At 44.0% G+C, this 206,150-nt stretch overlaps 11 protein-coding genes and 1 long non-coding RNA gene across 22 annotated transcripts; 5 read left to right on the top strand and 7 right to left on the bottom strand.

Moving 5' to 3' along the window:
- Positions 1-1,475: 1,475 nt before the first annotated feature.
- On the bottom strand, positions 1,476-48,470 carry LOC135263208 (histone-lysine N-methyltransferase 2A-like). Of its 3 annotated transcripts, none has more exons than XM_064350931.1 (35): positions 47,714-48,470; positions 31,341-31,413; positions 27,707-31,092; positions 26,476-26,653; positions 25,620-25,854; positions 25,306-25,370; positions 24,670-25,188; positions 23,600-23,667; positions 22,972-23,211; positions 22,512-22,658; positions 22,107-22,202; positions 21,788-21,908; positions 21,556-21,669; positions 20,876-21,060; positions 20,629-20,802; positions 20,199-20,309; positions 20,031-20,104; positions 18,188-18,375; positions 17,884-17,990; positions 17,434-17,571; positions 17,188-17,346; positions 16,736-16,853; positions 16,228-16,306; positions 15,582-15,742; positions 14,825-14,983; positions 10,053-14,472; positions 9,673-9,738; positions 9,476-9,549; positions 9,197-9,355; positions 8,963-9,037; positions 8,679-8,853; positions 8,431-8,538; positions 6,861-6,944; positions 6,549-6,678; positions 1,476-6,166 (listed from the first exon to the last, which is right to left on the bottom strand). In XM_064350931.1, the coding sequence occupies exons 1-35, from the start codon at positions 47,957-47,959 to the stop codon at positions 5,891-5,893; spliced, it is 12,708 nt and encodes a 4,235-aa protein (XP_064207001.1). In that variant the 5' UTR covers positions 47,960-48,470; the 3' UTR covers positions 1,476-5,890. The 3 variants fall into 3 exon arrangements, with proteins under 3 accessions (XP_064207001.1, XP_064207004.1, XP_064207003.1); XM_064350934.1 differs by having other exon boundaries at positions 18,188-18,372; XM_064350933.1 differs by having other exon boundaries at positions 24,670-25,185; positions 47,714-48,469.
- A 3,324-nt stretch (positions 48,471-51,794) lies between these two features.
- atp5l (ATP synthase, H+ transporting, mitochondrial F0 complex, subunit g) lies at positions 51,795-53,215 on the bottom strand. Its single transcript, XM_064350930.1, has 3 exons — positions 53,056-53,215; positions 52,268-52,428; positions 51,795-52,017 (listed from the first exon to the last, which is right to left on the bottom strand). Exons 1-3 carry the CDS (start codon positions 53,105-53,107, stop codon positions 51,919-51,921), a joined length of 312 nt encoding a protein of 103 aa, XP_064207000.1. The 5' UTR covers positions 53,108-53,215; the 3' UTR covers positions 51,795-51,918.
- Positions 52,673-58,360, top strand: LOC135263207 (uncharacterized). The gene is made up of 4 exons (XR_010332412.1): positions 52,673-53,044; positions 56,335-56,420; positions 56,647-56,722; positions 58,011-58,360. It is a non-coding gene; the product is annotated as an uncharacterized LOC135263207 (long non-coding RNA).
- On the bottom strand, positions 55,873-68,227 carry nherf4b (NHERF family PDZ scaffold protein 4b). The gene is made up of 11 exons (XM_064350929.1): positions 67,636-68,227; positions 62,935-62,962; positions 62,376-62,440; positions 61,663-61,874; positions 60,991-61,195; positions 60,330-60,466; positions 59,913-60,117; positions 59,585-59,781; positions 58,589-58,783; positions 57,967-58,191; positions 55,873-56,523 (listed from the first exon to the last, which is right to left on the bottom strand). The coding sequence occupies exons 1-11, from the start codon at positions 67,649-67,651 to the stop codon at positions 56,491-56,493; spliced, it is 1,518 nt and encodes a 505-aa protein (XP_064206999.1). The 5' UTR covers positions 67,652-68,227; the 3' UTR covers positions 55,873-56,490.
- Positions 68,228-69,062: 835 nt separating this feature from the next.
- Positions 69,063-107,045, bottom strand: abcg4a (ATP-binding cassette, sub-family G (WHITE), member 4a). Its single transcript, XM_064350928.1, has 15 exons — positions 106,437-107,045; positions 98,403-98,637; positions 84,649-84,766; positions 84,018-84,150; positions 83,296-83,346; positions 82,985-83,130; positions 82,649-82,772; positions 81,760-81,874; positions 81,370-81,515; positions 80,819-80,917; positions 80,156-80,324; positions 79,406-79,506; positions 77,870-78,028; positions 77,122-77,240; positions 69,063-76,585 (listed from the first exon to the last, which is right to left on the bottom strand). The coding sequence occupies exons 2-15, from the start codon at positions 98,626-98,628 to the stop codon at positions 76,360-76,362; spliced, it is 1,932 nt and encodes a 643-aa protein (XP_064206998.1). The 5' UTR covers positions 98,629-98,637; positions 106,437-107,045; the 3' UTR covers positions 69,063-76,359.
- A 7,750-nt stretch (positions 107,046-114,795) lies between these two features.
- hinfp (histone H4 transcription factor) lies at positions 114,796-122,294 on the bottom strand. The gene is made up of 9 exons (XM_064350926.1): positions 121,619-122,294; positions 120,941-121,170; positions 120,571-120,682; positions 119,960-120,112; positions 119,364-119,441; positions 118,615-118,735; positions 117,786-117,924; positions 117,439-117,563; positions 114,796-116,625 (listed from the first exon to the last, which is right to left on the bottom strand). The coding sequence occupies exons 1-9, from the start codon at positions 121,779-121,781 to the stop codon at positions 116,166-116,168; spliced, it is 1,581 nt and encodes a 526-aa protein (XP_064206996.1). The 5' UTR covers positions 121,782-122,294; the 3' UTR covers positions 114,796-116,165.
- A 487-nt stretch (positions 122,295-122,781) lies between these two features.
- On the top strand, positions 122,782-135,516 carry LOC135263200 (zinc finger protein ZFP2-like). Of its 7 annotated transcripts, none has more exons than XR_010332411.1 (6): positions 126,975-128,971; positions 129,601-130,265; positions 130,349-130,386; positions 130,608-131,045; positions 131,492-133,166; positions 133,423-135,516. XR_010332411.1 is itself a non-coding variant. In XM_064350923.1 (5 exons), exons 2-5 carry the CDS (start codon positions 123,914-123,916, stop codon positions 132,523-132,525), a joined length of 2,094 nt encoding a protein of 697 aa, XP_064206993.1. In that variant the 5' UTR covers positions 122,782-123,032; positions 123,792-123,913; the 3' UTR covers positions 132,526-135,516. The 7 variants fall into 7 exon arrangements, 5 of the variants coding, with proteins under 5 accessions (XP_064206993.1, XP_064206994.1, XP_064206991.1 ...); XR_010332410.1 differs by having other exon boundaries at positions 131,492-133,654; positions 133,828-135,516; XM_064350923.1 differs by lacking the exons at positions 126,975-128,971; positions 129,601-130,265; positions 130,349-130,386 and adding exons at positions 122,782-123,032; positions 123,792-124,497; positions 124,580-124,617 and having other exon boundaries at positions 131,492-135,516.
- A 509-nt stretch (positions 135,517-136,025) lies between these two features.
- Positions 136,026-141,396, bottom strand: dpagt1 (dolichyl-phosphate (UDP-N-acetylglucosamine) N-acetylglucosaminephosphotransferase 1 (GlcNAc-1-P transferase)). Its single transcript, XM_064350927.1, has 9 exons — positions 140,273-141,396; positions 139,987-140,107; positions 139,522-139,735; positions 139,114-139,260; positions 138,796-138,880; positions 138,007-138,195; positions 137,800-137,887; positions 137,150-137,305; positions 136,026-136,981 (listed from the first exon to the last, which is right to left on the bottom strand). Exons 1-9 carry the CDS (start codon positions 140,425-140,427, stop codon positions 136,916-136,918), a joined length of 1,221 nt encoding a protein of 406 aa, XP_064206997.1. The 5' UTR covers positions 140,428-141,396; the 3' UTR covers positions 136,026-136,915.
- A 5,539-nt stretch (positions 141,397-146,935) lies between these two features.
- On the top strand, positions 146,936-168,800 carry c2cd2l (c2cd2 like). Its single transcript, XM_064350914.1, has 15 exons — positions 146,936-147,276; positions 148,269-148,679; positions 156,353-156,448; positions 158,539-158,658; positions 159,494-159,604; positions 159,858-159,980; positions 160,282-160,384; positions 160,471-160,603; positions 162,184-162,248; positions 162,348-162,469; positions 163,165-163,336; positions 163,454-163,552; positions 164,413-164,546; positions 164,875-165,121; positions 165,321-168,800. The coding sequence occupies exons 2-15, from the start codon at positions 148,317-148,319 to the stop codon at positions 165,545-165,547; spliced, it is 2,115 nt and encodes a 704-aa protein (XP_064206984.1). The 5' UTR covers positions 146,936-147,276; positions 148,269-148,316; the 3' UTR covers positions 165,548-168,800.
- A 995-nt stretch (positions 168,801-169,795) lies between these two features.
- LOC135263199 (histone H2AX) lies at positions 169,796-170,492 on the top strand. Its single transcript, XM_064350919.1, has one exon. It carries the CDS (start codon positions 169,901-169,903, stop codon positions 170,324-170,326), a length of 426 nt encoding a protein of 141 aa, XP_064206989.1. The 5' UTR covers positions 169,796-169,900; the 3' UTR covers positions 170,327-170,492.
- Positions 170,493-171,304: 812 nt separating this feature from the next.
- Positions 171,305-181,002, bottom strand: hmbsa (hydroxymethylbilane synthase a). Of its 3 annotated transcripts, XM_064350916.1 has the most exons (15): positions 180,816-180,997; positions 180,650-180,703; positions 179,838-179,924; positions 179,290-179,362; positions 178,492-178,541; positions 178,012-178,067; positions 177,200-177,277; positions 176,373-176,450; positions 176,160-176,235; positions 175,452-175,565; positions 174,896-174,934; positions 173,985-174,108; positions 173,654-173,703; positions 173,181-173,267; positions 171,305-172,443 (listed from the first exon to the last, which is right to left on the bottom strand). In XM_064350916.1, the coding sequence occupies exons 5-15, from the start codon at positions 178,534-178,536 to the stop codon at positions 172,267-172,269; spliced, it is 924 nt and encodes a 307-aa protein (XP_064206986.1). In that variant the 5' UTR covers positions 178,537-178,541; positions 179,290-179,362; positions 179,838-179,924; positions 180,650-180,703; positions 180,816-180,997; the 3' UTR covers positions 171,305-172,266. The 3 variants fall into 3 exon arrangements, with proteins under 3 accessions (XP_064206986.1, XP_064206985.1, XP_064206988.1); XM_064350915.1 differs by lacking the exon at positions 179,838-179,924 and having other exon boundaries at positions 180,816-181,002; XM_064350918.1 differs by lacking the exons at positions 179,290-179,362; positions 179,838-179,924; positions 180,816-180,997 and having other exon boundaries at positions 180,650-180,691.
- A 2,572-nt stretch (positions 181,003-183,574) lies between these two features.
- Positions 183,575-196,663, top strand: arcn1a (archain 1a). Its single transcript, XM_064350913.1, has 10 exons — positions 183,575-183,756; positions 187,069-187,332; positions 187,443-187,622; positions 189,448-189,653; positions 190,880-191,044; positions 191,645-191,810; positions 191,931-192,078; positions 192,970-193,078; positions 193,604-193,808; positions 194,434-196,663. Exons 1-10 carry the CDS (start codon positions 183,754-183,756, stop codon positions 194,521-194,523), a joined length of 1,536 nt encoding a protein of 511 aa, XP_064206983.1. The 5' UTR covers positions 183,575-183,753; the 3' UTR covers positions 194,524-196,663.
- Positions 196,664-206,150: the final 9,487 nt, after the last annotated feature.

The following is a 206,150-nucleotide window of genomic DNA, read 5'->3' as shown; positions in this document are numbered from 1 at the left end:
AACTCCAGGTGTGGATGTCTATTATTCATAGCGTGTATTCAGTTAGTACTTTACTTTACACTTATAGTGAAGTTCACAGAGTTTATTCCTCAAGAAACACAGTGGCCGCTGCAGAACATGCACTGTAGAAGAGCATATGATTGGTCTGCTCCCCCATATTGATGGATCTTGAAGAGATGAGTCTAAAAATATATGATAATGGGCTGGTTTCACGGACACAGATTAAGCTTAGTCCTGGACGAAACTGAGTTTTTTATGGAGAATCTGCATTAAAAATTAGTCGAGGACTATGCTCTATCTGTGTCTGCAAAACTGGCCCATTGTTCCAAATCTCGAATAATATAAAAATAACTGGAGTTAAAATTGGTTTAAAAATTAGCCATGTGAGGTACTGCACATATCCTTGATGTAGGCATGCTTCCACAGTTTTCAGGTCTTTCCGTTTGAACCAGCTTTGTTTTTTTATTTTATTTTTTAAAAGTGCACTGCATTCGCCGATGTGAAGGAGTCTGCCGCGTCTGGCCAGCTTGGACATCGATGGCCCTACCCCAAGAGTGCCTGCTCTTCCATTTCCACCAATCACAGAACTTTGTGTCAATGAGGTGCTTTTAACCCAGTTTTTTCACTTTGTACACATACCCCTTCATCAGGAAAAAATGAATGTAAGGTCTGCCACTAGCCATGCAAAAAGGGTGCAGTGTGTACACTTTTCCATATCAAAAGTGATTCTATGTGCTCAATATTTTTTCATTATAGATTCCCCTAAATCAGTGGTGTCAAACTCGTGCCATGGAGGGCCGTGTGTATGGAGGTTTTCATTCCAACCAATTAATGCTGCCTTAATTGAGTCCAATTACTCATTCAGCCATATGCGTTTAACTGCATTGAAGGACAGAATATAAGAAAATTTTTATTTAGACAATGCGGGTCACCATAGACGTCGGGTCACCATTGTGCACAAACCTGCATCCCTAATTCAGCAAATAATTTAACTAATTATATAATCAAGATCTGAGGCTGGAATGAAAACCTGCATACACACGGCCCTCCATGGCACGAGTTTGACACCAAATGGATCACCTGAGGAACCTCATCTCTATCTAAGTTTCTTTATCCACAAACAACATGCAAGCAAAACATTTGTTGGAAGATTTGTAACACCTCTTTTTATCAAAGTATTAATAAGAGAATGTTTATTTGTACATCAAAGATAGCCATGTTAGGAAATATGGAAATATGAACTAACTATTTGATGAAAAAATATTACTGTTCAGAAGGACCCCATCACAAGCCTTCAAAGACTGCTCCATATCCCAGTTTCAGAAACAGACAGTAACACAGACACATGCCACATGGACAAACACATACCTGCATGTGTCCATAGATGGGTTTGCACACACTTACAGAACCAGAATTATGCCTTCCAATGTGTAGAGCATCTCAAACAGACCAATAAAAACAACTGGAAGAAAAGGTGATCTGGATATGTTTATTATTTAAACTATCACTTAAATAAAAAAGTGCATAGAAAATAAACATGATTAGAAACTTTACTTTTTACAAGTATTTACAAAGATTTTTTTCTTTTTTCATTATTTTACATTCAGTCTTAAGTAGTTATAGTACGGTTTAAAATTATTATTTGTTATAACGGTCTTTCCTTCATTTTCGCAATACAAGAACACTGCAGAGACCCATAAGGACATGTAGCCATCATCATCATCATCTTTATCATCATCATCATCAATAGTCTTCATGATGGAGTTCAGGCATTGAATAGGAGTCCACATGGAAAACACCAAAACACGGGAGTGTTCAATTCAAGGCCAGAGAAAAAAGGGGCCCTTTTCCAAACTCCCCCAAGGCCTCCCACGCAAGCCCCAACCCTCTCCAATACTTTAGATGACCGCACTGGTATACAAACAATATATTACCAAAATCGTACACATCCACCCTCTTCAAGCAGAGTACAGAAGACGTCTACTCAACTGACCACTAATTAAAAGTAGCAAAAAATAAATTACTAACATTACAAGCATAAAACCAAAATTTATAATTACTTTTAATATCATGACCATCATCATCATCATCATCATCATTTTCTTACGTAAGACACCACACCAATAAAACCAAAGTTTCCTGTTGGAGAAGAGCAGAGGGGGAGATGTGGACAGCCAGAAGAAAATTTAGTGGGAGGTTTTACCATGGGGGGTCTGGGGAAAGGCTTCTCCCTCTGGCCTACATAAATTTAACAGAATTATACCACATCAAGTAAGCGGTCTAAAATCCCTGTAAAAAATGTACAAAAAAACCAAAACAAAACAAACAAACAAACAAAAAAAAAACATTCACTACCACAATAAAAAACACAATAATCAAAATGGCTGACCTCAAGAAGTTCACAACCACATTATACAGATATAGTTTTCATACTATAAATATCGTTCCTTTTAAAAAAAACAAAAGAGAAACTGTAGCACTCCCATAGAAGAAGCACTCACAGGCACAGAAGAACTGGTACTGGGGACCATAAAATACAAGCTGCTGCACAACGGTAGTCTCAATCTAAGTTGATACTGTAACACAAAAACCATTAGAGTGTACACTGAAAAGATGCAATTTGCCTTAGTAAAGCAGTTGTTTGCTACTCTAACTATGTTTCCCATTCTGTAATAATTTGTAGATACTGAAGTATAAGTTGCTATTTATATGTATGTGTATATATATATATAGAGAGAGAAAGTTAAGATGGAGTTACTACAGATGTACAGGTGCTGTGGGGATCACAAGATAAGGTGAATAAAAGACTATAATGGATTTTTTTTCCTTTTGACAGAATCAAATCTGCCATTTGTACACCCAGAGCTAACAGGAGACGGTCCCTCCATCGTGAAGGGGGGACAGGTCCCTCAATATTGCATTAAAACGGATCCAAAAATGAAAGCACTTGTGTCCCCTCCCCCCTTTCCCACCTAAGCCCTTCTATGATTAGCAGCATCGCTGCTGTTATCCAGTTTCCATTACATCGAGTTAGGTATCTAGTCACCCTCCGATGACAGCCGTCTGTTATCCCTGTATGCAACTAAAACCCTCTGTGAAGTTCCGTTCCTCTAACACGTCATTCACGTTCACAAATAACATTACTGTTTGCATGTTTAACATTCCATCGTTCACTGTTTAAAATACATTCAATATCGAGCGATAGAACTGAGTGGAGAGACAGAAAGTAGTTGACTTAGAATACTCAGCTCATAACAGTGACCATTACAAGATGAGCCTTGGTCTGGAGTGCTTCACACATTTTTTCACAGAGACACCATTACAATAGCTGAGACAAAATATACCACGGTGGTGGGGATAAGAAAACAGCTGCTCGGTATGAACAAGGTTCCTCTGCCCTCTCTGCTCGGGAGGCACAAGTTCTGAAAACAGCCACCGAGACGGTATGTCAATGTGAACGGGTTTCTATTAGTTAAATGTGAGCTCAAAATTCCCTTAGCCTACAGATCCTCTGCAAACTTTGAAAACCGATTAGCAGAGAGAGACAGAAGAGGTGCACGTGTTGCCTATTATCCCGCCGTGGAAACCGGTTGTGTGTAGGGGTAATGTGCATCGTTGCGTAACCAACAACATCTATTCGCAGCGCTGCAAATGTACTAGAACTAATACGATCTGTCCGATAAATGTGCCTAACAAATAAATATGCATCTACCTTTAAACTGGACTGGATACAAATTCACAAAGTTAGCTTGAAACAGGTTCCACTCCTACTTCCCATTTCCTCTAATGAGCTTTAGCCGTTTCAGACCAAAGATAAAGTTCAGAGAATTTAAAGGCTTATACGCATGTTTCATTTCCGTTCTGTTTGGCCAAAAGGCTGCGACAAACAGAAGCCTGCCAAAATACAAACACAAGTCATTTAAATGTTTTTTTCCTCATCTACAGTTACAATTGTCAGTACGAAACGACTTCCTACTTCAGCGCGAGGCAAACCAACATTGATAAAATAAAAAAATTAAAAAATGAGCACGAGCAACTGGTGGACTGCAGTCTATGGGGATGGATAACAACTTTAGTCTTTGGAACCAAGACATTCAGGCTGCAAAATATGCAAGAACAACAGAATTTCTTTAAAAATAAATAAGGCAGCTCTCTACATTTAAAAAAGTCTACACCGAGCTTTTCGCCTTTGTAAACAGTTCACTTTCCTACAAAATAGGCGCCAGTAAAATAAATACAACTCGTTTCATTAAAAAAATAAATACCATCGTTAAGTGCTTTTTCACCAGCAAGTGCGTTTTTTGTCTCGATTATAGAAAAATATACATATTATTTACATTTTTAAAAATAAAGCATGAACGTCGTTCCCTTGACTGAATGGTAGAAATCAGGGAAAGGTCAATGATGCAGTCCAAGTCAAGTCAACAAGAATTTAAGCAACGTAGTCTCAATTTTTATCTTTGCAAATGTCGATTTGTGGAAACGCTAGGGAAAAAGTATCACAGGTAATGAATTGGACCTCTTCTGTAACTGAATCGATTTTCTTTCTTAAAGATTGACATTTCCTGACCATAGGGTAAGACAGACACACGGACAAACATAAGACAATATGTGTTAACAGCATATGTCCCGCTGTCTGTCACTCAATCTGAACAGCAGATACAAAGAGGTAAGTGAACAGGTGTGAGCCATCTGGCTCTGCTACTGTACAATGTTGTTTGTTCATATTTCTACGTCAAACAGCCCAGTCCCAAAGCTGTGAAGTCCACCAGTACCTCCGCCCAGCAACGCCCTGTCCTCGCAGCCCCTAGAGCGCTTCTTGCACTTTACTCGCATGCGTGCACAAGATACCACCATGAACATCAGCATGACTATGCAAATCTACAGAATTCCATAAAACACGCCTGAAGCTTGGACTGGCACTCCCTCTAGTGTCTAAAACACACACTGCTCCAGACCTGTTAGTCTGCTGACACAGGATATATATTTACAAAATATTTGACAGAAAAAAACGGAAGCTATGGAAGTTTCGTTATTTCTTAAAACAGACCCGGCATGGCTCTTTTTTCTGCAGGCCGCAATGTACATTCAAACACTGAGCTGCTTCGGAAGGGCCGAGGTTGTCAGGGAAGCAAGGGCTCTGATTATTACAACCAAATTGGTCTCTTTTATTTTTTTGCTCTAAAAAAGAAAGGGTTCTTGCATTTCCCTTCAAAAATTGCACTTTGGTGTAAATATTGTAAGGAAAAGGGGGTGGGGGGGGTTTGCTTCTGACAAAGTAACGAAAGTACTTTTTTTGTTTGCTTAATTTTGTATACTATTACGCAATTTGAATTGAACAGCGAAGGTCAGTTCTTTCGAGGTTCAGTAGTCAGTACCATGTGTATAGCTGTAAGGTATTAGACAAGATCCTAAGACTTCCTATTAGGGGCTGAAATTTTACTTGTTTTATTAGATAAATCAGAACGGGAAAAACCCCCCGAGTGAAGTCTTACCGTGATAAAAACTTGTCACCTTGTGCATTTTTCCTTTTTTGAAACTTTTAAAACTCGTCTTTCAGCCCGATGAGATAAAAAATATAATATATAACGGTAAAAACATGAGGCACAATAATAAATAATTTGCTTCCTTCCTCAACACACCCCTTCGCAAAACAGAGGCCTTCAGCTAGTGCAAACACCCAGGACCTCCCTGCCCCTCCGCAGTTCAACTACAGCTGCAGAGTGCCATCATAGCTGGTCACACGGCGCAGGAGGCATCCCAGCGCTAATCCCCTCCACAGAAACTCAAGGAAGAGTGGTGCCATGGAAACGGGCGAGCTCTGGAGGTAAAAGAGGGGAGAGTGGAGCGCGGAGACAGGGAGTCGGAAGGGTGGGGGGGAGGGTCGGCTCTAATTGAGGAACTTGCGGCACTTTTTGGCGCCGCAGTTGCAGGGTAGCTTGTTGCCGAGCGCCTCAATGGGAAACTTGTAGTCGTAGGTGAGCTCCTCCCCCCGGTAGATCTTGCGCATGGCGAAGATGACGATGTGCTTCTGGCCCTCGATGTTGATGACGCGCGAGTAGCAGTTGGGCTCGCAGGAGTGGTTGATGAAGCGCGCCGCGTTGCCGTGCACGGTGGCGTCCACTACCTCGTAGTCGTCGATGCGGAACATGTAGCAGCCAACGCCCTGCGTGAGGGGGGGTGGGGGTGGGGGGCACAGAGAAGGGGTGGGGAAACAGAGCTCAAAAATCACATAAAAATGCATGAACTGGGAGTAGCAGTGGTTTAGGCAATGAACTAGAAATCAAAACCGAAACAATCAGGTAACATTGTCTGCTAAACAGTGAAAAAAATGAAATACAATATTTAAGGCTTTTTTAAATGAGGAGATGGGTGGACAGTCACATATGAGAACAGGAGAGCCTGATTAATAATTTATGATCTGAGAAGGCATTCAGTGTGCATTCAGCAAACTCTGGGGTCTGACCAGAGGAGGGCAGCATTCAGGCTCGTGTTGTGAAAAGACATGGAACCTCATACTGCCTCAGGCCCTCCCCCACTTCTCTCACCTTGCTGTCGTAATACTTCTCCCGTTTGTCAGTGAGGACAGAGCGGATGACGTTGCCGGAGTACTCGATCACCATCTCTCCAGCGTCGATGTTCCTCTTGCAGAACAGACCGCGACCATGGATGGGCGACCTGGCAAAGCGGAGAGTGCGTGGTCAGGTCGGGCGACCTAGTTCCGTTTCGACGGCAGGACCGCTGGACTGAGCAGGCGGCTGCGGAGCCACGGAGGCGGTGCCTCCGCGTGTGCAGGGAGGTGTTTGGTTTGACCGTGCGGTCACAGCCCCGTAACACTGGGACTGCAGGTGTGCACATACCTGTAGACCCCCACCGCCTCCTTGGAAGCCTTCTTCAGGTGCCGAAACCTCATGGGCATAGGCAGGTCCATGCTGGTGGCCCGTCTAAACACACACAGAACATTCTGGAAGTTACGCAGAGTGGAGGCAATGGAGATGGGAAGGCAGAGGGGTAACATGTCAGCGGTTCTCAAACTCTTGAGGGCAGGCCCCCCCTTTAATCAAACGTGTATAGTGCCCAGAAAAAACCAAACAAACCAGAGCTTGTCTATCCAAGGTGAAAGTCATAACAGGCGACCCCTCAAGGCCTCTTCCATATTATGACGGTCCCTATATTGTGACTAGTCATAGCCAAGAATGACAGCTCACAAAGATATTTTGCAAGAGGAGGCAGCAATATCCTCTTGGCCTTGCTGGTCAGCTCCTTTGCTCTTGTCCAACAGCTGGCCAGAATTGCGCTGGTGTCTGCTGTTGGAGGATGATTTTCACAGCGCGATCGCTGGATGAGTGCAAAAATGTCTCATCTGCCTTTTCACTTATGGCCACTTGCAATGACGTTACCAGCAAAAGGACCACAAACGCAGTCGCATTCAGCAGAATTCATTTCAATAAAATACCGACTGAAGCATTTCCCCTCAGTCCAGCAAGGCGGGAGCCCATTTTTATCACGAGATTCACTCACATTCACATTCTCCTGAACACATTTATCTTCTCGCTCACGTCATTTATAGTGCAGCAGGCCCCTCGAATCGAGAAGCTAAGTCCATTCAGGAAATTAAAAGCATGAGCAATCCATGCTAGGCTGGGAAAAAAAAAACCTGCAAGTCCTCATGTCCTACGTCTGTGCTCTTAGAGATAATCACAGAGCTCATTCTTCTCCAAAGCAGAACCTGCACACATCCAAACGAAACTGCTTTTCATGACATGCACCCATCTCTACGAAAAGTTTTCAGAGATGTGATTTCAGTGGTTGCACTTTCCCCATAGCTGACCTCTGCTACAAGAGTATTCAACACACCGTACAGGTCAGGTGCCGTGACATTGCACATCTCCATTGCTGAAAGTGTCAATTCCTCCCCAATCATGTGGCATTTTGCAATTCACATGACATTTAGGCAAGGCATTCAGTGCATGGCTTCTGTCAACTGTAACCTTCTCTCTTTGGCTGGAACAAACTCTTGGATTTATTTTGGCACTCTGGACGCTCTGTGAGTGAGGAGTCCTTCAGTGCCTCTTTGATGAAACCTGCAAGCCTGCCATCACAGTGCTCCAGGAACCCAGACTCATCAAAACTGCTTCATTTTCATTTTAACAGTCATCTCTTCCCTTTTAGCAAATGGGAGAGTTTGAAGAAAATGCTTGTACTATCCGTTTTAAACAGTAAACTGTAAAAGTGCCAAGATTACCGTACTGTACAAATGTATTTTTCACAGCCCCCTGGTGTGTCTTTGCAGGCCCAGCTTTGAGAACCGCTGACGCAGGCAACAGCAGGATTACAGGCAAACGAGAGGAGCATTCACTGGGGCACAGTGGAGAGGACTGAATCACAGAGAGGCAAGGAAACAGCAGGAATGAGCCGCCAGGGACTCACCTGGCAGACTTCAGCTGCACCTCTTCCTCCTCTTCATCATTGGGGTTGTATTCAGGGGGCTGTCTGTGTTTGGATGCCAGGAAGTTGAACATGTCGAAAACAGATCGCCTGAGAAGAAAAGGGCACGGGAGCACGCGCACACGCAAAGTGACATGATCAGGAATAAAGTCATTTCCACAGCAGAACTGAGTGACCCCCGCCCCACCTGACTCCCCCCCCTCCCCCCAGCAGCAGAGGGGCAGACCTACCTGTGGTGCAGCTCTGCCCGGGCGGAGCCGTGGGGATTGATTGGCGGCTCCTCTGCCTGCTCGGGCTTGTGGAATCGGAAGCGGTAGTGGCGGCAGTGCCGGGCTCCCTGGAGTTGCTCCAGGAGGAAGAGGACGGCATCGTGGATCACGCCCAGCATACGCAGCCCACTGACTCCTGAGAAGAGGGCGAGGAGAGGGGGTGGGGATTGTTCAATCAGGCATTTTGCAGTGAAGGGACCACAGAAATCGTTCGATGCAAGTGTGAATAAGACCTGGGGTCTGACCTTCGAAGGAGAGCTCCTTCAGTCTGGCATTAGAGCGAGCCTCCTGGACTTTATCTGTGAGAGATTTCCAGGCCTCTGTAGGGCAGAGACAGAGAAAGTGTGAGACACAACAACTGTGAGAACTTCACAGAAAACTCCGGGGACAGGGGTGTGGACAGGTACGCACAAAAAAGGAGTGGAGAGGCAAGGATTAGAGTCTGCACACAGAAAGGCGGTACCCAGACAGAGGCGTACCTTCGATGCTCTCGCTGCGGATCTGGAAACCATCATCACTGCAGATCTCAAACATCAACCCCCGCTTGGGCTCCCTGTCCAGCAAGGGGTCCTTCCTTTTTTCCAGCTGCCCGCTGACGCTTGCCCCGCCCCCTTCGCTCTGAGGATGGATGCCTGGTGCTACAGGGCATAGAGGAGACCGTTGAGTTAAGAAACAGGAAGTGATGTCAAATTATTCCACCAATCAGGGAGCAGACAGCTACAAAGGGGATGTGCACGAGTGGGCCCAGCTGAACTCACCTGAGACTTTGGGTTTGGACTCAGTGACCTTGGGGGTAATAACGGGGGGAATGGCCGCCGCGGCCGGGGTCCCACTGCACAAAAGACAAAACAAAAAGGGACGGGGGTCAAACAGCCTTACTCTGATTGTACTCCACGCACAGGGCGGCCTCTGCAGCTTGAGGCCAGAATGTTGCAGAAATTCCCAAGAAACTCACCCAGTCTTCTGGTCCCTTTCTGTTGGCTCCACCTCCATGAGGTCAGGAGAGAAGGCTTCCCTGAGCCTGCAGACAAGATCATACACATGCCATTCCAACCCTAATACGGACAAAAATAGGCCTTGAGCAGCTCTTGCAGTTCTCAACATAAACAGACTGTGCCCTTGTGTTATGTAGTCAAAGTATGGCTTTACAGGTTCCTCTGTCCAAAATCTTCCCGGAGTTAACTTTTCAAGAATACACAAAACAAAATCTGAAACTTAATTTTTATATAGTTCGTATTAGCTGAATTGAATGTTGTGTACTAGTTCCTCACAGTATCTGTTCAACCCAGTACCCAGACTGTGTACATTTTAGTGTGGCATGTGGCTGTGTCTTACCCAGGGGAGGGGGATGCTCGGCTCTGCTTGTCGTGAGTGTTGAGGGGGCTGTCTGAACGCCGGAACTTGTGTTTCTTCCCGCTGGCCTTGTCCGGGCTGCGCTGGGTGCGCTTGGCTTTGGGCTTCCCCCTGCCGGAGGGCGGAGCCAGAGCCCCGCCGCTGCTCAGCTGCTCCGAGCCCCGGGAGATGGGGGTGGTGCGTGAGCTTTGGGCCGAGCCGCCCGCCACACGAGACCTGCCGGCGTCCTGCCCCACGGAACCGGCGGGACCGCGATCCGGGGTCGGGGGCTTGTCGGCGGGCGCTCGAGCCGGCGGGCGGGGCTGGAGATGGTAGGCGGCGCCCTGCTGGCCCGGCTGCTGGCCGACCGACATGCTTATGGTCTGGCCCGGGGGCAGCATGCAGATGCCAGTGGTGCTGGGGGTCTGGGCGGGGCCGCCGGCCTGCAGGACCACCTGCTGCTCGGGCAGGGCCAGGCTCTGCTGGCTGGCTTTCAGCAGCAGGCCCCCAATGGACCCCGTCATATCGGCAGGGCCCAGGAGACCCGCCGGGGAGCTCAAGGACACCGAGCCGGGCCCCATGGGGACCACGTTCAGCACAGACTGGTTGGGGTGCAGCCCGGACACGGTGCAAGGCACCAGGTGCTTTGGGGGTTCCTGGCCCAGGACACCCGCTTGCACGGGAGGGGCTGACAGGCCCTGGATGGGGGCGGGCTCGAAGTACACTACCCCCGGTTTGGGTCGCTTGATGATGTTGGGAACTTTGCGCTGGGAGGCGGCGGTCACCGAGGTGACGGCTCCCAGCCCCACCAGACCCGACTGTGCGGGAATGCCCGCGGGGATCTGGGTAGGCGAGAAGTTTATAAGAGTCACGTTGGGCGGCACCTCGGCGGGTGTCAGCACAGGCTGGCTTCCGGACCGGGCCAGCTTCTTGGGCTTGCGCGGCAGGAGCCGGGATAGTGGCCGCTTCTTGCCGTGCACGGAGGTGGGGATTGCTGAGGAGGGGGGCGTTGTCGAGGCGCTGGAGACTATTGTGGTACCGGGTGCCAGCTCGCCGTGGGAGTCCTGGGAGTGGACGCCGATGATGAGGCCGGAGGTGCTACTGGGAATAGCAGACTGGAAGCCGGCCTGCGTGACTCCAGGGAAGGTGTGGATCTGGGGGTGGTGAGACATGGTGACCAGTCCTTTACCGCCAGCTGGGAACATTGCACTGGAGACTGGTACGCCGGTGCCAATGCCCGCTGCCAGTGCCATCGAACTGGTGTCCATGGCTCCGGTGGTGCCGATCTGGATCTCCTGCGTGACGCCGTTGGGGAGGGTCTGCAGGACATAGAGTGGCTGCATGTGCTGGTTCAGCACGATCAGCTTCTCCGGGCCCGGCTTCAGGTGGGTGGCAGCGGTTTGGACCGCAGTGCTGGGCACCTGGGCAGGGGTGGAGCTCTCCACAGGCGCGGTCAGGTACTTCTGCCCCTGGAGGGGCACCGATGGCGAGCCAGGGAGCCCGGGTGTCCCGGAAGTCCGCGCCAGATCCTGGCCGCTCGGCTCCACCACCTGGCCAACAGGAGGGCTCGTCATGCGGTCGGGGATGAAGTGCTCCGGTGTCATGTGACCCTCTGTCACCTGGGATTCCCCGCCCACGGTGGCTCCCTGCTGTGTCTCCGTGGAAACGCTGACTCCTCCCCTCTGCTTTTCCACCCCTTTCTCCACGGAGGAGTCGCTGGCGGGCATGGAGAGGATGGGACGTTCAGCAGGTTCTGCGATCAGGGCACTGTGGTTCTGATTGGTCACCGAGGGGCTGCGGGTGGTGAGCACGGACAAGTCTGAGGGCAGCTCCAGGGGGAGGCCGTATGGCTCCTCCCCAGTGATGGACGCGTTCACGCCGCTCTCGCCTGGCTCTGCGCTGGGCAGGGGCTGGGGGAAGTCCTCAAAGAGGCCGATATCCTTTCCCCGATTAGCATCCAGGCCGAAGCCCTCCTCCAGGGACAGGAGCTCAGACGAGGAGGCCTCCGGCTGCTGGCCCAGGGCCTGCATGGAGGGTGTGTTGAGCACAAATTCCATGATGTCAGAAGGCAGGATGTTGCCACAGTCATCGCTGTTGGTATTGTCGGAGTCCGACTTGAGCAGGTCGGTATTGAGGGAGAGCTGGGCCTCCAGAGGGTCCTGCCCTTGGGATTTCACGCCTCCCAGAGGCAGGCTGTTCTCTTTCTGGCTCTTCCTGGCATCACGACTGTTGCTAGCTCCGCCCCCTCCGCCACTGTTCTCTGCCTCTTTCCCCGAGTCCAGGTCAAGCTTCTCCGCCCGCGCCTCCCGCCCCTTCCTCTTGCCACCGCCCTTGTTGGAAGAGGTGGAGCCTGCGGTGGCTGTGGTGGAGGTGGTGGTGGTGGCGGCGGTGCTGACACTGGCATCGCTCTCCGAGCCGTCGTCCACCCCGTCCAACTGTCCGATCCTGGGACGTCCCAGCTCCCGCCGGGCTCCCCCCGCCCCTTCCCGCTCCTCATCCCTCCTATCTTCTTTCAGGAACCTATGAAGTTGGGACCCTCTTCCCATGAGGCACCGCTGCATCCCGCCCATGGGGAGGACGCTGCCGGCGGTGGGGCTGATGATTGTGCGGGTGAAGTTGTAGTAGTAAGCGTCCTCAGCGCACTGGCCGACCCCACCCTCCTCCTCCTCTCCGCTCTCCCCCGAGGAGGTGGTGCTGGTGTCGTCGGCCCCGTCGACCTGACCCTGGGCAGAGCGCTTCCCCGTCCCGCCACCGGCCCGCCTCTTCCCAGAGCCCTCCCCACCGCTGCAGAAGGGGAGGTCCTCCTCTCCGTAGGACCGCACGCCGTAGAAGGGAGTCAGACCGAAGAACATGTTTGAGCGCGCCCTGGCGCTGCGTCGGGGGTAGCGTCGCTTGGCCGACCCGGCGCTATCACCGTCGCCCTCGTGGTGTTTGTCTGCACTGCTGCCGTCCTCCAGAGAGTGCTCCCCTCCTTCTTCCACTCCGTGCCCCTCTCCGTCCTCCCCGTCGGGATGCGGAGAGAAAAGGCCCTTCTCCGGGTCCTCCTCTGGGAGGGTCGGCCCGTCTGACTCCGAGCTGTCCCAAACTCCACGCTGGTCGAAGAGTGGTGAGCGAGAGGCCTTCTTCTTGGAGCCGAGGCCGGCAGGCGAGAGTGAAGCTGACATGGCCGTCCCGGAGGTGCTGGCCGTCTTGGTTCCATTGGAATCCATTCTGAGGGGGGTCAGGGTTACCTTGATCGTGCGTTTCCTGTCCCTTGACGAGGAATCCTTACGCGTTATTTCAGAGGGGGCATGCGATGACCTCTGACCTTTCACAAAACCGAACCTGCCGAGCGCCTCCTCCGGGGTGGTGCTGTTCTTCCTCTCAGGGCTGGAGAATCTCTCCCTGGCTTTCAGAGGCACGTCCCGCGTTGGCTTTCCCACCTCCCCCGGCTCCAGTGCGCCAGGACCTTTGGTGTCACCGTCAGGCACGTCCATCTGGGCGACGCTGTTCTGAGGAGCCTTCCCCCTCTCTTTCCCGGACTCCCTGACGCCTGGTGTTCGGACTTTGGAGCGAGTCTCTTTGAGGGCAGAGATTCCGCGGCCGGTCACAGAAGACACGGCCACCTGGGAGGCGGATTTAGCAGCGGGCTTGGCAGCAGTGTCCGTGGTGATGGCAGAGGCTCCGGACGTCCTAAGCGGCTTTGTGACAGTGGGTGCAGCCTGTCCCACCCGAAGCTCTTGGGCCTTCCTCCCCACACTTTTGTGGTGCGGGGGAGGAAGGCCCAACACCTGCTGAGGGGAACCAGGGTTCACCGGGTCTTTGGAACCTGGCACCAGGCTTGGATTGGGCTCCTTCGCCGGGTCGCTGCCACTGGCGTCCTTGGGCAGGGTGGCAGTGGGGTGGCGGGACGCCAGGCCAGTGCCAGCAGGGAGCTCTTTGATGTTCAGCTTCCCCTTTTCGGCCTTCACGCTGCCGCTGCCACCCCTCTGGTGTCCGGACAGCACTGCCGTGGCCAGCGGCGGGGACACTTGGCTGCTCCCAGCCAGAGCCGGCAGCGTCTCCGACGCCCGAGATGCAGGCCTCTCCACTTGCCCTCCCGCTGGACGGGTGGCGCCCTCTGCCCGCTTCTCCGGAACCCCGCCCTGGTTTTTGGGCTGGGAGGTCGGGCTCAGCGTCCGGCTTTGTTTGGCTTCCCTCCCGCTCGCCTTCTCCTTCTCAGCTGTGGTGTCCCACGCGCCCAAGCCTCGGCAGGCCGTGGACAGGGAAGGGGCCGAGGAGAAGGCCCCCATGCGGCCCCTCTGTGGGGAGGGGGCACGCTGACGGGGAGGCTGCGGGGAGAGGGAGGAGGTGCTGTGGCGGCGGGACCCAATGCTCCTCAGACCAGGGGTCAGCAGGGGGTCCCCCACAGTGACGATCTCATGCGGCGAGCTGGAGAGACCTCCTATGTGCGACACAAACAGAAAGTGAAAGGATGGCTCAGGACAGTCAGAAAGCAGTTAGAATGTACTTATGAATGATCAGCTGGGATGCAAATACACTAAAAACATATAGATCAATGCAGCGTCACTCCAAAAGACTCAATATTCACTCAGAAAGACTGACTTAGATGTGAGGACTGATCAATTTAGTTATTTTTGTAATTTAACTTAACTAATAAATATAACAGAATTAGCTTCACCCATCACTTCTGAAGTTCCAGATTTAGTAAAGTAAAACTCAGAGTAATGATAATAATACTAATAATAAGTCCAACAACAATAATAATAATAACAATACAGATGTGCCATGACTACCTGTGGAAGGGAGGGGTCTGGAGCCAGGGGACCTCTGGCATGGGGGGTAACTGGGGTGCCGGCTGCGGGGGGCTGCCTTGGTCCTTGGCGTGGTAGGGGTGGGCTGGCTTTTAGAGGGGCGGACTGAAGGGGACTCGGGCAGTGGTGACATTTCTGTTTCTGTGGGGAAGAAACCGGTGTCGTTCAGCCTCACACCAGTCTACTCATTTCCCACCTGAGCCACTTTTACAACAATGACATGAGAACCGACATGTGGTAACGGAAAAGGGAGGTAACGGAAAAGGGAGGACCCATAAAATGGGAGGAAACTGTCAATGACTAAGAGAACGAACTAACTACATATTAGCTGACCACATTATTACTGCTATAATTGTTTTATCCTCGGTTAAACTCGGCTCGAAATTCTAAAACCTGAGGCAAAGAAGTCATCCATGATTTCCAACATCTCACATCTGCAATGGGTCAAAACCACTCAGAAAGATGAAGTCTGTACATAATTGGGCAAATTTTCATATTTAATAAAGGACAGGACTACATTTATTTAACAAGCGTTGCACATTTCCATTCTGACACATTTTAATGTATATAGTCTGTACAATTTCCTTAAAAAAGGCTATATTTATTTTGGCAACTGGGCTAATGGAAGTGTCAAGCCCTGATACAGTATATAAAACTTTAATGTGAGTCTGCCTAATGGCAGAAATGTAACTACAGATCTATGCCTTTAATGTGTCTGGGTGCTCAAAGCATGGCATACCTGCAAACGAGGGGGGGCTGTGGGTGATGGTGCTGTTGTCCTCGTGCTCCATAGTGCTGTTGATGTCAGCCTCCACCACTGGGGGGCAGCACACCAGGATCTTGCAGGTGTACACACACCGCTTACGGGCATCCAGAGTGCTCCAGTACACCCTCGAGCACCTGACAAGATTACACACAGTGTTGAACGATGCCAAATGCCTCTGAACGTACAAGCAATTACAAGGAAAACAAATGGTGTGTGCATTCAAAGATCAGAGAGTTCTTGTCATGGTTACAAATGTTCTAAGTAAAGTCTTCAAAACTCAGTGTATAAAAAAATAAATGAAACTGTGTAACCGGTCAAAGCATGGCCAAGGCAATTAAGCTTAGCTACAAAACAAATAAAACCCAACTGAAGAGACTGCAGTAAAAAAAGAAATATAGCAGGAGCGCCAGTAAGGGTCCAGCATACTCATCAAAACTAGTTAACTGTGTCCAGGATCCTGGCCTTCCCTACTCAAAATGTATGTGTACAAATTTAATTTTTACATGCTCCTTTAGACAGATGCTGGATACATGCCTAGTACACATGTGCCCAATTCATTCCAAAAACACACACACAGTTATGTATGCGAGCGAGAATAAGCAGGGTGCGAACAGCTTACTGGTAACCGATGGGGAAGAGTTTGCGTTCACAGTCTGAGAGCTCAGTCAGGATTCCAAGGCAGTCAATGGTCATGGAGCCTGCATCGAGCACAATACACAAGGGTTACAAACTAAAGCTGGTGAGGTCACCAACTGAGGTCAAGAACAACAACCAAAGAAAACACTGCTTTTGTACAGAGTTTAAGGACCCGTTTCCCCTTGAGGTCCAGTGAAATCAGGGGCTGCTGTTTTTAATATCATCACTGTGAACCAGCATCTACCCACTCTAAAACAAAAAGCGATTATATTTTCTCAAAACAAAATGACACCGCAGACATAACACTTCTGCCTGCCAGATAAACAAACACTTTAACTGCTGGGAAACGTGGCAAGCGGACATCTCATTTTCAAAAACTGTTTTAATTTCAACTAGGTCACACTGCCGGACAGACCACAATAAAGTACTTATAGTAGGATAGGGGGGTATGACAGGATGTGTGATTTGCAGACACAGGGCGGGACACGTACCAATCATCATGTGGATGTTCTCTGGCTCTACGCCACTCAGAAACTTCCTCCGTAGGCTGATCCCTTCAAAATCCACCAGGATTCTCCGTGTCACCTCAAACCCGGACTCTGACATCACCTGCACGAGGCCCAGGGTAGGTCAGCAATTCGATTAACAGACTGTTAAGCTTCCCATTCTGGGTCGGGCGTTAGGTGGTCTGGGTGTGGTTCGCGAGGGGGTGGGTGGAGTTGTGGTTGGGTGAACTGATTTGAGTGTGGTGAGGAACAGTCAGGTGCAGTTTGTGAAGGGGTAGAGTGCGGTTGGTTTGCGGTTTGTGAGGGGAGCGAGCGGGGTTGTTTTGAGAACGGGCAGGGTGGAGTTCAGTGAGGTCTGTAAAGGAGTGGGCCGACGGTTGGGAGACATTTCTGAGGAGGTTAAGACTGGTGGATTTTGGGGGAGGGGCTCTCCTCACCTCTCCCTTGATGAGGTCACGGTGCCGTTGGCAGTACACCTTCTTGTCCTCCAGGAAGACGCAGTGGCGCAGCCGGGCGCACATGAAGTGGTAGTTGCTGGTGCAGGTGGACAGACAGCAGCCCACTGTGGCCCCAGACCTCTGGCAGTGCTCGCAGCGCTGGGGAGCGAGACGCACGCAGTCAGCTCCACGCCCTTCTCAACCCCAAAGCCTTCTGGGAGTCCACCACCCCTCCTCCCTCCTTACCAGCTGCTTCCCGCGAATCACGGCCATGTGGACGTTCTTCAGCGAGCCGTCGTCATCCTCAAACACCTCGGCCGACCACAGCGCGCAGTTCACATGGGTCCACTCGTTCTGCCCAATATACAGGAGTCTCCCGCTGTCCTGAGAAACACACACACACAAAGTACATGTAAACAGACGCGAGCAAAACACACACGCAAGGATGTGTGTGCAGGCAGACACACATACTAATTTTACAGCTTTTCAATTCAAATTTGACATGTAAATTCTCTCTAAATGTTAGTTGAATTTCTTTCCTGGCCAATTTCAATATATATGTAGGTATACACGCACTATAAAATAATACCGTACAGGACCATGTGACTAAGCAGGTGGAGGCACAGCATGTGCTGTGACAGACCAGTTCCTCCAGACAGGGGTCAGGATTTGGGGGGGGGGGTGGGGTGCACTCACATTGGTGTTGTCGTCGCCGTACTTGAGGCACAGGGCACACTGGCGGTTATCGCTCACGTCTGGTGGGGGCGAGAGCTCGGGGCTGTCCTCACGGGTGAGGTCTGGGCCTGCAGGAGATGGGGGGGGGGGGGGCAGCATTTAGCGCTGATCCAACATCCAACACGGTCTCAAGAATAGTATCTGAACACACAACCCTGACAATATTTTCTTGATGTCTGACCGGGCTGACCAATCGCAACACTGGTTCCCAACCTGCCGAATGACAAGAGTGGTTCCTCAGAGAGAGGCGTGCCCTGCGTCTCACCGTCTATGTGCACGGGGGGCGGGGTGGAGGGGCAGTCCGGTTCGCCGGGGGCCTTGGGGCGGGGTGCGGGGATGATCTTCTTGGTGAGGGGGGGCTGCTCGGCCCGAGCCATCTCGTCCCTCTCCTGCCACTGGGCGTAGTTGTGGTCCAGGGAGGGGGGCAGCACGGCGTTGGGAAGTAGTCCACTGCTGGGCAATGAGACAGGGGTCATTACGGCAAGAGCCTCGTCACTGAAGCAAAACTGAGAAATGCAGAGTATTTTTTCCATGATGTACACCATCACTAACCATACTGTAATAGAGTAATTATTAAACGTTTACTGTACTAAATACTACTACATCTACATAAATCCGTGGTATAGTAATGGTAATTTTATGGGGCCTTGAGACTAAAGTTCGAGAACCACCAATTAATCCGATCGGAAGGAAATGAACCTCTCCGTCTGAGACAGACCGAAAAGAGAGGAAGCCAACAAAAGATAGAAGAAAAGAAGAGAAACATGGCTAAATGCATTCGGGGGTTTGTGTGCAGCTACGTTGCTGTGGAGTTGGTCTCGGAACCAAGACAGGTTAGTTTAATGAAAGAAATGAATACCTCTTTTAGGGAAGTTCCTTCCTTACGAAACGTGAGGGGACAATACATGGGATTTATGAAACCACAGCTGAATTATACATTAACAATGTCAACAAAAACAAGCTCTTTCCCATTTATTATCCAAAGAAAATTTTCACTATTTGACAAACATTGTCTTGTTTGTCAGGGAATGAACAGATTAAGAGTCAGACTTAATGGTGCTCTTTTCATTTATTTCTATGTTTTCTTTTTTGATAACAACCTTTGATAAAAAACAATACAGACGTACAGTCTGACCGCATATGCAAACAGACTCTTTAAAACATTCCGCGAAACGCGATCCTCTCGCCCACCCGGTCCATTTCAATTATCTCTTTAGTTCCGCGGGAACGAAGGCGCGCCTCGTGAACCGTGACGCGTAACCCCAAACGGCGAGTCGGGCAACAACGCCTTGTCTCCTTTTGTTTCGAGCTGACAAGGCAAGGCGACCGCAGGGCGACCACTGCCGCCTGTAAGAGGACACCGCGGGCCGCTCAAACCGTGGCACAGGGCCAGAGAGAGAGCGAGCGGAGGGACTCTCTCTCTCGCTGCGCTGCAGCACGGGGGCAGCGATGCGGCGTCGGGGGCAGGCAGGTAAACTGGCTGTTAAAAATGCTTGGTCGCACTTTTAAAACGGTGATATTAAATCATGGTTGCGACTGAACGTATCGGTCAGCGGACAACAACGGTATCTTGAATGGCCCTTAACCCTGTGTATATTTAAGAAGTTGCTCCTTCTCGTTCAAAAGCGCGCCTCACTGACAAACGCTAGAGACGACGCGGCCTGACAGGCAGTGAAGGAACACAGGAGCGGTGTCTACCACAGTGCGCAGAATTTGGCGAGAGAAATCTGGTGCAGTGCTTCACCCTTCCCAGCGGCAGGCGTGGGGGGTCAGCACAGTGTAGCTCTGAGGCACCAGTGCAGTGTAGACCACTGAGGGAACTACTGTGCAATGCAGTAAAGGAGCAGCTGTGCATTTTTTAAAATCGCTTTTCATCTGCAAACTGCGTCTATCAAACCACAATCAAATCCAGACAAAACATAAGACTAAGTAAAGGCAGTGGTGACATGCTCAAGTGCAGTCTGGGTAAAGATGTGTGACTGGCACAGGAGTGCAGAGCGGGCGCCGGGTTACGGGGGCAGGGTTGCGGGCGCAGGGTTGCGGGGGCAGTGGGACGTCAGCGGAAGTGCTGCGTCGCTCACGTGCGGCTCAGTGCAGGAGGCACTCACCTGGAAGAGCCCTTGTGCGGCTCCCAGAACCTGGACTCCTTCACTTTAAACCAGGGGAAGACGCGCTCCATTTGCTGAAAAAGAGGGGCGCAGGGTAAGGTGAGAAAGTGTTATCGGAGGAGAGTGGGGGTGGGTGGGGGGGGGGGGCAGGGGTCATCCGGGACTCACCCGGATGAAGAAGGACTTGACCATGCTGTTGGCCTTCCTGCTCTCCGGTTGTCCTCCGTCAGTGTTGATCGCCATCTGTATGATCTTCACGATATCGTCGCTGAACTCCAGCTATGGGGGAGTCACAAAGATACACAATTAAACCCCTTCGAGTGTCTGGAAAGGGAAGTTAGTTTGCTAGATTGGTGCCTTGACTTTTGATTGGATTTTGCACACTTCGGTTTGATGCTTTACTTTACTTGACTAACCAACTCCAATAAGGGCCCCACCCACACAATTCACCAGAAGTAGTAACATAGTTGTAGTTTTTCAGAAAAGCAGCTCCTTGGAAGCTGGACAGACTTATCTCACATCAGAGTTTCGGTTAATGTTGCTAAGAAAGTGTTCAATACTGAAACCAGACATCGGGAGAGGCGGAGGACAGACGTACCACCGCCTTGTACCTCCCCATATCCATCTTCCTCTTCACGGACTCCAGGTCCAGGGGGGAGTCATTGGGCGGGGTCACCTCTGTCAGGACAGGTGGGTCGGGCCCCTCGGGGGAGCGGCGGGAGGGCAGGCTCTCCTCAGGCTCCGGGTTCAGCTCTGGGGGCTTCATCACGGCCTGCAGGACAGGGGCGAAAACTCAGCGAAACTCAAAAGCCATCTCCCCATCTCGGCGGGTGGAGTACACTCACCTGTCTGTAGCGCAGCAGGTGGGTGGAGGTGCGGGAGTTGAGCAGCGCGGTCAGGACCTGCCGCACGGACCCCTGCAGCTCCTTCTCCAAGGCAGTCCTCCACTCCGCCGGGGGGCGCTCCGTGCAGCTGGTGCAGGTGTAGGCCACGCTCTCCGGCAGGTTGGACAGGATCTCGTACATCTCGTCTGAGAATGGAACAGGAAGCAGACTCTCAAGCTCTCGATCACACTTAAAGGTGATAACAGCTATCAACAGGCAACAGCCAAGCAACGAATATGAAGATCTTCAACAGCCATTTATCACTCTCTCAGAAATACTCCTGTAGTTGCTAAGAAGCCAAGAGTGCAAAAAAGACAAGTGGATTAGAATTCTCCTATTCTGTTCACTGATAACAATACAATATCTGATTTGTACTCAAGATTTATTAATATTTCTTAATACCCAGACCCATGTTAGTGTGTATCTGACGTCACAGAATTGTAGCCTGGTTATAGTGATCTAAAACTTAACTCCAGCATTTCAATCGCGATGGAATTACTATGACTGCAATATTTTAACGCTGACTGATTTACTGATTACGGCTTTGTATTTTGGGAAGAAGGCAATTCCAGGCACACCTCACCAGTAGCCCTGACCCTTCTGATGGACAAGGTCACGCCCACAGGTGTGATGTCACTCACCTGTCAGTTGCTCACACTTGGCGTGGACCCAGCGGTCGCACCTCGCGCACTGCATCATCTTGCTCTCGTAGTCGTCGTCATCGTAGCACTTCTTGCACAGCGGGCAGAAGTTACCTGAGGAAGACCAGGCACTGTTCAAATGGCTGTCGCGTCAGGAGGAGGTGCCGTTTCCCCCCACCGCCCGCCCTTGTGCCCGCCCACAACCCCGCCCCCGTGCCGCCTGGCCTCTCACCTTTTTCAAAAAGTTTGGCACAGTCATGGCACAGGGAGAAGTCATGTGACCACTGAGCGTTCCAGGCCTTTCCTGGGGTGGTGGTGCCGCAGCTTTTGCAGCGAACGCACTTGGTGCAGATCTGGGGGTTTGGGGGTACAGAGATGAATGGTTAAAGGGTTCCGTCGAGGCTTTATTTCATTTTTGGGCAAACTGACCCTTTAACAGTGAACCCCAGATTCACCGATATTCACAAAAACACCTGTCTCTCCATGTCACACACTGCTCAGTAAAATCACCAAAACACAATCTGTCCATCCAGACTCCCTTCATCACCTACCCAGACTCTCTTCTTCTTGGTGGGTCTGGTGGGGTGGTTGGGTCCCAGGCACTCTGGGTGATAGCTGTTTCGGCACTTGTCACACTCCAGAAGTTGCTGTGTAGGGGAAACCAAAGTGCAAAAAGCCTTAACCAGGCATCTTCCAAAAGATGTCCACACCATTGGTGCATTCAAAAGGCAGGACTTCACAAAAAGTTCACAGAACAGAATGTCATTACGGGAAGTGAAGTCCCATGCCCTGAGATTTTAATCTTGTTTGAAAAGCTCTGGACTACAACTCCCATCAGCTCCTTTTCAAAACATTCTCTAGTGTTCCAGCTTTCGAATGACCCCAACGCCCCCACATGCACCAGTCTTCCGAAGGGCCAGGCAGTTCCTAAAAAATGAGGAAGGGGCGTGCCTTACCTTGCTGTTCTGATGCTGCCGGCCACACACATGGCAGTAACGGCAGCGCCGGCAACACCAGTTCTCCCACTGCTCCTGCAGGGGGCGCTCTGTCTCCTCAAGGCAGAAAAGATGGAAGGGTTCGCAGCACACCTGGCAGAATACAAACTGGGGGGGGGGGGAGAAGGCAGGGGTTAAGGGTCAAGGGTCAAACCAGCTAAAAACACATTTGAAATTTATTATTTTTTTTTTTATTGCATTTTTCAAAATGGACCAATTTCTCAAGAGGCAAAACTGGCAGTTACAAACTGGGTAGAGGAAGAAAGGGAGATTGTTAAAAAAACTGTTTGCGCTGCTCTTTGAAATGTTGTTGGCATTCTACATACGAGTTTAATAACCTGTGAGACAGCAGCTGGTCAGGAACGTGGACCACTGCCCTTAAACGTTCTGTAAGCCATACGCAAACGACGACGGTGCCCACCTCCACCTGGCCGCTGCTCGCGCAGAGGAAGCAGATGACGCGCGGGGTGATTGGCACAGAGGTCAGGACGCTGAGCCCGCCCATCTCCCACACGTTCCCAATGTCATGGTCCTCTTTGAAGTCCACTCTGATCCGATGCACTCCGTCAAAGGGGGCCTTCTGCTTTCCGTTCCCTCCACTAGAGGGAGTGCTGAGCAAGTTTAAAGTACTGCTCTCTGTTCTGGATGGAGCCGACTTTTCCTGAGAGCAGAGACAGAGGGAGATTGAGAGAAGCAATCGGAAGATCAAACAAAGAGAGAGATAGAAGAGAACCAGCAGGAGGCAGGGAGATTTAAGAGTGAAAGAAAGAGGGAAGAGAAAAGTAGAGGGCAAGAGAGATAGAGTAATGGGAGGAAAAAGTACAGCGAGAAGGAGGAAAAAGGAGAGGGGAAAGAAATGAGACATGAGAGACACAGAGACAGCGAGAAAGATGATGAAACAAACTGAAATAACGACAGGAATGGAGAGAAGATAGAAACAGGACTCCCAGTCTGACAGAGGAGAGAGAGCTCATTACTCTCCAGTGTTGAAAGCAGACTGCCCTGAGCGGGAGGTGGAGACACTGGGAGGCCAGTGCTATGGGGCTTACCTTGTCTTTGGGTTTCTGTTTAGGGGCCAGCGCACACCGAGTCGGTTTCTTCTGTTTGGCTTCGATGGCTGAAAGACCACACACCCACAAACATGAACATAAACATAAACACAGAAGAACACACACACCCACAACCTTGAACATAAACACAAACACACAAGAACACACACACCCACAAACATGAACATAAACATACACAGAAGAACACACACACCCACAATCTTGAACATAAACACAAACACACAAGAACACACACCCACAAACATGAACATAAACATAAACACAGAAGAACACACACACCCACAACCTTGAACATAAACACAAACACACAAGAACACACACACCCACAAACATGAACATAAACACAAACACACAAGAACACACACACACACCCACCCACCCACAAACATGAACATAAACATACAAGAACACAAACACAAGAACACACACACCCACAAACCTGAACATAAACATAAACACACAAGAACACAAACACCCACAAACATGAACATAAACACAAACACACAAGAACACACACACCCACAAACATGAACATAAACAAACGCACACACACACACCCACAAACATGAACATAAACACACAAGAACACACACACAAAAACAAACAAAAAAAAGCATGAACACCCACAAATATACAAAAAACACAGATGCACCCACACACAAATACACCCACCTACAAATGCACACACCCACAAACACACATACCCATACAAAACACACAAACACAAACAAACATCATCACCATGACTGCAGTTAAGCTCACTGTATTTAGGGATACTAACTGAAGCCCAAGACCCCACCTAGCCCAAACCGGGATGGCAGGCATGCCATCCTGCCAAGTTACGCCTTGGCGGGGCGGCATGCCCCATACCTACACAGCACCAAGAGTTTGGTTTTAAATATACTTCAGAGTGGGTAAACAAAAGCCTGATATTGATATCTGATTGATTTCTGATTGTGTAAAGCAGTCCAGAGTACCTCAGCCTTTGAATGTATAATTTAAGTGGCCAGTGGCAGCAGTCTAGCCAGGTGGGACAGGCAAGCTCTCACCTGTCACTGTCCCGGGCGTGGCCGTGCCCTTCTGCTGGGACTTCGTCTTGGACTCAGTGGGGGGGTGGGTCGTGACCGCTTCCTTTTTTGCAGGTGCTAGGCTCTGCTGGGGCTGCTGCAGCTGGCTGGCAGGCTGGGCTGGGGAAGGGGTGGGGTGGGGTGAAGAGGAGGAGGGCGGGGCAGTCTGCTGCACTTTGCGCTCTTTTCGAGATGCGGTGGCTGGGGATGCCTGAGGCTGCTTGGACTCCTGCCCTGGGGCTGAGCTAGGGGCTTGAGGGGGGTCCTTTGGGGAGGGGCTGGGTGTCGGGGGACGCGGCGGCTGCTGCTGCTGTGGCTGCTGCTGCGGTTTCTGCTTCTCCTCGTTGTGCTTCGGAGGCGGGGTTTCACTCTTCTTGCGAGCAGGCTCGTCCCTCTGAGGGGGCGGGGCTAGCTTTGGGTCGCTCTCTGAGGGCTGGCTCTTGGCCGACTGATGCGCCTCCTTTTTTTCTGCCATTCGCTTCTTCTTGTCTTTCTTACCTGCTTGAAAGATGACAGCGGACAAAGGACAAAGCAGAAGTCAAGCTCAACTCCACCCTTACCCCAGCTGAAGGATTAAAAATGGTGTGGCATATGCGTGCGGTCAGAGAAACACCTCACCTTTTGCGTGTTTCTGCAGAAATGCCTTTGAGGGCATCCACTGCAAGTTCTGGCACTTCCTCACCCTGAGGGAGCAAAAAGAAGACAGACCATCATTCTTCATGTGTCCACCGTAAATGCTGCAGTTAAAGGTCTAACTGAAATTCTGCAGTTCACAGCAAACAAAATTCTGCAGACCACTCTCTAAATAGAACCCCCTGGTCTATTTGAATATTCCAACCAGTACATGCATTTTAATACTTCAGAGAAGTTTGAGGAGGGAAATTCTCGACAGAAATAAAACCAGGGCACAGAGGCAGTCTGTTCTCACTCACTTGCAGCACTGCTTCTTGATATTGCGCCCACCAAATTTGGGCTTGTCCAGGCAGTTGGTGCACACGCCGCAGTCCTCGGGGACCTGGCAGCCGGGGCACTGCCCACAGCGGCGAGACCGTCGCCCCTTCCTGGCCGGGGGCTCCTGCAGCGTCCGGTGTCGCGTGATAGGCTTGATGGGCTTGATGGGCGGGGCAGAGGGCTCCGCCTCCTCAGAACCCGCCACGGACGACTTGTCTGTGTTGAGAAAGGAGGACGCGTTCACACTGACAAGCTGTTTGCTAAACGTCCCGTGCAGAGAGCGTGAGTCTTCACAACCACATAATGGAGTCCCTGCATGGATCAGTCATAAGATGTTGCTCACCAAAGCAAAATTTGATTGCGGCATCAAATCAACGATAACCTGATTGCACGATCCACTTTGAGGTTCATGATGTCTCACTCCCACAATCGCTACACTGTTTTGTATAAGGTCAAGAGATGTTCAGGCAATGCTGGGTCAGTAATGTAAGAGTAACATTCAGGCAATGGTTCAGTAATGTAAGAGTAACATTCAGGCAATGGTTCAGTACTGTAAGAGTAACATTCAGGCAATGGTTCAGTACTGTAAGAGTAACATTCACATAACAGGTCAGTAATTTCAGAGGAATACTCAGGTAACGTTAGGCCAGTAATGTAAGCGGAATGCTAAGTGGAATGCTCAGGTAATGTTAGGTTAGTAATGCAAGTGGAATGCTACAAGTAATCTTAGGTCAGTAAGGAAGGTTCAGATAACGTTGGGCCAAGTATGTAAGAGTGAAGCTTAGGTAACGCTGGCTGAGTAATGCATGAGTCACGCTCTCGCTCGCTCTCCCTCACCGTCGTTCCCCATGGAAGACAGGATCTTCTCCCTCTCCTCCCAGGGCAAGGCACTGAGGGTGGGCATGTCGTCGGGGAAAACGGCCCGGTTGCGCCCCAAGGCCACGGCGGCCCGGCGGCACACGTGCTTGATGCGTGGGCCTCTGGCCACGCCCTCTGCACCACCGCTCTCCTGGCCCTGCCCCCGCCATAAAAAAAACACACCTGACGTTCAGAACACCTCTTCTGCGCCCACCAAACATCTCCACACATCTCCACCGCGCTATTTAACTGGGAATGGCTCTCAGGGGGCAAGCTATATCACAACCTGGGTGTTCAACAAATGCAGATGTCGAAACAACAGTACTAACGCACAGAGGTTTATAAGCACATTATTAAACCATCAACAGTCAGTTCCTCTCCTTCTCTGCCAGGCCAGGTTTTACAAGATGTGGGTCAGGGCACTGGTATGCATAAGCAGTGTTACTTGGAGGGGGGAAAAAAAAACGCAAGTGTGAAAAACAAATGTGTTTCTTTCAATATCCTGTAAAACAGCTCATTCCAGGACTATCGTGTTTCAGTTTCACAGAGCTAGACCTTTCAGAATGGTCCTTTTTCCATATGACTGCGCGACACGCAGGCCAAGGCCAACCCCCCCGAGCTGACTCAGAGGGGCGGGGCCTGCTGCCTGGAAATGGCCACACACTGAAGAATGATGGTTTTCCAGTAAATCTGCTCCCATCGGCACTATGGCCACTTACCTAAACTTATGACCCAGACACCCACATAATTACAACTTAAAGGCACTTCCTCCAATTCGATTTAAAATCTGCACGTTTTACATTTGCGACAGTGTGCAGTGCATTCCGTAAATATTTGGACAGTGACAATTCTGGCTCTGACCTCCAGCACGCTGGATGTGAAACGAAACGATGAATATGAGGATAAAGTGGAGAGTGACAGCTTTGATTTGAAGACCTTTACATCCATATTGATATGCCGATATGTGTTGTAGTAATTTTACAGCACCCAAAGTAACTGGACAAATGAACATAGTCTTAAATAAAGTGGTCATAAATAGTACTTTGTCGCAAACCCTTTTAATTCGAAAAGGACTGCCTGAAGCCTGCAACCCATAGACATGACCAGACACTGGGTATATTTACACAATACACACACACACTTATATTTATATATGTTCCCATAAAGGGAAGCGATCCCACATCCTTCTGCTGAAAAGGGCTGTGCTAACCTGCGCTTTGGGCTGCTCTGCGCTCTTCTGGTACTTGTTCTTCTCGATCTTGAAGAGCTGGTCTTTGGCCTTCTTGAGCAGCCCCGCCACGCGCTTGTCGGCCACCTGCTGCTTCTCGGCCTGGGCCAGCATGGAGGTCAGCGAGGTGACGGAGGGAGGCTTCCGCGGGGCGCCGTCCTGCCTGGACTGGGGGGCCAGGCCTCCCGCCCGCTCCTTCTCCCGCTCCTTCTCCCTGTCCGCGGCCTCCGCCTCCTGGCCCCTGTCCGCCAGCCGACCCTTTTTGTGGTGGCGGCCTTTGGGCGCGGCGCCGGTGGCGGCTGCCTGGAGGGCAGTCCCGTCCACAGTGGGCGGCGTAGGGGTGACCTCTGCACCCGAGTCCACGGGCAGGGACTTCTTGCGGCCAGGATGCTTTTTAGGGGCGACGGGCGCCAGGGAGCCCTCGCCCTCCTTCCCGTCCGCGGCGAAGAGTCCAGGTGCGGTTCCGGAGGCGCACTCCAGGGCGGCGCCCTTCCCCCTCCGTTCCCGCTCTTTCCGGCCCTCCTTCTTGTTTTCCTTTTCGCGCTCTTTCACTCTTTCCGGCTCCCTGTCCCTCTCCCTGGGAGCGGCGTCCCTGGAGGCCGAGGAGGACCGCTCCCTCCCTCCCCCGGCGCCGAAGAGAGGGAAGAGCGGGGAGGAGGAAGAGGAGGAGTCCCCGCCCACGCCCAGGCCGGTGGCGGCCCTTCTGGCGGTGCCGCTGGGCTGGTAGGAGTCCACCGGGCCCTCCGGCGGGAAGCCCAGAGACCCAGGCGGGAAGGTGCTGAAGGTGGGGGGAGTTAAGGCACTGACTGCCACGCCCGCCAGCGGGCTGGAGCCGGCGGAGGCGTGGGCCGACAGGGGGGAGAGTTCGGAGGGGGCCTTGCCCGCCTGGCTGCTCCGGGTGGTCATGGAGTGAGAGGGGGACCTGGGCTGGCCCCTGGGGGGCCCCAGCACCCGGTGCCTCCTGCCGCTGCGCCGCCCCGTCCGGACCCCCGCCGCGGCCGCCGAGCGCAGGGAGGAGGCGGAGCCCGCGCCGGCCGCCGGCGACGCCATGGTGACGGACTCGAAGATGCGGGAGTGCGCCTCGCTGGGGGTGAACTGGGGCGCGCGGAGCAGGGGGCTGCGCTTGTGGAGGGGCGTCTCGAAGCGGGACGAGGGCAGGCGGTGCGAGCCGGAGTGGGGGTGCGAGGGGTGGTGCAGGGGCGAGAACAGCCTGGTGCCCGCCGAGGACCCGCCGGTCGGGGCGGGGAACCCCGCCGAGGCGCCCCCCCCTCCCGCCCCCGCCCCGGCGCTCGGGGGCAGCAGCCCCACGTCCTCGGCGGTCAGCGGGGGCGGCCGGAAGTTGTCGAAGACGGGCTTGCGGATCAGGCCCTCCTTGGCGTACTTGGCGGAAGAGAAGTAGCGCTGCTCGGAGCGGGACGCGGAGGTCCAGCGGAAGGTGGGCTCCCGCAGGATGGAGGGGCGCTTCTCCTGCAGGGGCGAGAGCACGGGGGCGGGGATGAAGGGGGCGATGGGGTGGGACGGGATGAGCCAGGCCGAGTGCGGGTGGTGCTCGCTGATGGCCGAGGCCGAGGACGGGGCGGGCTGCGGGGGGGCCAGGAGGGGCGGGGGAGGGGGGGACGAGGAGGAGGAGGCGGTGGAAGAGGCCGGCTGGGACCCCGGCCGGGAGGACGGCGGCAGCAGCACCCCCGGACCGATGACGGACTTCTTCCTGCCGTCGGCCGGCCCCGCCCCGCCGTGGCCCCGCCTCCCTCGCCTGCCCCGCTCCACCAGCAGCGCGGCGTGCTCGGGCTCGGACGGGGGGGACGGGGGCCGCGAGGCGCGCAGCAGCCCCTCCTCCTGCTCGCCCGGGGACGAGGGCGAGGCGTCGGGCTCGTCGGAGGCGGCCTGCGTGCGCTCCGAGGCCTGCGAGTCGCAGGAGGAGTCCAGGCTGGGGCTGGAGGAGCGCGAGGAGTCCCCGGAGGAGAGCTGGGAGGAGTGCTGGGAGGGCGCGCTGGAGCCGCAGGAGGCCGCGCTGCTGCTGAAGCGCCCGTTGCTGGTGCTGTTGTTGCAGCTGCCGCCGTGCAGCAGGCCCGCCGCCGGGGGGCCGCCACCGGCCGCGGGAGGGGGCAGGGGGGGGCTGCCCGGGGGGGCCGTGGGCCCCGCGGAGACGGGCGCCCCGAGGGGGGCAGGCGCGGAGGGGGCCGAGGGGGCGGCGGAGGCCTGGGAGGCCGCGGCGGAGGGGGGCGCCTCCAGCCGGGGCATTTTGAGGTGGGGAGGGGGCGCCCCGAAACTGGCCTCGTCCTCGATGAAGCGCTTGGGGGTCTTTATGATTCGCAGGGAGACCGTGCTCACCACCGGCATGATGAACTGCCGGATGTTCTTCAGCTGCGTCCGCCTCCTCCGCCGCCCGCCCGCCTCCCCGGCGGCCCCGCCCTGCCCCGCCGCCCCGCCCGCCGCCGACGCCCCTTCTTTCTCCAGCAGCTTCTTCTGCGCCCCCTTCTTGGCGCGCTGCAGCAGCTGCTTGGCGATGGTAGCGTCGGTGCGCTTGGAGGGCGGGACCACGCGCACCGGCTTGATGCGCCGCGGGCTCTGCCGCACCCCCACCGGCCTGCTGGGCCGGACGGAGGCGGGCTCGGGCAGGGTGGCGGGCGGGGCCAGCTGAGGGTCCGAGGCGGCGACCGCGTCCGCGGCCAGCGATGCCGCGGCCTGGAGCGGCGGGGCGGGGCCGGGGTCTCTGTCCCGCCGCAGCCTGAAGGCCTTCTGCTTGGCTTCTGCGATGGGGGGCGGGGCTACCGAGGAGGCGGAGCCCTGACTGGCGGCAGCGGCGGCGGCGGCGGCAGCAGCGGCCTCCGCTTTGAGCCGCTCCACCGAAGGGGGGCGGCCCCTCCTCCGCCGCTGCCCCGCGGGGCCCGGGACCCCCTTCCTCACGCCGGCGGCCGCCGCCACCGCCGCTTTCAGCTGCGACTTGAGCTTGACGGAGCGCAGGCGCTTGGCTTTGGAGATGGCGGAGACGCGGCCCGCTCTGGGCTCCCGGGGAAGCTTGGCCCAGCCCTGCGGCGGCTGCTGCTGCTGCACGGACCCCAGGGGCGTCCGCCGCGACGCCTTCCGGCCCTTCTCCTCCTCGCCGGGCCCCGGCCCGGGCCCCTGGGCCCCGTCCTTGCCCTCGGCCCCCGCCTGGCTCCGCTGCCCGGCCGACGCCGGGGGGCGGCCTCTCCTCTTGTCCCCGGACCCCGGGGGCCTCCCGGGGGGCCGCTTGACTTTCTCCGGGGGCCGGCCCCCACCCTCGGGTTTGCCATAGGTGGAGGTGGCGGGGGGTGCGGAGGGGGATCTCTGTGCGGTCAGCGCCCTGGGGGGGCGGCCCCGGGGCTTCTTCTCCTGTGCAGACTTGGCTGGAAAAAAGGAAACAGAAACATGTCGACGTATTGCTTTCCAAGCGCAGTTAAGCTATCAAATGCACAAAAGGAAAGTGCTTAAAACGCCTCCCGCTCCCAGCTCCCAGTCCCCGACGTGCACTTTCAGAAGCTGCTGCCTTTATAAAAGTTTATAAAAGCTCAAGCAGACGGCATCTGTAATCAATCCGCAAAACGAGCAGCCTGGTGGGTTTCCGAGTCCAAAGCGCTGAGGCGGAGCTGCGTACCTGCGGTGGGCCTGGTGGCGCTCTGTGATCTTCTGTTTCCGCTCTGCGTTCGGAATCCACAAAATGGCTCCTCCTACGGCAACAGAAAACAGGGGAAAGACACCGGGATGGAACATCAGCGCTGCGTTAAAAATACTGGGCCCAAGCCACGCGAACCGCTGACCCAGAGGGAAAATTAAAGGACCGCACAGAAAGCGTCTGAGAATCTGGGCCTTTCATTCCCCCCCCCCCCCGCCCCCCCTTTTTTGGGCCGTTTGACAGCGGTTGCAGATGGGGTACGGTTTCCCGAGCAACGGTGAGTCACCTCATTGCCAGAAAACGCTCCGTCAGAAAGGGGGGGGCGGGGGGCTAAACCCCCTGCGGTGGTCTGCGGGAGATTGGCCTCGCGCGTAACCCTCTGACTCACTCACATCTGACATAATCTGGGGGGCTGTGGCGAAGATCTGGCCGCTCGCGCGACTCACCACTGTCGTAGGACCCCGCGGTCGCAGGGGCTATTGTTCCCGTCATCTTTCTCGCGGTTTTAAACGACCGCCGAGCCGCCCCCTCGCCCTCGCCCTCGCCGCAGGACCCCGGCGCCCGCGTCTCAATCACCTGACCTACCGCCCCCGACGAGATGGCGGTAAAGTGCTAAGGATGGTCGTAAAGGAGTTTTTTTTGAGGACAGTTTTCAGGGAAGATTAGTTCTGGACGGCTGGCAACTCATTCGTCTGCCTGCCGCATGCAGGATGCAGTTAACCTCGGCCGGTGGTTTGGTCAGGCGTCACTTCTGTGCAATCCTTTCGTTCACTCATGGAGGCAGTTCTCCCTCACCCGGGCATCGGACTGTGTATGCACTCAAAGTTGAAAACGCAAACTTCATCGCTGAAGACCGCTTGCGAACTACAAGCTGTGCACTAAAAAGTCATAGCTGTCATCGTGCAAACCATTCCAGTGTGCGCAGCAAGTCTCAAAAAAGTCTAGGTCACAAAACCACAGTGGCGTGTTAACTGGCGTTAAACGCCACTAAAATGGGACAGCACCGCCGTGTTCTACATACACGGCCATATTCTACATGTGTCACCACTTGTGACACAATTTCCCATGCTGGCATATGTTTGGCATGTGCAGTATCATGGTTTCTTTCATTTTTCATCAACTGTGTATCCTCTATATCCACTTCCCTTTTGTGAAATGCCCAGTGGAATCCACTGGACCGCCCTGTCACTGTACCACCCAATATTACTACAGGAGAGCACAAGTAAGATCTCTGAAACTCATGTAGCCAGCTGGATGCCAGCCCACCCGCTTGCATGGGGAGATGCTAACGCAGGATAAGGAAAGGAACACCCTACCCACTAAAACCCTTCCACCCTGAGGAATGCATTGGCTAGTCGCGCATTTAACCTTGGCTCTCCACAGTCAGTGGAACGTTCCGGATGAGATTACACACGGCACTGCTGGTCAATGGACCAAAGACAAGCCCTCAGCAGAATGAGGCCCCGGTAGCTTGATTTCCCATCACAGCATCACCGCAATGTTCCTGTGTTCTGGCCTCCAGTGCATCTTTTCTGCATAAAGGGCAAACAGCCAACTTCAGCAATTAAGTGGGGACAGGCAACATGATTTTCGTCATATGTGAAATTTAGCTAGCCTCCATAAGTTGCAGCTGTCTGAGTTTGCTCATAAGACATGTATCGCTAAGCTGTAACAGTGCTGCTGGCTAAAGCCATTTTCTACTGAGGACGTTATAATGTTCGTGTATATATAAACATTCTTAACATTGTTCATATGCTAATATCAAATATAATTGATATAACAACTCCAGTAGTATTCCGATACTTGAAACCATGCTGTCTTTAAACCATTCATGTTCAAAAGCGCAGCATATCATGGGTAGCTATGAAGCACGTTCAACACAACAATCAACCGAGACTCGGTGATATCATGATTAGCAGTAGTTACACAAATGACGGATTAAAACAATTGCAAGGTGTGTTTACAACTACTGTTCAACACATTACTCAGAACTGACCGAAGACAGATAGTAGAGAGAAGCCAATCTGAATGGAAAGCTGGCGGGCCATCACAAAGCAAGCTAGCAGCTCGACGCTTAACGCCGCTCGTGAGAAGCCCGGAGGTCTCGCACAAAGCAGAAAGCAAACCCCCCCCCGTCCAGTCTGCCTTCATGAGCTCGCCCACGGCCTGACGAGACCCCGCTCACTCAGAGACCCCGCCGAGGTCCTCGCTACAGTCGTCGGAGGACCCCGTGCAGCTCCGTTCCGCCCAGGTGGAGGGCTTTCGGCCGTGTTCGATCGCCCTTGCCCTCGTGTCTGCAGTGCGTGCATCGAGTGGGCTTCTCAGTGCTCAAGGAGTTTAAGATTGCCACCCTCCACCAGACACACTTTCTTCACAGCCTTCAGTTACGAGCACTAGCACAAGGGTCAGCAAAAGAACCGGTCAATGTTATTATTACTTATTTCTGTTCATTCGTCGTCTCCCGTGCTTACGATTTCACTTAAACTTAGAATAAGTTTTTAAAAAAAAAAACAAGTTTCTTCACAATTCCCCACTGAGATCGCTTTTTTGTTTTTCCTTTTTCTATATTCTGAGTAGAAGAACTTGACACACTTGAATCAATGAGAACTGATATTTTTGAATAAAAATATTACCAAATAAAACGCTCTCATCTGTGTACGTATGAATTCAACGGCTTTCATTCTATCAATGCAATCAGTCACATGTCATTGGTTTCTGTATCCTTTGACTAAGCTGAACAAAGCAAGATCCCAAAGATAAGGATGTTGTTGATAAGGCTTCCTGTTTAAAACCAAAAAAGAAAAGAAAATTTTCTACCGCGGTACAATGAAAAAAAATCATGAGACATTACACAAATTGGAAAATGGACTAAATACAACATTGTATGCACTAAGATGGACTAATTTGTGTTCATCCACCAAGAGCAAACAAATTGACCTTAAAAATAATATGCCCTTGCAGCACCTCTTTTCAGACCCAGTTGGAGCAGATGCTCAGGATGCGACAGCAACACTGACATCACACAGCCGAGCAACAGCTGCTGGAGGATTGAAGGGCAGGGGACAGACGAGGTGGGGGGAACAGGGGGGGATTTTGGGGTAACCTTCTTGGGAGCTCACATCTTTCACTCACTTCTCACATTAACCAAATTTAAAGAAAAAACTGTAAGCAACTGGCTGAACCCCACTGTGAAGATCAAAGGCAGCTCACTCCTGTGGCCTGTAACCACCAGCTCAGGCTGATTAAAGCTAACAAAAGGCTTCAGACGCGCGCAGGCCCCCAAAGAGTCACACGCGGTCCTCCCCTCCCCTCCTCCACCAAAGAGTTTTACAAACACACAGCCAGCCTTCTGGCTGTGCCTTCTGTTGCATAGAAGGGGTGAGCTTAGCGCTAGCCACAGAAAGGAAACACATGGCTAGATGCTAGAATTATGTGCTCAGCGTCTGTGGGCCGATGCATTGTTCTGGGAGAGAACAGTCCCTGTGGCCAACCAATAAACCTTGGATGTGTCATTTGAACGTACACACGATGGCCGTCTGTTTCCACAAGCAAACGGTTTGCCACTTTTACACCATTTCAACGGGCTACTAAAACAACCTTCCCACGACTCGTTTTAGCCCACTCAATTACGAGATTAACCCCCGTGGCAAGATTCTCACCACTAAACACATTAACTACCACTCCACCACAGTCCTACCCCTCTTATAGCAAACTAGCTTCCACTGAGCAATGACAGTACCCCTCAAATCAGGCTACTGTCCACTCAACCGCTATTCTAACCCCCATGACAAATTTCACAATGAGCTCCATAATGTTTGTACTCCACAATTTTAGATTTGTAACCAAACAATCCACATGGTTAAAGTTGATATTCCCAGGGTCAATTTAAGGGTATTTTTATACACTTTGGTTTCACCATGTAGAAATTACAATTTCAAGTGCCCCATTTCAGGACACTACAATGTGTGGGACCTATTAATGTTATGTAAATCAAAGTAGTCACATTACATCCTTGGGATGTAATGACTGCTTGAAGTCTGTGACCACAGACATCACCAGGTGCTGAGTATCTTCTCAAGTGATGCTCTGCTAGGCCTGTACTGCAGACATTTTAAACTCCTGCTTGTTTTGGGGGCTAGTTGCCTTAAGTTTCCTCTTCAGCATAAGAAACCCAAGTGCAATTTGGATTCAGACTGGGTGAATAAATTGCCCAGTCAAGAATTTTCCAGTTTTTGGCTTTGAAATACACCTTTGTTGCTTTAGCAGTATGTCTGCGATCAGTCACACTGTACGATGAAGTGCCGTCCAATGAATTTAGAGGCATCTGGCTGAACCTGAGCAGATAAGATGCTTCTGTACACTTCAGAATTAATTCTGCTGCTACTATCAGTAGTTACATCACCAATGAAGACAAGTGAGCCAGTATCTGTGTCAGCCACACATGTCCAAACGATAACACCCCCCACCACCATTTCACACAGATATGGGGGGACGGGTGCTTTGGATCTTGGGCTGTTTCTTTTGGCCTCCACACTAATTCTTGCCATCACTATGGCAGAATTGAATCTGAGTCTTATCTCTCCACAAGATCTTTTTCCAGAACTTTGCTGGCTCTTTTAGGTACTTTTTAGCAAACTGACCAGGACACCCTGTTTTTACAGCTAACTAGTGGTTTGCACCTTGCAGTATAGCCTCTGTAGTTCTGCTTGTGAAAACTTCTGATTGTCACTGACAGATCCACGCCTACCTCCTGAAGAGTGTTTCCCAGCTGCCAAGACAAGTGTTTGGAGGGTTTTATTCATTATGGTGACAATTCTTCAATCTTCCACTGTAGAAGTCTTCCTCAGTCTACTGGGCTCTTTGCCATTACTGAGCTTAACAGGGCTCTCTTTCTTCTTAATGATGCTCGAAACAGTTAATTTTGGTAAGCCTAAGGTTTGACCTAAGTCTCTGACTGTTTATTTTTAAATACTTTTCATTTCATAATGGCTTCCTTGACTTTCATTGGCACACAACTCTAGACCTCATGTTGACAAACACCAATAACAGACTCCAAAGGCAATCAGAAACCACAGAATTAGGTCAAAATAATGACAGCTCTCTTATACCTGCACTAAGGAAGAAACTGAACACACCTGACTAATCAGAAACACATGCGAAGCCATTAGACCCAAGAAATATGGAGCTGACTGCACCTTACACTTTACCACAGTATTTCCCCATATTGAACTACCTTCCACACAACCGCTGCACTAACCCCCGTGCCACACTACTTTGCAACCACTTCACTAACGGCGATACAAAACTACCTTCCATTAAACCACTGTACGAACCTGCATATTAAACTACCCTCAAACCAGTATACTATAAGCCACATGCTGCACTACCACACCATCTAAACCCCCACATCAAATAAACTACCATGCACCACCCCTTAGCCCACATCACAGCAAATCTGACCCACAACAATTCCTACGGCTGCTGAAGATCAGACTCCAAATACAAGTGAATGCGCACACCCACATATGAACGCAGGCCAAACCCAAGTCTCAGGCTCTTAAATTAGGCTCCCCACAACAGACCCTCCTCAGCTGCCCAAGAGGCACCAGCAAACCCCAGAAGCACAGGCGCACAGGTGCTGGCCAGACCTCCAAACCAATCAGCGTCTCACATTAAAGTAATTCAAGCACAGAGCGGAAGAGAGACCACAACTCCACAGATCTGTGTCTAAAGGCATTTTATTCAGGGGTGAAGGCGGGGTAGAGGTGGCAGTCTAGGTTGCATCTGTCCTGAGTGCCGATATGTGGCTCACCAGTGGAAGGCGTCCCGTTCTCCTCCCTTCGTCTTGTGGAAAAAGACCGCTGCTGATTTGATTAATTCACTGCAGCTCGCTGTCCTCCTACAGGTATTTCATTTCCACCTCAGGTGCATTCGCCGCTCGCTGCCAAATTCAATCTGTCATGGTACTAAAAATACCCACCTTCGAAAAATGAAAAGAAAAAAAAAAACCATGCAAGTAAACTTGCCTTCAGTATAAGTTAAAAGAAAATTAAAATAAATACAGCTGTTCGGGCCTAGTTTGCAAAGCTCCATTCCTGTCTCACTTCATTCACCTGCTTTGATAAACGCTGAGCTCGCTGGAATAAACACTGGCGTCAGATTTTCTGAGCTTTGTGTGTCATACAGATGCACTCCAGGGATGGGAGGCTTAAGATTACAGCGAGTACTCCGCCTGAAACCAAACAACCAGGTACTGTACTGAAAAATAAAATCAAAACATTATTTAAAACCCAGACATAAAACCATCTCTGACATATCTGGTTCCATCTCCCCCATTTACAGAAGAGCACCATGGAATGTTCCGGGACAGCATACTATATGCAGGGTGATTAATCTGATACAAGTTGACTAACCACAGTCCTGAACAAGCCAAACTTTTGAGTGGCTTCCTCCTGAGAACTGATGATGCTGAAGCCAATCATCAAGCACTTGAGCAGTGCTAATCAGTGCGCGACTCCCACCCGGCTAATGAGAGCCTCCTCCATGCTCCGGGCTTCCCGCAGCGTGCTGGGGCTGAATCCTCTGCCCCCCGAGGCCAAATGTGGACACACAAACATAAATTTGATAATGATAAATCCCCAAATCTGATTTAATGCACTGTGCATCATGTGCAAAGTGGTGAAGGCTCAAGATTTACACTATCACTGCACTACAAGCAGTTTCTACTCTGACATGCAGAATTAATAACACACCCCCCACCTCCTCTCTCTCTCTCTCTCTCTCTCTCTCTCTCTCTCTCTCCACACACACACACACACACACACACACACACACACACACACACAGACACACGCACACATGCATACCACTTGCACACACACAGCAGAAGGCTCGGTTCAAAGTCTTGTATGCGGCTGTCATGTTTCACTCCCAGTTGAGACTAAACACTGGTAGCTGACCAGTGTCTTCGCCTCCACGGTACAGACTTCCAGGGCAGGGCAGTGAGGAGGAGTTCTCAAGCCCTTTTGTAGCCACTGCCATTTCAAACACGCAGCTGGGGTAAGGTGCCCACCCACAGCACAAACTATGGGAGGGACAGCAGGGAAAGGACGTAAAAGCAAATGAAATCTTAGCGCTCTGCGCGCTCCACAGCGCCGTGTGGCTTCTGACCGCAGCTGCCCTGCATTCCAGCGGGCTGGAGCGCCGCGGCGACCAGCGGAGCTTCAGCTGGCGGTAACTGGAACCATGCTACTCTTCAGGAGTGAAGGAAGAGCGAGACACAGACGGACCCCCGTCCAGCCACGCCCCTTTCCGCAGACACTCCAGCCCTGCCCTGCCCAACCTATTCCTCTCCTTAACCTAGGCCCACCCACTGCACAACCACAAGCCCTGTCCATCTATGGCCCTGCCCCTCACACTCCCCTACCTCACCCTGATCTCAGTACAGTGAGAAGGCAGAACCAAGGAAACAGGCCTCAGTGCAGTGGCGGCTAACCCTGCCCACGCCCGGCACAGCACAGCTTGGCTCAGCTCACGCTCCCTATGTGTAGTTCTTCCCCACAAGTGATGCAAGTCACTGTTCTCTTCTCTGCTGTAGAACAAATGTTACCCATATGAATGTGAGGGGGGGAAAAGAAGCACTCATCTTCACATTTAAAAAAATGTCCAATAACCGACATCTTTAATAACTCTAACAATTTCAAAAGAACGATAGCTGTGTAACAAGTATGGACAGCACAGAACTCATTGGTTCTCCCCTGGCACTGTGACAGGGCGGTGGGCCAGAACCCGTGTAAAAGGCCTGGGCACTCAATGCGTCAGATCCACAGGCTCTCAGCTGCCCATCGCGAGCAGGCCAACCCGGACACTGAAGTTAACACAATGACCTCACGCCAGCACCAGCGCCGCCCCTTCACTGCTTAACAGCGGCGGGGCTGCATTTCTTACAAACAGATTAAAGAGGAGGGAGGGAAGGAGAAGGGGGTGTGGGAGAGTGTGAGAGAGTGAGTGAGAGAAAGAGAGAGAGAGAGAGAGAGAGAGAGAGAGAGAGGCCTTTGTTGCATGTGCAGCGACAGGCTGGCAGCTTGTCCTTTTATTCCAGATTCAACTGCTTCATGATTTATTTATAGCTGCCTCCAACAGCTGCCCAAAAGTAGTGCAGGTATGACAGCTACACTACATACTTTATACTGAACAAACAAGCAGTACAATACACACACAGGGCTAAAACACCAACACACATGGTAGGTATAAACCAACCAACACACACACACACACAGGGTCACTCCGTGTGGAGAACACACAACCCTGCGCACGTGTGTGAAGATGCACGCGCACACAGACACACCCACACACATGCCTGTGAAGTCACTGCCTTTGGAGTGTGAGACCAGAAGGCAAGCCCCTCAAGAACACCGATGGGGAGATCAAACAGGCCCCTTCACGTAAGATCAACAGCCTGCAAACAAATGTTACTATGAATGCAAATGTGTGGCATCTACACACACTACATACGTGCATGCGCGCACGCGCACACGCACACACGCACGCGTACACAAACACACAGACACACACAGTCACAAGGGCATTCACACACACACAGCTCTAAGAGCAGGCTGAACACTAGTTTGGCACCCCCAGCACCGAGTCAACCACACGCAAGGTCCCGCTGGTGCGGAGAGCACAGCAGCAAGTTCAAACAAGTCTTTGCATGAATTCCGAAAAACCTAGATGCATTTTTCACTGTGCACTGCCAGATCCTCGTTCTGAAGGAGAATCAAGATGCACCTCCAGCACCCAACAGCTGGCACACACTGCCCTTGATGTCCCATTTCAGATGTGAGTCCAGGCCCACAGGCAGATCCTCTCCCTCTCGCATTCTGGGGTGATGGACAAGCAGGAGATCTAGGGCTACCGTAGATTTAGCTCTCCAGCCATTCTGAGATGCTCTGGATCACAGAGATCCATCTAGAGTGGATAAAGATCTTTTTTTTTTTGGGGGGGGGGGGGGAGATAGCACTGACCCACTGAGCACCATTTGGAATGAGAGAGATCTATTCCAAGCCAAAGTGAATAAGAGAAACCCAGCCAGCACCGTTCTGGTATGAGTGACCCAGCCTGAAACCCACCTGGATATGAGACCTTCAGAACCGCTGCAGTTCTGCTGGGCCCGTTACATTATTACAGACTGTGATGTTCCAATCACACACAACTTCGGCCTTCAAGCCTGAAATGAAGTTCCTTGTTGTGGTGTCACAGGGTATTATGTTACCTATTTCACTAATACCATCACTTAGGGAGATACAGTGCAAGAACAATGGCTCTTTTGAGGCTACCAGCACACGTTCATCCTCCTCTAAGTAGAATACTTACGTTCCCCAGGTCTCTCATGCCAAATAGCTCTACTTCAATAAGACTTCCAGGTTTAAATATTGCGTAATAAGTTACTTTCATCTGCTACCCATTAAGGGCTATAGGGCACTGGCTTCCCGTTTTTGTATGCCTACTGAACAGAACTGAATTCGACAATGGCAAACCTTAAATCCATCCGAATGAGAAGAGCTGATGCATGGGGGAAACAGTTCAAATCTATTCCTCTTCTTTCTCCTTCGGTCCGGGAGAGGGGGCGGGCCGACTCATTTGCACACCTGACCCGCCCCTTGAAGCAGCGGCTGGCGGGGAATGGGACCTCGTGACCCCACAAGCCGAGCCAAATTCACCGGTTATAAACATGACTGGAGGTGGACATTCCTGGAGCCGGAGGGCCGACGGCAGGGAGGAGAAAATAAGAGCAGGGGAACTCTCACAATAAAGGCTAACGCTGTCTAACGCAGCCCGAGAAGGTACTCAACTCAAAACCGAGGACTGTACTTCCGCATGGCCCGTGCAGGCGTGAAACCGACCGTTAGCCTTCCCCACAAGACGCTTCGACTACAAAGTGGAGCGAGCAGCAGGTCCGTTAAACGTTCAGCCAGGCCCCGCTGTCATTGTGCAGCATTCTAAATCTCGCCAGATTCCCCGCGCTTGACATTCAGCGGAAAGGCTTCTCCGAGACTCTGCGGCTGAAAGGGAAAGCCGTGGATTAAGGCAGGGGCTTTCAGCACGACTCATCTCTCTTCGCACCAAAGTCATAATTGCAGGGGGAATTCCAGGACCCGTGCTGTTACTTTAAACCGCTGGAAGGCTACGGTCGAGATGACATGAAGTGCTGTCCCTTGCGTGTCCGAGAACAGGCATCCAATAAGGGGCAGCCCAGTGACACGTTGCTACTAATCCTTATTTCATTCAAATAATCCTGAAACATTAAATGTTCTATGGCTTCAGAAGACATAGATGCATAGATGTATGCAGGGACGTGATTCTCCCTATGACTGAAATGCTAACATATCTCCCCCCGAATGCTCATTCTGACTAATCGGTGTTTCTATTATCTACCCACACCACTTAAGGGTGCTTGTTTTAGCATGGTTTGCATGTCTGTGTGAATGACACACATTAACCCTTCGCTACCATTCACAGGATTCATTTGAAGAGGTGCATGACATGTATTCTAGAACTTCAGTGCATGAATTCTCATAATAAACTCTCCACTCCAGCTTGGTGCCTGGCAGGAGAGATGCTGGACTGTGGTGAGATGGTGTCAGTGAAAAACATGTTTCACACATTCTCGCACAACCAGGAAAAGGCAAAGGAGAAACAGAAGTTAGCAACCATCTCCCACACACACACACACACACAATAAACACACACATCTATGCATGCTATTACATATTCACTGTTAATCATTGATCACTCACTTGACTAATAATAAACTACAACTGATGGCTTCCTCATTTTACAGAACACATCACTGTTTTGCAGAACTATAGCAGTGCCCTTCCTTCTCCCTTATCTCCTCCTTCTCCCATCCTTTTCCACTGCTCACTAAAGGGGCCTTTGTGCCCAGCTTGATTCTGTGTCCTATCTTTCACTCCTACAAGCCTTAACAGGAAGGTGAAGAGCACAAGAGATAACAGATTCAGCTGGCCACTGAAGAAGACAAAGACTTATTCTTCCACACGTAATGTGATGTTTTATTTTAAATATACAAATCACACAAGGGACGAGGCTTAATTGCCTAGAAACGTGACATGTAACCAAGCAGTGCAATTTCGACCAATGGCAACTGGATAGTCGTGATTCAAAACCCACGGATGAGATACCTGCTCTTTCTGCCCCTCCTGCTGGTGGAAACCATTATCCCGAGCAGGGCAGAGGAGAGCAGCACCCGTGGCATCAACCAGTGGCACGGCCCTCGATTCACGAGAACGCCACGCAGGGGTCATTCTTTCCCGTAATTTCAATCAGGGTGAGGTCATCCATACCGAGCGATGATGTCACCATCTCTATCAAACGCAGGGCCTTCCGAGAGGAGGAAACGCCAGTCAGTGGGATCACGGGAAGTACAACCCCCCCTCCGGGAAGATCCCTTTCCCGCCTTGCCACGTTGAGCGTGTTGCTATGGTGATCTTGCTCCGCTCACTCGCCGGGTGCCAAAATCCTCAGCCACTACAAGCAAATGGCAAATGTGGCCCTCGGGGACTTGTGTTTGATGCCCGCTCCCACACACGCATCACACCGCACCACCTGTGGCTCAGAGCATTCAAATTCCATTCCACTCCCCAGGCTTACACCGAAAAATATGCGCCTCCGCTTTGAGCCAGAAAGTTTATGCAAGGGTGCTACCCAATTTACAGAACATTCATGCCTGTAGCACAGCAAGCAGGGGGACGGAGAGCGATGCAACCGTGCTAAAAGTGGTGGTGATAGCAAAGTACACTGATTAACGGGGGGGAGGGGAATCATTTAGGTTCAAGACCTCTGTGCACTGCTTAATAAACGGGTAGGTGTCAGACTGTCAGAGCATGAAGTCGTTCTCCGACAACAGCCACCATTGTAAGTGATGTTTATTGAGTTTTTTCCCCCCACACAGAACGTGTCAGGTTCTGTGGAGACGTCATCAATCCATGTTTACCCATGTACATTGGCTACTGACCAGCGCTTTACCCATTCGTAATCAATCTTGGAGGGCATTGTCACTTGATGTCAGATAACAGCCCCCACACTGTTGCCCAGCTCAGTGGTCATCACACTGAAGGATTCTCCCATTTAAAACCGGTGTGGTGTCTCACCCCAACTTCAACAGTTGACCTGCTATTATGACTCACCTTCACCAGCTGAATAATCAATACCCATGTTAAAAAGTCCTGTGGTGTACAGCAGGCTGAACACAAAGCCACAGCAACTTGTACCAGAAAGCAAATCTGCATGCTAGACACACCCACACTGGTTTAATATTAATGAAGTCAGCTGTTGGGAGTGCCATCTCTGCGCCAGCCTCATGTTTCCAAACACAGAATCTGAACTCTTACTGCAAACTTGAGCAACTTTTTGCCTTAGATTATTATTAACAAGAGGCTATGTATTATTATTATCATTATTACTATTATTAAATTCACTTAAGACTTTAGGAAAACATAATGAGTACCAAACTCCCAAAAGCTCTAATGCGAGACACAACAGCTGAGGTTCTAAGCCATGCAAGAGAGCACCACAGCACAGGTGAAGCTGTAGTACAGAGTGTGTGTGTACAACTCTGTGAGAGAGAGCAAGAGAGAGAGCGAGAGAGAGAGAGCGAGAGAGAAAGAGAGAGAGAGAGAGAGAGAGAGAAAAGAATAAAGCCACGGGACAGGCGGGTGTGTAACTAATTCTCCTCCCAACGCAGACCCCCGGGGGAGTGGGGTCCCCTCCTCACCCTTTGATATCCATGCCTGTGTGCGTTCAGACGCCTGCTCTTCCTGAAAGCAGACACAAAGCTTCCCGCTAAGATCCACATGCCGTCTGGGGGAGAAGGGGGGGTGGGGGGTGGATTGCGGAGTGGGAGGGGCTGGGGGCTCCCCCTTCTGCATAAATAAGGCTAGCACCTGCTGGACCGCTTCCCTTTTATTTGCCATAGCATTTATGGAAAAAGAAGAAGAAGAATCAGTGTAGCAAAGTGCTAATTGTTGTGCGATTTATTCAGCTGTCAGTTGATTGGGGCCTTTTCCACATGAGTAGGTGGGGATATTTTCTAACATAAAGAGAAATACTTAGTAGTTTTTTTTTTCATCATGCATAATGGCCTGATCTGAACCTCTACTCCCACTCCCTGGCCTTGCACTGCTGTAGATATGGGCTACCCTCATTGTCCAATTAAGCTGGCAAACCCATTCAGCAGAGCTTTTTCACACTGGGGAGACCTACAGTACTGTTACTGTAATCTCACAGAAACTTGGGAGGTAACAGGTTTTCAGGGGCTGTGGACTGCTTATCAGTCCGACTGCAGTCTGACCAAGCTTGTGAAGAGTATTCTCACTTTAGAGCCATCTGCAATAACTTTACAGAAGGTTTTCTGGCTTCTAAAATGAAGCAACCAAATACTCAAATGCATAGTTTGCCAGGCATTACTCATCAACCCATTTGGCCTCAATCTCTCCCTCTCTATATACTTTAGAACTATCTTAAGGCAGAAAATGTAATAAATTGGCATCAAAGCAGGTTTTAAAAAATGTCTCAGCGCAAGTTCAACTGAAACACTTACCCATTTAACCCTTCCATTCCTGCTGCTAAACTCAAACAACTAGCCTAAATACGAAAACAAATAAATGGAGCAGCCTCAAGTGCTTTGGTTCCGAGGGGACCTGCTCTACCCATTAATATGTTCTGTCTAAACATGTTTGTGTCGCACACTCGCCCATAAAGCTACCCAGTGAGCAGGTCACCAGAAGCCAAAATGGTCCTTCCCTGGCAAAGCACATTGCCTCAGAATTCAGCATCTGCAAGTTCTACAGGCTGCCAGCTCTACTGTGGAATTTGGATTGATGGCCTCTGTGAACAGAGCATGTGCATCCATGATTGTTATTTCCTATAATTAAATCTGTGGTGTTTCTTCAAAGACAGACAGAGAAAAGTGTTTCTGCCAAGCCCTCTCCCTCACCCTTGGGAGTAGCTAAATGACACATCACCACTATACATAACCTCCGCACTTCCACCACAGTTCACCTGGCTGCAAACTGAACGTCACCCGGCCCATCTGCTGTGCTCAGAGGAGGTGGCAAGTGACTCAACAGCACAACCCGCTGGTCAGTGTGAGGCACTGCACTTTTCACCTAAGCTTTACCATCTTAAAAAAAGGAATGAAAAACATTTTTGGAAATATGTTATGACAATGACAATATATGACAATGCATAAAATGAACCGCACCATGTTTCATTAAAAACTAAAATACAAGACTTCCAATATTCATATTTTTCCTACAAGCAGTAATCAGTGTTCCAGGGAAATGCATTTATTTGTATTTATATGAGCTACTCCTACATCTGACTGGAATTTTATGTCAATATCTCTATACATACAATTCAAAGACGGTAGGCATCATCTCTCACAATAACTGCATTATAAATATGCATTAGCTACTTTCCCTGTAAGCAATCCTCGCTTCCTTGAGCATCTCTGGTCAAACAGACTACTGAATAGATGCGAGGGCATGCCTCTAATCTGATTAACCCGGTGCTGTATATTAATTAGTCACTGAAAACACGGGACGACAAATGTTCCCATCCAATTTAAGGCACATTTTTGCGCCTCTGCAGTCAACACAAAATCCAAAACAATTCGTAAATTATACATCTTCTCCCGTATTAAGTAAAAAAGTTGGTTTACAGTCCACATCTGCATTGGTCCATGACTATTTTCTTTAACTCAGGGGGATGGTTTGCTTTTTTAATTCAATGACGCCAGTAACAAAAACAGACAGCATCGTGCTCGCGATTTACTCTGCCTTGTACGCGTGCTTAAGAACAGTAGCTACAGTATTATGAAACGGAGAGACGAATGTACCCTCCCCGCCCCCTTTCGAGCTTGTCATAAGATGCGCTGTTATTATAGCAAAAGCTGTAGCGTATTACTTCGTTTTAACAGTCCATATTGCATAGATTAAACCTAAACTATTAATTTCAGTGCATATCCTAACCTATGCAATTCGATGAAACCACGTTTTCGAATTAATTTTGGAACTACGCACTCTATTATGAAGAGAAAAAAAATGTCCACCTCCAATTTCACAGGCGTTAGTACCGTACTACGCAGACAGCTCGTGAAGCAGAGGGAAGTAGGCGTGCTGCGCTAAAACAGGGAGTGTAGCATGGGGTACACGAGTCGTCCTGCTACCCAGCGAAAATGTGATTGATATTTTCAATGCTAACTAGCTAGCAAGATACCCTTAAATCACAGAATAATATAAATAATGTTAATCGGTTGAAGAAAGACGCAAAACGTATACCTCAACCCGCTTCTCCACAAATACAGCTGGATACTCGGGGAGCAAAAAGATAACAAAACCACTATCTCGCGTTTCGTATATTTTAAGTACAAAGCATCTGATATAGCTAGCTAGCTAAATTGCTGGCTACGTACATAGCTTGCAAGCTTGATGGCTACACAACCAGCTAACAAGCAACTATTCACTAATTTCATTTAGCCAGTCATGCTCAATTGTTTTAATTGTGTGAGAAATTGAAAATAACATTTTTCCCCTATTTCATTTGTTTCATTGTACCACGGAAAGTGGCCATAGGCTTGAATTACTGCGCGAGTCCGACGGTGACATGGTTTGTTTTCAATCAGTCACCAATGCTGCTGCTGGGGACGAGCTCACTGCGAAAACTGGCGACACGCAGTTACAAATAGAAAATAGCAACATCATTCCTAGCTCACCGAGAAAATTGGAATCAGTATAACGTTGAGTCACCTCGACAGTACCTTTTCAAAGTATTTTTATATTTTTGCGACCCTTTCCTCGCTAGCTTGCTACTAACATTATAGCTAGCTGCAAAATGTGGAACGCTGATGCACCCTACCAGTCAGTAGTTAGCGCGCTACATCTCAATAAGCTAGCAAGCAAACTAGCTTGCTAGTAAGCTACCTTGTGCAAGCACTAAAACTTCTGTTGTACATGTTTAATAACCATCAGTGCAATTTGGTGCCAGCTATAATAATTGTTCATTAACAGGACTTTCTATAATAACTTCTAAATAGCCGGAATTTAGACATTTTGCACAAAGAATAGCTAACTAGCTACGTCCCAGCATGAATCACGGTGAAAAAATAGTGGCAAGTGAGGTACACAGATAAGAACTATAACTGTCTATGTATGACCAGCCACTCGACTAAAGTTGGCTGGACATCTCAAATGACTGCTAGTCAGTGTTTATAGTGAAACGCAGTTAAGCCAGCTATAAGTCGCCCATCCTGCCACTGTCTCTTTTGGTCATCTTACCTCCCCGCTGCTAGAGCCACTTTCCTCCCCAAAAACATCCCGAAATTTCTGCAGGTTGTTGCCGATGGCAGCCGAGACTTGCAACGCAGCATCAAAGCCCGGCCCAAGGCCGTATGTGTTCGGGTGGGATCCGGTGCCAGTTCGGAGAGAGGCAGTGACCCGTATCCGGCCCGCTCTTCTCCCGCTGCCCGCGTTGTTGATCCCACCGGGCCGAGCGGGGAACCGCCACCGACAGCTGTGCGCCATTTTACACTGTGCTTGCCTGCCCTGAGATCAGAGTGCTGAGGGGGCGCGGCCCTAAACCTGTATTTTCAACAAACAACAATTAGCCACTCACAGCTAAGTTACGATGTATTCATGTTGCGGGGCTGGGAATACATAGAACCCGGATACAGCATTTTGTACAATATCATCATCCAGATCGTATGAGTTATTTCTAACCCAGAGTCCGGGGCTGGACCCAGGATTAATGCTAAACGATTAGCTACAAATACAAGCACCAAGAAGACCACATTCCAAACTTGCTACCAGGGAGACAAGACAGAAGGGAAAACGTGGAGGACTTCAGTGGTGTGCGGAAATGGAAAATGACTCATTGTCGCTTTCTTGCTGTGTAGCCTTATAGCCAGACAGCTAACTTAACAATATCATTAAACCGAAACCCGTTCACTGGCTAGCCAACAAAATAGAAAATATATGGCCCCATGTAGTATAAATAGCCAGCCAAGTATCATTCTACGACTTCACAGTTTTTATCTTATATAGGAAGCGTCTGTGTGTTTGTGTTCCGTAGTTGTATGACCCGGTGGTAGTCTACGTTACTTGCTGCAGTTTATTTCAGTATATTCTTCAGCTATCTGAATGTGCAGGTGTACACTGCCCATATGACTGTAGTTGTATTTCTGCATCACAAATGATACACCCCCCCCTCCCTCTCCCTCTCCCTCTCTCAAAGGGAATTATTTCTCCAAGCGCTATGCAGCTCTGAGCTTTGCTTTTAATCTAAAACTGCTGCTTATTTATTGTGGTCATGTATTACACACATCCCATTATTGGGAATACTCGGTACCTCTACAATGTCGTTTTTTTTGCAGTGCTGGACCTTGTGTTGGACAATGGCGTCTAGTATAATTAATGGGGATCATAGTTTATAGTTGCGAATGCTCAGTTTGAATAGCAAGAAAAATTAAGTGGCTTTTTCTGGGTGTAAGCGTAGAGCACCTGTATTTTTTCATGTGCCAAAATAAATATTTGGCATATTTATTTATTCAAACTTAACTAAAGTGAAAGCTACCTGTCTGAGGTTATCTTGATTTATAAGACCTTTTATTGGAAGCAAATGCTGTTCTTCCTTTAAAAAAAAAAAAAACTAAATAATTTTCAGTACTCTGGAATGTAAGAGGATTCACGAACCTCATATTTTGCACAGCTACGCAGCTAATTAATTTTACCAAATCATTCTTGGTTTTCTTTGGAGTTTTTACTGGTTTACAGAAAATACCATTACAGTGTAACCTCGCCCATTATGACGTGTATGAAGATTGACTCCTCACTGGCAGAAATTAATTTTGGTTTAGCAATACTGGGTAGGGACCTTGGATTTATTTTTCATGTGTCTGTTATGTTTTGTGAGTAGGTGTACATCATGTTATGTGCGTTCGGCTATAAACTATCCTTAATCCTTTTAGTCCGGCTGCTGGCAAATTTCCCTACAGCTACGAAGTAAATTGTATGTGTATATGCATTGGGAAATATTTGAGAAACTACAACAAAATACTGCCACAAGGCCTGTTTTTGCAAACTGTCACTCAAACAGAGGGTCAGGATTTCACCCAAGAAGTCAGTGAATTTGCATAGAGCACCAGAGCAGCTGTTATCTAGTCTAGTCTGGCAGCGTAAGATGGCAGACTTTTTATCTCAGCTCCATTTTATCTCATAGCACAATTGATCAACAGGTTGGTAATAGAACACCTCTGCTGATTGTGTTAACATTTTTTTAGTCAAGGAAATAAAGCTCTTCAGGCCACCCAATGAGTAATTACAAAATATAAAAAAATCTCTATCCATTCTTTGAATAAGTTGTTAAACCAAGGCCCATTCAATTTTCTTGACACTTCTCAGAAAGAGTAGGGGTTTCCCCACTATTTAGGCAAACTCCCAGTTTGGCCATCTAATCACCTCAAATATTAAATATCTAAAGTATATACATCCCTGTCCATTTTACCTGATGAGTGCCAAGAGTTTAGGCACAAAATGGCTGGTCGATGCATCATCCGTGTGGGAAATACACAGTATTTTTTTTTTACGTGTTCTTGTTTCAGAAGGGCTTAAATAACCGGGTTGAGGCCGGAGAGAGACAGTACCATGCAGAGTCGCAGTAAGGTTTTCCTGACAGTTTATGGAAAGCAACTGATACTGCGATCCAAGTTCTGGCTCTAGCTGCTGTCATCTCAAAGACAATATAAGTTACAGGGAGCTGTTACAGAAGATCAATATTATATATTGAGCAAAAACCCAGCAAAACAATTAAACACAAACATGATACTGGTGATAGTCTGATGAAAACCTACTCAAATGGTACTTGAATCATAGTATGAAATTTAATTGAGTTATGTAGCATGGGAAATGAGAATTAAAGAGAGGAATATTCAGTGTCTGTACTGGCAATTTTTTTATTCTATTAAAATGGCTATGAAAAATGGTTCCTTTAGAAAGATTACATTATTTAAACTGATAAAATTCTAGACAGACAGAAAAATTATCTAATTATGACAGGTGAGAACACTGTCCTCCTTATACTGAAAATCCTCGATTTTGGATCAAGATGGCAATTAGAAAAGATCTGTGACTATGAAAGGTTTCATTATTGGAGCATGGGTGGCAGGAGCTTCACTCACAAAGACTGCACAACTGGCTAGTGTTTCAGTAGGAACAGTGACTAAAATGACATCTGCCTTTAGATCTATTGGAAAGACATCAGTGAAAAGGGTTGGAAATTGTGGCTGAAAGCACATTCAATGACCATGATGTTTGTGCATTAGTGCAATAAGGAAAAACAGTAGAACAACTTTTCCGCAGTTGACTGAGAATGTCAACGCAGGATGTGATCAGACCGTGTCAGCAAGAACAGTCTGTGGACGACTACTTAGAGAAGGATATTATAGGATTGCAGTGCATAAACCCCTCATTACAAAGACAAATGCATATTTGAGTTCAGTGGTGCAAAAACCATAGGCACTGGAGAAAAAGTATACTACATAACCCAATTAATATGAAGGTCATCCTTCATATTTTCGACAAGAGCACGAGTGCATGTGTGCCATACACCAAGAGAACGGTACACGCCTCAATGCTAAACCCCTACAGTGAGGTTGTCTGATGGCTCTATTATGCTGTAGGGGGCATTTTCCTGGCATGGTTTGGGTCCACTTGTCTCTTTATAGGGAAGGGTCACAGCAAATCAATACAAAGTTATTGCACATCCTGCATTGACATTCTCAGTCACCTGAGGAAGAGTTGCTATTCTGTTTTTCCTTATATATTGCACTAATGCACAAGCATCACGGTCATTGAAATGTGCACTTTCAACCACAATTTCCGACCCTATTTACTAATGTCTTGCCCATAGATTTAAATGCATATTTCATTTTAGTCACTGTTCCTATTGAAACACTAGCCAGTTGAGCAGTCTTTGTGACTGAAGCTTCTGCCATCTGTGCCCCCATAATGAACCCTCTTTCAAAGTCACTTAGATCTTTTCCTCTTGCCATGTTGATCCAAAATCTAGATCAACTGGGTCTGCCAAGCATTTTTATACATGCCAGAGCATACTTGCTTAATTGTATCAGGCAGTACATCTACATGTTGTTTCTCCACTCATTTATTCAGGTTTTTCCTTTAATATGTCATCTGTCTGTATATACACAGTATCTGTGAAAAAAGCCTGCATACACAGTGGATCCCCAGGACAGAGTTGCAAAAGCACTGCATCACAGTGAAACTGTGGTCTTCCCTGCCAAGCTTGTTTACATACAGTATGTGTAGCCCACAGGAAATGCTGGAGATTTGAAACAACACAGTGTTACTTTTAAACAACAGACATTTATTAGATCCCAAAACATGTTTGGAACAGGAGGCAAAGAGCATTTACAGAGGTGCTCAAGGGGAAAAAAGACACCACAGGACAGTCTATGATTTAGGACAGTCTACACATTGTATCCAATGATGCCTCCTTTGCCAATGATCTCTCCGATGTAGAACCACATCAGCACTTCTGTGGCGACGAGTCCGTTCCTCAAAGCATCCTGGGAAGCACCACATCAACATAAATTGCCATTGCAAAAACAAAGTAAACCTAGAGATGTTCTCATTTGAATATTAACATCAAATAAAACACATAGCTACCAGAATGGAAACACTTATTTGAAATTAATCATCAATACATTTTATTTTGTTTAACAAATAATAAAAACATTTACTTTAGGAAAGGTGAAAGCTTGCTACCAAAGCTTCCAACTAGCATGAATACCACTGTGCATTTTACTTCACACCCACCCTAACTGTGGTCTGACCAAGGCGACCTGTTTGGAAGCTCTTGACAATCCCCAAGGCACTTTCAACGGCCTTGGGAATCTCTGCTGGGGAAGGAGGCACCAGCTCCACGCGGGCATAGCGCCAGAAAGTAGCTAGCCGGGGTTTGGAGTAGGAGACTGCAGCTGCAATAGAAGCCCATGTATAACGTTACACGTGTAGGTATATCATCCTTTAATTAGGGAAGCTACACGTGTGTTTACAGAATATGACTTTGTTGGATAAGAGCAATTGCTTTAAATACTGCAGCCAAATAATTGGCTAAGGACACATGTTAAATAAAGGTTATGTAATAGTTCATTAAGCCCACGGAAAATGCCAAATGAGCCGTAATCAACGACAGCGATATCTAATGCAAACACATAGCTAGCTAGCTAGCTGGCTATAAAATAAATTAGTATTGTATGCTGTATCCGTTCACGGTCATGCAAAAGTTAGCAATCAAGCTAACTACTTCGAGACCATGTAATTCTTGTCCAATAACTAGCCAAGTAAGGTGCATTCGAATAATTTGTGCATTCACGCACTGAGCTTCCTGAAGCCAAAAAATAAGTGTTTCAATCCACAAAATCGTTGCCATTCCGACTAAACTGCTAGATAATTTAAATGTAAAGTCTAAACCGACCTAGCTAACTGTAGTTAAGTTAGCTAGCAAGCTTGCTACGCCATTCAATTCAAACGCTAACACTAACCGCAGACATCTCACGGTTCTGGACTTAGACTATTTTTTATTTCGAAAAGGTAAGACTTACCGCCGACTAATTGTGGAGCCTTAGCCACCAATTTCTGTACTGCTTGTGCCATGTTTTCTAGATTATTTTTTTCAACCCCAGATCGTCTTGTCCAGCCTGCCTCGACTGAATGTCACCTCCGCTACACAGGACCCACACAATGTGTTATCTAGTGAACTGCCTGAGTTAAAAACAATCCAACTGCCCACACAACTGTCGCTCTTTGAGTATTTCACTTTATGATTAACACTCATCTACAAATCCGTTTTAAAAATCTGAGTGTGTCTAGTTTTTATTATTTATATCTACGATATAAGGGACATCTGTATGAGAAAATACAATCTAAGGCTTCAATGTGGTCAACTAATGCTAGACAGAGTGGTTTCGACCTCGATAGAGCTCAATGAACAGTGATAGAAGCTAAGCTTTAGAGACCCAGTTGGCTGGCATTTCTGTCACAGTCGTGACATTTAACTAGCGACTAGCATCTAAAAACTATTTATGAATTAACATATTAACTTTGTGAGTTTCTCCGGACCATAGCCATTTCCCCAATAGAACATAAAGCGTACATCAATCTAATTTAATTTCACACAAGAGCGGAAGCTGAATCTTAGCTAGAAGCAGCCTGTGCAGCACATTGAAGCCCCAAATCACTATTAACATCACTTGATGAGAGTCCTGGGAAACTAAGTTGTTTCTATTAGCCAATAGGGGAACTCCTCTCTGCACCCATCAGAAAATGTTAGGTTTGTACAGTGTTCAGTGTGTACAGTGTACAGATGTTCTACAGTGTTATGCCACATTCCTGCCAAAAAAACACTACTCCATTCTCATCCTTTTGTCCCTCATCTGCTCAGCAGTGCTTTTCCTCAGTGCCTAAGAGTTGATGAAGGCTCCACAGAGCAAGCAAACCCTGATGGTTGAGGCTTTTACCTAATCTGATGTAATTAATCCATTAATGTTATAAAAATTGAATATTTGTACAAGGTGAAAACGCACAGATGCAGCTACTAACTCATAACTCATAAATAAGAATCACAAGTAGCGACTATACAGGCATTTCAGTACAGTTACCTATGACTTGCCGTAAATACTGTTATGGATATCATGCATGTGCATTGTCTTATGGTGTCATGATCAGGTGAGCCTCTTTTGCACTTACGTGAATAGTTTTTAAAATGCTGTGTTGGCCATGGTGGGGGGTAGGTTGATGGTTTGTGCTTCTATGGTGTCAAGTTTGCTCATGCTTAATGCTCAATTTCATTGCTCCTTCTTGTTTGTAGTTTTGGCTTAATGTATAATATAGACCCTGTGTTTTCAACTTAGGGTCCATAGACCCTTGGGGTTCCTTGGAGGTACTGTAGGGTGTCTCTAGTCAGACTTGATATAATGACAATATAATAGATTTGGGAAAATATTTGAAAATATGATATTTCTTAAAAATATAACTATGATGGTGGGTCCTTTGGATGCCTTTTAGCCTGAGTGGGGATCCCTGAATCAGCAGAAGTTGAAACCCCTTGATATAGACTATAAAGGGCAGTGGTGCCTTTTTTAGGATTTGGTTTGATTTAGTTAGGCGTGCACAGAGCAGATGGTAGGAAGTTTGACAGCCTACTGCAGGCTGGTCTTGCATCATCTTAGTTTTATGTTTTATTAAGGCCCTCATGCCTAAGTTACATAGCTTACAAATTAATTCCTTGTTTTGTGTTTTGTTTTGAGCACTTATCTCTAAGTACCCTTTCCCTGTCTCTCTTGACTGAGTGACAGACATTTTCACATTTAAATGTGAACTTGCATTACCAGATTGACTTCAGTATTTGAGACAAAGAGACATCTAGGTCTATAAGTAAACATTTTGGTTTTGGTAATCAATAGTGTTTCGTTAGCTGAAAGAGCCTACAGGAACTACTAAGTCTTGAAACTACTTGTTTCCATGACATTTGCTCAGACCATAACAATGCAAAAAGAGCTCATGTTCTCATATTTCAGGGACATAATCCCAGCCCATTTTTTATGACTGAGTGCCAAGTAAAGATGCCATGGGAACTTTAGAAAAATAAAAGTCTGGTGCAACTCCACTCCCTAAGACCGGGACAGACTCTCTAAGGCCATAGAATCAGAGCAGTCCAATACCTCTCAATGTTCCGAAATTATTCCTAACATTAAAACATTTTCTAAATTGAGCATTGAAAAATTCCATTGACTGGAGCACTTTAAGTTCATTTTAATTTTAGTCAAGTCTATATGAATTCAATTTGAATGTATTATGGGCAGTTTCTTGTTGTTGTTGCTGTTGTTTATGATGTTATTCCTGATAAAAATTGGTCGCTTTGCAGTCAAGCCAACATGTTACTGTGTACTTTCGATATGATATGGAATCTACGTGTTGCCTACTGTTTTTCAAATAATCATTCAGATGACCCAAAAAGTATATACTATCTTGCTTCTTTTACATTCCTAAAAGCATTTCAACAACAAAACTGTATTTCATTGAAAAAAAAAATCATTATAAATTAAATCATTATATAAACAAATGGAATAAAAATGTATTAAATATATTTTATTTGCATATATTATATTTATCCAGTACATCTGAATCAACATAGATGACATGTCACATTGTGAATAAATACAGATAAAGAAGACAATTCTTTTGTGATTATATATATAGCATACTGCTTGTTTTTAATGTATCATTAACACTGGTCATTAATGAGTTAGATCATTCACAAATGCTGTTGCTTCATATGGTATTTATTAATTTTATAAATGTGTGCTAAGTCTGGCTTTACTTGGGTTCTTAAGAGTTTGAACTGTGAAATAATTTGCTGCTTGTTTCTTGTTTTTGTACCTTGGTTCTTTTTCTTGCATTCTCATATATTCTGTCACATGATCATCAGTAGGATGTCATATACATGGGGGTCCAAGGTATAATTCAGGAGCTTCAGCAGTGTCTCTGTGGACTGTAAGGCTCAGATGGTGGCTGAAATGCCATGGCATAGGTTCTGTGCAGGATTAAGAAGGTAGCTAGCGGGTTGCTGTCTTTCATTTGGTGTCCAGCAGTATGACACAAGATCTCACACGAACACATGCGCACACACACACACACACACACACACACACATAGATACAGGTGCATACACGCAAGCATAAATACACATGCACGTAAGTATACACAAGCACACATATAAGACTATACTGTCTCGAAAAAAAACTCTTTAAGGTGTGCAGTTCCTGTTCCCCTCACAGGAAAGGTGCCTTAATTTGCATTCATTCAGAATGGGTCTCTTGCAGTTTCTGCAAGACTGGCAGCGTCATGACCAGTGCTTTGTCTTCTGTTGCATTCCCTGGAACATTCTCTCTCAGCACCAAATGAACAAGTAATGTGGCTTACTTCATCATTGTAATTTTCTAAATAAAACGGCTCATTTTGAGGTCGCTGATGTTTTGTCACATCACAGAAACATCTGTGGTTTTTTCATCCTTAGAAGAGAAAAGAGGAAACAATATATTAATCAAATCCATTAACAATTAAATATTGTACTGATAATGTTTCTCAAGCTGATGTGCATTAACTGTGTGCTTGACTTTCTTCTGTGAGTACAGCTTGCCTGCACCAGGGACAGAAACTCCTCTCTGCCCATCTAGGGGGACATCATGGCAGTGCAGAATTTTTGCTGTGGTAAGTGAACAGCAGGAGGATGTGGGTTGGAATTATCCGGTTGCTAGGCAACAACATTTTTATTTGTTTTGAAATAGACTTCCGCTGACTTGACCACATGATCAGCATTACAGCACGAAACAGTAAACATTGAAAATACATTTGACTTTGAGTTAAAGATCTGTATTTACGCAGCTGTGGGCCAATTTCGATTCTCTGTTGTTGTGCAATTTATCACCCCAGGTGTTCTCTTTGGAAAACACCTTTTTTATGCTGTCCTTTTCTTCATTTCTGACCTGAATACAGCTAAAGCATATACACAAGGCCATTCTGTACTATTAGCTAGTTATTAAATGAGTGTGCAAATGTTTACAGTGCCATGAAAAAGTATTTGCCCCTTCTTGATGTCCTCTATTATTGTATATTTGTCACACTGAATGGCTTCAAATTTTTCAACGAAGGGAACCTGAGTAAACACAAAACACATTTTTACATTTTTGAAAAAAAAATTATCAAACACCCATATCACCCATGTGAAAAAATAATAGCCATTTGAACTTACTAACTGGTTGCACTGCCTTTAGCAGCAATAACTGCAACCAATCACTTCCTATAATTTGATATCAGTCTTTCACGTTGCTGTAGAGGAATCTTAGCCCACTCTCATTTGTAGAACTGCTTATTCAGACTAACTGGTAGGTTTTTAAGTATGAATGGCTTGTTTCTGGTTTGGTCACAGCATCTTGCTTTACCCAATTACGTTCAGGGGCGTGGGAAGTGGGAGGAGTGGGGTGTGGCAGTACGAAATGAACGATGATCAAAACTCTTTCAGGGATTGAGAATAACAACTATTTTGAGTTTTTGTAACTGGGTACATTATCTAGTTGTGTTTGCTGTCAGAACAATGCGTTGCAACAGTTTAGCACTCATGGTTTAAATTAATCTGTCATGCTATCTCCACTCCACTGGATGAACGAGACGTGTCTGAACAAATCGTTCGCTTTTTTGGTTCCATCCTGAATCTAGCTATCGATAGACTTTTCTGAAGTTGGAATGCCTTGTAATGTTCGCTGAAATGATCAGAGCCTGGTTAAAAGTCAGAGGCTTGAATTCATGTAAATATGTGAGAGGACAAGTCTGTGAGTGTGTGTGTGTGTGTGTGTGTGTGTGTCTGCCTGCTTGCATATTAGCATGAATGTGTTTGTGTACGCATGTTTGTGTGTGCATGTTTGTGTCTATTTGTGCGTGCATGTTGCATATTTTACCTTAATAAAATGTGGAATGAGGCTTGGAGTAATGGGTGTGCCAGTCTGTTTCAGCCTCTTGTACCCAGGCCTGTCCACCACCAGCATACTAAGAGACCTCCCTCCTTCCTTCACCATAAGGACCACATCCTCCAGAAATTCCTCCTCCACATTCTGTCCATTTACTTCCACCACTACATCACCTTGAAAGAGACCAGCATTCTGTCCTGGTCCCCCTTCCGCCACCTAGAGGACAGGATGTTAAACTTCATCATTAAACTCTGTCTTACACCTTCAGCATGCTAGCACTTCCTCAATGACTGCTTCCTAGCGGTACAGGCCAAATACTTTGTATATATTAACATGGATAAGAAGCATTTTACTTGCGTGTAAATAAAGTAGATGACTTCTTAAACTATGCATAGCTATTTCTTATTTTTGGCCGTAAGTTGGAGGTGTGATAACACTGTGCAGATGCATATATGGACATTTCATACATGTGAATAATACTTTTTCCTTCTCAAAGATCAAAGATTACAGCTGATTCCCTATCTTGCAAATGGAGAATGCGATTATTGAGTGCTAAGTACTTGTGACTGGTATAGTGTGTTGAAACAGGACACCCAAAGTCTAGGAGCAGCACCTGGCCTATGAAGGTTCCTGGCTCTTGCTCAAAGCAGCCCAAGTGGAAGCCAAACCCAGTGGGCCCTCTTTCAAAGACGCACAGGCGTGGACAGGGTAAGTCAGCCTGTTCTTCCTTTGGTGAACCAGCAGAGGGCACTGTTGTATTCGTCTGTTCTTTTTCATGCACGTGATAAAGTAGAGGAGACAGCCCCAACTTGAAAAGGAGAAAAATACAAATGAACCTCTCACAACGTACTTTACCAAAGATGACAGTGTTGCATAATATGTGTCTAGTACCAACGTGCAATTGACTTTTCATTTAGAATGCAATACATTGTTCCTTACCTTTAGTCGTAGCCCTTATCTACACTGAAAGCTAATCATCTGCTTAATAACTAAGAACAAAGGTTGATGTCACAATGACAGTTTTGTTTGTAACACCTGATTTTCTTCAATAAATCATTTCCTGTCTCCTAAACACGTTTACCTCACTTAACTGGCTGCAATGCCCTTTTTTTCTTAAATAATATTGCATTGGTGTCAGAGCAAAATGAGCCAAGGTCTGCTGTAAAGCATATTGTGACAAACGTTTTGTGAATATAAATAAACTTGATTTGAAAGTGGTGGAATGTATATGCTCATTTCTCGAAAAAGAAAGCAATTCCTTGCTTTTCAGTATTCATGCCCACTAAATTATAAGGCATAGTACAGCATATAGGTTTAAGGCCATTTAAGGCTTCCTTTGCTTGTCAATCTGAATGAGATGAGAATGTTGTTATTCCAAGGTGATGCAGAACCCAAACTGTCCTAAGCTCTATGGCAGAAATCAAACAACCAAATAATTATTGGTGCGAATATACTGCTTAATGAAGTTTCAAAGCCAAGATGTTGCTAGCTTTGCTTTCCTGCTGCTTAACCCATAAGGATGTTGCGTATATATTTATCAGATCTCAGATCTGGGTTGTGTACTGAATATGACTTCTCCCCATTGCCCCCCTCCCATCTAGCCGCCCACCTGAGTGAAGAAGTTCCTTCCCTGAGCATGGATGACGGTGAGGGTGACCTGTTGCCCACTCTGCCGGATTCTGTGGACGATGTCATCGTGCTCCATGCTCTCCACCACCTCCCCGTTCACGGCCAATAGCGCGTCCCCATCCTGCATCCCCACCAGCTCCGCCGGGCTGCCGGAGTCTATTTCACGCAGCCTGTGGTCTGGACACGCAGGCAGCGTGTGAGTTTGTGCGTGTGCTTGTGTGTAGACCTGACGTGTCTTCTCTGTGTGTGCAAAAATGCAGTGTGTATCAATGTGTGTTTGTGCAATTGCGTGCGTGTGTGTTACTCACCGATTCGCCCCGAAGCTGACTTCTCTTGTCTGAGCAGGAAGCCATACCCGTCAGGCCCCTGCTGCAGGTGGAGCCTCAGGGGGCAGTGCGGCAGGTTGTGGGCTCCAGCCATGGCTGGCAGGATGGGCATCCGCCGACGGGCGTAGCTCCTCTCGCTCTCGCTGTCAATCACCAGCACGGTCAAATGGTTTCCACACCTCTTCACCTGAGGGGGACATGTTGGGGCAGGGGTAAGGTGAATGCTTAACGAACTCGGCTTGTAACTGGAGGGTTGTAGCTAGATAAAGAAATTAAGTTATGAATGAATGAACTGATGTATTACTCATTTATAAATGATTTATTCATTGACTCATTAATGACACTCGTTTAGAGTCGGGCGCTGAACACACTGAGGGAGTCCCAGCGGTTTCGGCCTACCATCTTGTTGATTGCAGACTGTGTGAGTTCTGATGCTATGGCACCGTTGATCCACACAAGGTGGTCCCCCCTCCTGACCCCTGCTCGCTCTGCAGGACCCCCGGCCACTGTGCTCACAGAGTACTTGCCTTTCTCTCCTGAAAACCACACCCATTCAGCATCAGCACATGCCATGAACCAATCAACAGCTGAGCTTTTTAATTTAACACAAAGCTATAATCAGAGGAATCCCGAAAGGGGCACAATAAGTATGTTACAGAGAAACTTGTCAGTTAAATTTTAGTTTAAGCAGAAGAAATGTATGAATCATACAGATAGTGACAGCATTAGATGAAAGGATGTGTTCACACTATATCGGTCTATGGACAGAGAGAATTCACTCCGGGTGGGGCAAACTATTTTTTAACAAATAAATTAGGAATTTGCACTTGCGATTTTAGGCCCATACCATCTCTGCAATGCCCTCCCTCAGGTAAAGAGAGTGCATACTATGCAGCACTAATTGACACAGCTCATACAGGCAGACAGAGATGCCATCTCTGTATGATCAGTGAGTGTGGCTCTCTGTTCCAGGGTTATGCCACGTGCAGTTAGGCACTGCCTGTGTATGGTATAAGTAGCTGCGTTACTGAGTTAATGAGTTGGCACCCTAGCCTCGTACCCTCGACAGTAATGATGCTGAAGCCCATGCCAGTTCCGGGGTCCCTGGTGATGTGGCAAAGCCGGGGTCGGGCGCAGTCCTGCCCGCGTTGGCCCCTGGCCAGGGCCCGGAGATCCAGGCCCTCTGACACGGCCTGGTCATACTCATCTCCTCCCAGCACCAGCAGACACAGCTGAGGCCCCCCCACCTGGATTTTCTGAGCAACCTGAGACACAGAGACAGGGACAGCAGCATACACTGAGCACAGATCAGACACAGGCACTGAGCACAGATCAGACACAGGCACTGAGCACAGATCAGACACTGGCACTGAGCACAGATCAGACACTGGCACTGAGCACAGATCAGACACAGGCACTGAGCACAGATCAGACACAGGCACTGAGCACAGATCAGACACTGGCACTGAGCACAGATCAGACACAGGCACTGAGCACAGATCAGACACTGGCACTGAGCACAGATCAGACACTGGCACTGAGCACAGATCAGACCCAGGCACTGAGCACAGATCAGACGCTGGCACTGAGCACAGATCAGACACTGGCACTGAGCACAGATCAGACACAGGCACTGAGCACAGATCAGACACTGGCACTGAGCACAGATCAGGCGCAGAGCACAGATTCAGGTGCAGTGAACAGAGACAGACCCAGGGGGTTTCTCGCTCACCTGTATGTGCTCGAGCTCATCTACAAAGTTCTCGTTGACCTCTAGCAGTCGGTCGCCGTCCCTCAGCCCTGCACGCTCGGCCAAGCCCCACGGCTCCACCTGCCTGATCACATGACCTCGGCAGCCCCTCTCAATGCGCAGGTGGAACCCAAAACTCTCTCCCTCCTTGCGTTTAAGCACACACAAACGTACCTCGAGCCCTGGAGCAGGTGCTGTGGGTGGGGGAGGGGGAGGGGGAGGGGCAGGGGCACATCAGCATTTCATTACAGGATGGGCACACACACAAGAGCTGGTGTGCTGCCTCAATTTGTTAGGGAAAAAAACACTGCTGCAGTGTCCTTGTAAAAGATCCTCTTTCAATTTGAACAGCTTCAAGAAAGGAAACCCAAGACTGAACTGAATACTAATGCATCATTGATTTAGTTATGTTAGAAAAGACTATGCTTCCAAAAGATAGCAACTGGGCTTTTTTCAGAAACAAAACAAAAACAATCACGCCTGTGATTTGAAAAATATACATAAAAACAAATATATATATATAATAAATAGAAAAATATACTTCGGGTCCCCGGCACGTTAGTAAGGAAAAACAAAACCGATTACTATCAATTGATAGCATATTTTAAAGGGATTAAATCAAAAACAATGGCTGCTTTTCATGCATTCCTCAACATCTTCAAGAGGAAGTGAAAAAGAGAGAGAGGGAGCCGAACCTGTATCATCTGAGATGACCAGAGCTGGATTGTCAATCCCCTCTTTTGGATTGAAAGTGAATTTCCTGTCAAGGAGAATTAAAAAAACAAGTTCTAATTTGGGACTTAAAGAGTTTAAATATATTTCACAACTGTTTAGAGATCTGATATATTGTACAATTTTCAGCATTACAATATATGTCTACAATCTATAGGAAATGAAATGTAGGAACATGTCAATAACTGACAGAAGTTTGTTTTGACTTATTTTTAACGTTATGTTCTTTCGCGTTCGGACTTAACCTTGGATGAAAAGCTACATTTTCATGAGGATATGCCTGGGAGTGACGCAATGTTTTTCTCTATGACAAGCGAGAGAGACGAGCACTTGTCAGGCCATGTGAAGTCTTATCAGCGCAAAGAAAAACGCAAGGCAATCTCACAAACTCCAGGGGAGAGACTTCGCCAGAACTTCGCCCATGATTGGCTGGAATGCAAGTACCTTTGAGAGACTTGTGAGAAGAAGGGAGTCTGATGCCGAATAGAGAGCTTTAAAAGTAAGAACCATATAGTGACTTACTCTGTTAGCTCCATGATATCCCCATATCCTGCAGTAAGAGTAACGTGAGAAAACAGGTTAGACAGGTTTGCGTCACACCGAAAGCTGGCAAGTGTGCTCCATTTCATTTATTCGCTCGGGGGAATGTACAGAAGAACATGACCTGAAAACCTGTTTGGGAGATCTGGGAAGTCAGGGGAAATAAGGGAAAATGAGAAAAGGAGGTAGTGTTGCTCTGAGGGCACTGCACTCCTCAGTGTCTCCTGGAGTCTTTTAAAGCCTTTTTTTGTTTGTTTTTTGTATTGTTTGTTTAAAATGAGCAAGATGAGCACAACATGCATCCAAGCATAACAGCAAAAACACAATTAATATTATGATTATTATTATGATTATGATTATGATTATGATTATGATTATGATTATGATTATGATGATGATGATGATTATTATTATTATTACATAAACTGTATTACAATGAAATGTACTTATCTGGAAGATTATTTTGTCCAAAGAAACATTCACAGACAACAGGCAAACAACACGTAGTGCAAAATTACAAGGATATCTAAAAGTACCAAAACAGATAAGACTGTTTCACAATCACTTTCTAGAGTAAAGTTAAAAAGCTACAACGTGAGAGCCTTATAGGATGCCTAATACCAAATAGATTCAAATAGAATTAGGTTAGGTTACTTCTTGCAAATATTTGGGTGTATATATAGACAAATACTGGGGAGTATGTGTAGACCGTACAATATCTTGGTAATAATCAAGTCGATTCCAAAGTGCAATAATTCATGCGGTTTCTGTACAGGCAGAGGTCATTTGGTGCAGCTGTACTCTGACACGTGCTTGTACAGCATACATTTTTTCATAATAGCCTATCCAGTCAAAAGGTAGACTGTTCCAACTATCAACAATTATATCAATTATAAGAGCCTGAAATAGCTTTTCTTCAGACCTAACATGATACATTTTAAATATCAGCATCTGTCACTGGTCAGACAAATGAAACAAATGTTTGTAATAAAACTGTAAATTCTATCCATATAAATAAACACAGATTCCCAAATTTGGCCCAAATTCAAAAGAACTTTAATACAGTATCAACATTAACCCTGTTATAACCTCACCCTGTTATGATCACAATATCCTTCTCAACAAGATTATTTTTGAAGTGACCAAGTTATCTGAAGAATGGAGCCACTCTTTCCCTTTAATGTTTCGTCATGCATTCTAATGGAAAGCTCAAGGTAGAAGTAAAGCCATAACAGGGTCAGGTGTGAAGTCTCAGAATCTGATGTGCTGAATACTTGATACATATGGTGAGACATCTCTTTATAGTTTTTTTTTTTTTGGAGTTGTCCTATGAATGAAACTAGACAAATATATAGTGGTGTGATTTTATGAGAGATGTACAGTTGTAGCCTAAAACACCTCTCTGTATTCCGATGGGATTTTATGTTTTACCCAAGGAGGTCCTGTAATGTATTTTCTAGTTATTACGTAGGTGATTCCAGCAGTGTTCTCACAGGTTTAAAAAATGCACAATAACCCCACCCCACCCCTGACCCGGATGTTATATATTGCAACTTCCGGGAGCTAAAAAGCGTGGCACATTTCACGGCACCAGACTAGAAATGACATGGCTTCCAAAAAGACAACTCCAAAAGAATCTCCGCTACAGAGACCATTGTCATGCCACACGTGGAGAAAGGTGCGGAAAAATAAATCACATTCTAAAATTACTGAAATGTCTATTCACACAGGACTACTATTACCAGAGGACCTCAGTTACCTACTACCCTCTCCAAAAAAAATATTAATAATTCAGTCTGGGAAATTTAAAAATTACCAACATGACAGGTTCTGACAGGATTAAAATCACAGTAATAGGTAATATTTCCAATTACAGGACATCCTTGGGTAAAACTAATCCCTTCTGAATAAGGCCTAAGTGTGAATACAGTTCTAAATAATTAATTTGTTCTCACCATAGAAATAAAATGACTTCTTGTGATTAATTTTTTTTAAAAACCTGCTGACTATTTTTCGAGATCAACTCACCATGCCAGAATATCCGTCTGATGCCATCACTGTGTCTAATAAAAGTGTTTGAGGAATGCTACTCTTCATCGCAGGAAAGTGGTCAGCACCTGTGCATCTATGTTAACTATATGTCCAGTGACATCATTCTCTCAATTGTGAGGCAGGATGTTTCAAACCGATGCGTGAGTCAACAAAGCCATGATTAAAACTTACACACAGCAGGCTGTTTACTTATCCGTGCTATAAATGTTACAACCCCAATGGGAGATGTGCTGGCCGCAATCACGAAACCAACATCTGAGCCTTTCCGTCTACCCCCTCTGCTTAGAAACTGTGGAACTCTGCAAACAGCACTAAGGGTGCCACAGATATTTCATACACTGACCAGATATTCAGCTCGCTGTGCTCTCAAGTAAAGCTCTGCATCTGACTTTGCTGGAGCTTAGTGTCCTGATTCACTGCCTCATCGTGGACATTTATAAAAGAATACAGAGAATATCCATAGATGGCATAACAGCACAGGCAGCACTAGAACCTTTTGTTATGTACTAGTACCTCCTAGACAAGGAGTGCAAAGGATGTAGCGTCATACCGGGAGGCAGAGGTGGAAAATTTCGTTTCAGAAAGTAAAAGTCCTCCACATCATTTTGTTCCAATCACCTGGATTTGCTAATTAGCACAGTTGTTCAGCCAGGAGGTAGAACTAATTCGTGAAATCAGCTGGCTGAGCGAGAGAGTGAAATCAGCTGGCTGAGCGAGAGAAACACATGGTAAGACTTTTACTTCCTGAACCCTGGGCATTCCACCTCAGCAGAGAAGGCGGGATTCAGTCAGTGTGATTGTCTCTCACTCATCGGACTAGACAGACTCTGGTTCACTGGCCACCTGCAGGTAACCTGCACCACCTGTGTATGGAGTGCTCTAATTCGACATTTGCAGCACAGTTCAGCTGGCGGGCTGCAGAGCAGCAGCCGACAGAATGCATTTTGGAGGAGAGCATGTGATTGGCTGCTTTGTCTCCCACATTTGGTGTTGCAGCAATGAAACAAACAAACAGCCCAACTAATACAAGTAGGTGGTCTATATTGGAGGAATATAGAAAAATCTGGGATAAAAAATGATTTAAAACATACAGTATATCTTCCCCCAACCTTGGTCCTAGACACCCACCTTGTACTGTCATTGTCAGTTAATTGAATGTGATCAACCTAATGAAGATTTGTAAGAAATCTGATGCTTTTTTATTTTCCCATAGCTGAAGTACGGTTTAAACTGTTCCCAACAGAAAGCCTGAAAACAGACAGCTGTCTGGAACCAACAAAAGTAAAGCTGAGATTGTATGAGTAGCTAAGTGTACAGAAGAGATATCAGCTTAATGTCAATGTTTGAGTAGATTTTATTTTGTTGAAGCATTGTATTCTCTGTGTTTGAAAAGCAGTGGAAAAAACGACTAATTCTGAGATAAATGTTATCTTAATACAGTCACTAGGAAATATGCAGTGTTGGAAAAAGTACCCAAAAGCCTTACTTATGTAAAAGTAAAGATACTATACTGGAAAATGATTCAAGTGAAACTGAACCAAAATTCACCAGTTTAAATATTACTTAAAATACCTGATATTAAATGTATTTAAGTAGCAGTACAAGTAAATGTGGTCAATCCAGAAATAAAAAGCTATTCCATGTTTTGTTTTGAACTTTATAAAAGATAACAACAGTAGTACAAGAAGTAAAGCAGCATGTACAGAACTGCACAACACCATACTGTAGGAACACAACAATATTACAACAGATAGACTTAGATTGGAAATCAGTGTTTAGCAAGGACACATTGAGCCTTTCAGACAGGACACACTTTCAAGACCACAATGTAAACTCAAATAAAAAAAACTAAAATAATGAAGGATACTATAGGATTTCAAAAATATTCAGTCCTCATTTTCCTTCCATTTTCTCCTTCCATTCCTCCCTCCATTCCTCATTCCTTCAATTCTTTCCTTCCTTCTATTCCTCCCTCCATCTCATTCCCCTTTTCCCCCTTTCCATTCTCTATCCATCCCTATGTTCCCTCCTTTTCCCATTCCTCCCTTCCTCACTCTCTTCCTCCTTCACCCCAGGTCCATCCGTCCCCCATTCCTTACTCCCTTCACTCCTCTTCCATCCCTGTCATACATTCCTTACTTCCAGACCACAGCTGATATGAACAGAGTGTTTTAAAGATGTATTCTGGAGTTTGACATGACCATTGGCATGAGTCTCTCACAGTCAAAGTTCTACTCTTCAGCAGTTTTTCTGTTTCCAGTTGAGACTGGATAAAGGTAAAAGTTGGTCTTTTGTTTGCTTAAAAGCCATAAAAAAATAAACACATCTCAGGATGAGGGACAGAGGGGACCTGGTCTGTCAGGTGGAAGGGGAACACAAGGCAAGGTGTATCCTCTCAAAGAACTTCCTCTCTCTGACATTCCGAAAACCAAAATCATGTCAACATGGGATAATCAATGCAAAATGTTAGCTATAAAACTGTATCAAATGAAATGATATGTATATTTCATATATGTATATAGCATACACTATAGTACCCACAATACACATATTCAACCACTGCATGATATTCTGGAATTACATTTTTAAGATTGAGAGATCTTAAAAAGATAGCAGCACTGACAGTGTTACCTGTGTTCTCTTTCATATCCTTAGTCCCAGGTGCTTGGAGTGGAGAGGCTGCTTAGAGGCGTGAGCTGCAGTGCAGAGTGGGATTTAAAGAGTGTTTTATCTGCCCTCTGCAACTCCTCCCTCTCTCCCTCCCTCCCTCCTTCGTGAGGGATGGCGTTTGGGTTTAATGTTTAATCTGAAGTGTGAAACTCTGTTCTCAGCGAGGAAGCCAGTCCACCCTCTTGTAAAATTTTACTGTCACGCATAATTGTATTATCACAAGAGAAGATTATGAAACTGTGAGAGAGCTCCCTTGGCTGGCTCTCTGCACCACACAATACTTCAACAAGAAAAGAAAACCTTGTGACGATTTGACGATTTCCCCTAGCATGAAAATGCATGCTATTTGTGGGCATGCATACACATACATGCATTGTACACATGTTCACACACATTCCCGCATGCAGATACAGCTATAAAACTTCCAGTGCCTACCAGAGTACATTTTCGTCTGATAGGGCACCTTTGATCCCTACTGGGCTCATAAACTGTGTCAGATCTGAATTCACACTGAATATTCCACTGTGCGAATACATATGCACATACAACAACACATGCAGACACATCATATCGCAATAAAGAATAGCAATGATAATGCTTTATAATACTTGGAATTGCTCTATCTGTCTTTGGAAAATTTATGACAGAGGAAAGTGAATTAAGAACCCAGCAAAAAGAACCATGTCAAGTTGTGTGCATCCCAAGGGTTACATATAGAGAAAGATCTCTGTGTGAAATACAAAGCTGCACTTTCAACCACAATAAAAAATAAACAGTCAAAAATGTGCGGAGATGCCCCCACACTTTGGATCAAATACAGACCACACTATTGCCGACTGTAGCTGGAAGTCTCAAGGGGTGAAGTATAACTGGCTTTACCTTGCCCAGAGAAGGAATGTTTTTGTTGGCAGCATCATCACATTAGGCATCAGTGCCCTGCACACCCAGGTGCCTTCTGGTTTATGGGGCACCTGCAGTCTTCCTGGGTCAGCAGTGAAGAAAGTGCAGTTCTCTGGCTCAACAGCAGGGTGGCGCCGTTAGTGATGCAGAATAAATACATTCAGGGGACAAGTGTGTTCATCAACGCCATACTGAATAGACTGAGGACATTGCAGTGAACATGCATGCTCACAAACAACACACGGTTTGGGAATTTCAAAATGGAGGCAAGAAAAAAAGAGACAAAAATAATAAACAGCGAGAATATCAAAATATAACAATTTAATCCATTTGGAAGTGTTGTGCTGCTTAGGACAGATAGTTTTCAATTCTTTCCAAATGGATCAATTCTGTACCTGAAAGTAATTGGTATGAGCAGGTAATCAGACACATAGTAATACATTAAACATAGCAATCAGATCTAGCAATAAATGTCCATAACTGTATGGTCAGTATAAATCCTTTTATTGGGATCATTTGAACAGATATCAGTACAGATAAATTTCACGTAAGCAGCTAAGAAATGGAGACTGAGCATTGGAAACAAAATAATCAAGAGAATAATGAGGGTAAGAGATTAGACCAGTAGCTTTGCCAGAGTTCCAATCATGGGAGAACCGGGTGAGTACACAGGAGTATGGGAGTTTGTGGCCCAGGGGGAACCTCTGATTTTTGGGTGTACCAGTCAAAATGTTGGTGTGCTGACACCAGTGGACATGACACGGATACACACACACACACACACACACACAATTTTCTTTCACATACCCCTTCATATTTCTATGACACAAACAGGCATACACCCACATGTATCTATCTATCTATCTATCTATCTCTTACACACACATACAGCAAGAGGTAAAATATGAAATCCAAAATATTAGGCAAATATATTTAATATATGCAAAAATATATTGCATAATATGCTTCACAATATATCACTTATTTCCACTTTCATATTATCAATTCCATGCAATATATTGTTGACAATATATCTTTAATATATATTCTTTAATATTTGAACAATATCCTTGACAAACTAAAACTGTATTTCTTAAATTTTGGATTTTACATTTTTATATTTCTGAGGACTGTCCCATAGAATATCAGGTAAACAAACTTGCTTGGTGGCACTTAAAAGTACTGAATCATCTCACATGTACAAAATCTTTTGGAGTTTCAAATACATTGGTCAAAAGCGAAGTTCTTATGGGTTAGACAGTCAATAAAAATGTCAACTGTCTTTCTGAGTCCTCCAGGTAAGACAGTTACTGAATCACTGTCAGAGGGGGATGGTCTTCTGGCAGTAGAAGTGAGAGTATTTCAGTGGTTTTGTAGTCATACTAGTTGCTTCTATTACAATGCTTCTATTATCCTTACCCTCCCCTCCAAAGAAATTGAATCAATAAGGGTAATACCAAATCTTCTGGTTTAAATACTTGAAAATACATGCAGTAAATGCAGAAAGGGTGGTGGGGTCCTTGTAAATGCATTGGGGTTTTTCAGAACTTAATAGAAGCTGCTTTTCCCATTCAATATGAAATTTAAATCTGGAACACTGGCCTCTTGAATTAATCGTAGAAACAGCATAGCACACCTTTATTGGATGACTAGGCTCTTGCATGCTGCCTCAGCATCTAAGCATGCAGCTTGTGATTGGACTGTAGCGTTGGACCATGTCTCTTTATATTTCATGTAAAGAAACCTTGGATGCCACTACCCATCAAGACAGGATGAATTGGGTGTCTTGATATACAGAACAAACAAACAAAAATTGCTGACCGGGCACTTTGGGTGCATCAACTTGGGAGATAAAATACAATAGGGAGGTTCACTGGATGGGAGCCACAGGAGGGGCTAAGTGTTCAGCGGCTTGCTAACGTCCCTATACCCATTGAAATCACAGGCCACTGACCTAGGCCTGACTTCATGTATCAAGATTAATTAGTTAGCCAGATAACTGCACTAACGGAACCCTCTCAAATCTGGAACATGGACTGAAGTAAAAAGAGCTGCTCTGAGATTTACTCAGTGAAGTTATCCAGCTAACCTAGTAATCCTGCTTTGTGAACTATCCCCATGGAGACAACTGAATCTGGCCCTGAGGTAAATACCCTGTAAACAATTCCTTGCAATTCCTTTCATTTATTTGTATAGCCGTATTACATTATAAACCATAAAGTTTATGGTTGTGTTGACTGGCCAGCGTTTTTATTTCAGGTGATTGAAAGATTATCTCGTCAGAACACACACACACACACACACACACACACACACACTCAAGGGTCAGACAAGGTATTACGGATGTGAGGAAGAGGTGCACAAGTATGGAAGCGAAACACCACTGCATGACCAAGCCTTCCTAAATATGACTACCAGTTCCATTCCAGAGAGATCTGCAGTTTGTCATAACATGCCTCAACCTTCTGAATGGCAGTTTGTTTAGTTCAGTCACATGACAATCCCGTCTGAAACTGGTGTTGCATAACCAGCTGATATTCAACACAGGTCTATCTGTACATGCATTCTGTGTGAAATAGCTAGAAAATGAAACATGCATATTCTGCATATCTATATTTCTACTAAATTGAAAGGAGGAGCTCCTTAAAAAGAGCAGCATAAATTCCAAGATGGCCTCAGCTGTTAAGATGCAGGGTAAGAGAGGGGACAGTGAAAGTAATTATTTAAATGAGTACAAGCTGGTGCAGTATAATGCAAAAAAAAAAAAAAAACCATTGTGATGTATCACTCTGCATTATGGTGACAAATGGCTATGGCAATAGTGTAATACCCTTATAATGGCTTTATAACAGATGCAATTCACAAACAGGCCTTCTACAGAAGTATTTACAAGCTCTGGTCCTGCGGCTATTTCTGTGTGTAATCGTCTTAGCTGCTGTTCATTCATTATGTTTGACTGGGCTAACTGAACACAGGCCGGAGCTTAATAGCTCTTCCCTGTTTATCTGCTTCAAATTGCTTTCAAAAGGGATGAGCTGCAGGATATGTGTCAGTGTTAATGAAACTGCGCAGGCTCTGCCAAGGGGTTCATTCAACACGGGTCTGCAAATACACTCGCCTGCTAATTAAACACATCCGGGTTAAAGCTGTCTCAATGAAGCTTAATAGTTGGTTCTTCAATTCCTCAGAGACACTGTCAGAACTACTCACAAGCAACCGGGCAGGATACCCATCCGCATTACAAACGTATTTAAAGGAGCACGAGTGAATCACTGTTTCTTTACATTGACACCAGATCATCTCCAACAGCCCAGTTGTTTCACAGGGAGCTTGCAGAACATAAACATGACATGTCAAATCCAGGCAATTGTTCAAGAAGGTGGATTAAAATGAATCTATTAAGAGCTGAGCTGGATCTAAGCAGTAGACGGTGTGCCTACCGGCCCAGAGCTGTGAATCTCTGCAGATCTCTGTCTCCTCTTTACCAATCTGGCACTACATCATAGTGCAAACCTCTGCATGTCACATTTTTCCAGATTGAGTCAAACATCTTTATATTTTACATACAGAAAAGGGTAGAGTCATATTCATATATATTTTTTTAAATAACTGAGGAATACGCTGATACCTTATGACATACCAAGGAAATACTGCTACACTCTTACTTTTATTGCACAAGCAATGGATTATTCTTGGAGATAACAAACAGACATAGACCATCTGTCTCGCTTGCATATGGACAGACTGATTTTCAGCTTCTATATGCCAAAACTGAAAATGCCTGTACACAGAAAAATGTTTTGTTTTCATTTATCTGAGGAAGATGATAGCTGATCCACAATCTATCCATTCAATCAATTCACTTCAAATGTTAAATATTGAACACAATACTTCATTTCACCTTCCAAGTGACATTTAGCAGCAAAACAATGAGTGCAAAAGGACAAAAGTATGTTACCTAGAATCCTATTAAGGCCACAAGAAAAATAAAATTTAAATAAATACAGCTATAGATAGCTGACCCTGTGTTTGTTAGCTAGGTGGACAGGGTTGATTTATGAGTGCACTAGGCAGATTTATAAATGTATAGCTTTTTCGTGCTGTGGCAAATCTAAGAAGAGATCATTTGGATGGGTTAAAAATGTGATGTCCACTGCTTCTTTTAAAATTCATACATGTGGGCAGAACAAGCAGAGACATAAAGAAAAAGATAGAATAACCAGATATATTACTTCTTTTACATTGTACCCTGGCAGTGTCATAAAGTGGAAGGGGGAAAAAACTATAATTTGAATTTCAAGAGTCAAGTAGCTCAATGACCCAGTCATCAAAAAACAGAAGACAACATCATGATGCATTATATTGCATATCTTTCATCAATCAGTTATTTAGCTTTTTTTGTCGACAGGATGAAATGTATATGCAAAGCAAAATGACACAAAATGCAAACAGTTTCTACTGTGTACTTCAAGGATATTTCACTGCATCTCTGATGTTGGGGCAAACCAACCTTTGTCAGCAGTTCACTCCATTTTACAGTATCATTAAAGGAAAAAAGTAATAAAAGCTAAATTCAAGAAACATACATCAAAAATGGTGCCTATGTACATTTTTACAGCATAACACAACCACTGTACAATTGTATATAGAGATTAATTATTTGAATTATAATAAGGAATAGTAATTAGCATAGATTGAATCGGATTTCTTTTCATAGCAATAAAGTTTAGTAGAACAAAATATGTTCTGGGTACATTGTAGTATAGGGTACTTCAACAAAGGGTTAGTGTGCAATGGGTAAAGGTTTGGGTGCAAACAATGCAGGTTGAGGAATCTACAGTTAACAGGAGTGGCACACACAATCTGTCTAACTTATTTGTTTCAGGCAACACTTGCTGTTCTTCACATATATACATTTGCCAGTCTTTGCAAAAGTGCACAATCACACAGAATAAAAAATTAAATAAAAGATTACAAGCTTACATTCCTTTACAGTACCTTTAAGTTCTAGGAGTCAACAATCACTGTTGATCAGCCCAAATACGAGTGGAACTGAGATCTCCAGGGTTCTGTACCACCACTGTGAAGTAAATGCACACAGGATATCCACTTCTACTACATTTTCAATCTCTAAATTTGACACAATCTGTAAGGATTTGCAGCTTTCTACTTCAGTTGCTTTTACAAGAGCATGTCTACTTCTAAGACTGATCCATCACAATGCAACATAATAGTTTCTTATTGGTGGTTGTTTCTTTTTTAAATGCAAATTAAATAAGTTTAAGTCCAAGGTTTTAGGTTTGAGCAGATACTGATGTTGTCTCCAGTGACTGCCCATGACTGGTATCCTTAGTGATACAGAAGCCAACTTGATTCACAAAGAACCAAGTGGTAAAAGACTGGATGTATCCTCCCAAGGCCACAGAGAGCCACGTTTCATTTCACAAACGTAGGATCACTGTCTCTTTTCCTCCATTGTCTTCAACACTCATTGTCTTCATTCAATCATCTCAGTGGATCTCATGACAAGAAGCATCAGAAATATTCAAAAGTCTGAAAAAATGGTCAATAACGATAGGCAAGAGAAAGAGGAATCTGTTCTAGAAAAGACACCATTCGATTCCATCACAGCAGAGTGTTGGACAGAGGCTTTACCTCTGGCTGACCTTCAGGAAAGGTGGGCCTCCTGTATTAGTTACAGGTTTAGCGGAAGATCCCATGTGGGTGGACCAGTCTCCACATGAGCATAAAGCATGCTGGGAAGACTCTGCTCAAGCAATGCAAGATACAGAGCCAAAAGTCAGTTTTTTTCCTCCCTGTTTTTATTACTGATGGTTTATTATTTTGCTAGTTGCTTGGTAAAAGCACAGTCTATACTGTTAAAGCATTTCTCTCTGATGAATGAAGGGTCCGCACGGCAACGCAAGATACTGCCTTACATGTTTTAGGAATTATAGTTTCTCTTGGCTGCAGAGGACCCAACATGTTTGCTATACAGAGTTTTCAGTGTGGAGGCCAAACCAAACTTTCATGTTTTAAAGTAGCAGTGATCAGCCTCTGACCTTTATGGCCCGTCTGTCCTCATAGATCTTGGAGCAGCAATGCTCTGCTGAGCCATGTTTGGAGGAATCTGTGCTGCATTAATAGGAGGTCTAATAGCTGGGGTGTACAGGAGCGGGGAGTGGCAGACTGCAGCTATGGTGGCTGGGGGCGCCTGCCTAGAAATCCCCTTGTTTCAGTCGAGTCTGGGAATGTGAAATCCCCCAGCAGTTTGGGTTGTCTCTTTGGGTGCATATATATACTGTTGTTTAACTGGGATTTATTTTAAGAACATCAATAACAGTACTTGTGGACTGTGCAAGATGCAAACATAAAATTAATTTAAAAATCTAAATGATAAAACACAAATTCTGAACTACATTTTTTCAAATGAAATTTACATCTAATTTAAATTGACCAATAATTATAACATTTAGAAAATACATTTAATAATTTTTAAAAGTCATTTTCACTATTGAGGAACATGGAGAATTTACTGTTCTAACAGGCTAAGACAAATATAATGAAGACCTGAAAATTATGTTTAAGTTCAAGTACATTATGCGTTCCATCCATTACATCAGTGAAGAGGTAATGATTGGGTTTTGCAAGTAATACAGAGCCTAACATTTTGGAGGGAAATTCTAATTGGCTAATTATTGTGTCCCCTCAAGACGTCCATGTGGCCCTCCAAATGTAAGACTTAATATTATTTGTTGCGTGTAGAATCATAGATCTCCTTTACACCAGTCATTAACATGAGCCTCGTATTCAGATTGTATCTGATTTAGCTGGTTTAAATTTACACCTGGCGTTAGTGTGTCTCTACTGTCTGCATTGAGGTCAGATCACAATCTAATTTCACTTCCCGCTCAAATGAGATGTCCTCCTCTCCTAAGTGTTCAAGTCCTTTGAAAGATATTATAACTGACTTGTTGCGGGCTAATGTTACTGTTATTTTTTAAACAAAAAAGGGTCGCTTGAACGATAAAGGTGGCCATCCATGAAGCCACGTATTTCTGCTTACATAGTTGCGTGTGTTTTAAAAACGCATTTGCATTAACACTTGTGTTCAATGTGTTTTCTCAATGCATCCCGGACCACCTCCAGAAGTGGTTTGGGTGATCGAATCACAATCCTACCTGAATGCGCCCCGGGCGCATTTACACCTGTATTTTATCCAATCCGATCACCCAAGATGCATGTTAATGCCAGGTGCAAAGGGAGTCATAGATATATTTCATGTAAACAATCTCTTTGATATCAACACTCAATGCAAACATTCTGGTAGATAGCAACATGCTAACACAAGCATTCTGTTTGATATCAACATTCTGTGTAAACAATTGAACATTCTGTTACAGGTTTCTTGTTACAGGCCTATCTGCGGGTTAGTTCCACAGAGGTTCCACTCCCTTACTACAGCCCAATTTGCAGTGGTAGTGGGAGTCATAGCTTAGAATTGAGAGGCCCTTTCTGAGGTTATGATCTATTTCTATTGCTACAAACTGGTATTGTATTAACCATGCAGACATCCTAAAACCTAAAATGAAACCAACAAAAGGGAATTTACCCTTCGGACACCTTCCTGGTATTCTGTTTTATAAAGGTATGAAGTAGTTTTGGAGCCTTATTTGTTGTGTATTTGTTGTGCAGGTTAGCAGGACCCTTGTGTGTATGTGCGTGTTTGATCTTAGTTTGTTTTTGTGACTGTATCGTGTGGGGGGGAGTGGGGGCACTTGGAACCTATCGCTCTGACTTGACCTTGTAGCGGAGAACCAGGTAGGTAGCCAGCCTCAAAACAAGGAAGAAGATGCCCAGGATGATGAAGTCCATGTAGAGCTTGGCATCCTCCACATCCAGCAGCTGCAGAACTTCCTCTGGCTTCTGGAACTTGCAGTCCTTCCCTGGGCAGTCCAGCTCCGAGCGGTTCATCCCATAAATGGACAGGATGACACCCTCAAACCCGTACCTGAAGGGAGGAGAGCAGGAAAGCATTTAGAGGACACTCTTGGGGTTAAGTCAGAGAACAAGACACAACAATATATGGGTAACAATGGAACATGCTGCAGTAAGCGAGGGCTTCTTGTACAAAATAGATACTTTTTGTACTTATTTCTTTATTTATGATTGCGCAATAATTATATCACCAACTGATCTGTGATCAGTTTACTAATTTTATTTTTCCCCTTAAAAGGTACCCTACAATATCCTAAGAAAATCACATTTCTGTGATGTAGCCAAACTGTCAAGGCTGTTTTGTTCTTTTCTATCTGGCTCAGGAAGTCTCCAGCAGGTTTCAGACGGAAGCAAGCGCTTGCCTGCACTCTCCAATAGTCTCAATGGTTTTTGCAAGGATATACAAAAACAATATTGCACATTGGGAGAAAATAAAAAAGGTGGATGAACAAATAAATTAATGAGCAACACAGCATTCCATGCCTCAAACTGACTGCAACATTCACCCGATTGGCCAGTTCTAACTGTGACCAGGCTGGCGGGACCCACCTGACGTAGGAAACATAGGAGCTCCACTGAAGGTACTTAGGAATGGTGTCAAAGTTGACGAAGAATCCAGAGAACAGGAGCACGGGGATGGCAGTGACGGGCCCCACAAACGTGGCCACCTACGGGACGCGGGCAGAACGACATGAAGACAGACAGATCAGCACCCACATCAATACGGATATCAAACACAAAGTGGGAGCGAACGAGGAGGACTGACTCATTCTGCAAAAGAAGCCTTCTACTGCTGAACTGAGTCAACCCTGGGGATGACCAAAAGTTTAACAACTTTTAAACCAATTATGATAAGACAGTGGTCCACAAACATTGTGTTCACTTATTGCATTCACCCTTCAATATTTGTATTCACTGATTCACAGTTTAACTAATTTATCATTGACAATACACTATACCTTATGTTTCCTATCTTAAGCAAATAATTAATAGATAATTTAATTCCAGTATTGCTTTTGATCTAAGTCTTGTAAAAGATATGTTACAAAGCTCCGTTGTTGCCATAAATGGTAATGCTGTTGTTAGCTCATGTAATATAAGAACACACTGCTGTTGTAATAAGCACACTATTGTAATGGACGTTGTCATGATCTTGTTTTAGTGTGACACATAATAGTAAAACGTGTTGTCGTTGTAATGCTATGTAAGTAGAGTACAGCACAATTATTAGCACATTAATGTTGTAACGCTACTGTAATGGGACCCTGCTCACACCCGTCAGGTGCACCGTATGTACCTGGAGGGAAGTGGAAGCCGCCCCGATCAGGAGGCCCAGGGACTGAGCCACCAGGGCGGTGGAGGTGGACAGCGCCATGAAGAGCAGGTACCTTCCCGCCTCAGGGGGCTGTTCTGTCATCCAGTACACAATGCTGCAGTACATGATGGGACAGATAACCTGGGGAGGGCGTGAAGAGAGAGCGGAGCACACAGTTCACCAGGGGGCACTGTAGAGCTAAACCATTCGTCTGGACCCCTGAGGCCTGGATAACGATCACGCTTTCTCTCACTACATCATAACCCGGTTCATATCAGCTTAAAGATTTTTAAGAATCAGTTAAAGATAATCAGTTAAAAGCGAGACCACAAAATTGTGTTTTTGATTGAGATTTAATTGATGAGACTGACTCTGCCATTCAAACAGAGTCTGGAAGTCTGTTCCAGAGACCAGAGGCTCTGACAGCAAAAGCCACATTACCTTTCCATTTCAACTCAGACTTTGGAACAGACGTTAGAGCTCTGCCCTTGGACCTAAGGCTGTGTGACTGCAGGTAGGGGACTAAAAGCTCAGATTTACAAGAAGGGGCTAGACCCAGGCTTTGTATGTTATCAATAAAGTTTTAAATCAAGACATTTGACACCAAGCCAGTGTAAATCTACAGGGGTAATGTGCTCAAATTTTGGTTCTAGTTAAAAGCCTTGCAATTGCACTTTGGACTAACTGGAGGCATATAAGGGCCTTCTGGTTTAGTATGGAATGTAGGGAATTGCAATAGTCCAATCTAGAGGTGATGAAAGCATGAAACACCTTTTCCAAATCTGGGACTGTGAAAAAAGTTCTAATCTTAGAAATGACCTGGAGCCAACAGAAACAAGATTTAACAACTGCTCGCGCTTCCTCCTCAAATGTAAAAGCAGAGTCAAAAATAACACCAGGATTTCAGACAGATGGTTTAATTACAGAGCCCAAGTAAGGTTGCTCACGAGGCTCATCACCAACATCAGCAGAACCACACAAGAGCCCAGACCCCTAGGACTGCTCAAGCCTCCCCGAGAGGTGCTTTGGACCAAAAAGGCACCTCGGTTTTATGTTGAATAAAGTTTTGAGACATTGAGTTTTTGATCAGTCAAACAGTCAAATAAAAGTCAGCCTGCTAAAATCATCGGGATTTATGGGCAGACACAACTGTGTATCATCAGCATAACAATGAAATGTCACGTCGATGAATGATGTGTCCCGAAGGAAAACGCAAATGGAGAACAAAATTTGCCCCAGAACACAGCCATGAGGCAAGTTATTTGCAAACAGCCTTTGAATAACAAATGACACTAGACCCTGTTAGGTTTCTACCAGAAAGGGAGGATGTGAACCACTCAAGTGCAGACCCGGAGACGCCTATCCATTTATCATACCTTATACACTGATGACTGCATGACAGCCAAAATGCATTCATGTCAGTCAGCATGTTCAGTGAGTAAACTGAGGTTCATTGAGTCTCCACTTTTGCCTCATCACAGCCAATCACACACACGGTAGTAATATAGTCTCACTCACCTGGAAGGGAATGTCTGCCGTGGTTTTGGCCAGGTAGTAGGCCTTCAGGCTGTACCAGTAATTCAGGTGTTCCCTCAGAAACACTGACATCTCTAGAGGGACTGTAGGACACAGAGAAACCCACAAAGGCCAGGCAATCATAAAACAGGCTAGCAAAAACTATGAAGTTTAAAATATCATGCCATCTTGCTGTCTCACAAGAAGATACAGTTCACTTCTACAGTGATAAGGAGTCACAAGGAGTATAAAACATGTTATGAAATACAATATCTACAATATGTCATATTCATACATCTATAACTTCTTCATTTAGAAGTTGACTTGGTGGCCTTTGTGATATTCGCTATTTAGAAAAGTTATCCTTATGTCTTTTTTTGAATCTTTATAAACTGTAATATAGCACCAGAAACTCCTGACACCAGTTAAAAAACACCTCTTAGACCACTGTGTCCCCAACCCTATCCAAAAAGGGATAGTGTGGGTATAAGACTCAGTTATGTTCAATTATGATTTTCATTAATAACAATGATTAGTTGACAGTTGAATCAGGTGTTTTAAAAAGAGGATAGAACAAAAGCCTGCACCCATACGTGCCCAACTCTGGTATGAATAAAAAACAGAGAAGGAACACAGCAGCTGACCGTCTGTAGATAATAGGTGCTCTAAGAAGCACGTTTGGTTAAACACCATGATCATAAGTACAGAAGCCAACACATCGTTCACATCTTCAATCCCCTTCCCTCTGCTTACAGGTGAGGACAGTGGGCATCAGGGCAGCAAACATGAGGAAGAGCATGGAGAAGAAGAGGAAGCCAGTGTTGTTGAAGGCTTTGTTGGCATCATTCCCAATGTTGAGGTACAGCAGGCCAATCAACACCCCGATACAGATGTGTGACATCACTCTGAGATGTGTCAACACCTGGAAACCAGAGAGACCGAACACACACACGCACACACACACAGTCACAGTGGAGCCTTTTTATTTCATTAATCTGTCATCTATTCATTATTTCATCAATTTATTCATTCATTCAACAGTGCAGGCATTGTTCTGACAAATATTTTCAGATTTTCTGAACAAACTTTAATTTCATTTCATTGAATTCTAGGTACAGCTGCACAGCTCTCTGAGAGTCTATACTGGTGGGACACAGTTGGCCTCTCCCACACCGGGGCAGGGTGGCTTTAAGTTGTTCGGGGTGGAGTTCTCTGGGTTGCCACTACATTATTTTCCCCACCGATATGTCATGCACCCACAGGCAACCAGCTGTCCTCAGTGAGAGGTCAGTGAGACACCTCTCCTCCAAGTACCGCTAGTTCTCCTGTAGTACTGTGTGGACTGTAGGAGGGAGGGTATCAGAAGGGTGCGTACACTTCAGCTCCAAGACAGTTAGTACATCATTGCTGGCATACCGTGTCCCTGCATATGGAGATGAAGGTCCTCTTAAACAGGATGCAGAACTGGGTGAAGGTGCTGGTGGCAAAGGTATGTTTCTCAATAAGCCCATAATCCTGTACACACAGACAGACAGGAACAGAGATTTTTTAAAACTACAATAAATGAAGTGCATTTAGAGTACTATTGATCATCCTACATTAATTGAAGCATCCTAAAATGTTGACTGTGTTTGAGAGATAGATGACAGTTCTGAGTTTTTCTTTCTCTTGCTCTTGCTTTCTTGATCTATTCAATTACATTTTTTCTAAGCAGGTTTTTGGTTTTGCTTCAATACAGCACTAGGGGGCGTTGGTTTCCATTATATTTTCACACAGAGATCAAAGCACATCAGGCAGTTTCGACTTCACTGGGCAAGAAACTGCAGTGAGAATCTATGTAGCTTTCTAGTGTGTGAGCACATTTTGTCACATGTGCAAATGTGTGTGTGTGTATGTATGTGTACATATGTGTGTGTGTGTGTGCGCGTGTGTGTGTCTACATGTGCATGTTCCAGGGTGGCACTCACGCTGTGGGGCTGTGACGGACAGGAAGAGGCGGGGTCATTCTTGTCGCTGGAGTTCTTCTTGGACTCGAGAGCACACATGCCCCCCTGCACGGCCTCAAACAGGGTAGGGTTCAGGTCTCCATACTCACCGGACGCCACCTCAATGACTGTGGAGGAAGCAAGGAGAGAAGTACATCACATTACAGCACATTACATTCATTTAGCAGACACTCCTATCCAGATAGACTTACAAAGCAAAGTACAGGAGCTACGGAAAAAAACAGTTAACACTTTTAGAGCCAGTAATCCAGCATACGCACATACACATACAGGTACACACACACACACACACACACACACATACAAACACACACACACACATACACACACACACACGCTGCAGAAACTCACTGAAATCAGCAGGGTTGTGGTAAGTGGGACAGTGCAGACCCAGGTTCTTCAGGTAAGGGATCAGGCATGGGACAGTCCCCTTATAGATGCACTGGCCCTGGCTCAGGATGTATAGCTGCCATGGAACACAAGGAGCACGGCGAGACTCACACAATGTACCCCACACTTCCAGCTGCATGCCAGGCATGAAAACACATATTCTGACAACAGTGCACTAAACTCAGAGAGTACATGTAGAAAAAGCCAAGTCATTACAGAGTGGTGGATGATTCGCCCGCTCACCCAACATGCAGTCACCATTTCTCTTTAAGTTCAGTCAGTGCTGTGTGTAATCTTATGGGACAATCTCAAGGAACTATCCTTAATCCTAATCATATTCCAGTTTCCAACAAGTAAGGCAACTGTGAAACCATAAACATTTATCTAATGTAGATAAATAGTATAGTCATCACCAGCCAGCTAAAAGAAGCAGGCTTGACATACAGCTAATAAGCTAGGCCTCAAAGTGGTCACAACGATACAGTAGACATCTGTACACAAAGGCCTGTAACTTAATCAAGCAAATCAATCATTTGATAATGATTGATACAAACACAGTCATGGAATGTAGTCTAAAGAAACCAGCCTAAATCCTGGTGAAGTTCTATTCCTGTGGTTCCCAACCCTGTTCCTGGAGATCTACCATCCTGTAGGTTTTCATTTCAACCCTAATTTGGCAAACCTGATTTTACAAAAATAGCATGCCCTTGGCTGGATTTGAACCTGAACCACCTGGTGGTTCTGACTACACCCTCACACTGCAAAACCAGCACACTCCTTCAGTCATTGGGCCTCCCTGACCTCCTGGTGCCCCTTGACCAGAGGAAGATGAGGCAGGATGGTATTTCACCTTGTCGAACATCTCGAAAAGTTTGGCGCTAGGCTGGTGGATGGTGCAGATGATGGTCCTCCCACCCAGGGCCAAAGACTTCATGAGGGAGACCACCTGGAAGCAGGAGGCACTGTCCAGGCCACTGCCGCGCGCCAGCACAAAGACACAGAGGACAGGAGACACTGTCAGCGGACGCATACAGGCCCCACTCGGTGGAAAAGTGCTAGGGCGTAAAAGCAGGCGAGAGTTCGTTATATGGAAACGTCATGCGAAACGCTCCCAGCACAGCTAGCCTTGCGCTCAGGGGCAAAGCCAGGTGACAATGCAGTTTGACAAAGGGTTTCAGTTTCGCACCTGGTGGGCTCGTCGAAAAACATGACGGGCGGGTTGTTGACCAGCTCCTGAGCGATGGCAAGGCGCTTGCACTGGCCCCCCGACAGAGAGATGGTTCGAGTGTGAGCACATTCCTGGAGTCCCAGGGCTGTGAGAATCTCATCAACCTGGAAAACAGGCACACACACATACACAAGCACACACCAACACATGTATTACCCACATTTAGAAACACTGGTGATGGTCTCTCATTAATTAATGACATATTTGCACTGTGCTTCTTCACAGATGGCTGAGCTGACTGGTACTGTGACTGTGTGCTCTCCACTCACCAGCTCCTTCTTCACATCTATGTTCTCACTCAGCTTCAGGTTTGCAGAGACCTGAACAAACAGAGGACACCCCATCAGCACACTTAACCGAGTTAACTTACACCGGAGTAACAATTTCTGCTCCCATCAATCAGCCAGCTGCCATTGTTTTCCCACCAGATCAATGATTAAATTACAGCCGACCAGTTGTTCAACTTCAGTTTCATAAGGCTTGAAAAAGAAAGGTGAACAGAAAAGAGGCAGTAGCTTTAGTCACCAGTAGAGGGCAGTGCCTTTCTTGCCGGGCAGTGTCTTTCTTGCCGCACACTGCCTCCCAGTGATTATCTGGCATGCTTTTGCGCTTTTGCTTCTGTTCCATTTTAATTTAAATATGCTTCCTTGGCATTCATCAAAAGCCACAGCACAGCCAGCATTTAAACAACTAATCAGAATGCACGGTGCTACCAGAAAATGTTGGCCATTTAAGTGAGGTAGCTTGATCTTACCCAAGATCTTACCCCTGCTCAGAACAGCACCCACCCATCTGAAATCAAAACATTCCAATAGGGCTGGGATCTATTACCAGAACAGCACGGCTGTACATGTCCTTGTATTTACTCCTAAACTTAGCGGTCACAAGACTGACTGACCACTTCCATACAGTATTTTTTGGAGGTAAGAGCTCCAAGTGAAACTGCACACTGAACCCCACTCCCCTCAGCGGTTGTGACTTTTGACCTCACCATCATGGCCTCCCGCGTTGTGAGGTGCGGCAGCAGCATGTCATCCTGCATGATGTAGCAGGACATCTTCCGGAAAGTGCGGAGTTCCCGGGGCTTCCCATTCACCAGGATCTGGCCCTTCATCCCCGTCTCCCTGTCCCAAGGGAAAGAGTGCCAGTCGGCCCGTAATTCTGCCCCTCCCCTGACACAGCACTACCCTTTACAAAATCAATGATTTTGTACTGGGTTTCCATAGTGACGGAGAAACCACTGTGCTCACATTCCACCTCCATATCACATCCCCTCCTTTTTAACTGTCATCTGTCAACTCTTCTCTTTTCTCCCTCTCTTGCCCTAATCACCCCCTCACCATTTGTTCTGGCCTCCTACCAACAAATCCACCCAGCTAACCAGCTAAGGTAGCCTATCTTTGCAGTGACCTTCACCCTTCAATCACCTATTGTCACTGACAACAAGAAAAAAAGATTTGACAGCCTGGGTAACAAGATAATTCAGTCCAGGATTCTGTCCAGAAATGTCAGAGGTTTGCCTGAGGTTTACTGTGTAATACAAACTGAAGAAGAGAAATATTCAGATAGCATTCTCTCTCTCTCTCTCTCCCTCCCCCCCCCTCTCTTTCTCTCTCTCTCACCTGTATCCTGCCAGTATGTTCATCAGAGTAGATTTTCCAGCTCCAGAGGGCCCCATGATGCCAATCAGCTCCCGGCTGCAGAACTTCCCTGACAGACACTTCAGCAAGGCCTTATAGCCTGTGAACGGAGGGCATGCAATGATATACCATACTGATACCATACAGTTTTCCATACCTGTCAGGACACAAAACTCAGTACAAACCCAAGGACAGCAATTCACCACTGTGCAGCAATGCATAATATACTGGGCAAACAGATTTCTTGTGCATTAATCTTTAGCATTTTTCATGAAATATAATAACTGTGTTACCTAAACACAAAATAATTATTTCAGTTTATCATTTTGTTCAGGCCAAAAATAAAAGGTGATGGGTTACATTTGTTTCCATCTGATATGACGAATACTAAGTGCTGATGTACATGCAAGCCTTCTCATTAATCTTTCAAATACAGATGGCAAAATATAGAAACATGATTGAAAAAAGTATTTCAGATAAATGTAATTAAGATATATTCTAGACACGTCCCTGTTTTTCTGAGTGCCTGCCACTCTGAAACCACAAGTTTTGAGAGACACACAAAGCCACATTCCATGGTCATGCAAGCGAAAGATGTACACTGCCTGCAAATTTTAACCACACGACATTTCAGAAAGAGAGAATGAGAAGCGGGGGGGGGGAGACAGAGATGGAGTAGTGGTGATCAATATAAAAAGATGAATTGTTATCTCCAACGCACTACAAGGGGAGGCTAACGGCTGAACATTAGACAGCATTAGAGGCTTGCCTGTCTATTAACCTTCCTCTACACTCTGCCTACACAGCGTTTTTAAACATGCCGTCATTAAGGCTGTGGAGAACTGCAAACTTACATTCAGCTGATCACTTTGTGCGCACACAAGCGGCTTCTGGCGTGCTCTTATTTCCAAATGTATTTGCCAGCATTAAGCTGAGCAGTATGACCACGTGCACACCCAGGCCCAAGATGCAATGCTGGTCATCCACGGTTCCTGGGGGCTCAGGTTGCGTAATTACAGCAGACGCTTCCTCAGCTGTCTGTGTCAACCTGCCAACCTCCATTTACAGCCATTATACAGCATACAGGAGAATAACAAGCCTAGGCCCCTTGTACAAACCCTGGGTGCAGCAAGCTGGTGTCCTGTTGTACATTATGAGCCCCACCGCAGGTTTTTGTGATGCTGAGGCTAGGTTTGCAACCCGGCTATATATACATACTAGTACTCGTGATATATATGCACCTGATGGTGGTGCAACTCAAGGCAAAGTCCCAATCTGCAATGGATGTATGTATGTATGTATGTATGTATGTATATGTATATGTATATTCGTACATTCATTTAGTCGGTGTTCTAATCCAGTGTAGTTTACAAGAACACAAGTGCTTTCCCCTCATTTATGAGTCATTTTGTATTCCCAGACCAGTGAGTATATGCAACATCACTAAAGCAATCAAAGCAAACTAATTATACAAACCAAAAACCAAAATACAAATCTGATTATATCAAGAATATCCCTAAGAAGAAAATCAAAAAAATATTTTAAAAATGTAATAAATAAATACATTACATTACAGGCAGTTAGTAGACACTCTAATCCAGAGCGACCAACACAACTTTTTATATTTACATTGCATCCATTTTTACAGCGGGATATATACTGGAACAATGCAAGTTAAGTACTTTGCTCAAGGGTGCAATGGCAGTGTCTTATCCACGAATCGAACCTGTGACCGTTACAAGACCAGTTCCTTACCCATTATACGACCCTGCTGACTTTACCATGAACTATGCAACGGGTATGAGTGTTACAGGGAGACATGTGACCAGAGTGTAGGGGTCGAAGATTGATTGGAGGTATGGCGGAGCTGTTGCATTAACTGCCTTACAGGCTAGTGCCAAGGCTTTAAATTTAATGCAAGTGGTAACAGACAGCCAATGAGGTGAGACGAGGAGGAATGTGACATGAGCACACTTGGGAATACAGTAGTAAGTCTTCCAGCTGCATTCTGTATTAGCTGCATGGATTAAGTGGCAAATAATACTAAACATACGCACTTACGGTTTATAATTATTTTGGTTCTGTGTACAACAATTTTTTATTTGTAATCAAACAAGTGGTTAAAATGCAGTTTAATTAAAGGGTATTTTTATACATTTAAATTTCACCATACTTGACCACACTTTTTACATATAGCCCGCCATTTCATGGCAACATAATGCGTATTAGTCAGGTACCTTCAGTTGCTTCCTTAGTGCAGGTATAATTCAGTTTTTAAAATTCGTATAGCTCTTCTTTTTACAAAGAACTGTTACAACGATGCTGTACAGAGTAGCAAGGCAGGAGACAAAGCAAAAAGAGCAAATAGAGCAAACACCAGACCGACTGTAACCCCCAAAATAGCAAGTACATTAGGTTAAAATTCCCAGTGGGGCAAAAACCTGGCTATAGAGGGGGAGCCCATCCTCCACTGGCCAGCCTGGTGTAAGGTAGATTGATTTTATCCCTGTGCGTCCAGTACAAGGATATTAAATTGTGTAGGTCGGGGCAACAAATATCATTGGACACCCCTGCCGGTGGCCTTAGAATGGTCCAATTGAGGAAATTTCATCAATATGAAAGGGAAAGCATTATGGGAGACAAAGTTACTGCCCATCAGCTGGACCCTTCTGAGTGTGCACTGAACGCTGCACCTGGAAATCTTAAGCTTCTTTGCAATTTCTTGCTGGGAATAACCTTTCCATAATATGCTTACTTAGCTCTGAACATCTGTGCATAACTCCTTCTTCTTTGCCATATTTAAATACGATCTCAGTCAATTTAACTAACCCCCCCCCCCACCTCCCTCCCACCCCTCCACCTCCCACTTTGCAAAATGATTGGATAGACTTTCAATAATTTGTATAACTGTAATTAAAGTCAAATGAGGCAATTTTGAGGGAAGTCATGTCTATGTTTATGTCTATGATTGATTTTAAGTAAAACTCATCTTCATTCTTTCATGTTATTGTAGGCAGAACTTGAAAAAAATGTTTGTGCTTTGGTTTGTTATTCAATAAACACTCATAAATTAACTGAATTCTACTCTACCTAAATTTTTTTTTTAAACACAGACGGCTTAATAATTTTGGCCTCTGCTGTATATTTTAATGCTGTTTTGTATTTGATAGTACTATATGCAAAATCTCTTTTACTACCGCCCTTTGACACACTGATCTTGGGGCACATTGCAGTTTGCATACAAAACATCTGGAGGGCAAATCATCACCTAAAGCTCAACAGGGGCAAAACTGTAATGCTGTGCTTTCTAGCCAAGTCCTCCCCCTTGCTTTAGTGCTCTCTCACCCTGGTGGGCACCACAGTGTCACCCTCTTCATCTAAGAATATTGGAGTGGTACTGGACAAAAAATGTCCTTCTGTGAGAAAATCACAGCCATGTGTTGAATGCGAAAATTCTTCCTGTACAACATCCCTTTCTCACCGCCTGCTCCACAAAGATCTTAGTCCAGGTGGTGGTCAACTCCCAACTACTGTTACTCAGTCCTAGCTGGCCTCTCTGCCTCCACCAACAGAATAGTGCAGCGCATCCAGAATGCTGCCTGCTTGTCTGATCTACAACCTCCCAGGCTCAGGCATGTCACTCCCCTTCTTATCTCCCTCCACTGGACACCTATATCAGCTCTCATCAAACTGCATAAAAACACTGGTCCTGGCCTATCTTGCAGCTAAAGGGACAGCTCCGTTATATCTTTGAAAGATCAACAGACTCTCTCCTGTCTGCTCTCGCCCCCTGGTGGTGGAATGAGCTTCCCACTGCAGTCTGATGCAGACTGAACATCCAATTTTTTAGACTGCAGCTGGACCCCTTTAGCCAACCTTTCTTTCTATCTTTGAATTTGCTTTTGGGAAAATGTTGTAGTATAGCTGTGTAAGATCGGTTATCTGTCTTGTGGTGTTTTCTTTTGCTGTTATGTGTATGTACATATAAAATGCTATATTATATATAAGATTAGATGCAAAAATGTAAGTTGGCATTGTAAGTAGCTCTGAATAAAAATGAATGAGGGCATATTTAGTCATATATTTTGTCATATTTTCTGAGGTGGGCCTTTCCATATTTGAAAAGACCCACCCCCTACCCACAGGTCCCTATTGCTGCAAGAAGAAAGAGACGCAAGCAGGAATGCTGGTGTAGGTATGAATCACTTCAATGATGTCAGCAGTTCACCCGGCAGGAAAGATTTATTACCCCTGTGCACTATTCCTGTTTCTAGAGTGACCAAACACTCCCAGTGAGCACTGCAACATCATCACTGCACTCAGACATACCACCAGGACCACGCCCACCATTAATCACCATGGAGACAACATACTCCGCGTTCCTTCCTCCCTCAAGATAAGGCCTGTTTCTTGATAAAGATATTCAAGAGTTCCATTGTGAGACTGAAAAAATGTTTGATGTAAATTATGCAAAAGTAAGATGTTTTGGAACTGAGGTGAATCGTTAATCAAGTGGCTCCTCCCATTTCCTGCCCTCCACTAGCCCTGCCACTTTCCCAAATCACCCTTAGCCAATCAAATCCTTCCACCTCTCAGCAGTTTGCATTAAAGGAGCAAGTGATAATGTCACTCACTACTGTATTCATTTACTACACTCATTTTTTGTGAAACTCGAGCTCCCAATTGTTTCATTTAATTTTTCACAGACAGATTCTATGAGGTGCCTGCCATGGCATAGATATGCTGAAGGAAAAATCAATCAGCTTTGGAATAAAAGACAAAAGACAAATTGAACAAACCACATGTGTTGCAAACGTTGGGATATTATCTCACCTTTTTCGGCTGTAATTCGGTGGCTAAATGAGAGGTGAATCTCTACCCTGCATGACTCCACTCCCCTTCAGGCCATTTTTGGGGCGAGCTTCCCATGCCTGTCCTACACCCCTGTGTTTCTAACAAGCCTTCCCAAATCTAATGGCTCTGTCTGTATTTCTGCCAGGAACTGGAAGCTTACCCCCAGGCCGGGAGGCCAAACGTCCTGCTGGTTACCTTTCAATTAGGTGCTGATTTACACCTGGAACACCTGGTGACTTCAAGCAAAGGCTTCAATTAGAGAAATACTGAGACAGATTCAGCTCAGAAACGGCACACGCCTGACCTAATGATTCCACCTACAGTCTCCTGTGGACCCATTAGCATTGACCTGTTTATTTTATTTACATAGCAGGAGAAAGAGTGTACCCTGCTCAGAATAAGCGGGTATAGATAATGGATGGAGAAAGAGTGTGCAACACCCAGCTAGATTATACAGCAGTGTGTAAGACAGGGTGATGGCACAACAGCCATATTTGCACCAGAATACCCCCCCCCCCACACACACAAGCACAGTTGGTGATGGAGGTGTTCATTTAGTGGACTAAAATGGTGCCTGACTGGGTGGTTAGCCTGAGTGTGTGCCAGATGGAAAATTTGGCCCAGACACCAAGGAAGCCCCTTCTTTCTTTCAATGAGTGATTGCCCGGAAAATACCCGTTATATAATTATTCTAAATTTGTAAGATTTAATACGTACATTTGAGACTCAGGAAAGACACTGTGTTTTCCAAACAGAAGTCCCTCCACACAGACAGATGGAAGCTGGTAGTCTTTGACCTACGCCCACAATCCCTTCGATATCCTGCCATGTTTCTGCTTGCCGTGATTTTGAGCATGTTCTAAGAGCCAAACAGAGAATAGCACTAACACTCTCATACCCCAATAATTTCTGAGACCTCAATATTCGTTTTTTCCACTTACGAAGACCCTCTCAAGCCGCATTTTAAGCACTGCGTAATTAACACCACCCAGAAGAATTTATTCTGCATTGCAGATGGCTCCTCTTCTTTTTCCCACCCAAACTGCATCGCTACTTTGTCCCATTACCTCACAGACAATAAGATCAAATAAAAAAACACAAAAGAACGGCTATAAAATGGTGTCCTTCCCCGCGCTTCAAGCACGCAGAACACTCTGACGCATGTGCGCCTGCAAAAGGACCGTGTGTGCAGTCGTGCCTGTGTTCAGCGGCACACGAGGCCGCGGGGACGGCAGCTACAGCTCCAGCAAGCCGCCGCGCCGCACAGCAGCCAGGGCGGCCGAGGCCCCTCCTATCCATTAAGCCCTTTTTCCTGTGCGTTTCATTTTATCTGCTCCATTATTGATGACCTCAGCCATCTCCTCCTCGCATTTCCTGGCAGTCCGCAGGCTGCGCCGGCCTTGAGAGTCGGTAGGCCCCCGACCCGCTTCGTTACCGGCCCAAGGCCAGCTCCCCCTGTACGCTCCGCCCAGCCTCCCATCGCCACCCTCAGGCTATAAATGGGATATTTTAGACTCCAATGACAGGTTGAACATAACCGCCCACGAGAGGTACACGGGAAGCCAAACACACCAAGAAAAATGCACTTGTCTGGCATTCTAACTTTGCACAGTAGCTGGGGTGCAGAACCTCCCAGTCTACATGCTGTCGCTAATGTAATCATATCAGGACACGACTATGTCCAGGCTTGAAATCCATAGTACTATGATAAAAAAAATGTCCTTGACTTATCACCCCAATCCATCGGCCACTGTCACACTGAAATGAAATGTTGCACCCTTTTTCACAGGAAATTATTTTCTGCAATCATTGGAAGGTGTCCAGGGTGTGTGGATAAATGGTCAAAGGGTTCACCTTCAGAAATGTGAACGACACAAGTGTTTAAGCTCAAACCCACGTGTCCAGTACGTATCACAAATAGTTTACAATACAGAAAGTTGAATGGAAAAGCAATAATCAATACTTCCTTATAAATAACCTCCAATCTGGTCCTGGAGTGAGTCCTGTCCTGTCCACAGAAAGCACTTCTCAGCGGCTCATCTGCTAACCTCGTGGCCCCGCAGCAGACATTCCAGGTTCAGACATAGGCTACGCCATTAGTCAACTATAACGGGAAGTCTGCAGTGACAGGATATAATTAGTTTTGTCCTACTGGGAATAGGGTGGATTTAAGTCATCCAGAACTCTTCAGGTTGCTGCCGCTTAGCAGCTTTGATGTTAATGCAGCCTAGACAGATAATAGTCTCAATGCACAAAACACCCACAGGCTAGCTCACCAGTTGTCCTCTGTGAGAGAAATGCCTCTCCTCCAATCTGCACTATTTCGCTAGTTTTACTTCGGACTTGCATTCGACTGCATTGTAAAACTGCTCACATTTCAACTGTAGTGGCCCTTACGCAGGAGCAAGTAGCCCAGCAGTGATTCAAAAACGAATTTGAATCACAGAAGCAGTGATGCATAAAGAATGATTCCAAATTGGGCAGAGAAAGGGAATAAAATGTGTTTACAACTTTTGAAGGGCAGTCTGCCAAGTGTGAGTGTCTTTTTCCACATGTTGACTGCTTAAGAAAACGTAAAAGCATTTCCGCTAAACAATAACTTAGGAGATATAATGTGCAGTAAACTCCCGCATATACACCTCCGATGTAATCAACTTGCCGGATATTTTAACAACCTCATTTAAATCTTAATGTCAAGACTGACAACCTGGCAGAGACTGTGGTTCCACTTTGACACAAGTAGTACATTAACGGTACGTCTATACTTGTGCTCTTGGGCAAGCTACAGCTACTAGACCTCTCCCACCATATGAAATTGATTGTCTATGTTCACCACAGTCTAAAAACCAGAACAAATGTGAACAAAATGGTTTGTTGAATTAATACATCTTTGCATATTCACACTTTAATAGAATAAGCAGAACTGCTGTGCTTAATTAAATTTTTTGCGGGTTTCCACCTCCTCCCTTTTCCCAATGAGGGTGGTTACGCAGAGGTTCTCTGTATTTTTAAAAGTTCAATGTCTATATTATAATGTATGCATATGAAAGTGTCAGTAATTAAATTCATGAACTGTAATGCATGTTTTGACATACAGTTGTTGTTTGTGTACAAAAACAGCACATATTTGAGCAGATGTTTTTAAAAGGAAATGCTTGTTTCCCCAATAGCACCAACTAATCCCAGGCAAAGACAAGATATGATCTCAAGATCTGCACTTTCAAATGGGACACACCTGCACCTCTTGAACACAAGCGATAGAGATGCATTAATGCCACGTGTGAGGGAAAGGCATTACCAGTCTGAGTTCTATTGATGGCAGCACTAAGAGCAGTTCGATATCTACAAACCTAAAGACTGGACCATTTGGCCCGGCCTGTCTCTTCCACTGGCAGATTGATCTTCCTTCTGAAATCAACATACATTCATGGATTACCATCAGTACAGTGACCTTTCCTGATCTGAAAGGTAAGGTTCAATCTGTGTTACAGTACAATGGGGTCTTAAAACACCATTGCATGACCTCCACTCGGAGGATTTAAAGGGTATTTACACTGTACTCGTGTACCATCACCCACCTCACCCATAGTGGTCAAAGCCCTTAATTCAGGCACTGATCTATACTGTACTCATAATGTTATGAGCAGAGCACACCGTCACTGACTCCCCAAGAATCTGACTACAATCCGTACGTCCCTCATAATCTTGTAGTGTTGGAATAGGATGAAGACTTCAAGCTTTCATAGTCCACTTGCTTTTCTGACCTTCTATTGCTTTTAAATGCAGATGCATCAGACATGATGTTCATCCTCCACAAGCACACAGATTGGCTTTGTCTCTTTGGTGGCAGTAGAGACGGTCAGTGGCTGGGGAGCATGAATGAAAGATCTGACCCCTGGTAACTGTCCAATGTGGATCTGCTGTGCTGAGGCAGTGCCTCTAGTCTGCTGCTTGCTTGCCTTCAGGCACGGAGGCCACAGAAGGGTTAACAAGAGCACGTGCCACCAAGCTGTCAAGGTGACCTCGAAGACCAGAGACAGAGAGGGCTCCGCTCGCAAACAGGGGGACTCTCACACTACGATCAAAAAGCCTGCTTCTAAATTGAAGAGAGAGGGAGGGAGGGAGAGAGAGAGGGAATAAACAAATGATGAACGATGGGGAGCATCGGAATATGACGAAAGGAAAGAGGGAGCAATAGAGAGAAGTGGTTTTAGCACTGAGGAGGGGGAGAGATTCAGCCAGATGGCTCCCTTCACCATTCTGTTTTTTCCTTTAAGTAGACAGGAGCGGGTCTGTTTTTTTCCATTTTGCAGATGAAAGGAAGCTGAGCTTATGAGCTCTCATCCTCAGAGGTCCACAGTCCACCCACCTGCATAGCCCCCACTGGAGCAGGAAGCAGCAGCTCAGGCACTCTGGAGAAAGTGCCGATGAAACGCAATCCTGCCATGACTAAAGTCTGCCGAGTGAACGCACTCCACAGCTTCTCACCTCGCCTCAGCACTGATGTGTTAGCTGGAGGTGAGGGAGGTGATGATGTAATGTTTCCCTGGAACAAGCCTCTGGTTGTGGCTCAAGGTTATGATGTCACAAAGCAAAACAGGTGCAGAAGCAAAGAGGGTGGGGTTGCAAGGGGTTACTATAAGTCAGAGTAAAAACGAGGTACACAAGTAGACATTTAATCTTCAAAATAAGAAGTAGCAAATGTGAATTTTCAGATAAAAAACAAGGTATATATCAACATCAGAACAAATGACAGAAATTGGAAAAATGTGTATTAAAATATATATGCAAGATATATTGTATATAAATATAAAACTGACACAATGGGCCAGATTAACTATGTATTTTGCGAAAAATCTGAAACAAGCATCTTGTGTATCAAACAGGTGCATGGGGCTGGAAGTACAGTATGTATGTCATGTATATTAGAGGTGGGCGATATAAATAATATAAATGGTATACTGGTAGAAATAATGTGCCACAAAATGCATTTGGCTATATCATCCATACCAGCAGAGAATAGATTTTGATAGTTATATTAGAGCGCCAGTGAAATTTTTTTTCAGAAAACAGAGCTCGACAATGAGGAGTTTCTGCTGGTCCAGGGCTACAATGAGATTGGTTTGGGCCAGTTGATTGATATGTCACTTGCCCAATCGGGTGAGCACCCAAAGCAAATCTTATCTGGGGGAAAGAGAAAGTTTTTTTTTTTTACCATCCTGGAAACTATGCTACAACTTGATCATTTCTGTACTGATGCTTGCTTATCAACAATGAACAATACAGCTTGATTATTAATATTTGTACCAACGCTTTCTTATAAATAACTAACAGTTGTGTTCAGTGGTCACATTAATGCAGAATTCTGTATTTACACAGAAAAGAGCTAGAACACAGGGAAAAATATATGTTGCATTCTATAAATGCAGATATTCCAAGGCCTTTTTTTACAAGGGGCAATGACCCAGACTTGAACCACAACAAAATAATCACTCCTGTTTCTTTCAGCTAATCTTTCGATCTCACATCAGTGTTGTTTATTAATTACAATATTTAAACTCTTGTTGGTACCATAGCGAGGTCCAAAGAGAAAGCACATAAGATGAAAAGTCGAAAATGAGATGTCATGCTTTAGCAAGCTTGCTCAACATGAGTAAATTAAAACATAAATCACTCCTTGGGTTTTAATATATATATATATATATATATATATATATATATATATATATATATATATTAACCTGTGTGGTAAGAATTCTTTCTGATCAGAACTTTTTTTCATCCCATCCTGCTTCTGTTAGCCTACAAGTGTCACAATAAAATTATGAATACCATAGATTTATTTTGTTATTAGTGTTATTCTGAGTTGGCACATTAGGGTAAAAATAGTTATTTTTATCAGAACGCAGTGAATTGATGAAAAAAATGCAGATGTTGAAATGTCCTAGAGAGCAAAGATGCAGCATTTCATTGGCTAGCGTGACCACTGCGTCCTTTCTCTACTGAAACCTGCTTATCAATAACTAACATTACAGCTTTATCATACACCACATGACCAATCTGCAGATCCCTTGGTCTGGGGCTGTTTTACATAGTTTGGGTTAGGCCCCTTAGTTCCACTGAAGGAAAATCTTAATGCTACAGCAAACAATCACATTGCAGACAATTCTGTGCTTGCCCAACCATTTTTGTCAATGGCCCGTTTCATCATGGCAATACCCCCAGGAACGCAGCAAGGTCCATATAGAAATGTTTTTTTGAGAACAGTGTGGAACAACTTGACTGGCCTGCACAGGCCTGACCTCAACCCCATCCAACAGCTAGGCCTAATCATCTAATCAGTGCCCGACCTCACAATCTTATTCCAAAACCAAGGGCATTAATATGGAGTTGGCACTTCTGGGAAGACTTTCCGCTAGATTTTGGAACATGGCTGCAGGGATTCGCTTTCATTCAGCCGCGAAGAGCATTACTGAGGTCAGGCACTGACGTTGGGAAATTAGGCCTGGTTCACAGCCGGCATTCCAATTCAAAGGTGTTCAATGGGGCTGAGGTCAGGGCTCTGTGCAGGCCAGTCAAGTTCTTCCACACCAAACTTGGCAAACCATTTCTTCATGGACCTTGGTTTGTGCACGGTGGCATTGTGATGCTAAAACAGAAAAGCACCTTCCACAAACTGTTGATAAAAAGCTGGAAGCACACAATTCTCATTGAAAGTCATTGCATGCTGTAGCATTAAGATTTCCCTTCACTGACACTGAGGGGCCATGCCCGAACCATGAAAAACAGCCCCAGACCATTATTCCTCCTCCACCAAACTTTACAATTGGCATTATGCATCCGGGCTGGAAGCGTTCTGGCATTCATCAAACCCAAGCTTGTCTTTCAGACTGGAGGATAGTAAAGCGTGATTCATCACTCCAGTGAACACATTTCCACTGCTCCAGAATCCAATGGCGGTGTGCTTTACACCACTCCAGCCAACGCTTGGCGCTGCGCATGGTGAAGCTTCCGAGGAACAGCTCCTGTCCTGATGTTCCACAGCTGGAATATCACAGTTTGTATTTTGTCCTGACCTATCCGTAGTGCTGGACAGCACCAGATGATACAGTACATCAATTTCCCCACATCCAATAAAGATATTCAACACACTGAACAGGTGTTTTTGAGCTGTGCATTTTAAGCTTTGCTTCTTATGTAAAATGTGATTAGTAGGCACTCCCGTTCGTTGATTGCATAATTAGCAGTAGCCTGGGTAAATAAGATGTTAATTTCACACAGACTATGTGAACATACACTTGACAGGCTGCATTTTGTGCTGTAAGTTTTATGTCCATACATCTGGCCCAATATATTGCATAGTACTATATAATATAAAGCATGTCCAATAATATATGTATATAGTGTAATTACTGTATGAAAAATCACACAATTTCCATATTCTTAAATATACAGTATCACACAATCATACGAGGCTTAGCAAAAAGTGCTGAACAAAGTGCATTTTCTAGAAGCAATCCAAAAACAATAAAATACAGATAATATAAGTAAATATGAATAGGTGTTAATTATTCATAACATATTGACTCATACTTTTATTGTGTAAACCTTGTATGCTGCTGTGAATGCACTGTGTGAGGTCATAAAGAATAAAAAGATAAAATATATTATCAGTTAAATTGTTTTCAAAACTGGCCCCAAGAGGAAAATGTAATCTTTTGAATAAAGCTGAATACTGTCAGGGATACTATTGAAAGAAAGACAGATATCATGATAGAGAGAGAGAGAAAATGGAAGAAAAGGCATCAAGCCCCTTTTTTAATTAAGACAACGAGTTTCAGATGACGTATGCACTTCACGAAGCGTTGCTGTAATACGATGGGCAATAAATTACGTGGCACGTGCCTGTTCTGTCCAAAGCCTGCTCTGTCTCTGAGTCACAGCAGGGAAGGGTACAGCGCACTACACTGATGGTAAATAACTCAGAAAGGCTGCAGTTTGCAGGGTGGAGCAGAGATGGGGACCAAACAGAGGCTGAACCCAAGGTCAGTGTTGACAAGCAATTTTGCCATCAGACCAGAGTCTTGGATGTTTTGATCATATTCAGAAAGGGGGGAACAAAAAACTAGCAGGACACAAATAGGGTGCACAGCTCCACCACCCTCTCAGCGGCCCTATAATCTCATCATGCCTTCATTGCCCCATAGATATCATCCAAATCCATACATTTCATAAGTCATAGCAAGTGAGACAGACTGACAGACAGACACACATAACCTCTGACAATGACATAATCTCTACACTGTAAACCTTATTTCCCAACAGCCTGCCCACAAAAATCAACTGCTGATGTATGCATGCTTTCATGTGTGTGTTTGTCTGTGTACGTGTATAGATCATGTAACATTCTTCAATATGGTTTATTTTAGTGCATGATGAGTATTTAGTAGCCTATATACATATAAACATGAATAAATATGTAAAAACAGTAAATATCGACATTTGCAATGTGTGTATTCTTTCTCTGCTACATATATGTGTGTGTGTGTGTGTGTGTGTGTGTGTGCGTGTATGTCTCTGTTTGGCTGAAAACCATATGAAAGCATATTCATGTCCTCATTTCAACTAAAAGTGCTTTATTAAAGATCACAAAGCTAGCCTTCTATACTTAGCTCACTTGCTCTGAGAGTGGGCAGTGCTGCCTGTTTCATCAACCCTTACTGCAGACACCCCCAAGAGAGCCAATCCCAAACTAACAGCACTTACAGTAGGGTTCTCGCAGGATGGGGGTGGGGGAGGATTAGGTAGAAGGAAATTTAAGGAGACGAGGAGAGAGGAGGAAAGTGAAAAGAAAAGGAGAAAGTGAAAAACGGATGCCCTACCTCTCCTGCGCCAGCAGGGGCCCTCTCGGATGGAGTAGGAGAGCTCAGTGAACTCCAGGTCCACAGTGGAGCGCCGAGGGAGGTGGGAGAAGCGCTGCGCCTCTGTGATGTGATTCTCCACCTTCTTCAGGTGCGTCAGCAGGGGCGGCTCCTGTGCACCCCCATTGCGAACGGTCTCCTCCATGGAGATGCTGACAGATCCGGGTTCCATGGACTTCTCGGCCATACCAGCGTCCTCAAGAGAGGGGAGAGAGGGACAACTCATTTTGTTTTCTTCCTTCTTGGACGCTAAAACAGCTGAGAACAACCAAGTAAAGTTTTGGGGGATGCTACTGCAAAAAAAAAAAAAAAGTAGAACTACACATTTGATCCTGTAAGCAGGACAATATCACCAGATAAATGGCCTGGATTCAAAGGAACTCTGTCTTTAGCACTGAACCTTTTAAAGAGTTCAAATATTTTTGGTTTTATTTAGATTTTTAAGCATGCTATGTTTTAAAAGTCACAAAAACACTTGCTAAAAGGTAAAGTTATGCAACTTTTTAAAAATCAAATATTGCTAAATGATCATAATAAATCTGTAGCTAACTGCAAAATTCAGAACCTCAGATCATGTTAATGTCCTCGGTTTTTACCAATCATTGGGCCTCATTCACGAAACGTGTACAATCACTGCGTGCAAGAACGTCTCCAAGAACATTTCGGCATTCATCTTTTTTTAAAATCTGTATTTGTTCATGGCTGTTTCCTTATGCAAATCACATGAACAGGATTGCAGATAAAATTTACAAACATTCAGCATTCATCATCTCATACTCCTGGGATATGCCCAAAAACAAAGGTCTGCACATGTGTCATGAATCTCATATTGTTTTTTCACAGGTGCATTTTTAAGAACAAAAGTAAGAATACTTTCAGAAAAGTTTTGTGAATGAGGCCCATTGTTTACAAGCAAAATGACATCACTACAGCAGGGGTGTGCCAGAAGCCTCTGAAATCTTGTTGGCACTAACATTCATTATGGCAGACAGCACAAGCAAGCAACCTGCTCCCTAGTGTCCTCAGCATCTGAGCCAATACTAAAGTTGTCAAAGATAATACAATGTAATAAATTCCAATTTATGCATGCACCAAGAGAGCATCAACATCAGTGTAGCTTTCCCAAGATGCTGAAAACTAGATAGCAACGGGGAACTGATGGCACTATTTCAACTCGACAAGTAAATAATGATAAACTATATTCTATTTGCCCAAATTTTGTACTTGATACTAATTTTAGCCTGTTTCCTGGCAAAGTAGCTATTCTATATATTCTGATGAGATTAAACATTGGTTGAAGATAGGCTAACTAGCAGGCTAGGTAGCTATAGGCTAGGTAGCTATACAGTCTATTCATCTACCACTCAAATTTGCCAGCTAACCAGCTGCTATATAATATGGTAGTTAGCTACCAGATTTAATTGGTTGGTAAATTCTGTGCAAAACCAACTTGAAAAGTTCACATTTCCAAGCCATCTTTACATATACATTTTTTGTTCATAATCTTGAATAATAATTGCAAAGATGGTACCTTAACCTGGCTATTGCTCCAAGTAATAATGAACTGAAAAGTACAAGCAAGGATATACTGTATGCACAGATGTATAAAACTGTTTTTTAGTGTTAAGGTTTCGATCACACACGTCACAGATGTACCGCTCCCCAGCGACTTCAACCAACTCATCCCGGGGATCCCAAGGTGATCCCAGGCAGTGATGCCAAAAAAATCTCACCAGAAGTCGCTATACTAGGCTCTCTGAAATGTCGCTAAAAGTCGCTAGATTGCGTGATCGCCTCCAGTGGCTTCACTAGGATTGGTGTCACCGAGGGGGGTGGGGGGGGGTCATATGGTGACATCAGACGCGACGTCATTCACAAATTTTTGCTGTTGCTCGACAACGAGAATGGAGGTTACCAAAGTTACGAGAAGTCGCCAACTGGTAAAATCGAGAGTTTTTTCTTTCGGCAGCCGTCCACCACTATCCAATACAATGCCCACACCGAGACTGCGATCAATCTCTGAATCCCATTTTGCCCTCACTTGTGAATAAGACCCCGATATGCTTAAGATCAGTTGATCCCCCCTTACTTGAAGGGGACAAGCCGTCTTTTTTCGGGAGAGGACCATGGCCACATACTTGGAGCCGCTGATCCTAATCACATATTGCTGATCATTCATGCTGTTGAATAATTCATTCAATTTTTTATATCAAAAATATATATTTATAATTTTGACATTTTACTTTTATTCCCAGGTCTGCGTATGAGGTTTTGATGTTCATTTTTGCCTAATTTTAGAAATATATTCCTGTCACGCACCCCAGATTCCTATCTGAGGTAGGTGAACAGAACAGGAAATCTGTCCAACCACAAAATGATAAACTGATCATATGCTCTTGTTTCCCCTGCATCTGGTGGATAATATTATAATTTATGTATTTACCAGATGCACTTATATAGTTTATATGGTTTCATAGTTTCTTACAAAGCTATAAAGGCTAGATACACACAGTCCACAGCTCAAAAGCTACCAAAACCCAGAGCACTCCTGAAGCAGAACAGTGATGAAGCATCAAGATAAAGAAAAACAGAACCAAGATAAGAGTCTAAAGTCACAATGAAAGAAAACTAGAATTCTACCTGAAAAACAGCAGGAGTGGTCTTTTATAAAGAGGCCATTTCTTTTCCACTAGTAGATTTCTGGATGACCAGTGAGTAAATGGGGCACAGTAATTATGAATGGCTGTAGTCATTTGTAATCCTGGCACCACAGTGCTGGGGTAGCAGTGATAGTTATTGAGTGTTTTATTTAATTGTGACCCAAGTCATGGATTGTTCTTCTAAGCATAAATGGAAAATGACATGATGGATTGTGTACATACATGCATACACGCGTGCACACACATACACACACATACAGAGTAATCAGATAGTGTACAATTATCCTTCATTAATTCTGAATATCTATTCAGAACTAAAACTATGATAATCCCCCTTGAGGTTTCATACATAAGAAAAATGTCTTATGTCCACACATTATCCAGAAAACACCTACACACAATTATCGCAACACCCATACGATAGACACACAACATCCACACTACATCTGACACTTCAAATATACAGATGCTCTTTTTAAATGGCAGAAGCATTCCAATTTTCAGATGATCTAAACAGGGATTTGTGACCATAACAAGCACTCTCTGGGCGTCTCAGATGGGCGCCAAGGGCACAGATGCCGACAGGACACAGGGGCACAAGTGCCCCACTGTGGTCAAACGCCAGTCTGCACCAAGGGGAATTCACAGACTGGCCTGTCATATCAGACACAACAGGGACACTCTATTGAGCAAAAATAACAGTTTTGCACAGCAGCCTACTTAGCCCCTGCGACACGGTAAGGGAGCGTGTTAAAAGTGCCCTGTGGGTGCTGAACTGACAAAAAGGCAGCTGTTGCCCAATTCAGTCAGCTAGAAAGAGAGCATGTTTTGTTGTGTTTATTGCTCACACAGATTGTAGACTCCCCTCACGTTATGGCATCTACATTATTGATCTGTAGCAGAAAACAAGTGGCAATTTCATGATCCAGAAACAGACACAGGGAACAAAAATTTGACTGACATCTTATATTTAGAACACCTCTCTTTGGAATAGAAAAGCCATACCTGATAGAGTCCAAAAGATAAAAACAAGTGCATTTCATATATTTTATTGTAGAATCTGTCAAATGGTGCATCAAGCTAAAAGAGTGGTTTTCAGGGTTGTCATGGAACATGTAATCTGCTATCCTGACAAAGCCAATACGAACTGTGGCCATGTTCACCGCAGAGCAGCACATCATTGGCTGTAGCATTGCCCAGGTAAGGTGGAAGAGCAGTAGATAATTTCTAGTTTCAGAAATGCACCACCACCTGCACTGCCGTATTGTGCTGCACCATGCATTACTTAACTCACCATCCAAAAAAGGCATTTCAATTTTTAGATTGCAGCTATTTATACCATTTAAAAAATAAAGGCTGAATAAGAATACGTATATACATATAGGACATCACAGACTGTATGTTGGCACCACCCACCAGAAAAAGCCAGAGGTGACCATGGCACTGTTCTAAACATACAGGATTTCACAGGCGTCTAATGGTCTGTATAGTTTGTGTACTATACAGGTAAAAAAGGTAAAACATATAGGCTACGCATGTAAATACCATGAAATAAACATTGTCTAAACATTTTGTCTCATATTCATCATTTGATCTGAAATCCAAATTCCTTAATTATACATTATACAAAATAACAAATTTCACTCTATGGTTCCCATAACTTTGGAGGGCACAGCTAATAAAAAGGTATGAATGCTTCATAAGACACCCCCCCCCCCCCCCCCCCCGTGAATTCACTGACAGAGACAGTGCTCAGTACTCTCCAAATATTGACACAAACCAGAGACGTGCCACTTTCGCACACACCACAACACCAGGTCCCAGACAACACCTCTTTTTTAAGTGTTGAAAGATCAGAATGATCCTAGTTATTATTCACTCTCTTTGGTCTCCTGCCTCTTCCCCTGCAAAAAGTGGCTGATGAGTTAAATCTGATTAGGCCCAATAAAGCCCTATAATTGCTATAATTTACATAAGCTGGTCCTAACATATTGATTCAAATCGCTTTTCCTTAAGAATGAGACAAAACAGCATGTTTTGAAAAACTCTGGGTCATATGCCCAGACAAATTTGATCAATTGAGGAACAACATGGCTGCCACAAGACTCATTACTCTAGCTTGCATATTATATACAATGTCATTGTATTATTGTATATTACTATGAATCATAGTAGTACTGATAGTAGCTTCAGAAGTAATAGTAAAAACTTATTTGGCACAGTCTTTGTGACTGAAGCTCCTGTCATCTGTGCCCCAGTAATTAATCCTCTTTCAAAGTCAATAAGATCTCTTCTTCTTTCCATCTTGATCCAAAATCGAGGTCAACTCAGCCTACTCAGCATTTTTATACATGCCACAGAGCATGATAGGATGTTAATTATTTAATTTCATCTTGCAGTACACCTGTATGGAAGCATCCGCAGTTGTTATGTTTCTCCATTCATTTATTCATTCAGGTTTTTCCTTTAATTTGTCACACGGCTATATATATATATATATATATATATAGCCGTGTGACAAATTAAATAATATTATATATATATATATATATATACACATACATAAAATGCAGGTACTTTTCCTCTCTACAGAAAGAAGGGAATTTGCAGTGTGTTGTCTATAACTCTGATGTTGTTGTGAGGCAGATCCTGTTTCATCTGAGATGCGCCATTGTGCTGAATCAGAGAAACGTCTGGATAGCAGAGAATCCCCCGAGCCAAAGGGAAGAAAGCCACACAAGTTACTGCAGGAGGAGGAAACATGAGAAGGATTACAGGAGACAGGCCTCATGCGCAACCAGGCCGGCTTTTCTCTGCCTCTCCAACCAAAACCACTGTCACAATTATTACAAAAGGCCTGGGCCCAAGCCAGCCTGGAGGAATATTGTCTGCATATTGGCATGGCACCAATGACAAATTCATCCATCAATCACTCAATATTCTATAGTAAAGAATAAATATGCACATAGCGCGTCACATAGGATGTACAATTTACATAGCATATCCGATGTGATATGTAATATTTATATATTTACTCTTCACAATAGTATGTCACCTGAGTTAAAGCCAGGATGACCAATGCTTATTCAGCAGGAGAAAAAAAATTACTCAAGGGTTAAAGTGATAGAATTAATGAGACAAACTGTGGTTGATCAGAGAAACATGTCAATGGAAGGCCATATAGTTAGATTTAGGAAGATACAATGTGAATTGTTTGCTGTTGGGTGGGGGAAAACAAGACTCTCACACAGGAAAAACAGCAGAACCCTCAGACCTTAATCATAAGAAAATTGCAACATTTCCTCTAAGTCCTCTATTGGCAACCAAAGGCAAATTTTGAGAGCAAACATACTTTGCCCATTTTGTTGGATTATAAAATTGATCTAGCTGGAGTGGAAGCTACACTGAACCAGATGCACTAACCCCCCCCCCCCCCCCGGCATTTATTCCAGAGCAGGCAGGAGTATGCTGGGTGTGTAGTAAGGTTTGTGTGCAGTACAGAGCCAGCAAGGGAAGGGCACAAAAGCCGTCCAGTGGCCAAGCCTCCTTCCGCTATGAAAGGCTAGTGGCTACAATGTGTTTCAGAATTCTGGCCATGTATAGGGATGGAATGTCACATGCTAGACAGGCTGTGCTCGAAAATTCAGTAACAGTCTCACGTTAAAAACTTGTTCGAAACAACATCACAGAAGTAATTTTAAAATGATGTAAAGAACACATGAAAATATATAATACTTATTAATAGAACTCCTTGACTCAATCTTATTTTCCAACTGAATTCATCTATTTACTCACTGCCTCCTTCAACATATTACAATCAAAGTGTGACAAATTTCAGACAGTGCCACTTGTTTGTTGTCCATGACTCTTGTGCATAAATAGACTGGTATTGACAGATGCTACAACTGCATTATGTAATGAGCCCAATACTCACCTCCCAACAAACAAACCTTCCAGAACAGGAATTATTTGGACTATACTGCTGACCCATCCTACTCCCAGAACAACACAGCCTCTGGATGGTGTATGCATGCACGCAACATTAAAAACAATGTGTAGTCCCCAGTTCACTCACACAGACCTCAATAAACAAAACTTGTTGACTGAAACGTTCAAGTGGTAATGAAACAGTGCTCCAAGGAAAGCACATACCTTTTTCCCCCCAGTCAACCAAAGTGCATTTTCAGCAGAGAATGAGTGGATTTAGTCTTTACTCTGGAAGAATTGAGTAAAAACGACACCTGCAGACTCGTGGAAGTGAGGGAGGGGACGGGACTGCATCACAGACACACCACAGATAGATGGGTTCTCCATGAGAAAACGTATAACTCTGTAAGGGCGTAAACTCTCGAATAAGCACTGCAGGAAGGAAAACAGGGAGAAATCTATCTCCACAGGATAGTCATCAATCCACACATGGCCACTCGACATCATGACATCATTTCTGTTTCACAGAACTCCATCTTCACAACCGTCAAGTAATTTTTCAAACTTATGGATTTTATAGATGCATTTTCCATTAGTGGATCATTTTATGTCAGCCACATAATTTTATATATAATAGTATAATCTGCATCAATGGGGTTATACTTAATCTGTATCAATGGGGGTTATAGTTACACTAAATGAAATTACTGAAAATCTAAATAATCCAGATGACCGTGGCAACTGCTGCATAACAATACTAAAATCAACACTGTTGTAAAAATCGACCACCGTCTATTACTTTTTACCACAATCGAAAATTCACTGCCTTTGTTCCGAGGAATGATGTGTCCACCCAATGCATTGAACTAACTCAGTATATGTATTAAGAGGGCGGACTACACATTTATAAGGCTAGGAAAAACAAATGACTGAAATCTAGCAGTTATAGATAAAGGTGGCGACCGTTCAATTTCAGCACGAGCGGCATGCAAACCAAAGGAACTCAATCTAATTATTTAATCACACGCGCCAGGAGTGGTCATAAGGAAATAAATCAACTCCCGCCCCTGCAATTATCCAATCCAAACCCTCTGGTACGCAAGCATTGCTCATGAAGTGCAAATAATCCAATTTCTTTGCAGTGGCGACACTTGTTACGGTAAAGCAGTGTCCTTGGCGTGATTTGAATGCTGTAAAAGTAGCAATGGTGCATTCATTACAGGTTATCAAAATGTTTAGTCAAGAAACTAGCATATTTCTATCCAGAACAGATTTTTCTAATAACATTGTTCATTAAAGGACCTCGCTGTTTCAAAGCATATATTTAAATGTTATAGGGTTTTCAAAATAGAGTTAGAAACCCTGGTCGTAATGGTAAAAAAATTATACAAAGACTAGCATCGCCTACCTTTGATTGTTTCGTGGAGAGCAACCGAGATACCCCGTATGCGTCAGCTGTGTCCCCTTTTTAGAGCCAGGTCCGATTCATTCCTCCGCGCTTGACAGTAAAAGAAACACTAGATTACAACGAAGGCGTAAAAAGTGAAACTGCACAGGTCCTGTGAGAGGTCGAGCAATTTACTGCGCACGGGGATCCATGTCTACGACGCTCCGCACGAGAATAATGTGAAAAGCGTACACTTGTCCTCCCGTGGGTCTTCCAGCATACGGTGCATATCCCTGTCCGCCGACATACGACAGTTCGGGAAAAAAAATTTAAATGTGGGACCGAAGAAAGAATTTTCTGTAATTAATAATTCAACAAATGCAGCATCTTGATGACACCTCGATAGTTCATTCCTTTCAGCAAATCGGGGCAAGTAAATTGCAGAGGCAGCTAGCTTACATTAGTAAATAAAGTAAAATAAAAAAAACAGCTGTATTACAGTTGATGCATTAACATTTGAACAACACAGTATATGTGTCAATCAGTATTTAATATCCCTGATTAGACCTAGTTAGAACTCAGTCGTGTTATATTGGTTTCGCAGTTGTATCTCTCGCACCAGCCCGTCTCCGGTACAGGGCGTAACTGGCCGGTTTTCTGAAGAGATATGTCTGCAGAAGGCACGTTCTGAATATGGACGTTAAAGAGCCCGTGCTTGTTTTTATTTATTGTCGCTGCATTCTGACAGAACCGTTGGCTTGGCATTCAACGTAACAGGGGATAAATGCATAAACACTGACAAACAATATTAAGTAAAATTTAATTAAAAAGTTCATTCACATCTACATACTCTCGCTTCCCCTTTCACTTCACTCGTCATTAAACTGTCCCGCACGCGCCTCGCCGCAGAACACTGCAGTGTTGGACAGAAATGAAAGAGTTAACACAGTTCTCTTCCAGTTCATATAGTCCGATATAAACATGGGGGGCTGAGGGGTTTTGCCGAAACCCGAGCTTTTGAGCGAGGTCATTCGTCACATATTCGTATAAGAAGAAAGTCAATTGCCCATATGCTGGGGTTAGAGGATGCTGGCTTCCGGAGGATAACTGATGGGTTTTTACTGAGTGGCAGGTCTGTGCTGTCGAGGGGCCTCTCCTTTGCACCACCCTGCAAGTCGACTCGAATTAACAGGGCTTATGTTGAATGAACCATCAATCAGGCAAAGTTTAAAAAGTAGCCTATATAGTATAACACTAAACACATTAAACTCCGAGATCAATAAGGTTATTCAGAATTCAGAGCTGGACACACGGGGTAGGCTACAGAGGACAGCAAATAATGTGACCTAAAGGAGCATGGAGATACTTTTGTACAGCACACGCACGCGCCGAGGCGCGCAAAAAGTCTCAGGCGCAAATAAAGAGTGACGGGAAGACTGGTTGCTTTTATCAGAAATGGCATGGTGCCAATGGACAAATGTCTCGTCATACACCTCCGCCCCCCTGCTAGAATGAGACTGAGGGAGTCTAGAAAGAGGCTAAGAGGAAACGTTATCTCTGTTAACATTCAGTACAATACCTGTATAAACATATTCATTATTATTTGTATATTTATGAGATAAAATATGGCAGCACAGTGACATGTGACAATTCCTGGAAATTATTATGGCTCATTAAAAACACCTCATGATGCGATGTGCTGCATCTAGGTGATTGCGACAAGGGATGTAAATATAATTTTAATACAGAATGGTGCCTGTTCTCAAAGACTGCTCGTTTCGAGGTGCACGTTCACTTTAAGGCCTGCACCTGTGTCGCGCGCTCCTCCACACTGATGCTGCTGCTGATTCTGCAGTGGCAGGGTTATTTTCGGTGAAACAGTCGGGGTTACTAGCGTTCAACCGACGCCCAGCATCACTTGTGAACAGATCCCCAAACATTCCTGGACCTTCTAAAGCACATCTGAACTTTTGTGGTGCACTAATAAAGGATTATAATCGCACGGTTATGTTAGCATGTTTGATGTAAATCGCAGAAAACTAGCGAAGACTGGTTGTCCTTCGTGGTCCATAGGCAAGGCAGCTGTGTATATTGAACTGCAGCTTGCGATGCCATGGACTTGATAACGGCCTTCCTTTTATCAATAATAACGGGAACAGCTTCGAGTTGGCTGTAAATAAGATTATCAAGGAATAAAATTAATTTGATATATGTCCAATGCATAAAGCAGGCAAAGGGCACAAATTTTACATTGGATTACATACGCTAGGAAAAACGTTGGCCTTTTATAATCGATATTTTCGTGGTGACTGGTTTATTTTTGTTTTACAAACCTTTTTTTGGGTAAATAAAATGACTGATTTATAAATAAAAGTGTTGCACTTTCCGACATATATTTAGAAAATGCGGTTAGAAATAACTTGCCAACGCAGGTATTCCACACAGAACTAAATCTTAACGGGTTGGTGCAAGTGTGTGCACTGAAATTGTTCTATAGTCAACGCGGATAATGTCTGCCTAAAGAAGACACGTACAGCCGAACATTAGCTCCAGCGAGAGATGGGAGGGGAGGGACCATTTCTAAGCCTATATCATACCTACGCACGTGAGATTCCAACTAGCCTCGCGAGCCAGTCTCTTTTTTCACTTCGTTCAAGATTCCAACCGACGTTTAGGTATGAGGGACCTATCCCTGCTTGGCCTACGGTAGCCTAGGTCATACATATTGCTTGAACAAGCACGTACATTGAAGAGCGGGCTATTGACGCACGGTGAGTTGCCTGTTTTGTTCACGTTGAGCCAAAGCGTGACATTATGGACACAGAAGGAACAGCCTAAGCTGAAGAATGCAGAGATCCGCAGTGAAACCTAAGGGTCGTATTACACAGCAGTAGCCTATTTGGTCATATCGATTTTGGAGCAGGAAAACCTGTGAATAGGCAAGCCCAAGACTCCGAGGACGGAATAGTGGAAAGGATTTCTGCATTTTGTATTCAGTATCGATGTCCTCTTTACCAGTGCCCCATAATGATATTAAGTGCCTGAAGTGTGTTTCTAAGGTAGCACTCTAACGACCCCATGTGGTTGTTTGACTTGAACAAAACATACTATTGGCATAGTAAACCATTCCCACTTTTAAATGGTACCTGCAATAATTACAAACCTAAAATTGCACTTTAAGATAGCTAGTAAAGCTGCGTAATATAACCTAATTTATTGTTCATTAAAAACTTACCAAGCGTTTAGTATTGAATCTCGATTGTATATTTTCCATGAAGTGATGATTTATATTTTTCTGGGACGCTGAAGCTTAAATTAAATCATCAAATCAAAACCTCGTGGGATGCACTGCTGAGTTTTACATGGAATGACTCATTGAGCTCCATATTTACTCATACAGTTTCTAAAAATATAAAAAAAACAGTGTCTATAAATATCAGTGTCCTCATGTACACTGTTTTATCTCTCAAACTACTTTTCCATGATGCATTCTATGCATCATAGCGTACATAGTTTGGAATTGACTTAATATGACAAGTATAGAAAAGTTCATACAGAATATTAGTTCAACAACTGTACTGAATGTTAAGAGGAAAAACAACGTGTTTATAGTAGCGCTCCTGTACGGTTTGATGCATTTGTCTTGATCACATAATAAGCAAACTTTAGAATAAAAAGACAACGGTAGGAAAAATCCAAAAGGCCATTTATTTTTCTTTGAACAAGGTTTTTTCAAGGTATTCATTACATAAGTGACCCCAAGGTGATTATGCAAGGATGAGTGAACCACATTTTACTACATTTTATTTGCCATATCACTTTTCATATCTCTGCGAGGGGCACTGGGTCAGAACTCCTGGCAATGTAATCAGTCTTTTTTCATTTTATGAAACTTGTGTCAATATTATTTCATTTTGTCTTTACAAAGATACTGGTCATGTTGGTATTTCATCACTTTCAAGCTTGAACAAAAAAGGAAAAAATACAGATTAAAAGATAAGAACACTAAAAAAAGACATCCATATTTCCTTTAAAAGGCCCAAGTACTTCTGAAAACAACCACGGCAAACATCGCTTGATCTCAGCCTTCATTTATCACAGAGAACAATGAGAAAGGCTTCCACGCAATACCTGAGATAAACTGTCTTGTTGATTCAGTGATGTAACAGACAAAACAATGGCTTCTGGCACCCAGTACTGGAATGCATGTCCTAGAGGCCATTTTGTCTTTCGGGTATAAAAGACCGTGAAAAAGTCAACTGAGATCTTTGAGAGGCACTGCACAAATCGTATTTAAGGTTATTAAATAAGAAAAGGTGTTATTATAAGCTACAGAAGTCAGAGGTTCTGGCGCAGTCAGAATGACTGTAAGAGCGATCATTATCCTCTCCACGGTGCTGCTGGTGCTGGATTCAGGGCTTATGACAGATGGAGGTAGGATGTCTCACCTTAGATATTTTATGCTTTTTCCCTGGGTTACCAGACACAATATCACTTTTATCATGATATTTAGGTGGAAGTAGGCATACTGTACATGTCTGCAAAGCATTTAATTAATGTGAAAAAAAAATCAGTTGATATATCCTCTTAAGACTTTATTTTTATTATTTTTTAAGTGTCTTGGATGAAAACATTTTGCAGTGAAAATATTTTCTAAAAAATGTATCTTTATTGAATGTTGCTTGTAGTGTAGGTTCCAGCAAAGTAACATATATATGGTTCTTGAGATCAGTTCTTGAGATTATATTTATGTATTTATGTATACTGGCTTTGACATGAGAAAAAAAGCAATATCATACATATCAAGCTGCTCCACAGTATACCCTTTGCTCTGTGAATCTGATTTTGATGTTCTACGTAGATCCTCTTAGGGCATTGCCCATCAGGCTTTCTGTGGTGGACAGCCACTCCGACATCCCTGCGCTGATGTATTACACCACAGTGGTGGAGGGAGGCGTCCTTTTAGGCGCCAAGCGAAGATTGCAGCAGACCCAAGACCACTTCAAGTTTGTGCCATTCGATATATTGTGTTCTGTGTTTGGTGGTGAAACAATACTAAGTGCATTGTGTTCTGTATTTGGTAGTGGAAAGATACTAAAACATTGGTGATCAGTTTGTTTGTTTGTTTTTTGAGTTTGGCAGGTTACCTTATAGTGCAAAGCATCTGGGATACTGAATGGCTGAATGAGAATGAGAGTTATAGGCTTTTCTCCAATGAAAAAAATATGTACTATATGTATGGCCTCAACATAGAATCTGTTGAAAACAAGACCAGGTTAAAACCTAGCAAATGGCTGGACCGAACCGGCCAACATCACAGACACGAGCAGTGTAACTTTATCACTCAGTCAGTCAGTCAGTCAGTCAGAGACATTCACGTTTGTAGGGCTGGCCCCGCTGTTGCGGTCCAGCCAAAAAGAAAAGGTGTGCTGAAATGTACAGTTTGATACAAAATAAGATACTGTGCGCTCCAAAAATATGGTAATGGTAGAGTAAAATCATTTAATTTTGCTATGTTCAGTGCTGACACAAATTATGGAAACACTGTTCTTAAAGAAGAAGTTTAGAACTCTTAAAACTTTTATTTGTGCCCTTTCTTCTGTTGTAGTTTCTCAGAGACATTTTCGTCTGTAAAAAGCATGAATATTATCAATTTATGTAGAAAAATACTTCGCAAAGAAATACATGTTTAAGCTGATTATAAAATTTCCACTAGTAAGATACATTAGACTGCTCAATTATGTTGGTATGAACTTATACATATAGGAAGGTGTAATGATTATTACTTGTTTAACACAAATGCTAATTATTTGATTTTTATCGTTATTTCTTCATGTTGTTATTGCATTTACTACATATGACGTACTATACTATGACAAAAGATAAATTGTTGCAAAATATTTCATTAATTGTCAAAATGTGTTTATAAATGCAGTGTTTCCATAATATGCGCCAGTACTGTGCATTTGGATTTGAAATCAAAAGAAGAATATGAGCCAAAAGCACAATCAGCTTTTAGCTTTCACGGTATTTACATTCACATGTTTTACCATTTTACAGAAACAGCTGTTGCTATGTTAAGACCCCCTATTTATAGCTGCAAAAGTAAGTTAACAGATGAACTTAAAAGTAAATCAAAGCAATAAAGTCTAATATTTGGTTGCATGGCCAATAAATACAATAACTGAATCAAGTCTATGGCCTGTTGACATCACCAAACGTTTGGTGTCTTCTTTGGAAATGCCTTTCTAGGCCTTCATTGCAGCCGGTAGCTGCCAGCTGCTTTCAGTTTATCTTTGTTTCAGGGGGCTTCAGTCTCCTCTTTGGAAATTGAAATGCAAGCCTAATTGGATTTAAATCAGGATTTAAAATTTTCCATGTTTTCCCGTTGATGAATGCTTTGGTTGTGTAGGCAGTGTGTTTGGGGTCATTGTCTTGCTGCAAGATGAAGTGGCAGCCAATGAGGTTGAAGGAATTCCTATGTGTGTACGCAGACAAAAACTGTCTGTATACTTCCTAATTCATCCTATGGCTGCCATTTTCTTTTACATCATCAATAAAGATGACTGAACCTGTTCCAGAAGGATCAATACATGTCCAAGCCATAACAACACCTTCTCCAATTTTCACAGATGAGGGAGGGAGGGCTTTGCATCACGGTCTGTTCTTTTCTTTCTCCATACTTTTGGCTTTCCATCTTTGTCCATAAAACTTTATTCTAGAACTCGTCTGGCTCTGTATTACTTGGTGAATTTTATTCTGGCCTTTCAATTCTTGCTGCTGATGAGAGGTTTGCATCTTGCAGTGTAGCCTAATTCAGCGCTCAAAGTGTTATGGTGCCTTGTGATATTTTCACCCCTGCCCTGTCTCCACTGCTGGTGATGTCACTGATCATTGTTTCAGGCTATTTGTTCACAGCTATTATGATTTGTCTGTTGTCAACTGCAGTTGTCTTTCGTGGCAGACCTGTATGGTGTTTATTTCTGGGTCCACCCATGGTTTTTGAAGACTTTCCAAACTTCTGTATTTGATATACCCATGCTATGCTATCCTTCTTAATAAATTCTTCTGTCCTCTCAGCTTACACATCAGTTGTTTTTCAGCCAAGGTTAGTCTTCTGGTCATTGGTGTATGAATCTGACTTCTACCTCAACCTCCACAGATGAAAACAAAGGCTAAAACCAAGACTAGCCACTCACTGCTCTTTTATGTGTGCACACTCCTTGCAAAAGAAAACACCTGAGCAAGAGTTAACACCTGTTTTCAGTCACCTGTTTACTTGGGATTCAACACATTTTTATAAAATGATAAACATATATTGAATTTGTGTGGAGTTTAGTTTGATGCAATCGCGTGTCTCTGCAGGTTTACGGTCAGTGAAGACCCAGACTATGGACTTTTCCTAGAGAGTGTGAATGGTGTGGCAAGTACTGACCAGACCTACTGGGAAGTGCTGGTGGAATCTTCTGGCACCACAGTTAGAATAAGCATGGGTCAGTATTAAAATTGCAAACTGAACCATTTCAACTATTTTATCGTAATCTAAAATGATGAAATGAAATATGAATGTTATGCTTGAAATAAAATCAGGACTCATAGGTACACAATATCATTGGGGAAGGTAGCATTGGAGGTCCCCACATTTCATAAGGTTACACTACCATAGTCAGTATTGACTGTTCTATTGTGTGCATAACAGCTTTGCTATTACTTGTGGTTGGCAAATAACTTTTCCCCTCTATGCAGGAGTTGGGTGTTATGTCCCAAAAGCAAATGACCACATCATCCTGAAACTCACCACTTGGCCCATATCAAGAGAGAATACTGAACACGAGCTGGAGGCTTTTACAGAAAAGTGACAAGTTTTGTGACCCTTTGTCTTCTTTCCAAAATTAAGTCACACAAGAGGAACATAACTTTGTTATGGTGCAATTAGTGTTGAATGTCCCGAATGTTTAAGCCAGGCAGACCCAGGAAAATGCTTAGCCCAGATAGGCCCAGTTCAAGGATGCACTTCCAGTTCTAACTAACCAACATGTAATTTCAGACCAAGCACGCAATAAACACAAAGCACCAGTGAGTTTCTTTACTGATAGCCTTGTGTATATTACATGCAGATCCACCTTTTACAGTGAGAGCTTTATTTAGTCAAGAAATGTAACATGGTCTCCATACAATTTCCTTTGTGTTAGTGATGAAAATGCAGATCAGAATACAATTGCCTCTGTAATGGAATAAATGGAAATCCTGCCTCTTCAAAAATGTAAATGCTTGTCATTTTTTTCTTTTTAATACCCCCCCTCCCCCTCCCAGTTGATAAGGGGGGCTGTGTAGTGATGCCCCCCCATCCCCCAAAAAGAAAGAAATCAAGATCCAAAAAAATTTTCAGAGCAATAATTTATTCCCCACTCCTCCTCAAACTCACAGTACACTGCAACAGGATGACTGAATGCTCAAAACTGGCAGGGAAAACAGCCCATGTGCCTTCTTGTGGCTGAGAGTGGTAACTGCAATATCAAACACCACACAGCATGGGTCACCAATCACAGCCCAGGCTGCAGACCAGCTTTTCACTCCAAGGGCGCTTCCAATCAATCACTGTCCTGACAGAACAGCAGCATCCATCACTGCTGACTCTTTCGTTGCAGTTTAAACAAAGTTACCTGGAAAACATAATTGTCAGCCCTGATTATGATAATCAGCTCCCATACAACTAAAAACCAAAACCCAACACTAGGCACTGCCAAGGGCACAATTAATAATGTCCCCTTGTGCCATCTAGTGGTGAAACTATGGTCTCACCATTACATATCAGTCACATTTATTTCCTCAGTCTAGGTGAGGGATACCGTTCCATTGGCTGTTCAACCACAGCAGAATAAAACATAAGCTTTGCATGAGAATCAAGATATGAAAAAGAAATGTTTTACACAGTATAAAGGTTTTTCCACAGACAAGTCGATATACAACCAATGTGCGTATATTATCAAATAAAGCTCTGTAGGTTTTTTTTTTTTTTTATTCTAAATTTGTATAAGGGACTTACATGATCCAGGGGGAGCACTCTATTTCAGACACTATTTTTTACACCCTTAATTTCAAATAAAATAAAACAAAAAAAGTTTAAGTATTTTTCTGCATTGAGTCCAATAGGAGACCTGACTGACATCCATTTAGGACACACTGACAGGCCAATATACAGCAACATAATTCCTCACCAACATAAAAAAATACTTCTGTACAAACACAGCCAGTTTTATTTTATTTTTTAAAAAAAGGTTGCATTTAAAAATACAGCAAATGCCCCCTTGCTTTGTCTAAAGCCAGTCATTTCTGTGCTTCTAGCAGACACACCTCTCATATCATACCATGTATATGACCGAGTAAAATCATGACACAGCAGAAGGCGGTACGACATTTCACTCAACCAAAATCACCATGGAGTTACTCACCATATATTTGTGTGTAAACAGATGTGTAAAACGGGAGTTATGCAACGCTTGTGTTGCCCTGGATAGAAATAAACAAACACATTTCTTCATGAAAGACCTAAGCAGAAAGAAGCGAAGGAGGAAACCACTGGTTTTTCCAATCCCTCTGTTCTGTGAGTGCGCTCATCATGGTGGAGGTCTGTTAACCTGTGTAAACTGGACAACTTCTAGCTTAGTGCAAGCTGCCCTTTTTGATCTCAGATCTAGGGACACTGGCAGGGGAAGCGATGGGTGTGGGGGGGGGGGAATTGGGGCGGGGCTAAACCACCTCCATGCCCAGCTGCTGGGCAGTGTCCTGCAGCTGCATCATGACGCTGTCCGCCCTGCCTCCCCCGTCCTCGGGGGCGGAGGGGAGGATCAGCTCTTGGGACGGACCGGCGCTGGTCAGCACGTAGAAAACCTTCTCGCCCTGCTCGTTGGTCCCGCTCTCCACGTGAATGACGGGTCCCAGGCCGCTCCCCCCCGCCCCCGACCCGTCGGCCTGCACGCCGTCCAGCACGATGCCTCTCAGCTCCGCCACCCCCACCTCCCCATTGACCGCTGCCGCCCCCTGCGCGGGGCAGTCGGTCTGAGACGCCTCGGTGTCCCCGCCCAGTCCTCTGTCCTCAGCACCTCCCCTGTCCCCGCCCTCCTGCCTCTCCATTAGCTGCTCCGTCAGCTCCACACTCTCGTAGCGAATCAGCTGCAGCCGCATGAAGCCATCCTCATGTTCCTTGTACCTGAGAGAGAGAAGGAGAAAGAGGGAGATAGGGAGATAGGGGAAGGGAGGGGAAGGTGTTAATATAAGTCAGGACCACAGTTTCAGAACTTTTGCTCTGGGGTTCCAACCTGCAAAACTGGGAAGAGCCCTCCGTCAACAGTAAGTTTTAGAAAATACATTAATATATTAAGGTCAGAGCGTATTTTTACTTCTTTGCTACCTCTCGTTACACAGATGTGTTACAGGCAACAGTAAGAGAATTGTAAGAAAGTTGAAAGCATAATGAACTTGAATTTTTAACTTTAAATTGAATGAAATACCAAATTTAACTTCAAACCATTACATTAAATTTGAAATACTGAAATGGAAAGTTATGCAATTCGAATTCCAATTTTTAAATAGGATAATTCAGTTAAACATTACAAATTCCAATTATTGCCACACAAATTGAAGTTATTTAATTTCCATTCCATTCCATTTTTTTCTGGCACTAATATCTGCCCATACAGAGATACTAGCTGTGGAAAAAAAACAGTGTGAGCATAACTGAATCTGGGGTACATGAAAAGAGTGTACCTGAACTGGGGGTGCAGGGAGAGAGTGTACCTGAATCTGTGGTGAACAGAGGGATTGTACCTGAATCTGGAGTACACAGAGAGTGTACTTGAATCTGGGGTAAACAGAAAGTATACCTGAACCTGAGGTGCGCAGAGAGTGTACTAGAATCTGGGGTGCACATAGAGAGTGTACTAGAATCTGGAGTAAACAGAGAGTGTACTTGAATCTGGGGTGCACAGAGTGTACTAGAATCTGGGGTAAACAGAGAGCGTACCTGAATCTGGGGTGCCCTGAGGGCCATTTAAAGTGGTGCTTCTTACGAAGGTGGGAGGTGAGATTGTTGCCCCTGGTAAAGCACTGGTCACACACATGGCACTTGTAACGGGGAATGAAATCTCCCTGAAACAAAATATTAACAATAGCATATTATTATCAATAAAAATAGAAAGTAATTTACTAGTTATACTAAAAAGAAAGTAATGAGAATAACATAGACATGGAAGCACATTCAAAGGTTCAGGAAACTGAATTCTTTGCTGCTGAGTTGTTAGTGATGAAATGAATACTTTTTTGCATTAACAATGTTAATGCTTCCATCTTCCTTCTTTTTCCCTCTCTCACCTCATGAACCTTCTTGTAATGGCTCTTGATTGAGTGGAGGGAGCGTGTGGAGTAGTCACACTCAAACACGTCACAGCGGTATGTCGGTTCGCTGCTGTGGGTGTCTAGATGCTTGCGCAGGTCGATCAGGTTCTTGCAGCTGAGGAGATGCAGACACAGGGAGGTCAATGCAGTGAGCTGTGATTTATACAGACAAATTACAAACAGGCTCCTCTTCAAATGAGATTTGTATTTTATCTACTGCCTGTACACTCTTGAAAACAAACTGTGCCCCCACCGCACAACAGGCCTATATGGACAGTATTCACACCCACACACCTACCCTGCAGTAGAACTACTTCAACATAATGTTGCATTGAGTTTTTGCAGGTACCCAACCCATATTGGCAAACCATAACTATAAAGCTGCTAGTACCCATGCCAACAGCTGTACAAATGCCACAGTAGCCCTACTTACCGTATACTCACAGCTGTACAAATGCCACACAGTAGCCCTGCTTACCGTATACTCACAGCTGTACAAATGCCACACAGTAGCCCTACTTACCGTATACTCACAGCTGTACAAATGCCCCCCAGTAGCCCTACTTATACTTGCAACTACACAAATGCCCCACAAGTAGCCCTACCTATACTCACAGCTGTATGAATGCCCCATAATAACCCTACCTATATTCACAGCTGCACAAGTACCCCACACTAGCCCTACCTATCCTCATAGCTGTACAAATGCCCCACAGAGCTCCTACTTATACTCACAGCTGTATAAATACCTCACAGTGCTCCTACTTATACTCATAGCTGTACAAATGCCCCACAGTAGCCCTACCTGTATTCACAGTATTCACAGCTGTAAGGCTTCTCGTTGCTGTGGCGGAACTTGATGTGGTTACGCAGAGAGGAGGGAGATGGACAGGTCATGTCACACAGTGGGCATTTATAATGGTTCACTGAACACAGAGAGAGGAGAGAGGGAGAGCTATGTGAACTTCTTAGCATTCAAAATTCTGCAAGCCATCACCCTTAAAAAAGGCACATAAGGCAATTCTATGAACAACCAGTCCTCAAGGACACAGGAGACAAGTACAAAGCACTTGTAAATCCAACTGGGCCACAAAGTGAATACATGGTTTGTGCAATGAACACTTTCTCTGGGGTTTGCTTTTAAGAAAGTAATTTTTCAGGAAGCATAAAAGCCCATTCTTATATTGGCACCAGTGGCTCTTGAAATGTAAATGCATATGGATGCGAAAAACCACAGGAATCTCAATGGAGAAAAGTAATACCCATCTGTACTCATAAGTGATGAAAATTCTGTCTCTGCCCATCAATGAGGATGGCTCATGATGGTCGGTGTTTTGTTGGGTTGCTAGGCAACCAAAGGTTCAGCCATTCTGGACTTAACACATGCCGTCAAGTGATCAAAGCTACAGTCCTCAATCAATGCAGTTTAGAGTAAATGTGACTTGAATTGCCATTTTCCATCCACCCATTGAAAAACATTTGCTTGTGGCCTTACATAAAAATTTGGGGCCAATAAAATAAGGGCTTATAGATGGAAGAAAAATGGGGACTAACCGTGGTTCCTCATGTGGTCCCGCAGTAGTCGCTCCGTGGCGAATCGCTTGGAGCAGTGAGAGCACTGGAACCGCTGGCCTGGCAGACAGACAGACATACAGACAGACATACAGACACACACACACACACACAGGCAAGCATGTGTAAATCAGAGAGGTAGGTGCACAGTGAACACATTCAACTGGCAAGGAATATTTGGAAGAGGGGCTAATGGGAGATTTGCCGAAGCTTAACAAACACTCTTCAAAATCTCCACTCTGTTTTCCATTAAGTGTTTTGAGACATTGACTGAAGTGCACCAGTTGTTATTTTTTCCCCTTGCTGAGTTCAACCCAAAACATTATTTATTTATTTGCCTTTGGGAATTAATAAATTGTCTAAGTACCTTTCCATGTAATTTGATCCAGTTGTTTTCAGCCTAGACACCAAACATTTCATTTGCACTAATCACAGCCTATAGCCATTTTTGCTTGAAAGCCTGCCTTTTTGGCATCATAAGACACAACTGCAAAAAGCGTGAAGTCTTTCACCCCCTCCCCTCCCCTACCCTCCCGCCCTCCCTCCTCCACACACACACACACACACACACGTCTCACCCTCAATGGTGGTCTGCCGGCGGATGTGGTCAAAGAACTTGGTGTTGTTGGCAAACATGCCCCCGCAGGTGGGACAGGCCACCACCTTCTCCTGCGTGTGGCTGCGCAGGTGCTCACGCAGCTTGAAGCGGGCCTTGAAGGTCGCCTCACAGTCTACGACACAAAACAGAATTGGCCCGTCAGCTTCACGGTCATCCCAGTTCATATGACTGAGAGGTAACCTGTCATTCCTTTCTCCTGTTTCGTTTATAATCTGTACTGAAATGTTGAGCCTTTTGTGCCCACTCCAGACCAAAATTTTACACTGAAGGATACAATTAATCTCACAACAATATAAAAAGCAGCTTGTCTCCTTTCACAAATTTTGTCTGAATATGGAAATGGCCAACCTGTTTGTTTCTCACCTAGGCTCTCTTAATAACTTACCTCATACTTCAACTACTTACCTGCCTACCAATACTCACCCACACCAGTACACTACACTGCTGCTACTCAGTCACCACCACTCCTCAGCTACAGTGCGCCATGCCGTCTCAGCCCCAAAACAGCACCCCCGTGCCCCCCGCCCCACCCCCAACCCGCCACAGAGCACCAAACTCCTGCTCCCTTACCCTTCCACCCACAGCGCACCACGCTTTCCTCTTTGCCGTTGGACTTCATGTCCATGCACATTCCGTGCATCTCCACATGTCGGTAAAACCACTCCGGGTTATCCAGTGAGGTCTGTGGCACAAAAAGGAAGAGACTGCCATGACAACCCCACTGAACACCCAGATTATGGTATACAATTACAATATAATTGTCACAGTGTGGTATGCTACCAGGGAATGATGAAGACTATGGGACAGTCCTACAGACCTTTTAGACATGGTGCTGATGGTATAAAAGCAGAGCTAATCAGCCAGGACAAATACAAATTTTGTAATAAAATATTGAAATTGACCGATGGTGCGCAGGCAGAGCGCTCTCCCTCTCACTCACCTCGCAGTTCTCCCACTGGCAGACAAAGTTGTCGGTGATGTCGGGGACGATGTTTCGGTTCTGGAGGCCCAGCACGCAAGAGCCCAGCTCAGGCTGGCTCTGCAGCACGTTCTGCCCCCACTGCTTCAGCTTGGTGTGGTAACAGTGGAAGTACACGTGCCTCAGAAGCTCCCCTGGACCCTCCACTGAGCAGAAGCCACACTCCTGCCACAAGCAGTTCTGCTCCTCAGCTGCAAACGCAAACATGCATGAGTGCAAGCAAAGGGCATCAGCCTACGCATCAGACTGAACCATCCAAACCTAAAGCCATTCACACATGGTGTTTGCTTAAATGATTTATTGCAGTACTCTCTTCCACGCCTTTATAAACTGTAGCACTGTGTAACATTAAATATTGCCAAATAAAAGTAAAAGGACACATACAGGTTTTCAATACTATCTATCCTCTATTAGCACACGATGGCTGAGTTGTATTTTTAACAACTTGCCATTAAGCTGCAATTTATACACACTATAATTTAGCCGGAATCGGCCAGTCCACATGGTCACAATTCAGTACACCACTTTTTCTTACAATCTGTCATGAAACAAACACAGATTGAATACGTGCACGAAATCATTTAAACATATTGTGGACATTAATAGTTAATGTTACCGATAACTGCCCATCATTCTCACCCAGGGTTTCGGGATCGTCATCTTCCAGTCGCAGGGCTTGAAGATGTTTTTCCACATGTTCGCAGAATTCCTGCATCCTACTGAATGTATCTTGACACGATTCCCACTCGCAAACAAGCTCAACCTCGGCATCCTCTCTACGTGAACGTTTGCTTGGAGGCATAACTTCATTTGATGATTGGGTTGAGGCGTGCGTGATGGTTAAAATGTGTCCTTACAGCGGATTTCTCACTACAGAGAACAATATAAGGCAGAAAACCAACTAGTTAGCTAAGTTACCAATGTACCTCTACTTTACATGAACAGCCATCCATCCGGTAACCTAATTCGGCAGTCGTATTCTTCATTATCCAGTTACAGCTGTTCAGGAGATATGCAGTAATATAAAGGCATGTAAAACTACGAGCTCTCCTCTGAATCCTTTTAATTATTTTGACGCTAATTTTCTAGTTAGCAGTCCTAAAAATCCACGAGTTTGAAGACTGATAGCAGCTCCGAGAATCCAGCAAAAACTAGACTTCCGGGACAGAATTTCCGGTGAACACTTTCAAGTTGTTTTCATTTTTTCTCACCAAAATAAAAGTGGTAGGCTTGGATCAATTGTGTGGACCTTAAAAAAGGAGTCTACGTGGCGTCCAATCCACAAAATCATGGCCTAGTCTCATTTGAAAAGGGCTAGTGTGGGAGCAGATTTTTATTTTATATCAACACTACGCCACCTGATTCCACTAATTAATTCATTGTGGTCTTCAATCAAGAGATTGATATGTAGAATCAAGTGTTTCAGTGCTGTGCTAAAACAGAACTTGCCCCCATACCGCCACTTTTCAGTCAGAACAATTACATTTGGCAAATATTTGGAAATATTGCATTTTATGATACTCAGGCCACAGGAAAAAGACCATCAATAATCTGCATGGTGTAAATTTGATATGATTGTCATACTAAGCAACCAGTTTTATACTTTATAGTGTAATATTTACATATGGCTTTGTTTTTCATATTGTGAATTGACAACATTGTTTACTAATAACATTGTGAACTACGGCACCTACAGAAATTAACCTGCATTATTAAATTATATATAAATGTGACGTATATTATTCTATAATGTGTAAATCACATGTAACAAAAACTTTTACTTTGAAAAACTTCAACCGGAAATCTCGAAACACCCGGGGGTTAGTTGGTTGACTGCGCGAGAGAATTTACTGACTGGCTATGTCAAACAGCTTTCCGAAGGAATTCAACAGCCGCGGAAAGCCAGCTTTGTATTAACTAATAGCTTTCGTCCCTGACTTAGTTACACTCGGTAGTCAAACAGTGAACTATCACTGTTCATACATTTCAGCGCTACCGGTTCTTCCATTTTGTTGAATCAGCGAAATTAGCGACGGCCCCACAGGAAAATGGGGTGAGTTTTATTTGTTAAAAGCACTCTCTGAATAAGAAAAATGCTTGAGTTGGGAGGTTCAAAATAGCTCGACTTATTTTTCAAAACAAAATGTTAGACCTATTACTTAACTAGATACGAGATAAATTGCTTTACCAACATTACATAAGACAAGTCAATTGGCATACTGTCACTACGTTAAATTATCTGTACGCATCATTAATTGCTGAATTTGTAACGGGGCTGCATCATTGTTTTTGGCTGTGCACACGTGGTAGCTATGTACTTTTAACATTTGCAGTTCTAAGGGTCGTTGCTGTTTAAAATATTCTAAAGTAGAATGTCGGTATCCATAAAAGTGTTTTGGCAGTGTTCATTTAATGTGTTAGGACGTCTACTGCTCCTGTAATATAATAATCACGGAAAGAGGAGCAATCCAATATCCATTCAGAGGGTAGTGACGAGGGCTAGTGTTGTCTGTTAGTGATTTGTTAAAGAGTTGAATTCAGTATTCATTAAAAGATTTTCCATATGTATTACTATTCCGTAGATGTAGCCTAGAACGTCAGAGCAATATTATGAAAATTCACCTCAAATAGCAAAAAGTATTTATTGACATAGTTTTGCAATATGGAAACACCACAAACAACAATAATACATTTTTAAACAATGTTCATTCTCATTTAATTTGGATTATTTTAAATAAACATGAATTCTCCCTCTCCCCTTTTTCTCTCTCTCTCTCCAACTCTAACAACTCCTCCAACTCCTGCACTCAAGGTCAACAGAAACCTTTCCTTTCTGTCTCTCCATCCCTTTAGAATTGGGGTGGAACTGACTGACTGTAATAGCCAATTAGAATCTGTGGAAACTTCTCAGGCCACACCTCTTTGGGTGTAGCGATGAAAGAAGAATCTCTGCAGGATGGCACAGATTATTCAGGAGTGGAGCTGCGATCAGATCTGCAGAGAACTGAAGACACACAGGAAAGGAAACCTGAAAATGGAATGAGCTGGCAGGAAAGAGACATTCTATCCAAAATAAAGAAGGAGGAAGAATGGGAGTGGCAGAGTGAGGATGGTGTGAGAAATGAAGAAGTCAAGGGACTGTGGAGGGACCAAGAACAAGAGAGAGATGAAAAGTTTGAGCCAGAAGTAACTGGCCAAAAGCTCCAAACTGATGGAGGACTGGAGAATGATGGAAAAGTAGATTGTATGAAACAGGAAGGGGATGACCTGTCACGTCAGATAACTTCCTGTCTGTTGAAACAGCCAAGAGTACTAATCCATCAACACAATATAACAGATTTTTTAGTTCCTTTAGTTTCACCTCCCAAATCCATTACCAGTTTTGGGGTCCAGACATTGGTAGCTACACAGAAACAAGAAGAGCTTTTACCAACGAGGAAAGAGAGATCACTGAAGCAAAAGAGAAAGGTCAAGACCCGGAAGAGAAAGAAATCACGTTTGGATTCATCAGAGAAAGAGTAAGAGTTTCAGCTTGAGAGTATTGTTTCTCCTCATCAGTTTGTATTGACAATAATTTTGTGGCTTTGTTATTTTTTACAGTGCCTCTCCTGAATCCTCCAATGGATCTCAGAATGCTGGCAAGTATTACAATTTAATCAGCCAATGAGTTGGCCAAGAAGAGCTCTAAGTTAAGCAAGAGTAGAATGAGTCTGTGTCAAGCCTGAGTGTTGCGCAGAAGCCGCTAAGATGCTGTGAATTTTAAAAGGGGATCCGTTTATGGGCCACTGGCAGGTATTGTAATTTGGGGCTAATGAGTTTTGTTCTGTCTCTGATCTGCATGTTGTACCCAAGGGGAGAATAGTCACTGTGTGGACAGAGATGAAGAGGACCGGGCCACACCCCTCTGTGAGGCCTCCAGCAGTCCTGCCACCCCGTCCTCCTGCTCTGATCGTCCACCCCAAGGCACCCCGCAGACGGACCAGGTCCAGAAACGCAGGCGCAGCTACCAGCAGTACTGGCACAGAGAATATCTGATGGACTTTGACCCGCAACAGAACCGGATGAACTGCATGGTGTGCAGCAGCTCACTGGTCACCCTTCAGGTCAGCACCATCAAGCGGCACATCCGGCAGAAGCACCCAGGCTCTCTGCTGCTGACCCCCGCTGACAAAGAGAGAATCTGCAGGAGCTGGGCCGAGCACCTGGGACAGGACCCGAAACCCAGCCATGTGCCAGGCGGGATGACCAAGGGACAGGAGGAGTTGTTGGACAGCGAACGGCATTCCATTGGTGCGTATGAGCTTTTTGTGTTGGTGTGGGTAGAAGGTTCACCACATTAGCAATAAATGTCTGCAGCCCTTATTTTGCACCCTGTTGTGTCTGCTTTTTTCAACCAACATTATCACATAACTTGCGTACAGAGAAACACAACATTGATATAAAATCAGTACACGTTGGCTACATTCATAGTCTGTAATGTTTTTGAGAATGCAATATTAGCATTTTTGCTAGCATTTGTCAACTCTAGGTTCTTACTGTATTTAATGTCGTATTATGCTACTTCTTTTGGAAAATGGGTTGGAAAAAATTTTATGTTGAGATCCAGGTTATATCTGGTTTGATTATTGATTATTAACTTGTATAATGATTTATAACTCCTATATAAGAGTCTGTTTAAGGCTAAGGCTAGTGTAATGCAAGTAACCATTACAGTAAATGATTACTTCCAGACGACCCCCGTTCCTTGATATTTCTTTCAGGTAATACTGTATTTCTGTCGCTGTATTTACATCCATGATATGGATATAAATACAGCTACATGGATTTTCAGCTTAGAACTCCATAATATGGAGTTTTCATGTGGTGTTTAATATGTAATTGTCAGCATATCTGCAGTATTTCTGTGGACAGTCAGTTCTTATTGAAAACTTCCCCTTATACCTGTTTGTCTCCTGTGTTTCTCAGGGCAGGCTGGTGAGCTGCCATCTCAGATCTTTGTCTGCTCCCATTGTCCATTTGTTCACACGGAAGAAGTGAACCTTCAGCAACACATTAGGGAGGCTCACCCTGGAGAGCACAGCAGGAGTCTAAAGTTTGGAGTAAACCAAGAAGGGAACCCACTGCTTGTCAGCAGGACAGATCAACACCCCTCACCCATTACGACACACCCCACTCCAACACAGTCCCATACAGGCACTGCAGGGACCTACAAATGCTCTGTGTGTGGTGACAGTTTCAGATATCCCTCACTTCTGAAAAACCATATGCAAATTCACACAGGTGAGCAGCAGCACCCTTGTCCCCTGTGTGGGAAGAGTTTTGAGCTGGAATCCCTGCTCACAGAACACCTGCAGTCTTATCATGGAGAGCAGTTGTATTCTTGCTCCCCATGTGGGAAGAGCTTCACTTCTCCATCAGACCTGAAGAGACACCAACATATTCACACAGGGGAGAGACCGTACAACTGCTCCCAGTGTGGGATGAGTTTCAGCCTGCCGTTTACTTTGAAGCAGCACCAATCGATTCACTCTGGGGAGCGCCCATTCCAGTGCCGCTATTGTGCGAAGAGTTTCAGGCGAGCGATACAGCTAACTCGACATGAGCGAACTCATACAGGGGAAAGCCCTTACCACTGTTTCCAGTGTGAAAAAAGCTTCAAATCACCCTCAGACCTGACGAGGCACAAGCGAATTCACTCTGGCGAGCGGCCGTACCTTTGCTACCAGTGCGGGAAGAGTTTCAGTCAGTCCAGCAACCTGATACAGCACCAACAGAGCCATTCTGGGGAGCGCCCTTTCCGCTGCTCCCAGTGTGGGAAGAGCTACAGTCGGTCAAGTACTCTGACACTACATCTGCGGACTCATACAGGTGAACGGCCATTCGTTTGCTCCCAGTGTGGGAAGTGCTTTACTAAATCTTTTAACCTAAAGCAGCACCTTAAAACTCATAGGAAAGCATCTTCCATTAATACCAGGGTGGAGAAGAGCCTTGATGCCTGACAAAACAATGTATTTGACCTCAGACTTGTAAGATGAGCTGAGCCATATTGTGTGACCTCTACCTGTGGAACAGCAGGGATGTACAAAATATGATGTATAATCCACATCAAAATAAATGAGCTTGTGTATTTATAAGTTTGCAGAACTTTTTCCATTTGCTATTATACACCGGCATTTCCGAATTCCCGTATTATTATTGAATACCTGAGGTCAATCTACTGCATTTCAGCATGCACTGGGGTAAGAAAAGCACTCTATTTTATAATAGTGTTGCTTGCAGCATTTGTACATGCATTACATTGGGGCAAAATCATGAGGTTAAGGGGTGGAAAGCCATAACCCCCAAGTGCTGTAATTGTAGGGAGGAACATCTGGCCATCTTTGAGGTTGTGTACTACATTTGCAAGTGCAAATTCTTTAAAGATCTATCACATTCAGGAATTTCTGTCTTTTCTCTTGAATCTATCCTTGGCCAACATGAGAACCACCAGCTCATTGAAAGAAAAGTTATACAGCTTTTAGACGAAACTGGCCTATATTCCCGGATTTAATGATGTGAACCAAGATGCGAGCTGTTATTATTGCTTTGACCGGTGGAGGGCAGAACTACACGTGGGGGGCGATTGATTGCATGAAGAAATGGAGGGCGAAGTGGTGGAAGGAGGAAATAATAAAAGGAAAAACGGAATTGAAAATGAGGATAAGGGTAAGAAATATGTAGTTGGAATGAAGGTGGATGTGAAGCCCAGGTCTGGATGGGAAGCAAATGGCGTTTTTAATGAAGTCCATGAAATGGGGAGACTTGTGAAGAAGGAGACTGGGGAAGTTAGAGCAGTGAGGGTAACCAGGGGGGGAATTGTAATCATGGAGTGTCAGTTGAAGAGACTGAGGGATAAAGCGCTTAAAATCAAAAGATTTGGTTTGACAAAAGTCGTCAGTTTTTAATGAGAGAAAGAGCACTACGGAAAGGTGTTATTAGTGGGGTCCCGTTGTCAGTAGATGTTGATTGTTTCTTGGAGGTGGAGGGAGTTTTCGGGGCAAGGCGAATGAAAAGCTATAGGGAGGGTAATGAACAAGAAAGTGGTGCAGTACTGCTAGAATTTTTGGGAGAACTACCAGAGAGGATTTATTTAGATTATGTTTGTTACAGGGTGAGGGCATTTGAGGGGGTTCCACTGAGGTGTTATTGGTGTCAGGACTATGGACACGTGGCAGCAGTTTGTAGAAAAAGGGTTCACAGGTGTAGAAGGTGTGGGAAAGATGGGTGTTCAGATGAGGATTGCACAATCTCTAAAGACAAGGCAATATGTTTTCACTGTGGGGGAAATCATGAAATGGGAGCAAAGCAGTGTGAAAGAAGGAAGAGAGAAAGTGAGGCGGAAAGAACACAAGTGCAGAATAAAATAACATATTCAGAAGCAACAAAGAGAGTGAGGGCAGAAACGGGAACTGAGAGGAAAGAACAGAACAGAACAGAATAGAACTGGACGGATGTGAAGGGGGACGAAATACCGGGAATTTTGGCGAAAGGGTTTGGAGGGAGTCATACGCCAGGAATATAGGGAAATAATAAAGAATTGTGGTTCAGGTATGGGAGGGTTGGGTTATTGTTGAGAACTAAAATTAGATGACAATGCATACAGTAGGTGGCGGTAATGCACTAGTTTGCAAACCGCCATAAAACCCTGAGAAGAAGAAGAAGAAGAACTACGCGTGTTACCGTATACACTCCCGGAAAATCACTATAAGAAGAAGACTGCAGGAGAGAATTTTCTTAGTTACAGTACCAAACAGCAAGTACTATACCTGCTATCCGAAGGAATTTGACAGCTGCGGAAAGCCAGCTTGGTATTAACTAGTAGCCATCGTCTCTAATTTAGCTGCACTCGGTAGTCAGCTATAGTGAATTGTCGATGTTTATTTCTTTAAGCACTATCAGTTCTTCAATTTTGTTTTATCAGTGAATTTAGCGACGGTCCAACTGTAAAACGGGGTGAGTATAATCGTTAAAAGCACTCAGAATAATAAAAAATGTTTGAGATGGGAGCTTCAAAATGAACGACCTATTCTTAAAAACGAAATTTTAGGCCTAGTTACTTAACTAAATACGAAGTAAATTACTTTGTGGATTCCATTCGCTAAGAACAGTCCGCCTTCTGTCACTAATGTTACATTCTCTGCGGACGTATTACAGCCATATTCCTTCTGAACATTTTGCTCTGAAGATGAATTACTGAATTTTTAATTGTTTTGGCTGTGCACATGGAGTATGTGCGTTTCACATCTGCACATCTAAAGGTTGTCGCTGTTTGGCTGTATTCTAAAATAGGATGTAGGTATCCATGAAAGTGTTTTGGCAGTGTTTAATTAATTGGCTAGGACGTCTGCTTTTCCCAAATTCAAATTGATGTAGAGAGTCAGGGCATAGTTGTCTGAAATTTCAAAATCAATTCAGATAATGTTAATCTATAGTTTTTTCAATGGCATGACAAACCAACAATTATTTGGAATTTAAAAATAAAAGTGAAATTCTCTCTCATATTTCAATATCTCCAACTCATTAATGATTTTAAACATAAAGAATTCAACCAAAACCTTTCCCTTCTGTCTCCATCCCTTTAGAAGTGTGGTGGAACTGACTGACTGTAATAGCCAATTAGAATCTGTGGAAACTTCTCAGGCCACACCTCTTTGGGTTTAGAGATGAAAGAAGAATCTCTGCAGGATGGCACAGATTATTCAGGAGTGGAGTTGAGATCAGGTCTGAAGAGAACTGAAGACACAGAGGAAAGGAAAACTGATCTTGGGATGAGCTGGGAGGAAAAAGACATTTTATTCAAAATAAAGAAAGAGGAAGAATGGGAGTGGCAGAGTGAGGATGGTGTGAGAAATGAAGAAGTCAAGGGACTGTGGAGGGACCAAGAACAAGAGAGAGATGAAACATATGAGCTGGAAGTTACCAACCAAAGGTTGCAAACTGACAGAGGGCTAGATAATTGTGGAAAAGTAGGTTGTATGAAACAGGAAGGGGATGACCTGTCACTTCAGGTCACTTCCTGTCTGTTGAAACAGCCTAGATTACTAGTCCATCAACTCAGAATAACAGATTCTTCAGTTCCTTTAGTTTTACCTCCCCACTCCATTACCAGTGTTGGGGTCCAGACATTGGTAGCTACATGGAAACAGGAAGAGCTCTTGCCAGCAAGGAAAGAGAGATCACTGAAGCAGAGGAGAAAGGTCAAGACCCGGAAGAGAAAGAAATCACTTTTGGATTCATCAGAGAGAGAGTAAGAGTTTCAGCTTTGGAGTATTGTGTCTCCTCATCAGTTTGTGTTGACAGTAATTTTGTGGCTTTGTCATTCTCTTACAGTGCCTCTCCTGAATCCTCCAATGGATCTCAAAATGCAGGTACGTATTACAATTTAATCAGAAAATGTTTCCGTGGATATTTAAAATTGGCATTAAGTGGAGTGTCCACTTTTAGTTTTTTTAAATTGAAAAATTGTTGCGCAAAAGCCGCTAAGATGCTGTGAATTTTGAAAGGGGATCCGCTTATGGGCCACTGGCAGGTATTGTAATTTGGAGCTAATGAGTTTGGTTCTGTCTCTGATCTGCATGTTGTACCCAAGGAGAGAATAGTCACTGTGCGGACAGAGATGAAGAGGACTGGGTCATGCCCCTCTGTGAGGCCTCCAGCAGTCCTGCCACCCCGTCCTCCTGCTGTGATCGCCCACCCCAAGGCACCTCGCAGACGGACCAGGTCCAGAAACGCAGGCGCAGCTACCAGCAGTACTGGCACAGAGAATATATGATGGACTTTGACCCGCAACAGAACCGGATGAACTGCATGGTGTGCAGCAGCTCACTGGTCACCCTTCAGGTCAGCACCATCAAGCGGCACATCCGGCAGAAGCACCCAGGCTCTCTGCTGCTGACCCCCACTGACAAAGAGAGAATCTGCAGGAGCTGGGCCGAGCACCTGGGACAGGACCCGAAACCCAGCCACGTGCCAGGCGGGACGACCAAGGTACAGGAGGAGTTGTTGGACAGCGGACAGAATTCCATAGGTACGTATGAGCTTTTTGTGTTGGTGTGGGTAGAAGGTTCATTAGCATCCAGTTGTCTGCTTTCTTCAACCAACATTATCACATAACTTCCGTACAGAGAAACACAACATGGATATACAATCAGTACACGTTCGTTACATTCTTAGTCTGTAATGTTTTTGAGAATGCTATATTTGCATGTTTGCTAGCATTTGTCAACTGTAGACAAGTTCTTACTGTATTTTGTGTTGTATTATGCTACTTCATTTGGAAAATGGAAAAATGTTATTTTGATATTCTGTTGAGTCTGGTTTGATTATTGATTATTAACTTGTAAAATTATTTATAGCTACTATATAAGAACCTGTTAAAGTCTAAGGCTAGTGCAATGCAAGTAACCATTACAGTAAATGATTACTTCACTTTTAGAGTTCCCCATATACCTGTTTGTCTCCTGTGTTTCTCAGGGCAGACTGGTGAGCTGCCATCTCAGATCTTTGTCTGCTCCCATTGCCCATTTGTTCACACGGAAGGAGTGAACCTTCAGCAACACATTAAGGAGGCTCACCCAGAAGAGCACAGCAGGAGTCTAAAGTTTGGAGTAAACCAAGAAGGGAACCCACTGCCTGTCAGTAGGACAGATCAACACCCCTCACCCATTAAGACACACCCCACTCCAACACAGTCCCATACAGGCACTGTAGGGACCTACAAATGCTCTGTGTGTGGTCACAGTTTCAGATATCCCTCACTCCTGAAAAACCATATGCAAATTCACACAGGTGAGCAGCAGCACCCTTGTCCCCTGTGTGGGAAGAGTTTTGAGCTGGAATCCCTGCTCACAGAACACCTGCAGTCTTATCATGGAGAGCAGTTGTATTCTTGCTCCCCATGTGGGAAGAGCTTCACTTCTCCATCAGACCTGAAGAGACACCAACATATTCACACAGGGGAGAGACCGTACAACTGCTCCCAGTGTGGGATGAGTTTCAGCCTGCCGTTTACTTTGAAGCAGCACCAATCGATTCACTCTGGGGAGCGCCCATTCCAGTGCTGCTATTGTGGGAAGAGCTTCAGGCAAGCGATACAGCTAACTCGACATGAGCGAACTCATACAGGGGAAAGCCCTTACCACTGTTTCCAATGTGAAAAAAGCTTCAAATCACCCTCAGACCTGACGAGACACAAGCGAATTCACTCTGGCGAGTGGCCGTACCTTTGCTACCAGTGCGGGAAGAGTTTCAGTCAGTCCAGCAACCTGATACAGCACCAACAGAGCCATTCTGGGGAGCGCCCTTTCCGCTGCTCCCAGTGTGGGAAGAGCTACAGTCGGTCAAGTACTCTGACACTACATCTGCGGACTCATACAGGTGAACGGCCATTCGTTTGCTCCCAGTGTGGGAAGTGCTTTACTAAATCTTTTAACCTAAAGCAGCACCTTAAAACTCATAGGAAAGCATCTTCCATTAATACCAGGGTGGAGAAGAGCCTTGATGTCTGACAAAACAATGTATTTGACTATAAGTTTGCAGAACTTTTCCCATTTGCTGTTATACACTGGAATTTCCGCATGCCCATATATTTCAGCATGCACTGGGGTCAGAAAACAACTCTATTTTATAATAGTGTTGCTTGCAGGGTTCTTCCTTTGTTGAAATGTCTTAGGCAGACTGGCTTAAGTATTTTTTTCAAGCCACCCATAGGAGAAATTGTGCCTAAAAACAACAACCTGAAAACAATAAGAAACGGTCAATGGATTTATTGGTAAAATTTTGTTGTTCATGATATTGAATTTTAAGTTTTTTAACTTTTGACTGCTTTCAAGTTTACGTGCAACCGTAGATACGCTAAATTAAGTACAGTAGAATCCGCTTATTGCGTAAAATAAGGAAACCGAGTGCCGACGACTGCGTATACCACTCTGACGCCCACTGTCGACGTGATGTTCAATAGAAACCACCTCAAGACAGAGGAGGTGACTTCTTTGATTGTAAACATACGCTAAGAAATCCTGCATAGTATGCCTTTAAAAAGAGTAAACATGTTAACTTGGGTGTCATGGTCAGATTGCTGCAAGAACTGATTCTACACTTGATATGTTTACAAAATTGCCTGCAGTCCCTACCCATCTTGATTCCTTAGGTGTCCACTCTAAAAGAGCTTTGTTCTCCATTCACTCACATGCTTGAATAAAGTGTTCCCCTCCAACGTGTTTGTTTCAACACTCTTACCCAGAGCTACTAGCACAACCTCCAGGGGTCCCCATAAACACATCAGCTGCACAGTCAAGTGACTAATCATACAATTTTTTTAATTGAGACATTTATAAAAACAATTAGTTGATATTATATTAGGAGGAAGTAAAGTTAACATGGGTGGTCTTATATGCTACAAAAAGCATGTCTGAGCGATAGAGTGAAGCAGTATTCACCTGGTACACTGCATACCGACGGACTGAATTTATGCACAACCTGCAATTTATCAATAAACAATAGACCGTACATAGAATTTATGTCTGAGATCAACACCAAGGGGGAATCATCTGTCAACAGAAGAAAAGACACTCTTGAGCGGTGACATAATTGTCATTCAAGATTTAACAGATGCGTCCAAATATTCCACTGGAAAAAGTGGACAGTCCCAAATTGCATGCATTTTTAAACTAGCATGTAATAAATGGGGGTGGAGAGTGATTCTGACAGCTCAATAGCTTCGACAGAAGTATACTACCTTTAAAGTAGAAGATTTAAAGAACTGATTGAAACAACTGACAACATATCTGTGGTCATGGTCAATTCAACAGATGGCAAGACAATTATGTTTCACATATTTTATTTGTTCTTCAAGGGAAATCTCTCACAACTTATCTGAAAGTTCTCCTTACTGACTGTGACCCTAACTGCCTTGAATTACTCCTCAGTTGTGGATAGCAATAAGAAATTCTTATTGGATTGTAATATTTTGAAAATGTGACTCTATTGGTGTCTGACAATGGAAGTTATATGTTAAAGGCAAATAAAGACAACCTTAGAAGCTTGTTGCAAAATTCAGTGCATTTAACTTGCAATGCCCACATCGGCATGAGCGAGTAGTGTTTGGTCATCTAATTTCCCTAAAGCTGACACTTGACTTGTGGTCACTGTCAAGGATCAGGTGATTCCTAGCTACCGGTCACCGCCAGGATCAGGTTCAAAGTTCTGACCCTGGCCTACACTGCAGCTGACAGGACAGTCCCCTCCTACCTACAGGGCATGATTCAACCCTGCTGTGCTGCAGCCGGGTGACTTGCACCCCTTGCCATCTGGATGATAGTTCTCGCTCGTCCCAACCACAGAGCTTATCCACCCTAGCTCACCAGTGGTGGAACGAACTCCCCGTTCCTCTCCGAACCACTTGTTCATTGCCCATCTTCTGCCTTGGTCTGAAAAAGCATATCTTCAAACTGTATCTGGACTAGCGATCACTACTCTGCAGGGCACTCACAATCTAGGATCGTTCCTATCAGATCACTTATCACTCAGATCCTTCTCATTTGTTCCTGTAGCACTTTGTTACACTTGTATCTCCATCCAGCACTTGTATTATCTTGATGTTGCAGCTCATCGTCATGTCTCCTAGTTCGACTTACCATAACTTTCTGACCTAGCCTATGCTTGCTGTGTGAATGGGCCTCATTCGCAAAACATGTACGATCACATTTGATCGTAAACTGCATGCAAGAACGTTCTCAAGAATATTTTGGCATTCATAATTTTCTTTCTTATCTGTATTTGTTCATGGCTGTTTCCTTATGCAAATCACATGAACAGGATTGCACATACAATTTACAAACAACCAGAATTCATCATCCCATATACCTGGGATACGCACAAAAACAAAGGTCTGCACGTCATGAATTTAATTGTTTTTTTGTAGGAACCTTTTTAAGAACAAAAGTGAGAATAATTTAAGAAATGTTTGGTCAATGAGGTCCAATGTGTTCATGGTTATGGATAACTACATAATGAGTATTGTAGCTGTGTTTTGTAGTTGTTCCAATGACTTTCAGTATGCACTTATTGTGTCACTTTGGATAAAAGCATCTGCCAGATAAATGCAATGTACAGTGGTGAATTCTAAAATGTTCATCAGATTGTTCAAACATTCCTTTAGAAACTGGCTATGAGGCCATGTACGCCCAGGATCCTGAAAGCAACTGATGGACAAAGACCAAACAATTACTTCCAATTTAAAGCGTGTTTAAGACTAAGAGGTCACTGTGTGGTTATTCAATATTCACGCTATATGACTAGACACAACCAATCATTTACTTTGTTAAATCTATATGCTTATGTAATTAACCATATACCAATCAGACATAGAATTATGTGTTATTGGTAAAACACTTTTTGCTTATTAGCAAGGATTGGTCGTTTTCTTCAGTTTCGTCTTGTTGGTCTTGTTGTAAGTGCTGGACACTTTCTGCAGAAATAAATGTTATTTCCTATATGGATATACCTCACGGTGCCTGGTTATTCTAAGGGGACATTTTTCTCTGCTCACCACAGTGAATAACAAAATGGTCTTGTGTCTTTATGCTGTAGTCAGTTCCTCAGAATGACATTGAGATCTGGCACTGTTACAACTACAGATCTTAAGTTTGATTTCACAGAGGTTATTTTTATGCATCTTTTGTGAAATGCCATCACAAGTACAATCACATATGTGACATACAAAAAGTTAATATGTAATGAACCACCATATAAAGTGGTTTCATCTGACTTTTGTGTACACCAGCAGGAAAAGCAAACTGCAGTGTGATAAGACATGGCATCGGTGAAGAGCAGATGCTTGTCTGCACTCTCGGTAGTGGAGACTGCAGCAGTGAGTGTTGATGAATCCAACTGGCATTTCAAATTGGGAGACGAAGGGGATCATAATAAAACCTACAGATTCAATTGAAAATTAGCATTTGAGTTAATTTGATGCTTTCACTCGCTGACTAGTAATAGCAAGAAGAGACAGCATATTACCGGTCTTTAATTTAGTCTGAAAATATACAATGTATGTGCATGACATAAGTACTTTGATTTTTAAATTTGTGTTTCTGTTCTTCTTTGCCACAAAACAATCTGACCCCACCCCACACTTGCAATATTGTATCATTAATTAGAAGAGTGAATCTGACATCCTCCTTGGAATAATTTGCATATCAGTGTTTTGCTTCCTTTAGTTTCTTCTAGCGCGCTGAACTGCAATGCTCTCTTAACTGCTAGGTAACAGTGTCCTGCCACCACTTAGAGACTACTGATTTCATCCATCAGATCCCACTTGACAGACTTGCATACAACAGAAATCACTTTCAAAAAATCTCCCTTCCTACAAACAGTTTAAGAACACATTCCAAAAACAGATTTCCTTACTGACCTGTTGTAACTTACAGACAGAACTTTACTGTGCAACATCTATTTGCACATTGGAATTACACCACTCTGTTGTCAAAAAGTATCCTTCAGGCAGCATGTTTAGGTAGCATGATAATTATTTCACAAGTAAACCGTTCTCTTCTTAATTCTTAAACATTTCAGAGCCCTCCAGACATAAATCTGTGTCCCTCAGTACAATCTTGTTTGGGCAAGGGAAGATTTAAACAGTTCCAGCATCCAGTCTTCTAAAAAGTGGATTCATGGTATCAATATGATGAAGGTAGAAATGTTAAGAAAACTGATGTTCATATTTCTTCTGTTGAATTGTATGTGGGACACAGATGCTGCAGACAGTAACAATTGAGATTCATAGTTTCACAGTTAATTAACAGAATATTCTTTTTTTTTTTTTTTTTTTAAGTAAAAGAAATAATTTGAGAATGATCATCCCTTCAGTCTTTTTGGCATTCTTATCGCTGTCGGCATCTAGACGTCATAGAAGAGGCGCACCAGATGATAGCGGATCCCAAATGCCACAATGCTCCCCAGCATCTATATGGAAGTCAAAATGTTAGGGAGGAGGGCGTTGGTGAGTGAGAAACATTAGTGAGAAACACAAAAACACTCAAGATACAAGAAATTCCTATTTAGCAGATCAAAGGCTGCCTTAAAAAAATCACATCTTTCTTTTCTGTTTTAATACAATAGCCCATACTGCACCTGTATTAGAAGCATGATGGTGGTGAGGTTCCGCTCATGCGTTGGTCCCAGAATCTTCAGCACAAAATTGATGAGGGTCATGTTGTTGCACTCCACAAACTCACCATCTCCTTCGTGGCCCCTTCGCACCTCCACGAGCCACAGTGACTCTGCCACCTACAGGGGAAATTAGGAACTGCTACAGAAGCTGCTTAAACCCCCCTCGGTCCTCTGCCATACTCTTAAGGTGGTTTTCACACTTGGTTTGTCTGGAGGACTTTATCTATGGACCTTTACTTCAGATCGATTAAGACAACTTTGGTTCAGTTCTCCCCTGAGCTGTGCCGGTGAGAAAGCAAACGGCATTAAACGGGGAGTGAAGCTGTGGTCCAGTTCCAAACAGGCAGCAACAATTATCTAGCCAACAGTAGTTTTCCAGCAACCATGAAAAACTAAAATAAAAAACCTCATTCAAACCCCCAGTACACAAATTAGGCCTAAAAAAGGCCATTCCTGGGTATTTATTGTTGATATACACTAATATGCTAATTGAAAATTACAATTAAATATGGAAATATAATTGAAATGAATTAATGAAAAGGGACATTTTTAACAGGACAAGAGTGAAAAAATGAGACTCAGATCAGCCAACCCATGAGCACTCAGCTTACCTTCAAAATGAGGTTTCCCAATTTGGAAAGATCTTTACTTTTGAACTTCGAGTAGCTCATCCCCAGCTTCCCTGTTTCAGGGTTCAGTCTTCACAAGTCAGTTCAAAAAGAAAGGGACAACATGAATTAAACTCCCAAATTTTAAAATGATATCTACATCTTTAAGGGTGGCTAGAGAAGTCACAAAGATAACAGCATTAGTAATACCTGGGCAAGCGGTGTCGGGGGCAGGGCACCACGTGGAAGAGCTGAGGGAGCGAGTACAAGAAGTTGAGCACCTGGGGGATGAAGAAGAGCAGCATGGTCTTGCTGAAGTGTCCCAGAATCCCCACCACAGCAAAGGTCATACCCGCAAAGTAGCAGAATGTGTCACCCACAAACACTGCAGAGGGGTACCTGAGGTAAAATGGCAAAAAACATTCCAGTTTAACACGATTCACTCCGACATCTGTTGAAAACTGATCCCAGTAAAACAAACAATACACAAACATTTTTCAGTTTGGGCATGTCATTTATATTCCCTAAGTGTGCTGTGTTTCCCCAACCCATTATGCCACCATGAACCCAGGCAGGAAAGCACTGCAACTGTGTTGTCTACTCATCCACTTGCTTGACTGTTTACCAGGCTACAGGGCACAGTGTAAAACAGAACAGCTAGCACTGATCAGAGATGAGGAAACTTTCTCAGTAGCAACAGGTGATTTGTAGGGATATAGTAAGCAGCTTTGAGACTTAAAATTGTGGTAGCCAGACTACCAGAAGTACCCTGACTGAATTAAGCTTTCTCTACTCTGCCAGTGTCCAGTCACTGTGGATTCAGTCATAATAGATTACTGACACACCCTAAGACTAAAACAATGCCTAGCACAGCTAGTTTGAGTCAGTGGTTTCACACTGACCCAGCCATTCTGGAGCCCCCCAATTTGAGCTGGTCAGTTTATGTATCCCCAATTTCCCTAGGAGGGAAGTTCCACATGGGACGGCTGAGAAACCTACCAGTTGTGGTAGAAGAGCGCTAAAGTGGTAAAGAAGAATGGGATCATGAAGTACAGGGAAAAAACGTGGTCATCTCGGAAGTCTCCTGAAACAGTACAAGAGGTGCATGTCTTTACAGTAACAATAAATAATCTTAGCCTAAGCAAGTAGTTCCCAAACTGTGAGGTTGGGCCCCACAAGCTACTTACACCATAAAAATACTGTGAGATTCATACATGAAGTTAAAGTACTGAATCTGAGCATAAGGGCTTTCTAGTTCTTGCATAAGAACTAATGTACAAACCAATAATGCTGAGCCAGAGAGACGACTGCACCCACCATTCAGCTCCAGCACGTTGAAGATTATGATGGAGCCAGAGATGAAGAGAGCCTGTCCAGATTCGATGCCATTGATGCCCGCCAAGATGTTGATGGCATTGGTGCAGAACACTGCTAGCATGCCCATGTAAACATAGTAGAGGATCCCTACAGGAACAGAATGCTAAACCACTTACCCACATTTTTAAGAATCTGCTTCGCAAACTAATCATATGCATTTTGAAAATATATCAAAGAAAAAGAATACTTAATCCTGCAGATTATTTGTTTGCACATCAAAAATAAAAGTCAATTTCTACGCAATGAATTCTCAAATACAACCAGCATTTCAATTTTATGATAACCACAACTCAACAAAGCACTTCAAGCTGAGTGGGCAATCACAATGTGTCGCCATGGTGAACTTACCCATATCAAGGTGCATTCCAAGTAAGATTCGGAAGGGCTTGGGCACCACAATGACAGTGTTACCAAAGTTTGTGAAGTAGACCATCAGCAGAGGCAGGGAGGCCACGGTGGGGAGCAGCAGCTTGTGGCGCCAGCGCAAGTTCAGTACATCATCAGCAAAGCCCAGGAAGATCATACAACAAATGGCCAGCAGTGCGCCAATCAGCTGCACAAACTGCCCAAGGGCAACAACACAACCAGGGGAATTAATTTCAGGAAAGATCAACAATGACAAAATCAGATGTTAATAGCAGATCAACAGAATTAAATGCTGATGCTGTCTATAACCACAACAGAGGAGGAAATCAAAAGTCACAACAATGGCAAAACCTGAGTAGCAAATCAAATATGACAGAACATTTGTGATTACTCCACTCTAGCCATGGGAGGACACTGCACCCAGATTGATGGCAACAGTCCTCTCACCTCATCATGCGGGAAGCCCTTGCACTGCTCCCCCACGAAGCAGCTGAGAAAAGGTACAGGGATGAAGCAGAAGAGGATGATGAGGAAAACTGTGCCACAGATCACACCCTGAGACTCTGGACTGAAAGTAGGGAGAAAGACAAAGCAGTACACACAAGTTAGAATATGTTGGGTAGGTTTTGTACCCTGCCAGTCATATCATGTATGCCACAGCTTCCATAGTGTATCTGATTACATCATAAAGACCGTCCCATTACGGAACTCATTAGAAAGTGATCCAACTCACATCTCCTTCTTATCGGTTTTGTTCAGATCCTTGCCATACAATCGGGCCGAAATAAAATGGTCTTTGAAGGCAGGAATGAGTTTAATCGTGGCTGCACATCCCAGGGCCGACATGCAGAAGTTGATCAGAAGCGGGAGGATTGGAATGGGAGACATTTTCTCATTTAACTGAGACTTTAAAAAAACAGAAACTGACTCGCAAAAGCCGCTTAGAGGCTTATATGAAAGACAAATCACGAGGACCTTCGCCAGCTATCTTCTTGACAAGACAATACTGATCCATTAACCTCTTATAGGCTTGAAAAAACCGCATGCTACCTCACATTTAAGTAATTTGTATGTAGACGACCAAATACTTTGTGCATTAACGAGAAGCCACAGAACACGCCATATATATGGCTTCAACCCGTAGGTATGACTCGTACCTTGACTGTAGCAGGTAAATTACGTTGATCTAGATTTCCCCTGAATTAAGCCGCGTATGCTAGACGGCAATCAAACTAACATAGCTAGACTAAACTAACTGGTTAAACTAGTTTAAGTTACCGTTTAAACAATAAACACCGGTGACAATAACCCCGCCATTTTATTTGTCAAGCTACTGTTACTTGACTAAAACCTACATACTTTGCAGACTGTCGCAAATGAGATAGCGAAACGGAACTGTCAATGTCCCCTCGAAACTTTGTCAAAACAGCTAGCTAACGATAGCTAGTTAATTTAGCTAGAGCGAGTTGCCTATATTGGTAGTACTGTTGCGCTAATGCTACCATCTAGTTACCAAGCAAAGAGCCCTTAACTAGCTGTTATTTCAATTATTCCCACATCGCGTTTCCAACATAATGTTAACTAACGTTTAGCTATATCATGCTACGAAAGAAAACATTTCAAAATGCCCCTGTTCCTAGTCGAACCGACGGACGTGTCTTAGTTCCACGTCAACTTCCGTCCGTGTCAATGTTAGCCATTTGGTACTAAGAAAACAGAAAGAATTGAAACGTATATGTTGCTCCTATACAGGATTTCTGTTTGGTCGTTACAATTCAGCAGAAGAGATCTTTCCGCACTAGGTCAGCTTACGAACATGCGAGACTACACTGTATCAGACGGAAGTCTTAAGTAGATGTACTTTAACGGAAGTCGTCATGTTTGTGTGCGAGCCACACTGTGGTTCTTCTAGTCTTGTATATCCCACAGAACTCTATGCGAGACAATAAATGAATGATAATGCTTTTAATATATTATTCTAAAACAATGACAATGAAAAACTCAATGGACCTCATATCTGAGATTCAGTGTGCCTCTCTAAATGGTTTATTAGCACAACTCACCTTCCATTAGACCAGAGTTGTGCCAGTGAAAGTCAAGGAAACCATTATGAAGCTGAGAAATAAGAAAGAAAGAAAAAACAAAATTAAAATACATAAAAGTAAAACCGTAGGCTATCCAAAATAAACTGTCTGGAAAATCATTAATACGAAAGAGAATACTGGTGAGTTCCGAGATCACAAAGAACCTGAAATATTAAAGGAAACGAGGAACCAGAGGTGGTTTGTAGATGCACCACACGGATGGCATTAAAATAGTAAAAAAAAAAAAACAAGCTACCTTGTATAAACCAATAGGTAAGGAAATTTAGAAATTTCATTGCCCTTCTGCATTTTCTGTCATCTTGGCTGAAGTCTATAAGGTCACTGAATTTTTAGTTGTCATAACAACAACAACAACAACAACAACAACAATAATAATAATAATAATAATAATAATAATAATAACAATGTTTTTCATTTAGAATGGGCTTTTCAATGCACAATTGGACATGGAGGGAATGAGGTTTAGTGTGGCACAGGGTTCCTTGCAGTACTGCACAATATCAGGTCATGTTATTCAGGCAGCTGCAGTCTGCATAGTCCTCCAGTGCTTTATTTGTGGCAACTCGATGGATTGCAGTAAGTGAAAACAAGTAGCTGATTGGGCAAGTTTTTGGATGAATAGTCCAGTGAGCACCCAATAAATTTACATTTTTTGGATTATACCAGATAGACTAGTGAACTGTTCAATTGTTTCAACACTATGTAGACAAATGGAGCTATAGTTTAATGCTTCAAATTATGTAGTTTCTGTATCCATGTACACACCCTTGTGGATGACTGTATTTGTGTTACAGGCTGGCTCAGTGGGAATGTAGCTATACTAAAAACTGATTCAGAATATCTCTTTCTTGCTTATTTCCATTTTTCAAGTCAATTTTGCTTCTGAAGTTACTACTATGCTAACAAACCTACACCCACAAAAATAGTACCAACAGCAGCCCAAGAAACCCTGGCCAACCGCAACCAACCCTCCTACTGGTGGAGCTAATTGAGCATCTCCACTGTAGACTACCAGTCATAATTACGTGATGTCATAGCCAGGGCTAAAAGATGTCTCTTCCATTGGCAAGCAATATTTCTGACTGAGCCGCCTGAACTCTTGACGTATTTAAGCTAAATAAAGTGTTGAAAATAATTTGTTACATTTTGTGCCTAATGTTATTGTCTTGTGGACACCAGTGAAAACATACTTAAATTGTTAGGTGGATCAAAAGCCCATTACTCACGTTTAAGGTTAATTGTTTACGGTTTTAATGATTTTCACCGAGAACTGCCAGGATTTATTTAAAGGAGCTGGTCGGTTTAAACCATTAAAAATAATGGTTTAAACAGATTTTCACGTGGATTTTGTTGCCATGCATCAAAAAAGTTTATTCTTGTTCGTGTGAGATTAGGTAAACAGTGACCTCTTGTGGCGAAATTGACCCTCTGTCAGGCCCGTTCTAAGTCTCGCGTTCCTTAGATACTGTTGCTAAATTCCGTCAAGTTTTTAATTCAGAAAGCAAGTTTCCATAGAAAACCCATTGAGAGAACGCGTCAGTTGTATTTACTTGTATTTGCACGGTCTGTATCAGACTGAACACAGACTATAACACAGACTACTCCCTGCTGACCACTTTTGGAGCCGGAGATCTCTTACCTCATCGAGATGTCGACAGCAGGGACTCCAATATACAGTCCAGGGATGTATGGATGATATATGATATAAGGAATAATAAAGGAAATATTACCGCATAATGTTATCGCTCAGCGTAAATCAGAGAAGCCTAATTTGCTGTCAGTGGAAGTGAGCAGCACTGTCAGAACGGGGCTGAACTGTCAGTGCATTGCTGCTAACAATTTCATTGTACGTAATGTTTATATTTATTGTGTACCTATCTGTGTGACATGGAAAGCTGATTTGCTAACCTTTGCTCCTTGTGCGCACCGTTTAACCGTTCTTTATTTTAGTTTTGATATAGCTACTGACAGTCTACGACTCCTCATTTACAATCCTCAGTGGTGGACGGTCCTCGAGCGCTGTAATTGGTGATTCAGTTAGCCAAGCTTGCAGGACGGCTCGGAACAAGCTTGCAGCAATAGAAAGTGGAGAGAAAAACTGGAAGAAAGCGCGAACAAGCTGCTGATGTACGATGAAAAGCAAGTTACTCATGTTTGGAATTAAAATCTAATTTTCAGCCTGATATTTGCGTTATTTTTTATGATCAGATTTTCAGTTGGATTTTTGCATTAGGCTGTTTCCAACCGATTTTCACCCTTTTAAAAAATATTCAAAATAAACACTAAATTCCCGGACTGTTTTTGAAAAATAAAACCCGAAAACAATGAGCCTTACTCATATTGTACACGGTCCTGTTTACGCCCAAGGTTCGATTTCCTCTCAACACCTGGGAGTAGGAGAATATGAATTAAGATACTAGGTGTAATTCTGCATTTCATAAGTGGGAGGACTGCATTTCATTTTGCCCTGAAAAATTGGATATATGAAGTTCATGCCATCAGCTGGAAAAAAATAATTTTAGACCACCTTCATTGAAAAGAATGACCAGCTGGTCTAAAACGAATTACTCAATTAAAATTAAAAATTAAAATAAACAGTTTATTAAAATTAAATATTTGCCTGAGAGACTTATGAAGTTGCTACCTTTTCCAGTAGTCATATTATTCAGACTTTGGAAGTCTCTGAAACTGTGTTGTGAAAAAAAATGTAAAATTGGCTTTTGTGCTTTACTAAAAGTTAATTGGCTTTAAAGAACAGTGTCCATGGGTTTAATCTGGATACTTTTTATTTTTCACCCAAGACCAAGAGTTAGTGCTTCGAAATCCATCTCTGCTACCTGGGCATCTGTTAATAACATTGCAATGTATTGCACAGTTATTATTTGATCAGTTTTACTACATAGCTCTATACTACATGAGGAGAGGTGCACATTTTACCTTGCTAACAGTAATCCATTAGTCGGGCTAGAATAATCTCCTTACCTTCCCTTCTGGCAATGGTTGTAAACCTGACAGATGAAAAATATATTAATTTAACGTAATACCACTATCATAAGCCAGTGAAAGCAAAGTCAGCTGGCCAACTGTTCTCATAAACTGCCGAGACTGTATAAAATTAGCCATCTATCAGCCATCGAGTGGTTCCTCAATCTATTGTGAACCAAGAATGTTTTTGTCAGATGTAGTACTAGGGACCAACCTTTTGCATGGGATTCTAAATTTGTTTCAAGCTCTCAGTTAGCTGTTTTACTTCTTACCTAAGTGCTATGCTGGTTATGGCCTCACATGACAGTTATCTCCTTTAAGTCCTCCCTGAAAAAAATGGTTGGATATAGGTGTTGTGGCCGTTATAGGGTTACCAATTTGTTTCTTTCTCTCAAACACACATGTGCATGTATTTTGGTTTCTTTTAGGGAAGTGTTGCAAATGCCATGATGCACCCTTTTTTTGGAATGTTTTCTGAAATGTTTTTTCAACATTCTTAGCTAGTGTTCTAGAACACCATTGCTTTCGATTACAGTAGTGATCAGCATTAAAATGTTCAGTTGAGAACATTGTAATCACATATTTGTGAACTTACACCATGAAAGAATTAATTATGGGATTAATGTGTGAACACCCTGTGGAAGAGCAAGGAGTTGCAGAGAACAGGAATTCGAGAGGATGACGCAGACCAAGTGGCGCTAATTTTAAATCCACATTTTTACTGCCTGTGCACATAATATTTGTCTTTATATTTTACAACCTGCTGTAAATGGATTAATGCAGATTTGAACTCCTTTTAGAAACAAGGAATACCATATTCTGATAAGTTGGTTCAGAGTAATCAGTGGCTCATTAAGCTTATGTGCGGCCCTAAATGCTTTCAAGGGAGACGTGTTAACAAAATTTGTTTAATGAACAGTATCATTTCATCCCCTACATTGTATTTTATTTAACAAAGAAATAATGAAAGATGAACTGTTCAAATAAACACTTAATTAACACATCAGAATCCTGTTAGTGGAGAGCACCACTGGAGAGACGTGCAGCACAAATCTGCTCTCTGTAATGAAGGCTGAACAGGACTGTGTGGCATTAAGTCATAGTTCACATTCTGTGGTTTATAAAAATATTATTTAAGTTTTTGTGTCTGTTTCTGAGTGGCCCAGACAGGTTTTATTTCCAATTAAAGAAATTTGGGATATTTACAGAAGTTATGAATTGATGACCTAATGGATTACAATGGATGCTATCAGGGAATATTGGGATTTGTGGCCTAAAGCCAGACAATATATTCCAATTAACTCCAGAAAGAAGTAATTACAGTGGTGCTATGTGTCCAGAAGATGTACATATGAACAGATTACTTTAATAGCATGTATTACAATTATAAACACAGATATCAATTTTTATATTGTGCTGGATGTTCTATAATTCTCAGGTTGCATATTCCAATGGAAATAATTCCAATCAAAAACAAGATTAAATGTTATTTGTGAAGAAACTCTCAATGCCCTAATTGTAAAGTGAGGAGAAACATATGTAAATATACTTCATATTGTTCACTGCACACAAAAACAGTCTAATAATGTGTGCATATAAAACTAAATCATGGTAAAAAAAAAAGAAAGAAAAGAAAGTGAACTTAAAGCTACACACACTACAATACAAGAGTGCCAACTGCAGCTTCTTTACTGGAGGATGGTGCAATTGGCACAGTCAGATCACCGCAGGCTGACTCACCAGAGGCGTTGCTAGTGCACAGTATATAGGACCCAGTTGACTTCAACCCTCCCTCCCAGGGTGATGCTATAATGAATCTTGCACCGCCCTCCCCTTGTCAGCGCTGGTCAGGATTTGATAAAAGATCTTAGGACAAAAATGTCATCTGTACATTTACATGCCAATGCCAATCTTTTAATTCAACAATTACTTGACCTTAACTACAGTGAACAGTAATCTACATTACAACATTTTTGTGTTGTAAAAAGAATGTTAAAAAAGCTGAACATCAAAACGACCTTTATTTATTCATTTATTTTATGATTCCAGCCACCAGGTGTCTGCCAGCTGCTGCGAAAAGAAACATGCACGGTATTGCTCTTCTTGTCAGAAAAAAAAGATTTTAAAAACATTTATTGGTTCAAAGCATGTATGGCATTTTGTAATCTGTGAAAGATAAAATAAAATAAAATAAAATGTTTGAAAAAGCATGCCTCTTTAACTGTGTGTAACGTGCGCGCCGTTCTGCAATTCGAGAGTTCGTCTGTTCTGCTCTTTACCGACTGTGGCGCTGTTGGTATAGCAAGAAGGGGGGACTGTAATACCTATTCCGGGACTAGTGTAGACGGGGACGGACAGCCGATAAAAGACAAGCAATTGTTATTTTTTACCCGGAGTAAATAGGAAAACATTTAAGACAAAATACAGGGTCATTACATCTCGCTGAAAAGCGCTACGGAAGCATGTGGTTGCTGCAACGAGGAACAAAAAAATGTATTTCGGATTTCTGATACAATGTAGCCAGCTAGCTGTAGATAGCTAGTTATATTATTAGCTAGCAAGCCAGCGAAAGCTACGAATGTCTTGATGTCAATGTTAGCTTTACCACCAACTTGTGGTAGCGGAAAGGATCTTTCAAGAAGAACTGGTAATATTTCATTTTTAAATTGCGTATTAACTGTGTATATAATGGTAAACATTTATTATTTTACACCAACGTTGTCGTTAGAGGTGTTGTTGGTAGTATATGAATAGCCTACAATAACGTTAGATAGCTAAATTATGAGAGTTGTTTAATTTAGCCTATATTTACATTTATTGGATACATTTATTTGCTCGCAAGCTAAATTATCGAATTAACGAATTTTCCGTACTGAGAAGAGATTATAAAAACGCAAATAGCTACAGTATTTAAAATATCACCACAGGGCACACATTGACCCAGTATATTGTAGGATAACGCGTTATACTGGAGCGAATGTCACTAAACGAAGTAGCTAACATGAACCTGGACCGATTCTTGTTGTAGCTAGCCGTCGGCAGTTTGCGAAACTCCAGACGTTACACCATCAAAATCTATAGCGGGTCTGTTCTGTGAACAGGGAGTGAGAGAGAAAGGGAGAAAAATAATAGGGTCTTTTTCTGTTTTCATGACTGTTTCGGTTTTGAGCTATGATGTGCTGTATTACTTGTGCTCCTCCTGTGTAGGATATGCAATGGGACGCTAAGCGGTCATTTCTAATGCGTAAAACCCGACTTTATTTTAGTTCCACTCAAATGGACAAAAGCATACCCATTCTACGCCAATTCCATTTGCTTGATTGTAAAATGTAATGCGTTATATCTGGCTTGGTAGTTAGCCTGAAAGACGCGTTATGTAGTCATAGGAGGTCAAAAAATATTTTCTGTTTCAGAAGTTGTGCATAAAAATGCGATATGATGCTGCTCCGATAGGTAACTCTTTTTGAAGCAACTGGACACATGCGTTTAAAGATGTGAAATTAACTCGTCTCTCTTGCCATCATTGTCAATGTGTGTGTGTTTTTTTTTGTTGCAAATAGCACTTGAGGCAGCAAGCTTATTGGATCTGCCAACCCTCACCCTAACTGTAAACTTGCCTTTTCTCTAAACATGTCACAGAACAACCTGGAGCTTTGGAAACTCGTCGGATAAAATCTGATATCTGCGATGACTCTACAAGACATTAATTGGCTGCTTCAGGTCACCCTGTTCCTCGCTTCCTTGCTCATTGTGCTAGCCTGGCTGGTACAGTATTCGCGGGCCATACTACGTTCACGGAGCCGGAGTGTGCGCCACCGGGAGCATGACGAAACTGCTTGGTCGCTGCCGGAGAGCTTGTCTCACCAGATCCGCGCAGGAGGCGTATGGGGCACGTTGTTGAAGTTGAGGTTTGGGCGCAACGGGGGCGGAGGTGATTCAGGGGCAGGAGTGAAAGGATTGCTGTCGTCGCTCTTCTCCTTCCGGTCCTTCAGGGAGAATTGGCTGCGGGCGTGGGTCCGGGCACTCAACGAGCAAGCTTTTAGAGATGGGGTGAGTTACAATTGGTTCGCTCGTTCGGTGAACTAACATGTACATCGAAGGCCTATTTGAAATGTCCATGTATTGAGTGCAGGAAGGAGTGTAGTTTCCTCTAAATTCTCTCTGATGGCTCGGTTCCAAGTCCTTTTCAGGTGGAAAGTTTGCAGACTTTCCAAGAAAAAAAATCAATTTCAAAAGTTGTCGTATGACTCGTAGCAGATGCTTCTATCCAGACGAGTAACTTAGAAAAGTGGAGAACATCAGATTTTTGTCTAAAGTCTAAAGTGTAAAGTCAATCAGTGGAAAAGCTTTCGGCTGTACACAACATTACAGGTTGTCAGTTGGTTTTGCCATGTCACACACATGTGTTGTGTGTGGGCACAAGTAATTACTCCAAGGCACTTGACAGTTGAGGTGTGGGAGTTGGAGTGCTATGATGAGAGGGACTGAAGCTGGTCCTTGTGTAACCATCAAACCATCTGCTAATCATAGCATTGTAACGGGTCCCAGGACTCTGGAATAATCACTGACTTTACTGTTGGCTACTACTCTCACTTAAAACATGACCTAGAATCACGTGTGCATCCCCTCAAACATGCAGTGTTCTCACAATGTTTTGGCAGCCTTCCAATAATGTTGTAAGACCCTTGTCTTATCTGGTGTACTATTCTGAACAGATGCAGCTGATAAATGTAAGGGTACTGATGAGTCTAAATGTGGGTATTTGTAGTGCGTGTACAGTGTTGATACCAGTGATGCACTTTGGCAGAAATTGGCAGATGTCTTCTTTCAAAGCAGTTGACATGATTTTTGGTTTATTTGGCTTACAGCAAACAAACCTAAGCTTGCTCGTAACCGATACAACTGGGATTTTAAACCACAGTTGTAGTGTCTAGCCTTAATCCATGCTTCCATGCTAGCTAATCAGCTATCTTCTTACTCCTTAATTCATATGTGCAGTAAACACTGTGTGTGTGTGCGTGTGCCCATGCAAGTGTGTGTGCATGTGTGTGTTCATGTGTCTGTTAGTCTGTCTGTGGTGATATATTTCATCATTGAATGATGCTAAGACAATTGACACTGACAGTGGCTATCAAGGGCTTGCATTCCCCCAGGGTGTCACACTTTTCGTATAGAAGTGCAATTTGCTGGGGCGCTGATGTCTGGCTTTTCATTTTGTGCCTATCCAGTAAATGCCCCTTTTCTAACCTTGCTGTTGGGCTGGTCCATTTTTGCCGTCCTTCTCAGACTTGATTTTGGTGTTTGGACGAACTGTGCCCCACAGGCTGGTATGAAACACTGGCCTTGACAATGCTAAGCGGCGTGTAATTGGCCCTAATGTTAGCCATGCAGGTATCGTTTCAATCAGTTGTATTGTCCTCATTGTAAGAGTTTCAGTTTGTGTGCCTGCAGGCTGCCTGGGCCAGCTGCACATGAAGTATACTCTTCTGATGCAATGACTGTGCAGCTCAGCTGGAGGGTTGTAGAGAAAGGAAGCACAGGCTGTTAGCACTTCAGAGGAGAGTGCGTGCTGCTGCTGCTCTCTTTCCCAATTTGACAGAGGATGTCGAAACAATCAGATGAGCCTGCGAGGACAGTTCCACATTCCAAACCGGGAGGACGATAAAAACTATGGTTAAGAAATGTTGTACCGGTGACCTTTGGTATGCACTTATTGTATGTCTTTTTGGGTAAAAGCATCTGCCAAATAAATTTAATGTAATGTAGTTAAATATGTCAAAATGACATGAAACTAGAGCGGCAGCTTCACTCATACTTTTCCATATTCCTGGAGTCACATTTTGAGGGACGGTATTATTTTAGCATTAGCTTAGCCAGGGTTCAGCACTGTAATCTGAGGCAATTTGCAGCACTTGGGAGTTCCACTCATTTCTGGGTCTGTTTTATACAGCGGGATTTGTGCAAGAGCACTTGAATGACCCAGCTCCTGTGCTCAGCACTGGAGCGTTTGGAGGCTGCGATGTGGGATTCGTTTGGTAGCCTCACGTCGCTGTCCCTTTGGGTGGTGGATAATGTGTTGCCGTTTGCGTGCTGTATGTGCTTCCCTCTGTTTAAAATTCAGACCGGCTGGGTTCTCAGGGTTACCTTGATTACTCATGCTGTTTGTGCGATGAGCATATGAGCTCAAGGGAAAGACATCAGGGATACAACTGTGTTACTGTGTGTGTGCGTGTGTGTGTGTGTGTGTGTGCTTGCGCGTGCGCACGCAAAAGAGTCGGCCGTCAGTCTGCATTTTCCTCAGTAGCCAGGGTTACTGCTGTAAGGAGATCTCGTATGCTACAGGGTATGGAGGCTGGTGAATTCATGAAATTGTACACTGACAATCACTGCACTTCACCTTGGGCTCATGTGGTCAGGCCCACATTGTCACCAAAATAGCCGAAACATTTTTATTCTGTCTGCGTGACCCACATATAGTGGCAGGAATACACCATTTATGTCTCTCAGTCTTTCCAGCCAGTTGTTGTGCCACTTCAACAGCCCAGAAACATCTAGGCTAGTTCAGATTGTGAGTAGTGAAGAATGCTGTCCTGTCATTTGTTGCTTGAAATATGTTGACAGCTTGCATGTCCTGCACAACCGCGGTTGACAAAGCTATTTTCCAGCGTGATGTTTAATTTGTGGTGTGGATCCCTGCCAAATCGACACACCAGAAGTCAGCTAATATTCCTGTTTAGTTTGCACACACACACACACACACACACACCTAAACTCAGACACACTTAATGTGGGTACGCATGTACTCAGTGACTCAGAGGTGTGTACACACATACACACTGTCAAAAGCTTCAGCCCTCCACTTCCACTGTACTCAGGTTCCTTGTTCCTGTAACAACAACATAAACACTGCATCGAAGCAGGGAAGTAATCACCCATAATCCCGCTTGGCTCACCTGTTACATGCAGGCAAATGCTGTTTACTTCTGCGTTTCTTACACGCCCGTGCTTTGATGTCTTTGACAGATCTCTCACTAGCGTGCTGTGCAGGCGCTCCCACATCCTGTGGAATGCATGCCCCAGACAAAAAAAAAAACGCGGGCGTCGATTTCCCTGCGGGTCAGCGCTGCACCGTGTTCCCAGCGATGGCGGGGCGCCTCCGCTCCTGGGCCGCTGGCGTGCGCTCACGCGGCCTCTCTGTGAAAGAGAACCTGCCAAACCGGGCCGGCCTGTCCGCCCTGGAATGCTGCTAGCTGTGTTACCCGATGGCGACCCTCCCCTGTGCGCCCTGTGCCACTTCCTGCTGGGTTTCTTTTACACCCTGTCTCAGCGTACTTGCGCTCGCGCCACGCTTTTGTCTTCACTGCCAACTACAGGGCAGCGCCTGCGTCAAAACAATACTACGAGCAGGATCACTGAGCGCAGGGCTTTAATTAGAGTAAAGATAAACCGGTCGTGGAATGCTGTCTGACTGCATACTCATTTTTGCCTTAATCATGATGATTTTACTATGCTATGGCATGGAGGACTCTTAGAGATATCTGTCTCCATATTTATCTCTCTCTTGTCCATATATGTATACTGTTGGCTGTCTGTACATCAGCCTTTTCAAAATGTGCCCACCGCCCCCCTGAAACTTTTACAAGGCCGCAACAATAAAGCTGATATGCTATGCTAATGGACTCACTGTTGTCAGACGACATGGTACACACTGCAGCTCAACACACTGCTGCCAAACACACTATCAGAGTATCAGAGACCACACTGCTGCCAATCACGCTATTAGAGTATGAGACCACACTTCTGCCAAGCACACTTATGCACGGTGTCAGAGCTGTCAAACAGCTAAAGCATGGGAGAGCACCCTGCAGGGCATCAGCACCGTGTCCAGAGCTGCAGTGTTACTGCACTGTACTGTGTGGAGCTAGTTGCGAGCTCCGTGCCAGGCTCTCCCCACGCTCCTCTCCACCTGCCACCACTTTCCCCCGGAGCACCAGGGGCCTCCCACGGGCGCAGAGTGTGAACAGATGCGTACCGACAGTAGAGGGGAGCGGGCTGCTCCTCTGCTAGCTCACGTGACCACGTGCCGGAGCGTCACCCCTGACAGCAGACATCCATGCTGTATATGGAAATGCCGGGCCCCTTCGGGCCCGGGCACCAGGGGCCCCCGAGCTGCGAGCACCAGCGTCTGACTGCCCGGCAGGGGGCCCGCGGTACCAGGGCGCGGGAGCAGAGGCTGGTACCCCACTTAGAGTGGCTGCTCTGTCCTGAAAGAGGCAAAAATAGAGCTCTGTGAACACGTGGTAATCCCCACGCAATTCTGCACTGCGCTTTTTAATCACATTGCTTTGGGAGAGAGGGAGAAAATTTTGCGCGATTCGGTCCTGCTTTCAGGGGTACTCAGCAGTGTGCTTTTCAGGGAATCGTGCGCTCGGATTTGAGCAGAAATGTTGAGAGGTTCCGGAACAGGCGCCTCTCCATCACCCCCGCCCCCCTTGCACTGGAGTGGGAAAGGATATCCTCGCTGAGCCTTTAATTGCTGTCATTATCTTCCAATGTGATCAATATGGTCGCGGGCCGCTGGGACGTCCCGCGCTGGGGAGGGCGCGCTGCAGCTGCGGGCGACCGCTGACGGGCAGGTCGCTAAGGAGATTTCCCTGCCCGTAATCCAGGCTTTGGCAGAAGGCAGAGCGGCACAGCTGGGATACGTGCGTGTGTGTGTGTGCGCGCGCGTGCGATCACGCACACGCACACGCACATGAGCACACACACACGAACACACACAGGCACACGTGAACACAAACACACACACACACACACACGAACACACATAGGCACATTTGCACACATGAACACAGGCGCACACACACACACACACGCATACACATCTCTGACCAAAGCGCTTAAGACGCTTGCAGGACTGCACACACGCTCACATGATTATGACGTGGGCGCGTGCGGATGCATATACGCACTTATCTTCACATGCAAACACCTGTTCTTTGCTGAAACACACGCTGCATGGTGCGCTATGCTAATTGGCTGGATTTAAAGGAATGTAAACACGGGCTTATGTACGAGCGAGCTACCCCCAGGCACGGCTCAGTATATGCAGACTTTTCTCGCACGCCGGTGTGTTATTCAAAACATCCATCAGTCCTTTTGGCTACTGCTGAAAGAATCGACCCAAAGAGCAGGGGCGTTCCCTGCCAGCTGAAGCAGCAGCCAGGCTTCAGCACGGTTTGTGACGACCGTGCGCCTGACGGAGATAATCATGTACAGTCCTCCCCCTCACCCCCTTAACCCCCCCCGCCCCCATCCTCTTACGTAACAGGAAAAGCCTGCCGCTTATTGATTGAGCGTATGAATCGGCAACTGCTTTTGATGGTTCTCTGACTCGGTGCATATACTATCATCACCAAATGAGGTGTCAGGCCAGACATGCAGTTGCGAAGCAAGGCTATGGAAATAATATTCCTCAGTCATTCAAGCACTGGCTGGTTCCCTTGGCTGGAAATTCTAGCCGCATGGTTTTTGAATATCACCTGTTCGATTATTGTTTTTTAGTCGTGCAGTCAAACGGGTACAACAACTTTACATTCTGTGTGTGCGAGTGTGTGTCCATGTGTCTGTGTGAGCGTGAGGTTTATTTAGCCGGTGCAAGTGTGAGTGCTTGCAAGCGTGTATGCCGGTGTGTCTCGGTTATCATTATGTGGACGCATGGCAGGATGTAATTATAGGGTATTTTTACATATGCAAATGTCCCTGCAGATGTTCCTTGACGTTTTCAGTGCTGTGTGCTGAACAGATTTGGAAGGCATATCTGAATAATGAAATCAAATGAGAAAATAGATTTTAATGATGCTGTCTGGTCCCAGCTCAGGAATTTTGATAAAATCCAAATAATGGGGACTCGCAGACCCCCTCCAGTGTGTGTACTGCACACAAATTGTCCATGCAAATCAACAGTTCTGTATTTTGCATGTTGTGTGCAAAGATGTGGTTCACAGTGAACTACATCTGTGAAGACCCATTAGAATAATATGTAAACGGGTTCTCTTTGGGTCAGCTTGAGTTAAAAGATATATTTGTTAAAGCAATTTGATTTTTATTCATTTATTTTTGATTTAGCCAATAACAAAGTGAAACTTGCACTAAATACCAGAATGTTATCACAGGGTCTGTTTGATCCATTTTGATGTGCAGGCATTTTACTCAGATTAAATTGGTTCTCATGCCAACCATTACCTGACCCTGTTCCTGGCAATCCACCATCATGTAGGTTTTCATTTCAACCCTAATTTGGCACACCTGATTCTACCAATTAGCAGCTCAGTGAGATCTCTGGCTGTTGAATGAGGTGTGCTTTGTTAGGGTAGAAATGACTACTACTGGATGGCAGATCTCCAGGAATAGGGTTGGGCAATCCTGGGTTAGAGCATAGATACTCAAATCTGCATCATCAAATCTGACCCCTGGTTTTCTTTTGTTCTTGGTAATTAACTGAACAATTAATGCTACCAACAATTAATGATACCAGACTCTTCACGCCTGACTCCCAGGTAAAAGGAGAGTGGAAAACCAGCTGTTCTTAGCCCTCAAGGACTATGATTTGAGTGTGCAAGAATTATGTATTTTCCATGTCCACAAATCCTTGGCGCATGCATGGATGCACTGACCATGTTGAAGCTGTAAGAAGATGAGGAGCACATGTTGTTACTGGGATTGAAGTGCTCCAGTATGCTGAGCTCCATCCATTTAAAACTGTCCAGTGAACCCGACCTAATAATCTGATGACCCATATGCAGCTAGACTACCCGATTTTTACAATGAATTTGCAGAGAAGGCTTGTCAGCCAACCCCTCTAAAAGATTCTTATGCACTGATCCAAGTACAGCGAGGTGGTGAAAAGGGATGTCAGTTTTTTAAAATTTTTATACATTTCTTTATCCACCCCAATTTTGTCCCCAAATTGGAATGTTCAAATATTCATCACACTTACAGCTGCAGTCTTTGCTCATTAAGAAGAGTTAAGATGAGTCTGTGCTCTATCCTCCGAAACTTGTGATGTCAGACTCCGTTTCGTATCGCACCACAGTGTGAGAGTCCGTTTTGCACAGACATGAGTCAGAGGAAGACACTTCATGTACAGCACTAGAGGTGGACTTGTGGGCCTTAACAGGATGAGCCAGGCAGATGATATTCTTATCTTAGTCCCCATTCTTTTCTCAGTCTTCCAGTGGCATCCGATCACTGTGGCCATTAAGCAGAAGCAGGTGAAAAGCTTTTTAGTATTGCTTCTAATCCTGGGTGAAGCACTGATATCGTTAGAGAAATGTACTTCCTTCGGTTTGATCCTGCCATTATTACTAACCAGAATTGCTTCAGTAACCGGTAGCAAAAAACTGTAAAGCTATGTTTATCATCCTGTTAATTGGCTGTATACTAAGCTATGATGTTTTCTGTGAGCAGTGCTGAATCATTCTAGAGAAATAGATGATGCAAGTTGTTCTGATGGTGCTATAAAAGCTTGCACTTAGTGTCCTTTTAATCTGCTTGACTATGCAAATTCCCTTGTAGTGATTCAGGCCCATTTGTTGAAGAGGGAGCTGTTTGTGAAACAAGTGTAGAAGTCTAATTTGTACTCCAGTGTTCCAGGACAGTAGGTTACCTGTATTTGTAAAGGTTTGATATGCTGTTACACTGAGTTTCACCCTTTTTTACAGAGCTCAATCCAGATCACATTTGATGATAGCCTCCAGCTCCCATCAACTGCCTCGATCAGTCATGTGACCTGCACGGAACAATCAGCACACAACATGGTGAGTGTGGGTACTGTAAAATGGTGACCAGTGTTCGGCCCGGTCCCAATTCACCTCCTAATCTCACTAACACTCATGTTGCGCATTCACGAGAGTCGCCATCTTATACAAGGGTTGTCCCAGAACTGAGCGAGCCAAATTTCAGCGAGGGGTAGTGGCTGTTTGCCCCTCCGACCCTCCCTAAATAACGAGTAAAATTGAAGTGCTGGCTTAAATGCGAGTGCTGACCCAGCAAACATTGTGTTCTTTAACGCTGTTGCCAGAGTCCTTAAAGCATGGCAGAGCTGACCACATTTAAATGCAGTTTGACTGCCATGTCATGCCTTTTCAAAAGACAATTGTCATTGTCATCTCAGTATTGTCTTATTTGCAAACAATTGTTGTCTCAAATGATGCAAACGTCATCAATTGAAGTGTACTGATAACGCCAATATAAATTGCGGTAATCATTATTTGTTATGCAAATGTGGCAGTTCAAAGTACCTCACTGTACCCAACTGTTAAGTGAAGTTCTTTTAAGTGGTGATTATTTATTATTGATAATAATTAATTAATTGTAAATTCCGATTCGTCGGAGCAGAAAATTATTGCGTCCCACACACCTGCTGCTTGTTATGCTCCCTATTGTATCGCCATCTGCCCTTACTTGTGAGTGGCCCTTACGCAAATGACACTTATAATTAAGCGTAACTTGACACAGAGGGAGAGGGATTAGGAGGTGAATTGGGACCGGGGTTAGTGTTAGTATCAGTCTATCAGTTGCTTGTTGTTGTTTCCTCAAAATTGGTCTGGAGGTCCCACTGCATATACCAGGCCTTTCTGCTGAACCTTCTTTTTTTTTTTGATTGTGCTGCTCAAGCTGTTAATTGGATAGTGACATTGTTCCAGGCTGCAATTAACAACCGATAGCTCTGAATAAATGAAGTTGAAATCCTCTTCAAGTTGCAAACAAATAGACAGTGTTACTGTAAAATGGGCACAAATTGATGACTTCGTCCATTCTACATATGTACAATGCAAGCGTTTAACAAATGTATCTTTGGGCCTGACCTCATCTTTAGTGCTACTTCTTTGTTGTTTGCAGTACTCATCTGGCAAATACAGTGCCATGGAAAAGTATTTGCCCCCTTCCTGATTTCCTCTATTATTGCATATTTGTCACAATGGATGGTTCCAGATGTTTAGACAAGATGTAATATGTATATATGTAACAAAACACATTTTTTTAAGTGATTTAATTTATTTAATGAAAAAAGTTGCCTAACACCCATATCACCTGGGGGAAAAGCAGCGCACGCTAGGTTAGGCTCCACCACCTTCTGTGACCCTGCTCAGGATAAGCAGACATAGATAATGGACGGGTGGATATGCATTACGGTAAACTAGAAACTGTTGACAGGGGGTCGGCGAGTGCTCGTTTACAGAAACAAAAAAGTAAATACAGGCCACCCAAATAAAGTCAATGTACGGGAAACACTGGGATCCTAAGCTGAGAAACTGGTTGAGTTCCTCCCACGTTGCGGCATCATTGCCTCCCCCCGTCTCCACCCCCTCAATGTTCTGCGTAAGCAGCTGGTACGTTTCCATGCTGAGAATAGACAATGGGTCCTGTAATTATAAGTGAGTCATTTGCATTTGAAGAAATTGTAAGGGACCCTTCTCCACTCATCAGGGGCAAAACTATATAAGTGGAGGATTAGGTGGACTTAATGTATCTCTGATTCCAGTAAGACATAAAATGTTTCCCAGCACAGGTCATTATTCATTGAACTCTGTCAAACCTGATTAGAATGGTAGCCAGCATATGCGGTGGGTCCTAGCACTCCTAGGCAATGCCAATGGAGCATTTCAATTGAAATAAGAGCAGACTTGTTAGAAATCCCAAATAATTGTTTTGTTTCCTCAAGCATTTTATTTTAGTATGCCATTGTTGTTACTACAAAAAAAATATCATTACTATAATAATTGTTATTATTGGATTGTTATTGTTCATTTCATTTGCCTTTTAAAATAACTCATTTTATTATAGTATTTTCATATTTTCTTTGTTCCTATAGTATGTATATATTGTGTGTACCTCCCTCCCCCAGGTTTTACAGTGCAGCTGTGAAGTTGACACGGTAACATTCCCTGTGAGTGTCACTCAGCAGTCACCTGCAGCAGTTTCCATGGATACGTACCAAGTCACCATTGCTCCAGCGCAGGTCCAGGTAAGACGAACGAAAGGGATTTGCATCGATGAGTTTGCATCTGTGTGATACTCCAGCAGCACCAAGCTTCAGGCCTTTGTTTTTAATAGAACTTACCTGCTTCTGATTTTCATGTTCTGTCCCTGTGGTGCATACACCTGTGACAAGTCTGTGTCATGCCAGAGAGTTTTGCTGTGTTTTCATGCCTCACCGCAGATTAAGCCCATTTTGGCTAGCTCATTTCCTGCTCTTCATGCACAGGCTTTCTTAGGCCTGCCCCTTTGTTGCTGTCCTAGTGATGTGCATAGGCAGATGTTTTTGTATTTTTTGGGGGGTATTTCATGGAGAGACAGTTATGTGTGCCATTTGGTTTTGCTGATGCTAGTTTAGCAACTTTGATTCAAATAATTTTTTTAATTCATGAAATCTGAGAGTATTCTTTAAAAGTTATTCAGAATCCCTTTAAATCTCATATACATTAAACATTTCACATCAAGATGTATCCTTTATTACAAAAAATTAAACCAGATACGCATAAATCACATCATGATTAAATGTACTACAGTGCAACTGTAAATATGAATGTTTTCATTCATACATATTTCTATAAATGTACACAGCAGAGGAAATGAGCATCATATATAGTAGATATTGCCCAATTTCAGAAAAAATACAAAGATTAGCAATACAGTTGTGAATGACTTAAGTGTAGTAGGCAGTGTTTTGGTATGGAGACAGAGAGAGGTATGTACAGTATTGCAGGAGAAAGGTGGAATTTTGGTGATGTGTGGCAAAGTTTGTCCCAGGAAAGACAGTATTTCTGACCGACTCTTCCCCTCTCCCTCTCTCTATCCAGTTGGTGGTGTGTCTGGAGGAAGTGGAGGAAGAGGGTTTGCTGGTGTCCTGGACGTTCTCCCAGCAGCCCTTGCTTGATCTGTCCGTTAAACCCCGCAGAATGCAGAGAGAGGTGAGAAAGACCAGACCTGCTGCCACACGGCACAGAGCTCAGGCGCTAGGATGGAATATCACGCTGATAAATGGAGCAACCATCCAGTGTGTGATTGTTGCTGGTATTATAATTTAAAAAAATTTTGCAACATAGATTTGCCTCTCTGCGAGTGTGCATGGGGCTTTGGTACCTGTAGTTCAGTAATCAGACTTAATGGTTTCCTTCTGAAGCTAACATGTCCATCTATCCTTTTCTGGTGTTTCTCACCCAGGCAAATGATGGGGGCAATGAACAAGTGGACGTGAACACGATCGCGGAGCTGGTGGAGGACACCTTGTTCAGCACGCAGCCTGCCATGATCGTCAACCTGAAGGCCTGTGTGTCCAGCCCTGTGGTGAGAGACAGCACACAAACCCAGACTCTCAACAAAAGTGTGGTGTAAATAATTAGCACTTTAGCAATCTTGTATGCGCTAATGAAGTGGAAAGAGTGAAAATGCTCTTGTTGGTCCCCCTAGTGGTTACCAAAGGTAAATATCTTGGAGGAAATCTATCGGTTTGAGTGGATAATTAAGCTAAGCAGGTCGACAGCAGATGCACCAAATGTGCAGCATGTGTCAGGTGTGTGATAACTTGTGGAAGGAAGCAGGTAGAGAATCCCGTGTGCAGAACCTCTGGATCTCTCTCCTACCACAGACCTCAGGAGAAAGGCTGATTCGGGGCATGAGTTCCCCTTCTCGGGGGAGCCCTGTGCAGAGGCTTCTAGTACGACAGCTCCGAGCAGCAAACGTGAAAGCGCGTGAGTATTCACTGTGTGGTGCTTTAGTGTTTTTTTCCTGGAAGCACACTGGTACTGAGTTTACGACTGTGACCATGCCCCCTCAGGTACCCAATCAGGATGGATGGAGCTGTGCTGTGCCCTTGATCTGATCCCGCCCACTCAGGAAAGGAGGACCCGCTTCCTGCCCCCACCATCCAGCTCAGGGGCGGAGCTTGAATGGAGCGAGGACATCACGCTGTAAGAAGGCCCGCCTCACTGCCTACAGTGGTGTGAAAAAATATTTGCCCCTTCCTGATTTCCTCTATTATTGCATATTTGTCACACTGAATGGTTTCAGATCTTTAGACAAAATATAATATTAGACAAAGGGAAACCGAGTAAACACAAAATAAAGTTTTGAAATGATTTCATTTATTTAATAAAAAAAGTTATCAAACACCCATATCACCCATGTGAAAAGGTAATTGCCCCCTTAGTTACTCAGTCAACCAGTTTGCCAAATTTAAATTCAACTGATTGAACATCACCCTGTCGAATCTAATCCTAATCCTTGAACCATATTGAAATTTAAGAAGAGATGAGACAAAAAGTTGTTAAATTTTTAAGCTTAGAAAGATATTTCTAAGACTCTGGGACCCCACCGAACCACTGAGAGCCATTATCTCCAAATGGAAAACACGGAACAGTGGTCAATCTTCCCAGGAGTGGCCCGCGTGGCAGAATTTCTCCTAGAGCACAGCAATTAACTCATCCAGAAAGTCACAAAAGATCCCAGAAGAGCATCCAAAGACCAGCAGGCCTCTCTAGCCTCAGTTAAGGCCAGTGTTCATGACTGCACAATAAGAAGGAGACTGGGCAAAAATGGGAGAGTAGCACAGTGGAAACCACTTCTAACCAAGAGAAACATCAATACTCGTCTCACATTTGTCAAAAAAAAAAAGTGCCTACATGATCCCCAGGACTTTTGGGATAATTTTCTATGGACAGATGAGTCAAAAGTGGAAGTTTTTGGATGACACAGTTCCCATTATGTCTGGCGCAAAGCAAATACAGCATTACACAGGAAGAACATCATACCAACAGTCAAACACAGTGGTGGTAGTGTGATGGTGTGGGGATGCTTGGCTACTTCGGGACCTGGACAACTTGCCATTATTGAAGGAACCATGAATTCTGCTCTGTACCAGAAAGTTTTTAAGGAGAATGTCCAGTCATCTGTCATCAGCGTCATTAGGTTATGCAGCAAGGCAATGATCCAAAATACAAAAGCAAGTCCTCATCTGAATGGCTGAAAAAAAACTAAATTAAAGTTGAACTGGCCTAGTCATAGTCCTGACTTGAACCCGATAGAGGTGCTGTAGTAGGACCTGAAATGAGCAGTTCACGCTTGAAAATCTACCAATTTGCCTGAATTAAAGCAGTTCTGCAAAGAACAGTGGGATAAAATTCCTTCACAGCGATATGAAAGACTGATATGAAATTATAGGAATCATTTTGTTGCTGTTATTGTTGCTAAAGTTGGTTCTACCAGTTATTAAGTTTAAGGGGGAAATTGCTTTTTGGTGATATGGCTGTTTGGTAACGTTTTTCATTAAATAAATAAAAAAATTATTTTTAAAATGTGTTTTGTATTTACTCTGGTTTGCTTTGTCTAATGCTACATTTTGTCTAATGATCTGAAACTATTGAGTGTGACAAATATGCTATAATAGATGAAATCAGGAAGGGGCAGTACTTTTTCACGGCACTGTATGTGCGATTGGCTGTCCGTAGGGCAGGGATTCAGGCCTGTTTAACTGATGCTTTTATTGTTTCAGGAATCTGGGCCAGGATACCAAGGAACTTCGAATTAGACTGGTGGAGCGCAACAGCAAAGGGGAACGTAAGGCATTCTTCTATTTCATAAAGGCTGTTTGCTGGCAGGGGGGAGCCCTCTGACAACAGCTTGTCTTTAATGGCTGGCTTGTTTTTTTGCTGGCAGAGTTCCTTCCTGGACACGCCTCCCTTCCCCTGGACCTGCCACAAAGGAGTCCTATTGGGCGACACGTGCTTTCAGTCAATCCAGGGCAAGGTTTGCCATCCACTGGCACTGTAATCTTTGAGGTGAGTGACAATTGGAACACAACCGGAAGACCTGCATTTCCAGCAGTGAATTGCTTCCGAATGCAACATATTTGTCTTTTTACTATGTAGATCTGCTTGACTTGGGCATACAACTTTTATTTGCTGTTTCAATTGGAGAGCAAAAAAAATTGTGAATAAAATGATAGCCTGATGAATGACCTACTCTACCCTCCCAACAACTCTGTGGCAAACAAACATTCATCCTGCTGCCTCCTGCTCTTATGCCATAGATACCCCCTCCATTTACTAGGTTGATGTCTTGTAACTTATTGTAATATAAGATGCAAGTAGTACTTGAAGTCACCTATTGAATTCATACAAATAGACTTCATTACCCAGACTGCACATTGTTGCCTTAGGTAGCTCCAGATGTAGGTTCTGGAGTTTTGTGTGCTGCTGCTTTACCATTTCCCTCTTTCCCGCTTCAACGTTACTTCTTTCTTGCCCCAGTGTTATTTCTGTAAATGTTGGCAGCTACAGTGAATCTGTTTCACATGTTAGCTTGGCTTAAAGATGCAAAGTTCTGGGGCTCCTACGTTTTACTCATGAGTACGAGCACTTATTTTTTTCCACGTCAAGCACTGGATGAAAGATTCTTGTTGATACTGGGAATGAGCTCCCAGAATCCCCTGTGGAGACTGAAAGACTTCCTCTTGTCCCCCACTCCATCACAGCTGCTGTTTCTGGAGCCAGGCGACCCCCGCGGTGGTCAGGGATCTGCTGGCCTGCGCTCCTCACTCACCCCAACCAAAAAAGTGGAGATGGACCGCACCATCATGCCTGACGGTACCATCGTCACCACAGTGACTACCATTCAGTCGCGACCCAAACTGGACCGCAAACTAGGTCAGGACTGAGCAGTGGTTGTTGGGGTTTCTTTAGTTGAGTTCAGCGTGGTTTTGTGAACGTGTGATTCCACTCCCTCTCTTTTTATGCACCCCTGCCCCCACCCCCACCTTGCAGAGTCTCCCACTTGCTCTCCGTCCAAGGTGGAGGTCACAGAGAAGAAATCGACTCTCCTCACAGACAGTTACTCAAGCAGCGTCAGTCCGACCCTCAGCTGTAAGTTCAGGAATGTGGCTGTAAAGGGGTGTGCTTGTGGTTGGTGGTTTTTGGTGCTGATTGACTCTTGTCAGGCTTTTTTAGGTGCTGGCAGTCAGCCCATAGATGAAGGATGAAAAACCTCAGTTTGTGTAGATCCCTATTCTCAACTTCTTTCTTTAGGAATTTTAACTTGTGAGAAATTACCGTGTTCACAGTTTCCACATTTAATGTAATTGATGATCAGGGTACACAAGTACACTGGGCAAAGGCAGGGCAAATACCAAGAAAAGTTGCACTAGCTGCGTTTTTGTACTTTGCAGGACCATCCATGATGGATGGCCCATAGCAATCTATCACTTCCCTTTCATGGGAACAGTGATCACTCATGCTAATGCTCAGTTCAAATGGCTGTAGCCTGCAGAGATTACATTACATTTTACATTGAATATTTACTGAATATTACATACCAATTACAGTTTGGCAGGTTGACTAGCTCTGTTCAAACAGGTTCAAAGGTTTGGTAGAAATAATCATGGGTTTAACCAGATTGAACTCTTGAGACCAGACCAGGTTAGAATAGGTATTTATGTGCATTAAATTTTAAATCGGAAGAACCATCTTTGTTGTAGTCACCGCTTTGAAAAGTACCAGATAAAGTCTTGCTTAAAAACAGTCTTTTGTTCCCTCAATAACTACTTAACACATTCCAATCTGTTTCACTGGGTTACGTATCACACGGGTACATTATTCTCTGTGGAGAGCCCCTCTTCCTTGAGCGGTTTGATCTGGTTTCACCACAAGTGTCTCCAGTGTGAAATGTGAAAAACACTGAACACTAGGTGTTTTCTAATGGCTTTTGTGTGCACCTGTGCTCACAGCGGACAGTCACCTTTCCAACGGGCTGGACCCTGTGGCCGAGACTGCTATTAGACAGCTGACTGAGTCCTCCAGCAAGGCAGTAAAGAAGACGCCCACTAAGAGGAGCACACTCATAATATCTGGGGTGTCAAAGGTCAGAGGTTATAGTCATTAGCACAGTTCTCTGTCATTAGCGCTCTGCTGTGGAGTAGTCTCTTTTGCTGTATCTGTTTTACAAGTGCCTGTATGAATTTCATGCTGGCTTCTGGTGAGTGGTTATATAGGTATCATTTCTGTGATGATGTGTGAGCTGATGGATAGGTCAATGGCCCAGTGGAGTTTGGAGAGGTCAGTCAGAGAAGTCAATCAGTTGGTTGAATCTCAGGGTTTATCAACAGCTGACAAATGGGGTATCTCCCTCTCTGGCTTAATGATGGCTACCGTGTGGGTTGGTGATTGGGCCACACCTTGCTGTCTCTCAGGTCCCCATAGCGGAGGATGATGCAGCACTGTCGATTGGCTACGCTGCGTCCATGGACGCTGCCCTGCTGGAGGACCGCTCCCCGGGAGCCCTCAACCACTATGGCGCCAGCTCCCACGGGCCCGTGCAGCATGACCCCGACGAGACCACACCCTCTGACATCTCAGAAAGGCCCTCTGTGGATGACGTGGAGTCGGAAACAGGCTCTACAGGGGCACTGGAGACCCGCAGTCTCAAAGACCATAAAGGTGAGCCTCTACATGGAAGATTAACAGTTCTGTTAGCGGTTAGCAGTTCTGTCAGCAATTTATGATGGAACTTGCCTTGTTTCTGACAGGGATGTGTCTGTACAATACTTTATTTCTCTATATTCTGACCCCGCCTTCGCCTTTGCTGTTGCTCCTTTTTGATCTCTTTGTTCTAACCCCGCCTTCGTCTTTTTCACAGTGGGCTTCCTCCGCAGTGGAACCAAGCTGCTGTTTCGCCGGAGACATCGGCAGAAGGACCCTTGTCTCAGCCAATCGCACGAGGATGTCTCCAACCTGGGCAACGGCTCCGCCGTGCACAAGAAGTCCGGAAGCTTCTCTCGCCGCCTGATCAAACGCTTTTCCTTCCGTTCCAAGTCCAAGGGGAAAGCGAGCAGCAACGGAGGGGCAGGCACGTCCGAGAACTGAATGCGGAGAGGACTGGGGGGCTGTTGAGAATGCTGGCGGGAGAGATGTGGGATCGGCCCGCAGTTTGTGACGGGTGCGGTTGTCCAGCCCGCCAAACACAGCAACCCACGTGGCCCAACTGTGCGAGAACTTCGGACAGAGTACACTGGGGCCGTGGAAATCAATGTGCAGGGATGTGCACGGTCAGCAGGAAGACTACTTTCCCAAAGTCCTATTCACATTGCACCAGCTCCCGGCAAAATCAATGGCCCCCTTCCCACAACTGTACTTGTGGTTTAATATGAAAGATAACCGAAATCGTGTGCTGGCACTTTTTTCCCCTTACAACAGTCTGTAAACAGTTGCACAACTTCCTATGCTAAGGTCACAACAATTATTGAAAATTTAGCAAGCTAGCATTGCTATCAGTTTAAGACTTTGCTAGCATATTGTAATTGAATTTTCTGCTGCTTTGGTGCATTAATATGAGCCGTCCACTTTTAAATTATAGCGGTACATCATTCTAAAAAGTATACAAATACCATCTGAAAGATGAACTGAAAGTTTACATGTACCTTTGTGATAACATTGTGTTCCTTACAAAACTCTGCTGAAATGCAATCGAAAAATTAAGGTTATGCACATTGTTTTGCTAAAATGCAACCTACCTCCATATCACAAAGCCATTTGCTTGGAAAATCTCCTTGTGTGAAACATTACATGCAGTTAACCACAAATTAGTAGCTTTTTGCTGGTGAAATTTGAATTGACACATGCAACCTATTTGCTAAAAATTATTTGGCACTGTTCTCTGTTGCAGATGGGCGTCAGAGAGCATTGTTGGAATTTTCAAAGTGAAAGTGCCATCGTAAATGAGATTTAGGAGAAGACCTGTTAAATTGCACTAAAATATGTAGAGAGGGGAAGGGGTATAGCAGAGCAACAGAGCACTTTTTATTCTGCAGGAGGCCTGAAATTTCTTCCATTGCATTTCGTTTAGATAACAAGAGAGCCCGGTGCAGCATTGTGGAGGAAAAATCTGCTTTAAAGGCATTGCTTTTAAAAGTACAGGAAATCCTTGTTTTTTTCTCTTCAGACAGCCATAGATCACCCCTTTTCCTGGCTGTCTCTCTCTAAGTCTCTCGCGCTGCTCAGAGTAGCATCACTGTACAACATGGCCGCCGGCAGAGGGGCAGTGTCATCTCAGCATATGAGTGAAATGGGTGAATGTTGATGGCCATCTCTGTGGAAAGACATTTGATGGTTACAGCCCTTTTTTATTTATGAGGATAAATGTGATGCTTTTGCGGAACAAGCTTAATGGGGTGAATGATGTAAATGCCGATGTACTGGAGTGTGAGTTGTATGAACTGCTGAACACTAGAGGGCAATGGTAGGACCGTTAGGCTTCCTAAGAGGGAAGGTTATTTATTTTTTTTGATGGCTGCACTTTGGAACTTTATTTATTTGTTTACAGTTCTGGAACCCTTATTTTTGTTGATATGACTAGCTTGATGTACAGTATACTCTGTTCCCTTGTACACTAAATGATATCCCTGTTCTCAGTGTGGTCTGTACATGCTTTGTACTCTGGCCTATTGTACTGAGATATGCAGCTCTGAAGATGATGAAGCCTCATTGTCTAACAGTTGTGGGACTGATTACTTATTGGACTTCTTTACCCTTAGTAATGGTGGCAGTTTATTTATTATTATTATTATTATTATTATATAAAAACAGCTTGTGTGTTTGCGCGTGTGTGTGCGTGTATGCGTGTATTTATATGGTTATGTGCAAATGAAGTTTTGAAAGTCACCGCATATTATAAACTCTATTCTTTCATCAAATCTCAGATAGAAAGTCCTATACTGTAAGTAGTATATATAATATACTACTTTGTAATATTGCATATCAAACCCGCTGTAGAGAATTGCTGTAAAATAATGTTTTGTTTTTTTTAATTAATATTTGAGTGAATTGAAACACAAGGAATTTACATATCTTTCGGGAAGCAATACAGTGCTTCTTCTACAAACAAAAAAAACCCTACAACAGACTAGACTCAGCCACTCCTGGCAGTAGTTTCTCCCTACTGTTTGCTCCTGTATACATGTATTGTACAGGCTGTAAGTTTGACTTGTGCAGTCCTTGTGTCTGTGCCCTGATGTGATCTCTTTAAATAACAGGCTCATTAAAATATCAGATTCAGCTGTACCATGTTCACAAATGCTACCAAAGTCCTGATTTACCAACTGTTTATTATGTATACCACCTATTTAATTGTGTACATACAATATATTAAAGACAGGGTAGGCTGGCTATGTACACATGTATACTTGTATGTATGCAATATAAATTCTAGATTTTTTTATTTGTATTACATTCATTTTTTCTTAAATGTGGTGCTTCCTTAAGTTATGTATAGGTTGAGAATGAAGTTTTTCACTTCTATGCTCCTGAACTCCCCTCCCTTCCCGCACAACCTCACACACCACAACTGTGTATATTGTATGAGTATTTAAAGCATCCTGATGAGATCTTGTATATGCTGGGGACATTTTTTTTTATGCAAAAAAGAAAAGAACAAGTGCGATACCATAATTTTGTGGATCTTGTCATTTAAACGGCTGCACTGCTAGTGTGGTGAAGGGAAGCAGGTTGTGGGGGGGGGGGGGGGGGGCATGGTTCAGGCATGGTTTTGAGCCACAGAACTGTATAAAACTGTTTGGAGTACACTGCAATGTAGGTTTATCATAAAGGATATCTGTTTTCATATGTTATCATAAAATTATCCATATTGACTGTCTGCATAATTGCTGTGGCCTGCTGAGAGTTGCAGTCGTCAGAAGTTTGAATCTCTTTTGTCAGCATGCTGTCTCCATATCCCCTTTTACTTTGCCCACAGAGGTCTCACACATTCCATCCCCAGTTACTTTTGTTGGTGGGGGTGGAGCACTGGGACATTCCAGAGGAACACACCATGCTAGGTCTTGATTCCCTGGCTTGGACTTCCATCTTGTTGCTCTGGGCAATTGTTTCCTTAAACAGCACAGTAGCCTAGATAATCTGTATGTTTTATTGAGTCTTGTAAAAATAGAAAAATAAAAAGTGAATCAAGATTAATTCAACTTTTAAGAGATTCAAGCTTCAACAAGGACATCTACAATTGTAAAAACACAAAAATGTCTTCAGATATTTGGAACCAACTTGATCTAATAATTGACTCGTTTTCTTGTTAATTTATTTGAAAATAAATTCTTTTTTCAAAAGGCAATACTGTTGCTTATTTCATCATCATATTTGAAACCATTTTGTTGCAAGGTAGGCTAGCAATTTTTACTTGAGTGGAGGATTTGATTTAGTTCCTGCAACTGTATTGGCATGTGTGGCCAATATAATGAATTTCTTTTACGATTTTTGAAAATGATGGATTTTGTGCAGATAATTATCTGCAAACAAAGTTGCAGGGGAATGCCCGCAGGAAGTTTAACTAGTTATCTATATAGTTTAGTTATATATAAAATATCTTAATTTGTTTTACGATTTGTTACAAGGTGAATTTCGATACGTTTTTGCTGTTTCTCCAGTAGCCTAAATTCGCCATTAAAGTTTTATAATTAATGCAGTAGTTTAGGGTGACTGTGGAAAGAAAAAGCCTTCCCTCCGCATTAGTGTTCGTATCCATAGACACTGTTAGATTAAATGGTGGATTGTGCACCGTTTGCGTGGTTGCAATTAACATAATGGAATAAAATTGGTTTGTGGAATTCATAAATTCACCCTGATCTCTTCCTTGGCTGTTAAACAAAATGGCACCATATGCATTCCTTATCGTTCCACTCCGACTCTAGATATAGTGGAAAATAAATAGACGGATTCTCCGGTCTTATACAAAAACATTCGATTGAACCGAAACTAACGCAATATATACGAGCTCAGCCAATATCTCTGGCTCAGCGTGGTTGAATTTGCGCCAAAAATTTCTTCTTTTAAATTTTTTGAGGGAATGATTTTAATTGGCCAACGAGGACCGTTCAAATTTGATAGACAGAACTACTGTGCACCCACAGCAGAGATTGAACAACTCATCCAATCACGCCTGGTCGTGGTAAGGACCTATCTGGTTGGTGTGTAATTCTATCTTAATTATGCACGACATTCAGCAGCCAATGGCCCGAGGTAATGTGTTGGTTCCCAATTCTTGCAGCCAATAAACTGCTTTTACCCAGTCTGGCATCCAATGGAAATGGAAGGCGGGTTCAGGCGTGTTAGTGACGACGAGAAAATATAAACCCCCGCTCCAACACACTCGGACATTATCTCACATAGATTCACCGACTCTTTGCAAAGCAACAAAATCGTAACTATTTCAACATGTCTGGAAGAGGCAAAACTGGAAAGGCTCGTGCTAAGGCTAAGACCCGTAGCTCCCGCGCTGGTCTTCAGTTTCCTGTGGGCCGTGTTCACCGGCTGCTGAGGAAAGGTAACTACGCCGAACGAGTAGGTGCTGGAGCGCCTGTTTATTTGGCTGCTGTACTAGAGTATCTCACTGCTGAGATCCTCGAGTTGGCTGGCAACGCGGCAAGAGACAACAAGAAGACCCGCATCATCCCCCGTCACTTGCAGCTTGCTGTCCGCAACGACGAAGAGCTGAACAAACTGCTCGGTGGTGTGACCATCGCCCAAGGAGGCGTTCTACCGAACATTCAGGCTGTTCTGTTGCCCAAGAAGACCGGGCAGGCTGCTCCCAGCGGCGGCAAGGCGGGAAAGAAGGGATCTCAGCAGTCTCAAGAATATTGAGCTCTCGATGAACGAGGCTACAGAGTTTCTTCAAATACCCAAAGGCCCTTTTAAGGGCCGCCCAAACGTTCACTTCTGAAGACAAATTCCATGATTGTAATCTACAGGTTGTGGTTGTGTGTGCAGTGTGACTGGGGTTTGCCGCAATAAATTGTAGTTGCAGGTTCCTGTGGACTGAACTGTGTTTCATTGTAGCTTATCTAGCCGGCGGTAAGGTTTGGTGAATGTGCACAATACGTTTGCAACTGAATATGGCTAGTTCCGGTTTGATTCTGATCTGTTCCGGTGTTTTACCCAAGATTCATTCCATTGTATTAAAGTCGCATAGCAGCTAACGTGACCATCTAATCGAGTCGATACGTAGTGGATAGATTTAAATCAGACTTGGGCGCTGATTACATTTAAACTCCTTCAAACTCAAGCCATGTCAGGGGTGTGTAATGGTAATCACGCTGAGTTTTAAAAACCCAGAACGGCTTTTTTAAAACTGAAGTCGGTGTACCATATTTCGGCAGGTTCTGGGCTTTCCTAAATCTATCTAATCTGATGCTGGCCCTATGTTCCTTTTGCCATTTCAAGACTCAAGCCAGTGTGTAACGTTAGGTCTAAATTTCCAGTGGTGGACATCCAATCCAAACATGTTCAATTTATGATGTGAGATTTCCTGCCGACAAGATTCCTGCCATAATTTGCTAGACTAGAGCATGGTGCTGCACCTCTTGTCATGGATGGGCACTGGGTTGGCTAGCTTTTGGCTTTGCAAAAGCGACCGTTCAGATCAAAGAACCGTGGTAAGTTAAGAACGCACTCAATTCAGCAAACACTTTGCATCGCTTTGGTACTTTTTCTCTGCCAAAAGCCAAAGATTTTTCATGTTGCAGCACGCAAGATTTAGGCTACAGGTGTGAAACGACTCCACTGCGTTTGCAGCTGCTAACAAGCAATATACGTTATGTATAAAGTGTACAGCACATACAATTTGTAAGGGAACAGACTCTTTTATTCAAAAATACACGTGACAGTAACTCCTCCCCAATAATGATAGTGCTTTCTTAATTTCAACCTTGTAAGACAGCAACTGTAGATGTGGGCTATACACAAAAACCTTATTTTCAAGGCACATATCTGCTTGAGTGATTGGGGGTGTGCTTTTTATTTTTGCTTTAGTTTGAGTAAACATGGCATAACTTCAAAATGTAGCTAATGATGCATCAATACCTTGAGCAGCTGTGCTTGCAAGTGCTCTGAACATTTACACATCTATCCATCTGATTTGTGGAGAACGTGGTGTAACCAGAGATTTTAATAAATGTAGTGAAAAAAAACCAGCAGACTGCATTGTCTTTTGCAAAACATGGAATGTAAATATAAAGCACTTAAAATATGAGCATTCCAACCATATAGCATTTCCTTCAGGTCTGTGCCTCTGGGGCAGAAGATGTTATAGCATCTGCTGGTTAGTTCTTTCTGGTCTAACATATTTAATGCTGTGCTGGTATATAGTTGCTTCCATCTTTAAATATCAGATGTGCCCCCAAAACAGAAAACTAATACAACCATCTTAAGCTCCATTTTCCATAGTATTCATCTCAGAAAAGTAATTTTTACACTGAGAGATCCATGCTTAGATGGGACTCCATTGCAGGTACTAAAACTCTGCTCTTGTAATTTCCTCTGAGAATTGTCACTAATGTTTTGTGTCAGTTTTTAGCCGAAAGAATCTGTCTAGTCAGTGATGCAACTGGCTGATCAGAGACGGATCAGTGACATTTGTTTGGCTGATCAGAAGGTGGTCAGTGTGTTGCTAATGTCACTCGGAGAGGGGAGTGGTGGGGGTACGGTCACACAGATGGGTGGCGAAGCTCCACACTGGCAGCCTCCCTCCGCCTACACCCGCTGGACAGGAAGTCATGCGAGCATGAAGCAGGTGTGGGCCTCAGTTACTGAGCCTCGTTGTGCTGGCGGGCCACCGTCAGGATCTCTCCCGCTCCCCTCTCCAGCAGCAGCATGGCCAGATCCACCCCCAGCTTCTCCGCAGCCTCCTGGGCCGCTCCTGAAACGTTGCGGGCGGTGACCCCCACACGCTGGACCCCCTCACTAGCCGCCTCCTTCTCCACCTGACACAAAGAGCAGCTTCAATTACTGATGAAATAATTTCACACTAGGACTGAGCTTGAATACGAGCCTCAAATCAACAATCACACGCAAATCAAAGCTCTATTACGGGGGTTAGACATGGGTGGAGGGCTCACAAACCATATAGACATGCTGAAATACACTGCTATGCTTACAAAATTTATATATCTCATCTTCTGTCCGATTCCTCCGGGTACTCCAGTTTCCTCCCACAGTCCAAAGACATGCAGGTAGGCTAATTGGAGACTCTAAATTGCCCATAGATATGAGAGTGTGTGAGTGAATGGTGAGTGTGCCCTGTGATAGATTGGCGACCTGTCCAGGGTATATTCCTGCCTCTCGCCCAGTGCATGCTGGGATAGGCTCCAGCACCCCCTGCGACCCAGCCCAGGATAAGCGGGTATAGATAATGGATGGATGGATTTTCTGTCCTATCCTAAAAATAAGCTTTTTCCCCTCATGTGATTACCTAGAATCACTAATCCCTACATGAATTATTCAAATTGTCCAATATATAACTCAGATGCCCTTCTGAACCCCACTCTAACATCCATAGTTTATGTACTGACATATCCTTTAATACTGCTGGTATTTACTTCATAAATTCAGGTTGGACTTGTATGCAACCTCAGTCCTCCACCCTGGATTCAGGCCTAAGCCCTGCCTCCTTTACCACGCTCATATATAGTATCAAATTCACTGTCTGTTAGGGCTGTACCTGATTGGCTGGAGTCACACTGGTCCACATGGTCTCTTTCAGACTGTCAGAACCATCAAGACTGTACACGGCACCAGTGAGGTAGAGCTGGAATAAAGCATAGTCAGTCAGTCACACAAACAGTGCAAACACACAGCAATCCTATACAGTTCCATTGACTCTGAAACAGGGGTCTACAAACACAGTGCAAACAGACACATGGGTCTACAAACACAGTGCAGTCTGGTGCAAAATTGCAGTTTATGAATATTAATGAGAAGGTGTATCCCTGATCATTAACATTGCACGTCCTGTCATAATCCTTTCGTCATACTATACGGTTCTGTATTATACTGTAATTAGGAGGGTTAACCCATACAAGTACACCTATTCTGGACTGTATTAATACAACTACAGAGAAAGAGGTTATTTTTGAGATGCTAGATTTATAGTCTCCAAAGAAGTATTTAGGCCTTTCCACCCCAGCCCATTACCTTGAAGTCCTTAACTTCAGTGTGAACAGCAACTGGCACACTGCAGCCACCTTCCTGAGGGAAAGAGAGCAGAATTCTAACCATCCTTCATTTGGTAATGTATCCAAACTGTACCCTTTACAACACCTTTACAATGAAACATCAGCACAATGAAAAACAAAATGATTAAGAACGCAATCAAACACTAAAAACAGTAGTTTTTAAATATAGGAATGTTAGGTGTGTTTATGTGAGATTGAGAGTGAAAGTGTATTAGCATGGTAGTATATCTGTCTATGTGTGTGTGTGTTTCTAGGTGTGTGTGGGGCCTGCAGGGGAGGCTTAGGCAAACTTGCCAGGTGTTTGAGGAAGGCCCTCTCTGCGATGCAGCGCAGTACGGTGTCCAAGTGGTGCAGCACAGACACCATCTCCACAATGTCCCGGTCCTGCGCCCTCACCTCCACTGCCAGTGCCCCCTGAGACAGAGAGCAGTGTCACCAGCACAATGCAGCTGCCGCTAGCTTTTGATAAGAACAACACATTTGAAGCTGGCACTACAATAACAGCTGGCACTGGCTTTCAATAACCACAACACAAAGTTTCACTTCCCTGTTAACATTCAAGGGAGAAAAGCAGGTCAACACACTGCATTATGGCAGAAAGAAATTTATAAGTGGCACCCACTTATTTTACCCAACAGGTTTACCAACAGACACGTTCAAACAAGCAAAATATTGACTACTCCCAGCCCGAAGGATCTGTCGGTGTTTACCTAAAGACCCACAAAAGCTGAAACACATTGTCTCTCTTTGTAGACACACCTGGGTAATTATATACTTTAGTTTTTATCTGTTTTGCATGAGGGAACATTTCTTCTGTGTAAGCCTGTTGTATACGTTCTGACAGTACTTTGTAAACATCAGCTTTTCCACCAACTGACGCAATCAACGTTCACTTATTGCAACTGTTTGCTCCTTCCTTTTCAATTATTATTTGCCTTTTCAACGCCTTTTATTTTTTCCAACTGCCTATTATTTTCTGAGAACATATTTCCATTTATATTATCAAATTATTCTCAGATTCTGGCAGGTGGTAGTTGCAGCATTCTCCAAATTGTGGGCATTACTGGCCACTGGTGTTTAGAATCTTCTGAATTGCCCACCCCCACTGTGCAGCAGGCTTATGGGTTTCCTCCTGGCCAAGAAGGATTCGTGCTTTCTACCGGACTGGCATGCTTTGTTCAAGCATCAAAGATGAACCCACCTGCCCAACGGCATACATGCAATCATCAGGGCCCAAGACCTGCAAAAAAACAACACAGACAGGGGAGGCTTAGGGACTGCTCTGACACAGTCCTACATGACCATATGAATGTGTCCACATTTGTTTTCCTGAACTACCATCTACATTACTGTGGCAATCGGTCTGGTGGTGAACCGGATTGGTCTTAGCTGGACTGGCTGGTGGAGAGAGCTAACGCAACCCAGGTGTGTTCTATCAGCCGACGCTGCCAAGACCAATCCGGTTCACCGCTGGACCGAATGCCACAATTACGTTTCAAACCAATTTATATCCTTGATTTTTTTCTTTCCTTACAATTTGGAAGGCCCTGACATATTCAAAGGGCTGTCTGAGCAGCAAGCAGCAAGCAGCAAGAAAGAGCTCTCTGAAGCATGTGCACCACATGGGCTTCAGAGGTCATTTCAGCACCACTGGTGCCAGAAGACTGCAGGTGCATGGTTGACCAGAGGAGGTGCTATTGTGCCAGTGCTGAGACTGAAGCCCTGAGTGTGTTATGGGAGTGGGTTTGAGGGGGCACCTGACTGATGCGGCTCTCCCAGCCCATACGACGCAGTCCAGCTGCAGCCAGGATAATGGCGGCAAACTCTTCCTTCTCATCCAGTTTCTTTAGTCGCGTGTTCAGGTTCCCTCTCTGAGAGAGCCAGGTTAAGGCAGCAGACTACACACATGCATGCTGAACACACATTCACACTGTACACGTGGACATACACAAAAGCACACACCAAGGTATAGGCGCACACACAGACATGCATAAATGAACACTATGGCCACAGACACACACGCACACATGCAGTCACACACACGTAAACACACGCACACACAGAGGCACAGACACAGATATAAGATATTGTAAGAAAAGATATGATATTGTACACACAGATACACAGATAAGATATTTTGCACACAGATACGCAAATGTGCACACAAACTAACACACAGGTGTACAAAAAACCACATTGACGAGTTTCCTGCGTCTACACACATGTTTTAACGGTTCACAGCCTTTATTGTTGCTTGTGTTTTTCCTTCACAGGGCTAAGCCACAGGAAAGCAAGCTTGTATGGGTGCTGAACAGAGCCCAGGTGGCTAACAGCTGCGCAGAGCAGGAACCCACAGCAAACGGCTTAGAAGCCCTCAACCAGCAGGACCTCCACAAAGACTGAAACCATAGACCTCACCTGAGTCCACAGAAAGTACCAGAAAGAGCAGTGCTTTTAAAAGATACAATGTCTTTAAACTCCAGGTGAGGGAATCTTTTCTTCAGCTGAGCTGCTCGGCGGAGTGAACTGGTGCCAATCACGCTGCAGGGAGACAGAGGGGGATCAGAATTTGGGTGGCAGGCCTCCATTTCCTGTCTTGAATATTATTACACTTGTGCTGACTGTCATAGTCCAACAACCACCACTGGTCTCCCTCAGCCTCCACAGGATCCTCTCACCTCTTCTCTGGCAGTGTGTCCAGAGTTTGTCCTGCATACTTCGGATGTAAGACAACTGCATCATGAGGGTTTTCACGCCTAAGAAAAATACATTGCAAAAATATATGGAAATAAATTTCAAAATCAGGCTGTTCTTTATAGTAATGTCTGATTCCTAACAATTACTAATGTTCAATTAGGGAACCAGACTCCTTTAATTCCAAAGATGAACCCATGCAAAAATACTGTAAAAACTTTACCAGATCTTAATTGCATTTAACAAGTACTGTCACAGTTTGCTGACCCTCACTTTATTTAACAAAACATGCCATCTTGTGGTAAACTGTTACTACTGCACCCATTTTCCAGAACAATTCTGAGGATAAATATGTACCACTCTTCACAACTACATGCTCTAAAATTCATGAGTATGTGTTAACATCAGGTCCCATTCAGACAGCACACTAGTGGCACAATTCCAGCTTCTCTCTAGACAAATGAACCCGAACAGTTTTCCTATTGTTCAACAGCAAGTTACCCATTCACAATTACCTCATCAAGCCAGCTAATTCCCATACTCTAATTAACCAGAATGCTGAATGTCCTTAATTTTAAATACCCAATTTAACTGAGTGTTACCCTTTTCAGTTTATATCACATTTAATATCTAAAATTGGAAAACAATTAGCATAAGATACAGGTAATGGAAACAGTCTATTTAATATGTTAAAGACAAGCTTACAGCACTTACATTTGTTAGATAGATAGAGAGAAGTAGGAAAGTAACTTGTAAATTCCAATAGGTTAGAAGTTAAAGTGTATGTCTGTCTCCGGCCAGAGATACTCACTTAAGTACAGCTCCAATGGTGAAGCCCTCAGGCAGTGCTGTGGGAAGATCCTTCAGTGAGTGCACTACGAGGTCAACCCTGCAGAGGGTGGGCACACACACGCACACATACATATGCATGCACACACACACACATATGCACACACACACACACAGTTTCATGTAAACACTGTAGGCATCGGAATGTACAGTTTAAGAATTTTGTCAAATAAAGCAGAAATATGAAAACAAATATTTAGCCTGTAAAAAAAAAAACCCCAAACTGCCATGAAACATGCAAACAAAGTTCACAGTAATGCAGGATATTTTACAGCAGTGGGACAATAACAACAACATTAAAAATGTATTTTTTTCCTCAAATGTCCATCAACCAAATAAATGACTTATCTGCAACTTGTTTTATCATACAGTATTAGATATCTGAACTGTAAGCAGAATTTTCCTTTTCTTTTTAAAAACGAATTATGATTCATTACTTCATGGTCCATAAGTCTGCAATGTAATGGTGCTATTACAGTATATTAGCACATGCTATTCCATGAGGATAACCATAGCACTGCAGCACCTCAGAGGGCACTAGCATTCTGGGCTACATAATCCTGCATCATACCAAGGTAGGATCACTTTCTAAGAGGCTCAGCACAGATATTCAACACAGTGATCAGATATTCAGCTCTGGTCAACTTTACAACAGAATGTTCAATGTGACATGATATTGTGTGTCTTACTGGAAAATAGAGCATCTGTGTTGAAACATTACAAAATATGATACTATCTGGGAGAAACCATAATGCTGCAGCCTAGGAAACTTACTCATTTCTTTGAAGAGCGTTTTCCAGCTCCTTTGTGAAAAGACTTTTCTCTCCAATCTGAAACAAGCAAAATGTAAACTGCTCAGACAAAAGACACTTGAAAATGGAATGCTACTGTTCACTCTTGTGTACCGACACTGCATGTTCCATTCCCCATTTTAAAAATAATTTGGTGTTCAGGCTGAGTGCATATACTCACTCTGACTGACCCTCTTTTACTACACTGGCACACTGGAATGAGGAAACCTAACCCTTTACTTAACCTTGTCTGAAACTGACAAATCAAACAGCCATTTTTTTGTTAATGGCAAAGGAAGGTAGAAACAAATTTCACATTCATTATATTTCAGTATTTAATATTTAAACAGCATTTGAACACGAATGATTCAATTTGAACAAAAAACTAATACATATTTTGCATTTTTATTTGAGGTAAATAAATATACTGTATTGAATTTAAAGTTTATCCTCACAGGCCTACCTTTGACAAAGCTGTGTCCAAGATTTTGTCTCCTATCGTAGACATGGGGACTGGGAAAAGAAAAGTTTAAATATTTTAAAATTCTATTTCATTTAACATGAGCGCTCTATTTGTTTCCACAGCCTTACAGGCCACAAGGCTGATTCTGTACAAGCACAAGTGAAAAAATGTGGCCCAGAAAATAAAAGCAGTCTTTATATTCCCATTGAGAGAGTATCTCTTTCACATCTCTTTCACTACTTCTCATTGGCAGCCAGCTACAGTGTAGATGACACAGGCGGTCTTACACTTGCACGCGCACACACACACACACACCCACACACAGAGGGTGATTTCTGGGGAGTGTATGTTACAGTGAGACAAACGCACTTTCTCTTGACAATGAAAAGAGAGAGGGGCACATTGGTGATGAGACAGGATGGTAGATGTCCATATCAACCGAGCATTTCTGGCCATATAAAATCACGGACGGAGTGTAGCACAGTGGGTAAGGAACTGGGCTTGTAACCGAAAGGTCGCAGGTTCGAGTCCCGGGTAGGACACTGCCGTTGTACCCTTGAGCAAGGTACTTAACCGAAATTGCTTCAGTATATATCCAGCTGTATAAATGGATACAATGTAAAATGCTATGCAAAAGTTGTGTAAGTCGCTCTGGATAAGAGCGTCTGCTAAATGCCTGTAATGTAATGTAATGTAATCTGCAAGCTTACCTGAGAGACACCTGCATTGAATTACCTATGCTTATTCCTTTACTACCTCAAGGTGGCACTCTCGTGTACTGAGCTCAGTGATTCTCACCTATCTTCAGTTCAACATCAGGATACAACTCCTTGAGCTTTTCAGCCACACTGTCTGTCTGAATGCGAGCAAGCTGAAATACATGAATGAATGAATAATCAAACCAATGCAATGGATATGCCAACAATAAGGGGTTTTCAGGTCACGCATCCTGCCAGTGCCAACTGTGCCAGCAGTCCTGCAAGGCATATCAATTGGCCAGGGAAGGAAGGATTTGGCTGGCTGGGTACTGCCCGGCAGTAAAGGTACTGCCCGGCACAAAAAGCGAGTCCCCTAGCCAATCAAGCACCTGCAATCTGCCTGCTCCAGCTGCACACGGTGTTGAAATGGCGCAGTGACAGTGATCTAGGATGACAGATTGCAGACTGTGCTGAGTAGCGAAATGAACTTGAAAAAACACATATTTCCATTCTCTGGATTGACAGATGATTCTGCAGCAAAGGGACAGGCCTAAAAATACAACTTGCCTTTCCAAACCAGAAGAAAATGAAATAATAAGGGGATAGAAAAAATAAAATATAAAAATGAAAGAATATACTGTGCCTCACTTCACAGCTGCAGTGTCAGATGGATCAATGTTTTAACTTTGAGTGTGATATCCGAGGCAGACGGTCTCATGCGCTCTTGACTATCTCCTGAGAGACAGAACAAGAACACTTTCTAATCTGATCTTTACACGCAGCCACTCCCTCTAATGTCTTGAAAGTACCAACTGTACTTTTTAATACACTGTGTCTCTACAGGGAGGTGTCAAATTAAACAAAATGTTTTTGTAAGTTCAAATAAAATATCAGGACACCTCATTTCAATTTCAGGACCTTCGGGTACATTTGTAGATCCTTACGCTCAAAATAAATTCTTCCAAAACAATTGAAAAAATTGTTACAGCTTCATGAGAACACAAAGAGCAAATCTTTTGCTTTGAGAAAATAAGATAAATCAATAATAACACAAACACTTCCATCAAAATGAAAACACACAGAGTGATGAATGTAGCAAAATGAATGAATATAAGAACACAGAAAGGAATCATAAGACCAAAGTACAACATTTCTCATGCTCACTTTAAATGACAGTCATGTTCATGAATAATCAGAAAGAAAACATTTTCAAAAATGTTTTCTTTTTTCACTGATATTATTTCCAGGGACTCACTAATCAGTTACCTTGGTTTATTCTGAAATAACTGCCATCTGTGTGCATTCTTAGACTATCGAACTCATCAGTATCTCCTTGCTGCCTCCTTCAACAGTAAAATACAGGATCACAGTTTATTCTCACCACACTGAATTATGATAGCATGACAGACTAGACAACTATGACAGCTAGAATGAGTGAATTGAAGCTTTTGTTGTTGTACCTCGCTCTTTCTGGTGCCAATCCGAATGACCCGATGGAGCTCCCCGTTTCCCTCCTGTACAAAAAAACAAACATTAAAAATTAATTAAAAGAATATAAAACCTGCTCATAGGCTTTGCCTGCCACTGGTACTGACTCTAGAGAGACACAAAACACAACTTGCTTACCCCAATGTACTGATTCAGGCTGTCCTCCATAGTGCCCTGAGAGTAAAAAGGTTTTGTTAACAGCGGAAGCTGCACTTGGCTGTACCAGAGGCCGAGCTATGAGAGACCGTTGTGTGCGTGAAAGACAGTGGCAGGCGCCTGCCTAGAGCGCGGTTGTCTTGCCATGTGTCCTTACCGAGTTTTTCCCCCCGCCCCCACCACAGCCCCCTGGCTAGTGCTGATAAAAGAGGAGTGCCCATTCATATAATGCTGTGTCAGTTAGGAAGAGCTGTGCAATTAAAAAGAAGGGGGGAGGGGGGCGCTCTGTAAATACAACAATCCAGTCCAGTGCATCAGGAAATGAAACTCTACTCTCCACTTGTACTCAGGCCCAACAAAGCACACTCTCCAGCCAAGGAAAATATCTGACAAATTTTATTCTTGTGCTGGCTGAGAATTTGCCATGGGAAAGCGCACTATTATTCCCATTTAAACGCCCTTGTGCATGGTTACTTATGTTCCGACTAGAGAAGCCTATATTTAGGCCAACATTTTAAAAAAATATCACAGATTAAATGAGAACACAGGATAAGGAAAAGTAGTTTCCCTATAATGCCTTTATATATGGAAAATATCAAGGAATGGATCAGCAACGATCTAATTACGTCAATCCAGCCCATTGCAGGGAAACAATTATGGGTCACTGATTTGGCATTTGTAATAAAACAGATGCTCAATGATGCTCAGTATCCGACATGAAATCTGGCAGAAGTGGTATGTCTAAGCAATGTCTCCCTCTGATCAATAGCAGGTAAGAAGTTTGCTAGAACCTACAGTGGACAGTCATCGTTCACTGCAGTTAGGGATCAGTCCACCAGTGGAACTGTGTTTATTCTCCTGGTTTTAAAGTAGTCTACCTATCGAAGGCACAAACTTTTTATTTTATTTATTTATTTATTTTGCAGTATGACACTACCATTTAACAACTGAATCCAAATGTTACATTTGAAGGCAGTGCTCTGCTCCTGATATTTCATGACTAAATAATGGCGATACCTTTGAAGGGAAGGTGTGGCTGAGGCCAACGCTCCCCCCTTGTGGTTAAAAAGCAACACAGACATTTTGACCAGACATTCACCTGACCAAATTAGTCCTTTCGTAGCTTATTGTACTCTCCCACTGGTTAAAATAAATAAATTGTTATTATTATTATTGTTATTATTATTATTTTTAATAATAATAATAATAATAATAATAATAATAATAATAATAATAATAATAATATTGGCACCTTCAAAACATTACATTACAGACATTTAGCAGACGCTCTTATCCAGAGCGACTTACACAACTTGTACATAGCATTTTTTACATTGTATCCATTTATACAGCTGGATATGTACTGAAGCAATGCAGGTTAAGTACCTTGCTCAAGGGAACAACGGCAGTTCCCTACCCAGGAATCTAACCTTTTTTGGTTGCAAGCCCAGTTCCTTACCCACTGTGCCACACTGCCGCGAGCGAGAGACAGCTCAGGTGATGGCTGAAGGAAAACACCAGGCAGATTCAGAAATGCAGTTCTCAAGCAATTTTAATGCAAGCTCTTGGGAGAGGATAACAACTGAACAGAGCTCAGAGTTCTGGTCAGGATGCTAATCATCTCAAATATAAAATCTTTTTCAGGGGATTTTATACAAACCCTTTAAATTCTATTACTCTTGTTGGTCAGGATGGCATCATTTAATGTTGCAACAACTGGTTACACATCAGGTTGCTAGGCAGTTATGCTGAGTCCTTTGTCTACTTTTTCATAATTAAAACCTATAATTAAGTGAGAAAATAAGGCTTTGTCTTCTTCACCAACTATTTGGGGGGAAGGGGGATGAGGAAGATAGGACATGGAAACAACCTGGGAACAAAGGCCCTAGTGAGCAATGAAAAGAGATGAGATGGGGGAGAGACAGGAAAAGGAAAGGTTTTTCTATTGAACTGCACAAACAATCCAATTAGTACGATAGAAGGAGGTAGCAGGTGTAGTATATTAGTGAAGTGAATGATCAATGGTTAACAAAGTGAATATGGAATAGCGAGGTGGTTGGTAACTTCTGTATCTCTTTTGTCTCTGCCTCTGTATGAAGGAATGTGGAACATACTGCTCACTGACACCATTTCACACCACAGTCCAATACATCACCTGAATGGAATCAAGGTTGAGGGGAGAGTTAGACATCACAACTCATCTGCATATAAATGTAGGCATGCAACATTGCTTGGGCCTTTCCAAATAAAGTTTGTGTGCAGTAATGAAGGGTTGATGTGTGCCATTCACACAGACATTCATACTGTGAGATGCTTAATACAAACTGCTGTAGGTGGTGGATAGGTATTAGAAAATGCCATAATAGTCAGCGTGAGTATACTTTGGGAGATCTGTCATGGAGAAAAATCACATCTCTACACTACGTTATCTATATCGCATTGGTACTTCTGTTGTTTTGCCTCAGCCCAATATAAATTTTGATTCCCAGTAGTAGTGGTTTATAGACATTTAAATCCAAGTGCTGATGGGGCAAATTTGTTGTGGTTAAACGGAGACAGGCTCAGTGGTAGCTGACTAATATTTGATTTTTCCAAATTCAAGCGTCGGTTGTACAATGTTAGAATGTGGAAGCGTTAGACATTAGAATAGACATGATCCGGTGAGCTGTACATACATACGAGTCCCAGCTTCCCGTTCCACATGTTCAATTTCTCACTCAGTCCTGCCCTTTGACTCACAGAGTAGCTACTTCCGGTTGGAGACGTGGCTGTACCCAGCTGCCATATTGAAGCTTCGGTCAGGGAGACACTCGACAGAGGCTGCATAATCATTTAAAAAACATTGGCATAAAGAAACGGATACCATACGGGACTGTCACAGTCGGAATCTTAAGCACGCAAACGACCACACAGACCGAAAATGGTGAGCGCAGGTTTATTTTTTGCATGATCGTGTAAGTCGTGAAAAAATACCAAAGCAGCTATCTTGTTCCGGTTGCAGTGTTGAAGGTTCCATCGAGCGAAATAAAAACAAAATTTCTCCTGCTTCAATATGATGTTTTTGCGACCGGGCACTGTAGCTTGTTTATTCGGTTGTTTAAGGATGCGTTGCTATTCTGTGTTAGTTCTTAGTCTTGTTGTAATTCGTAGTTTCATTATTGTTGTGTGGCTTATAATATGAGGTACGAGTAGATTTCTGTTGTCAGAGAATCTAGTAGCTAGCTAGCTAGTAAGCTAATGACGTTAGCAAGCTAGCCTGTTGGTCTGTGCTATGGGTATTATCAACAAGCCGCGGGCCTTTCTGGAAAATGAAACTAGAAACGTATCGTTTTGTGTTTGTGGGTGATTTGGAATATTGGTGATTAAACGTGTGTGTGCTGGTTTGGATCAACTGGCGAGTATTGTTTATTTATTGGAAGCGATTTTCTTTTACTGGCAAGCCAGTTGGATCTAGCAAGCTAGTTATGATGAGATTGTAAGACGTGTCCACCATCCGGTGTGGTTACCTTACTAGCTAGTAGTATTTAAGTCAGCTAGCTGTAGCTCAACTATATTTGTTGCTAGTCTAGCTAGTGAATGACAGTCAGGTACTGTAGTACTGTAGTATCATTAGACGAGCTGATGTGGCACCAATTTATTGTTGGCTAGATATGAGTTTTCGCTTCAACTTAATTTAGCCGGCAAGCTAACTACCCAGTCGGGTGTTTAGCTAGCTAGCTCGTAGCGTATGTCATTGTCTCCTTTTTGTACGCAGACGATAAAATGGGTTGCTTAACTAGTTACGTTATCTGATTCAATTTTCTGTGTAAAGATACTTAATTTATATGCGTTAAGGGATATATTTCCTTTGTGCTCATTTATTTATGCAAACAATGACTATCAGAATGACGTTAGTTTACTTTTGTTTTCAATGCCATTGTCCCTAACACTTCTGCAATGGGCAGTAAGTTGCGTTAACCTGCATCCTCAGGTTAGTGTTGAAGCCTGTTTTAGGAATTACGGAATGCCTAAATCTGGTGTGATAGTGTTGAACACGGTCCTGTTTTTTATTTTTATTTTAGACAGAGAAAATAACACCTTTTCGACATTTCTGCGATGAATGCATAATGTTCGTTTTTAAAATTTTGCCAAGCCTGTTATGACTAAGTTACTTAACTGTTGATTTCTGTTGCCTGCACGTGCTTTTTATGGGCCGTAACGTTGTATATAGTTTGTCATTAGGTATCATTGTTTAGGAATCGATATTTGCCTATTTGGATACTTTTTTTTTTTAACATAATAATTTGTGGTATTTCAAAGGCATTAGTGAAAAATCTGTGTCCTCATTCACCACAGAAACCATCGCAAATCTAAACTGTCTTTAGTACATACTGGTGTCCTATTTATTTTTTAACACAAATGAACACGCTTACACAAATCATGCATTTTATTGTACATCTGTCCAAATGGTGTATTGTCTTTTTTGATCCTCATATTTATTGTATATATATATATATATATATATGTTTAATTAAGTGTGAAATGTTTGATTTATATTCTCTCTATTCTTGTTTTTTTCGGTCTGTACACGGGCAATTTGGGCAGTGGAACCAAAATGGGATTCCAAAAAGTAATGGATTCCTGTAAAAACAGGTTCACTAGGACATGTAATGTACACATGAGCTTCATTGTACTGTGCGACACATGGACAGATGGGTCCCAAAAACTGTGCCATATAGCTGGTGTGCACTGTCTGGTGTCAATTAATTGACTTATACATCCAGTCCTATGCTGCTTGGAGAATGCTACATGGCAAACCTGCTACCTCTGCAGCACATGTGCAGAGGCTTGTAGGAGTGACTGGTATGGGGTGGTACTGGGGGTGCAGCGTTTGCCCTTATTTTTGTTTCTTGTGTTCTGAATTATGCAATGTTAAAGGTAAGCATTTATCAAATGTAATGTTTTGGTAGCCCACCCTTGTGTATGCCGTCTGTAAAGCAGAAGTGATTGCGAAAAAAGCAGAAAAGTAAATATCAGATTGAAATGGTAAGATCTGGCTGTATGGTGATAATAAGGGGAATTAAGTGGACTGATTAATGTGAAGAGATGTCAGCTGAGGACAAAATCCAGAATAGCTTCTGAAAAAATATCAGAATGATCACAGTGTGAAAATAATTGGCCAGTAGCACTGCAAATGCTATTTTAAGGACTATGCCTATGCATTTCTGGCAGTTAAACAAGAAAGGAAAATATAATTATGTAAAAAGAATAATTTAAAAAAATAATTGCAAAAGAAATGGCAATGACAGTGCAAGTGCAGTTGGGTCATTTTGGCTGAACATTAAAACTGAATGATTGAGGAAAACATTTGGCTACGTGTTACTGTTAGTACATGTCCTAGTTGATTTGCCCAGTTATAAGTATCCGCCAGTTTTGTGTGCTGGTGTTCAGACAGGAACTCACTGTGCTCTGAGGATGGAACCGCTGGTCTCCTCAATGACAAAGTCCCAAATGATTAAAGTGGGTGACCTGCCATCTCTGCAGCTATGCTTGAACTGGTCAAGATTTTATCTGTCATGATGGTGATTTTCCCGAGGGAGTTCTCATGAATTTGTTTAGGCAGTTGAAAAAAAATGCAGAAATGCAGTGGAGGGCATAGGCTATTCTAAGGAGCATGCTGTAATCCTAAAATGTTACTGGGGCGCATCCTAAGCTGGTTTTTGCAACATGTTTTTATGCCTTTGCGACGGCACAGCTGTGGCTGGAGGCATTATGTTTTCGGGTTGTCCGTCCGTCCGTCCCGATACTCGTGAACGCGATATCTCAGGAACGCCTTGAGGGAATTTCTTAAAATTTGGCACAATCGTCCACTTGGACTCAAGGATGAACTGATTAGATTTTGATGGTCAAAGATCAAGGTCACTGTGACCTCACAAAACATGTTTTTGGCCATAACTCAAGAATTCATACTAATTATGACAAAGTTTCACACAAATGTCTAATAGGATAAAATGATGAAGTGATGACATTTTATATCCATACTGGCTGCTGGTTGGCGGAGGCATACAACCGCAAGGCGGTATTTCTAGTTTTATTTTAGACTGTATTGGGTGAACTACGGCCTTGTGTGTAAGGGGCTGTGGAATTTCAGGTTGTTGTTGTTGTTGGTCTGTTGACATTGGTATTGCCCTGTCTCTATATTGGAACACATTTTTTGACAAGTCTACATTTGCATGCGCTCCTCCCCCACATCTAGGTGCTGTTGGCAGCGGCTGTGTGCACCAAGGCGGGCAAGGCCATCGTGTCGCGGCAGTTTGTGGAGATGACCCGGACACGCATTGAGGGCCTGCTGGCCGCCTTCCCCAAGCTGATGAACACGGGCAAGCAGCACACCTTCGTGGAGACGGAGAGCGTCCGCTACGTCTACCAGCCCCTGGAGAAGCTCTACATGGTGCTCATCACCACCAAGAACAGCAACATCCTGGAGGACCTGGAGACCCTGCGGCTCTTCTCTCGTGTGGTACGAGCTGAGCTGGGGAGTAGGCTGGGGTCAGGGGTCGGGTTGGGGTCCATCCGAGCAAAAATGCTTCTAGATTTGTCACAGTAAAGAATCGATGTTCCCTTTCACAGATCCCCGAGTACTGCAGGGTCCTGGAGGAGAGCGAGATCTCGGAGCACTGCTTTGACCTCATCTTTGCCTTTGACGAGATCGTGGCCCTGGGCTACAGGGAGAACGTCAACCTGGCCCAGATCCGTACCTTCACAGAGATGGACTCCCATGAGGAGAAGGTGTTCCGTGCCGTCAGAGAGGTAAGCCTCCAGGGCCCAGCACTGATCTGCAGGGTGCCCAGTGTCACTAGAGAGCTTAGGAATCAATTGCCTTGAAGGCTCCAAATTAAACTGTCAGAAAGAACTCATTAGGCAAACAGACAGTTGTGGGAGTCGGCCTGTGTGTAATTTTGCTCATGTTTGTATAGGAGGAGGGATAATGGGAGGTACCTGGAGGGGAACCTGTGTACTGACTTAAAAAAATTACAGTAAACAGTATTGTCTCAAGAACGAGGCCTTCACAGTGAAAATAAGTTTTTTTTAAAGCATAATGTGTGTGCATATTTATTGAATGACAAACCAAAGTGTGTGGTGTTAGGCTTAGATGTGTGGGGCCAAGTAAACATATTGTGGCAAGGTTGTTCCCTCCGAGAAATTGCAAAGAAGCTTAAGATTTCCAGGTGCAGTCTTCAGTACCCACTCGGAAGGGTCTAGCTGGCAGGCAGTAATGTTAATAGGAGACCAGGGATATCAAGAGGAAATAGACAAATATCTTGTATCTAGCAAAAGAAACATTGTAAAAGTGCACCACAACTACAGAAAGTACTCAGTGCAGATAGAGAGAAACCAGTTCCCCTGACTACAATGAAACTATGATTTGCTGGTGTAAAATGATATGTGCATCAGCCTTTTTCAAATCTTTTTGGTCCAGTGTTGATGGTGCTTGACCCACTGGGGTCTTCTTGTTAACACCACATAGCTAGGTCCTTTTCACAGATACACGTCCAGACCAGCGGATCGTCTTTGCCATTTCACTGTAGTCTGGTGAACTGGTTTTTATCTAGTGGCATTGAGTTCTTCCTGTAGTTGTGATGCAGTTTTACGATGGTTTCTCGTGCTAGACAACACAAGATATTTGTTTTCTGCCTTTTCATCTTCCTGGTCTTCTCCTGTTAACATTACTGCCCATCAGCTGGAACCTTTTGTGTGTGTACTGAGCACTGCACCTGGGAATCTTGAGCTTCTTCGCAATTTCTCACTGCGAATGGCCTTCATGCCACAGTATTTACTTGGCCCCGTGCATCTAAGCCTAACACCGCCTTTTTTGCCATATTACGTGCAACTTTAGTGCTTATTTTACTTGCGCTACAGACTAAAGGTATTAGGCTACCTGGGGTTTAAAAAAAGTTAAGGTAGATAAGATTTCACTTAATTCTGCCTCCCTCCCACCCTTGTAACTCCAATTTTGCAAAATGATTGGATAGACTTCCAATAATGAATTTAATTGTAATTAAAGCCGAAGGAGGCTATTTTGAGGAAAGTCTGAGATTGCTTTTATATAAAACTCATCTTAGCATCTTGGCATACTGTGCAACAAACTTCTGTGAATGAACTTTGTGTTTGCAACAAGCATGGAAAAATATCCCTGCAGATTTCTTTGAAAAACTCAAAGCAAGTCTCCCGAAAAGAATGGAAGCTGTAATAAAGGCTAAGGGATGGACACAGTAAATGCTGAAAGATTTGATATTGTGTGTTGTTTTGGAGGTTTTTGTGTAATTTTGTGTTAAATATATGTTTCCTGCTATATATATATTTTCTGACAAATAACTTGCACTTGGTGGCTGTTTTCATTGGAGTAAATAAAAGGGTGATCTCTGACCTTTAGTACAGTACTGTAAAAACACAGATGCACACATGTACTATCCCATGAAGATTTTTTTATCTTAACTGTACAAACCATTACCACCACTGGGCTCTATTGTTAGCGTACACAGTTGATAAAAAGTCCTATCTCAGTGTCAAAGGAAAGAATATTTTAAAATCGCCTCTATGAGAGAATTGATTACCGTCCCCCCTCCCACCCCAGACCCAGGAGCGCGAGGCGAAGGCGGAGATGCGGCGGAAGGCGAAGGAGTTGCAGCAGGCGCGCCGCGACGCAGAACGTTCTGGAAAGAAAGCGCCCGGCTTTGGGGGCTTTGGCAGCTCCGGCATGACCAGCAGCAACTCGGCCACCATCATCACAGATGCTCTCATGGAGCCCGAGAAGCCCAAGGTGGCACCTGCACCTGCTAGGTAGGTGTGCAGCTGTCTCTGTAACGGCGCTGTGGAAACACAGCTCTGTCTGTAACGGCGCCATGGAAACTCAGTTCTGTCTGTAACGGCGCTGTGGAAATGTAGCTCTGTCTGTAACAGTGCTGTGGAAACGTAGCTCTGTCTGTAACAGCGCCGTGGAAACGTAGCTCTGTCTGTAAAAGCCGTGGAAACGCAGTTCTGTCTGTAACGGCGCCGTGGAAACGTAGTTCTGTCTGTAACAGTGCTGTGGAAACGTAGCTCTGTCTGTAACAGTGCTGTGGAAACATAGCTCTGTCTGTAACAGTGCTGTGGAAACGTAGCTCTGTCTGTAACAGCGTGGAAACGCAGCTTGTCTTACGTGTCTGCTGTAACGGCGCCGTGGAAACGCAGCTCTGTCTGTAACATGCTGTGGAAACGTAGCTCTGTCTGTAACGGTGATACGGAAGCGTCACTACTTTTGTCACTACTTCTATTTTAACTGTAGCTAGGTCTTTTACCATCATGTCTAGCTATGTCATTATGCCAATAGTGCTAACAAAATTTTAAGTAGCTTATACTAAGGCCATTACTCAAACCAGTGGTGACTAATTTTCAGCTGCAAGTATAATGTGTGTATGTTAACTTGCTTATTGTAACGTCTCAAATTCAGTATAATTGCAGTGTAAGCAATATGTGTCTCATATTTATTATAATTATACTTTCGGCAGTGTAATTAAACTGCGGATATATGCTTGTACGCTTATATACGGTGTAAGTAGTATAATAATTGTAAGATTTTGAAGGACTATTTTTCATTGTCATACTTTTCTTCAAACCACTACAATTAGGATGTCTATTTGTGACAGTGTGCAGTGCACAACTTACTGTAAGTGGTAAACTGTGTTATATGCCCCTGCAATGAAAAGTTTTGGAAAAATATAATTCATTTTTTTCAGAAGCCCATTTTTTTCAGTATTGCTGGTCTCACACAGCAGGTTTAACACAGTTGTGCTTTTTTGATTTTGCGTGTAATATTATACAGTGTGTATGTGCAATATGTAATATTGAGCAGCTCTCGAATATCTCCATGCCATTTCATTCACCCTAATTTCAAGCTGAAGAGTGGTTTCGGAAGCTTGTTTCCAAAGCGTTATCACAGAAAGGTTAATGCCATAATGCTCAATCATTATGTACTGCAGCCTTAATGTTCCTGTTGTGATCTGTTGGTCATATGTGCCCTCCCACAGGCCCAGTGGCCCCAGCAAGGCTCTGAAACTGGGAGCCCGAGGGAAGGAGGTGGATGACTTTGTGGACAAGCTGAAGTCAGAAGGGGAGAATATCATCCTGCCCAGCACAGGAAAGAGGCCCTCAGAGGCGTCCAAATCCCTGCCTCCTCCGGTCAATGTAGAGAGGTACTCGAAAGACCAGTGTTTCACACAGCTGTTAACAACATGCTCACAGTATCCCATATAAACATGGATCTGGAGTGTGCTAGATGTCCTTCCAACCAGTCTGTCTGTAACAGCGCTACGAAACTGCACACAGGGTTGTTAAAAAGATGTCCTGTAATTTTGTGGTGAATCAGAATTTAACACAATGCAGGTTTGATTTATTTTTGCATTATTAATTGGTTAGGACTAATAAAAGAAGGCTCCCACAGAGACTGAGAAAATAAACCGATTCCTGGTTACACAGGATAGCTCTGCACCTTTTGAGGCTGGACAAATGGTTTGGTCATGCAAATGTGACTGAGATTGCTGTAGCTGTCTGGTTGTGTGAATGTGATCAAGGTTAATAAAGCTGTAGCTATTTGGTCGTGCAGATATGAATGAGGTTTATGAAGCTGCAAATGTGACTGTTGTTGCTGAAACTATTTTGCCCGGTGAACGTGACCTGAGGTTTCTGAAACTAATTGGCTGTTTGAAAGTGACTGAGGTTGCTGAAGCTAATTGGTTGTTTGAAAGTGACTGAGGTTGCTGAAGCTGATTGGTTGTGCGTGGCTGTTGTCCCAGCGTGCACATGCGGTTGGAGGAGAAGATATCTTTGACCTGTGGGCGTGATGGGGGCCTGCAGAACATGGAGGTGCTGGGCATGATCACCCTCAGGGTGTCCGACGAGAAGAATGGAAGGATTCGTGTGTACGTCAACAACAATGACAAGAAGGGCGTCCAGCTGCAGGTGGGAGGGGCCAGAGGCCCGGCATTGGTGGAACAGGGGAAGGGGGTGATACTTAGTAGAGTTTAGTTTTGTTCAGTCATGGTCTGCCAACCTCATCTCTCCTCCCACTGATCCTAACAGACTCACCCCAACGTGGACAAGAAGCTCTTCACTGCTGACTCTGTGATTGGCCTGAAGAACCCAGACAAGTCCTTCCCTCTGAACAATGATGTGGGTGTGCTCAAGTGGAGACTACAGACCACGGACGAGTCCCTCATACCACTCACAAGTGAGCTCTCCACACACTCCTGTGTACAAAACCCAGCCTTAGCCCATCTCACAGAAACTGTACATGCACGCGCACACACACACACACGCACAGGCACACACACCACACACACTGACTCGCTCTGGGGCGTGGACCTGGGCCTCTCTGGACACTGTCTGACAGCAAACAACAGCTGAAAATCATAATAGAAATGACACACCAAAAAAAGCAGTCAGGAGCTGCTCGCTTCTAATATTACTAAAGCATTATCCGGTAGACGTTTAAGAGGCCGGTTGTACAGCTGAACATCTGCTGCAGAAACCTTGCTGGAGTACCTTTCTCATGGGTACAGAGGTAGGGCCATGCTCTGTACTGCTGCCTGCAATAAATTCCATGTTCTTTAGCTGACAGGTCAGGGGGAAGTTGCTCTGCTAAAGCTGTGGTTTGCGGTGCAGTGGGATGGAGCATTTGTAATTGAAGAGGAAGTTTTCCATCCCCATACGCTTATGGGCAGTGCAGAGGCTAGCTGTGTGCATTCTACACAAAGCAGGGTCAGCAGACCACACTCATTTACTGTGCAATTTCAGCACAGCGTGTGAAGGACCCATTTCAGATGTGCAGTCCAGACAGTCTTTTGTATGTGGGCTTGTTTTAAACAATGCCGCTGAACTAGTGGAATTAATGATAGTTTAGTGCGTTCTGTGATATTGGACCCTCTAGAGTTGATGTTCCTGCTATCCCAGCAGTTTAGCTTGATCAGAGGTGCAGGTGTTGATGTAGGTTGGGTCTCATGGCTGTACACCTCGACTGGGGATGCAGATGACTTCTCTTGTTTTTCCCTGCTGAAGTTTACCTGCGCCTGCAGGTTTGTCCGCTCCTGTAACAAGTGTGTTTTTCTGCTCTTTCCTGTAGTAAACTGCTGGCCTTCGGAGAGCAGCACCGGCTGCGATGTGAACATAGAATATGAGCTGCAGGAGGAGGGGCTGGAGCTCAATGATGTCATCATCGCCATCCCTGTTCCGTGAGTACATGCACGTGTGACATCACTGAAGGAGCCCGGCCTATCAGGGACTATTTGTCTTTCAGATCCTAAGAACTTGGCTTAAGACAAAAATCGTTTCTTCAGATTTCATGATGCAAAACAATGGCAATATGAAATGTGTCCCAGTATTGTGGAAACACCGTATCGTGATGAGTATAGGCGGCAGAGTTTATTTTATGCCTGCTAAGAACCATTTAATGAGTGAATGCATTGTCTGTAATTCACTCCTCATTAAAGTGTAGCCTCAGAGATGATTATGGATATTAAACAATTTAAAAATTTTACGTCAAAATGCCTGCATATATGCCAGAGTGCAGCGTTTGTGTTGTCTACGTAGTGTGTAAAACCTGGGTTTTCATGTGTGTGTGGAGCAAACTTCTTCAACATCTCTGAAGCCCCACAGATTTAAAAGTACTGCATTAGTGAAGTTACCTGAAGAGCGCCTAAGCTGGCTTTGTGTTCCTGAGCCAAACACGCTTCTGTTCCTCTTATCGCCCCCTGCAGTTCAGGGGTTGGAGCGCCAGTGATCGGAGACCTCGACGGCGAGTATCGCCACGACAGCCGGCGGAACATTCTGGAGTGGTGCTTGCCGGTCATTGATGTCAAGAATAAGACGGGCAGCCTGGAGTTCAGTGTGGCCGGCCAGCCCAGCGACTTCTTCCCTGTCAATGTCTCTTTCGTCTCGAAGAGCAACTTCTGCGACATACAGGCAAGTCCCTCTAGGCCGACTGGGTGTGTTTTACACCCGTGTCTGCTCAGGTTAAATTTACAACCTTACAACATTATTTTTTTCATAATAGTAGGTGTGCGGCCTATTTAGTGTTGTCTTTGCTTTGTGGAGTGTAGTCATTAAGCTTCATATCTTCATGCTGTGAAATTGTTTGCAGGATGCCCTCTCCCATGCAGTTTCCTATCCATTTAGAGCACATCTGCAATCCCATTTAATTGTATAAATGTAGCGTGCGTGACGTGTGGGTGTGACGTGTTTGTGTGACGTGTGAGAGATGTGTGGGTGTGACGTGTGTGTGTGTGATGTGTGAGAGACGTGTGAGAGATGTGTGGGTGTGACGTGTTTGTGTGACATGTGTGAGAGACGTGTGTGAGAGACGTGTGTGCATGACGTGTTTGTGAGACGTGTGAGAGATGTGTGGGTGTGACGTGTGTGTGTGTGATGTGTGAGAGACGTGTGAGAGATGTGTGGGCGTGATGTGTGTGTGTGACGTGTGTGAGAGATGTGTGCGCGTGACTTGTGTGAGAGATGTATGTGCGTGACGTGTGTGCCTGACGTGTGTGTACAAAACACTATGTAATCTTTTTTCTGTTTGTCTTCCCAGGTCGCCAAAGTGTCTCAGGTAGACGGGGACAGCCCTGTGAGGTTCTCCATGGAGACGGCATTCGTGGTCGACAAATACGAGATTCTATAAAGAAATAAATGATGACGCAAGGGGAAAAATGAAAATGAAAATATATAGCAGGAAAAAAAAAAAAACGGAAGAAATTACTGTCAGCCTGTCCGCCTATTCTGATAAAGTACATCAATGGGACACTCTGCCCATCAAAGGCCCCCTCATCACCATGGCGTATTTATACCTTTATATGAGAAAAGAAAACTATAAATATATTCATGTATAGAGAATGAACAGGGTTGTGTGGAGATGTGCTGCATCAGCAAAGGGGGAATTGCAAAACAAAACAAAGAAAGGTAACCTGGGGAGGCTGGGGAAGGGAGTGGCTGGGAGTGAGGCCAAAGGGGCTCAGGGGTACAGATTAAAATCCCACGTGTCATCCTTAAATAGGAAGTACAGGGGAATTGGGGGGTGGGGGGGCGGGGGGGTGGGGGGGGGGGCGGTGGGACTCACAGTTTGTGCTCCTTAAGCATGATGGCCCTGTCTACATTCGCCGTATTTCCTCTTGTTCCGCAACTTTTTCTCCTCGTCGGAATTCTTCATAATCATGACCACGCCCACAGCCTCTCAAACCAGGCAACCCAGTTGTACGAGTCGTTAGGAAAGGCTGTCTGGGCTCAGGCGAGGGCAACTCCCGCTGTTGGAATTGCCGAAACGTCGTCTCTCACCTCAGTTGCCTGCGATTGACCTTAAGGCAGGGTTAACCTTGCTCTGTACTGAGGGGCTTAGGGGTTGTGTTACCGTATCAGTCCAGTTCATGTTTAGTGTGTGATCCTGAGATCACAGCAAGAGATTGGAAAGAATCCTTAGGTATTTGTGCCACTGGTTTGGCTGACGCCCTCTAAACGCATCATCCGCTGTGTGTTCATCACTGTTCCACACACCTGTGCTGCGGTCTCCCTGTCAGTGGGCTGCAGGCTGCATTATGCGCCTGTAAAAGTGGCGGGTTCCTACCGGGCCGCCAAGTTTCCGCACTCGTTCTGTTTTGGTTCTTCTCCTGAAGCCAAAAGTTTTAAGATCAGAAACTGCCCGAGACTGTTGGGTTGACTTTTTTTTTGCAAAAACTGCAGTCCTCCGAACAGGGAACTCATTAGCAAGCAACGCCGCCATGCGACACTTGGGTGTCGGCATCTGCCGTGTCCGACACCTTCTCAGCGAAACCCAGTTTCTCACCCGGCCCCAAGTCAGGCTGTGGGAGCTGGCCATTTGCCACTTGAGTCAGTTTAATCTTCACTGCTCACGGTCTCCATAGCTGTCTGTTCATCAGCCGATGTGGTTTGATTGGTTAAAATGGGGATATGGTGGGGATAATGGGGATACGGATAATATGTGATTCGGTGTTTTAAGGTCTTAAGGTCTGTTACAGTGTAAAGACTCCCCATGGAAACACAGTAGGATTTAAAAAATGCATCGTATTTAACATGTGGTCCCTGCTCTCACAGTTCAGTGTAATGCGAACCACATGTCTTGCTCTGTAACCTGAATTGACCCTTTCAGTTGTTACTGTGGAACTACAGCGCTGGAAATAGAATTGCTGTTTTTTGTTGTGTTCTAAAGGATAGTTTTCAACCCTTTCTCACTTTGCCTCCCTACTGTTACCACACTCTCCCCAAAGATTGATTGACTACTGTTCTATACATCACTGCTTCTCAAGAGATAAAATCAGTGTGCTCTTGGAAGGGAATTTAACCAACCGGTCACATTGGTTCCATTATGGTAAGGCCATGTGTTAGCCCTCAGCTGATAGAGGTAATGGCATGAGTAGGAGGAGCTATGAAAGCAATCTGAACCCTGTGACCCTCCAATAGCCAAGGCTCTTCCTGACAAGCCATGCTCCCTCTCCCCACGCAACTCCTAGCCACCCCCCTACCTGCCAGAGAATGTCTGTGGCCTTCAGGCCAGAATCATTTGGTCTGTGTGTGTAGAAATTACTTTAGCCCTGAATGTTAATCTAGATTGAAAAAGAGAAAATGAAATATTAGGGTTTTTTGTTTGTATTCTCTAAATTTTGTGGGGTTTGGATTGTGGGTGGGGAAGAAGAAGGGAGGTGGAAAGTAAATTTGAAACTTTTGTAACCCTGTATGGAAATACACCAGAGGTGATTACAGATAACATTCCAGTGTAAACTTTAATCAATTAAAGTGTATTATAAAACTTGGTCAAGTCTGCAAACCTTTTTCTAACTATGCTCCTTTTGCTTCATCTTATTTTGCAGGAACAGTATTATCAAATCATTAAATGAGGTTCAGTAGAGACTAGGGATGTATCCGAATCCGAATGCTGTATTTGGGAAAGCACGAATAATGCGATGGAAACAGATATTTCTTCTAGCCGAAGTTGCTCGTTATTATTTGGATTCGGGGAAAAAAGCTGACTAGCTGACTATTGAATTGTCTTCAAAACAGTGCTTACTATAAACACAATCGTTCACAAAAATGCATAACACCGTTAAGAAAACGAAGTTAACAAATCACTGTAAGCAATGACATTCCGTTTTTATCAACATTAGACATTACAAAAGGGCACATGCCACTGCACCGTCCAAAATATAGAGCCAGGGTAAGATTAGTCCGGGTTTTTTTTTCTTCCAGTCCGGCTTTTTTTTTCTTCTAGTCCAGCTTTTTTTTTTCTTCCAGTTCAGTTTAAAAAAAAATTCCAGTCCAGTTTTTTTTAAAATTCCAGTCCAGGTTTTTTTTTCTTCCAATCCAGTTTTTTAAAAATTCCAGTCCAGGTTTTTTTTTCTTCCAGTCCAGTTTTTTTTTTTAATTCCAGTCCAGGTTTTTTTTTCTTCCAGTCCAGTTTTTTTTTTAAATTCCAGTCCAGGTTTTTTTTTCTTCCAGTCCAGTTTTTTTTTCTTCCAGTCCAGTTTTTTTTAAAATTCCAGTCCAGGTTTTTTTTTCCTTCCAGTCCAGTTTTTAAAAAATTCCAGTCCAGGTTTTTTTTTCTTCCAGTCCAGTTTTTAAAAAATTCCAGTCCAGGTTTTTTTTTCTTCCAGTCCAGTTTTTTAAAAAATTCCAGTCCAGGTTTTTTTTTTCTTCCAGTCCAGTTTTTTAAAAAATTCCAGTCCAGGTTTTTTTTTTCTTCCAGTCCAGTTTTTTTTTCAATTCCAGTCCAGGTTTTTTAAATAAAATTTTTTTTTTTTACCTTGCAACAAGTTATTTCTCAGTAAAGGGACACCTCGGCCTTTTAACAGTTCTAAAATCAATGCGCTACGAAATCCAACATTCTAAAGCAGTTTAACGGGAGGCACCACCATCCGTTCAGGGTGCCAATTTTGAAATTTTTTGATATTTTGCTTCTATAACTATCGTTTCATAAAATGAACGAACTAGAGATAAATAATTGTTATAAATAGTTAGTTTAGATGATAATGCAACACCATTATCAAGTACACAAAGCATAAAATGAGCTTATGGTAGCATCTTTTATGATTAAATGCCTCTGTGGGGGTTCAGACAGTTCTTAAAACTTAGTTTAGTTAAAAATAAAAAGAGGGAGAAGGATGAAAAGTGATAATTTTATCCACTTTTTTCCCCTCCAGTTTGTAAAGTCCAGTTTTAGTTGTAGGTCCTTCCCATTCTGTCTGTTCAGGAGTGCGCAGGCTATCCTGGGTGTCCTCCAAAGCCGCTCCTCCTTTTGACTCCACAACCCGCTGGCCGAGCCGCACAGTCGCTGTGGTGGAAGCTGGACTTCATGTTCCGTGGTCCAGATTGCAGTGTTCACCCTGCTGGTGGGGCTGCCCGCAGTTAGCCATAGCTAAATGTAAAGGGAGGGATGGTCCCCTCCAGCTATATCCTGGTTGATCCGGAACTGTCTGCACCAGTTGCGTAATTAGTCCAGTCCTGTGGCGTAACGCTCTGCTGGTGGACTCCAGAGTGAGGACTGTGCTGTGAGCGTGGTAGTCTTTGCTCACATATTTTCACAAGAGAGTGCAGCAATGGGACAGGGCCAGAAATAGTTTTAGGCATCCCAATTTGAGAGGGAAAGGAAAGGGGGGTTTAAAAAGGTGGTTAGGCACACCGTAAATTGGAAGTGGAGCAGAATTAAATGTGCATTTTGATTTCTCTAAATCTGTAAATTTACAGAAATCGTTACAGCTGCTGATACCTGAAGAGCCATGAATGTTGGTGGATACTCTCATAGATGACTGAATAGCTGCACTGGAATTGAGATAAAGAATGCTACAGATGACACTTCTGTCCCTGAAAGTTCTGTCCCTGCCAGGTGTGTGGCTTAATTTACAGCACCCGTTCAGCCATTGATAAACTGCATCTGATCCTGATCTGATGCTTTCTTATGTAGCACTCTGTCACAAACTTTGGTCTTAGTTGCTTAAGGTGTATTTTCTTGCTTTCGACCCCGAACCCGGCGTCTGCCATTGTAAACCCAGTAGGTCGCCAGAAACTTCTGTAACTGTTTGGAATATACTTCATTTCCCTGGACTAACCAAAAGCATGCACTATAACTGAAATTATGTTTTTTAAATCGAGACAGTGAACTATCCCCTTAAAAATGTAAAAAGCTGTCTTTTTCAGAAAGTATGCAATGCATGGGCAGCAGGGGGCAGTATTGCTGCTGAACAGCCCCTCTCCAGTGTTAGTGCTGGCACTGCCATGATCCATATCCCCATGTCCGCCAATTATATGGAGCCTGAATCTGGGATTGTTAACAATGGTTCCATTTATTTCTGTGCCATTCACAGAGCTGCTTCAGGGCTGTTCTTGTTATTAGTTATATTTATGACCATTTTCTTTGTTGCCAAGAGGCGGAGGTTGGTGAGTAAGCCTCTGCCCCATCTCACATGGACCATAGACTCATGGACCTGGGCCTGTATTTATGAAGTGCCTGAGAGTATGAATACTGATCTAGGATCAGGTGTCCCCTGTCCATATCTAGCCAAACTATTTAGAGCTACAAGGCTAAACTGATCCTAGATCAGCACTCTACCAACATTTTATGAATGCAGGCCCTGGCCTTTAACCGGGGGTCTGGGCCAATTTGCTGCCTGCAGATAACTATGATAGAGCTGTTCAGAAAGGTGACCTCTTCAAGCATACCCTGGTCAGGGATTTGACCCCTTTCTTGCCATGCTCTTCAAGTGCAGTTACAATTAGTGTTTTTCATTTGGGTCGGGACTAGATGGTGAGCCTTGGATAAGTGAGTATAGAGCTACAGCTGGGTTTGGGGTTTGGTTCTGAATCGTAGTTAGAAATATGTGTAGTGTTTTATTTTGGGGTTAGGATTACGATTATATGGGGACATTACATCTATTGACACAAATGGGTGAGGTTGCGGAAGTCACATCCATTACTTAATTAGTAATAATAATAATAATAATAATAATAGTATTTATTATTATTATTATTATTATTATTATTATTATTATTATTATTATCATCTATTGAACAATAGATTATTTCTTTGAGTAGGTGGACACAATCGTAAATGGGATAGGATTGGCACAGGATGTTTTTGATGCCTCAGACATAACACTACATATTGACACTGGGCTGGATCAATCTTTGGCGCCACCTGTAGTTTTATTTCTGCCTGTTTTTGGACAGAACCATCCGTCCTCAGCTGAATCTCTTTTCCAGAGAGCCTGCTTGAGTGGTCTGAAGGCTGGGAAAGCAGTGACCTACCTGGGAATATTTAAACTTGTGAATGCCTTTTTTTTTTTTTTGAAAGCCATCGCTGTGAATATCAACATAAATGTTTTTTTTAGGTGATGTTTCATGGTGAACTAATGATCATTATTCATTAATTGATCCTTAAATATACAGATGACCATTTGCTTTCTTAACGTGTGGCTTTATCACAGAGCTTAGTGGCGTGAACTGTGCTTCTGAAGTAGAACACAGACAAGGTCTTAGTAAAAACCCAGGTATTAATGCGCTGGCACTATGACAATCTAGCTCTTCTTACCTGAACGTTTTTGGAACACTGGCATGCTGTCAATATTCTATTGTACTGCTCCTCCATGCCCAGTATTCTAGGTCATGTTTCTGTTGGGGGGGGTGATAAAGAATTGCATCTGAATCCATGTCAGATGTGATTCAATCTTTTTTTTTTTGTTCATAAGTACATCTATAAAGGGATTTTTGTGCTGACATGTTGGGGGGAGTAGGGGTGGGGGGTGGGGGTCTGGAGTTGTGTGGGATTAAAGAGGGGGGCATTGGGGGGGGGGGATCCTGGGGGAAGGGGCGTTGAGTGAGTGTGTATATGTGAACAAGAAAAGATTAATTCTACCCCAACCTAGTTTGCTGTAATTGTGGTATCTATTGTAACAAGAAGAAATAAGTTGTAATGCTTGTGTGTGTGTGTGGGGTGGGGGTGAGGGGGTGTTTTAAAATATTAATATAGAAGATTAAAAATAAAATTAAATAAGATTGTACATTCTTATAGGAGAACCTATAGCACCCAAACAGATGGGCTAGCTGTTCTCGTGAGATTTTGACAGTACAGCATCCTGTTGAAAGTGGGATGTCCTTATTTGGGGTTGGGGTAGGAGGGAGTGGGGGGGCAGGGGGCGGTGTTAGACCTGTGAGGAATGGGTGTGTTTTATTTAACGAATGAATGGACAGGCACTGAAGTACTGAGCCATATGAAAGTGTGAGACCGGAGAGGGTAGGGTGTGAGTAACAGAATTATCCGGACGCTGTATCACACTCACTGCTGTGCTGGATTTTGGGCTTCAGTTCATTCATTTTAGCAGATAGCGCTGGATTTAGCCTTTCTCTGTGGGAACGTTGGAGTAGACGATCTGAAACAACAGCCTGGATTGTGAAGGGCCTTTTACTGCAGTTGTGAGAGCACAGAGAATGTCATAAACTCGTGGATGCTGTAGCTGTGACCGATGAATGTGTCGTGGAGTTCTGAGGTGAAAGAAGAGGGGCCTTCGCAACTGTAACTCAAAATGACGCTGAAGAAGGTCAGATTTAAGGTAGGTTTTCGCAGACATTTTAAAGCGCGCCTTTGGATATCAGAACTAAACTTTTTATAAAAGGAAGCTTGGCATCAAGTACATTTCAACACTCTACAAACCTATTTCCCAATGTAGTCCTCTGAATCTAAAATGATAATGGTAACATTATACATTTAGCAAAACTTTAGAAGTCTTCCGTACATTTTCTCATCCAAATTTCAAGAATCTGCTTTCAAAGATATAATTTTAGTACTTATATCTTAACAATATCTCTCAGAATCTTTGGCCCCTGCTTCCCATTATATACAACTAAATATTAATTTTGCTTCCTGTTTCTGAATTGCACGCAAATGCCCCACTTGTTGAAGAATGCAGACAGGCTGGCCTGGATCCATCGCTCACACAGCCCAGACTGTGTGGCACTGTTTGTTTGGTGATAGATTTCATCAAGCACCATATTCATTGGTTTTTTTTACCCACTGAGAGAACGGGCTCTGGAGAGAAGTTTTCCTGGGAACAGGACAGGGCAGTGGTTACGTGGTTATGCTACGTAGCTTAGCTTTCATAAAGAGCTCATTTACAGGAGTGAGCGCTTAGCCCTGAAACGAGTCTTTGCTGGGCTTGTCGCCCCTGCCCATGCGGCTGTAGGACAGGACAGGAGGGGAGGGAGGGATGCCAGTGCTGGTCTTCATTCTGTGCCTGTTTGTGGCCTAGTTTAGGTATTGTGTGGAGATTTATTTATTTATTTCTGTATTTATTTTTTGGGGTGTGGAGATTGTTAGCAGGGGGCCATCGGGTTTAGCTTCACCTACCAGCTGAGCAAGGCCAGGGAGTGTGAGTGTGTTGGACACTGATTTATTTCACCAAGTCTGGTGAAAACCATAACCCACACCCAGGTCTGTTCTACGCGTAAGCCTATCAAAAACACCGCCTCCACATTCTACACTTGTCTATTTAATGGACACCCTTATTCAAGGCTATGGAATACAGAGAAAACAAAGAAAAAAAACATTAGAAATGAACATATATAAATGTTTATGTCCTGAATGGGTCTTCTGTGAGTATTGCTGAGGTCCTCAGCAAAGCATTCATTGGTTTTGAGCAAAAATGTTTAAAATGTAACTGTCTGATGAAACAAACTGCCATCACCTCCCCCAGTACACCTATGTGTGAAAGACAAAGCGTGGAGGCAAACAGGATATTTTCTTCAAAGGGCCCTCTTCAGCTTGTCCACATAGACTGTATGCAGAAGGGACTATGGTGAAATTCCTCTTCTCCTTCTACCACTCTGCCTAACTGCCCTATTGGCCCCTAATAAAGCCATTGCCACTTGAAGGATGACCCCTGGTTGGTCATCAAAAGCCATGTTAGAGGAAATTGACTATTCAGAGCCATCCTGTTGAATTTACTCTCCTTGACATAGTAAACAGTGGTCTTATGAGGGCACAGGAAAACTCTGTCTCCCAAAGGCCAGTGGGCATATACTTTGATGGCACTAGTCATGAGCACCAGCCAGATATACTGGCCAAGAATGCAACATTATCACATGTACTGTTTCAGCTGAGTATGAACTCAGTACTGGCTGTTCTGTGTATGGCTTTTCAACAGATTGGCAGCTGTTATTATCTCTAATGTCTTTAAATTGGAAATGGCATTGCATGGGCATGGAAAGGTATTATCATTGATCCGTAAGATTTAAAACAGATTTTACTGGGTCCAGTATGGTTGCTAGATATCAGTGGGTGTGAAAGTTCACAGCTTGAGGTTCAGTTTCAGTGTGCAGGCAGCCTAAAAGACTGACTATTGGAGATTTCAGTTACTAGATTATGTTTGATTGAATAATGAACGTATGACTTCTGGTGTAGTATTTGTACTTAACAATCAATTATTAATAATTTAATTCTATATATATTTTAAGCTATATTTTCCAATATTCATAACCATTGGAACTATACCTATGATGTAATGACATGCATGAGTTTGATATTAGTTAATAAAGTGGGTATAACGAGATGGTCAGTACATCAAATTGTATACATCTCATTGTCATTTGCGTTCTAAATTCTATTGGTTCTCATTCAACTGAAACAGTTTTTTAAATTTTTAAATTTTTTTTTTTTGCTTTAAAAGCTGAGTTTTAGTTACTTGGCAGCAACAGTTTGAACTGAACATTTAAAAAAATTTTCTGTCTTAAACTCAATTGCTGAACTGCGTTTGACTGAAAAGATTTTTATGTTGTCTGTTTTGAGAAACCGCCTCTGCAGATTTTACCTCTCAAATGAAGGACACAGAGGCTCATTCATTTGACATACAGATAATTATGCATTGGCCACAAGAGGCCAGTAGAGTTGCACCACAAATTACATTCTGTCAGCAGGTGCCTGAATGCCAGGAGTGACGTTTGCTTGGAAAACTGATCCGTAGGCAAATGAGGTTCGTTTCAGAAAAAAGGGTTAGTCCCCAACATTGAGGAATTTTGGGCTGTTGAGGCTCTGACTGGAAAATAATACTGATATTTTCCAAAGCATACCCTACTTGCAGGATACCATTTGCTCAGGTGGAGCTGGAGAAGCAGGCAGCTTTTGTTACAGATGAAAAAGCTCAGCTTTCCTCACAGAATCTCTTGGCCTCTTTGTCTTTCCAGCAATGAAATCCTCTCCGCTTCCTAAAAACTTAATGCTTTCTTGGGTTGCCATGGCTACATGCACACAGGCAATTATACATCCACATAAAAATGCAAAATCACTGATATGCACACATACACACATAGTTACAAGCATACACTTACGAAAATGTGTGTCTGCTCATTCGTATTTGTACACACACTTGCATACTTGCTCTCCTCCAGGGAGCAGAGACTATGTAAAACACTGGTGGGAGATTTCCACATGTATCAAAGGCCTGGCTCTGAAGTAACAAAAGCACTATAGCAACTTAAGGTAAACCAAGGGTCTATTGAATCCATATGAACAGAAGTATGGAACTATTTAGATTTTGGCAGTGAGAGGTGACGGTTTGCTTCTTGCTCTCATCTCTGAAATGAATACAGTTCAAAGTGAGTGTCAGGACACATGAACCCCCCCCCCGCCCCCCCTTTTATATTACATTATCTTAATTACTATCACGTCTGCTTTTAGCTGTGTTCCATACCTTCATTCATTTCCAGTTACTGACCAAAAACCCTCCAGATACAAGCCTGCCTTTTTTTTTTAGTTTGACTGGCTCAGACCAGCCAGTGTTTTTACCTTACACATCTTGTGTTTTTAACGGATATGTCAATTTATTTGGCCCCTGGAGGTTGTTAGCTGTTAAAATTTAAGGTGGGGTGGGTGGTGGAGGAATGTTCTTCCTGTTAAAGATGAAAGAGAAGCAGTAGATTGTCTGTTCCTCTCCCCCTGCCCCCCTGTGGTCCAGCTGTGAGAGTTTGCTGATGAGGCTTTGCATGGCTTTTGGAAAACTGCAGATATGACTGCAAGCTCCTGTGCTTATGTGAGGGCTTATTCCTAAAATGGAGGGAACAGCAGTTCTCCCCCTGCGCTGTCAGGACTCTGCCAACCTTGCACAGACAAACTGTCTGAAAGAGAATTTATACTCCACTGAAAAATATAGCAAATATAAGTTAATTCTGCCATTACACATAATTCAAATGCAAAATTCTGCATACAATTCAGTCTTATATATATTATATATATACTGTATATCATATGAATAATAATAATAACATTTCATTATTCTTATTATTTATTGTTATTTGTTGGTGTTTATTATTGTTGTTGTTGTTGTAGTTGTTGTTCTTGTTACTTTTTCATAGATGTAATTTAAGGCCGTAGTTCATTAGAAAATACAGTCGGCTATAAATTGGACATAAACTTTGTTCAACCTGTGCTATGTACCTCCCAAAGGTAAGACACAAATCCTCTGACTGTGGTTGTGATTCCAAATAATACTGATTCAAAATCATAATTAGTTGTGGCAGGCTTCATATTTCACTCAGGTGTTGTTTCAGCTGTTTCAGGTCTCATTCAAAGATGCTTACTTTATTGAGGTGTGCTGTAGATCTCTCTTAGCTGTGCTTCCACGTGTGCTTCAGGTGTGATTCATGAGTGCTCTGAGTCTCATTCAAATGTGGTTCAGGAGTGATTCACGAGTGCTTCATATCTCACGTAGATATGCTTCAGGTCCCAGTTCACTCTGTGAGGGTCTTGTATCATGTTTATGATGGTTAAGTTTAATGGAGAGAACAGAATTGCACTTCCCATGTGAAACTGAGACAGAGCCATGCATGACAGAAGACAGACTGTCATTGTCCTCAAGCCCAAAGTACTGCTACAAACCATTAAACCTCAACCAATCGGAGCAGTAGAAAATGTGTGGCCCTAGACAACAGCAAGTAATTTCCCCTTTCATGAAAAAATATAATAACAATAATAATAATCCAAAGGATCTGCATTTGTGGTATTTTCTGTTTTTTTTTTCTTATTTAATCTTTAATGGCACCATAAATTTCATATTTGTTATAATATTAATTTAGATGGGCGGAGAGAGAGATTGAGAGAAAAGGAAAGAAAGGGTCGGGGAGGAAAAGAAGAGGGAAAGTGAGAGAAGAGTTTATGGTCTGAATTCAAAGCAGATAAACAGATTAAGGAGAAACAGTCACTCTGAAATTTTAAGTGGAAGGACATGAACACTTCATGGTTTTTGTAAAATAGAAACGGAGAAG

This window comes from Anguilla rostrata, chromosome 9 (assembly GCF_018555375.3).
Source record: "Anguilla rostrata isolate EN2019 chromosome 9, ASM1855537v3, whole genome shotgun sequence".
NCBI lineage: Eukaryota > Metazoa > Chordata > Actinopteri > Anguilliformes > Anguillidae > Anguilla > Anguilla rostrata.
This window is presented reverse-complemented; position numbering and strand designations above follow the sequence as displayed.

Bases quoted from the DNA above. Each gene is read 5' to 3' on its own strand.
- LOC135263199 (XM_064350919.1), top strand. From the start codon at position 169,901: ATGTCTGGAAGAGGCAAAACTGGAAAGGCTCGTGCTAAGGCTAAGACC.
- LOC135263208 (XM_064350931.1), bottom strand. From the start codon at position 47,959: ATGGCGCACAGCTGTCGGTGGCGGTTCCCCGCTCGGCCCGGTGGGATC. The intron at 23,668-24,669 runs GTGAGAGCTTGC...GTGGTCTTTCAG, and splicing joins CACGCCCGGGACAGTGACAG to CCATCGAAGCCAAACAGAAG. The intron at 9,550-9,672 runs GTGAGTTTCTTG...TCTTTTGTGCAG, and splicing joins GAAAGGGACCAGAAGACTGG to TGGGACCCCGGCCGCGGCGG.
- hmbsa (XM_064350915.1), bottom strand. From the start codon at position 180,845: ATGGAGGACAGCCTGAATCAGTACATTGGG. The intron at 175,566-176,159 runs GTATCTTTTAAA...TGGCTCTCTCAG, and splicing joins ACCTGGAGTTTAAAGACATT to AGAGGGAACCTGAACACGCG. The intron at 173,704-173,984 runs GTTTGCCTAAGC...TCCCTCAGGAAG, and splicing joins CTTCCTCAAACACCTGGCAA to GTGGCTGCAGTGTGCCAGTT.
- atp5l (XM_064350930.1), bottom strand. From the start codon at position 53,107: ATGGCACAAGCAGTACAGAAATTGGTGGCTAAGGCTCCACAATTAGTC. The intron at 52,429-53,055 runs GTAAGTCTTACC...CTTCTATTGCAG, and splicing joins GGCTCCACAATTAGTCGGCG to CTGCAGTCTCCTACTCCAAA. The intron at 52,018-52,267 runs GTGGGTGTGAAG...GGTGCTTCCCAG, and splicing joins TTGGTCAGACCACAGTTAGG to GATGCTTTGAGGAACGGACT.
- arcn1a (XM_064350913.1), top strand. The intron at 187,623-189,447 runs GTAAGCCTCCAG...CTCCCACCCCAG, and splicing joins TGTTCCGTGCCGTCAGAGAG to ACCCAGGAGCGCGAGGCGAA. The intron at 193,809-194,433 runs GCAAGTCCCTCT...TTGTCTTCCCAG, and splicing joins GCAACTTCTGCGACATACAG to GTCGCCAAAGTGTCTCAGGT.
- abcg4a (XM_064350928.1), bottom strand. From the start codon at position 98,628: ATGGCCGAGAAGTCCATGGAACCCGGATCTGTCAGCATCTCCATGGAG. The intron at 83,347-84,017 runs GTGAGGTCAAAA...CTGTTTGTTCAG, and splicing joins CAACGCGGGAGGCCATGATG to GTCTCTGCAAACCTGAAGCT. The intron at 77,241-77,869 runs GTACATACGGTG...CGCGTCCCGTAG, and splicing joins CGGCTTCCACTTCCCTCCAG to GTGGCCACGTTTGTGGGGCC.
- dpagt1 (XM_064350927.1), bottom strand. From the start codon at position 140,427: ATGTCTCCCATTCCAATCCTCCCGCTTCTGATCAACTTCTGCATGTCG. The intron at 140,108-140,272 runs GTGAGTTGGATC...CCCTACTTTCAG, and splicing joins AAAACCGATAAGAAGGAGAT to TCCAGAGTCTCAGGGTGTGA. The intron at 136,982-137,149 runs GTGCAGTATGGG...ACTTCCATATAG, and splicing joins CCATCATGCTTCTAATACAG to ATGCTGGGGAGCATTGTGGC.
- c2cd2l (XM_064350914.1), top strand. From the start codon at position 148,317: ATGACTCTACAAGACATTAATTGGCTGCTTCAGGTCACCCTGTTCCTC. The intron at 160,604-162,183 runs GTAAGAAGGCCC...TTATTGTTTCAG, and splicing joins TGGAGCGAGGACATCACGCT to GAATCTGGGCCAGGATACCA. The intron at 163,553-164,412 runs GTAAGTTCAGGA...CTGTGCTCACAG, and splicing joins CGTCAGTCCGACCCTCAGCT to CGGACAGTCACCTTTCCAAC.
- nherf4b (XM_064350929.1), bottom strand. The intron at 59,782-59,912 runs GTGAGTAACACA...CTGCGTGTCCAG, and splicing joins GTCAGCTTCGGGGCGAATCG to ACCACAGGCTGCGTGAAATA. The intron at 58,192-58,588 runs GTGCTGCTCCTA...CCTGTCCTCTAG, and splicing joins CAGGAACCTTCATAGGCCAG to GTGGCGGAAGGGGGACCAGG.
- LOC135263200 (XM_064350923.1), top strand. From the start codon at position 123,914: ATGAAAGAAGAATCTCTGCAGGATGGCACAGATTATTCAGGAGTGGAG. The intron at 124,498-124,579 runs GTAAGAGTTTCA...TATTTTTTACAG, and splicing joins TTGGATTCATCAGAGAAAGA to TGCCTCTCCTGAATCCTCCA. The intron at 124,618-130,607 runs GCAAGTATTACA...GTTGTACCCAAG, and splicing joins CAATGGATCTCAGAATGCTG to GAGAGAATAGTCACTGTGCG.
- hinfp (XM_064350926.1), bottom strand. From the start codon at position 121,781: ATGCCTCCAAGCAAACGTTCACGTAGAGAGGATGCCGAGGTTGAGCTT. The intron at 121,171-121,618 runs GTGAGAATGATG...TTGCGTTTGCAG, and splicing joins TGACGATCCCGAAACCCTGG to CTGAGGAGCAGAACTGCTTG. The intron at 120,683-120,940 runs GTGAGTGAGAGG...TTTGTGCCACAG, and splicing joins GCCAGTGGGAGAACTGCGAG to ACCTCACTGGATAACCCGGA.